Source organism: Myotis nattereri, assembly GCF_964212035.1.
Source record: "Myotis nattereri genome assembly, chromosome: 9".
Taxonomy (NCBI): Eukaryota; Metazoa; Chordata; class Mammalia; order Chiroptera; family Vespertilionidae; genus Myotis; species Myotis nattereri.
The window spans coordinates 41226647-41515004 of record NC_138084.1 but is presented as its reverse complement, the minus strand read 5'-3'; the positions used below and the strand labels follow the sequence as shown (position 1 = coordinate 41515004).

The window sequence follows — 288358 nt, the reverse complement described above, 5'->3', positions numbered from 1 at the left end:
TAGATTACTTTACCCAGCGAAGCTATCATTCAGAATTGAAAGTCAGAGAAAGAGCTTCACAGATAAAGAGCTTCACAGATAAGAAAAAGGTAAAGGAGTTCATCATCACCAAACCAGTATTATATGAAATGCTGAAAGGTATCCTTTCAGAAGAGGAAGAAGAAAAAGGTAAAGATACAAATTATGAACAACAAATACACATCTATCAACAATTAAATCTAAAAATTAAGTGAATAATCTGATGAGCAGAATAAACTGGTGAATATAATAGAATCAGGGGCATAGAAAGGGAGTGCACTGACTATTCTTGGGGGGGGTGAAGGAGTGTGGGGGGTGCAGGAAGAGACTGGACAAAAATCGTGCACCTATGGATGAGAACAGTGTGTGGCAGGAGTAGGGGTGGGAACCGCGTGGAGGGGAGCTATGGGGGGAAAAAATAGGAACAACTGTAATAATCTGAACAATAAAGATGAAAAAAAAATACATAATGAAAACAAAAAAGAAAAAGAAAGAAAGAACTTCACATGTGCACTAGCTCAGACTACAAACTCCACCATTAAGAGCAGCACCGACGCTACCCACTTTTCCTGGGGCTGCTCTGGAATGCTAGTCTGCCTCCTGGGAAACCTCTCAGTCCTGGGAAATCTTGGAAAAGTGGCACTGGAGCAGCACACGTCTCAGTGAGGACCAGGGAAAGCAACTGGATAAACTGCAGAAGAAAAAAATAGTAGGTTCAGGCAGTAACTCGGTTCTCCTGGCTCCAGGGGATGGTAATTTCCATTAAACTAAGTGGTGACATCATAGAAATCTGAGAATGATGAGGAGAGCCCAGCTGGAGAGAACCGAGCTTCAAGCAGGGAAATGGAGACATCTTCAAGACCAGGATGTGATTTTCTTAGGTGGGAGGTCATCCTGACAGGTGGGAGGGAGCAGAGGCCACTGTTACATATTCCTCTACTCGGGCCTGGATATATTTCTAGGCTTAAATCTGAAGTATGGACTAGAACTCACCTGAGGAGTGTCTCATGGATCTTCTTAGGGAAGAAGAGCAGCTGGATCTCAGGTACCTTGGAGGAAGCACAGAGAAAAATATTAACCTGAATACTTCTTCCAAATTAGAACAAGGGAAATGTTTTTATTGCATGAAAATGTGAATTTCTTTGTCCTCTTACTGCAGTAATTTCAACTGTATACTCTGTGACATCTTTTTTTAAATTTTAATACAAGTGACCTGTGCACGAAATTCGAGCACATTAAAAGGGAATTAATTACAGGAAATATTTTAATATTACTATTTGCCCTTTCTATATAAAAGAAGCATCAGAGTTGAAAGAAAAGTAGTAAAATGTATATGAAAATCTTCCTCTTGTCAGTATGGGGTGTGCCGTGGGACTCAGAGTCAAATCCCAGTCCACCCGCTCACTCCTTGAAATTGCAGAAGAACTAGATCAGCCGGCCCCACCCTGTCCAGCCTTGCCAGGAGGGGTGTGCAGCCTCAGATCTCCCAGTGCATGCCAGGTGGGGGTGGAGCCTTAGGTCCCCAGGCCTGGGCCAGGGGTGTGCCTTGTGGTCCCCACTCAAGCTCCGCTGGGTAGGGGGGCTTGGACTGAGGTTCCCTGGCATGGTGCCAGGGCTGGGGGGAGTGGCCCGAGGTCTCCCATCAAGCTCTGCCAGGTGGGGGTGCAGCCTGAGGTTCCCTGGCCCAATGCCAGGGTGGAGGGGAGCTCCTTGAGGTCCGCTGTCAAGCCCCGCCAGGTGGGAGACATGGCCTGAGATCCCCCTTCAAGTCCCGACCAGAGGGGGATGCAGCCTCAGGTCCCTGCTGGTTAAGTCTCATTACGGGAACTTGGCCTCCGCTTGGGTGCAGACATTTTGTTACAGAAACCCCTGCCTCTATTGTGGGCACCACAATATTTCTGATGTTCATTTTGCATATTCCCTCTTCATTAAATAAGATATTTGTATTGATTACAGATAGGAAAGGAGAGGGAGGGAGAGATAGAAATATCAATGATGAGAGAGAATCATTGATCAGTTGCCTTTTGCACGCCCCACACTGGGGATTGAGCCCGCAACTCAGGCATGTGCCCTGACTGAGAATCAAACTGTGACCTCCTGGTTCACAGATCGATGCTCAACTACTGAGCAACGCTGGCTGGGCTGCACAACTGATTAGCCTCACAACTGTTGCTTTCAACTTAGGGGCTGGGAATCATGCCCTGAACATGAACGGCTGAGGAACTGACAAACACCTCAAGTGGAAATTGCACATTGAATCTTGGGCTCATTTCTCTAAGGTTCCCGCTTCCATTTCAAATCTCAGACTCCATGGCTGTGGGGACCAAAACAGGATTACAAGACTCGGACTGACCTGTTGGCAAAGCCACAAACAAGTCCCAGCTTAGAGGGCACAGTCCTCTTAGCATAATTAGGCTTGACCTTATAGGGCTCCCTAGATCTTACCTGGGAAGCTAATGGGCTGAGGGTAGTGCAACAAGAACAAAAACAAGTGAAACCCACCAGAACAGTGTAAACAAGTGAAACTCACAAGAACAGTGTGACTTTGGTAACCACTACCTTGTTTACCTCTGACTATAAAATAAAGGCTCAGTTTGCCTCAGGATCTTTCCCTGTGGCCTCAGCCAGGCTCAGGAAGATCCACAGAGACTAAAGAGAGCTAGAGAGTTCTGAACGCTGTCTCTGTGTAAAACATTCTTCACTGACTCGGTCCACACCTTTGGGAACCGCTGGACCCCCGGGGCTGGACCCCGGCACATGGCATTTCTGAACTCCTACTTCCTGCTTCCCAGCCAACTGAAATGCCACAAGCCCTGGCCACCTCTTTCAGCTTGGTCTCTGATCCTTGCTCTATGAACTAGTAAATGTTCTGGGGGGAAAGCACAGGTAAATGTGGGGCTTGCCTAGGTGCTCCCACATTCTCTCCAGCAATTTCCTTCAGGTTCTGCCTGACTTGATTTTTCTCTAATACCTTCCGGTGCTTTAAGTACTCTATTCAGCTTTTCTATGATATAAGCTACACTGTCACCCTCAGATGTGGAGGTTGGATGCACTTTATGCTCATCCACAGATGTCCTAAAGCTCAAGGGACTGACTGGTTAGGTTTCATTCACTCCAGATTTCTGACTGTTTTCTTACCCCTTCCTTACATGCTGGGGAGCACAGAGACTTGGTTGGAAAGTTTGTAAGGAGGACATTCTGATAAAAGGGAAGTGTGTGGGAGGCCGCCTGCCCTGTTTACCAGAATGCGGACTTAGGGGAGACTGAGCGGAGTGTCGAAGGCGGTGCCCCTAATTATTCCCTGATCTTTGCAAACAAGTTTGCAAACAAGTAAACCCTGGGTGTTTACTGGAATCCTTATGCTTAATCCCTGGGTTCCCTTGCCTAGAGGACAGTGTAAACGTATGTGTCCCCCCAAGGATGCAACTGATCTAACATATAAAAGCCAAGAGTTTGTTTTGGTTTAATCACTTAACCTTTTGAAATTCCAAGGGACTCATTCATTATTTTGGAAGCAGGTGAGGGGAGGACACTAAGCATACCTCTCCTCTATCACCGGTGTTTCCACGGCCACATCTAAAGCTTTCCGGGCTTCAGTGTAAGGGGGACACGAAGTACCCACACACCGCTCTCCGCCAAATCCAGTGCCCTCATTTGGTTCTTCATGTTCCGCTGAAGGGGCAGAACGGAACTTGAAAGAACTGAGCAGAAATACACCCTCCTCCCTCTTCAAGGACGAAACAGAGACATGCTCTTCTCCCTCTCCTCTATCTTGTCTTGCAAGGCTGGGCCCTCAGCCAGCCCAAGCCGCCTGCCCCCCCCCCCCCCCAGAGTGACCACAAGAATGCTGGTATCGTCCTAACTCTCCCAACCACCCACCTGAGTGGACCAATGAAGCTCCAGAAATGTAGCTAAGGTCCTAATAAGGCTATAGTGGAGGACGGCTCCAACCTTCAGAATGTTATGGTCACTTCCTGACCCTTATGCTGTAAAACCCTGACCAATCTCTGTAACTCACGCCACCCCTAAAGCCCACCCCAAATAGCTAGCCCTATATAACCTTTGTTCTCCTGGGACACGCTCTCTCGCCTCACCTCTGCGCCGGATAGAGGCTGGGAGCCAATTCTAGAATTGATCAATAAAGACTCGTTGCTTTTGCATCGGAGGAGGCTCCCTGGTGGTGGATTATTGGGGACCCCGAACTCTGGGCATAACACCGCAAGGCATCGCAGTGGCATTTAACCAGGGGGCACTCCGCTCGGGCGGAGACTTGCTTCCCTTGGTCTTCAGAACACTGATTCTCCGGCCCTGCCCTTCCCTCTCTCCTCCTCTTCCTCCGCGGCCCTCCCTCGTTGCCCAGTGCCCTCTGGGAGCTGCCTCCCCCGCCCGCCAGGCTCACCTGCCACACTTCCACTTCGCGTTTCCCTTTGTGACCCGCAAGGAAAGGCCGCCGGCGCTCCTCGGGCTCCCTCCGGCCCGGCTCCGGGGACGGGTCTAGCCCTGAACTTCTGAGGGCCCCGGGGCCGCCTCGCAGACGGTGAACAGCGCACGGGTGCGCCCAGCGCGCACCAACCCCACCAGCCCGGCGCGCGCCCCCATCACCGGAAGCTCCGTCCTGGAGACCCGCCCTCGTGGGCGGGGCTACCTCCTCCCGCCGCGGTACCGGCAAAGCCCGACCCCGCGGTGCGGGCTGCTCTAGGCGCTCGGCGGGACCCTGGGGCTGTGGGGACCGGAAGGGAAGCCCCAGGTCCTCGGAGGCGGTGCTACCCCGTCCTGCCTGGTCAGAGTCCGAGCTGGAGCCCTGGTCTGTGCAGTGAGTGCTGGTGGTCTGGGGTGTTGTTAGAAATGCTCCGAAAAGGCGCCACGGGAACTTGAGAATCGCTCGGTAGGCCAATGTGCTTCTCCGAAAGCTGCAAGGCCAACAGGAAAATGTTCGGGCGGACCACACCGAAGGGGAAGCCCGTCCTCCACGTCGCTGACTCATGGCTCACCCCCAATCCACCTCTGATTGGCTTAAGGGCCTGGCTTCCCAATCTGGCGCGAATGGCCATTCCAGGTCCAATGGAGTACCCGCAAATGGGGCTTAACTTAGTACAAGGACGTGGAACAATAGTAACAAAGTTGATCTAAGGCTTTATAAGGAGGAAGTGAAGTTAGTAATGTTAACATAAAAAAACCATTGGGAGAATTTTTGTGAGTTTGAGCAAACTGTCCACATATGCTGGGAAGCAGAACCTCAACAAATTGAGATAATGCTCTGGAGAATGGAGGGGTTACATATTTATTTATACATTTGCAATCAAAGGAGGGACGTAGGTGGGTTACATGAAATTCATTAGTGATAGATTAAGGAGGAGGGATAAAGCAAAGCAGGGGAAACCCCTGGGATTGGATAAAACTTAAAATGATGGACACATACTTAGGTGGGTGCAGTATCAATTAACATGATAATGAAGGAATTTGTAGTATCTGTCCTTGCGCTCAGCACATTTGGTTGTGCCCCAGAGGCTCCAGAAAAAGGGAAGTTACAAGTTACCCAGACATTTCAAGGGCATGTTATCATAGATGCAAAAAGACACATAGGCTCAGATAAGATAAAGGTTGACCTTGTCAGTGAAGACGTAACTGCCCACCATAACTGGCCTAGGACGTAACTGCCCACCATAACTGCTTTCAAAGTTTAATTACATTCCATCCAATGTGGTTACTTTAGGTCTCTGAGTTTGCAAGACTGCCATGCAGGCCTCCCTGAGCTTGTCAGGTCACCTTGTGGCCCCTTTCGCCCACAGTCTGCTGCCCAGGCCATGTTAACCAGGCTCTGTGACAACTCTGAGCTTGGCTCTGCTCCTTCAGTGGGTCTGCCTGGCCTCGGGCTGAGGAGGGCTTTGCAGTGTGGGAGTTCTTCACTGAAGGAGGCGAGGGGGTGCCCTTGTGCTGCCCTGGGCCTCCACACAATGGCGACTTGTGGACTCTGGGAGGCTTATTTCTGGGAGGTGGCCTGCCTTCCTCCCATCACCCCTGCTCCTACTCAGGGCCTGGAAGAATTTTTCCTGGGCACACTGACGTTCTTCTCTATCTATGAGAGGGTAACAGCGTCCTATGGTCGCAGTGATGGCGAACCTTTTGAGCTGTGCGTGTCAGCATTTTGAAAAACCCTAACTTAACTCTGGTGCCGTGTCACATAATAGAAATTTTTTTGATATCTGCAACCATAGTAAAACAAAGATTTATATTTTTGATATTTATTTTAGATATTTAAATGCCATTTAACAAAGAGAAATCAACCAAAAAAATGAGTTCCCGTGTCAGACAGTAGGTTCGCCATCACTGATCTACGCTTAGCTCCCAAGAGGCCAAGCAGTGTGGCTCAGCAGGCGCTGGTGTCCAGGTTGGGAGGACGATGCCCACGTCCAGAGGACCCCTAGGAGGGTGATGGCAGCAGTGCGGTGGGTGACAGCTCAGGGAGGAAGATGGATTGTCAGGTGCAGTTCTTTGCCTGAAGACACTTCCTTTCCATGCAGGTGGTGCTCTTCTTGGGCAGAATCCAGCCCTTGCCCCACAGAGAGGTCGCCTGAGGACCCACCTTTCTGACCGCTGGTGCTTCTCTCTTCCTGGGGAGGAAGCCTGAGTCTGCTTTTGCGTGGCCGGTTCCTGTCAGAGTTGTCCTCACTTTGTAGCTGCTGCAGTCCCACAGCCACTGGTTGTCCCTCAGCACCAGCTCTTCCTGGAGCGCGAGTGCGTGTGTGTGTATGTGTAGCTTTGCGGTAGGCCTGCACCCCATGGCTGTCGGATCCATGAGGTAGTTGGGTTCACTCTGGTCTTGCCAGTGTTTCTGTTTGTATGGAAAGCCAGAAACCTTCTAGGAGAGGTGAGATCTTTAAGTTGGAGTTGTTGGGCAGGTCATTGAGGTGACAGGGAGGTGTGGGACCTGCATTGGGGCATGGGGACACCATGCTGTGGCCTGGCACCATGGAGTCTTGGCTGCTCTGGATCTAAGGCCTCACTAGGAAGGTGAGAGGCAACCCTTGTGGAGCAGGTGATTTCTCTGCTGCCAAATATGTGTCCTATTGTAGCTGGAAAGAGGGGTGTAATTAAAACTCTGCCTTCCCAGGACCTGTGCATGGCCTTTACCATATGCTTTAAATATATATATACACATGTACGTATGTGCCGGGAACCAATTCCAGCATGTCATAATTACAAGAGTTTTATCAAAAGGTTGATGAAACTTGTGGGCTCAACAAGGGCTGAGTCACATATATAATCACATATGTTGGAATGGCTAATAGGCACTTCCCCCAAACCTGAATAGGATTATTGTTTACTGCCAGACAACTCAGGACATCTTAATCTATGTGTTATTGCCTCCTGTTGGCCAAACACCTGAAGAGCAGTAGGCTGTTCCCCAATCTGACAATGCTTCTTAAAGCCTACCTTTTGAAGTGTGCCGGGAGCCGGTCCATCCTTGCTGTTTCAAAGGACCTGGCATATATGGAATACTGTTCTTAAAATGTTTGCTCACCTTCTTGGCACTATGTGTTTTAACCACGGTCTCCTCTCTGAGAAAGGTTGTTTCCTCAGGTAGGGATTTTCCCCTGAAGTTAGGGAGGGAATAAAACCCCTCAATTAAGTGCCAGGCGGGTAATTAATCACTTTAACTATGAACAATCATGCTTAAGCTACATAATCTTTACTCCCTGGAATGGAGATAAGAAACGCCCTAACCTTTGTAATGGAGATTGATAGGATTGAATCAACTGGTATAAATACAGATGTAAGAACACAGAACTTAGAACTCAGAACGAAGAAGACAGAACTAAGAAGACAGAACCTAGGCACAGAACCTACACAGAACGTTCTCTAGAGACAGAAGAACTTCGCTGGAGAGAACATGGCAAAAGATCCTGGACAGAAACTGGCCTCAGAACCTAGAGTCAGAACCTAGCGAGAGAACATGGACACAGAACCTGGCTGGAGATCCTAACCAGAACTTCGCTGGAGATCCAAAGCAGAACCTCTCTAGAGATTCTGACCAGAACTTGGCTAGAGATCCTGGCTAGGCTGCTGATCAACTGAACGCTGCCTCCTTGTCATTCCTTCTTCGCCGACTCCGTCCACACCTTTGGGGACCCCTGGACCTGCTGGGGTCGGACCCCGGCAGAAGTGTATGTCTCCACCTTGCCTTAGGACAATTTGTGTTAATAAAAAGCACGGGGCCCTGAGACAAGAAGCAAGAAGAACTAAGAACGTGGAGTCTTTAGGTCCTTTAGCTGAAGCTCCTCTGACCCCCAATGCCTTTCAAAATTATCTTTCGTCTTTGGACTTCTACTTAATCTATGCACAGCCTTTCTCCAGATCGCTGAACCCTTTGTAATGCTGGGACAAGAACCCTGGCATGTATGTATACAGTATGTATATATGCAGTGTATAATACATATGAGTGTATATTTAAATATATTTACACCTTTATATTATGTACATACATGTGTATATATTTACATACACACACAACCCTATGTATCTAGCATAAATATGTACACACAAACATAATCACACACATCTATCATCTTCGTATTCCTTTTCCTATGTATCTCTTCTTAGTATAAAAATATTCAAGCCTGTAAAGAATTTTTGTGAGTTTATTTGAGACAAACTATTCGCAATTGCCAGGAAGCAGTATCTCAATGGATTGGGATAGTGCTCTAGAGGATGGCAGGATACTTAGTTGGTGTAGGATAGTTAACAGTCAACAATTAACGTGAAAAATATAACAATGAAGGAATCTGTGTATCTGTCCAGGGACTCAGGCACATTAGGTTTTGCCCAAGGGGTTTGGAAAAGGGGAAGTTACAAGTTACCCAGACATTTCAAGGATTTGTTATTATAGATGCAAAAAGACAGATAGGCTCAGTTATGGTTGACCTTGTCAGTGAAGATACCAGCCTAGGACGTAACTGCCCACCATAACTGCTTTTAGTTAAAGTTGAATTTCAGACCATCCTTTGTGGTTACTTTAGGTCTCTGAGTTTGCAAGACCGCCATGCAGGCCTCCCCTGAGCTTGGGGCCCCTTTCGTCCACACTATCTATCCACCTTGAAAAACTAAGAGGTCATATGATACATCCAGGTCCAATCAAACACCTAAGGTTCATTTCAACCTCTTCCCTTTCTTCCTTTTCCTTAAAAAAATAAAATGAATTTTTTTTCATTGATTTTGGAGCGGGAGAGGAGAGATAGAAACATCAATGATGAGAGAGACTCATTGATTGGCACCACCTGCATGCCCCCCACCTTGGGATGGATGCCCGCAACCTGGGCATGTGCCCTTGACCAGAATCAAAGCCAGGACCCTTCAGTCTGCAGGTCCACGCCCTCCCTTTCCATATGTAATTTCTTTCTCCAAAACTGAAAAACCAGCCTTCAAATATCTACAGTATATTTACTTAATCCTAGAATACATGGAATATACTTGCATAATTACTAAGTCTGCTGTGGAAAACAAATCTACTACATAAAGTTCAATATTTGTTAGAACCTGAGAGTATGGAGGCAAAATACTGGTTCAAAACGTACTCCCGTTTTCACTGTGTGTAACAATCATTTCAGGTGCATTTCCCCCCAATTGTTTTCTATGTTAGAGTTTTCCCCTTTTATTCTTGATTTTTAAAAATATATTTTACTGATTTTTTTACAGAGAGGAAGAGAGTGGGATAGAGAGTTAGAAACATCGATGAGAGAGAAACGTTGATCTGCTGCCTCCTGCACACTCCCCACTGGGGATGTGCCCACAACCAAGGTACATGCCATTGACGGGAATTGAACCTGAGACCCTTGAGTCCGCAGGCCGACGCTCTATCCACTGAGCCAAACCGGTCAGGGCTATTCTTGATTTTATTCATTAAAAAGTATGTGAGCCGAAGCCGGTTTGGCTCAGTGGATAGAGCGTCGGCCTGCGGACTGAGGGGTACCAGGTTCGATTCCAGTCAAGGGCATGTACCTGGGTTGTGGGCACATCCCCGGTGGGAGATGTGTAGGAGGCAGCTGATCGATGTTTCTCTCTCATCGATGTTTCTAACTCTCTGTCTCTCTCCCTACCTCTCTGTAGAAAATCAATAAAATATATTTTAAAAAAATAAAAAATAAAAAAAAATTAAAAGTATGTGAAATGTTAAGGTGGTTCTAGAAGTGAGAACTGCACAAACCCCAAAATTCTACCAAGTCTCACTGTTGCCATCTTTTCTACCCTGTTTCCACCATCTAATTATTTTCATCCCATTTCCACCCACTCCCTGGATGTAACCAATCCCATTGGTTTCTAGGTTATCTTTCCCAACTTTCTTTTTGCATAATCGTACAGATAGATGATTATATATATATATGTATATATATATATTTTTTTTTCTTTTCTTATTTCTCCTTTCTTTCGCAAAGGGTGACATACTTTCTCAGATTTTGCTTTTTCACTTAACAATATATTTTGGAAGCCATTCCATATCAGTTTATAGATATTATTCTCCTTTTTATAACTGTATAGTACTCCCTTGGATGGATCTACTGTTGTTCAGTCAGCCATTCTCCCATGTCAATTATTTAGGTTGTTTCTAGGGTTTTGCAAGTACATTGCTAACATGAATTACTTTGGACATGCATGTTCTTGTACAACTGGCGATGTTTGACCAGGTTAAACTGGGAAAAGCATGTGTCATTCTGTTAGATGTTGCCTGCTTTCCCACAATTGGCATACTAATTTGCATTCCGACCAGCGATATCCAAGAGTCCCTATTTCCCCCCAGGCTTGCCAACAGAATGTGTTGGTGTACTTTTTAATTTTTGCTAATCTGATAGGTGAGAAATATCTCAGTGTTATTTTAATGTGCATTGTTCTCATTAAACGGTTGTATAATTTTTCATATGCTTAGGGAACATTTTTAAAAATATATATATTTTGCCAGAACCGGTTTGGCTCAAGGGATAGAGCGTCGGCCTGCGGACTCAAGGGTCACAGGTTCGATTCCGGTCAAGGGCATGTATCTTGGTTGCGGGCACATCCCCAGTGGGGGGTGTACAGGAGGCAGCTGATCAATGTTTCTCTCTCATTGATGTTTCTGGCTCTCTATCCCTCTCCCTTCCTGTGAAAAATCAATAAAATATATTTAAAAAAATATATATTTTATTGATTCTTTTACAGAGAGGAAGGGAGAGAGAGATAGTTAGAAACATCGATGAGAGAGAAACATCGTTCAGCTGCCTCCTGCACATTCCATGCCCTTCACCAGAATTGAACCTGGGACCCTTGAGTCTGCAGGCTGACGCTCTATCCACTGAACCAAACCGGTTAGGGCTAAGGAACATTTTTTATTCTTTTTTTTTGTGTGTGAAGCATCTGTTCATGTCTTTGACTTATGCATCACGTTTCTGCAACTTTCCCCCTTCAATTTTAAAATGTCCTTGTATGTTAGAGATGCTATACATTCATGTATATTACATGTTATTGTTTCTCTCAGCTTGTCATTTATTTTACATTTTTCTTGTTTTCTTACAATAAAATAATTTTATTTTCATATAAAGAAATTTATTACTCTTTTATTGCTCCTGGATGAATTTGCTTTTCATTAAACCCAGGAATGTTCAATTATAATAAACTCTTTTTGCTATAAATAAAATATTTGAGCTTAAAATAATGTGAATTACAATAACCCACTTTCCATTTTCAAATACTTTTTCACTTAAAAAAAATGTTCTGGAAAAAAGAAATCATGTAACCAATAAAAAAAAAAACATGTACCTAAGGGCACAGGCTCCAAATGGCTCAGCAGGGCACTGGTCAGAGGCCCATAACCCTTAGCAGCAGTAACAAGGCATGTCCGCTGCTCAAGAAGTATGGCAGCAGCAGCAGCAAAGCTGGAGGAAGCTTCGATGGACATAGTTCTCATGTCTCCACTTCCCTTCCCTGTGCTGTACAGACTTTTATAGACAGAACATCCTCATTTTCCCCTGCTCCCTAATCAAATTTGGTTTCAAGTCACCTGTGATACACTGTTGCCTTCCCCTCACACATCAGTATGAAAAGCATTTATTCCATAAATTGCATTGCTGCAATACTCTAAGCCTGGCCATCCTCCTTCCTTCACCTACTGACGGAGAACCCCATGGTTGCTTTACCTGTTATAAAACTATTCATGCTCCTAGTGGATCTTTTAGATACCCCTTTGGATATCCTTTGTTTGTTTGTGGATGGTTCATGCTTGAAGAGATAAAGTAAAAAGTGCCAAGCAGGTTATGCTATCACAGACTTGAATACACCTTTAAGCTTCCCACAGAAATTCGGTTTGAATTGTGTGGGTCCCCTCATACGTGGATTTTTTTCAGTAAGTACACAGTCAATTCTATACCCCATGTTTTAAAATCATGGATTCAACTGAGGAGCAAAAACAGTGTTTTCTCTCTGTGGTTGGGGATCTGCAGATGTGGAGGGCTGACTGTAGGCACTGTTCTATGTCATCCTATATAATAAAACCCCAATATACAAATTGATCGAACAGCGGAACTAGCGGTCAGTATGATGTGCACTGAAAACAGGGGACAGATGCTTAACACAGGAGCTGCCCCTGGTGGTCAGTGCACTCCCACAGGGGGAGCGCCGCTCAGCCAGAAGCTGGACTCACGGTTGGCAAGCGCAGCGACGGTGGTTTGAGCCTCTGTTGCCTCTGCTGAAGGTGGGAAGTAAGGAGCAAGGGGTCCCAAACTACGAGGGCCTCAGACTATGAGAACCCTGGACTATGAGAGGGATGTCCAATGGGTGGAGCGGGCCTAAGCCGGCAGCTGGACATCCCATAGCAGTGATTCTCAACTTTCCTAATGTTGTGACCCTTTAATACAGTTCCTCATGTTGTGGTGACTCCCAACCATAAAATTATTTTTGTTGCTACTTCATAGCTGTAATTTTACTACTGTTGTGAATCATAATGTAAACCTGATATGCAGGAGGTATTTTCATTGTTCGTGACCCACAGGTTGAGAACCGCTGCAAGGGGTCCCGGACTGAGAGAGGGCACAGGCCATGCTGAGGACAACCGCCTCTAGCCCCCAGTGCACGAATAACATGCACATCCATGGATTGAACATCCATGGATTTTGGTATCCACTGGGTGGTCCTGGAACCAATCCCCCGTGGACACCAGGGTATGATTGTAGTTAAGCTTTTGGGGAGTCAACACTTACACTCAAATTTTCCACTATGCTAAAATGGGGGGTTGGTGCCCTAACCCATTTGTTGCTCAAGGTTCAACTGTGTTGCTAATGCAAGCAAGCAGTCCATTACATGGATGTACCCAAACTAATTTATCCACTTTTGAAAATATTTTTGTATTGATGTGCTCTTCCCCATTTTTTTTGTATTCTGAACAATGATATAATCATTATCTTTTAATGTACGTTTTACAGTTTGGTTATTTCTTGAGAATAGCTGGATTTGGATTGATGGGTAAAAGGCAAACATGTGTGTTTCATTTAAAAAATTAAAAAGCTGAACTGTCACCAGTGAGGTTCTTATTAGTTTATGATCCCAAGAATAACCCATGTGTCACCTGGCTCACACCCAGGCCCACACTGGAAATTAGCATGCCTTTCCAACTTTGCTGGATCAGGAGGTGGACCAAGTGAAAATGGTGTCACATTTCTGGCTTACTAGAAATTCTGGGGTTACTGGTAAAGGTGAACTTTCCTTTTGTATGTCCAGCTGGACTCGTGCTGCTGTTTTCTGGAGAGATGGTCTCTGTGCTGCAGGGGGGCCTGTCTGTGAAAAGATGGGGCCTTACCATTGCCATCCTCTTTTACTGCCCCATACCTCTCACAGAGGCCCCAGGACAGGGAGAGGGAGGGCTCTCATGCTTATGCCATGTGGGGACAGTGCAATGAAAGATAGCCACAGAAGAAAAGAAGAACTTGCTCTCATCATACACAGTGAAGAATGGGAAGTCGTTCTAGAGGCAGAAAACTGGTAACTACAAGAGGAAGCTTAGAAGGTCTCCTATGAGAAATGGACAAGGACACAATTCACAAAGCATAGAGACAGAGGGACAGGTACAGAGACACAGGCAGAGCAGGACGTGGCTGACAACGAGGCAGCAGAACTGAGGAAGAGGCTTTAACCCAGAAGCTCCCAGGAGCAGCACAGTCCGTGGTTGTGTCACTATTAGCCCTGTGATTTGGGACAGTTTAGCTCACTCTGCTAAGCCTTAGTGTCCTGTTCTATAAAATGGGCTAACAAAACTAGTACATCATGGCAATGTTGCGGGAACTGAGAACTGTGTAAGCCACTGTCTTACTATATTTAAAGTCTCAACAAACTTTACTTCTCAGAAACTCTATCTCATGGTGAAAGGAGCTCCTATTCTCTGAAAGGTCATCTAGTTAATGCAAATTTCAACTGAGGGCTCTTGTCACATTGCAGTGCTTCATTTGCAGCGGTTCTCAACCTTGGGTCGCGACCCCTTTGGGGGTCGAACAACCCTTTCTCAGAACACATATATAATTACATAATGCTTTTGTGATTAACCCCTATGCTTTAATTATGTTCAATTTGTAACAATGAATTTGGGGGTCACCACAACATGAGGAACAGTATTAAAGGGTCACAGCATTAGGAAAGCTGAGAACCACTGCTCTGAACTGACTGTGAAGATCAGTCCCAAGCTGGTTCATTTCCCTTCCCCTCAGTGCCTCATCTCGATAACCTCTGCAGCCGACTGTGATGTCCCCAGGAATGACCTATTCCAAGTAGTCCTGTTGCCCCACGTATATACTGACAGCTCCTCTCTGACAAATGGGCCAATAATACACAGTTGGGAAAGGATACTTTCTCTTCAATGAACAGTGCTGGGAAAACTAGATACTCACATGCAAAGAATGAAATAAGACCCTTATCTTAAGTCAATTGTTTAATTTATTTTTTCCAATATGAAAAACACTTATCCTACAAAGCAAAAAAGACACAAAATGAGTGAGATTCTAACCTGCATTTTTGTTTCACTGTCCCTTTGTTAAAGAAACTTGCCAAAATTCATAGATGTGGCAGAACATATGCTCAGACATTTAACCAAAAATCGAGATAGCAAATGCACATCTGAAAAAAGGCTCACCATAAAGCCTTAGAAAAAATGCAACCAAAAAACAGTGATATAGCATTACAAAGTTACAAAAAAGTTTAAATAAAGGACTGAGCAAATCTTTTCTAGTTGTGGAGGAATTAAATCTGTCATATACTGCTGGAAGAATGCAAAAACGTGCAATTGACTTAAATCACAACTTCCTAATTTCTTTAAACATTCGCCTCTCCTCTGACTTGGAAATCATATTATAGGTTAATAATAAAGAGAAATGAAACCTATCTCCATTTTAAGAATTATGCACAATCCCTATTAGGCCAGTGATTCTGTAGTAATTATGCTTTGCCCTAAATCCTACTATCCTACACCCAAGTGACCATCACCCATGGAATTAAAGACATTAAGATACATGGCCCTTTGCAAGATCTCACTCAGTGACATACAGGTACTAGTGGTGAAAGAAGACAACTAAGATAATAGGTAATCTCATTAAAAAATTCAAGGAGGGAGAAGGGGAAAAACATGTTTTGAGGCTATAACATGATTTCTCTTAAAGAAAATAGTTTAGTGGATGAATTGAAGGAAGAGATTTTTTTTTTTTGAGAGCCAAAATAGATTTGAGAAATATCTCCAAAAAGCAGTAAAACTATAAAGATAAATCAAGAATAACAGAGCCCTAGCCAGTTTGACTCAGTGGGTAGAGCATTGCCTCACATACTGAAAGTTCCTGGGTTCAATTCCAGGCAAGGGCATGAACCTTGGTTTGCAGGTTTGATCCCCAGCCCTGGTCAGGGTGTGTGCTGGATGTAACTAACTGATGTGTCTCTTTCACATTGATGTTTCTCTCTCTCGGTCTCTCCCCCTCCCTTCCACTCTCTCTAAAAATAAATAGAAAAATGTCCTCGGGTGAGGATTAACAACAAAAACCAAAAAGAAAGAAAAAAAAGAATAACAAGGTGTAAATTACTAGAATTCTAGAAGAAATAAAAGACATTAATGGACGAGAGACAATAATTAAACAAATAGACTATGTCTTGAGCTATAATGAAAGGCTCACTGTGTTTCAGGCTGGACCATGCTTCCTCAACAGGGGTGATAATATCTCCAAGGAGGCAAAAATGGTTCTTGAGGGGGAGGTAGCAAAAAATGTTACTCTTTTCATGTATAAAGCACAGACACAATATATAAACAGAAATGCAGGTTACCTGTGCTATTAAAATTTCATAGTGGGCAATTAAGGAAAAATGTCATAAAGTTTGCATAAGTGGGTGATAATGAATAAAAGATTGAGAAACACTGATGAGAAAAAAGAAACACCAAGGTATATGCTGGTAACATTTTTGAACTCTGAGGAGAAAACGAAAAATCTTACAACATTCAGCTAAAAAGAACATGTTGTGTACAAAAGAGGAATCATGCTGGAGTTAGATTTTTTTTTTTTTTAATCAGTAATGCTGGAACTGAGACAGTGGAATGGCAATTAAGAACTACACCTAGCCCATACTTAGCCAAGATGTGGCTCAACTGTCAGGGTGAAAGATACACAGCAATTGGGAAAGTTCCCCACTGAGAAAAATACTTGAGAGAAGACTTTGAAGATTATCTCTCTGTGAACTAGAACAAAAATTTGGGGGGAATGTAAAGAAAGAAAACACTGTGGCTTGGACTAAATCTACACTAATAAAAGGGAAACATACAAATTGACTGTCCCTTTGCTACGCCCACCAGCCAATCACGGTGAGTATGCAAATTAAACCAACAAAGATGGCGGCAGCCATGGAGCTGGAGGCTTGGGTTGCCCCTGGCAATGGAGGAAGCCAAGCTTCCCACCCGCCCTGACCTCCACTCAAGGGTGGCTGGGGGCCTGGGTCTCCGAGGGGCATTGCCAGCCTGAAAACAGCCCTCAGCCCCTCACCCAGGCTGGCCAGACACTCCAATGGGACCCCTCATTCCTGAAGGGGCTCTGGCCAGCCTGAAAACGACTCTCAGTCCCTTACCCAGGCTGGCCACACCCCCATGGAGTAAGAATCCCTGCTGGGGGGCCTGGCCAGCCTGCAAACAGCCATCATCCCCTCACCCAGACTAGCCAGGCACCCCAGTGGGAACCCCACCCTGAAGGGGGTGTGGCCAGCTTGAAAACAGCCCTCAGCCCCTCACCCAGGCTGGCCAGGCACCCCAGCAGGGACCCCCACCCTGAAGAGGGTATGGCCAGCTTGAAAACAGCTCTCAGCCTCTCACCCAGGCTGGCCATGCCCCCCCCACCCCCCAATGGGGACCCTCACCCCATGGGGGTGTGGCCAACCTGCAAACCACCACAGGCCCCTTGCCCAGGCCACCCCATGCCCCAAGGGAACCCACACCCTGATCTGGGACACCCTTCAGGGCAAACCAGCCGGCCGCAACCCGTGCTCCAGGCCTATCCTATCTAATAAAAGAGAAACATGGTAATTAGCGTATGACCGCTACCCTTCCCATTGGCTAATCAGGGAGATATGCAAATTAACTGCCAGCCAAGATGGCGGCCGGCAGCCAGGCAGCTGACGCGAACAGGGAGGCTTGCTTGCTTTAGTGACGGAGGAAGCCAAGCTTCCTCACCTGCCTTGCTGGCCTCTCAGCTGCACTCTAAGCAACATTGTAACACATATAGAAGCTAAACAAAACCCCGGGCTTCAGCCAGCAGGACCGCAACATTGTTTCAAATAGAGAAGGGTAAATAAAGGCCAGAAATCTGCTTTCAGCAGCAGAGGTCTCATAGCTGGAGCCGAGCCTCAGAGCTAAAGCTGGCCCAGAATAAAAAAAAAAAGGAAAAAAGGACAGGTTGGGAGCTTCAGTCACCCACCAGCCTGAAAATGGCCCTCAGCCCCTCACCCAGGCTGGCCAGCCACCCAAGCGGGACCCCCACTCTGAAGGGTGTGTGACCAGCTGCAAACAGCCATCATCCCCTCACCCAGGCTGTCCAGGCACCCAAGCGGGAACCCCACCCTAAAGGGGGTGTGACCAGATGAAAACAGCCATCATCTCCTCACCCAGGCTGGCCAGGACCCCAAGCGGGACACCCACCCTGATCCAGGACACCCGTCAGGGCAAACCAGCCGGCCCCCACCCTTGCACCAGGCTTCTATCCTATATAGTAAAAGGGTAATATGCCTCCCAGCACCAGGATCAGCAGAGCCGAGAGGCCTCCTGGCACCGGGATCAGCATGACAGGGGGCCGCGCCCAAATCCCCCCCACCCCCGATCGCCCTGTGGCTCTGTGTGAGACAGGGGGCAGGGCCACAACCTCCCTATCCACCCTGCTCTGTTCCTGACACGGGGGAGCTCCCCAACCCCCTGATCGCCCTGCGGCTCTGTGTGTGACAGGGGGCGGTGCCCCAACTCCCCTATCAGACCTGCTCTGTGAGTGACAGGGGGGAGCTCCTCAACCCCCTGATGGGCCCTGCTCTGTGCATGACAGGGGGAAGCTCCTCAACCCACTGATCGGCCCTGCTCTGTGTGTGACAGGGTACGAAGTCCCAACCCCTTTGATGGGCCCTGCTCTGTGCGTGATAGGGGGCAGCGCCCCAACCCCCTGATTGGCCCTGCTCTGTGCGTGACAGGGGGTGGCGTCGCAACCTCCCTATCGACCCTACCTTGAGTGTGACAGGGGGCGGTGCCCCAACCCCCCAATCGGACCTACCCTGAGCGTGACTAGGGGTGGCATCGCAACCTCCCAATCTGCCCTTCTCTGTGCATGACAGGGGGTGGCGCCCCAACTCCCCAATCGGCCCTGCTGTGAGCCAGACCAGGGGCTGCACCTAGAGATTGGGCCTGCCCTCTGCCACCCGGGAGCAGGCCTAAGCCAGCAGGTTGTTATCTCCCGAGGGGTCCCAGACTGCAAGAGGGCACAGGCCGGGCTGAGGGACCTCCTCTCCACCCCAAGTGCACAAATTTTTGTGCACCGGGCCTCTAGTATATTAATAAAAGGGTAATATGCTAATTAGACTGGGAGACCTTCCAGGAGACCTTCCAGACATTCTTCTGGACAAAGCCATGGTGGCGGGGCCGAGGTACAGGTGGTTAGAGGTCAAGAGGAGAGGGCAGTTTTGGGTGACCAGGCCAGGATGGGATGGCAGTTGTGGGTGATCAGGCTGGTGGAGGGGCCGTTGTGGATGATCAGGCCGGTGGGGGGGGGGCAGTTGGGGGTGAGCAGACCAGCGGGGGTCCAGTTGGGGGCAAGCAGGCCATCAGTGGGGGTCAGTTGGGGGTGATCAGTGCTGGGGTCCAACCCCAGCAGGTCCAGGGGTTCCCAAAGGCGTAGACGGAGTCGGCGAAGAAGGAAGGAAGGACACGGAGACAGTGTTCAGTTGATCAGCAGCCTAGCCAGGATCTCCAGCCAGGATCTCCAGCCAAGTTCTGGTCTGGATCTCCAGAGAGGTTCTGCTTAGGATCTCCAGCCAGGTTCTGTGTCCATGTTCTCTTGCTAGGTTCTCCTGCCAGGTACCAGGTTCTCCAGGTTCCCTAGCCAGGTTCGATCACCAGATTCTGTAGCCATGTTCCCTCGCTAGGTTTTCCAGCCAGGTTCTGTCCGGGTTCTCCAGCCAGGTTCAGTCACCAGGTTCTAGTCAGGTTCTCTTGCCAATTTCTGTAGTCAGGTTCAGTCCAGGATCTTTAGCTATGTTCTCTCGCTAGGTTCTGTCTCTAGGTTCTGAGGCCAGTTTCTGTCCAGGATCTTTTGCCATGTTCTCTCCAGCGAAGTTCTTCTGTCTCTAGAGAACGTTCTGTGTAGGTTCTGTGCCTAGGTTCTGTCTCTCTTTCTGTCTCCTTCTGTTCTGACTTGTTACAGCTGTATTTATACCAGTTGATTCAATCCTATCAATCTCTATTCCAAAGGTTAGGGCGTTTCTTATCTCCATTCCAGGGAGTAAAGATTATGTAGCTTAAGCATGATTGTTCGTAGTTAAAATGATTAATTACCCGCCTGGCACTTAGTTAAGAGGTTTTATTCCCTCCCTAACTTCAGGGGAAAATCCCTACCTGGGGATTCAACCTTTCTCGGAGAGGTGACCTTGGTTAAAACACAGTGCCAAGAGGGTGAGCAAACATATTAAGAACAGTATGCCATATGTGCCAGGTCCCTAGAAACAGCAAGGATGGATCGGCTCCCGGCAGATCAGGACTGTAGGGGGCAGTTTGGAGTGAGCTGGCCAGCAGGGGGGGGGGCAGTTGGGGGCAAGCATTCCAGTGGGGAGGGAAGGTAGGGGCAAGCAGGCCAGCTGGGGGGGGGCAGTTGGGGGCAAGCACACTGGCACGGGGGCAGTTGGGGGTAATCAGGCTGGTGGGGGGCATTTGGGGGTGAGCAGGCCGGCAGTGGGGGGCAGTTGGGGGTGAGCAGGCCAGCAGACAGAGTGGTTAGGGGAAATCTGGCAGGCAGGCAGGTGAGCGGTTAGGACATCCCTCTTGCAGTCCTGGATTGCGAGAGGGATATCTGACTGCCGGTTTAGGCTCAATCCCTGTAAACCAGCAGTAGGACATCCTTCCAGGGATCGCAGATTGGAGAGGGTACAGGCTGGGCTGAGGGACACCCCCTATCCCCCTCCCCCGTGCACGAATTTCATGCATTGGGCCACTAGTCTATATATATAAAAGGCTAAGTGTCTCTCTGACCATCCAACTGGTAGCTATGATGCATACTGACTACCAGGGGGCAGATGCTTAATGCAGAAGCTGCCATGACGTGCACTGGTCAGCACCATGGATCTGGCGCCAACAAACCAACACTCGGCTTCCCCCAAGTGGGACACAGGCCCCACCACCACCCCAGAGTGACACCCCACCAAATTGCAGGCAATGCTGCTGAGACCCCATGGAGCAAAATGCGGCCCACAGCCCAGCCCAATCTGGAAATGGTCGCTGTGGGTGCCGGGTAATGATGTCACATAGCAACACCCAGCTTCCTTTCCCTAGCGACTAGCGGCCTTGGAGTTTCTTCAACTCAGGAATATGACTTGCTTTAGAGTCAGGTGCAGACATTTTACAGTTTAATCAAATGTCTGTGAAGTGTTCCCATGTGCTTCATCTCATTTGATCCTCACAGAAGTCCTGGAGTAGGTAGATTGTAGACTTGGTAGAATCCTATTTTCTTTTCATTAACCAGGGGAAAAGAGATTTAGAAAGTTTAGAAATTTGACCTGGCTGAAAAGAAGTAAGAAATGGTGGAACTTGAAAATGACTTCTGGTTTTCTCACTGCACAGAATATAGTCAAACACTGCTGCAGTTAAATATTTCACCCTTTGTTCTCCCTGTGTGATCTACAATAATAATCTGCTTCGTGTTGATATTTACTACTATGTTGCTGACAGTTACCTGAAAGAGAAGTTGGGGTGCTTCACTGGGCTGGAAAAAGTTTAGCTAAATCAGAAAGCAGGTCTAATTAAGCAAGTTTATCTATAGATATAAAGCTCTCACTGGTGCCAATTGCACATGTGGGTTTCGATCTGTCATTGTCAATCATGAATTTGGTTGACATCTCTTTTTTTTTTTTTGGTTGACACTTCTATTGTAGAGAAAGGGCAAATAGCGATATTAAAATATTTCTTCTAATTAATTTCCCTTCAATGTGCACGAATCTGTGTACCAGGCCTCTAGTATTCAGATAATTTATTACAAAGTGTAATGGAAAAAGGTGGGACCAGGCAAATGAAATAGAAATGTGGCTGAGGTAATCAAGACTCACATGTCTTCTACTAATTGTTAAGTTTGTACAATTCTATACCCTTAGACATCAGAGTTGAACATTATTAATGACTCTGGAATTTGAAACTGTGAGTTTTTATGTAATTCTTTTCATGAAGATTAAACCTTTAGAAACCATGAGTCCCTATTAATTGTAAGCACTTATATTCCCATTGTAATAAAATAGATCTGTAGCAAGGCTAGCTTAGGTGGTAGATGATTTTTGTATAGGATCCTCTGGAGAGAAGCAAGAGAGAAATGGACAGGAAGAGGTAAAGGCATTGGGAAATGGTGTTAGCAAACATGTCCATTAGGGACAATGATGAGGCTGGTGGAGACAGCTCTGTCCCTGGATCCCTGGTGTAAGTGCTTCCCTCAAGGGCTTTTATGACAGAGGATAAACAACCCAACTCCTGGAATGCAACAAGCTGAATTTCATCTCCAGTTTAATGTCTGTTCCTGAAACTTAATCTAAGACTGGTGAGTGAATTAGACATCTGTGATTGGGGTGCTTCTATGATTAAGGTAAGGGCTGGGCTGATATTATGTCACAGATAGGCCAGAGATAGAGGACTCTGAAAGACTATTGATATATGTGGGTGCTGAATAGAAAAGACCAGACACACAAATCTGGTTGGTTACAGGGGAAGTGAAGGTTGAGGTGTGGGAAAGGAGTTTCCTGATGTTATTGAAAGTATGTAAGTAAAGTGATACCATCTAAAAAACAACAACAACAACAACAAAAACAGGTGCCTGAATAAATTGACTGGGTCTGAAAATAACCCACAGAAGACTGAAGACATATTTTAGAAAATATGAGAAGTGCCTTGATGATGACTGAGATCTATGCCAGGCTTCCCAAAGCAGGGTGTGGGAAGGGCTTTGAGGAGGCAGCCAGACCGTCTTGGGCAGATGTGAGAAGAACGTATGGAGGAGGAGTCATTTGAGAAGGGATTTCTAGGATAAACGTGTTTGAGCAAAACCTTTCCAACAGGAGGTCAAACAGGCAGTTCTGTAACCTCTTAGTTCTCTGGCTTTGGTCATGGGCTGAAATTAATAAAAATTATGTGCTACAACCTTTCTTTAATAACTTGGCACCATCAGCGTCTATAATCTTTCCTCATCTGAAGCTCTAGTCTTTGTTGAATTGTGTGTTCCCTGGTCTCTTTCTCTCACAGAGCAACCATACTCTCTACAGAGATAGTTCCCTTCTCCAGGCTGTGACTGGGCTGTCTTGACCAGTAACTTTAATGGCAGAGCAATGTCTCTCATCGCTTATAGGATGGCAATAGGAGCTGCTTTTCCTCTCCAGAAAGAAGAAAACAGAGGCATCAAAAGGGGGGACCTGGTGTGGAAGAAATAATCATAATGTGCATAAGATATAACAGCTACTGCAATAGATATTTAGAGATAACTCTTCATCAGAGGGAATTAACATTGGTCTCCAGTTCTCCAAAACCACCTGTTTACAAATTTGTTTCACCCTCAAACTGTAAGCCTCTAGGATCCTGGATGTTTTTCATTTTTTTTGATAGTCCCTGTTTGTAATATGGTACTTGAAAAATGGTAACACTTAAAATACACTTGCTAAATGAGTTAATGAGTGAAAGTACACTTTCAAACATGTGATATAATTTCTACTTCAGAAAAGTCTTTCAAATATCATGGTGTTGCTTGCCTAGCAATAATGCCTTTCTTTTTCCCCATTTCAGTTATTTCTAAACTTAGTTCCGTAAGGTGTGAGCACAAGGAGTGCTTCAGTTGAGGCACATATTCCCTGTGAATGTTGCCTCTTATATATCTTTTAATTGTCTTCTTAAATGAGTGAGAAAATTGTATGTGATAATTTGAGAAATTATTATTATCATTTTTTGGTTAATCCTCACCTGAGTATATTTTTCCATTGATTTTTAGGGAGAGTGGAAGAGAGAGAGAAAGACAGAGGGAAACATCGATGTGAGAGAAACACATTGATTCGTTGCCTCCTGCATGAGCCCTGACTAGAGCCTGGGCTGGGGCGGAGCCTGCAACCAAGGTATGTGCCCTTGACCAGAACCGAACCCTGGACCCTTTGGTCCGTAGGCCGACACTCTATCCACTGAGCCAAATTGGCTAGGGCAATTTCAGAAATTTAAAGTCTTATTTCTATCAGTTATTGGTTTGTGATATTTGGAAAATGATACACATTCATTGAGTCCCGCTTCTCTTAGGTGTGAAATGGGGTTAATATCCAATCCTGAAATTGGATATTCAACATCAAAATTCAGAAATACACTAAGTGCCACATTGCAAAGTGCTTACCATAGTCTCTGGCATAAGGCATATACATAATAAATGTTAGATTAATTCTTCCGTGACTGAATTATGATCTGGTCCATTCTATTCCTGGAACACTACTGGCATTTTAGAATCCTATATTTTTGGTCAATTACTGTTTTCATGAGTCCCTACCAGTAATTTTTCCAAGGAAGAATAATTGTTCTAAACTTTTGACTTCAAGACATCTGATAATGCTCCCTGTGCAAAGGATGAAGTCTTACTGTGAAGTTGTGATTAAGGCCCTTCACAATGAGGAAAAATCTGCCTGTGCGAATCCTCCCTGCCCTGCCGGCACTTCCTATGCCTCAGCTACCTGGGCTAAAAATGTTTCAAGCATGCAAACATTTTCTCATGGTGATTCCCTATTTTCATTCTTCACCTTACATTCACTGCTTAATCTGAGTTCAAGAATCATCTTGTTACTGCCTTCCCAGACACACACAATGGTTTCTTCTCTGCATTGATAACCACCTGTTTTGTAGGAAAGAACATACAATGATATTTTTACTTTAATTGCTTAGAAACATGCGTATCTTTTAATGAGAATGTCACTCATTGAGGGCAGAGCACATATCTTTTTCACCAATGCTTGTGTCTTATTATTTGTATGTTTAAAGAAGATGGAAGTGAGGAATATGTCGAAATTTCATGGTGTCTTCACAAAGAATATTCCAGGAAAATCTGCATTTTCCTCTGTCTCGGTGAATAAGAAGTGATGTCTCTGGTTGTCTTCCCAGGTGTGACTACCTCAAGCCACACTAGTATTAGCCACACAGTCTTCCGCTTGCTGGGCATCCCTGGCCTTGAGAACCAGCACATGTGGATTTCCATCCCCTTCTTCATATCCTATGTCATGGCCCTGCTTGGGAACAGTCTGCTCATCTTCATTATCCTCACCAAGCCCAGCCTCCATGAACCCATGTACCTCTTCCTCAGCATGCTGGCCATAACAGATGTTGTCCTCTCCACGTGCACAGTACCTCAGGCCTTGGCCATCTTCTGGTTCCATGCTGGGGAGATCTCCCTGGATCGCTGCATTGCTCAGGTATTCTTTCTCACTTCCACTTTCATGTCTGAGTCAGGGATCCTGCTGGTGATGACATTTGACCGCTACATTGCCATATGCTACCCGCTGAGATACACAGCTATTCTTACATATGCTCTGATTGGGAAAATTGGTCTATCTTTCTGAGAAGTTTTGGTACCGTATTTCCCATAATATTTCTTCTGAAAAGACTGACTTTTTGCAAAAGTAACATTCTTCCACACACTGTTTGTGAGCACATTGGGTTGGCCAAATTTTCCTGTGATGACATACGAGTAAACATCTGGTATGGACTTTTTCTTCTTATATCAACAATTGCTTTAGATGTTTTTCTAATCATTGTTTCATATATGCGTATTCTCCATGCTGTCTTTCGCATCCCTTCCCGAGATGCTCGCCACAAAGCGCTCAGCACCTGTGGCTCCCACGTCTGTGTCATTATCCTCTTTTAGGGGCCTGGGATCTTCTCGGTTCTCACTCAGCGCTTTGGGCGCCACGTGTCACCCCATATCCACATCCTGCTGGCCAATGTCTGCATTCTGGCTCCTCCTATGCTGAATCCCATCATTTATGGAATTAAGACCAAACAGATCCGGGACCAGGTGACTCATATCTTATATTCAAAACAGATATGACTTTGGGAATGGAAACCAGACTAGTTTTCTCAACATTTCTAGTCATACATTGAGGTAAGATTTAGAAGCTTCTAGTAGGTTGGGGACAGCTGAGACTACATATCTATGTAATCTATAGACTACCTCACTGAGTATATGTTTCTGGAGCAGATCCACAGGGGAGCTTGGGACATGCTTTTCAAAGTCTCTGATCAATACTAAGAGATCAATTTTTTTGTGGCTCAGTAAGCTTTCTCACTCATAGTCTGATAAGCAAACCACTCCTAGTCTGTAGCCCTAGATAGGTATTTGGAAAGAGATGAATTGTTGTAAATTACTGGACTACTCTTTATTGGTTTGTTTTATGCCTTGCTGTGGTGAAATAGTTCCCATTTGTCTTATCTACATTGGGTTGTTGCTCTAAATATTATTACCTTTGCCATCTCTATCATAAAGTTTTATTCTTTACAGGATCACCTCCATCTGTATACATTCCATTATTTGTCCTGAAATTTAAAGAAAGGAAGAGAGGGAAGCAGGCACAAACCTCTGGCACCCCCATTCTCCTATAGCCTTTCCTTTGTTTTTCCGTTTCTTCTTCCTTTTTTCCTTCTTCCTCTTCCTCTTCATCCTTTCCTCCTCTACCTCCTACTCCATCACATCTTCCTCTTTCTAGTCTTCTTCTTCTTTCTCACTCTCCATCACAGTAAAAGACTTTGAAAGAGTTGTCTACACATTCAGGAATCAATATCTTTCTCTATTTTTCCTCCTCTCACACCAGTCAGACAGTTTTCCTATGCCATGGCACGGCCTGTCGCAGTAACCTCCACATTACTGAATCCAATGGTCAATACTCAGTCTACATCGTTCATGACATATCAGCACCGTCTGACACAGTGAAACATTCTCTCATTCTAGAAACTCCTCATTCATTCCATCTTAGTGTATTAGACATAAAATGTGTACAAAATCCCAGTTTTCATCACAGAGATATTCCCAGCTAATATAATTTTATAGAAGGTCACAATATATTTTCTACTATGTATGTGTGTGCAGGTAAACAAAAACTTTTAGTGCGCCAATATTCCACCTACTCTTCTTAAATGCGCCTTTCTCAATTAGCAAAGTAACGTGGACATAATCCCATGCCAAAACTATATATCTCTGTAGGCATTTTTATCACCTCTCTATTTTACTTGTATAAGAATATGCTACATATCAATTATCCAAGTATACCCTTTTTTTAAAATCCAAGTATACTCTTAAAATGCATTTATCCTGTGTCATTGTAATTATTTATTCACTGTTCATTTCTCAATTGAGAACAAGCTTGGCATTCTATATTTTTCTTCTCTAGTGTCTATTATGTCATCTGAAAGGGTAGGCACTAAATCAAGATGTTTAAAATACATTTTTTTTGTAAACTGTAAAACTATGAAATTTTCACTTGAAATAAATTGGAGATAATAAAATGCATAAAGAAGTCACATTTATTACTTCTGTTAGTGTGATTTATCTTTTGTTTAAAAATTTTTTTACATGTCTGAAATTTTTACGTATTTTTTCACATAGATTACATTCATAATCTATGCAAAATCTATTTGTATTTTTAAAATATCAAACTATTTTTTCACATAGATTTATATATTTAGCATAAGTATTTATTATATTTTTAATGCATTTTTAGCTGGCTATAAAATATACTTATTTATGGATGAATTTGCATGTAATTTACCTAAACCATTTCATCATTATTATTATTATTATTTTTTTTGTGTGATTTGAACACTATTAATTATTATTATTTTTATTTTTTAATATATATTTATTATTGATTTTAGAGAGGAAGGGAGAGAGATGGAAACATCAATGAGAATCATTGATTGGCTGCCTCCTACACACCCCCTACTAGGGGGATCAAACCCAGGCAATGTGCCCTTGGTTGGAATGGAACCTGGGTCCCTTTAGGCCACAGGCTGACACTCTATTCGCTAAGCCAAACTGGCTAGGGCCATTTCATTATTATTAACATGCAGTATATTTCACATTTTTCATTTGTTTAAGAACATAATGTTTATTAAAACATTTTCTCATTTTGCCTGTCCATGAATTTTAGTTATACACAAGTCCTTAAATAGTATGTTGACAAACTTATTTTTCTTTGTTTCCTTTGTGTTCCTCAGAAGTGTTTCAAAATCCAACAAGAATTATTTTATTGTAAAATTTTGCTTCTACTTAATTGAGCACCTGAATAATTACAGGCCATATTTCAAAAATATTTGTTGTTTGTTTCAGCAGAAATACAAAATAAAGAAGCATTTTAGCCGAAACCGGTTTGGCTCAGTGGATAGAGCGTCGGCTTGCGGACTGAAAGGTCCCAGGTACGATTCCGGTCAAGGGCATGTACCTGGGTTGTGGGCATATCCCCAGTAGGAGATGTGCAGGAAGCAGCTGATCGATGTTTCTCTCTCATCGATGTTTCTGGCTCTCTATCTCTCTCCCTTCCTCTCTGTAAAAAATCAATAAAATATATATATATATATATATATATATATATATATTTTTTAAAATATATTTTATTGATTTTTTACAGAGAGGAAGGGAGAGAGATAGAGAGTTAGAAACATCGATGAGAGAGAAACATTGATCAGCTGCCTCCTGCACACCCCCCACTGGGGATGTGCCCGCAACCCAGGTACATGCCCTTGACCGGAATCGAACCGGGGACCCTTCAGTCCGCAGGCCGATGCTCTATCCACTGAGCCAAACCGGTTTCGGCAATTAAATATATTTAAAAAAAAAAAGAAAAAAGAAAAAAAAGAAGCATTTTAATGACCACTAGTCATGCCCATTAATAAAATATTTTGTAATCACGAAATGTCTGTCATTTAAGCTTATTTCCACATAACTGTGAGTGTATTTTAAGCTTTACTTTTTCCCCCCCTCTTAATGTTATATAACAAGTATTTTCCTTTAGCATCAAGAACATTATGCAAATAACTCTGTATGCTGACAGCTGGGTACTGGAAATATCAGGGGGAAGACTTTATAAAATATATCCTTGTCTAACCACTTTTCTGTACACCTGAAACTTACACAAAATTTTATTAAATGGGAAGTGTAATTAAAAAAAATAAAAAGGAACATTATGTAAATAGGTCTAATAAGTGTATAATATACTATTATATAGTCTACTATTATTTAGTAAACTAGTGGACTCTTATTTAATACTAGAGGCCCGGTGCAGAAAAATTTGTGCATTCGGGGGGGGGGGGGTGTCCCTCAGCCCAGCCTGTGCCCTCTCATAGTCTGGGACCCCTTGGGGGATGACTACCTGCTGGTTTAGGCCCACTCCCTGGGGAATTGGGCCTAAGCTGGCAGTCAGACATCCCTCTGGCAGCCTGGGAGCTCTCAGGGGATGTCCACTTGCCAGTGGGGAGGAGGCCTAAGCTGCAGTTGGACATCCTTAGCGCTGCTGAGGAGGCGGGAGAGGCTCCTACCATCACTGCTCTACTGGCAGCTGTCAGCCTGGCTTGTGGCTGAGCAGAGCTCCCCATGTGGGAGCGCACTGACCACCAGGGGGCAGCTCCTGCATTGAGCTTCTGCCCCCTGGCAGTCAGTGTGTGTCATAGTGACCAGTCATTCCTAGTCGTTCTGCTGTTAGGGTCAGTTTGCATATTACCCTTTTATTATATAGGTTAGAGGCCTGGTGCACGGGTGGGGGCCAACTGGTTTGTCCTGCAGGGTGTCCCGGATCAGGGTGGGGGTCCTGCTGGGGTGCCTGGCCAGCCTGGGTGAGGGGCTAATGGCTGTTCGCAGGCTGGTCACACCCCCTTCAGGGTAGGGGTCCCCACTGGGGTGCCTGGCTAGCCTGGGTGAGGGGCTGATAGCTGTTTGAAGGATGGTCAAGCCCCCCTCCCCCCAGTGGGGACCCTCACCCAATGGAGGTTTGGCCAACCTGAGTGAGGGGCTCATGGCTGTTTTTAGGCTGGTCACACCCCATTTAGGGTGGAGGGTCCCCACTGGGGTGCCTGGCCAGTTAGGGTGAGGGGATGAGGGCCATTTTCAGGCTGGCCAAGCCCCCCGGCGACTGAAGCTCCCAGCCTCTCCTTTTTTAAATTTTTTTATTCTGGGATTTATTTACCTTCTATAATTGAAACTTTGTTGCCTTCAGTGGAGCTCAGAGCCGGCTCCTGCTCACTCTCAGCTCTATGGCCACGGCCGGCTGAAAGCAGGTATTTGGGGTTTATTTATCTTCTATAATTGAAACTTTGTTGCCTTCAGTGGAGCTCAGAGCTGGCCGGAAGCTTGGCTTCCTCCATCACTGGAGCAACCAAGCTTCCTGCTTGCTTCAGCTCCATGGCTGCTGGCTGCCATCCTGGTTGGGTTAATTTGCATATAGTCACTCTGATTGGCTGGTGGGCGTGGCTTAAGGCATAGCGAAGGTATGGTCAATTTGCATGTTTGTATTTTATTAGATTAGATTTACATCTAAATAATTGACAGTGTAAAAATTGTATGAACATAATCAATAATACCATTTGCTATATTTTGTGTTCTTGTGGTTTATTATAGGGAAGATTCTTGAAAACTTTTACTGCATCTATGTGATTGGTCCATGTCAGGTTGAATGTGTTTTTTATGTGCAAAAATTTTTCAAATGTACCTCTCAGGATAATTTGTGTTTTCCAAAAATTGACTGGAATCTAATAATGTAATATTACATATAGAAAGCCTTAAACACTCCACCAGAAAAGTATTAGAACTAATCAACAAATTCAGTAAAATTACAGGATAGAAAATTAATATACAAAAATCTGTTGTTTTATAAACTAATAACAATATATCAGAAAGAGAAATTAAGAAAACAATCTCATTTACAACTGCATCAAGAAGAATAAAATATGTAGCAATACATTTAACCAAGCAGGTAAAAGACCCGTACCCTGAACTATAAGACATTGGTAAAAGAAATTGAAGAAGATATAAATAAATAAAAAACTATAATGCACTCATGGATTGAAAAAATTAATATTGTTAAAATGTTTATGCTACCCAAAGGGATCTACAGATTCAATGCAATTCCTATAAAATTCCAATGGCTTTTTTCATAGAAATAGAAAAACAATCCTCAAATGAGTATGAAATCACAAAAGCCAAAGCAATCTTGAGAAAAAAGAACTGGGAGGCGTCGGGCTCCTTGCTTTCAAACTATACTACAAAGCTCTAGTGATCAAAAAGTATTTTCCTGACATAAAAACAGAAACATAGATCAATGAAAAGTTCATTCAGGTCAAAGCCAAAGGAGCCAATAATATAAAATGGAGAAAGGACAGTTTGTTCAATAAGTGGTTTTGGGAAAACCACAGTCACGCAAATGGATCAAACTGTACCACCATACACAAATATTGACTAAAAGTGGATTAAAGAATTGGACATAAGACTTGATACCATAACATTTCTAGAAGAAAACTTATGCAGTAAGATTCTTGACATAGGTCTTGGCAATAAATTTTGAATCTGACTCCAAAAGCAAAGGTAAGAAAAGCAAAAAATAAACAACTAGAACTACACCAAACTAAAAAGCTTCTGCACAGGAAAGGAAACCATAAAAAAGAAAAGAGAAGGTAACCTACTGAGTGAGAGAAAATATTTGCAAATCAGGTGTCTGATAAGGGGTTCATGTTTAAAAAAATATAAAGAACTCATACAATGCAAGAGTAAGACACTCCTTCCTCCGCTGCAAACAATTCCATTAAAAAATAGGCAGAGGATCTGAATAGACATTTTCCCAAAGAAGATATGCATATAGCCAATAGGTACATGAAAAAGTGCTCAACATCATTAATCATCAGGGAAATGCAAATGGAAACCACAATATGACATCACCTCACTTCTGTTAGAATGGCTATTATCAAAAGCCAAGAAATAACAAGTATTGAAAAGGATGTGGAGAAAAGTGAATCTTTGTGCACTGTTGATGGGAATGTTAGTGAGGACAGCCTCTATGGAAAATGGTTTGAAGGTTCCTCAAAAAATTAAAAATAGAGCTACAGTATGATTCTGTAATTCCACTTCTGGGTATATATGTGAAGAAAACAAAAACAATAATTCAAATAGATATCTGCATCTAAATAATCTGCAGCATAATTTACAATAGGAAACCTATGGAAATAACCTACATGTCCATCAATGAATAAATGGATAAAGAAAATATGATATATGTATATATATGAAATAAATAATGTATATATGAATTAAACCTTGTGACATGAATGGACTTTGAGGGCATTATGCTAAGTGAAATAAATCAGAGAAAAACAAATACCTTATGATCTCACTTATATGTGGAATCTAAAATCTGCTCTCTGCCGCCCCCCACCCCCCAGCCCCATAAAAACGAGCTCATAGGTAAAGAGAACTGATTAGAGGTTGCCACAGGTGGCGGGGGGTGGGGGGTGGGTGAGAGGAGTGGGTGAAATGGGTGAAGAGTATCAAAAGGTACAAACTTCTAGTTATAAAATAAATGTCATGTGATATAATTATACCATGGTTAATAATACTGCATTACATATTTGAAAGTTGCTAAGAGGGTAGATCTTAAAACTTCATTACAAGAAATAAACTTTTTATATCTATGAATAATGTCAAAAGCTTGCTAGACTTACTGTGGTTATCATTTAAAAATGTATAAATATGGAACCAGTATGTTGTGCATCTGAAACTAATATAATGAAAAGATATTTTGAAAATTACAATTTACACCTGGCTGGTGTCACTCAGTGGTTGAGTATTGACCTATGAACCAAGAGGTCACAGTTCGATTTCTGGTCAGGGCACATACCCTGGTTGCAGGTTTGATCACCAGTGTGGGTGTGCAGGAGGCAATCAATCAGTGATTCTCTCTCATCATCGATGTTTCTATCTCTCTCTCCCTCTCCTTCCCTCTCTTAAAGCAATAAAAATATATTAAAAAAACAAAAGCCACAATTTACTTCTATATTCTCCTCCCCAAATCTCTTAACTTCAGTATAATAATGGACACTAGACAAATATCAATTGAGGGACATCTTATACTGATTAAAACTGTAAGATCCTCAAAAACAAGGAAAATCTGAGGAATGGTTATAGCCAAGCATCCCAAAGAGAGTGACTACTAAATATAATGTGGTATCTTGAAGGGATCCTGGAATAGCAAGTGGACATCAGGTAAAATTTCAGGAAGTCTGGATGATAGTTAATATAATGTATTAGTACTAGTTTATTAATTGTAGCAAGTGTATTATACTAAGGTGACATGTTAACTGCGTTGGTGGTAGCTGTGTACTATGCATTTTTTCTTTAAAGCTGTTCTAAAAAGTAAATTTATAAACAATTTTATTTTATTTTATTTATTTATTTTTAAAATATATTTTATTGGTTTTTTACAGAGAGGAAGGGAGAAGGATAGAGAGTCAGAAACATCGATGAGAGAGAAACATCGGTCAGCTGCCTCCTGCACACCTCCCACTGGGTATGTGCCCGCAACCCAGGTACATGCCCTTGACCAGTATCGAATCCGGGACCCTTGAGTCCGCAGGCTGACGCTCTATTCACTGAGCCAAACCGGTTAGGGCATAAAAACAATTTTATATTGATTTTCAATTTATATGTTTGATTCATGATGAGATCAATAATCCTCATAAAATTCACAATAGAACCACTATAGGTCCAGCTATTCCCAATTCTGGGTATATATCCAAAGAACTATAGTCAGGCTAAGAGATATTTGCCCTTCAATAAATTTTGTAGGAAATTGAATAATACAACTCAATTCTTATTAATGCTTCTTTTTTCTTTTAAATATATTTTATTGATTTCTCACAGAGAGGAAAGGAGAGGGTTAGAGAGTTAGAAACATCAATCAGCTGCCTCCTGCACACTCCCCACTGGGTATGTGCAACCAAGGTACATGCCCTTGACCAGAATCGAACCTGGGACCCTTGAGTCCACAGGCCGATGCTCTATCCACTGAGCCAAACCAGTTAGGGCAATGCTTCTTTTTCAATTGAAATACTCTGATGGGGCAGTTTGTTCTAATACTATGTTATAAAGCAGTGATTTTCAACTTTTTCATCTCATGGCACACATAAAGTAATTACTAAAATTCTGCAGCACACCAAAAATATATATATTTTGCTGATCTGACAAAAAATAGGTATCATTTTGATGTACTTGCACCGGACAGCTATTGTGTTGGCTGTTGTCATTTCTTAATTTGACAGTCTAAGGGAAAAGAGGTCAGTGCCCTGGACTAAATAGTCAGGTATTGCCTGTTTTAAAATTCTGTTAATATAGTTCAATAATCCCCTCTGCTGACACATTCGCAGTGCCCCCAATTTGAAGCAAATCAACAGTAACAATTGTCAAATCCATGGAATAAGAAGTTGAAATTCATAGTTACCATAATGTGAACTAGTGTGAGGAGACAAATCTCAAAAATTGGGATTTAAGAATTTTCTAATAAGAGTCTACTGGTCACATGAAAGTTATGGCTGTTAATTTAAACTTATTGAAACTGAGAAGAGAGAGGTGTATTTAACTTTACAAGAAAGTGCAATGCATTTTTGAGCATTTATTGGTCATTTTGGAATAATAAATTGATCTTAGAATTTCTAGGAAATATAAAATTTAGCAAATATCACCTATTTGACTATAAAGTATTATACAAAGCGGAATTGTATCTTGAGACGGTCACAATAGCTTCTCACAAGTCTGATTACTTCTGAATTCTGTACATGCTGCTGTCTTAATAGATACTCATTTGGACTCCTTAAACATTGAGTGTGAGATGCACAAATGTGCTAATTCTATCCACAAAGACATGCATGAATAACAAAGTGCATTAATTTTATAGAATTATTTAACTAATAAAAGTAAGATTTTTAGGAGAGCATGAAGACTGGCTGATAAAAATTTTTCTGTATGTATTTATATTAAGAAATACCCCTTTTTTCATAAAGGTGGGATTACTTTGTTTTTCCTGTCTTTATTATCTGATTTTTAAACAATAAGGTACAAGATTACCTTTATAATCAGAATATAAAGTTATTTCCAAGTTGAAAAAAATTTCACACCATACATTCAGGATAAGTAAAATCTAGATTAAATACTTACAAAAGAATATAAAGAAAACAGAATTTTTTTCCCAGCCACCATAAATGTAGACTTTTGGTGGCCAAGTACTAAACAGAATGATACACTAGGCAGGCAAATGAAATGAAAATATGTCACAAATGTCAAGAGTGATTTCTTCTATATATTGTGCACAAATATTTATGTACCCTTAGGAAATAATTAAAACTCCTTATTGCCCTGGATGGTGTTGCTCAGTGGTTTGAGCGTCGGCCTGTGCACGGAAGTGTTGCAGGTTCAATTCACAGTCAAGTGCACATACCTGGGTTATGGTTTTGCTTTCTGCCCACTGGTGGGATGCGTGAGGGTGGCAGCCAGTAGATGTGTCTCTCTCACATCCATTTTTTTCTCTCCCTCTCTCCCTTTCACTCTCTCTGAAAGCAATAGAAAAAAATATCCTCAGGTGAAGATTAACAAAAATCACACCAAAAACAAAAACAAAAAACACCCTCATTATTTATGAATACGAATCTTATGACCACTCCAGGGATGAATATAACTGCAACATCATCCCCTCCATGAAAAATTGAAAATTATTTTTACTTATTTCTTGCATGGATTAATATTAGAGATTGGAAATAACTTTAATATTGATTTAGGTATTAAAACAGGCTTGCAGAAAAGCTGGTTTAGATGGGAGGGATTTTCTTACAGTAAAAAACATCATAAATGTGAACACTTGGTGTGGGATGGATTTCAGACATGTGAGGAGGAGAAGGAGATAAAATAGGAGAAGCTCTAGGGAGGGGGGAAATAGAGCTGAGAATAAGGCCATTTGGGAAGAGGATGAGGCTGTTGGAGACAGCTATGCCCCTGGGGTCCTGATGTAAGTGCTTCCTTCAAGGGCTCTCATGAAAGAGAATAAATAGCTCAACTGCCTGGTCCCCAACAAACTGAATTTCATCTCCAATCTCACGTCTGTTCCTGAAGACTCAGTAAAAGCTGGTGAGTGAAATAGACATCTATGGGTGGAGTGGTTTCAGGATCAGGGTAAGGAGGGAGCTGGCCAAGCCATACAGGTCAGAGGGAGGTTATTGATATATATGGATGCAGAAATATAAAGATGAGTGGCATCTTTCTGGTTGGTTACAGCATAAGTGGAGGGTAAGATGTGGGAAGGGAGGTTGAGAGTACTAGTATATGGGTAGCTGAGGTTAATGAAGTTTGGCAAATAAAGAGAAGTAGTCCTATATAATGAAAGGCTAATATGCAAATTGTCCCCTTGGGCAGGAGTTTGACTGGGCGGGAGTTCAACCTGACTGTGCAGCTTCCAACTGGCCAGATCAGAGCCCCGATCAGCCTCCCTGACCTCCCACAGCCCCTCTCCTCGCCAGCCAGGCCGAGAGACCCCACCTGTACACGAATTTGTGCACCAGGACTCTAGTCCAATATATGACAAGTGTCCTAATAATGAGATGACATGAGAAAACAGAAAAGATATTGACTTAGACTGAAGACCCCTCTTGGCAAATATGAGAAGAGCCCTGAGAATGACAAGGATCTGTGCTAGCCTTCCCAAAGCAGGACTTGGGGAGTGAACCAGGACATCTTGGGCTGTTGTGAAAGGGGAATAGGGGGAAGAGCATTGAGTGGAGCACGTAGATAAACATGTGTCAGACCAAAGTCACTCTACCTTGGACAGGAGACCAATCAAACAGGCATATCTTCAACCTTTGAGCTCCCTGGTTTCTCTCTCTGGCTCCAATGAACACAATTTCCTCTCCTGCTCCCTTTCCTCAAACACATGGCCATTACCAGCTTCTATAATCTTTCCTCCTTTCCAGCTCTGCATTTGTTGCTTTGTGTCTTCTGTGGCCTTTTCTTTCTTGCCATTTCCCCCCTTTACATTCCCAATCAGGTCTGTGTGGACACACACCAGCTCTCACATCCCTCTGGTACCATCCCACTTTTTTTTTCATGCAGGAAGTCAGCTGCCTTCACTGGAGAGAACTTTAAAAAAAATGTTATCTTTATTGTTGAAAGTATTACAGATGTCCCCCCTTTTTTCCCCATTGACTCCCTCCACCCCACACCCATCCCTTCCAGGCCTTCATCACATTATTGTCTGTGTTCATGGGCTATGTACATATGCATATAAATTCCCCAGTTAATCTCTCCCAACCCTCCTACCCCCTCTGAGATTTATCAGTCTGTTCCATGCTTCTATGTTTCTGGATCTATTTTGCTCATCAGTTTATTTTGTTCATTAGATCCCACATATGAATGAGATCATGTGATACTTATTTTTCTCTGACTGGCTTATTTTGCTTAGCATAATACTCTTCAGGTCCTTCCATGCTGACTCAAAGGGTAAGAGATCCTTCTGTTTTATATATTCCAGGGTATAAATGTACCAAAGCTTTTTTATCCACTCCTCTACTGATGGCACTTGGGCTGTTTCCAGATCTTAGCTATTGTAAATTGCGCTGTTATGAACATAGGGGTGCATATGGTGCATATATTCTTTCTGATTGGTGTTTCAGGTTTCTTAGGATATATTCCTTGAAGTGGGATCACTGGATCAAGTGGCAGTTCCATTTTTAATTTTTTGAGTAAACTCCATACTGTTTTCCATAGTGGCTGCACTAGTCTGCATTCCCACCAGCAATGTACAAGGGTTTCCTTTCCTCACCAGCACTTGTCGTTTGTTGATTTGTTGATGATAGCCATTCTGATATGGAGAGAACTTTTTCATAAAGCAGCCATATGCTCTACAGGACACAGTACCGTAACTAGGTCAGATGATTGGGCCCTTTTGTAGGTGACTCTGATAACAGACCATGTTCCTCCAGCACTTGGAGGATGGTAATTGGTAATTTTCCCCAGAAAGGAAAATTATGGGCATCATGTGGGTAACTGGAGTGGAAGAAATAATGTTATTGAGCATGAGCTATAACTTAGCTATGGAGCTAGATATTTTAAAATACTTTTTTATTAGGGGGAATTAACATATGTCTTCAGCTCTTCAACCTATGTGTTTATGCCAAACCTAAGTCCATAGGACTTGGTCAAATTCCACCCCCCCCCCCCATCTCCAGTTTGTAATATGGTACCTGAAAAACAGTTACTGCTTCCTAAATGACAGAGTTAACGAATGAATGAATGAATGCACACTAAGAACTAAATGATAGAATTTCCACCCGAAGAAAAAGCTTTAAAATATCATGCACAACGCCTCCTAGCAACAATGCCTTCCTTTAAAATTTTAGTCATTTGTAAACTTAGTTCCTTAAGGTGTGAGCATGAGCAGTGCCTCACCTCAGGCACACAGGCCCTATTAATGCTACCTCTTAAAGTTCCCTTGATTCTCTTCACAAGCAAGCAGATTGTATATGGTGAAGTCAGAGGGATTTCAAATCTCATTTCCGTCAATTATACCAAATTTGTCTGAACAAACATCTACCCTGCTTTTTTCAGTATTCCCTATGCACAGCCACCCAGAGCTGAACACTGTTTCACGAAGATGCTATACTTGGTTTTGAATACCCACGTTTTCTTTTGTTGTTTCTCTTTATTTTCTTTCTTTTCTGTATGATAAAGTACCCACCACAAAGCTAAGTTCAAGTTCTTCACGTTCAAGGAACACTTGTTACAGCCTTTCCAGATACATAGAATAATTCCCTTTTGTCTTTTCATAATCCTCTGTTGGTAGGAGAAATACATACAATAAAATGTTTTATTTGATTAGCTGGGAATATGTATACCTTTTAATCAGACTGTCACTCATTAATGCAGAGGCTATAATCTATTATCTTATATGTTTCTTTTTATTTGCATGTTCAAAGAAGAAGGAATATGTCAAAAGGTCTTGTGCCTTCAGAAAGAATATTACAAGGAATACTGTGTTTTCCTGTGTCTGTGAATAAGAAGTGATGTCTGTGGTGGTCTCCCCACATGTGACTATCTTAAACCACACTAGTGTTAGCCACATTGTGTTCCACTTGCTGGGCATCCCTGGCCTTGAGGACCAGCACATGTGGATTTCCATCCCCTTCTTCATTTCCTTTGTCATTGCCCTGCTTGGGAATAGCCTGCTCATCATTGTTATCTTCACAAAGAGCAGCCTCCATGAACCCATGTACCTCTTCCTCTGCATGCTGGCCGGAGCAGACATTGTCCTCTCCACGTGCACAGTACCTCAGGCTTTGGCCATCTTCTGGTTCCATGCTGGGGAGATCTCCCTGGATCGCTGCATCGCTCAATTCTTCATCATCCACTGCACTTTCATCTCTGAGTCAGGGATCCTGCTGGTGATGGCATTTGATCGTTACATTGCCATATGCTACCCACTGAGATACACAGCTATTCTTACGTATACACTGATTGGGAAAATTGGTGTTACCATCTTTTTGAGAAGTTATTGTACAATTTTCCCCATAATATTTCTTTTGAAAAGGTTGACTTTCTGCCAAAATAATATTATTCCGCATACCTTTTGTGAACACATCGGCTTAGCCAAATATGCTTGTAATGACATTCGAGTGAACATCTGGTATGGACTTTTTGTAATAATAACGACAGTGGTTTCAGATGCCCTGTTAATTTTTGTTTCCTATGTGTTGATTCTCCATGCTGTCTTCCACATGTCTTCCCAAGATGCTCGTCAGAAAGCTCTCAACACATGTGGTTCCCATGTCTGCATCATCATCCTCTTTTATGGGCCTGCCATCTTCACTACTCTTACTCAGCGGTTTGGACGCCACATTCCTCCTCATATCCACATTTTGCTTGCTAATGTCTGCATTCTGGTTCCACCTATGCTGAATCCCATCATATATGGGATCAAGACCAAGCAAATCCGAAAGCAGGCTGTTCACATGTTTTTTCCCAAAGCAGGAATAACTTTGGAAAAGGACCAGAGTTTTCAGCATCTATAGCTACTCATGGTGTGATCTATGGAAGTGGTGGATGGAAATATTGGTGGTAAACTGGAAATACTAGGAAACACTAGGAAATAGCTCGAAGATGGTGTTTTTTGTTTTGTTTTGTTTTTTTATAACTTTTTTTAAAAAACATATTTTATTGATTTTTTGCAGAGAGGAAGGGAGAGAGATAGAGAGTTAGAAACATTGATGAGAGAGAAACATCAATCAGCTGCCTCTTGCACATCTCCTACTGGGGATTGTGCCTGCAACCCAGGTACATGCCCTTGACCGGAATCGAACCTGGGACCTTTCAGTCCGCAGGCCGACGCTCTATCTACTGAGCCAAACCGGTTTCGGCAACTTTTTTAATTGATTTTTTACAGAGAGGAAGGGAGAGAGATAGAGAGTTAGAAACATCAATGGGAGAGAAACATCGATCACCTGCCTCTTGCACACCTCCTACTGGGGACGTGCCCACAACCAAGGTACATGCCCCCAGCTGGAATTGAATCTGGGACCCTTCAGTCTGCAGGCTGATGCTCTATCCACTGAGCCAAACCGGTTAGGGCAAAGAAGATTGTGTTTTTGAAGCAAATTCACCAAATATATTATAGGATATTAATATTCAACTGCCAATGAGGAGGCGGGGAGGGCATGGTTTGCTTTCTACAAGTTTCCTAATCCTCTTAGTTGCTTTTTCTTACTAATTTAAAAATAACCAACCTTATTTTAAGGACAAAGCACTTAAAATTCTTTTTTAAAAAAATCCTCACTCAAGGATATTTCCTATCGATTTTTAGAAAGAGTGGAAGGGAGGGAAGAAGGGGGAAGAAGAGGAAGAGAGAGAGAAAGTGAGAGAGAGAGAGAAAGGGGGAGAAAAAGGGAGAGAGGTGAGTGAAGTAGCATGAGAGAATTTGTGGTAATAGAACACTTCTCTAAATTGAATGCAGTGGTACTTACATAAATCTACACATATGATAATATTGCATAGAACTACACACACACAATAAATACATTTAAAATTGTTGATATTTAAATAAGATATGTGGATTTTACCAGTGTCACTTGGTTTAGATATTGTACTCTAGTTATATAAGATATTACTATTGGGGAAAATTGAGTGAATGGTACAAGGGATTACCCTTTACAGTGTTGGTTTTTTTTTTTTTTTTGTGTGTGTGTGTGTGTGTGTTTACAACCACCTGTGAATCTATAACTATTTCAAACTATTTTACAAAGCTACAGTAATCAGATAATATGGTACTGGCATAAAAACAGTGACATAGATCAATGGAACAGAACACACAGAAAGAAGTAAACTCTCACACATATGGTGAACTAATATTTGACAAGGGAACCAAGGATAATTATTGGGGAAAGGATGGTCTTTTAAATAAATGTTCATAAAACTGGATAATCACAGAAGAATGTAAATGGACCCCTAAGTTACACCACTCAAAACAAAATGAACTGAAAATGAATTAAAAACCTAAACATCAGACCTGAAAGCATAAAACTCCTAAAAGAAAATGGAAGAAAAAAACTTCTTGACATTGGGTCTGCCAATGATATTTTGGATATGACATCAAAAGCACAGCAAACAAAAGCAAAATCAATAAGGGGGAACTATGTTAAACTAAAGGGCTTTGCATTGGAAAAGAAACGATCAACGTAATAAATAAGAAACCTATGGAATTAGAGAAAATATTTGCAAACATATACCTGATAAGGGGTTAATATGCAAAATATATAAGGAACTCATACAATTCAAGAGCAAAACACCCACACAACCTAATTAAAATGGTCTGAAGATCTGGAGAAACAGTTTTCAATTTTAAAAAATGTTTTTATTGATTTGAGAGAGAGAGAGGAAGGGAAAGGGAGAGAAGCATTGATTGACTGGCTGCCACCCCCCCCCTCCCCCCGCCCCGCTCCGATTCCAGCTCTGACCAGGAATCAAACTGGTGACCTGTAGCTGCATGAGATGATGTTGAGCCATGCTGGCCAGGGCTAGACAGTTTTTTTTAAAAGAAGACATATAATGCCCTTGCTGATTTTGCTCAGTGGATAGAGCGTCGGCCTGTGGACTGAAGGGTCCCAGATTTGATTCTGGTCAAGGGCATGTGCCCTGACCAGGAATTGAACCATGACCTCCTGGTTCATAGGTCGATGCTCAACCACTGAGCCCTCTGCCTGGACTATTATTGATATTTTTAATCTTTTTCCTCCTCCTCCTCCTCCTCCACCTCCTCCTTCTTCTCCTCCTCCTCTTTACCCTCCTCCTTCTTCTGGAAGACTCTTTAAGTTTAACATTTCTTCTAATACTGGTTTGGTGGTAATAACCTCCTTTAGCTTTTTTGTCTGGGAAGCTCTTTATCTATCCTTCTATTTTAAATGATAGCTTTGTTAGGTAGAGTAATCTTGGTTGTAGGTCTTTGCTTTTCATCACTTTGAATCTTTTGTGCCAGTCCCTCTGGCCTGCAAAGTTTCTGTTGAGAAATCAGCTGAGAGTTTTATGGAAGCTCTCTTATAGGTAACTAACTGCTTTTCTCTTGCTGCTTTTAAGATTCTCTGTTTGTCTTTGACCTTTGGCATTTTAATTATGGTGTGTCTTGGTGTGAGCCTCTATAAATTCTTGTTTGGGACTGCACTTACTGGACTTGTACATCTTTTCATAATTATTTTTTCAAATGTTTTAAATCCCTTGCTCTATCTGTTCTCATTCTAGTACCCTTATGATACAAATGTTGGCACACTTGAAGTTGTCCCAGAGGCTCTTTAAACTATTCTAATTTTTAAAAACTTTTTTATTTTTGATGTCTTTATTTTTTTTCCCCTGCTTCCTTAACCTCTGCTTCATTTACTCTATTGTTGATTTCCTGTAAGGTATTCTTAATTTTAGTTAATGTAGTCTTCATTTCTGACTTGTTCTTTTTGATATTTTGTATTTTCATTTTTATGTTTCCCTATCTCTTTGTTGAAATTCTCCCTAAGTTCATCTACTCTTCCCTTAAGTTTATTGAGCATCTTTATAACCATTTTTAGAACTCTGCATATGTTAGATTGCTTGTCTCTGTTTTGTTTAGTTGTTTTTTTCTAGAGATTTTTTTCTGCTCAAACTGTATACCTTTTATTTTATTTAGTTCTTTTAAAAAATAGTTTATGTCTCCATTCACCTACTGAAGGACACTAATCACGTCCAAGTTTTGACAATTATAAATGAAGCTGTAATAAATTTTGTGTGCCGGTGTTTGAGTAAATATACATTTTCAATTTACATAAGCTAATATGATTTCTGCATTGCATGGTAAGAGTAAAATTAGTTTTTAAAATCAATAAAACAGAACACAGAGTTTGGAAACAAACCCACACACGTGGCAAGTTTATTTAACAAAGATACAAAAGCAACAATAGAGAAAGGATATCCTTTTCAGCAAATAGTGCTTGAACATTTAGACATCCATCTGCAAAATAATGACCTTCAATTCATGCTTCAAACTCCCTGCAAATATCAACTCAAAATGAATCATTGAACTAGATAAAGACCTGAAACTATAAAACTTCTAAAAGAAGTCAGAACACTTTTGTCACCTAGAATTATACACATGAATCTGGGAACATCAAAACATCCTATATAATAAAAGCCTAATATGCTAAGTGTTCGGTCGTCTAGTCGTCTGTTCAACCAATCAAAGCGTAATATGCTAATGATATGTTAAGGCCGCTCAATCGCTTGCTATGATGTGCACTGACCATTAGGGGGCAAACAGTCGACTGGTTGACCAGTCGCTATGACATGCACTGACCACCAGGGAGCAGACACTCCAACCGGTAAGTTAGCTTGCTGCTGGAGTCTGGCTGATGGGGACTGAGCCAGATGGGCTAGACATGCCCTAGAGCCCCCCCATAGTCCCTCCCTGGCTGGCCAACCTCCTGTATCCCTCCCTGGCCTCAATCATGTACCAGTGGGGTCCCTCGGCCTGGTCTATGCCCACTTGCAATCCAGGACCTCTCGGATGTCGGAGAGCTGGTTTCAGCCCAATCCCATTCAATGCAGGACCTGCCCCCTGGTGGTCAGTGTACTCCCACAGGGGGAGCACCACTCAGCCAGAAGCCTGGCTCAGGGCTGGCAAGCCTCTCCTGCCTCTGCGGCAGTCCTAAGGATGTCCGACTGACGGACATCCCCTGAGGGCTCCCAGACTGCGAGAGGGCGCAGGCCAGACTGAGGGAAGCCCCACTCCCTGAGTGCATGAATTTTGTGCACCAGGCCTCTAGTGATGTATAAAATAAAATATCATCAAAATTAATAATTTATCCTGCTTGAAAGACACTATTAAGGAAGTGGAAAGAGTCATAGAATGAGAGATATTATGTTCAAATCATAGATCACACAGAGGGCTTGTATCCAGAGTAAAGAACTCATAAAACTTAATAATTAGAGAAGAAACTTCAATAAAAATGGTTGAAATATTTGTACATAAAGAAAATGTACATATAGCAAATAAGTACTTGAAAACATGCTTAACACCACTAATTATAATGAAAATGTAAATTAAACTGCAATGATGAAGCTTTAACAAGCTATTAGAATACTTACATTAAAAAAAGATAGTGTCAGGTTCTGATGAGGATGTGGAATAATGGCAGCTCATACATTGCTGGTGGAAATTCACAATAGTACAGGCACTTTGGAAAAGTTGGGCAATTTTTTAGTAAGTTAAACATATGCCTATGATGTACACCTGAAACTAATACAAAAGGATATTGAATGCCAACTGTAATTGAAAAAAATTAAAAAAATTTTAAGTAATCTTAGCTGGCTTTAAAAAATATATTTTCTTATTGATTTCAGAGAGGAAGGGAGAGAGAGAGATAGAGAGAGAAAGAGACAGACATCAATGATGAGAATCATTGATCAGCTGCCTCCTTCACGCACCCTACTGGAGATTGAGCCTACAACCCGGACATGTGTCCTGATCGGGAATCAAACCGTGATCTCCTGATTCATGGGTTGGTGCTCAACCACTGAGCCATGTCAGCTGGGCTTAGCTGGCTTTTTAAATGTAGCAATTGATAAGTTGATCCAGCATTTATATGAGTATACTAAAGCCCTGTTTTTGCTATAAACATTTTAAAAATAAAAAATAAATTTGGAGGACACTGCCCTGCCCCCATAACCAAATATGCTTATCCTATGACCTGGCAATCTTATTAGTCTTAGATTTTTAGCCACATGAAGTATAAATTTAATTTTCACTTCCAATAAAATATATGAATTTTTTAAATTTAAATTCTTTATTGTTTAAAGTATTACATAAGTCTCCTTTTTCCCCCATTGACCTCTCCCCAATTACTCTCACCCCCCCCCGAACATGCCCTCACCCCGCTAGTGTCTGTGTCCATTGGTTATGCTCATCTGCATGCATAAAAGTCCTTTGGTTGATCTCTTTACCCGCCCCCCCAACCCCCTTCCCTCTGAGGTTGGACAGTCTGTTCAATGCTTCTATGTCTCTGTTGTTCATCAGTTTATGTTGTTCATTATATACCACAAATGAGTGAGATCATGTGATATTTATCTTTCTTCGACTGGCTTATTTCCCTTAGCATAATGCTCTCTAGGTCCATCCATGCTATGGCGAATGTTAAGAGTTTCTTTTTTTTTTTTATAGCAGTGTAGAATTCCATTGTGTAATGTACCACTGTTTTTTAATCCACTCATCTGCTGACGGGCACTTAGGTTGTTTCCAAATCTTAGCTATGGTGAATTGTGCTGCTATGAACATAGGGGTGCATAAATCCTTTCTGATTGGTATTTCTGATTTCTTGGGATATATTCCTAAAACTGGAATTACTGGGTCAAATGCGAGTTCCATTTTAAAAAAATATATTTTATTGATTTTTTACAGAGAGGAAGGGAGAGGGATAGAGAGTTAGAAGCATCAATGAGAGAGAAACATCTATCAGCTGCCTCCTGCACACCCCCTACTGGGGATGTGCCTGCGACCAAGGTACATGCCCTTGACCGGAATTGCACCTGGGACCTTTCAGTCTGCAGGCAAATGCTCTATCCACTGAGCCAAACCAGTCAGGGTGGGAGTTCCATTTTTAGTGTCTTTTGGAAGCTCCATCCTCTTTTCCACAGTGGCTGTACCAATCTGCATTCCCACCAGCAGTGCAAGAGGCTTCCTTTTTCTCTGCATCCTCACCGGAGAATATCTAACTTGTCGTTTGTTGATTTGTTGATGAAAGCCATTCTGACCACTGTGAGATAGTACCTCATTATCATTTCGATTTGCATCTTTCGGATGGTTAGTGACTTTGAGCATGTTTTCATATGTCTCTTGGCTTTCTGAATGTCTTCTTTTGAAAGGTGTATTTTAGGTCCTTTGCCTATTTTTTGATTGGATTGTTTATCTTCCTTGTGTTAAGTTGTATGAGTTCTCTGTAACTTTTGGAGATTAGACCCTTATTGGAAATAACATTGAAAACTATGTTCTCCCATGCAGTGGGCTTTCTTGTTGTTTTGTTGATGGTTTCTTTTGCTGTGTAGAGCTTTTTATTTTGATGTAGTCCTATTTTTTTAATCTTCTCCTTAGTTTCCATTGTCCTAGGAGCTGTATTGTAAAGATATTGCTACGACGTGTGTTTGATATTTTCTGCCTTTGGATTCTTCTAAGATTTTTATGGTTTCCAAGTCTTATGTTTAAGTCCTTTATCCATTTTGAGTTTATTTTTGTGTATGGTGTAAGTTGGTGTTCTAGTTTCATTTTTTTATTGCATGTTATCTGTCCAATTTTCCCAACACCATTTATTGAAGAGACTGTCTTGACGCCATTGTATACACTTGCCTCCTTTGTAAATATTAATTGGGTATAATGACTTGGGTTGATTTCTGGGTTCTCTGTTCTGTTCCATTGGTCTCTATGTCTGTTCTTGTGCCAGCAACAGGCAGTTTTGAGAACAGAGGCTTTGTAATGTAGCTTGATATCTTGTATTGTGATCCTTCCAACTTTGTTCTTCTTTCTCAGGATTGGTGCTGCTATTTGGGGTCTTTTTTTATTCCATATGAATTTTTTTTTGGAGAGTTTGTTCTAGGTCTGTGAAATATGGCATTAGTATTTTAATGGGGATTGTATTGAATCTATAGATTGCTTTGGGTAGTATGGACATTTTAGCAAGTTTGATTCTACCAATCCATGAACAGGGTATATTCTTCCATTAGTTCATGTCTACTTCTATCTCTTTCTTCAATGTCTTGTAGTTTTCCGAATACAGGTCTTTTACCTCCCAAATATATGAAATTATGATAGCTTTATTTTTGGTTACAAAAACCTGAAAAATCCCAAATGTCCTTCAAATGGAAAATGGGTGAAATGCTATGGTTCATCCATCCATTGGAATACTGCTGGCTATGGAAAGGAATGAGCTACTAACACAAGTACGCCATGAATAAAATTTAAATGCATTATGCTAAGTGAAACAACCTAGACCAAAAGGCAACATAAAGTATGACTCCATTTGTAAGACATTTTAGAAAAGGCAAAAGTGTAAGCACAGAAAACAGAAAAAAGGCTACCAGGGCTGGTGGGAGTTGATTAAAAAGGTACACATGGATGTTTTTTGGGCGGGTGATGGAACACTTCTATATTTTGTTGTGGTAATTGTATGTTTATTGAAACTCACAGACACATGAACTAAAAATAATTAATTTCATTGTATTAAGTTGTATGTTTAAGACATAAAAAATGTAATGATGAAAAATGGTACCTTAACTTTGCATATTGCTATTAGATTCAATTCAATTTTTTGGAAAACACATATTTCCTAGAATTTCTAAAAGGTGCATTAAAAAACTTTTTGCACACAAAAAAACACATATTCAGCCTGGGTAGGAACAGTCACTCCTACATACATGCAGTGAAAAATTTCAGCATCTCTCCTATAGTACACTAGAGGAAATATAGCAACTGTGTCTTAATGCTCATGTTCATAAGAAGTTTATTTATACTATCAATTACTTGGATATAAATATTCAATAATAATGCACTTATTCAACTTAATATTTATGTAATGTTCTGGATGCCAATGAAAATACTTGTTATACAACATTACATTAAAAAGGTGGATATAAAATAGTTTCCCAATCCTATCTAATAAAAGAGAAACGTGGTATTAGCGTAAGACCGCTACCCTTACCATTGGCTAATCAGGGCAATATGCAAGATGGCGGCCAGCAGTCAGGCAGCTTAAAGCGAACATGAGCCTTGCTTGCTTCAGTGATGGAGGACTCCAACGTTCCCCGCCTGCCGCTGCAGGCCTCTGAGCTGCAACTCTAAGCAACTATGTTACAAACATAGAAGCTAAACAAAACCCCAGAAACCCACTTTAGCCGCTGGGCTTCAGCCTGCAGGATCGCAACATTGTTTCAAATATAGAAGGTAAACAAAGGCCAGAAACCTGCTTTCACGAGCGGAGGCCTAAGACCTGGGCCAAGCCTCTGAGCTAAAGCTGGCCCAGAATAAAAAAAAAAAGAAAAAAAGGAGCGGTTGGGAGCTTCAGTCATCCGCCAGCCTGAAAACAGCCCCCAGCCCCTCATCCAGACTGGCCAGGCACCCCAGTGGGGACCCCCACCCTGAAGAGTGTGTGACAGCTGCAAACGGCCATCATCCCCTCACCCAGGCTAGCCAGCCACCCCCGTGGGGACCCCCACCCTGATCCAGGACACACATCAGGGCAAACCAGCCGGCCCCCACCTGTGCATCAGGCCTCTATCCTATATAGTAAAAGGGAAATATGCCTCCCGGCACCGGGATCAGCGTGACAGGGGGCAAAGCCCAAACCCTCTGATGGCCCTGCGGCTCTGTGTGTGACAGGGGGCGGGGCCACAACATCCCAATAGGCCGTGCTCTGTTCCTGACAGGGGAAGGCGCCCCAACCCCCTGATCAGCCCTGCTCTGTGCCTGATAGGGGGGAGCTCCCCAAACCCCTGATTGCCCTGCGGCTCTGTGTGTGACAGGCTACGTTGCCCCAACCCCCTGATCGGCCCTGCTCTGTGTGTGACAGGGTCCAGCGCCCCAACACCCTGATAGGCCCTGCTCTGTGTGTGACAGGGTGTGGCGCCCCCACCCCCCCACCCCAAAGGGACCTGTTCTGTGTGTGACGGTGTAGAGGCATAACCTCTCCAACGGGCCTGCCCTGGGTGTGACCGGGAACGGCGCCCCAAGCCCCTGATCTGCCCTTCTTTGTGTGTGACAGAAGGCGGTGCCCCAACTCCCCTATTGGCCCTACTCTGTGAGTGACAGGGGGGAGCTCCCCAACCCCCTGATGGGCCCTGCTCTGTGCGTGACAGGGGGGAGCTCCCCAACCCCCTGATCGACCCTGCTCTGTGCGTGATAGGGTATGGAGCCCCAACCCCCCTGATGGGACCTGCTCTGTGAGTGACAGGGGGGAGCTCCCAACCCCTTGATTGGCCCTGCTCTGTGCATAACAGGAGGTGGTGCCGCAACCTGCCCATCGACCCTGCCTTGAGTGTGACAGGGGGAGGTGCGCCAACCCCCCAATCGGCCCTACCCTGAGCGTGACAGAGGGTGGCATCGCAATCTCCAAATCCTCCCTGCTCTGTGCATGACAGGGACGGCGCCCCAACTCCCCAATCAGCCCTGCTCTGAGCCCGACCAGGGGCTGCACCTAGGGATTGGGCCTGCCCACTGCCACCTGGGAGCAGGCCTAAGCCAGCAGGTCGTTATGTTCCGAGGGGTCCCAGGCTGCGACAGGGCACAGGCCGGGTTGAGGGACCCCCCCTTCCCCCCGAGTGCACAAATTTTTGTGCACCAGGCCTCTAGTTTATAATAAGTGAAAATTTGCTTAAATGACAAAACATTTTAGAATTATGAACTATTTAGTTAAATGGGTAAGATTAGTGGTAATTACAATGCCTCTTTGTTATTTTGTCTTTTTATAGCAATAGATAGTTTTGAACTTATTCAAATGATAAATTAAATACAATCAAAAATTTAAAATAATATAATTCATGCTTGATTTTGAAGCACTTGTGAAGAAAACAAAGGAAACAAAAAAGATTAATAATTTGATTACATAATTTTAAGGACTCATATATAACTAAGATTAATAAACAGGAAAAATGAGGAAATGTTTTAATGAATGTTGTGCTGTAACCATTATTGCTGTATCCATTTTGAAAATTAAAAATACATGTGGAGGACACTGCCCCATTCCCATAACCAAATATGCTTATCCTATGACCTTGCAATCTTAGTCTTAGATTTGTAGCCACATGAGGTGTAAATATGGTAAACAGGCAAAATGAGGAAATGTTTTAATAAACACTATGTTCTTGAACAACTGAAAAAGTTGAAAAAGAGTGCATGTTAATAATAATGAAATGGCTAGGTAAATTATGGGTCTTCTATAAACTTGTATATTTTATTGCCAGTTAAATTATGTTTTAAAAAAGGTTTTGGGTTTGATTCTCAGCCAGGGCAGATACTTAGGTTGCCAGTTCAATCCCCCTGGTCATGGCGAATACGGGAGGCAACTGATCCATGTTTCTTTCTCATATGGGTGTTTCTCTTTCTAGCTTCCTCTCTCTAAAATGCAACAAACATATCCTCAGGTGAGGCTAGAAAACTTATGTTAAAATATTTATATTATAAATCTATGGAAAAAAGTAGTTTCATGTATGTAAAAATATATAGAATTCACATAGAATATGTATGGAAGCTATGTGAAAAATAGTTTCAGATATGTAAAAATGTAATTACAAAACAAAGGAAAAAGGCAAGTCACACTCACAGAAGTAATAAATGTTACTTATTTATAAGTTTCATTTTCTCTAATTATTTTAAAGTGATAATTTCATAGTTTTCTAGTTTTAGTGAAGTATATTTTAAGCATGTTGATTTGGTGCCTAGTTTTTCAGCAACATAATAGACACTAGGGAAGTAACATACATACAATGCTGAGCCTACTTTCAACTGGGTAATGAACTAAAATAATCACATTTACATGTGAAGAAGGCTTTTTAAAAATGATTTTATTTATTTTTAGTTTAACATTTTCTCCATCACTGTTTACTCCCTATATGACCTCTTTGACCTCCACCAAGCCCCCTCCACCTCCGCAATCACCACACTGTTATGATGTACATCAGTTCTCTCTTTTTTTCTTTGTTGCTTAATCATATTATTTGGAAAGTAAGACATGAGTAATCTGTCCCCCTTCCCTAACTGCCCTACACCCAGAGCCGTCTGCTTCCTTTCTTTCTTTTTACTTCTATTTTGCTTGGTAGTTAAAACAAAAATAAAAATAAAACTACCTAATGATCTAGTGATTCCTCTTCTGGAAATTTATCTGAAGAAAAATGAAACACTAATGTGAAAGAATATATGTCCCCCTATGTCCATTACAGTGTTTTTTTACAATAGCCAAGATGTGGAAGCAACCCGCGTCCATCCGTAGATGAGCAGATAAAAGAGCCATGGTACATTTACATAATGGAATACTACTCTGCTGTAAAAAGGAAAACAATCCCCTTTTGTCATAGCATGGATGGTCCTGGAGAACATTATGCTAAGTGAAATAAGCCAGTCAAAGAAAGAGAAATGTTTTTTAAAAGAGTATGCCTATCTAAATTATAAATGGCATACCCTTGCATGGATTCAGTGGAGGGGCTTATTCTAGAAGAGTATGTGAACTATAGTTCAATTGAAACAATTTACTTACTTACACACACTTTACAGAAAATAAACAGTAACCTGTCATAAAGTATTAGCAATAAATATGTTGACTTAAAAAATGGAGATTTTACACCATTTTTTTGTAATACACTCTCTAAGCTGAAAGGAGTGGTGAATTTCTAGAATGAGAGACTGTTTCCCTGTGTCAGATGGTGCTGAAGTGTCACGTATGATGTAGACAGTCTTAACCATTGGATTCAGCATTGTGGAGGATACTGTGACATGCAGTGTCACGGCATAGGAAAACTGTCTGACTGGGGTGAGAGGAAGAAAAATAGAGAAGGACATTGAGTCGTGAATGTATAGACAACTCTTTCAAGGTCTTTGACTGTGATGGAGAGAGAGAAAGAAGGAGAAGTAGAATAGGAAGAGGAAGGAGAGGAAGAGAGGGAGGAGGAAAATAAAGATAAGAGGGAGGCAGGGGAAAGGGGGAGGAGGAGGGCAGAGAACAAACTACAGGGGAATGTGGGTGGCAGAGGTTTTTGCCTGCTTCCCTCACTTCTCTCCCAATCTCTTTACCACATCATGTCTGAATCAAACCAGGAAAGAATAGTCTCGCTATTACCCATAATGTCACTCTTTTCAAAGACCTCTGTAGAGTATAGACTAGAAATGAATTAAAAAGGTAACTGGTGTATTTCTCAGACTCTGAGTAAGAAAACTCACCGAGGCACAAAGAAATTCATCTCTCTTATTTATCAAAGACTTTAAAGAGCAACTGTTCTCCACCTACTAGGGCTTCTAAAGCTCACCTCATGTACAGCTAAAAATGCTGAGGAAACAGTAGCTTGTTTCCTTTTCCCAAAGTCATATTGTTTTGGAAAGCAAGACATAAGTAATTTGGTCTCTGATCTGTTTGGTCTTGATCCCATAAATGATGGGATTTAGCATAGGAGGTATCAGAATGCAGACATTGGCAAGGAGTACATTAATGTGGGGTGAAATGAGGTGTCCAAAGCGGTGAGTGAGTGCTGAGAAGATCCCAGGACCATAAAAAAGGATAATGACACACACATGGGAACCACAAGTGTTGAGAGCTTTGTGGCGAGCCTGTTGGGAAGGGATGCGGAAGACAGCACAGAGAATAAGCATATATGAAACACAAATTAGTATAACATCTAAAATCACTGTTGACATGAGGACGAAAATTCCATACCAAATATTTATGCGTATGTCATCACAGGCATACTTGGCCAACCCCATGTGCTCACAACCAGTGTGTTGAAGAATGTTAGTTCTGCAAAAAGTCAATCTTTTCAGAAGAAATATCATGGGGAATACTGTACAGTAACTTCTCAGAAAGATAGTTAGACCAATTTTCCCAATCAGCACATGTGTAAGAATGGTGGTGTATCTCAGTGGGTAGCATATGGCAATGTAGCGGTCTAATGCCATCACCAGCAGGATCCCTGACTCAGAGATGAAAGTTGAGTGGATGAAGAAGAGTTGAGCGATGCAGCGATCCAGGGAGATCTCCTGAGCATGGAACCAGAATATGGCCAAGGCCTGAGGTACTGTGCACGTGGAGAGGACAATGTCTGCTCCGGCCAGCATGCAGAGGAAGAGGTACATGGGTTCATGGAGGCTGCTCTTTGTGAGGATAAGGAAGATGAGCAAGCTGTTCCCCAGCAAGGCGATGACATAGGAAACGAAGAAGGGGATGGAAATCCACACGTGCTGGTCCTCAAGGCCAGGGATGCCCAGCAAGTAGAAGACTGTGTAGCTCACATCAGTGTGGTTTAAGGTAGTCATACCTGGAGTATATGACTTGGGACCTCACTTTCTGTTTGTAGAGAAATCAACATTTCAGATTGTACTCAAACTTTATAGCACTTACCTGATTCTTTTCCATATTTAGGTCCAAGAACAACTAGGATAACAAAATGAATAGGGTGTTGTCGTTTCCCCCCCCAGTGAGGTAACAATCTTAGAGAGGAATAGATGTTTATATAGCCTACAAAACAATATGCTAAGTGAAAATGTTAGTGGTAAAAAGATACTATTATAGGAACCAAACAGAATGGCTAATTCAATCTACTTGGGTATAGGTTGCCAGATTGAGAATGGAATGAAGTCATTTGGCATTTTAAAGATAGACTTTTGTTATATAAATATTTAATGCATTTAAAACAGTGTGTAATCCCGTGTGGTTGTTTCATTGCATCTATAACACAATGGTGAAAAGATCCAAATAAAAGTATATTGTCTGGCCGAAACCGGTTTGGCTCAGTGGATAGAGCGTCGGCCTGCGGACTGAGAGGTCCCGGGTTCGATTCCGGTCAAGGGCATGTACCTGGGTTGCGGGCACATCCCCAATAGGAGATGTGCAGGAGGCAGCTGATCGATGTATCTCTCTCATCGATGTTTCTAACTCTCTATCTCTCTCCCTTCCTCTCTGTGAAAAATCAATAAAATATATTAAAAAAAAAAAAAAAAGTATATTGTCTGATTACAAATTAACGGGCTTGGATGCTTTCCTAGGAGGAGATATTCAATCACCTTGTGCTTTAAATTGGAGAGCATTAGATATTACTCTGCAGACTTAATGTCAGACAAAGGTCTTAATATTCTCAAATATTTACTCTACGTCCCATTGTCCTTTAGTTTATTCTTCATTTTACCCCTATAGGGTTGCTCAACATTATTATATAACTTGCTCACCTGCTTCAAATGTAGTCTTCATAGCCTAAGATGTAGTGAATGTGGATTGTCAGGCATCGGGAGCAGAGATTTTTATGTGTTTGCCTGAAGACTCCAGGGGAGGCCAGTACCTCAGGGAACTCAGATTTGCTTTTAACAACAACCCCTCCATTGCATACACATGGGTCAAGTCATTATGGCTCTTTATGTCTGCTAATACCAGCCCTCCAGTACAACTCCACCCTGGATTGGGCGTGCACATATGTTATTTCCAGGGAATAACATGTTAGGGTCATTACATCAAATATTTCCATGTATGTTTTAATGAGAATTAGAAAATATTATTCCCATTTATATCAGCATAAATAAATTGACTGTGAAACAGATTATTTTATCTATCTATCTATCTATCTATCATCATTTAGCATTTATCTGTCTATTTATTGTAATTTTTTTTATGTTTAAACAGGTCGACATTTATTTTTCTCTGAGCCAAGAATCCCAGGAGAGGAAGCCCAGAGTTGATGTAGCAGCTCTGCTGTGACAAGTACTCAGAAAGATAAATTGCTTTAGCTGTTTATTCCATTACTAGAGGCCCAGTGCACTAATTTGTGCTCTGGGTGGGGGTGGGGGGTGTCCCTTTGGGTGGCCTGAAGGGATCGGGCTGAAACCTGCTGTCCAACGCCACTTGCAGCTCCTATCTGTCGCTCCCGCTAATGCCAGCCCCACTGTGCCTGCTGTGCCCATTTAATCGGATTTGGAGAGGCTTGTGCTGCTGCAGCAGCACTTGCTAGCTATGAGCCCTGCATCTGGGGCCTCCCTAAGGGGAGTGTCCTGCAGGATTGGGCTGAAATCGGCTCTCCGACATCCCTTGAGGGGTCTCGGATTTTAAGAAGGCACAGTACAGGCTGAGGGGCCCCACCAGTGCACAATTGAGCCGGGGTAGGGCCGTGGGAGGGCTCCAGGGCATGTCTGGCCCATGTTGCTCAGTCCTGATCAGCTGGACCCCAGGAGCAAGCTAATCTACCAGGGGGAGCATCTGCTCCCTGGTGGTCAGAGCACATCTTAGTGACTGGTTGACCAGTTCACTTTCTGCCCCCTGGTGGTCAGTGCATGTCATAGCGAGCAGCTGAGCAGCCTTAGAATATCAGTAGCATATTATGCTTTAATTGGTTGTTCAGTTGTTCTGCGGTTCGGTCTATTTGCATATTACCCTTTTATTATATAGGACCAGAGCAGTGATGGCGAACCTTTTGAGCTCGGCGTGTCAGCATTTTGAAAAACCCTAACTTAACTCTGGTGCCATGTCACATATAAAAATTTTTTGATATTTGCAACCAGAATAAAACAAAGATTTATATGTTTGATATTTATTTTATATATTTAAATGCTATTTAACAAAAAAAATCAACCAAAAAATGAGTTCGGGCGTCACCTCTGACACACGTGTCATAGGTTCGCCATCACTGGACTAGAGGCTCGGTGCACAAAAATTCATGCACTGGGGGCTTCCCTCAGCCCAGCCTGCCTCTTCTCACAGTCCATGAGCCCTCAGGGGATGGGAGTGCTGGGAGTGGGCCTAAGCTGCAGTCTGACCTCCCTCTGCGGGAGGCGACCAGGCAGGTCAGGGGAAGGCGCTGCCCCCATTACCCCACTGCTGCTGCCACTGACAGCTGCCGCGGCTGCCAGAGCCTCGGCCCTCGAAGCAGCAGCTGCTGTGGCTTTGTCTGGAAGGATGTCGGGAAGGCGTCTCGTCTAATTAGCATATTACCCTTTTATTAATATAGATACCTGTTATGGCCTTACTCTTGTTATCAAAGTTAGAAACATGTAGATTATTTTAAAAACACTTATTTCTGCAAGGTTTTCATTGTGATTTTGATAAATTTAAAGTGAAATGAGTACCTTATATTTCATATTATTTAATAATAAATTTTAATATTTTTTCTTTTAGAAATATAGGTTTACTTCTTAAAAATAACTTCACATATCACTTTGTAGCATTAATCTGCACAAGGAATTTATGGTAACATGTTTACTGTAATATGTTGTCCCTGTTTTGAACTATTCAGAACATTAAAGCTATATAGCTATAACAGAGACCATTATGCATCAACTTATTTATTTTTAAAAAATTTTATCTCACCCTGGGTGGTGTAGCCAGTTCTTTGAAGTGATGTCCCATGCACCAAAAGATGACAGGTTCAATTCCCGGTCAGATTACATACCCAAGATGTGGGGTTGATCCCCATTTGGGGCGCCTGCAGGAGGCACCGGATTGATGTTTCTCTCTCACATTGATGTTTTCTCTCCCTCCCTTTCTCTCTCTAAAAACAATCAATAAAATTTAAAAACTTTTAATGTAAAAATATGGCATTTCTTTAAAATCATATATATATATATATATATATATATATATATATATATATTTTATTTTTTTGATTCCATATATTAGTGAAATCATATGGCATTTGCGTTTTTTTGTCTGACTTATTTCACTTAGCACAATACCCTTCAGGTCCATTTATGTTGCAGCAAATGGAAAGATTTTATTCCTTTTATGGCTGAGTCATATTCCATTGTATATATGCACCAATTCTTCTTTAGCCATTCATCTGTTGATGGACATGTAGGTTGCTTCCATATCTTGGCTATTGTAAATGACAATGGAATGAATACATGAATGTATATTTCTTTTCTTTTTATAAAATATATTTTTATTGATTTCAGAGAGGAAGGGAGAGGGAGAGAGAGATAGAAACATCAATGATGAGAGAGAATCATTGATTGGCTGCCTCCTGCACACCTTCTACTGGGGGACAAGCCCGCAACCTGAGCATGTGTCCTTGACTGGAATTGAACCGGGACCCTCCAGTCTGCAGGCTGACCCTCTATCCACTGAGCCAAACCAGGTAGGGTGATATATGTCTTTTCAATGTATGTCTTGGATTTCTTTGGAAAAATAACCTGAAGTGGAATTGGTGGGTTCTTCTTTATCTCTTTTCTATAGCCGTTGTTTTAAAGCATATTTTGTGTGGTATAAGTATTGCTATCCCAGCTCTTTGTGTTTGTTTGTCTTTCTTCATTTTCGTGAAATATCTTTTCCTATCTCTTTACTTTCAATCTGTGTTTCTTTTGACCTGAAGTGAATGTTTTTTCTTTTTTTTCTTTTAAAAAAGTATGGAACGTTTCACGAATTTGCGTGTCATCCTTGCGCAGGGGCCATGCTATCTTCTCTGCATCGTTCCAATTTTAGTATATGTGCTGCCCAAGCTAGCACGTGAATCCTTTTTACAGAATATTTTAAGTGTCTTGTTTTGTTAGCTTCCATATGTCTTTTTAAAAAAATTTTATCTTTATTGTTCAGGTTATTACAGTTGTTCCTTTTTTCCCACCCATAGCCCCCCTCCAACTGGTTCCCACCCCACCCTCTGCCCTTACCCACCTCCCCCATGTCCTCATCCTTAGGTGCATGATTTTTGTCTCTTCCCGCACCCCCTACACCCCTTTTCCCCCAAGAATTGTCAGTGCACTCCCTTTCTATGTCAATGATTCTATTATATTATCCAGTTTATTCTGTTCATCAGATTATTTATTCACTTGATTTTTAGATTCACTTGTTGATAGATGTGTATTTGTTGTTCATAATTTGTATCTTTACCTTTTTCTTCTTCTTCCTCTTCTTAAAGGATACCTTTCAGCATTTCATATAATACTGGTTTGGTGGTGATGAACTCCTTTAGCTTTTCCTTATCTGTGAAGCTCTTTATCTGACTTTCAATTCTGAATGATAGCTTTGCTGGATAAAGTAATCTTGGTTGTAGGTTGTTGCTATTCATCACTTTGAATATTTTTTGCCACTCCCTTCTGGCCTGCAAAGTTTCTGTTGAGAAATCAGCTGACATTCGTATGGGTACTCCCTTGTAGGTAACTGACTGTCTTTCTCTTGTTGCTTTTAAGATTCTTTGTCTTTTGCTCTTGGCATTTTAATTATGATGTGTCTTGGTGTGGCCCTCTTTGGATTCCTTTTGTTTGGGGTTCTCTGCGCTTCCTGGACTTGTAAGTCTATTTCTTTGACCAGGTAGGGGAAGTTTTCTGTCATTATTTCTTCAAATAGGTTTTCAATATCTTGCTCTCTCTCTTCTTCTGGCACGTCCTATAATTCGGATGTTGGTACGCTTGAAGCTGTCCCAGAGGCTCCTTACACTATCTTTGTATTTTTGGATTCTTTTTTCATTTTGCTTTTCCGGTTGTGTGTTTTTTGCTTTGTCGTATTTCAAATCTTTGACTTGATTCTTGGGATCCTCTAGTCTGCTGTTTGAACTCTGCATAATATCCTTTATTTCAGTCAGTGTATGCTTAATTTCTAGTTTGTCCTTTTCCATAACCTCGAGGGTCTCACTAGATTTCTTGAGGGTCTCACTAAATTTATTGGAGGTTTCTAGAAAATTATTGAAAAACCTTATAACCATGGTTTTGAACTCTATATCCAGTAGTTTGCTTTCCTCCATTTCTGTCATTTGTGACCTGTTTCTTTGTCTCTGCATTTTTTATGCTTCCCTGTGCTGATAGAGTGGCTTTGTGTGCTAGGTGTCCTATAGGGCCCAGTGGCTCAGCTTCCCCAATTACCCGAGGTGGAAACTCTTGGTGCACCCCTTTGTGGGCATCGTGCACAGTCTTTTTGTAGTTAAGCCTTGATTGTTGCAGGTATCACTGGGAGGAATTGACCTCCAGGCCAATTGGCTGTGAGAATCAGCTGTGTCTACAGTGGGAGAACTTCTGTGCTGGAAACACCCTTCTGGGACAAGACTTGCTTCAGTGGGGCTTTGGTGCTCACTGAGTCTGCCCCCTTAGTGTGTCCCTTATGGATCTGAGGAGTTGTAATCTGGTTGGTCCCACTCTGACCACTGGGTACACTGGCTCTTGGATCTCTAAGGAGGTGTTAATTTAGCCTCTTCCTGAGGCTCCCCAGCATAAGTCCAGCTGTGAAGCAATGCAAGCTGCTGTGGGGCCTTGGGCCTTTGGAAGTTCTGGATTTCTCTCTCCATATGTCTTTTGATTTGAGCACTTAATCCATTTGCATTTAGAGTAATTGTTGATAGATAGATATACTTATAGCCTTTTCATTATTCATGTAAGAGAGACACGTCAGTTGGTTGCCTCCTGCACATGCCCCTACGTAGGCCAGGATTTGAGTCTGCAACCAAGGTAGGAGCCCTTGACCAGAATAGAATCAAACAGGCTTGGGCTTCCTTCTCAAATTTTAAGTGTTACACATGGGTGTGGGACCAGCCCATTCTGCAGCCTTTGCTTCTTCTTCCAGTCTCGATGTGGCTGCTTCTTGATATCCTTAGTTATAGGACTTCTGTTCAGCTAGATTTCAGGTGGTTGTTCTACAAAGTAGTTGTAATTGTGATGTGGTTGTGGGAGGTGGCAAGTACTGTATGCACCTACACCACTATCTTGACCAGAAACTACCTAATTTTATATAATTTGTACAGATATTCCACCCTCAAGGAAGTGGAGCATAATTCCCCACCTCTTAACTGTGGCATACCCATTATGATTTTTTTTCCTAAAGAGTGTATTCAGGAAAGAGAGAAAAAAGAGTAACTTATAGTGTAGAAGCCTGAAGGACACTCAGCCATGTGAATATAGTCAACATCAACAGTGATAAACCGAGAGGAAACCAAGATGGCGGCATAGGTTAACGCCGGAGATTGCTGCCTCGAACAACCACCTCAAAAAACAACTAAAAGACGGAACGGACATCATCCAGAACCACAGGAAGGCTGGCTGAGTGGAAATTCTACAACTAGGAGGAAAGAGAATATCCTACCCAGATTCAGAGGAGGCACAGTGCTGAAGTGAAATACTAAGGTGTGGAGTGCGTGCGGAGTGGGATGGCGGCGGAGGGCGCGGTTGTTGTTTTCAATCGGGAGGGAGTTTCAGACTCTGAGCTCCAGATCCGGGCAAGTCTCTAGGGACCCAGACTCAAACGGGAGAAGCGGGACTGTCTGGCTTTGGTCGGAACTTGAAGGCAGCTTTCTCTCTGAGGTTTGCAGCGGTTGCTGGGACTCTGTGAGGCAGAGCCCCTAGGGACTGAACTGAGAGCAGCCATAACTGCTCCGGCCCGCCCTGTAGATCCCCTGGGGACCCGCCCCACCCAAGCCCTGCACAGAGCCATTTGCTGGAAGGCCTCAGGCAAACGCTAGATTAGCACCGCCCTAGAGATCCATAGCCAGTTAGCCTGGAGGTCAAATCACCCCCACTATTGCTGACAACAATCAAGGCTTAACTACAACAAGACTGCGCACAAAGACCACTAGAGGGTGCACCAAGAAAGCATAAAAAATGCGGAGACAAAGAAACAGGACAAAACTGTCAATGGAGGATACTGAGTTCAGAACCACACTTTTAAGGTCTCTTAAGAACTGTCTAGAAGCCGCCGATAAATGTAGTGAGATCCTCAAGAAATCTAATGAGACCCTCGATGTTATGATAAAGAACCAACTAGAAATTAAGCATACACTGACTGAAATAACGAATACTATACAGACTCCCAACAGCAGACTAGAGGAGCGCAAGAATCAAGGCAAAGATTTGAAATGCGAAGAAGCAAAAAACACCCAACCAGAAAAGCAAAATGAAAAAAGAATCCGAAAATACGAAGATAGTGTAAGGAGCCTCTGGGACAGCTTCAAGCGTACCAACATCAGAATTATAGGGGGCCAGAAGATGAGAGAGAGCAAGATATTGAAAACCTATTTGAAGAAATAATGACAGAAAACTTCCCCTACCTGGTCAAAGAAATAGACTTACAGGCCCAGGAAGCGCAGAGAACCCCAAACAAAAGGAATACAAAGAGGACCACACCAAGACACATCATCATTAAAATGCCAAGAGCAAAAGACAAAGAGAGAATCTTAAAAGCAGCAAGAGAAAGAAACTCAGTTACCTACAAGGGAATACCAATATGACTCTCAGCTGATTTCTCCACAGAAACTTTGCAGGCCAGAAGGGAGTGGCAAGAAATATTCAAAGTGATGAATACCAAGAACCTACAACCAAGATTACTTTATCCAGCAAAGCTATCATTCAGAATTGAAGGTCAGATAAAGAGCTTCACAGATAAGGAAAAGCTAAAGGAGTTCATCACCATCAAACCAGTATTATATGAAATGCTGAAAGGTATTCTTTAAGAAGAGGAAGAAGAAGAAAAAGGTAAAGATGCAAATTATGAACAACAAACATGCATCTGTCAACAAGTGAATCTAAGAATCAAGTGAATAAATAATCTGGTGATCATAATAGAATCAGGGACATAGAAAGGGAATGGACTGACTGTTCTTGGGGGGGGGAAAGGGGTGTGGGAGATGCGGGAAGAGACTGGACAAAAATCGTGCACCTATGGATGAGGACAGTGGGTGGGGAGTGAGGGCGGAGGTGGGGCAGGAACTGGGAGGAGGGGAGTTATGGGGGGAAAAAAGAGGAACAAATGTAATAATCTGAACAATAACGATTTAATTAAAAAAACAAAACACAGTGATAAACCATGTTTGGGTTCAACATGGCAATTTTCCTCTTTAATCCTCCTCCCCAAATCATATAACCTCAGTATTGTTATGAAAAGAGCACCAGGTAAATCCCCAAAGACTGTTTGTCTGGGAAACTGTCAAAGCCAGGAGCAGCCTAAAGAGCAATGACTGCTATTCAGTATAATCCTGAATCTGATCCTGGAAGAGAAAAAGGACAGTGGGTAAAAATTATGAAGTCTAAATACAGTATGGATGTTAGTTAATAGCAATCCATCAGTATTAGTTAATTTTAACATGTGTATCATACTAATGTAACATGTTAGTGTGACACTTGTGTACTATGTAATTTTTCTTTAAGTATGAAACTGTTTAAAAGTAAAATTATAAAATATAATTTGTATATTGATTTTCAGGTTATAAGTATTGATTAAGACTGGAATTAATATTTATTAATTTCCCTTAAAAAGAAATCAGAGATATTTCCCATAGCAATGCTAACATTGAATTTCTTGAAAACAATACGTGTGCACTTGTTATGTATGGATGGACCCTGGAGGACTGGGTGGTGTAGGGGTGTCATTGCAGAACCATAACGACTTGACGCATGTGTATTAAGTCTGAGATCCCTTGTGCATTAGCTTACTCTGTGGACTTTAGGCAAAGGCATAAAATCTCTGCTTTCTGATGCCCATCTCTTAGAGTCCTCCTGTGACGCATCCCATCCTAGCCCACGAGGACTGCACATCAATCAGGTGAGTGACTATTTTATTGCTGTGAAATAAACTTAAAAAAATACACTGTCATTGATTTCAGAGATGAAAGGAGAGGGAGAGAAAGATAGAAACATCAATGATGAGAGAGAATTATTGATCTGCTGCCTCTTGCATGTCCCCTACTGGAATGGAGCCTGCAACCTGGGCATGTGTCCTGACAGGGAATCGAACTGTGACTCCAATTGTGAGCTCCTGGTTCATAGTCAACACTCAACCACTGAGCCACCACAGCCAGGCTGAAATAACATTTTAGGAGGGAGACTAGGTGTTATGAGGCATAAAGTAGATGGTTGAATATATTAGGACCTTCGTCTTGAGTTAATTGGGTAGAATGAGAATAATGACTGCAGTAGTGTTTGTAAGAGTCAATTGTATATATTTCTTGCTAAATCTACATATCGGGGCATCATGTAGGTAGTTTGAAACTGAGTAGCACAGACGGATTTTTTAAAATATATTTTATTGATTTTTTACAGAGAGGAAGGGAGAGGGATAGAGAGTTAGAAACATCGATGAGAGAGAAACATTGATTAGGTGCCTCCTGTACATGCCCCACTGGGTATGTGCCCGCAACCAAGTACATGCCCTTGACCAGAATCGAACCACCTTCTCCTGGCTTGGGTACTGGATGCACAGTACTTTACATCCTTACCAAAATTTTACAATCCCCCACCTTTTTTGAGACAATACCAAGGAAGCAAATATCAAAAGCTGGTGAAATTTCAATCATAACTATAAAAACTTTGTGGTATTTTTCCTGCTCTTCATTCTGTGGTAAAGGGGGTCACATAGAGCTACCTGCTGAGGGACATCCTTCCCTAGGTCAGGAGGGCATCTCAATTTCATTAGTTTAGAAAGGTCTCTTTTACTTGACCTATTTCTAAGATGAGAAAGTGTGCCTAGTAAATGTAGAAAAGCTTCAGATTCCAGCTCTGTTCTTTGAGTTGTGACAATATTCTTGAGCCTGAAATTCCTATTTTGAAAAGTGGATGATGATAATCCCTATTGACAGTATTGGCAGAAGAAATGAATGGTGTGTCACAAGTAACATGTTCCTCTCAGTCCCTAAAATTGAGATGTTACTTTAAAAAGGATACTTTCCTGATCTTACTTCAATGTGTCAGTAATTCATCAATACATCAATTTCTCTTAACCAAGCAAACTTCATTATTTTAGTCTTTGCTCTCCTTTTCCATCCTTTCTATCTATCCGGTAGCTGCCAGATAAATATATCCAAAATGGTTTCCAATTTCCAAAACTATCTATGGCTGACCATTTTTCCTAACATGACATCTATACTCTAATTTATATTAGGAGCCAATCTATCTTTGTTGTGATCTTTTTTTACCCCAATTACTTCAAATTTTCACTATCACAACCTCTCAGAGCTGAAAGCTGCTTTGAATATTTTGCATGTCAAACTTTTCTTGTTAGACTCCCAAACAACTTCACTCCATTCATTATTTGGTACTTCCTCAACCTGATGATATCATACTTTATTTTCAAGGTAAAGTTCAAATATGAAGTAATTTTTAAGACTACTAGATATATGAACAATAAGTAATACTGTGTTTCAATATTAAATACTAGAGGTACGAGCCCTAGGCCTGGCCGGCAGTCAAGGCTAATCAGGGCCTGCCGGCTGCCGGCTGGAGCCTTCCTTGGTTTCACGCCACCAGTGCACGTCATAGAGAGCAATGGAACTCCTGAGGGGACACAGCATATTTGCCTTTTATATATATAGACTTTATATAATATGTTGACTAAATCATTAGTTATATAAATGTCTATCTTATTTAGGAGCTTAAGACCTCATTCAGAAAAGAAGCCATATTTTATTCACTTTTTAAAAAAATATTTTTTTATTGATTTCAGCAAGGAAGGGAAAGGGAGAGAGATAAAAACATCAATGATGAGAGAGAATCATCGATCTGCTGCCTCCTGCATGCACCCTATTGGGGATCGAGCCCACAACCCCATCATGTGCCCTTGACCAGAATCAAACCTGGGACCCTTCAGTCCACAGGCTGATGCTCTAACCACTGAACCAAACCGTCTAGGGCTATTCACCTTTAATATCGCAGTCCATGGCACTCTCAGAATGGAATAGTATTAAGTAGATGTGAACAGTCCGGTTTTGGTAAGAAAATCTTTAGTATAATCTTATTTTTCTTTGCTGCCCGTGAATAGGAAGTGAGGTGCCACATCATCTGATTCAGATATGACTACCTCAAATTACACTGGTGTTAGCCACACAGTCTTCCACTTGCTGGGCATCCCTGGCTTAGAGAACAAGCACATGTGGATTTCCATCCCCTTCTTCATTTCCTATGTCAGCGCCTTGCTTGGGAACAGCCTGCTTATATTCATTATTCTCACCAAGCCCAGTCTCTATGAACCCATGTACCTCTTCCTCTGCATGCTGGCCGGAGCAGACATTGTCCTCTCCACGTGCACAGTACCTCAGGCCTTGGCCATCTTCTGGTTCCATGCTGGGGAGATCTCCCTGGATTGTTGCATCGCTCAACTATTCTTCACCCATTCCACCTTCGTCTCTGAGTCAGGGATCCTGCTGGTGATGGCATTTGACCGCTACATTGCCATTTGCTACCCACTGAGATACACCACCATTCTTACACAAGCACTGATTGGGAAAATTGGTGTGGCAATCTTTCTGAGAAGTTATGGTATAATGTCCCCCATAATATTTCTTCTGAAAAGACTGACCTTCTGCAAAAGTGACATCCTCCCAAACACTGCTTGTAAGCACATTGTTTTGGCCCATGTTTCCTGTGATGACATACGAGTAAATATTTGGTATGGCTTTTTTGTCTTAATGTCAACAGTGATCTTAGATGTTGTGCTAATTTTTGTCTCATATGTGTTGATTCTTCGAGCTGTCTTCCACATCCCATCCCGAGATGCTCGACACAAAGCTCTCAATACTTGTGGCTCCCACATCTGTGTCATCATCCTCTTCTATGGGCCTGGGATCTTCACAACCCTTATTCAGAGGTTTGGACGCCACATCTCACCCCATATCCATGTCTTGGTGGCTGATATCTGCATTCTGGCTCCTCCTATGCTGAATCCCATCATTTATGGCATTAAGACCAAGCAAATTAGGGATCAGGTGGTCCACCTGTTGTTTACAAAGCAGAAATAACTTTCCCTGTTGGAAGTTGATTCTTTTGTGCAGCTATGGTATCCATGCATGATGTGATCTTTAGCACCAGTATATCTCGGCAGGTGAGATAGTACTTGCCAAATGAATCCAGAAGTTGGTGTTGCTAGTGCAATTGTATCAGTGAGGTTTTGATGCAGTTTTCTCCCAAAGCCTCTAATGTGTCATTAAGTATCTGTCTTGGGAGCCTCAATTAGCTTTTTCACACATAGAATTAAGAACTAGATCAGGCCACTTCTCTAAGTCTTATTTACCTCTGTAACTGTGGACTAAGGAATTCAATGAGTTAAATCTTTAACAGTGATTTTTCCTAAAAATTGCTGAACTATTCTTTTCAAGGTGTTCTGTGCTTTGAATTAGCTTGTCTCTCATCAAGCTTAGGACATTTTTCCATCCATTTTTTTTTCCTCTGTCCTTGTTATTTATTTATTTTTTTAAAATATATTTTATTGATTTTTTACAGAGAGGAAGGGAGAGAGATAGAGAGTTAGAAACATCGATAAGCTGCCTCCTGCACATCCCCCACTGGGGATGTGCCCGCAACCCAGGCACATGCCCCTGACCGGAATCGAACCTGGGACCCTTCAGTCCACAGGCCGACGCTCTATCCACTGAGCCAAACCGGTTTTGGCTGTCCTTGTTATTTTTAACATATTTTTTCTTTATTGGAATCATTCTCATCTTTTTGTTGTTGTTAATCCTCACCCAAGGATTTCCATTGATTTTTAGAAAGAGTGGAAAGGAGGGATAGAGGGAGTGGGAAAGAGAGAGAGAGAGAGAGAATCAGATTGGGGGCGGGGGCGGGGGAGAAACAGTGATGTGAGAGAGACACATTGATCTGTTGCCTCCCACACTGGCCCTGAGTAGGGTGCAGAATCTAACCTGCAACCCAGGTACTTGCCCTTGATGGGGAATTGAATCCATGACCCCACAGTGCGCAGGCTGACACTCTAATCACTGAGCAACACCTGCCAGGGCCATTCCCATCTTTTCATATCACTTTTTCCTTCAATGTAAAAATATACCAAAACAAAAATAAATTTGAATTGCCCCCCCCCCCCCAATCTACATTCACTTACATCTACTACTTCATTTCTCTTCTCCAGCATAGAGGAAAGTACCTAGTGTCCACTGGCAGTCTCAAATCCCCTAATTTTTTTCTTGACCCCACTCCATTTTCTCATTCGCTTATACCAGCTCATTTAAACTGCACTTGTTAAAATCATAATGATCTCCACATTTTGAAAATCAATAATCAAAATGTGTCCTCATCTTAGTCCATATTCCTTAGTCCACAGTGCTAGCAGAATTTCTATGTTGCAATCTGAATTTCTATGTTTCCATCTTCCTTGGGGACCTCAGTCTTTGCTTTCAAGGTTTCCAACTGATTGGATGAAGCGTACTCACATTATGGAGGGTTATCTATTTCACTTAAAGTCTAATGATTTAAATATTATTTATATTTAAAAATATTTTCACAGCAACATGTAGACTGGTGCTTGACCAAAGAAGTGGGCACCATATTTTAGTCAAATGGACACATAAAATTAACCATTATACAATATCCCAGTATAGTTCAACAAATTTCCAGAGAAGGCCATTTTCTAGTTTATCGCATTCTAACCTCTAGTCTAGATGTAGACAGGTAAATGGATCTTATTCTGAATTCAATGGATGAGAATGCTGAGATCCCAAAGCACAGATATCTAATGACCAATGACCATCCTATTTAATATCAGAATCCCTGTGACATCTCACAACTGATAATGTAGGCCCTTTGCATTCGTTACTTTTCTCTATAATACATGCTGCTGCTGGTGGTGGTTGTCATAGCAAACCATCACATAGAGTTGACTATATGCCAGCTTTGCTTTTATTTTGTTTATTTTCGCATTCTTTTAAGTAAGTAAAAATTTGAGGAGGAAAATACTTTTGTGTGATATTTACACTACTGTATCTGTAGCATCTAATAACAGTTCTTAGCACATTTCAGGACCTCATTAAATATTTGTTGAATGAATAAATAATAAGAGGTTGAATGGGAGGGTGGATCAATAAATTATATGATAGTAGTTGGTGGAAACTCTTGAGAAGCTGGGTATCCTGATGCCTAGTGATTTCGATGTAGTCAAATCACTGGTCTTTCCCTTGGATTATTCTTCTATTTTTCCCTCAGTTTTTCTCATTTTAAGATGCATCCATTACTTACTATTTATTAAAATTTCATTTGTTCTAGAGCTTAAATTTTATATTTAACATTTCAATAGTATCTGTTTGTTTAAAAACACATAATAAAGAAACATAATAATCACAATGATCTCATCCATGACACATAATCATGAATATTTAGAAAATATTTTGTTCTTTAAGCATATTTTCACACATTGATATATGATATAATGATTTTTATGAATTCCATTTTTATTTAGGGTCAAATGAAAAGAATTTTCTCTGGCATACAAAGAAATATTTCATAGGTATTTTTGCCGCTATATCCCTTCGTGCAAGGGAAACAAAGGAAAAACTAAAGAAATGGCATTATATCAAACTAAAAAGCTTTTGAACAACAAAAGAAAACATCAACAAAATGAAAAGGCAACCCACTGAATGGGAGAACATATTTGCCAATGATACATCTGATAAAGGATTAATTTCCAAAATATATTTAAAAAAAACTGTACAACTCAACACAAAGAAAACAAACAACCCAATTAAGAAATGGGCAATGGATCTGAATAGACACTTGTCCAATGAAGACATACAGATGGTCAATAGATATATGAAAAGATGCTTAATGCCACTAATCATCAGAAAGATGCAAATTAAAACCACAATGAGATATCACCTGATGCTTGTCAGAATGGCTATCATCAATAAATCAACAAACAACAGTGCTGGTGAGGATGTGGAGAAAAGGGAACCCACGTGTACTGTTGGTGGGAATGCAGATTGATGAAGCCACTGTGAAGAACAGTATGAAGTTTCCTCAAAAAATTAAAAATGAGCCCTAGCTGGTTTGGCTCGGTGGATAGAGTGTCGGCCTGCGGACTGAAGCATCCTGGGTTCGATTCTGGTCAAGGGCACATGCCCGGGTTGCAGGCTCGACCTCCAGGGGGAGTTGTGCAGAAGGCGGCCGATCAATGATTCTTTCTCATCATTGATATTTCTTTCTTCCCCTTCTCCCTTCCTCTCTGAAATCAATAAAAGTATATTTTAAAAAATTAAAAATAAAACTGCCTTTTGACCCAGAGATCCTACTTCTGGGAATTTATCTGAAGAAATGTGAAATACTTCAAAACAATATATACAACTCTATGTTCATTGCAGTGTTATTTACAATAGCCAAGATCTGGAAACAGCTCAAGTGCCCCTCAGTAGATGAGTGCATAAAAAAGCTGTGGTACATTTACACAATGGAATACTCCTCTGTAAAAAGAAAAAGGGAAATTTTACATTTTGTGACAGCATGGATGAACTTGGAGAGTATTATGCTGAGTGAAATAAGTCAGGCAGAGAAGGACAAATACCATATGATCTCACTTACATGTGAAATCTAGCAAACAAAATAAACTGACTAAAATAAAACAGAGGCATGGATACATAGAACAGATTGGCAGCTGTCAGAGGGGAGGAGGTTTGGGGGGCTGGGTAAAAGAAGGTGCAGGGATTAAGCAAAAAAATAAATAAAAACAATATATACAATACATAGATACAGACAAAAATGTGGTGATAGCCAGAAGGAAAGAGGGGTGGGGTAGGTGGAGGTAGGCAAAAGGGGGATAAGAGGAGAGGGGAGGAAACTTTGCTTTGGGCAATGGGTTCAGAACGTACTGTGTAGAGGATGTTTTGTTGAGTTATACACTTGAAACCTGTATTTTTGTGAACCAATTGCATTTCAAAAATTCAACAAAAATATGTCACATATATTAAGCTTAACTTCATAATGCAATGATATATATATATATACATACATACATATGTATATATATAAAAATCTGTGTTTTATTTACCCAACTAAATATTATAAGCTCATTGAGTTTAAAAATATTGTATACATGTTTATGTTTGTGTTTTATTTATTTTAAAAATATTTTATTAACAGACAGCTGTTAGTCTTTTCTATGTATCTATGCCCTCTGGTGAAAAAAAGATAATCAGAGGCATGGATACATGGACGAGACTGACAGAGGTCAGAGGGGAGGGGGATACGAGAGGACTGGATGAAAGAAGGTAAAGAGATTAGCCAAAGAACACATATGCATAGCCCATGGACATAGACAACAGTGTGATGATGGCCAGAGGGAGGGGAAGCGGAGGCTGGGTAGAGTGGGTGAAGGAGGGGGAGGAAAGGGGGACATCTGTAATAGTGTCAACAATAAATTAAAAACAAAAAACAAAGAAACAAACAAAAAATAATAGGAAGATGGTGCCTGAGGGTGATATGGGATACTGATTCAGGACTGTGACTGAGGTAGTTGGCCCTCCATTTCTCCCTTTGGGGTCATGCCACCAGATCTCTATGACTACCAGATGCCCTGGGCCACCTTCCCTCTCTGTGAGCTCTTGGTGAGTTCCTGAGAGCAAGCTCCTGTGCAGTGACCGTTAGGACAGCATCTGGTATTCTGGCAGACTCTCTCCTCTTCCTGTTGCGTTCCTACCAGTTTTCACTGCCTGATGCTATGCAGACTCCTCTTCCTAGCCCTGGTGCTCTGGGTTGGGGGTCCTGGCATGGGGTTGAGTCCCTATGCTCCTCAGGCAGTACTTTTATAGCCAAGATATCCCTCTGGCTCCTCAGTCACCACACATGGATTCGGGGGCCAGCCCTCTTCACATCACTGCCCTTCTTACCAGTCTCTGTGTAGTTTCTTTAATAAATCCTTGGATGTAATGGTCCTGTTCAGCTGTCCTTCAGTCATTCATTTAGGTTCATTGCTCTATAATTTTGCTATAAATCTGGTTTGGCACCTGGATGTGGTGAGGGTAGCTTTCACCTATTCTGTAGCCATCTTGAAATCTCCACAATGATATATTTTAATGTGAACAATATATTTCAATCTATTTCAAATTATGAATGTCTTTTTAAAAATATATATATTTTATTGATTTTTTACAGAGAGGAAGGGAGAGGGATAGAGAGTTAGAAACATCGATGAGAGAGAAACATCGATCAGCTGCCTCCTGCACACCCCCTACTCGGGATGTGCTCGCAACCAAGGTACATGCTCTTGACCGGAATCGAACCTGGGACCCTTCAGTCCGCAGGCCGATGCTCTATCCACTGAGCCAAACCGGTTAGGGCATGAATGTCTTTTGAAATAGTCCATCAGTGGATTCTTTCAAATGGTTCCCAATGTTAATAAAATTGTCATAAACACAATAATTCATGAGTCTTTGATTGTGGTCTATTATATTTATTTATGTTTTATATAGGAGAGATTACTGAAATTAAAAAATTATATTTAACTTGTTCTTGATCAGGTTTAATATGTACAAAGTGTTAACAAAATACACATTATACATACTAGGATTGTTTAGATTTTTAAATAAAAAAATCACTTGACCGGGAAAAAGATATGACCTTATAATCAATTATCAAAAGTTAAAACAGAAACAAGAAGACAAATAAATAACCCAACTGTTGGAAATATCAGTCAAGATTTATAGAATTTTGTTAAAAAATAAATAAAATATAGTTAAGATACTTGAATGTTTAGCGAGATAATAGGAATTAGGATCTTGAAAGTATTCAAATGTTATTATACATCTAAAAACATTATTACCTAAAAAGATGTACTTACTGGATGGGTTTAAACAATGGATTTTTTTTAAAAAAGAAGACAGGATTAGGAACTGGGAGATAGATTAATACAAATGACAGAAACTGAAATGAAAGGAAGAAAAAGAGAATCGCAAAAAATGAGCATAAGACAAATGATAGACACAGTCAAAATATATACACGGAGTAGCCAGATTATTATGACCACCTGACGTTTGTAGGCAAATTAGCTATAATTTCGAGCTGAAGTTGCTAGAGGGCCAGACCATTATAAATGTCTGAATAGCACAACATACCCAAGTATCGTTGCTGATCAAGTTCATCCTATCATGGTGAAGGCATATCCCAATGGAGATGGCTTCTTCCAACAAGACAATGCCATGGTGCTCATATTGTGCAGGAGTGGTTTCAAGAACATGAGGAAGACTTCACCTTGCGTAGGTGGCCCCCACAATCACCAGATCTCAATCCAATTGAGCATTTGTGGGACGAAGTTAAAAGAGCCATCAGGCAGCTGGTTCGACAACCATCAAACCTCACAGAACTGGACAGTGCTATTTATCAAAATGAAATAAGTCAGAGTGGATATATGGAACAGATTGGCAGCTGTCAGAGGGGAGGACACCATAATCCCTTATGGTGTCAGATTCCTCGCATCACCTTTCAACATCTCGTGGAGTCAATGCCACGAAGAATTGCCACAGTACTGAAGGCAAAAGGTGGCCCAACGAAGTACTAATGGGGTGGTCATAATAATCTGGCTAGTCATAATAATCTGGCCACTCAGTATATAAGAATAATTGTAGTTCCAACCAGAGAGAAGCTGGGAAAAAATATTCAAGAAAATAATAACAGAAACCATCCAAAATGAATGAAAGGTATAAATTCACAAATTCACGAAGGTCAGAAAAACTCCAAGAAGATATATGCAAACTATCCACAGATGGATATATTATTAATGTTCTTAAAAAAAAAGACAAAAAAAAGCCAGCTATAAAAGGTACATTACATTCATAGGAGCAAGAGTAAAACTTTCAAGTCAGTTCTTAATACAAAAGATAGAAATAAAAAGTACTTGACGAACAATTTTGAAGTTCTAGGAACCCCTGCCAAATTAAAATTCTATACCCATGAAATTATCCCTTTCAAAATTAAGACTAACAAAATAAAAATGTGTCCACACAATCAAAACCTGAGATAATTAATCTCTTGTATTCCTATACTAAAGGAAATATTGATCAATGGTGTTTGAAAATACTTTTTTTAAAAAAAATAAAAAAACCTTTAACTTATTTTTCTTTATGCTCACTGTATAAGTATTAGAAAATTCAGACTAAAATTATTATAAAAATCACCTATACCTTATAACCCAAGTATAGTCACTCATTCATACAATTTTAGCATAGATTGGTGTGTGATGTTTAGATTAACATATTATTTTAAAATTCCATCATATTTAACTGATTGATCTGGGACATACTTGTCTCACAAATATAATGTGAATATATTTCCATCAGCAAACATATAAACCCATATTATTACCTCTTACTACTCTTTTATATTGTAAATTATAGATGTGCCATGGTTGATTTAATCTAGTACGCACTTTTGTTAACCTAGATAACATTTGTTACATAGTAGTGTATTTTCTGTTTAATACTTGATTAGTATACTTTTTTTATGTGTACTTTATTTGGTCTCATGTTGAATATTTTCTTCTAAATAATTAACAACATAAATAAAAATTTTACAAACATAAGCATTAATGAACTGCTTTGTATTTTAAAAGAGAGAAGAAAAATATATTTACATGAATACTCATTTATGCTAAAAGTATAATGGTAAATTGAATATATATGACATATGTAATATATACATTTCATAATAATCTGTCTAAAAGAAAAAAATATGAGGATCTGATATAGGGATGAATGGCTGGGAAAATGTCCTAATGAGAGGAATAAAACAAGTGCTGACATTCAAAGCATAGAATACCCCAGTATAGTTTAACAATTTTCCAGGGAAGGCCAGTCTCCACTTCATTGTATTCTAACCTCTCGTCTAGGAGTAGAGAGGTGAACTGATCTGAATTCTATGAGAACGCTAAGTAAGACCCCAAAGAAACTGATATCTAATGACCTATTCAAGGCTTTGCAAGAAACATCCACCAACATATCACTCATACAATTGCTCTAAGACAACTTGACACAGAGACGTTTGACTAGTATCTCTACTGGACCTCTCCATATCCTGATAAATAATGTCACCTCAAGCCTGGTGGGAATTACTGAGAAAAGGACGAGGTTAGTTTCTATTATTAAAGTCATTTCTGCTTTGGAAGCAACAAACCACCAGGTCCCGAATCTGCTTGGTCTTAATGCCATAAATGATGGGATTTAACATAGGTGGGATGAGAGTATAGACATTGGCCAGCAGAACGTGAACGTGGAGTGCAATGTGGCGCCCAAAGCGCTGCGTGAGAACCGAGAAGATCCCAGGCCCATAGAAGAGGATGATGACACAGACGTGGGAGCCACACGTGTTGAGAGCTTTGTGTCGAGCATCTCGCGATGGGATGTGGAAGACAGCACGGAGAATAAGCATATATGAAACAAAAATTAGCACAACATCTAAGACTAAGGTTGACATTAGGACAAAAAAACCATACCAGATGTTTACTCGTATGTCATTACAGGAAATTTTGGCCAAGACAATGTGCTTACAAGTGGTGTTTGGGATGGTGTTGCTTTTGCAGAAAGTCAGTCTTTTTAGAAGAAATATAACAGGGAAAACTGTACCATAACTTCTCAGAAAGATTGTCGCACCGATTTTTCCAATCAGCGCATGTGTAAGGATAGCTGTGTATCTCAGCGGGTAGCATATGGCAATGTAGCGGTCAAATGCCATCACCAGCAGGATCCCTGACTCAGACATGAAAGTGGAAGTGAGGAAGAATACCTGAGCGATGCAGCGATTCAGGGAGATCTCCTCAGCATGGAACCAGAAGATGGCCAAGGCCTGAGGGACTGTGCACATGGAGAGAACAACATCTGCTCCGGCCAGCATGCAGAGGAAGAGGTACATGGGTTCATGGAGACTGCGTTTTGTGAGGATAATGAAGATGAGCAGACTGTTCCCAAGGAGGGCGATGAGGTAGGAAATGAAGAAGGGGATGGAAATCCACATGTGCTGGTCCTCAAGGCCAGGGATGCCCAGCAAGCGGAAGACTGTGTGGCTAACACCAGTGTGGTTTAAGGCAGTCATGCTCGTGGAAATCTTTTAAGACCTTGTCACCTATTTACAGAGACAGAGGAAAATTCGATTATCTGTATATTTTTCTGTTTTCTGTACTTACAATCCTGTCTTTGCCAAAATGTCTTACAAATGGAGTCATGCTGTATGTATCCTTTGCAGTCTGGGTTGCTTCACTTAGCCTAATGCATTTGAGATTTTTCTATGTTATATTTGTATTAGTAGTTCATTCCTTTTCATTGCTGGCAGTATTCCATTATATGTACCAGATTAAGTCATCCATTTTCTAGTTGCACTACATACATTTGGACTGCTTTCAGGTTCTGATGATTACAAATAAAGATGTTAAAGTTCATATATTTGATATGAAGAGAAAACTAAATTACACTTCATTTGGCTAAAAATCTAAGTCTAGCCCTGGTCTGTGTTTCTCATTGGTTAGAGTGTAGGCACACAGACGGAAGGGTCTCAGGTTTGATTCCCAACCAAGGTCAGGTACCTGGGGTTATAGGTTCAATCCCTATCCTGGTCTGGGCATGTGTGGGAGGCAAGCAATCAATTTCTATCTCATGTCAATGTTTATCTCTCTCTCTCCTTCTCCCTTCCTTCCACTTTCTCTGAAATCAATGGAAAAATATCCTTGGGTGAGTATTTAAAACAATTCTGTCTAAGATCACCAGGTCATAGAGTAAGCATATGTTTAACTTTATTTAAAAATTGCCCAATTTCTTCAAAGTGCCAATTTTGTGAATTTCCAACAGCAATGTATGAGCTGCCATTACTTCACATCCTCATCAGGACCTGGTACTTTATTTTTTATTTTTATTTTTTTTTCTGGGTTCTGTGTGGGTTCTGTGTCTAGGTTCTGTGTCTAGGTTCTGTCCCTAGGTTCTGTCAAGGACCTGGTACTTTAAAAAAACACCCACACATATATTTTATTTTATTGATTTCAGAGAGGAAGGGAGAGGGGGAGAGAGATATGAAAACATCAATGAAGAGGAGGAATCACTGATAGGTTGCCTCTGGCATGCCCCCCACTGAGGATCGAGCCTGCAACCCGGGCCTGTGCCTCTGACCAGAATCAAACTCGGGACCTTCAGTCAGCAGGCTGATGTTCTGTCCATTGAGCCAAACTGGCTAAGTCCTGGTACTACCTTTTTAAAAAGCTAAGCATTCTAATAGGCTGTTAAAGATACATCATTGTGGTTTATTCTACATTTCCATACTTTAAATACATATGCAAATACAAAATCCTGATCGGTAGTATTTGCCAATTTCTGCATTGTACATTCTCCTACCATGGTCTTGTTCCAGCTGCCCACATGATGTCAGTGAATGTGGAGTCTGCAAGCAATGGGCACAAATGAGTAAGTACAAGTGGCTCTAGCACACAGCTGATTTTGTCTCTTCCATCCTATTTATTTCTAGTTCATGGTCCTAATATTTTCCACCACCTACCGTATGTCCTGTAGCATCGAGTGTGGAGAGGGCATTCTTGCTTGAAATTTCATCCCACAGGAAAAAAAAATATCACTCACCTGCTTTAAATGAAGTTCTCATGGGCTAGATGAAGTGAGTCACAAGAGGTCTCCGAGTGACTGGCGCCAAGGAACTGAGATTTTATGTATTTGCCTGAGAGCCTCAGGGGCAGCTCTTATTCCAGGGAGTCCAGATTTAGAGCTGTCCTTTCAACAACATCTCCTTTCTCCCATACATGGGATCAAGTCATTATGGCTCTTCAAGTCTGACTATCCCACTGTTTACTCTGCATATGCCTTTGTTATTTGTGCTCATGTACTTATTTCTAATAAATTGGTAGCATTATCACAATTTATTCCTGTTTCTATTTTAATGGCAATTAGTAAATATTAATCCTGTTTTCAGTCAGCACAATTATGAAAATCAACATAATTAAAAAACACTTAGCAAAAGTGTTCCTTGGTAACGTAGAGAAATGAATTAAATTTATACCACATTTGTTAAGTCAATACAACTTTGAGGTTTGTAATAATAATGTTTTAAGTATTTATATGAAAATACTTGAATATCTTTTGCAAAGGGTACTTGTACTACTTAATGTGAATCAAGGTCAACTATGACGGCCTCTCTGTATCCTCTTTTCCTTTGGCTACCAAATGATCTACATTTAATTTTCAGTTATCTTATTCAGCTCTGCTTCTGGTAAATGTATCTCCACCTTTTCGTATCTTTTTATTTTTATTTAATTAAGCCAAGTAACTGTACATATAAATATTTGTATATGCCTAAGAAATATATTTTTATCTGTGCATTATATTTAGTGTATGGGACAATGCTCCAACCAACCGAGCCACGAGGCCAGGGCTAAACCCCTGTGTGCACTGTATTTAAACCATAGCATTCTAGTCAAAATGATATAAGAAGGTGATCCAGAATTCTACTTCCACTTAATTTATAGAGAAGCTCAATAAAAAATTTTCACTTATATTAATTTTAAGAAAATTAAAATGTACCAGAATGTTGGAAGAATATTACAATGAAAACCCATTTAGCCTCCATCTGCAGTTACCCATTATTATACTTTTGCCACATTTTCTTTTTGCTTTCTCTCTTTCATATCCTTGGTATGTATATATACATATGTTTACATTTTTCTTTCTTCCTTTTATATATAGAGAGAAAGGAAGAGAGAGAAATTTTGATTTATTATTCCACTTATTTATGCATTCATTGGTTGATTCTTATACATGCTCTGTCCGAGTTTCAAACCCACAATCTTGGCATATTGCAAGTACAGTAACCAAGTGAGCTATCTGGCCAAGGCTTTACACTTTTCTCTTGGTAAACCATTTGAAATAATTTGCAGATATCATGACCTTTCACTTTAAATATTCAGCATGTATTTATTAAGAACAAAACCTCTTCTATGACCATAGTCCAGTACACAATTCAGGATATTTAACATTGATACAATGTCATTATCTAATATTCAGTCCATATTCATAATTACTATGTTAGCTAGGATTCAATCATTTATAGCAATACTTTTTTTTCAATCCTTAAATACAATGGCATTTATTGGTTGTCTATCTTTTGCCATGTATCTTTATTCTCCTTTTCTTTTCCTTCTTTCCAACTTTTTTGATATATAATTGACATATAACGTTGTGTAATTTAAAAAAATCTTTATTGTTGAAAGTATTACATAGGTCCTCCTCCCCACCCCCACCATTGACCTCTTCCAGCCCGCTCCTGTCAACATTGTGTAATTTTAAGGTACATTTACGTACTGCAAAATGATGAACACCACAGCTTTAGCTAACACCTCCATCCTGTCACATAATTACCATTTTTAAGTGATCTACTCTTTTAACAACATCCAAATATATAATACAGTAGTATTAGCTATAATCACTATGCTGTACATTAGTTCTCCAGAACTTGTTAATCTCATAACTGGAAATTTGTACCCTTTTACCAGTATCTCCTCATTTCCTCCAGCCCTTAGCCCCAGGATACCACCATGTTAATCTGTTTCTCTGAGTTTGGCTATTTTATTTTCTACATAAATTGATACCATAGAGTTTTTATCTTTTCCTATTTGACTTATTTCTCTTAGCATAATGCCCCCTTGGTTTCATCCATATTATTACAAACAGCAGGATCTTCTTCATTATCATAACTGAATTGTCTATCTATCTATCTATCTATCTATCTATCTATCTATCTATCTATCTACCTACCTACCTACCTATCTGTCTATCTATATATACCTGTTCCCATATCTTCTTTATCCATTCATAGGTTGATGGACAATTAGGCTATTTCCATATATTGTAACCGTAAATAATGCTGCAGCATTATGGGAATACAAATATCTTTACAAGTTTCTGATTTTAATTTCTTTGGATGTACACTCAGAAATGGGATTGCTGAATCATATGGTAGTTTTATTTTTAATGTTTTGAAGAACGTCCACACTGTTTTCCATAGTGATTGTGCCATTTAGCATTCCACCAATAGTGCGCAAGGATTCCCTTTTTCCACTTGTTCTCATGGCTGCTGGTGGGGCTCCGCCAGAGCCTAGGCTAGTGTCTTCCATCTGTGAAGCTGCTTAACAAACCTAATCATTATGGGAATGTAACATTAACTACAATGATGTACCTTTGACAACCTATTAGAATGCTTAAATTGAAAAAAAGATAGTACCAGGTTCTGATGAGGATGTGGAGTAATGGCAGCTCACACATTGCTGGTGGAAATTCACAAAAGTATTGGCACTTTGGAGAAATTGGGTAATTTTTAGCTAAAGTTAAATATGAGCTTAGATTAAGATCTGGCAATCTTAGACTGAGATTTTTTCTTTTAAGTCCTCACCCAGCGATATTTTTCACCCATTGATTTTAGAGAAAGTGGAAGGAAGGGAGAGGTAGAGAGAGAAACATAGATGTAAGAAAGACACACATTGATTGGTTGCCTCCCACACCTGCCCCAACCAGGGCAGGGTTCAAATCTGCAACCCAGGTACCTGCCCTTGACCGGGAATCAAACTCGAGAACCTCTCTCTGTGTGCCCACACTCTAACCAATGAGAAACACAGAGTTAGATTTTTAGCCAATTACTTGGGTGTAAATATTCAACAACAATGCACTAGTTTACTAAAATAGAGTGTACTACATAATAGTATGTTATACATGTATTCCTCTTAATTTTTGTGTAATGTTCTTAATGCCAAAGGAAAATACTTGTTATATAGCATTACATAAAAAAGTAAGGCATAGCCAAAACCGGTTTGGCTCAGTGGATAGAGCGTCGGCCTGCGGACTGAGGGGTCCTGGGTTCGATTCCGGTCAGGGGCGTGTGCCTGGGTTGCGGGTACATCCCCAGTAGGAGATGTGCAGGAGGCGGCTGATCGATGTTTCTCTCTCATCGATGTTTCTAACTCTCTATCTCTCTCCCTTCCTCTCTGTAAAAAATCAATAAAATATATTTAAAAAAAAAAGTAAGGCATAAAGTAATATTTAAAAATCTGCTTAAATGACAAAACATTTTGTAATTATGACCTATTTAACTTAAAAGGTATAATTAGTGGTTAGTTAAAATGCCTCTTTGTTATTTCTTATTTTTATATCAACAGACATTTTTAAATTATTCAATTGCTAAATTAAATATAAATATTTTAAAATAATGTAATTCATGTTTGATTTTGAAGCACTTGTGAAGAACACAAAGGAAACAAAAACGTTCATGATTTGACTATATAATATTTAAGGACTCCTGTATAACTAAGATTAATAAACAGGCAAAATAAGAAATGTTTTAGTAAGCATTATGTTCTTGAACAATGGAAAGTTTTGAAATAGACTGCATGTTAATAATAATGAAATGGCTAGGTAAATTATAGTTCTTCCATAAACTTGTATATTTTACAGCCAATTCATTTATATTAAAAAGTACGTTAAAATACTTATAAGGGTATGTGAAAATGTAGTTTTATATCTGTAAAACTGTAAATAGATTTTACATAGAATATGTATGTAATCTACGTGAAAAATAGTATCAGATATGTAAAAATTTAATTAAAAACAAAAAAGGTACATCACATGAAGAGAAGTAATAAATGTAACTTCTCTATGTATTTTATTATCTTCAATTTATTTAAAGTGACAAATTCATAGTTTTACAGATTACAAAGAAATGTATTTTAAACATCTTACCTTAGTGTCTACTCTTTCAGATGACATAATGGACAGTAGGGGAGCAATGTATACAGAATGCTGAGCCTGCTCTCAACTGGAAAATGAACAATTATAATTTATTATCACAAATAAATAATTACAATTTATACAGAAAAAAATGCTTTTAATTTTTTTAAATTTTGCTTTATTGCTTAAAGTATTACAAAGAGTGAAAAAAATGCTTTTTTTAAAGAATATGCTTGTCTAAATTATATATGGCACATAGTTGCATGATTGCAGTGGAGAGATAATAAAAATGCCTGTAGAGGTATACAGTTTTAGCATGAGATTGTATATGCATTAATTTGCTAAGTGATAAAGGTGCATTTGAGAAGAGTAGGTGGAATGTAATTCAATTTAAAATTTTTACTTACCTGCATACACATACACAGTAGAAAATAAATAGCAATCTGTTGTAAAATGTTAGCAGTAAATACCTCGAATTTGAAAAAAAACAGGTTTTTGTACATATTTTATTTCTGATATACTGTCTAAGGTGAGATGAGTGAGGAGTTTCTCGAATGAGAGAATGTTTCACTGTGTCAGATGGTGCTGATATGTAGACTGAGTACTGACCATTGGATTCGACAATGTGGAGGCTACTGTGACAGGCCGTGCCATGGCATAGGGAAACTGACTAGGATGAGATTAAGAAAAACAGAGAAAACTATTGACTCTTGAATGTAGAGCCAACTCATTCAAAGTCTTTTACTGTGATGGGGAGAGAGAAAGAAGATCAGGAAGAGGAAGAGTAGAAGAAGGGGAAGGAGCAAGAGGGGCGGGGAAGAGGATGAGGGCAGCAGAAAAGCTGTAGGGGAACAGGATGCCAGATGTTTTTGCCTGATCTCTCCCTCCTTCCTCTCTCCTAACCTCATCAGTGCATCAAGACATGAAACAAACCAGAAAAGAATAATCTAACATTACCCATAATTTATCTCTTTTCAAATACCTCTCTAGAGTTATAGACTACGAATGAATTAAAAAGGTGAATTGGTTTATTTTTTAGACTCTGATAAAGCTCACCAAGGCACAAAGAAATTGATTTATTATTATTATTATTATTATTATTGTTATTATTATTATTTTAATCCTCACTTGAGGATATGTTTATTGATTTTAGAGTATGAGAGAGAGACAGAGACAGAGAGAGAGGAAGAGAGAGGAGAGAGGAAACATTGATATGAGAAAGAAACATCAATTTGTTTGCCTCCCTGACCCTGATCAGGGATTGAACCACCACCTAGGCATGTGCCTCCACCAGGAATTCGACCTCCAACCTTTTAGTGTATGGGATGACACTCCAACCAACCAAGTCACCCAGGCCAAGACCAATATATTATTATTTATCAGAGATGTGAAAATGTATGTCCCCAAGCTCACCTGTGGACTTACTTCAGAAACTTAAACTCAGTGAGACATTTATCTAGTCTCAACTGTTCCTCAACCTAGTAGGGGTTCTAAAGTTCACCTCATGTATGACTGTTGGGAAAATAGTAGCTTGGTTCCCATTCCCAAAATCATATTTCTTTTGGGAAGAAGACAAGAGTCATCTGGTCCCTGATTTGTTTGGTCTTGATTCCATAAATGATGGGATTCAGCATAGGAGGTATCAGAATGCAGACATTGGCCAGCAGTACATGGATATGGGGTGAAATGTGCCGTCCAAACCGATAAGTGAGGGCTGAGAAGATCCCAGGACCATAAAAGAGGATAATGACACAGACATGGGAACCACATGTGTTGAGAGCTTTATGACGAGCATCTTGGGAAGGAATGAGAAAGACAGCATGGAGAATAAACATATATGAAACACAAATTAGTATAACATCTAAAACCACTGTTGACATTAGGACAAAAAGTCCATACCAGATATTTATTCGTATGTCATCACAGGAAAATTTGGCCAACCCAATGTGCTCACAAGCAGTGTGTGGAAGAATGTTACTTTTGCAAAAAGTCAGCCTTTTCAGAAGAAATATTATGGGGAACATTGTACAGTAACTTCTCAGAAAGACAGTTAGACCAATTCTCCCAATCAATGTATGTGTAAGAATGGTGGTGTATCTCAGTGGGTAGCATATGGCAATGTGGCGGTCAAACGCCATCGCCAGCAAGATCCCTGACTCAAAGACAAAGGTGGAATCGATGAAGAATATCTGAGCAATGCAGCGATCCAGGGAGATCTCCTGAGAATGGAACCAGAAGATGGCCAAGGCCTGAGGCACTGTACATGTGGAGAGAACAATGTCTGCTCCGGCCAGCATGCAGAGGAAGAGGTACATGGGTTCATGAAGACTACGCTTGGTGAGGATAATGAAGATGAGCAAGCTGTTCCCAAGCAAGGCGATGGCATAGGAAATGAAGAAGGGGATGGAAATCCACATGTGCTTGTTCTCAATGCCAGGGATGCCCAGCAAGTGGAAGACTGTGTGGCTAACACCAGTGTGGTTTAATGTAGTCATACCTGGGGCATATGACCTGGGACTTCACCTTCTATTTACAGACAGAGTCAACATTTCCAATTGTATTCAAATCTTATGACACCTGATTCTTTTCCGTAAGCAGTGTGCCAGGAAAACTAGGATGAAAAAAGAAATAGGATATTGTCTGTTTTTTTTATAGTGAAGTAACAATTTTACAGAAAAGATAGATATTTATTTAGCCAATAAAATAATATGCTAGGTGAACATGTTAGTTATAATAAAAGCTACTATGGGAACCCAATTGATTGGGTAATTCAGTCTATTTAGCTGTAGGATGTCAAGTGAATTAAGTGGAGAATAAAATGAAGTCATCTTGGAGTTTAAGGATTGACTATTGTCATATAAATATTTAATGCATTTAAAACATATCACAATCCTGTGTGATTGATTGCATCTACTATGCAATGGTAAAAAGATAAAAACAAAAGTATATTGTCTGGTTACAAGTTAAGGAGCTTGGATGCTATCCTAGAAGGAGATAGTCAACCACCTTCAGCTTTAAATTGTACTGGAGAGCACTAGCTATTACTCTGCTTACTTAACATCAGACAAGGTCTTAATATTCTCAAATGTTTACCTTAGGCCCCATAGCCCTTTAATATAAATAGGATACTCTCATTTTTACTTCCTAGAAGATTGCCCCACATCAGTACATACCTTATTCACCTGCTTCAAATGTAGTCTTTATATCCTAGAGCATGATGAATCAAGCAGGTCTCAGGTTTGGGCATCACGAAGCAGAGATTTTTATGTATTTGCCTGAAGACTCCAGGGAAAGCCAGTTCCTCAGGGAACTCAGATTTACTTCAACAACAACCCTTCTTTCTCATACACATGGGTCAAGTTATTATGGCTCTTTACATCTGCCAACCCCACCCATTCTGTACAACTCTATCCTTGGATTGGGTGTGCACATATATTATTTCCAATAAATAAAGTATTAGGATCATTACACCAAATATTTCTGTTTTCATGAGAAATAGTAAATATTAATCCTACTTATATCAGCACAAATAAATTGACTATAAAATATGGACATTATTTAAAAAACACTGGTTCCTGCAAGGTTTTCATTGTGGTTTTGATAAATTCAAAATGAAATTTTTTGTACCTGAACATATGCACACACTAAGAAGAAGGAGCCCCCCGGTTTGGCTCAGTAGTTAGAGTGTTGGGGTCACAGGTTTGATTCTGGTCAAGGACTTGCACCTTGCCTACAGGCTTGGTCCCAGGCCATGGTCAGGGCATGTGAGGGAGGCAACCCATTGATATGTCTCTCTCACATGGATGTTTTTCTCTCTTTGTTTCTCCCCCTTCCTTCCTCTCTCTCTCTTTCTCAAAAAATTTTTTTTTCAATGAAAAAAAATATCTTTGGGTGAGGATTAATAATAATAAAAAAAAAGCCAACAGAGAGGGAGAATCCTCTTGAGATGCATATCACATTCTGATAGTCAAAATGGAAACCGTAGTGCTTGTTATTCGTAGCTCTTACCAACCTGTTTGTAACAACTTGAGACTAAGATCTATGGCATCTTAGTCTGGAACAACTCTCAGACAGATGAACTAATTCTACTTCTCCCCAAGTTTAGTTTCTTTAAAAAATTAAAAGATTTTAATTACAGTTGACTTACAATATTATTTTAATTTCAAGTGTACAATATAGTGATTAGACATTTATATAACGAGTGGAGTGATCACCCAGATAAGTCCAGCTCCCATCTGTGAGAATAAACAAGTCATCTTTTCTGTCAAAGAACAGTTTGGACAGCCGCCATTTTGGACTGCGTGACTTGGCAGCTGCTATGTTGGCCACATGGCTTGCATCTCCCCTGGGGGCCGTTGTCTTGAAACAGCAAAGGCCAACCTCTCCCTTTGCATTAGCCAATTGTGAAAGACTGTGTGCCTGAGCTCCAATCAGGAGCAAGGGACAGGTCACGTGTGTCAGGGGTTATAAATCCTGAGCAGACCACCTGCTCGGGGTGTGCATGTTTCCAGACCATGTGTGCGCACGCTTCTACATAAGAAGTAAAGATGTTTGCCTTGCTGCCTGGCTCCCGAGTATGTTTTGTGTTCTACCAGGACCCCTGACTTGGGGGGCTTGCCTTATTTCTAACACATCTGACTCCACACGATTATTACGATATTATTGCCTATATTTGAAAACTGCTTTGGAAAACTGCTATTTGAAACTGCTGTTTGAACTACTCTGTTATTCTTAGTCTCTTATTCTGTAGGTCAACTCTGCTAGTTTTAGATGTAAAATAACTTTGTTTTTTGCTTGAATAGAAAACATAAACTTAATTGTCTGAACTTGCAAGCTAGCCATCTAACTGATATGCTGATATTGATGCCAGGTGCCTGTATAGATATGATCCTCAAGGTTATAGGTGTTTGTATAGATATGATATGTACTCAAGGTTACACGCTGTCTACAAAAATAACTTACACAAAGAACTAGGAAGACATATAAAGGAAATACTCCCTCCTGTGTTTGTTCAGAATTTGAGAGGTAATCTGCTCTGAACCTGAACACAATAAAGATGGCTCCTAATTAATTGGCTAATTAAGGTGTCTTGTCCAGCTCACTGATTTGCGATACAACATATTCTCTAGGCTGTACTTTACATCCCTGTGACTATTTTTATAACTGGCAATTAGCACTTCTTAATCCCTTTACCTCTTTCACCTTTCCTCCCAACCTCCTCCTGTCTGGCAACCCTGGTTATTCTTTGTATCTATGAGTCTGTTTCTGTTTTGTTCATTTATTTTGATTTTTTTACATTCCAACTTTAGTTTAAGGTGGTAAGAGAGATACCCAGAGCAAGGAAGAAATGTTACTGAAATCACATGGCAAATGAATAGACTGGTAAGGCATTCCATATCCTTCTTCCGGCTTATCAATCAAGGCACTGGTTGATTTTGCCAACTTATATTGATTTAGCTCCAGTAATGATGTCATCTTGCCTGAGAATTCTGTTCTTTTTATCCTTTCTATTCAGTGATAAGATAGATAGAAACTTTTTTTTTCTTTTTTGTCAATAAACTCTATTCAAGGTCACCAACATTTTTTAGAGTATCTGAATTTTTTATGAAATTTAGCAGATGTTCTAAGGGCACATCTGCGAATTCTATTTTAGATAAGGAACCAGACTTTCTGGAAGGATAATGGCTCTCTCATAGCCTATTATGCTCAGGTAGAGCTTCATTCCCACCTTAAAAGTTTAAACTCAAAAAAGTGTTGGCTGTCACTAGGTGGTGCTGTCACCTTAGTCCTGGCCTTCATACCAATCAGGGTTCCACCGGAGAAGCAGAACTAGTAAGTGATAAATATTGAGATTTATTGCAAGGGATTCACTTAGGCAATTATGGGGGGTGGCAAGGAAAGTTCTAAATCTGCAGGGCAGGCCATTAGGAAGGGCAAGGCTGGAACTCTTGGGCATGAGCTTAAGCTGCTCTTCATAGGTGGAATGTCTTCTCCAGGGAAGGCTTGGTTCTGCTGTTGGTGTCTCACCTGATTGAATCAGACCCACTCAGCTCATCTAGGACAATTTCCCTTACTTACAGTCAAATGATTATGGACTTTAATGACATCTACCAAACACCTTCATAGCAACATGTAGATTAGAGTTTGATTGAAAAACAGGGTGCTTAGAACCTGACCAAGTGGACACATCAAAAATCCATCACAACTTTCATTTAGATCAGCAGTTCTTAACCTGTGGGTCACGACCCCTTTGGGGATCGAATGACCCTTCCACAGGGGTCGCCTAAGACCATGGGAAAACATATTGTTTTTGTGATTAATCACTATGCTTTATGTTCAATTTGTAACAATGAAAATACATCCTGCATATCAGATATTTACCTTACGATTCATAACAGTAGCAAAATTTACAGTTATGAAGTAGCAACGAAAATAATTTTATGGTTAGGGGTCACCACAACGTGAGGAACTGTATTAAAGGGTCGCGGCATTAGGAAGGTTGAGAACCACTGATTTAGATTGATGTGCCCTTTAACAAACTCCATTATCAAGATACGGTTGGGAGATAATGGTGATGCAGGCTGGATATTTAACTTGGCAATCTAAGGTGTGCTTAATTCACCTTAAAAAAAATGTGGAGCCACCTATGATCAGATGTGTTTGTGTTGGAAAGTCTGTCTCAAATATGAGAACAAGAGTTGAATGGGATAGAGGCACAATTTATTTGGGAAGCCCTTTTGCAAACTATGTAAAATAAAATAGAGATCTGAGCAAAGGCCTAGAGATGGGGAAAACAAAAAGAGAAGGCAGAACATGTTTTGGTTGATCCAGATGAGTTTGGACCAAATATAAGTAGTTTCTTTTGGAGAGGGAATCATAAGCAATCTAGGGCAGGAATACTGAGGTTGAAGATCACTTGAGATAGATGTTCAGTGACCTCCTTGTCAAACCTGGCTTGCTGGTATCCCGACACCTCTGCAGAGACAAAGGCAGTTCGGAGGTCATTGGGAAATAAGACAGGATGAGTGGCTGAGGAGGGGGAGTCAACAAAGGAAGTGTTAGTGTCCAGAGAGAGCCATCAACAGTCAGTGGCTCCCTATCATGCCATCCTCAGGGGACAGAGGGTCAGAGGGGCTGAGTTTCTTCCACCATCATCAAAACCAGGATTGAAGAAAGGCCGTAGGGGCCCAGTGAAGGCACATTCTGAGAAGGTGTAGATGAGTGAGCCGTGGTCAGTGATGTTGTAGAAGGAGACAGTACGGGCCTCATAGTCCAGGAAGATCCCAATTTGGCATGGAGGCACCGAGAGGTGGAGTGGAGTCTGCGGGCAGGTGCCAGCCTCATATTTTTCTTTCTTCCACAGCCAAATTGTCCAGAAGCCATTCATGGGGCTGAGTATAAAATGCCCCTTCCTCTGCACAGAGTCTCTACAAACACCCAGGTCCCAGGCCTCCTTTCCCGTCACATCTACCTCCCAGTAACGTTTTCCAGAGTCGAAGCACTGGGCACCCAGGACCATAGGATAAGTATCAAATCTCTCTTCTTTTTCAGGCACCTTCTGCTGGGTGTCTCCAAGCCTCACTTGTCTCTTGTCCTCTGAAATGATAAGCCACGGATTGGCTGTGTGTGGATCCAGAGTGATGTGTACTGCAGAGAGAGGACCACAGTTAGGCCGGGAGAGTGTGTGTGGGGAGTAACTAACCCTGTCTCTGTGGTCGGGGGGATGATGGGGTGAGCCTAAACATCACTGTGTGAGGAAATGACGCCCCCCCCCCCCCCCCCAGCCAAGCCAGCTCCAGCCATTGTCCAGACTATTGAGGGAACCACTTTCCCTAGCTCTGTTCCTGCCCCACTTACTTTGACCTGACATCTCTCCCTGACCCTGGACCTAGTCACACTCTTGTCATCCCGCTGCTGTTCATAGGCTGGTCCTGAACTCCTGGAGCTTGCCTCACCTCCACACATCCTCAGCATACTCTTCAGCCCTGGCACAAGACACACAGTCCTCAGGTCTGGGGAGGTGATGTCCAGCTCTCCCAGTTTCCAGGATTCACTCCTGGGGAAAACAGAGTTAGACACCTCATCTTTAACTCCTCCCCCACCCTCCCTGAGCCCCAATGTGATAACCTCTCTTGTAGATGATTGATAACTTAATTAAACACAAATTTATAAACACCTGTTATATTAGAATCCCTGGGGGTGAGAGACAAAAGGAGGCAGGACTCACACCCTATCCAGGCCCCCCCACCACATGGGCCTCTGGAGCATGAGCATAGTGGGTATCTCCTCTCCAAGCCCAAGGTCACCACACAAGCACTTCCGGTTTCATTTTACAGGCAGGGCGCTGATCTACGCGGAATCATTTTCTAAGGAACGTCAAGGAGCCTCACCCATGCCGTGGGTCCTACTCATGGCTCTTTCTGGGAGGTGTGTGGCTAGTTAGTTTTTAAAAGAAGTCCCATCAGCCTGTAGACCCACAACCTCCCAGAATTTCCCTGTTTGTCAGGGCTTCATTTTGTGAAGATGTTACAGTCCAATTACTTTGGACAACTCACCAACTGAGATGCCCAAGAATTAGCCCTGGGAGACCAGAAAATATTTCATGGAGGATTGTATCTCTGAGAATAGGAAGGTGCATGGGGAAGACTTCAGTGCATGTTTCTCTAACTCAATAATCATTAATGCAGGTAAATACACCTCCTGCCACCCCTTCCTCCAACAAAGAAAACCTCTCCTTACCTTTCCAGGACACTTTTCACCTCCTGAGGAAAAAAGAGACAGAGTAAGTTCCAGAATCACTGGTTGAACGACTGAGACGTCAGTCCCGTGGGTGATGCGATGCCACCCTGAGGTCCTTAGGACACTGCTCTGTCCAGTTCCTCTGGGCCATGGCCCAAAAGACGTCTCTGACCAGCTTGGAACAGAGGGATGTGTGGATGCTCGTGGGTAACCAGAAACCCACATATAACCGTATGTAACCTATAGCCAAGAAGACGATCAAACAAGTTAGAAAGACTAGATTCTCGGGGAGAGGAAGTGGGTGGTGAGAGTGGAAAGAAGCAAATAGCCCCACCTGGCAGAGGCCCAGAGACAGTCACAGGGAAAGAATAGCCAAGTCAGGATGCACAGAAACTGCTCTGTCTCATTTGTGGGCTTGAGCTGTTTGGAGAGGAAAGGCTGGTTAAAGCTCTGTCCTGTGCTGTCGTTAATGTTGCTCCCTCACGTATGTGAAATCAAATCACCTGAGAATATTCTGTTGCTGAGGTTGGGAGCCTGTATCTGGTCCTGGCAGGCTCCTCAGTGCTCCAAAAGTGCATTAGGAGGTTGGCAAACAAATCACTGGTGGATATGAGATAATTTTAAATAGCATATACACTGATGACTTAAAAAAACAGTTATGTACTTCTTTTAATCTTAGCTCTTTCTCATACCACTCGGGTGAACTGGGTCAGGTTACTTAGCTTTTGTCTCTCACTAACTCTCTTAACATCTCTGTGCCTTGGTGTTCCCATCTGGAAAATGGAACAATAGAACCACCTCCTCACAACGTCAGGAGGGATTCAATGCCTGGCATGTAATATGTGCTATTTAAGAATACGCAGTTATTCTTATGAAATAGGAAAAGTATCAGCAACCACATCAACATGATTTCTTGCCTATTATTGGTTAGGACAAATTTCCTTTTAAACTAAATTTATTCTGGCAAAAGTGTGAGACAATTTAAAGAAAAATAACATGTTAAGATCACTTAGGTAGTTCATAGAAGTAGCAGAAAGTATAAAGGAGATACAATTATGACTCAAGTTTGGGGAATTCTTGTTTCTTAGTCCATCTCCTTTCCCTTATTTTTCACAAATGGATAAATTAGGTCCAGGAAAGGAAAAAATGACTTAACCTAGAGTGGTACAGAGGACTGGTGACAGGGCTGGGGCTGGGCTACTGTCTCTTAATTTTCAGTTCAATATTTTTAGTTTTTAAGAAAACTTTCCCATGGCCAGATATTCATCAAAAAGCCTTGGTGGATTCTCATTTAATTCTCACAAAAATTCTTTGAGATATGTAATATAATATCCATTTAACATATGAGAAACCTGGTTAAGGACCTTTCTCAAGGTCATGAAACTGGCGCATGTTAGAGCAGGCAGTTATCAGAGACGTTCATTTAAAAAAATTGCTGCATGGATTACTCCCTCCTAAGTCTGTATCTTTCCATGCCTTGAATGCAAACCACTCATGGGTCTGAATTCCAGTTTGTTTTATTAAAAAAAAAAAAATTCCAGGGACCAGGTTTCTGTTTGCTCTGACGATAGCCCCAGGGAGCTCTGGCTTTTGTTCGGTTCCTCCTAGAGAGCAGAGTGGGAGCCTCTCCCGTCTCACCTGCAGCAGCTCCAGCTCCGAGCCCCGGCTTCTCCTCTCCAGCTCGGAGACCAGCTCCTGCAGGGCCTGGCAGCGCTGGGCCAGCTTGGCCTCCGTCTCCCCCAGGATTCTCAGCTGTTCCCTCTCTTCCTTCTCTAGCTTCTGCAGTTGCCTCTGTTTCTCCTCAGCCAGGAAGTTTTTCTGCTGCTCAAACTCTGCGTGGATCCTCAACTTGTGTGTCTCAACCTTCTCCTTTGGTGTCATTGGAAAGAGAGAGGTGGGTTTTTTAAAAATCAAAACCTCCCAAGCTTGGAGAATTGAGGTGTCCATACCCACTTCTACTCCCTGTCGACTTACCACTCTGGCTCTGTCCGGGAAGAAACACACACACACACACACACACACACACACACACACAGCAGTTGCCTTAGAACAGTGATGGCGAACCTATGACACGCGTGTCAGAGGTGACACGAGAACTCATTTTTTTGGTTGATTTTTCTTTGTTAAATGGCATTTAAATATATAAAATAAATATCAAAAATATAAATCTTTGTTTTACTGTGGTTGCAAATATCAAAAAATTTCTATATGTGACACGGCACCAGAGTTAAGTTAGGGTTTTTCAAAATGCTGACATGCCGAGCTCAAAAGGTTCGCCATCACTGCCCTAGAATAACAGCTGCATCAGCCCACGGAATCAGGGACTCTTTTCAACTTCTTTTAAAACCCAACCAGCACTCAAATGTGTCCTTTTATCTTCATATCTCAGTGTTACTGAGGAGTAACACCTGTCCCCACTCAAACCTCACAAAGACGGGTCCACAACACCAATTCTTAAGTCCTGGGGCAAGAAAGTCTTTGTGCTGTACTTCGCTCGCCCTCTTGTATTGGTGACTAGAGCAGTGGTTCTCAACCTTCCTAATGCTGCGACCCTTTAATACAGTTCCTCATGTTGTGGTGACCCCCAATTTCAATGTTACAAATTGAACATAATTAAAGTATAGTGATTAATCACAAAAACAATATGTAATTATATATGTGTTTTCCGATGGTCTTAGGAGACCCCTGTGAAAGGGTCGTTCAACTTCCAAAGGGGTCGTGACCCACAGGTTGAGAACCGCTGGACTAGAGGGTTACCAATGACACAAGATGACCCCTTCTGCCACCACAGCTTGATTCACCCTCCCTACTTCCTAAATCTTTCTCTTTTGGTATCTATTGGCCACGAGTTCCTTCCACTCCACTCCTGACCCGCCTCCATATCACCAGTGCAGAATAAGCTTTAGTTCCTCATTCTACTTTGGACCAGTGATCTGGACACAGTCAGGCAATCACCTGGTCAGACTGGTTTTCCTACCTCAGGCCTTGGTGGTTCCCTCAAGTCTGTTCCTCACAGCCCCTGTCATTTCCTGACAGGCGTACCCGTCTCTCTCCTGGGATAGCTCTGTCCCAGATGCTATGGCATTGGTGTGGTCAACCCCTAAGACTGGGCAGGAACTTTAGGGTATGGCTTTTTCCTCAGCATCTCTTAAGACTCTCAATTTTTGTGTCTTGTTGGGAGCTCTCTTTGAGCTCCATACTGTTTATTTCCCTCTACCAGGGAGCCTAGAGGACTGTTGGTTCTTGAAGAGTGACATACGCTGACCCTATCACTCTTCAGACAGGCAGTGATATGGTTAGGGTTTTCTTGAGGCTAGGCCCCTGGACCCTGTCTAGGCTTTTGATCTAAGATGCCTTTGGGGAATGTGACTCTTGCCTTCCAGGCTGCTCTCTTCGTTACAACATCCATTTCCAACTTCTCAGCCAATTCTTGCTCTTTTCTCAGTTTCTTTAATGCCACCTGGAGCTTCTCCTGCAGAGAAAGATAGCAGGGTAATGTCCAACCAGACCAAGAAGGAGGTGGGGGAAGATCATATGGGTTCTCAGAAAAGCCTGAGGGCAGAAAAGGAGGGAGGACTAGAGTCCTATTGGGATTCAAATTTTTGTGACATTTTTTGGAAAAAGCCTCATGTTTCTTAAGAAAGCGCCACACTGTTCGGGTGGCAGGGGTGGGGGCAGTACTCATTCCTAATTAACCAGGAAACCACAAGGAAACAAGATCTTTGCAGCATTTTCCCATAGCATCTTCCCTGCTCCTGGGAATAAGAAAGTTCTGATGAGCCTTAAATTAGACAAGAAGGTGGGGAACGCTCTCCCTTTCTCCAGTCCCCCACCTCTACAGGGGACTCTCTCCCATCCCATCTCCTTTCTATCTGTTCATGCCTCCGTGCCAAGACCTCACCTGGTACTCCTGGGCAGCCTCCTCAAGCGGGACCACAGGATGGTCACGGTGTTTCCGAGACTGGGAACACACCAGGCAAAGAGCCTTCTCATCTCTCTCACAGAACAGGAGAAGTCTCTCTCCATGCACCCCACATTGCTCCTTCTGTGTGCCCTCCTTGGCATTTTGACTGATTTGCCTTAGGTTGTCCACCATATTGGCTAGCTGGAGATTGGGCCGGAAGTTCTTGAGCAGGAATTGCTTCCTGCACACAGGACAGGTGCCGCCCCCAGCTTTGGCGACCTGAGAGATGCATTCATGGCAGAAGCTGTGGCCACATTCAATGCTCACAGGCTCCACTGTGGGATCCAGGCAGATGGGGCATGTGACCTCCTCCCACATCATTGCCAAGGGCTTTGCTGAGGCCATGGCGGGGATGTTCCTAGTAAGCAGCACGGTGGAGATCTTGAGGCGACCTAGTAGGGGGAGGAGAAAAGTTAGGGAGAAGACCAGAAAGGGTGTGTGAGGAAAACAAAACAACTCAAAGAAAGATATGAGGGAGAGTGAACTGGAGGGGTTAACACAAGACAAGAACATTAACCTGAATAACAAGACCTTTTCCTCCATAGTCTGTCTGATTCAGTCAGACAGAAGGGGGTAACTGAGTCCCCAAAAGAGACAGTGAAAACTGTCTCCCCAACCAGAGATCCAACTCCCAACCTAGGTATGTGCCCTGACCGGAATCGAACCCACAACCTTTGGTGTACGGGAGGACACTCCAACCAACTGAGCTACACTGGGCGGGGCTATTCTTATATATTCTTTTAAGTATATATGTGTATCTGTGTGTGTGTGTGTATACATACACGCATGTGTGATCAGCATACCCTGGGCTCTTCTGTCAGCTACTCTGAACTTGGCAGCTGTCTTCATTTCCTCCCATCCTAACCCTGGCCCTTTCTCTTTCAGAGGGGTACTTTTTTTGAGAGAGAGAGGGAGAAAGAAAGTGCCTCAATGTCCGGGGATCGGTTGCCATCCATAGGCGCCCGTCCGTGGAATCGAACCCACACCTTTTGGGGCACCAATCTTTCAGTGCACGGGACTATGCTCCAACCAGTGAGCCACACGGGCCAGGGCTAGAGGCGGGGATGGGAGTCTCAGGATCGCAGACCTCCCCCACACTGGACTCGTCGGGACCACCCTCCAGCTGGGTTTCCGGCTTCCGTTCTGTTTTTCTCCCCCCCCCCCGCCCCCACCCCCAGCTTTAGCCGGCCCTTGTCCCAGCTCAGGTGCCGGCAGCAGGGCAGCCGGAGCTCCTTCCACGTTACTTGGAAGTCACGTTCACAGCCCAGCCTCCTCCCAGGAAGACCTGCTGCGGAGAGGGGGAGACTGACCCCCAAGGCTCTAGGGTGGGAACTGGAAGAAAGGGGATCTTCAGACCTGGGCAGGGGTACCTAGGGCCAGCCTGTTCACTCACCTTTTCCGGGCACTCAGGGGGCGGCAGCCGGCTTTCTATTCCACTTTCGATTTTCTGTAAGAGGCAAGTCTAAGGGAGGCGGGCCAGGGGAGAGAGTGGGAGGAGCGAGAGGAGAGGAAACGCAAGGGGCGGGCGAGGCGGGAGAAGGGCGAGCGGAGGTGGAGTTGACAGCCGCTGGGCTCGGAAGCTGCGTACAGACGCCTGGGCTGGTGCTGCGGGAGGCTGGGTCAGAGTGAAAGCTCGCTGCCTTTGCTTCCTGCTTTGTGCCCCCTCCCGTGTCCTCACTATCTAATACAGTAAAACATCTATCAGCGTTTCTCAACCTGTGGGTCGCTTAAGACCATCCTGCATATCAGATATTTACATTACGATTCATAACAGTTGCAACATTACAGTTATGAAGTAGCAACGAAAATAATTTTATGGTTGGGTCACAACATGAGGAACTGTATTTAAAGGGCCAGAAGGTTGAGAACCACTAACTAGGTGGAGGGGCCATCAGCCCGCCCCGACGTGCTGTGCCCACGTGCTGTGCCCTCTTAAGGAGGTTTGGTGGGAGAGAAGAGCGCGGGGAGTGCGCCCTCACTTGCCACCATCTGCTTCCTACTTTCAGAAACAATTCCTTTTCCCAGCACTTGTTATTCTTTTAACATCAGGGCATAAGAGATTTATTGTGCAGGACCTCAAGGCATGTATCACACCAGGGCAGTGGTTCTCAACCTTCCTAATGCCATGACACTTTAATACAGATCCTCAGGTTGTGGTGACCCCCAATTTCATTGTCACAAATTGAACATAATTAAAGCATAGTGATTAATCACAAAAACAATATGTAATTATATATGTGTTTTCTTTTTATTTTTTTGGTTTTATTTATTTATTTATTTTTTGGATTTTTTTTTCCTTTATTGATTAAGGTATTACATATGTGTCCTTATCCCCCCATTATTCCCCCCCACTCATGCCCTCACCCCCCTGTGTCTGTGTCCATTGGTTAGGCTTATATGCATGCATACAAGTTCTTTGGTTGATCTCACCCCCTTACCCCCACCCTCCCCTACCTTCCCTCTGAGGTTTGACGGTCTGATTGATGTTTCTCTGTCTCTGGATCTGTTTTTGTTCATCAGTGTATGTTGTTCATTATATTCCACAAATGAGTGAGGTCATGTGATACTTATCTTTCTCTGACTGGCTTATTTTGCTTAGCATAATGCTCTTCAGTTCCATTCATGCTGTTGCAAATGGTAAGAATTTCTTCTTTTTTTTTATTGCTTAAAGTATTACAAAGGGTATTACATATGTGTCCTTCCCCCCCCCCTTGACAGTCCCCTAGCCTCCCCTATCCCCCAGTGTCTTATGTCCATTGGTTATGTTTATATGCATGCATACAAGTCCTTTAGCTGATCTCTTACCCCCTCCCTCCTGCCCCCCCAACCCTCCCCGGCCTTCCCGCTGCAGTTTGACAATCTGTTTGAGGCAGCTCTGTCTTAGGCAACCCCTGTGAAAGGGTCGTTCGACTCCCAAAGGGGTCGCGACCCACAGGTTGAAAATCGCTGCACCAGGGAGCGGTTAGAAGGAAATTGACAGTGATTGAACACCAACTGTGTTCTTGTCACTGAGCTAGGGATTTTCATAGATTATTTCGTTATCATTATTATTTTAAAGATTGTGCTAAATACCCATAACATAAAATTTACCATGTTAACTATTTTTAGGTGTGTAATCCAGTGGCATTAAATACATTCACATTACTGTGCAGCCATCACCACCATCCATCTACAGAACTTTTTTCATCTTGCCAAACCCAAACTCTGTCTCCATTAAACAATGATTGCCCATTGCTCCCTCTCTCCAGCCCCTGCAACCACCATTCTAAGCAGACGTGATGTGGTACCCTGCATTGAGTCCGGATTAGGAAACAGGCACTAATGGAAAAACTGATGAAATACAAAGGAAACCTGGACTGTAGTTACTAGTAATGGGCCATCAGTAATTCCTTAGTTTTGACAGATGTACCATGTTTATATTAACATTAAGGAAGCTGGCTGGAGAATAGACAGAAACTTTTTATGCTATCTTTGAAACTGTTCTGTGAATCTAAATTTATTTCCAAATAAAAAGTTTAGTTAAAAATCCCCAAACTCTGACTATGAGTGGGAAGCATGACATGTGGATGGACAATGTAGAGGAGTTCAGACTACTGAAGCCTGTTCTCAGTCCCTATTTGAAAGGAAAGGGGGTACGTATGGAGAATCTATGATGTTTCAAGTCCTTTTCTGAGTGCTCTCACATTATGTTATAATTCTAACAATGATCCCATGAAATAGCCATTATTCTCAGTTTACAAGTGAAGCATAAAAGGCCCAAGGGGTTAAAGTAATTTGCTTATTATCACAGTTGATAAGTGACAGATCTAGAAATATATCTCAGCTTTTTCATTACATCATGCTTGATGAATGATTTCCAAGGGTTAACACTAGCAGAGAAAGGGAGAGACAGTACTTCATCATCATAGGTTTATTTTACACCACCGTCATCCCCTGGGTGTGGGCATAAGGTTAGAGAACTTGTCTCCTCTCTGACATGCTCCCCATGTTTAAAGCACTCAGGCACACCTCTTTGGCTATGTTGCCTGATTTCTCTTTGGCAGAATTTGGAAAAAGCTTAGGCTTATTCTCTTGAGAAACTGAAATGCCTCACTGTCTCTTGCTCCAGAAGGACTGAGTGTGTCCCAGTCCCTAACCATCCTCTTGGTCTCCACCTGCCTGTTTGTCACCAGGCAACTCACGGGGCTGACCTTTTGGGAAGAGCAGGTGCTCAGGACAGGAAACCTTAGAATTCTTCTGGCGCCCTCTATGAAAAATCATCAGGATGTTACCACCTGATGCTTCCTTCCAAGTCCCAGAGCTGCCTGGCCCAGGACTCAGGGGGTTCAGTAAATTCAACTCTGAAAATCTCTTGGCTTTGCACCGGGATCCCAGCAGACCTGTTATTTCCCTAACTCTGTCAGGAGGATTATAACATTCTGGTCTTTATTGTCACAGCAAGAAATGCATTTCACAAATGGACAGATAGATGAGAGGAGACAGAAGCTCTGCAGCTATGGTGAGTGCTGGGCCTGGAGTATCAAAGCTGGGCTTGCGATGGGGAGAGTGCACACCCGAGGCCTTGCACCACCAACCTACATCAGCATTTCTCCTTCTGGGCAGCACTGAACGCTTCTTCACACGACCCCATTCATCCCTAGAACATAAAAGCTTCCAACAGCTCGAAAGCAGCTGGAGGTGAAATGGATCTGAGTTGTTTCTGGGGAGCTGGAGACCCTCCAGACAGTTTTTGACTGCCCAGATGCAGATGTCTGACCTAGACAGGATTATGCTAAGCTTATTTCTAAGCAGAGCAGTATTAGAGCTAAGTTTTCAACAACCTTCATCCCCTAGGTATAGGCATAAAGTTAGAGAAAGTCTCTCCTTTCTGACATACTCCCCATGTTTAGAGCAATCATGCATTCCTCTTTGGCTATGTTGCCTAATATCTCATTGGCAGAATTTTTTTGTTTTGTTTGTTTTTTGTTTTGTTAATTTTCACCCTAGGATATTTTTTTCCATTGAGTGTTAGGAAGAGTGGAAGAAAGAGAGAAACATATTGATTAATGGCCTTCTGCAGGAGCCCTGACCAGGGCTGGGCCAAGCAGGAGCCTAAAACCAAGGTACATGCCCTTGACCAGTATTGAACCCGGGACCCTTTGGTCCATAGGCTGGCACTCTATCCACTGAGCCAAACTGGCTAGTGCTGGCAGAATTTGGAAAGAGCTGATGTTTAACAACATCACGAGCTTGGGGAAACCTTAGGTCCCCAGCTCTTGACAATCTTTGCTAGGTTAAGGCTACTGCGCCAGCACCTACTTCTCTGTAATTTCTCTTAGCCCCAGGCATGGGGCTTCTTCAGTCTCAAGACTCCGCTGGCAAGTCCAGAGACTTACAGCCTAATAACCTCTTGAGTACCAGAGACTAATGTCTGGTTGCCATGGATATCCTCTTGTGGGAGAAGGGTCTCTAACCTTCTCTAAGCTAGGTATTACTCTTAGATGGCTCTTAGTTTGGCCATGAACCACTTGGGGACAGACTTCCCTGATCAGAGAAAGACACAGTCTTTGCACTATTCATGGTCTTCTGGGACCTGGATGAATAGATGGTAGAGGGGCAGAGAGTGTGGTTTAATTTTCCCCACACCCTTAGAAGGGTCTGCTCTGTATTGATTCTCTGTCTCTTTCTTCCTCCCTCTCTATTTCTTCCTCTTATTGTTTTTCTTTGCAGGTGTAGGTTTATCACATTTCTCCTTTGGTCTCCAGGAGATTTTATTTTTTGTTAGGGGGAAGATTTTCTTAAGCCATGAGTCTGTATTAAACTCATGCACTATGAAACGTAGGGATGGCCAATAAACACATGGATCCTGATAATCTTAGAACTTTTCAATGGGGAAGTTCAAGGATTGATGCATATAAGAGGTGAGGGAGGAGGTAGGGGTGGTCGATGAGAGTGCATAAATCTGTAATTGTATTTCATCTTCTTTGGGGATAAAAATTTTAAGCATGAATGATATTAGTAATCATCACAGCTAGCAGAAAGAAGCAACATGATGCAGTGCTGAAGAATGTGGGCTCTGGAGTTAGACTGCTTAGATTTGAACGCTGGCTCATCTACTTTTTTACTTCACTATCTTAGGCAAGTTATACAACTACTTGGTACTTTAGTTTTTCCATATGCAAAATGGAAATGATAATTATACCCACCTCATAAAGTAGTAAATACTAAAACAACCCATAATAGTTAACATTCATTAATTGCTTATTCTGTGCCAGGCACTATTCTAAGTGCTTTGCATGTATTCTCATTTAATCTTTATAATGATCTCAAGAGACAAGTATTATCATTACAGATTTTAGAGATGAGAGTGCTGAGGAATGGACAGACACATGGGCTTTGGGTCAAATGAACTGCACTTGATGCTGGTCCCTTATGTTTACTCTTAATGTGGCCATTGACAGATTTCCACACCTCTCAGGCTCTATTTCCTCACCTAAAGAAAGGAGATGATGCCACTCACAGACTTGGGAAGGAGGGAGATTTCATGAGATAATGGATGTGAAACCCTAGGGCAGGGGTGGGCAAACTTTTTGACTTGAGGGCCACAATGGGTTCTTAAACTGGACCAGAGGGCCGGAACAAAAGCATGGATGGAGTGTTTGTGTGAGCTAATACATGTTAACACTGCTGCTGGTGAAGGAGCAGAGGGGAGAGCAAGAGAACCCTCCACTCTTTCGGCTCTGTGGGCCGGATAGAACAGCCGAACCGTGGGCCGTAGTTTGCCCACGGCTGCCCTAGGGTATCTCTGCTTATCATCACATTTTCATAAATGCCCACTGTGTGTTAAACAGTTTGTAGTCTTTCCCGTGTTCACACCATTCTGTGAGGTCAGTATTATTGTCCTTTTATTATTAATTTTAAACATGGCAAAAACACAACACTTTGCTGAACTTCTTCTCACCCCTGCAGCATTAGAACAGGGGGAGGAGGATGCCTTTTCCCTTTTATCAGACACTGCAGCATTCTTGGGTCTTGGGTAAAGATGAGTTGTGGAAGGTAACTTGGCCATTGCATCTGGAGGACGAGTTACAACCTGTGTGGAATTTTTGGAAAAACTGGGAGTGATGGAGGTGGAGGCCTGGCTGGAGGATGAAGGGACTGGTTCTGGGAACTACTTCTTTCAGCAGGTGACCTCACTCTGGTCTCAAAACACTGCATCTGCTTTAGAGAGACATGGGGTTGGAGAAAGGGGAGAAAAAAACTGGCCTTCAAATGTTCTTGATGGCAAAGGATCTAATAGCCACGAAGGGCCAGAATCGCCTTTTCTTATACTAGTATGAAGCAATTAAGCCAATAGCGTTTGTTTTTAGGCCAGCTTGGATTTAAATCCTAGCTCTAATCACCTAGCTTCATTACGTTGGGAAAGTTATTTGGCCTCCCTGAGCCTCAATTTTCTCATCAGAAAATGGGAAAATATCCCACAGGGTTAGCAGATTGAGTAAGCAATATGTAGAGAGCATTTATAAAAAACAAATACCTTAATTTCTGGAGAAAATAAACTTAAAACCCCAAAGAAATATCAGAAAGCAAAGGACATGGCAAAATGTTTGTTTGTTTGTTTTTAAGTACAGAAAGTCGGCTTTAACTCCAGCACAGTGACGTAGGGATCTCCAGGAGCCACGGAGACAGGGACTGTCCAAGTTGCCAACTGCTGGAGAAGGCACTTGTTCAGGGGGGATTGTGGCCTGTGGTTGTCATTTCTTTCTGCTGTCATTTCACAGAACTTTGTACAAAACTCTGTGATGCTATGTGGAATGACAATCAGTGCTTTTTTGTGTGGACTAAGTTGTATCCAGAGAAAAAGCCTTTCCATCTGGGCTCTGGCCTGACAGTTTGGGAGAAGTTTCATAAGCTGTCTGCTGGCACATGGCCTTGAGAATCAGTGCTGAACTGAGATCAGGATCATTCACTTACCAGATGTTTGGTTTGTACCAAGTTATTCAACCTGGGACTCAGTTCCTTATTGTGAAGAGAGTAGGTAACATCCCTACGCAGAGGCTACCACAAGGTCAATAAATGATACAAGCTATCCATATCATCAATAATCATTATCAGACACCAATCGGTGAAATTGTACACACTCATAATGGAACAAACAAGCACACGACTTTAGGGTATTCCTGGCTTATGTGAGTTTTCTTTGCTCTCTGTCATTTCCTTGTACTGTGCTTGACACATAACAGAAAGTCAGTTTAGTAAGATAGTGCTGGTAAAAATAATAAAATCATATATTCATTTCTTCAACAAACAGACGTAAATTTGAAGGAAGGCAGGTAGAAAAGAGTATATCCTCCATGATTGAAATAGGCAAAATTAATCTGTGGTATTAGAAGTCCAGATGATGGTTAACCCTGAGAGGAGGGGGTAACTGGAAGGGGTCACAGGAGTTCCCTGAGGCTGACAATAATTTGTTTCTTAATCTGAGTGCTTGTTGCTTTGAGGTAATTCATTCATCAAGCTTTACAGTTATAATATGCAGGCTTTTCTGCATGTATTTTGTATTTCAACAAAAGATATATTTTAAGAATTATCAAATATGGTAAATTTGATGAGTAGAAAAATGTCTTCTGAATAGTGTTTATAATGCTTAGGAGAGAGGTAACTGAGTAGGTTCGCAATGTAGGATGGATAAGGTCCTTCCCCTTATGGACCTGGTTTAATGATCTCCCTTAGACTTGATCCTGCAGCCTCAGGGACCCGTGAGAGTTATTTAACAAAGATATTATAGGAGACATCTTCCTAAAACAAACCTGATCACTGCGTTTCCTCCCTATGCACATGTTCATTTAAATGTCCGCACTTTCCTTTTCTCAAGTAGTCTGATCATGATTCAAATGGAAATTTGGATGATAAATTTAGAACAATAAAGAGTGACAAAAATGACAAAAGTAGGACAGTTTAAGAGGCTGTTATACTATCTAGGGACATGATGGTGACTTTGGCTACATTAGTTAACTGGGATGTGAAAGGAGGGGATATTTCAAATATAGATATGGGGAATATGTTACAGAGTGAAAAGAGATACTATGTGTGTGTGTGTGTGTGTGTGTGTGTGTGTGTGTGTGTGTGTGTGTTTCCCCTGGAAATTTCATGGATAACAGGAAAGAAAACAAAACCTGGGAGGTATTGGAAGGTGAACTTTGGGGAGAAAATAGGGGAATTACAGTTTGTGGTTCTGTAAGACATTTAATTTACAGTGCAAATCAATGTGAAGATACTTAAAAGACAAATGGAGATGCAGTCCTGTCGATGAAGAGAGAACTTGTGGAGACTGCAGCCTAACTCTGCTATGGAAACAGATGCGCTTGCAGTACACATTCTCGGTTCCTTGCTTAACATTAACCCTTGGGGCTCTGGTGCTCATGCTTCTCTGCTCCATTCCTCAGGTGGTGTCCTCGAGACCTGCCAGCCTCACCGTTCTGCCCACACTGAGGAGAACTTCAAAGTATTTGGGAATGTCACAAAGTACTTGGGGCTGTCACAACAGCTTTTATGGTAAAAGGGATGAAAAAGAGATGTGTAAGAGGAAGGTGCCTTCAAATTAAATGTGTCCACAGAACTGTCTCAGAGGCAGAGTCAGCAGAAAATGTGCAAGCTTTAAGCAGCCAATGACGTGGATGTGGGATTGAGGAAGAGAGAGTTTAACAAAAATGAGTGCATTTGAGTTTACCAGACTTAGCTTTGAAGAACTCTTGATTACTTTTCCTAATCCAACCCATCTTCACAGGAGAGAAATGTGTCACCATTGACATTCAAAGAGCCTGTTAAGTGCCCCAAAGCATTTCCAGAAAAGAAATACAGAAAATGTTGGTTGCATAATGGCACCAGAAGAAAAACTAACCAGTCTCCACAAAAGATGGTTTTAAAAATACACCATTTGTTTGAGTATCCTTTCTGAAATATTTGTTAACATGTATATCAAACTGTGGAAAACATGTCTCTAAGAATATTATTCTCCTTTTTTATTTTTAAAAAAATATTTTTTATTGATTTCAGAGGAAGGGAGAGGGAGAGAGAGATAGAAACATCAATGATGAGAGAGAATCATTGATTGGCTGCTTCCTGCATACTCCACACTGGGGACTGAGCCCACAATCTGGGCATGTGCCCTGACTGAGAATTGAACTGTGACCTCCTGGTTCACAGGTTGACACTCAACCACTGAGCCACTAATTATTTCATCTGAGAAGACACTTTGAAGAGATAGGGTTTTGGGTATTGCTTAAGTGAATAAAAGAGGTTGTTTAGGCAAAAGAGAAGATAGGTATTGAGTAGCTGAACTAAGTATAGATCAACTCATAAAATTGATTCAATACTACTTATTCAAAGATAATATTAAAGTAGCCAGGAAATGGAAGGGAATGGAGCTCCTAAGAGGAATGAGGTTTCTTTCATGGACTAAGAAAGGGTTATGGAGCAGCTCTTCTTTTGCAGCCCACACTTAGGGACTTTATAAGTGATGATCAAATGAATGAATGCCTCTTACTTGTAGGGTGCACAATCCCTTCCTGGAAACATGATGTTCTCCTGCAACACCAGCACTTATGGTCATTCAACCTTCCTCCTCACTGGCTTTCCAGGCCTGGAAGCTTCTCATCATTGGGTTTCTATCCCCATCAACCTTATCTGTGTGGTTTCCATCTTGGGCAACAGTATCATCCTCTTCCTGATCCGCACAGACCCAGCCTTACAACAACCCATGTACATCTTTCTGTCCATGTTGGCAGCCTCAGATCTGGGCCTCTGTGCCTCCACCTTCCCAACTATGGTGCGGCTCTTCTGGCTGGGCGCTCGTGAGCTGCCCTTTGATCTCTGTGCTGCACAGATGTTCTTCATCCATGCCTTCACCTATGTGGAATCTGGTGTGCTGCTGGCCATGGCCTTTGATCGTATTGTTGCCATCCGAGATCCTCTGCACTATGCCACAATTCTTACCCACTCAGCCATGGCCAAAGTGGGGGCTGCCATCCTGGTGAGGGCTGTCGTGCTCAACCTCCCAGGACCCATGCTCCTGCGGCATCTGCTCTTTCCCCAGATCAGTGTACTCTCTCACTGCTACTGCCTGCACTGTGATCTTGTAGGACTGGCCTGCTCAGACACCCAGATCAACAGCTTGGTTGGCCTGGTCTCGATACTCCTCTCACTGGGCCTTGACTCCTGCCTCATTGTCCTCTCCTACACCCTGATTCTAAGGACCGTGCTAGGTCTTGCATCACCTGGGGAACGTCTCAAGGCACTCAACACGTGTGTCTCACACCTCTGCATTGTTCTCATCTTTTATTTGCCCAAACTGGGGCTATCTGTGTTGCACCGAGTAGAGAAGCATAGCTACCCTGCTCTGGCAGTGCTCATGGCTAACCTGCACTTCTTGGTCCCACCCTTCATGAACCCCATCGTTTACTGCATCAAGTCTAAGCAGATCCGTCAGGGCCTCCTAAAGCGCTTCCAGGAAAAAAGGGTTGATGTTTCCTAGAACAGCCAAAGGACCCAGGTCAACCCAGGCCTTGGGGTGGAGGAGGGTTGGTTGTGAAGATTTAAATTTTAGGGGTTTTTAATGAATCAGCTCCAACTGTTGAGGCCTTTGTGTGGCACGATCAGTTTCTATAATTATAGTTTTTGGGGACTGAGACCATTGAAAAGTACATCAAAGTACCATCTTGATAATCTTCTCATTGCTCTATCTGATTAGAGCTGAACTATTTCAGACTCATATATACTGTAACTTCTCCTTGCCAGGGGACTTAACCGCACTAACTGTGAGGATCCATGTGCATATCTTTTTGTGCAGGTACCTCTCTCCTTTTCCACCTGGATTACCACCCCCACCTCCCGAATATTTAATTTTTAAGCCTAAGGAAGAACTGTATTCCTATTATGTATAAATAGACTATATTTACTTTAACACTGGCCTTCTTCTTCCAAATTTAATATAAACCATCTCACATATCAAGAAGTAGAAAAGGGGAGTGGGTGGTGGGAAACTCACAGGACAACATGGTAGATGCAGAATTTATCTAGCACTTATTTGCAGTTTAGGGAGTGGTAGTTTTCTCCTGGTTCTCTTCATATGTGCCTCTATTTCTTTTTTTCAATTACCATTTACATTCAATATTATTTTGTATTAGCTTCAGGTGTAAAGGATAGTGGTTAGGCAATCATATACTTTACGAGTATTCCCTTTGATATTTCCAGTACCCACCTGGCACCATATATAGTTATAATATTATTGGCTATAATCCTTATGCTGTACTTTGCATCCCTGATATTTTGTAACTACTAATCTGTACTTATCAGTCCCTTCACTTTTTTCATCCAGTCTTCCAACTTGCCTCCCTGTGTCTCCATTTTGAACTAGAGATAAAATTTGACACTGCCAAGCCTGGGAAAGCTATTCAGTATAACTTCTGGATAGAGCTGGTTTCTCAGGCATCAATGATAAAGGTGGAATAGCCACTCATTTCCAATGCAGGTGATCTGCTAGGATGTAAGCTCCATGAAACCCAGGATTCAGGGACTATTTTGTTCACTGCTGTGTCCCCAGCTTTAAGAACAGCACCTACCATATACTAGGTACTTAACATATATTGTTAAATAAATGAGTAGAGAAGATGAAGGCTGATCCCCAGGGAGGGAGAGGACTGGGAGATCTGAATGCCTGAGCCCTGTGGGGATAACAAGCAGTTGGTAAACTTCAATGGAATGAGGTGAGGTTGGATGCCAGAGACGTTGGGGACAAGGTAAGATTTATATGGTCAAGAAGTCTGTTTCTTAGGGTGCAGCTCAGCAAGGAGCTAATTTTTTGTGTGAAGCTTTGTCCAAAGCTGCTTCCAGACTTTGAGGGGGATTTTTACTCAGAAATTGAAGGATGTCTCACTTCATCACTAGCATTGCCCTTGGCCTGCTCAGTCCTAAAGAACATATAACATTTCTTGAAGAATTGAAATAGGAACATTCCTGGTAAAAACAACTACTCAAGTTTAGTTGGAAAGGTTGTTTCCCCTATTAGATGTATTTACATTAGCAAGCAAAGCATGCATTTCAAGGAACTCAGAACCCTGTATCTATAGTGACTAGAAAGAGGCCATTGCCAACCCTCTGTATCTGAAGGTCTCAGGATCCTACCCCTAGAGCCCAAGAAGCAAGGGCAACGGATAGTGAGTTCAGAGTTACCTCTTTAGAATATTATGTCTAATATTAGCCAACCAAGTTTTCAGTAAATCTAATCTAACCAGCTGCCGGGGTTCATGTCCCAGCATCAAGAAGGGTTCAGGAATCTGGAGAAGGGGCTATACGTAGATGGCATAGAAATTCAGAGACTAATAAAGAGTCCGGAGACGAGATATAATTTTGAAAGGCATTGGGAGTCAGAGTACCTTCAGCTAAAGGAACTGAAGAGCCCCTCCTTGTCTAGGACCCTTGCTTTTATTAACACAATTTGTCCTAAGGCAAGGTGGAGATAATACACTTCAAAGGGTAAAGTTTCAAAGGGTACAGAAGCATTGTCAGTTTGGGGGAATTAGCCTACGGCTGTTCAGGTGTTTGGCCAGTAGGAGGCAATAACATGTAGATTAAGATGCCCTTTAACTGTCCGGCAGCCACAATCAGTTTCCTATTCAGGTTTGGGGAAATGCCTTTAGCCATTCCCAATAGGTGACTACATGTGTGACTCAACCCTGTTGAGTCCCCAAGTCTCATCAACCTTTTGATGAAACTCTTGAAATTATGACATGCTGAAATTGGTTCCCGGCAACCAGCCACTTTGAAGATGAGATCTAATTAGAAAAGACAGCTCCTCAGGGCCATAAATCTTGGACTGAACAAGCAACTGTCTTATCCAGGTCCCTCTGTCAACTTCACATACCACCCAGGGAACCAGCTTGTCCATTTCACCGAGGGTCCTCCAATCTCTATCAGAAACCCTTGGCTGACATGATGGCATTTGGGGCCACAAGAAAACTTGGGAAGTTAAAACAAAACAAAAAACATTGAATACAGGCCCGGAGGCTGGAAAATTCCTCTTAGAGCAGCGGTTCTCAACCTGTGGGTCGCGACCCCTTTGGTGGTCAAACTACCCTTTCACAGGGGTCGCCTAAGACCATCCTGCATATCAGATATTTACATTACGATTCATAACAGTAGCAACATCACAGTTATGAAGTAGCAACGAAAATAATTTTATGGTTGGGTTACAACATGAGGAACTGTATTTAAAGGGCCAGAAGGTTGAGAACCACTGAGCTAGAGCATAACTGCTAACTTTTAAAGGATATACTTCCAAGCTTTTTTCATATATAACTGTACCAGAAACTATATTGTGTTTGGGTGCTACATAAAAATTGTTCTCTCTTCATGTAGGTATTCCTGTGTGTGTATACTGTCACTCCATTTATTCCTCTTTTCCTCTAGTAGGAAGGATTAGTTAGTTAGAATGTCTTTGTCCACCCTTAATCCCTGTCACTTTACTGTTAGTTATTCCACAGCTGCACTGATGTCAAGGGGAAGGGACCTGGGGTCCTTGTGCTCACAACTTTATCTTCAGGATACAGATGCATCAGTATGTCCCAAAATGCCTTCCTCTGCTCACAGACCCAAATAACTAGTATCTGAGCCTTACACAAGGGGGAGTTCTGAGATGGTCTCTAAAAAGTTTTACTACCAGTTCAGCTAGTTAAAAGATTGTCAGGACATGATATACAGTGGCTTTTAGGTTTTGGCATTAGTTTTAAAAAGAGTCTACGTACATGAATCTAAGGCTCCTGCTCTTAATCTTTAAGTTAATCAGACTCTTTCACTCATCCATGCAGAAAACCTGTGTTAAGCAAAATTTTACCTTTGGCCTAAATAAGCTGTGTGACTTTTAGTTTATTTCATCTTCTCTGAACCTCCATCTCCTTATCTTTATTTTTATTAAAAAAATATAATTTTATTGATTTCAGAGAGGAAGGAAGTGGGAGAGAGAGAGATAGAAACAACAATGATTAGAGAGAATCATTGATTGGCTGCCTCCTGCCAGTGGAACCCACAACCTGGGCATATGCCCTTGACCAAAATTGAGCCCAGGACCCTTCAGTCCACAGGCCAACGCTCTATCCAGTGAGCCAAACCAGCTAGGGCCATTTCCTCATCTTCATAAAGTGAATACCTACCTCACAGAGATGTTGTAAAGATTCAACCACATAATGTACATAGAGCACCAAATCCAGCAGCAGAGAGCCAATTTTAGGTAAAACCACTTGTGTAGTTATTAGATCAATGCCTGTCTTCCTTATTCATTGCAAGCACCAGGAAGGCATTGTTTCTCCTGACTTGTCTAACCCATGCAAATGGGCTGAAATACTGTAAGCCGTTTATGTATAAAATAAATGAGTGAGTAAAGGAAAGACTGAATTCCTGGCAATTGGTAAATGCAAATAATTGTATAATTTTTATTGAGCTCAATTGATGGGAACATTTATTATTATTATTATCTTTATGTATTAGATAGCTATGTATCAGGTATGATTTTAAGGGTGGCAGAAATATGAAGAACACTGAATATTTAGTATCTACAGGTCATCTATGTCAAAGTAAATTCCCTGACAGAAAAAGTGTGGGTCCTTAAGAGCAAGAAATGAGAAATTTTGGTGGATGAGCCCAAACGACTGAATCTTAAATGTTTTTCTGAACTCTTCAGGCTGGCAGAAGCACCTTCCTTACCTTGCCAGAGAGCACAGTTCCTCTTTGCCTCACCCCAAGCTAGTGCTTTGCAAGAACATTCATGTTTTCTTCAAGATCCACGTATCATTGATCATTGCTTCCAAACCAGGTTATATCTTAGAATAGTGTAAGTGGAGAAGTACAATACCCGGCTCTAGAGAAAATAACTCACATGCAAAGAAAATTCCAGACTTTGTTTGTATGGTGTGCTTCTTAGTTTTCCTGTACAGAGAAAACCAGAGATCCGTGAACCTCAGTTGAGAAACATTGTATCAACATAATAAAATTTCTACACAGATTTTTAGTTAATAAGTTTTTCCCTTTTGTTGTCTTTTCCTCTTCTGACCTTGTATTCTAGGGTGGGTCAGAACTCTGTATACCACTCTTATGACTTTCGCAACTGTCTCCATTTCTTGGCAAAACTGAATGTAGGTTGTCCTAGCCTAGTGCACAAGGACATTCTTCTGATTCTTGTCACCAGGACCTTTAGTATCTGCTTTATGATTTTGAGATGGCCTAGGTAAGTCATCTTACTCATTGCTACCCATTGCTTCAAAGAATTTATTAGTAGCAATAACTTGTTTAAGCCTATCTAATCACTTTTCTCAATAGGATATAATGTTGGTCCTAGGACAACTGTAGTTACAAAATAGAGAAAAGTGATGTCCTGAGAAAAACTTAGACCCCTAATCCTGCTGGAAGAATGCTTAAAGAGCAGGTGTCAGAAAGGACCAAAAAACCCAGAAGATCCTGAAATTGACCCTCAGATGAGGAGAACAGGTGGGCTTGAAGAGATGAGAACAGAACAGAACATGTTATAATGGATCAGCTGGACCAAAATGAAAGGAGGAGAGAGTGCAATGATCCTGGCCACAAGGTGTAATTCTTCTTGTATTAAAAGGCCATGAAGACTGCAACTAAAAAAAGTCACTGAACAATAGCTTTATTTAGAGTAACATCCTTGATATCAACAATTTCTTGTGCTAGGAAGACAGAGTTTGACATTTAAGTTTCACTGGTCTCTTAAACATTTTTCCCAAGGATTAAGGGAAGAGGCTAGGGTTCCAGGGTGGGGTTGAAGACTTTATGACTGTGCAGTGCCCCACTTCAGCAGTCGGAGAGTCCCATCCCGGATCTGTTTGGTCTTCATGCCATAGATGATGGGGTTGAGCATGGGTGGCACAACAAGGTAGAGGTCAGCCAGGAGGATGTGGACGTGCTGGGGCACATGCTGGCCAAAGCGCTGTGTGTAGAATGAGAAGAGCCCCGGTGTATAGAAGAGAAGAATGACACCAAGGTGGGAGCCACAGGTGCCAAAGGTCTTAGCTCTTGCCTCCTTAGAGGAGAGGCCTAGCACAGCCCGGAGGATGAGTGCATAGGAGACAGCAATGCAGATGGAGTCAGTGCCCACCACCAGAGTGGCAGCAGTGATGCCATAGATGTTGTTTGGCTTTGTGCCCCCACAAGCCAGCTTCACCACAGCCATGTGTTCACAGTAGGAGTGGGCCACCACTCGGCTACAGTAGCTCAGCCTTGCCAGCAAGCAGGTGAGTGGAGTCATGAGCCCCAAGCCACGAAACACAGCAGCAGCCCCCAGCTTGCCCACAGCCTCTGGTGGCAGTAATGACCCATAGTGCAGTGGTCGGCAGATGGCCAAGTAACGGTCAAAGGCCATTGCTAGCAGGATACCAGATTCTACAGCTGAGAAGCCATGGATAAAGAACATCTGAGCAGCACAGGCTTCAAAGGCAATCTCAGCAGCATTTGCCCAAAAAAGTGCAAGGAGCTTGGGCACAGTGGAAGTGCAGAGCACCAGATCAATGATGGACAGCATGCATAGGAACAGGTACATGGGCTGGTGCAGTGCAGGCTCTGAGCGTACCACCAGCAGCAACATCATGTTGCCGAGCACTGCCAGGGTATACATGGAGCAGAAGGGAAATGCAATCCAAAAGTGGGATGCCTCCAGGCCAGGAATTCCCACGAGCAGGAAGGAGTTTGGGTTCTGATGGCTGTGGTTTGTGAATTGCATGGCCAGGTTAAGGTTGGGTAGTGTAGAAGACCCTACTGTCTTACTCTTAGCCATAGGAAGTCTTGACAGATGAAGGTATTGGGATTTATTTTTATGCTGTGGCTGAAACGGAAATAGTAGCAGGAAATATTTGAATTATACCGCATGAAAAACATCCAGGATGAGAAGATTGTAGAGCAGTGGGAAATGATGCAAGGCAGGAAGGGAAGTTATCTTTACTAGGGCTCTAGGGAGTCCTTTACATTTGTGTCTAATTCAGTGATGTCATGGTTGTAGAATCCTCTCCGTGGTAAAGATGAGGGCTAGGAACTCTTAGAGCTTTCTTCTTTCTCCTGTGAATCCTCTTCTGCCTTTATTTTCTTCTGAATCATCTGGCAATGTAAGGGTACTGTAATTATCAAACTTCAGGAAGATTGGATGAAAGACTAAAATGTGGCTACTTTTCAAGATGGAAAGATCAGAACTGAAGAGAAGAGAAAGGAAAACAGGGAGATTTTGGATGGGTTTTTCAAGTCACTGAGCCCATGGTTACTCATAGATGAGGCTCAGAACCTGGATTCTGACCAGGAACAGCAAAGCACATGTTGAGGAGTTGAGTCTCTTGTAGCCTGCTACAGCCATAAGATTCCTAGGCTCATGTTAGTACTAGGATTCCATTCTTGCCTTAGGTGTCCAGTATGGATGCTGGTAGAACCAGGTGAGGTCATGCAGAATTGGCCTATGTTAGGTGTCAGGCTGATTTGGCCATAATATGTAATTTGATAAAGTTATTAAGAGATGATTGCATATGAAGTATCCTTTCTTATAGAAATCAAAGGTACATGAAAAAAAGAGGAGATAAGCGAATTTTAATAATTGGGAGCAGAACCACTCACTGTAAGCAAATATGGAGACTAACTTTGGTCAAATGATAGTACTGAGTTTCTACACATCCCCACCTCTTCTATTTGTCCATTATCTATATTCTCTATATCCCCTGATCTTCCTTCACCTACATGTACTTTCTCGTTTTTCTCTTATCCACTAGACAGCCAGTGATTGGGAATTTGAAAAAGAGGGGAGATTAGTAAGAAAATTTAAGAAGGGGACATTAGAGGGGAGAGGAGATGAGGATGAAGAGGAAAGAAAAAATAAGAAATAGACATAAGAGAGAGAAGAGAAGAGAAGAGAAGAGAGAGAGAGAGAGAGAGAGAGAGAGAGAGAGAGAGAGAGAAATGGACCTTTCTTACACTGGTTTCTAATAGAATGAAATGTGACTGTGTTCTAGTTGCTAGTTGGGACACAGATAGCTGACTAATTGGTCCCTCTGGAGACGGCCCATTTGTATCCTTTACCTTAAGCTGCAATACTCCTTGCAAACCCTTGCATCACATATTCATACCCAGAGAGATAGAGGCAGGAAGAAAGGAAGGAGCTCGGACCAGGATGCCTGCTTTTCCATCTCAGTGCCAACTATGGCTTGTAATATTGAACAAGTCACCTGTCCCTTTTTGTCTCATCATTCTGTCTTCCATGTGTTTCCTATTTTCTCTTCTGTGCTATTTCCCTTCCTGAGTTTCCATCATTCAGCCTGGGCCCAAACATATCCTGAGGGGATTTTAGCTTTGGTGGTGGCCAAAGGGTCAAGAAAAGAAAAACTGAGTAGGATGTGGGGATCTTGAGAAATAATATATGTAAAAACGGTCCATTCTATGAATGAGCACACTATGTGTTCGATTAAGCATGTGATTGTCTACATACATTTCTGTGCAAAATGCATGAACAAAGCTGTACTCAGAAGGCAGATACACTTAGGTAATAAATAGTTTTAGGAGTGTCCATGCTTTAGTGCTCTTTCTTTGGTGTGGAGAAAATGGAGAGCTGAATAATCCAGCCATAAATGAGACAGCTTTGCTTTCTTCTTTCTCTTTTCTTCTCCCATTTAGCCTTTAAATAATTGAATCAAGTTTCCTCAGTCCCTGAGCTGCCACTCAAAAAACTTTTATTCTATCTCTGTAGTTACCCAACAAAATGACCTTAAAGTTCATCTTGCCTCAGTCCCATTTGCACAAATGGAGAAAATGAAGTTGGAAAAGCATATGTTGAGCATAGTGTTCTAATATTCCAGGAAAGAGATCAAGGCCAAGGTGAAGGCCTTGAGGATCTCACTTCCTGGCCCTCTCACTTATATTTGAGTTAGAGCTCATGAAAAAATGTCTGGGAGAAGAATATTGTAGGGCACTGGGAAATGATGCAAGGTAGGAGATGGGCTATCATCACAAGTGTTCAAAGGAACCCTTGCCACTTCTGTTTAATTCAATGATCTCTGAGCTGTGGGCTGGAAGGTGACTGACATGGCTACAGAAACCTCTCCATAGTAAAGGTGAATCACTAGAGACTCTTCCAGCTTCCTGTGAACCCTCTTCTGCCTGTGAACCCTCTTCTGCTACACCCCACTGCTGTTTTCTTCTGATTCACCCCCTCTGGAGATCAGGCAAGGAGAGACTCCAGCCTCTTCCAGACGACTTGTCCAGAATAACTACTTTTATACCCTTCACCTCTCTTTGTTCTGAATTAACTTAGCATTTGGTGTAATAAAAGCCTTACTTAAAATACAAGGCAAAAGTAGGTTAATAATATTAATAAATAATAATACAAGAATAAACTCTGTGTTTTGTGTACTTACAACTGTAAACCTACATTTGCCACCACTGTATATAAGAATAGGAGCTCAAGTACCTGGAAAGGAGCATGTTCTTCATCAATGGAGCTGCTCCTGAGCATCTGGAAGCTACCTACCAAGAGCTCAACACTCATTTATGGAAGATGAAGGGCAGCCTGATTCAAATCCCAGCTTTACTAACTCACCAGCTATATGATCTCAGTCAAGTCACCTAACCTCTCTCAACCTGCTTCCTCATCTGTGACCTGGAGAGATTAATTCCTACTGTAGGGGCTACCATGAGGAATTATTCTAGGAGATAGGTATCTGAAGAGCAATGGCACCACATAGCACATAACAGTGATCAAAAAGTATGATTCACTTGTAAGTCCCTTTTATCTGAAGTGGAGACCACCTCTGTGAGAAGGTTATCTTAGTGGCATCAGGTCTTTGGTCTGATCATAGTGCGCCTATGATAGGGTTGAAGAGACAGACAGACTTACCAGGTCTGGGGCTGGGAGTGGTAGTGGAGTCTTAGGTACTGCAGGGTTTAGAGTGTGGGGACCAAGAGAGCTGGAGTACTTATCCTGTGATTAGAGCCCTAGCTGAGAGTAAACATTCCCTGGGGATAAAATCAATAAAAGGACCTCTGGGATGGTGGAAAGAGGTAGAAAATTGAAACTAGGAAATTTGGGCCATGATAGGATAGGCAGGAAAGATAGGATAGCAGAGAAGATTTACCCTAAAAGTTCAATGTGGCTAAGAAGGAGGAAGGTGGAGAGCACAAATAATTCTAAAGGCTTTTTGGCATAGAAACACCGTTTAGAATATTTTGCTTTTTTCCCCCTATCCCCTCCCCTCTGTCAAAAATATTTGCTTTTCTGTTTCTTTTGGGCAAGCTACTTCTCTGAATGTTAGTTCTTCATCTATAAAAGGAGAGGCAATGAATATTAAATGAGATGATATATGCAAGGCATTTACCATGTTGCCTGGTCTATGCTAACCTCTCAATAAAAAGCAGAATTTTTATTTTATCTAATTCAATGATCACTGATTGAACATCTGTTATATGCAAGGAATATGCTAGATGTTAGGGCATAGAGTTGAAGGGTGATGCCACTGTTCTTAAGGAGGTCACAGCCTGGTTTGGAGGACAGGCAGACAGATGCAAATTAATTACAATTCAATGATACTGTGAAGGAAAACCCCTATTCTGTAAAACTACTGTTTGGAATCCTCTGCTATTCTTTGGATGGCCTCTTATTCTGAAAAAGTAACTTTGCTTTCTAGCCTGCTTGAATAATGGAGGAGATAAACTTAGCTATCTGACCTTGTAGGCCAGAGACTAGATACACCCAATGCCATGCCAGGTGCATTTTTTAATTGGATAGAACTGTATAGTTTTCAAGGCCGCCGCCAGCAAGCACACAAAGGGCTGGCTCTTTTATAAAAAGGGAAGTTCTGCTTGTAACTTTGCTTAGATTTGGATTCATTTCCCTGAGCCCGCCGCGGTGAATAAAAGTGTAACTCCAAACTCTCAGAGCATTGTTTGGTTCTGGTCCGTTTTTTTCTGTAACAATACAAAAAAGACACAAAGGTGCGTTAAGAAGGGAAGTGGTTAGCTCTATAAAAGTCTGTTGAGAATTTAGGGTTTAGAAGTTTAAGGTGAGCTTGGAGGAAGGGGCACACAAGGGACAGAAGACAACATGTGTAAAACATGGTAGGAAAGAGATTATGGGCATGTTCTTGGAACCATTAAAGCCCAGTTCAAAGTTAGCACTTTCATGAGTCTTCTCTGATACTCTGAGTCACCATCACATGTTCTCTCTCTTCTCTTGTCCACACAGCATCTTATCAGATACTGTTTTTGTGATACTGCCCACTTTAAATCTTATTGGTATGACCTTAGGTGGGTTAAGTAACAGCTCTTAGCCTCTTGTTTCCTACCTACAAAATGGGGAGGGTTGTCATGAGATATGACATATAAGATCTTTAATACAGTGCCTGGAACATAGCAAGTCTTCAATAGATTTTTGTTGTTACTCTCAGTATGTTATCTTTCAGTTAGCTTTCTACACAAGGGGCTTTGTAAAGGCAGACACCAGGTGAATTCATCTCTCTGATAATGCTTCAAAGGTCATGATGATGTTAGGTTTTGGGAGAAAGCTGTTGAATAAGCAGATGGGATTTTGATCAAATGTAGGCCAGGCAGACAAGCTTGATTTCAGATAACCAGTAAGTCAACAAACATATATTGGTGACTTAATATGTATCTGGCCCTGTCTTGGAGATACAAATAATAGAGAAGTTTCTTGTATTCGAGAGCTTTCAGTGCATGCAGGTGATGGCGGGAAGAACTCGTGGAGGATGGCATGGCTTGGATGATAGAGAGGAAGGTGGAAGCTTTGTTTTTTAAGCACATAGATTCCCTGGAGAGCATGGAGGAATGGTACTATAATAATTAAATTTTAGGAGTGCTGAGTTTTGGCCATCCCCCATTTAGACCTTCCAGAGATACAACAGATTCGAATAGAGGGAATAAGTGACAATAGCAAATAAATGAGATGACTCTTAAAATTTTCTTCCATTACCACAGTGCTTAGAGCCAAACCTAGGATCTCTGTTATCTTGATGGGGCTCGGGGCTATGCATGGCTACTCATTGTTAACTTGTGATACCATTGGGCAGATTTTTGCTCAACCAACAATATTTACTCAACAGAATATTACTGATGTGCCAACATTTCTCTAAGTACTAGGAATGTAGTAGTGAAGAAAGAAGATTAAGTCCTTGTTCTCATGGAATTTCTAGTGCTCATTTAAAAATAATATATAAAAAATAGGTATTGAAAAGTTCTATAAAAAAGGGTAAGAAGAAATAATATTGTAATGACTTGGGTGACAGGTGGTTACTAGACTTATTGTGGTGTTCACAGCATAAGGTATATAAATGTCAACTCACTGTGCTGTATACTGGAATTAATATAATATTGTATATCAGCTATACTTTAATAAATCATAAATTAAAAACAAACAAAAAAACCCCCAAACACACACAGCAGGCATTTGTTTGCATATTCTAAGGAGACTCCATTTCTCAGTAGGTTTTACAGGGGAGGAAGACAAGGGTGGTGAGAGGCAAAGTAATTACTGAAACCAGACTACACTCTGCCTCAAGGGACACATGATTGAATGCCACATAATGGCGAGGGAGTAGGGTCTTTAGAAATCCAGGGGCCAGAACCCCAAAAGACTGGAGACTGGCATGGAGAAGTTCCCTAGAGTCATCCCCAGAGAAGAAACCAGGCCCATCATGGGGCCTTTTAAGGATATTCTTCATGGAGAGAACCTGCTGTTGTTTTTTTTCCTTTGGGGAGAAGACTAGCTGATTGTGAGGATATAGCCAGATCTTTCCTTTTCACCTCCGTCTTTCCTGCCCTCCTCTCGCTGAGGGGGAAACTGTACCAGCATTCTCTGAAGCCTACAGAAAATGAACTGAGCATCACACTGAGAGGTGAGAGCACACTGGGCCAGTGGTAGTAGGGGTAGACCAGGAGTACACAGGGAGCAGTAAGGGAGTTGGCACAAATGGGATGAAGGGTGAGTAGACCAGGGAGGGCTACTTTTGCTGAGATCAACCAGCTACCAAGGGCCTAGAACAAGGGCACAGTCAAGGAAAGAGGCCATGTGAGCTGAGGTTGGCAGAGAAAACTGGAATAACCAGGATAATGATAGAAATAGGACTAAAAATAGTAATCACTAAGGGAAGTCCCCAAAGGCTGAAGGGGATGAGTCCAGAGTACACAAGGCAGAGTCCATCTCTCATGTACCTCTCATGTCCAAACAATTTACCCTGGTCTCAGTCATTACCTCACCTCCTGATTCTCTTGTTTTCTATCATTCACATTCTTGTCTGTCTGAATCTAACAGAAGAACTTCTTTCTGTCCTCCTCAAGTACTTTATCTTCTACAAGTTTCAGACCCCACCATTATTACAAGAAATTCGTTTCTGCCTCCCAGACCTGTGCTCCTGTGTTGTGTATGAGGGGCCACCTTAGGAGAGCCTTAGCTAAACTACCCAGACCGGGTTAGTCACATTCCTCCTGTAAGTGCTGCTTGCTTCATTCCTACTTCACATTCTGACTCCACCTCAGACATAGCTGCTGTGATAGTCCAGGGGGAAAAAGATGGAAACCTGAAAGAGGGAGATGGAAGGGACAGATCAGGTTTCAGCAACAACCAGCTTTATTTTTACAGTATGGTTCTATAGACAGAATCCTGGCATAGGAGTTAGGAGATGGAAAATTTGTTCTAGATCTGCTACTAACGTCCCCCATGACCATTTGAGGGCTCAGTTTCTCAAATACACCATTCTAAGGTCTTTTCAGGATGAAAGTGTGGTCTACTGAATAGTTTACAGTACTGATTAAATACTCACTAGGTATGGAGTCATATGTACTTTTTGGGGAGACCAAGAAATAAGTAACCGGTTTTGCTCAGTGGATAGAGCGTTGGCCTGCAGACAGAATGGTCTCGGGTTTGGTTCCAGTCAAGGGCACATGCCCAGATTTCAGGCCCGATCCCCAATAGGAGACATGCAGGAGGCAGCCGATCAATGATTCTCTCTCATCACTGATGTTTCTATTTCTCTCTCCCGCTCCCTTCCTATCTGAAAAAAAAAATGACTCAAGCTTCCTTTTGTCATTTTCTGATATCTTGACTGTGAAGGCAGGAAACAAAAACAGGACAATGACATGTAAGGACTGGACAAACACTCATGCAGGCAGGGTGAAGGGAATTGGGGCAGGAGACCAGATAAGCAGAGTTGAGTTGTAAATGGAACTAGAGATATATTTTAGTTGAACCTGGAAAGAAAGGAGGTTGGAATTTTAAACAGAATAGGCCAGCTGTGAGATTGAGGTGTGGGGGTCAATAAACTGAGGGCCAGGGATGTTCAGCAGGGGCACACAGGAAGTAAGAGAGTTGTACAGGGACATTCAGGAAGAGGAGACACCTGTTTGGAATTGGAGAAGCACATTGACTTAGGATAAAGTGACAGCATATATAAGAGGACCTTCATTCATTTATTCAAGAAATAGTTAACAAGTTTCTACATGGTTGCTATGGATATTAGTGGCAGTAAATAGAAAACCACAGCCCTGTTGTTGTGGGACTTGCATGTCCATCCCAATGCTCAGTCCTAGAGAAAACTGACCGATACACATTAGACTTGGAGATGACGTTTCTACAATGAAGAGGGCCTTTATTCTGATCTAAGTAAATAAAATTGATGGAAGAATTTTATACACTTTCTATTTGTTCAGGTGTCTAAAATTGGGAGATACCCATAAGTCTCTGTTTGAATCTGACGGTGGTGTATTATGCAACAGTAGGAGAGAAGAAAGTTTCTGCAGGAATGGAGTCATTTACGCATTCGCTTAAAAAGCACTTTTGAACACCAACCATGTTCAGCCGAGTCTATGAATTTAGAAATGAGTAACTCATAGTCCTATAAATGAACAGACACATGCATTGGCAACACAGATCATACTCTCCTTACTTAATTTAGTATATTAACAAGTCCTCATTGAAACACTGAGAAAATCCTCCTGGAGGGGTCTGAGAAGGTTTCATGAAGACAGGGCACAAGCTTGGCAAGGTAAGGAAGGGGACAGAGGAAAGCATTCCAGATAAATTGTATGAGCTACAAGCATGGCTGCATTAGGAAGTGGCAGTGAATCTAATGTGGCTGAACATAGGATAGATATTTAGAGAGATGGTACGAGGTGAGGTAAATAATTTAGGCAGGAACAAGTTTGTAAGCATGTTGAGTAGTCGTCTATTTTTCTTGTAGCAACGAGATCTCGTAAGTGGTTTTCAGTAGGGAAATAACGTATGTTGTCTGTCACATTGCAGTGGATGGATTGAGAGTGTGTGCGTGGAAACTAAAGAGGAGGCGTTTATAGTGATAAAGGTAAGAGATGATGTGAATTTGCGAAGACACAAAGGGCACAGAGAGGAGAAGAACAGTGTGGAAAACTCAGGGGCACGATCAGGGGCATCATCATTGACTGAGACAGAGCTCCAGGACGTCTAGCATCTGGCAGAAGGCTGTGTGACTGGAGTATAATGAAGAAGAGAGGTGAGAAGGGATGAGGGTGAAAAGTGAGTAGGGACCATGAAGACACTTGTAAATCAAGGTGGATTCCATCCTCAAGTACAATGGTAATTCCATGAAGGTCTTGGGTAAGATCTGGCATAATATAATTTGCCTTTACATATAAATGGTCTCTTTGGTTATAGTATAGAGAATAGATTATAGAGGGGCCAAGATTCAGACCACAAAGATCAGTCAGGAGACTTTTGTAGACTGGAAGAAAGATGATGGTGATTTAAAAAGAATGTTGGGAGGGGAAAGGAAATGAATAAGGAATGACACTTTTTTTTTTCCAGATTGATAAGATTTGCTAATAAACTGGAAACGAAGGAAGAGGGAGGGATTAAATGAAGGAGTATCCCTGCATTTCTGACCTCAGTTGCTGCAGGATGGGTGGCAGTAATATGTACTGAGATAGATAAGGCATAGGAGGAAATAGTATGTGGGGAGGTAAGATTTTTGTATGGGCTGTAATTTGTTTGAGAAGACCACAGAACATCTAACAGGAAATGTGTAATAGCAGCAGGATAAACTAGTCTGGAACTCAGAGAAGAAGCTATACATTTGGGAATTCTTTGAACAGACATGGTAAAAAAGCCAACAAGAATAGGAGAGAACACCCAGAGCAGTATGAGAATAAAAGAGAATAAAAAAGAAAAGGAGAGAATGAGGGAAAAGAGAAGTGATGACAAGATCAGTCTAAGGAGCGTAGTGGAAATGGAAGCTAGATGGGGAAGGACTGGAAATTAAATGAGAAATGAAGAAGTTGAATACTGTCAAACTTTTTAACAAGTTGTGCTGTGATCGGGAATAGAATTAAGGGGTATTAGATGGAGGAAGATATAAAAAGCCAAGGATTACAGGATCATGTTAATGTTAATCAAAACAAAATTTTAGAAAAGGGGACAGGTTTGTGCAAGGGGAGGAAGATAGTAATAAAAATAGTTTTGGTACAATGCTTTACAGTTTTCAAGTTCTATTTTTATATGTGATTTCATCTTTCTTCACAATAAAACTCAGTAAGATGATCAGGGGAAGTATAATTATTTCCTTTACTTATAGGTGAGGAACTAAAACATTAAAAATACCAGTGAATAATGTCAGTTTCTGCTGGTAGACTGATGGCATAATCATCACTTGGGCCCAACATTCTAAAGCTTTCCCCTCTATAGCATGGTAATGAGTTAGAGTTTTATTTAACTTGAACATTCTGGATTTGAACTGATCGTGGAACATATGTGACACTGCCATTTACATTCAGGACATCATCAGTAAGTAACCTAACCTTTAGTTTTCTTAATTGAAAAGAGTAATCACATTTACTAAGCACTTTTTAATGCTCTAGATTTGTGTTAATCAATTTTTTAATTTAAATATTAAGAAAAATGTTCAGTTTCATTGAGATATAATTGACAATAACATTGTATTAGTTTAAGGGATACAACATCATGATTTGATATAGGTATCTATTACCAAATGATCACTACAAGTTTAGTTAACATCCCTCACCTTATATAGTCACAATTTTTTTCTGGTGATGAAAACTTTAAGATCTACTTTTTTAAAAAAGCAACTTTCTAATATACAATACAATATTGTTAACTATAGTCAACATACCATATATTACCATTCCACAAACTTAATTTATCTTGTAAATGGAAATTTGTACCCTTTGACCATCTTCACTCATTTTCCCTAACTCCTGGCAATCTCCAATCTGTTTTCTGTTCCAATGAGTTAGTTTTTTGTAGATTTCACATATAAGTGACATCATACATATTTGTCTTTCTTTGTCTAAATTATTTCACTTAGCACAATGCCTTAAAAGTCCATTCATGTTGTTTCAAATGGCAGGATTTCCTTCTTTTTATGACTGAATAATATTCACTGTGTATAGATACAACATTTATTTATTTATTCATTCATTCATTGTGCTAAGTGTTTTAAAAGATTATCTAAATTAATCCTCAGAAGAAATTTTTTTAGATAGGAACTGAAAAAATAGAGAAGGGAGCATAGGTCTAAATTTTGGGAAACAAATTTATTAAGCATATTCAAAGGAAATAATGATCAAAGGGAAAAAAAGAGAAGATAAAGGATAGCAGGAGGAAAAAGAATGGTATGAAGTTCAGAGGTCAGCCTTGCAATCAGGTGGGAGTGGACTATTGCTTTTTCTGAATGTCATGAATGCTGGAGAGGAAAGTAGGTGAAGGTAGAAGCATCTAGATATGGAAGCTAAACTAAAGCTAGGTGAGGGAGAAGAACAATGGACCTTCTCATGTTCTCAAGTTAGCTGGAGGTAGGGCTTCATGGTGAGATTTCTGAATGTTAAATAAGGAACAATGGAACTCCTGCTATAGAACTTGGAGGGAAGTGAATTATTAAAAGATGCCATCCTTAATTATTGTTTATACAGCCAAACTTGACATTTCAGGCTAGAGACTCTCCTTTCATAATTAAGAGTGCAGCTTGAGTTGGGAGGAAATAGGAAGAGAGTGAATGTTTTTGGTTAAGATTTGAATTAGGCAAGGATCTCCACCTTCTATAAAGCTGTTCTTGACCATACAAAGACCATAAGAAGCTCTTTGTCCATGCAATTATTTAATGAAATCTGCCTTGTGATACTAGCTCTATTGCTATTTAATGCCCTGATCACCCAATGATTTTCTGAGCACCCCGAGGGCAGAGATCATTTATAATGTTTCACAATGCATACTAGGCCAATTTTCTAATTTCTTTTAAATTCTGGAAATGGGATCAAGGGTTAATCCTCTCAAGTGAATGATTAGGGATTGAATTTGAATACTATAATTCATCTCACATTAGATATTTTCTGGGAGGGCCCTGTGGAAGTAGAAAACAGGAAGAAAAATTCCAGTGGCCATGTTACTCTCCAACGTCACCTCAACTCATCCAGCAATCTTCTTGTTGATGGGGATCCCAGGCCTGGAGCATCTACATATCTGGATCTCCATTCCCTTCTGCTCGGCCTATACTCTGGCGGTGCTTGGCAACTGCACTCTCCTCTTCATCATCCAGGCTGATGCAGCCCTCCATGAGCCCATGTATCTCTTTCTGGCCATGTTGGCAACCATTGATCTGGTCCTTGCTTCTTCAACATTGCCTAAAATGCTGGCTATTTTTTGGTTTAAAGATCGAGAGATCAACTTCTATGCCTGCCTGGTCCAGATGTTCTTTCTCCACTCCTTTTCCATCATGGAGTCAGCAGTGCTGCTGGCCATGGCCTTTGACCGCTATGTGGCCATCTGCAAGCCACTGCACTACACCACAGTGCTGACCAGGACCCTTATCACCAAGATTGGTATAGCTGCTGTGACTCGGGCTGTGACACTAATGACTCCACTCCCCTTTCTGCTCAGACGCTTCCACTACTGCCGAGGACCCATGATCGCCCACTGCTACTGTGAGCACATGGCTGTGGTAAGGCTGGCCTGCGGGGACACTCGCTTCAACAATATCTATGGCATTGCAGTGGCCATGTTTATAGTGGTGTTGGATCTGCTCTTTGTTATTTTGTCTTATATCTTCATCCTTCAGGCAGTTCTACAGCTTGCCTCTCAGGAAGCCCGTTACAAGGCCTTTGGGACATGTGTGTCTCATATAGGTGCTATCTTAGCCTTCTATACACCTGTTGTCATCTCCTCAGTCATGCACCGTGTGGCTCGCCGAACTGCCCCACATGTGCACATTCTCTTTGCCAATTTCTATCTGCTCTTCCCACCTATGATTAATCCCATTATCTATGGGGTCAAGACCAAGCAGATTCGTGAGAGAGTCTTAAGACTATTCCTGAGAAAGGATGTGCAAATGGAGAGTGAGGCATAGGTGAAGAAAAAGTGGTGCAAGTTGAATGCAGGAGTGGGGGTATGGATATGATAGAAAGTGGAGGCTATCAGAGTCTCTATGGTTAGTTCTTTCTTGGTATAGCTAAAAAATGAAATATCCTGAAACTTATAGAGTCACCAGTCTGACCAGGATTCATGGATCTGTGTCCTTTCGTAGCCTCTGGATTCAAACTGATGACTTTTCTGTTTCTTCAAAGAGCCCACTGTTCTATCCTGGGCTTGACAAAGGCTTAACCAACTCTGCTCTTGGAAACATCACCTAAAGACACAATGATGCTTTCAGCTTCATTTATTAAGAGAAGACTGTGAGAATTTGAGTTTCAATTTTAAGTCATTGGGATTTGGTGGACTATCCACTCTGGATTCATATAAGGACCAACAATTTATCTGAGGCAGGAATGCCTATATAGTCTTATAGTTGGTGTTCAATATCTTCCTGATTACTACTAGTTTGGGGGAGCTCATAACCTCCCAGGGCTACAGGTTCCAAGTAAGACAGATTTGCTTGTTAAAATTTATTTCTTCAATTGAGTCAGCCTATGTATTCTGTGACTTCTTTTGACATCTATATCTTCATGCTCAATACCTCTCATTAAAGACTTTGAATAAGATGTCTTCTGACATTTCCTTATAGCATGCAATCTTGTCTTTACACACAGATCAATCTTATGTTTTCACCCAAGATATGACTTCTTCATTTATTTACTAATCTACTCACAAAATATTATTGAGTTCCAAATCTGTGCCAAATCTTTGCTCGGGGTTCAGAATACATAGATTTCTAAGGGAGGGATGCTACACATCTATGTCCTGAAATAAAGCAGGAAATTCTAAGTATAAAGTTGTGCTCTCTAAACTTTTCATCTCAAGGTTCAGAATTGTGAAAAAAAAAAAAAAAAAGTAGGCAAGCAGATGGGAGATAGGGATATTAGCCTCTGTCTCTTTCTCCCTATCCCCATGTAAATGTACACAATAGATAATTCCCTTACTATTAATCTTGACAATTGGATTTGTGAGGCCACACAAACCTTCATACACCATCTTCCACAAATGCATCCATGTATTTTTATCTTGTGACTTCCTTATTTCCTCAGAGACTACTGTGTAGTAATTACATATTTCTATTTCTATCTGTCTCTATCTCTATATATCTGCTTATACATATTTAGCTTTGAAAGATGATTTAAATGCCCATATCAGATGGGGTATGGAAGGTTGGAAGCTGTCAAAGAGGGGAATATATTGCAAGAACCATGTATTATTTCCTATCTCTGCTCTCATAATTGCCTCTGGAAAAATAAAAGTTGTTTTACCACTAGTTTTTCGTTGGTTAAAAACTTCATGCTTGAACACAATCTTATTTCCAAAACCAGATAAAGATACTACAATAAAATAAGATTATAGACCAATATCCTTGACAAACAAATGCAAACATCCTCAACAAAATATTAGCAAACCAGATCCAGCAATACATTAAAAAGATCATACACCATAATCAAGTGGGATTTATTTCTGGAATGCAAGGTTGATACAATATCTGCAAATCAATTAATGTAATACAATACAAAAACAAAATGCAGGATTAAAAACCACATGGTCATACCAATAGATGGAGTCAAAGCATTTGACAAAATACAGCACCCATTTATGTTAAAAACTCTCAGCAAGGTGGAAATAGAGGCATCATACCTCAACATTATAAAGGCGATATATTACAAACCCAAAGTTAAATTATACTCAATGGAGAGAATCTAAAAGCATTTCCTTTAAGATCAGGAATAAAATAGAGATGTCCACTTTCACCACTCTTAATCAACACAGCACTGAAAGTCCTAGCCACAGCAATAAGACAAGAAGAAAAAAATAAAAGGCATCCAAATTGGAAATGAAGAAGTAAAACTGTCATTATTTGCAGATGACATAATACTGTATATAGAAAACCCTACCGAAACCAGTTTGGCTCAGTGGATAGAGCGTCGGCTTGCGGCTTTCCTTGGATAAGGGAAACAAAAAACAAACAAAGGGTCCCAGGTTCGATTTTAGTCAAGGGCATGTACCTGGGCGGCTGATCGATGTTTCTCTATCATGGATGTTTCTAACTATCTCTCTCCCTTCCTCTCTGTAAAAAATCAATAAAATATATATTTTTAAAAAAGAAAACCCTAAAGACTCCACCAAAAAACCTGTTAGAACTGATAACTGAATTCAGTAAAGTAGAAGGATACAAAATTAATATTCAGAAATAGGTTGCATTTTTATACACCGATAATGAATATCAGAAAGGGAAACTAAGAAAACAATTCCATTTTCAACTGTACCAAAACATAATACCTATGAATAAATTTATCCAAAGAGGTAAAAGGTCTGTACTCAGAAAATTATAAGGCACTGAAGAAAGAAATAAAAATAGATATACATAAAGAAAGCATATATTGTGTTTGTGGGTAGGAAGAATTAACATCATGAAAATGTAGTACCCTAAGCAATTTATAGATTTAATCCAATCCCTGTAAAATATTAGTGGTGTTATTTTGCAGAACTAGAGCAAATAATCCAAAAATTTATATGGAACTGCAAAAAAATCCTGAATAGCCTCAGCAATATTGAGAAAAAGAACAAAGTTTGAGATATCATGCTGCCTGATATCAAACTATACTACAAGCCCATAGTAATCAAAACAGCATGGTGGTGGCGTAAAAACAGATATAGATCAATGAAACAGAATAAAGAGCTCAGAAATAAACTCATGTCTATATGGTCAATTAATATTTGACAAAGGAGGCAAAAACATATGATGATATAAAAACACCTAATCAAGAAATGATGTTGGGAAAATTGGACAGATACATGAAAAAAAAAGAAAAGAAAAGAAACTAAACCACCTTCTTACACCATACATAAGAATAAACACAAAATGGATTAAAGACTTAAATGAAAGAATCAAAGCCATAACAATCCTAGAAGAAAACATGAGCAGTAAAATCTTGAACATTTCTCTTAGCAATATTTTTTTCTGATATATTTCCTTGGATAAGGGAAACAAAAAACAAAGAAAACAACAACAACCAAAAAACAAATGAGATTACATCAAACTAAAAAATGTTTGCACAGCAAAGGAAACCATCAAAAAAACTAAGAGACAATCTATCAAATGGGATAACATATTCGCCAATGAGACATTTGATAAGGGGTTAATATCCAAAATTTATAAAGAACTCATACTACTCAATCCCACAAAAACCTAAGTAAAAAATGGGCAAAGATCCTGAATAGAGACTTCTCCAAAGAGGCCATACAGGTGGCCAATAGACATATGAAAAGATACTCAATGCCATTAATCATCAGAGAAATGCAAATTACAGCCATAATGAGATATCACCTCACACCTGTCAGAATGGCTAACATCACTAAATCAACAAACAAGTATTGGCAAGGATGTGGAGGAAAGGGAACCCTTATGCACTGTTGGTGAAAATGCAGATTGGCCCAACCACTTTGGAAAACAAAAAATTAAAAATGGAACTGCCTTATGACCCAGTGATTCCACTTTTGGGGATTTATCTGAAGAAACTCAAAACAAGAAAGTGAAAGAATATATGCACTCCTATGTTAATTGCAGCATTATTGACAGTAGCTAAGCTATGGAAGCAACTTAAGTGCCCAGCAGTACATGAGTGGATAAAAAAGCAGTAAAAATAAAAAATATATATCTATATATCTGTATATATCTATCTATATCTATCTATATCTATATATCTATATCTATATCTATATATCTATATCTATATCTATATCTATATATCTATACCATAGGATGAAATCTTACCATTTGAGACAGCATGGATATACCTAGTGGGTATTAACCTAAGTGAAATATCATCCATCAGAGAGAGACAATTACCATATAATTTCACCTATATGTGGAATCTAAAGAACAAAACAAACAAACAAAATTGAAACAGACTCATTGACACAGAGAACAAACTGGTGGTTGCCAGAGCAGAGGGGCATTAGGACTTGGTGAAAGAGGTGGAGGGATTAAGAACCACAAATTGATAGTTACAAAGTAGTCATGGGGACGTAAGTAAAGCATAGGGATTAGAACATACTAGAGGCCCAGTGAGTGAAATTGTGCGAGACCCAGACCTGCCGCGCACCACGGAACCCATCAATGCACCTCCTGGTGACAGGTCGTTTGGTCGTTATGGCATTACAGTCACTGGCTTTTTATAATATAGATAGTTACCAAAACATTATCAATAATATTTTGGTAACTACATATGGTGCCAGTTGGGATACTGGAAATATCAAAGGGAACACTACGTGAATTCTATGATTGTCTAACCACTAAATTGTACACTTGAAACCAATCTATATATGTAAAAGCCTAAGTGACCGAAAGACTGAATAACCGTGTGACTGGTCACTATTACGCACACTGACTACCAGGAGGCAGACGCTCAATGCAGGAGCTGCCCCCTGGTGGTCAGTGTGTTCCCACAGCAGGAGTGCTGCTCAGCTGACCGACCTGTCCCAGCAGATCACCAACCTGGTGGCAGCTACTCACTCCCTCAGCAAGTCTAATATCTGGAGAACGCACCGACAGACTGGCATGCCACTGGCACAATCCCAACAGCGCACTGGCCTCCTGGAAGTTGGCCTCGGATACCATGGCTGCTCCCCCTCCCTAGGTGCTCCTCAAGGAAGAAACGATATAGAAGCAGCTGCCAGGTGACTCCCTACAACCGGCGCAAACATCAGTGGGATGGATCGGGATCCTGGGCCAGTACAAGTGTCCCACCGCTTGCCTGGAGGGCTGATCCCGTCGAGATCTCCCCTCCCCCCACCAGGATGGGCACCAGACACAGGCCTCTTTCTATCAGGACTGACTTGGGCGTAAGCCCACCGCAGGTGCAGTGGGGCCGGGATGAGCAGGAGCGGCAGGTAGAAGCGACAGGCAGCATTGGACTGCTGGTTTTGGCCCAATTCCTGCAGGCCACACTGAGAGACACCACCCATGCATGAATTTGTGCACTGAGCATCTAGTACAAAATAAAATTGAAAGAAAAGAATACTCAGAAATAAAAACAAACTTCTAGCTTGTTTCTTTTGAGCATGGTTGGGACAGGTAGAGTGCTTTAAAATAGCAGTAAATATTAACAACATACAAACACACACAGAGAGTAGCTGGAATTGCGGCCCTCTGGGTCCTTGTCAGACAGGAGTTGGTTGCAGTTTTTGTCTTAATGAGGTTCTCTTTCTTAGGAGACACTGCAAGGAAGGGGTAGAGGAAAGTAGACACATATCAAAGACAAAGGCCCACGCAGTCTCTATCTGAAGTGCTCAAAGTCTCTGGAGTGTTAAGCACAGCTGGTTCCTGGGAGGCCTGACTTAGCACCACAGAGGAGGTGGGGATGTAATCTGCAGGACCCCCAGAGGTGGGAACTCTGCGTCAGAGTGGTCCCCTAGAAAATAGGCCAGAGTCTTCCATGAGTCTCTGAGGACCCTTCTCACATGCAGCAGTATTTATGTCCACATCCTTTTGGGAGAAGAGCAGAGGTTTGTGAGGAGAAAGCCAGGTTCTCCTCCCAACTCTGTCCTTCCCAAATGTCTTTCACTGGAAGATGAAGGCTACATTGGACTATGGACAGACCTGGACTAGCAGAAACAGGAAAGAGGTGACAGGTGTGGTGAGTGGGAGAGGATGGGGGCACCTCAATTACCTCTAACACTCAGTTCTAGTCTTAGGCATCAGCTTCCTGCCTGCTCCCTATTTCTTTATTGCCTCTACTTTGGCTCTTCAATTGAAGAAGCATAAGTCTTGACAGTCCAACCCAAATGCTATGTCTACATTCTCCAGACACTCCCTCCACTACAGAGGATTTTTGCCTCCTTTCTGTGCCAAACACTGTGGTTCAACTCCAAGCAGTTTTAGCTGATTATACCAGCTTGGATCCTGTCACTTCCTACCTATCATTTCTCCTCTCACCCCACCAGTATCCCTGTTCCAATCGGGAAGCTACTGCATTAGTCAGGAGAGAGAAAATGAGGCCTGAACTAGGAAGATGCAGGGAGAGGTAGAAATACATTTCCTGTTGGCTCTTCCACAAGCCACATCCTTGAAGGACCTTAGGTGAGTGACTATTTTCCCATCTCTGGATCATACTCATTCAGATTATCTTTCTGATACCCTCTTATGATAGAAGTGTAGGCTACAAAGTAGATGCTAGTGTTGAGTACTCTCTGTCCATGGAGACCCATTTAAGCACTTTGGGGAAAAACAAAGAAATAGACAAGTCCTCTGATCTTGTATGGACATTTTGACTTCAGAAACATAGTACAGGCAGGATAAAGCATTCACTGCAAAGCAGGTTCCTATGTTCTGGATGGTTGGTAAGAAAGACTGGCTCCATATACTTCCCTCTTCTGAGATCCTTATTCTAGGAGGGGTATTTTTTATTTTATTTTATTTTATTTTATTTATTTATTTTTGGTTAATCCTCACCCGAGAATATTTTTCCATTGAATTTTAGAGAGAGAGTGGAAGGGAGGGAGAGAGACACAGAGAGAGAAGCATCGATATGAGACACATTGATTGGTTGCCTCTCACACACACCCGGGCCAGGGCCAAGGATCGAGTCTGCAACTGAGGCACATGCCCTTGACCAGAATTGAACCCAGGACCCTTCAGTCCATGGGCCAATGCTCTATCCACTGAGCCAAACCAGTTAGGACTGGTAGGGGTATATTTTTGATGAGCTTCAACAGAAGTAAGGGTCATGTTCTATTGGATAACCTGTGTTTGGGGGAAGAAATTGATAGAATAGATAACTTTTTGTTTGTGTGAAGAAAGATGGATCAGTCACAGGGTGGTTACTTACGTTTAGTATGTAGAGAGAACAAGTCAGGGAGATGTAAAGACTCAGAGGTAAAATAAAATATGTTCAATTTTGTTGAAAAAAATGCATATTTCTTGAGGGTGAAGGTGCAACAGTCATTTATAGACTCTCTGCTATGTACCTGGCACTGAAGATATAACAGCGGGAAAAAAAAAGTTCTTGCTGTGTTTCCTACAAAGCCAAAGTGCTTTTTTTTTCTGGAAAAGATGTGCAAGACAGGGAAAAATACTTTCCATTGAGAAGATTTTAATCTGATGTGTCACCAAGGTTGGTTGGGTTTCTTAGAACGTATCTCCTAATTGAATGTTAAATGGGAAGATAGCTTATTATTGGATCAGCTAGGGATATCTGAACACAGTGAGAGGACATTTTCAACTTTGGTAGTTCATTCTTCATTTGGTGAAATATTCAACACAATGTGTGTGCTAGAAGCTGCAGTTACAGAAGTGAATAAGGCAGTCCCTTTATTTTACAATAGGCCGGTGTTTGTGGAAGGATAGAAATTGGAGCCCAAAGACAGAGCACACATTTTAAAAGTCTTGTTCCTGTAGCAAATGGGACATGATGGTGTCTTGAATAAGTGTTGTGGTGATTGAAATGGAGTAGGCAATTTTGAGAGTTTCTGTGGAGGCTGATCCAATTGGACCTGCTGGTGGATTGAATATGGTGCAGGAAGTAAGGGTAGATAATAATTCTGGGTTGAACAACTAGTTGGAGAGAATATTATGTACTGACGTATGGAATGCGCATAGAGGGATGAAGTTAAGATTCCTGCCTCAAGCACGATAGGCTGAGATAGCTGTGAGACTGTTACATGGGGATAGTAAATTGAGAGTTGGATATACTAGTCTGTGGCTAAGAGGGAAGATATGATATGGAAACATATTGTCATACTGTTGGGAGCTGATAACAAAATTCATGGTAAACAAGTAGAACACTAGAGAGGATGATTTAAGAACATTTCTGAAGCAATATTCTCCTTTCTCTTGTAAATTTTGTTTTCCTTTGTTACTGGATAAATTCTCTTCAGTTTGATAACATGCCTTTTTCTTTTCCTTCTTAAAAACAATTGAACACACACACACACACACACACACACACACACACACACTTCCCTCTGCAGCTGCCAGGGCCTCTTTACTGTATGCCTTTGCAGAAACCTGAGCCAAGTTAACAGATTTCAATTTCTCATTTTTATCATCGAACTCCATCAAATCTGGCTTTGCCTTCATCTACTCTATCAAAAATTTTTCTTATCAAGGTCTCCAACACACTGCACTTCTATATACAAGCCCAATTCTTTGTTTTGGAATTATTTGACTTATTGGTAGCATCTGGTTTAGTCATTTTTTCCTCCTCCTTAGTCCACTACCTTCAATAACCTATTTGGACAGCACGTCATCTTGGAAACTTTTCTGATAGGTTGCCCACTCTGTCTCTTTTGCTGACTCTTCCTCCATTCAGTCCCACTCCATCTCCACTCTCATTTTAAAAAAATTATTTTTTTTATACTTTCATTAATTTCAGAGAGGAAGGGAGAGGGAGAGTTAGAAACATCAATGATGAGAGAGAATTATTGATTAGCTGCCTCCTTCATGCCCCACACTGGGAACCGGGCCCGAAACCGGGCATGTACCCTGATTGGGAATCAAACCATGACCTCCTGGTTCATAGGCTGATGCTCAACCACTGAGCCATGCCAGTTGAGCCATTTTTAATTTTTTGATATAACTTCATACTGCTTTCCACAGTGGCTATCCCAATCTGCATTAAATACATAATCTTATGTAATGCTCATGAAAACCACATTAACTGGATTCTATAAGAGAAAAGTGGCTGTGTAAAAACTGGGCAACTCCAGAGTTTAAAGATTTGACAGAGGAGAAAAATCAATAAGAGAGGAGGGAAAGATGAAAGATTAACAAAGGGCATTTGTTACGGAAGTCAGATATTAGCTTTGCTAAACATGAGAGTTCTGCGATGAAAATAAGGGAGCTAGAAGATGATTGGACGAAGAGCCACATGAATAGGGAGCTTAACATGAATTTAGATGGAAGAGAACCAGAAGAAGAGGATCCTTATTTTCTTAGGAAGTTTAAGGTAGGGCTGTATTTACAGAAATTTGTGGATGGGGAATGTACCTGGAAGATATATCTGAGAGTAGCTCTCTCTAGTAGAACTTTCTGCAATGATGGAAATGTTTTGTATCTGAATAATCCAATATGGTAGCACTAGTCACATGTGACTTTCGGCACTGATACAGTGCTAGGAATAACTGAGGTATTGAATTTCCATTTTATTTTAATACATATAAATTGCTACATGTGGCTAGTGGCAGTACTATCTAATAGTGTAGTGCTAGAGAAAATATACAAATTGTGCAATTAATAGAAATTGCAGGCTTTATTCAACTTATACAAGCACTCAAACCTGAGATTTTAGGACAGGAAATTGGCTTTTGTGGTTGTGAGCTTAGCTTGATTATCATGTAGTTTGGTGCCAATGTATGTTCTAAAGAAATGCATTTGTTTAAACATATTTCTACTTCTTTTAACAGGGTATTCCTGAAAACACCCCAAACACAGAAAACACTACCTTCTCTTCATTCCTTTATGAAAGCTGTCTTGTGATATCAGTTCTAATCATCTTTAATATTCTGTCTACTCAATGAAATTTAAAGTTCCTTGAGGTAATAAAATATGGATTATGCTTTTCCATTTTTATGAGGCCTAATAACTGATTATATTTAAGGTCTGGCAATGGGAACAAGAGCTAATCCTCCCAAGAAGGTATATATAGAAGGTGAAGGGGCCCACAAAAACTGACAAGGGAAATTTCCAGAAGTCATGTCAGCCTCCAATATTACCTCAACTCATCCAGCTGTCTTCTTGTTGGTAGGAATTCCAGGTTTGGAGCACCTGCATGTCTGGATCTCCATTCCTTTCTGCTTTGCCTATACTCTGGCCCTGCTAGGCAACGGCACCCTCCTCTTCATTATCCGGGCTGATGCAGCCCTTCATGAGCCCATGTACCTCTTTCTGGCCATGTTGGCAACCATTGATCTGGTCCTTTCTTCTACAACATTGCCTAAAATGCTGGCTATTTTTTGGTTTAAAGATCGAGAGATCAACTTCTATGCCTGCCTGGTCCAGATGTTCTTTCTCCACTCCTTTTCCATCATGGAGTCAGCAGTGCTGCTGGCCATGGCCTTTGACCGCTATGTGGCCATCTGCAAGCCACTGCACTACACCACAGTGCTGACCAGGACCCTTATCACCAAGATTGGTATAGCTGCTATGACTCGGGCTGTGACACTAATGACTCCACTCCCCTTTCTGCTCAGACGCTTCCACTACTGCCGAGGACCCATGATCGCCCACTGCTACTGTGAGCACATGGCTGTGATAAGGCTGGCCTGCGGGGACACTCGCTTCAACAATATCTATGGCATTGCAGTGGCCATGTTTATAGTGGTGTTGGATCTGCTCTTTGTTATTTTGTCTTATATCTTCATCCTTCAGGCAGTTCTACAGCTTGCCTCTCAGGAAGCCCGTTACAAGGCCTTTGGGACATGTGTGTCTCATATAGGTGCTATCTTGTCCACCTACTCACCTGTTGTCATCTCCTCAGTCATGCATCGTGTGGCTCGCCGAGCTGCCCCTCATGTACACATACTCCTTGCTATCTTCTATCTTCTTTTTCCACCCATGATCAACCCCATCATCTATGGGGTCAAGACCAAGCAGATTCGTGATCATGTGCTCAGTCTATTCCGGAAAAAGGCTATGTAGATGCATACTTTTTTCTGTACTCACCAATCCAATACTGAGTGGGTGCTGGACTGAAGCATAGATGAAAGATTTCAAGTAGGAAAGTTGCAGTCTCTATGTTTGTTAATTCTCAATAATGACAAGAAAAATGAAGTGCCAATCTCACAGATTCACCAGTAAGATCCAAACAGGTGTGTCCCACAGTCTGTCTGTTAGCAGAGGTTTGACTTTCCTATTTTCATAGACTCATCACATGGTTAAAAAAACAAGAAGCCTTCCAAAGTGCTATTGTCATATCAGTGAAAGATAGTAGGAATATTGGCTGAGACTGGGTGAACTCTTCATCCAGACTATGAGTGAGGAACTGAACCCAAATTTTGTTATCCAAAGGCTAAAACCACATATAGTACTGAAAATAATTCCTTATCTCTTTTGATAAGTGGTTTTCAGCCTCTGACACTCTTTGGCCTACTACTGTTGTAGTGGCTTTACAGTTGGACAGCTCCTTTTCTAAGGAGACTTACTCCTTCTACTAAGTCAGTTCCTTTCTGACCCATAGTAATGGGCAATTCCTTATCACACAACTAACAAAGGAGTCTTGGGATATCACTCTATAAAAATTTATATTATGGTAACTTACTTTTCACATGCATATGCCTTTTGTCTCCAAAATCCTTACTAATATTTATTATATGAATGCATAGGAGAGCTGAATAGATTGTGGAAATATATTCCCCTCTTAAAGATGAGACTACTGAAGCTCAAGAAGAAAATAATTACAATATGTAGTTGTGATAGATTATTACTGTTCACAGATATTTACTATCCTGTTCCTTTCTCCCTGAAGGGGAATTTCCTTACTCTAGGAATGTTAATTCTTCCTATGGCTTTCTTTGGCCAATAAACTTTGAGTGGCCTTGAGATGTGTCATAATAATCAGAAGCTTTAAAATATGTTTGTGCAGCTTGGCTCAGTGCTTTTCACCTCGCTACAAAAATGAGTATGTTCCCGAACAGAGTTTTTCCTTCAACCTAGACCCACGATTGAGAAGATACACGGAGCACTTATGAGTCTAACTCACTGCCTGGAACACAGCCAGAGCTGGCCCACAGTGTTCATATAACACGAGCAAAGAAGGTTTTGTTACTTTTTATGTAAACTACTGAGATTTTGGAGCTGTTTTCTGGAATGGTGAGTTCTTTCTTGCACTCCAACGTCAGCTCTTGCATGACAGTTCAAGACTCCAAGTACTTAAATAAAAAAAAAAAAAGAAAATCCACTATTTCTTCTTCTAGCATATCCTAAAAAAGAATTTCACGTATCTGTCTGCTTTTGTCTCCTTACACAAACTCTCACAACTGAACATTACAGAGTAAGAGTGATCATTCTGGTCAGTTAGCACAGGGTCCTATAACTGGGGTGAAGGTATGAGCATTAGAAAGATTCAGAGTGGGCACAGCCACGGACTTGTGGGGATGTGACAGCAATCTGTTCAATTAACAGTACCTGAGAATCTAGTAGGAGGAGGTTATTTCCAACAGGTAACAATGTGAAGAAGCACCAAATTACAGCGCAAGATGTGTCTGGGGTCAGAGGCCAGATAAGATACAAGGAAGCAGGAGACAGTGCCTGCCATGATGGCAATCTTATAAAAACCCATTCATCCCCTACTGCAGTTTTAAACCTAACATAAGGAAGGGGGTGATAAGAAAACTCCCGGGGGAGATTTTGAACCTGTATCAGACTAAATTATATATTGAAATGGACTAAGAAATAATTAAAGTGGACTGGATTTGGTCAGAAGTGCTATCTTCTATAACACATTGATTTTATTTTTACTCTAAATCCTATTGTGCAAACAAAAACATAACCCTGAATCAATGACATATTTTCACAACTAAATCTGTACTATAATTTTTCTATTTGCTATACAAGGAACTGTTTAGAGGTATTTAGCCTTTTACTGTCACAAGACTAGTTATGTGAGTGCGTATCACTAATTGGATACATGAGGTGTACATGAGTGGGTGCTGGGCAGCCAAGGAGAACAGAAGAAAGCTGGCTCTGTTGCTATGGCTTTCTACAGAGAAGCCAAGAACAGAGTTTTCAAGAGTGGAGGCTGGTACATTCCTGACTGAGGCACAATTGCAAACATTATCTGCTTTTTCCAGGAACTAGTTCCAGCTACTCTTCGGCCTTATCATTCTCTCCTGGGACTTTTACTGCACAATAAAATGCTGTTATTTTTAAGAGGCAAGTTGTTTTTTCTTTATGCCAGGCACTGGCATTTTAGATTCATTATCTTAATACATCACTAGAGGTCCAAGGCAGGAATTCGTGCATGGGTGGGGTACAGCAGGCCTCTGACCCCAGACACATCGGGGGCGGATTGGGGCTGGACCTGTTGGGAGGAGGAAATGGTTGGAGGTTGGCTGGCTGGCCCGCCCTAATCGGCGCTCGATCAGGGCTGGGCTGGCTGGGGGGAGGGGCCATGGGCGATTGGTCAGCAGGCCCCACCCCTGATTGGGGTTGGGAGGCGTGGCCAGCCATGGGGAGGTGCTGTGGACAGTGGGCCAGCCGGCTCTGCCCCCGAATGGGGTGGGTGTTGCTGATTTGGGCCAGTGGCCTTGGGGAGAGGCCATGGGTGGTTGGCCACTGGTCCTGCCCCTGATCGGGGTGGTGGTGGTCGATCTGGGGTGGGGTTGGGTGGGGCTGAAGGAGGTTGGTCAGCCAGTCCCACCCCCTATTGGGGTTGGGGGTATGACCAGGGGTGGGGCTGGCCAGGGGGAGGGGCTGCTGGAGGTTGGCCACTGGCTCCACCCCTGATCAAGCTGGTTTGCTGGCCACAGTGGGCGTCATAGTGACAGGTCACTGGCTTTTTATATATATAGACTAGAGGCCTGATGCATGAAGATTCGTGCAAGAATAGGCCTTCTTTCTCCTGGCTGCTGGCACTGCCTTCGCTCAGGCCTGGAGCTGCCTTTCCACCTTCCCACGCTGCCCAGTGGCCGGCAGCGGTTGGGGAGGTATGGAACACCTGCGGTCCTGCCCCACCCCAGCAGCTCAGCGCCTGCATATGTAAATTAACCAGCCATCTTGTTGGGTTAATTTGCATACCCACCCCAATTGGCTGGTGGGAGTTGCAAAGGTACTGTCAATTTGCATCTTTCTTTTTTTATTAGTGTAGATTATAACAAACCCATAAGGAGTTAGTATCATTTTCAAGGAGAGGAAACTGAGGCTTAGATTGTGCAACACATCCAAAGTCTGACAGTTATTGGTTCAGATCCATCCCTGCCATTTATAGTAATTGCAGAGCCCAAGTCCTTAACCACCTGTGCCATATGACCATAAAAATGCCTTTACCAATAACCATAAAAATGCCTCCTCCTTCAACTGTTCCCCAATTTCACTTTTCCATGAAGTCTTGCAGACTCAAAAGGGACTGATGAGAGTGTCCTTTACTCCCACCCTAGGGCGGGTGATAAAAAGGGAACAGAGATATTTGTGTGAAGGAGAAGTAAGATGTTGGCTTTGAATAAGAGAGAGATTCAATTATTGGACTTCTGTCAGGTCCCTATACTGCATTCACCACTATATATTCCCTCCCATCTTGTGCTGAGATAACCCCTTCACCGTGAAAGAGCCCAGCAATGGGTATAGTTGACAATGGAATTAAATGCTCTACTGTAACCAAGTACACACCCTGAGTCTGATAGGCATGGATGTTGTCAGGGGGGTTATCCCTGTATCTAGGACCATACAGACAGATGGTATTTTCTCTTTACCCCCAATCATTCAATGCCATCCATATAAAGAAACTAGAGATGGTTGGTATTTGGTCTTGATCTATGGTAGACCCAGCAGATTTCTAAAGAGAAACACTTTACTGTGAGGTTTCTGAGAGGATTTGGCCAGAAAGTTAATTACATTTAGAAGGATTAATACTAAGTCCAGATTAAAAGCCCTGGATCTCCAAATATATTTTCTGCTTACACAGTAAAAAGTGGACTTTAGGCATTATGCCGAAGAGCCATTCCATGACAAAATTTTCTTGTCATTTCCCTCCGCATCAGTGCCAGTGATACATTTTTTTCCCTTCAAAGCCTAGGATTATGGTCAGGAGATATTCTGTAAAATAAGCTTCTACCTCTGAGGTTTTTATAGTATCTCTTTATCAATTCCTACTAAAAACATTTGGCACTAAAATTATGTTCATAGAACACAACCTTTTCCCAGTAAGTGGACTTGGTTTTGGCACTGGATTCCAGGGACCTTAATAAGGAGATGGGGGAAGGAGAAACAATGGAGAAAAATATATATGAGCCAACCAACCTTAGGTTTAGGAATAAGATTATAAGGAAATAGAAATTTGAAATTAGCAAAACTTTAGAAAAGAGTTTGTGATATCCTAAGTTCCTAATTTTTCCTTTTTTTTTGTAATGGTATGCAAAACAAGGAGGTGAGTTGCGCATTTTAAAGTCTAAAACATTTTAGAACTAAAATAGACATATAATTCTGAATAACTACAATTAATAGTGATTGCTTCATTTCATTTTTCATGCATTACCATCATTTCTGTAGGTTTCTAGCCTGGAATAGTAATTTTATTATGAAAAATCTATAATCAAGAAAAAGAAAAGGGTTAAAATCATATAAAAATAAAAAAGTATGAAGCAAAAATTCACCAAAGATCTGAAGTTATTTCAAGGTTTGTATCTACCACTGTCTCTATTTATTCTCATCACCTTTACTCCATTCTCTACTTAACCCCTTTTTCAAGTCAATCCCACTGTGACCTTCTCATTATGTCCTTTTAATATTTCAGTATAGCTGCTGTCCTTCATGTATGCTGTTTCAGGGACTCCAAAACAAAATTGTCCTTCTGTCTCCTTCTACCTGCTTCCAGTTAACTCTATTATTAGGAGAAGATGTGGGATATTACATTTCCATCTATCTATTAAATGGGGAAATGATCTGGCGTGAGGACTTTAACTCCTATGGGCAGTAAGGTCCTATTAGGTTAAGATTTGTAATATTCATATTGCCTCCATTCTCAACAAAAGGTCTTTTCTGGGGCAAGCCAAAAGGATTGGAAGAGCTTGCCAACACAGTTGGAATTTTTCCAGGCTTTTGCTGACAGAATTTGTAAATGGTCTTCAAGAAGGTATTAGGGAAGCCTGGCCAGTGTTGCCCAGTAGTTGTGTGTCAATTGACTCTTGAACCAAGAGGTCACTGGTTTGATGCCCAGTCAGGGCACATGCCCAGGTTGCAGGCTAGATCCCCAGCAGGGGGTGTGCAGGAGGCAGTCATTCAATGATGTTTCTCTCTCATCAATGTTTCTATCTCTCTAGCCCTCTCCCTTCCTCTTTCTCTAAAAATCAATAAAAACATATTTAAAAAGGTGTTAGAATATAATTTTACCTTCTAGGAATTGTTCAAAAACACTGTCCAAAGAGAAACCAGAAATCCTTTACCAAAAAGCGTCAAAAATAAAAATATTCCCAGTTCTGTGGTTGTGCATAATTTGATGAAGTCAAATAGGAAAAGGGATATTGTAGTATAAAAACTTATTTCTTGATTTCTCTCCACTGTCATATATTTCAGATATTACCCTCTCCATTTTCAGAAAATTCATTCATCATAGACCCTTATTTCCACAACTGCAGTAAGACCCAGTTGCATGGGTCTTATTGCATTGGCTGCCTCAGTTAGAGCCTTTTCCTTCCATCACCAAATATCTACATGCCTTATAGGTGCAGAATAGTCACTTGGGATGAGCCCCTGCTTTGAGAATGTAGAGAAGTCTCTCTCGAATCTGTCTGGTACGGACAGCATAGACAACTGGATTGAGGATGGGTGGGATTAGGAGGTAAAAGTTGGCCAAAAGGATATGGATATGGGGAGGCACATGATGTCCGAAGCGGTGAGTGAGAGAGGAAATAGCAATGGGGATGTAGAAGACAAGGATGGCACAAATGTGAGAACTGCATGTCCCTAGGGTTTTAAGCTTAGCCTCAGGGGTGGCCAGTCCCATTACAGCTCTGAAAATCATCACATAGGAGGCAGTGATGGCTAATGAATCCAGGATCAATACTAGGAACCCGATTCCCATTCCATAAAAGTCGTTGACCGTTGTGTCACCACATGCAACAGTGACCACGGCCATGTGCTCACAGTAGGAGTGGGCAATGATTTGGGTCCGGTAAAGGGACAGCCTCAGGCGAATCATCAGGGGTAGGGGTCCAATGTAGAGTACTCCACGGAGGAGGGCAGCCAGACCCAAACGACTCACCACTGTGTGGGTGAGCACCGAAGTATGGTGTAGTGGGTCACAGATGGCCACATAGCAATCAAAAGCCATGGCAAGGAAGATGCCTGACTCAACTGTGGCAAAGCAGTGGATAAAGAACATTTGGGCCAAGCAGGCATCTAAGTCAATGTGGTGGGCACCAAACCAGAAGATGGCCAGCAGTTTGGGCATGGTAGAAGTAGACAGGACCAAATCAATGACAGCCAACATGCACAGGAAGAAGTACATGGGTTGATGCAGGCTGCGCTCCATCTTTACCACAGCCAGGATGATGACATTCCCCACCACAGCCACCAAGTACATGGAGCTGAAGGGAATGGAGAGCCAGATGTGCAGAGACTCCAGCCCTGGGATGCCAGTGAGCCAGAAAGAAGTAGGCGCCAAGCAGGAATTGTTAGACACAAACATATTTGAGGGTGTGAAGTACCCAGAGGACAGGAGCTCTTATTTTTAGATTTTTACTTCTCTGAGAAATATTGCCTCTGGAAACTGTAGACTACTAGTTCTTTTTTTTTTTCCATCCTGGGAAACTGATGGAGCCTATAATAAAGCAGAATTGGAAGTGTGGTTTTGAAAATTGGCATATTACATATTTATAAAAGAGACTATGCATAAAATCACCCACTGGTAAATGTAGAAACAGGCATGCTCATGATTTCTACTGCTAACTTACCCTACTCCACTGTAGAAGTTCCCAAAATGTTCATCCCCTTCGATGAATTTTGCTTTTGGAAACATTTTTTAAAGGAAATGGAAAATACAGAAAAGTTCTATGAGCCATGATTAAATGTAAGTCTATGTAATGTATTTAGCCCAGTGCCTGCATATACTTCTCTTATCACTGTATATATAGTAACATTGTAACATCAATAACAATGATTAGCTATTTGTAATTACTGATTTTATAATAAAAAGTTGGAAGAAATATATGTTTCAAAAATAAAGCACTGTTTAAATTCTAGTACATGCATTCAATGAACTAGAATTATGTTTATAACCTTTTTAGATCTATATATTTACATTGTAAGATGTTTACATATTTCAGGAAGAGAGGTCATGTTCAGTAAGGGAACAGGAGGCATATTCTGATACAATTATTTAAAAATATATGTGTGCATTTAGAAACATGCCTTAATGTATAAACACACCCTTCTTTGACTTTTCCTTTTGTATGTATATTGTTTTTTAAAAATGGTCAAGAGCTTTAAAAATAATCTTCAAAATTTCAATAAAAAACATTTTCCTTGGTAAATTGTGCCCTTATATTAGTCAAGTGCAACTCCCTTTTCTCTAAAGGTTCAACATTGAATTGGACATATTATCAAATCGAATTGACTTCTTCAAAGATATTTGATATGAAACCTAATATCTCAAAGAAAAAGCTCTCTCATTTAAGGTTGCCCGGATTTCATGGTTAAAAAGATGATGAACAGATAAAGTTCCTTAAGAAAGGTTTAGTGTAAGGACAGACCCTATTAAACTTTCCGAGAATCTGGGCATTGTATATAATTTGAGGTAGATAAAAGAAGAGGTGTATCTTTTTATGAGCAAATCTCACTGGACATTTTTGTCCCATTATCTGATGATAGTGATAAAAAAAAAAGAATAGACTGACAGAGACCAAGAAGTGTGTGATCAGTGAAAAGGGTCCTGTTGACTGTTTTCTACTCTTTGAAGAGACAAAGAGGTCAGCATGAAAGCACTGGCCACCACCTGCCCAACTCCTTGCTCTTCTGCCCTTCAGGTACCTCTTGCTAAGGATCTAATGATGGCTCCTGTTGCTTCACAGCATTGGGGTGCAGAATCCGAGGGTCTAATTTGCATCCTCCTCTGCCTTGGGCTTGACATCCTCATGCTTTCCACCAGATACTCAGCAGAGTCAAGTCTCAGACTCCCCATGATCACACTCACCATCGTGCCTTCAAATAGCCATATTTTTGCTGACAGGTTTCACGACCTTCTGGACCCTTATCCAGGCAAATTTCCTCCATTCTTCAAGGACCGTCCCAGATCACCTCTCCTCTACAGAGCCTTCTTTTTTTTTTTTTTTATCTCTAGCCTATACAAGAGTAAGTGGCCAATAGGCAATGCATTCTCCCCAATTGTCTCAAATAAGCCATGCACATTTCAAGTATTCTTGTCTAAAACATAAATAGCAATTATATTTTCATAGCAAATAAGCATAAGAAATGCCCCCATGCAACCTCATGAATTCTTAATTCATGCACCAACACAATTTTAAGGGTTTTTTTTTTTTTATATGTTTTCTTACTTCTGGTTCAGGCTTTGGGTATTAGAAAAAAATGAAAGTTTTATAAATTTAAAAATGGTTCATAAGTGTTCTCTTATATTAACTCCTACTTTACAATTCTGTGAAATTGGGAACTTAATATGCCAATGAGGAAATACATGTATGAAGTCATTTCCTCGGGATCAAATAGAAGTTTCTGTGAATCCACAGGGTAAGATAGGAAAGGGAAAGAGGTCTTGGGAGGCAGCACCAGCTCAGGGCACCAGCTTTACCGTCTTCTAAACAAGTGTTCCCTCTCCAGAGCTTCATCTTACTCGGTGTTTGGGAACTGTCTAGCCTCTTAAGTCCAAGTCATTTTATTATGAAAAATGGGGAGAATACCAACTGTAAAGAATAAGTATAAAGAAAAAACAACGTAGACGTGAGACTCTTGGCACATAGCAACAGCTTCCTTTCCCTGGATTCTACTGTTCACTAAGGGGAGTAGACCAGAAATTTACATTCTACAAGTTGGAATAGTTTCCTGTGTTTCTCTGTTTCATGGAACAGGTTTAAGGATGCCTTAGAAGTCCAGGAATTGTATTGATGGAACAGAGATTTAAGGGGAACAGTAGTTAATAGACAATTTTATCTCCTAACAGGGAGAATATTTGAAGTGGTCTCTGAAAATATTGTGATGAACCACCATCCTAAAGCAGAAAGGGGCCTAGTTACTCAATGTTAAGGTAGGTCTATGGCTACTCATTACAAAAGAATCAATGTTCGTAGGATTGAGTTAAACCCAGATGTATAACTTAGATTTGTGCCAGACCCAGTTTAATCAGTGAAACTGTCTTAGGCTGGGAAAATGAGAATGTGAACATACGTATAAAAATAAAATCCACCAAATTTATAACTGGCATCTTGAATGGTGGTTTGATCTAGATTGTGGCACCTAAGTTGTGTTACTTCACCTAGAATATTTCAGAGAAATGTTTTCTGTGTCAGCCTACATAAGGGCACTAATAATGTTCCTGGACACTAGTAACGTTCCTTCAAGTCCTGGAAGAAGCATTCTGATGGTGGGTCTGAGGTTCCTGAGAGATGTTTTGTTCTGATGAAATAAACATGGATTAGAAGTGATACCCACTTAGGTTCACATACTAACTCCACTATTTCTGGCTGCATGACTTAGGGAATGTAATCTCTCTGCCTCGGTTTTCTATTCTATTTCCCTGTCTGAAATGAAGGGAGGGGTAGCTACATTAAAGATGCTTCATGTATTAAGTGAAGTGTGTGTGTGTGTGTGCGCACACACACAGAAGGTCAGATGTTAAGTGCATTCCCTTCCTAACTGATCCCTCCCCTCGGTTCTTTGCCCTCTTCCGCAGAAAACAGACACAGTGCTATCCTTCTTTCCCAGCTCTATGAATAGGCCTTTAGACACGGATATAATTAATGAAGAGACCTGTTTATCGTGTAAGGATCAGCTCAGCAGATTTTGCCTGACTGGAGCAGAATGCGAGAGGTCACATCGGGCTGGAATAGTCCAGTCTTTTCTCTTGTGTTATGGAGAGCACTAGGCAACAAAGCATTGAGAAAACCTTGGGGTTTTTCCTCTTCCTTGATTCATAATCCAGGCCAAATTTTGACCAACTTATTTCCTCAGCTTTTGAACAGAACTGTGAAGAAGTTAAGCCCTGGATAGACCAAAAGACAAATGTAGTTTCTGAAAATTGGAGTGTTTCCAATGACTTTGGTTCCATCTCTGGGATATACTTACCCATTAGGTGCTGTCCACAGAGCTGTAGGCTTTGTTTCTTACAGTGGTCACCTTGTCAGAATGTTTGAATGCATTTAGTTCACAAGCCAGGGGGAGGCCATGGCTCCGATCTCTTCACTCTTTTCTCTGGTGTCCCTCCCTCTTTATCCAGATGCTGAAAATAGACAGTTATTTCCCAAGGGGTGCATAGAGAAACCTGTGCCCTTCCCTCTGGATCTTCAGTTACTCTCCTTGGGAGCAATTTTCACTCCTTATCCCATTCCACCTCCCAGGACTAGATTATAAACTTACGTTTCTATTCTCCTGATGGAGTTCTTGGCTGGCCCCAGGTCACTCTTCTCTCCCTAAGCCTGAGGTTTTTAAAGATTTCACGAGGGAAGTCTTGAAGTTGGAAAAGTTCATAAGAGAAGGGGGGGTGGGGTTGGGGAGGGGCATCAGATACTAGTATAACCAATATGAAAACTTAAATTTTGTTGTCATTGTTTTTACCATTTAAAAACTGTTAATATCAACTCTAGGCTACACAAATAAAGAAGAGATTAAATACAAACTTCATCAACACTGTATTTTTTCATTCTGCTTCTAGTTTTTTTTTAAATTCGTGTTTACTTAAAAATATTTATAATCACAAGTTATAATGGTTTGTGTGTCCATATCTGTGGTTACTTTAACTTATACTTCCCAGAATAGTGCGAGTATAGTTTCAGTTGTCCCACTATAGCAAGTGGCACAGACGTATTGGTCAATAGCCTTTTTCTGCTCAACTTTAGGCTAGAATCCCAGGGAAAATTATCGACCATTGTGCAGGTCTCATGAATTCTACTGTCAAGTTGCTTTTCAAAAGTATTTGCCCAGCTGTGTTTAACCCAGCATTCAGTGAGTTCATTTGCTAAATTGCCCTGTAGTAATTTTAAAATATCCACTATATAGATGAGCAGAACAGAAAATTGTTTTCATTTCTACAGAGCGTGAACAGGTCAACATTTGAACAATTTTTATCTAATGTATTTATTTTGAACAGTTTCTCTTCTCAATTTTTTTTCTGAAAACATGGGAAAGATTTAATGTTTTCTATAGAAAAGTTCTGACATACATTCAAGGAGGTCCTTTTATAATCACTGTTAGCAATTTGTAAGACTCCATCTTGATTTATGAGAACCCTCAAGCAGATTTTCTAATTATTCATACAGAGCTTTCTTTCTTCTGTACCCTTGTTGCCAGGCCTTGACATCTTATTTCAGCTCCTCACCAGCCTTATAATGGCCCTTGTCCATCTTTCCTATCATTCTCATCTCTGCTCCTCAGGTGCCATGTTTAGAGAGCAAAATGGATTGTTCTTTAACTGTTAACAAAATGCTTTTTGTGGTTGCTCTTTCCATTAAGCTCCAGATTCTATTTTCTGACCATTTCTGGGAAATACGTTTCAACACACCTTAAAATTCTAGGAGATTATTGCTCTTTCCCTGGTGCAGACCCAAGTTAAAGGGATAAAGTCTTAGGCAGAATTGGAAGGACATAGAGATTTCGATGTAGGCTAGAGGAGGTAAGTCTGATTTAAAGCCACCCTCCACTCCAGGTTTGTTGAGATACAATTGGCATATAACATTATGTAAGTTTAAGGTATACAATGTGATGATTTGATACACATACTAGTATGCATTGTCTAATAATGACCACAGTAAGGCCCTGGAATCATTATGCTGGCCTGAGCAGCAAGTTGTTTTCACCTCGATTGACCTACGTGGGATGCCAAGCTGTAAGACAGGGTTGATTGAAGGAAGACATAAAGCTGAGTTGCAGGGGCTGGGGGGTGGGTGGGAAGAAATCAACCAATGAACTTGCATACATATATGCATAACCCACGGACACAGACAATAGGGTGATGAAGGCCTGGGGTGGGGAAAAAGAGGTACATATGTAATACTTTCAACAATAAAAATTAAGAAAAATAAGCTGACTCGGCACATTCAAATGAAGGATTAAGATATTTTAATAACACGAAGTTTGAGGTTTTCCATTGGTGTCTCAACTTTGGACTAGGACACCCACTCCTGGACAGTGTTAGAATGAACATGGCCCATGTTTCTGGTTCATCTCTTTCAAGGCTGAATATGCACTTGATTTGTTTACTATAGATTTAAGATATTATTCTATGGGGAACATTAATTTAATGTTCTTTTTTTATTGCTTAAAGTATTACAAAGGGTATTACATATGTGTCCATTTTATCCCCCCACCCTAGACAGTCCCCTAGCCTCCCCTACCCCCCAATGTCTTATGTCCACTGGTTATGCTTATATGCATGCATACAAGTCCTTTAGTTGATCTCTTACCCCCCTACCTCCTGCCCCCCAACCCTCCCCGGCCTTCCCGCTGCAGTTTGACAATCTGTTTGAGGCAGCTCTGCCTCTGTATCTATTATTGTTCAAAAGTTTATAATGGTCTCTATTATCCATGAATGAGTGAGATCATGTGGTATGTTTCCTTCATTGACTGGCTTATTTCACTTAGCATAATGCTCTCCAGTTCCATCCATGACGTTGCAAATGGTAAGAGTTCCTTCCTTTTTAGAGCAGCATAGTATTCCATCGTGTAGATGTACCACAGTTTTCTAATCCATTCATCTACTGATGGGCACTTAGGCTGTTTCCAGATCTTAGCTATGGTGAATTGTGCTGCTATGAACATAGGGGTTAATTTAATGTTCTTATGCATATTTAATATGCATAGCTCTCTATCAGTTTTAAAGGGTTGTCCTTTTTTCCCCCTGGGGTGTTGATTTGTTTGTTTGTTTATTTTTTTTAATTTTTTGACCACAATTTACATTCAATACCATTCCACACAAATTGCAGATGTACAATAAAGGGGTTGGAAAACCATGCAGTCTAAAGCATGGCCCCCTGCTGACCCAAGCACCCACCGGGCCAGACACAATTATCTTTTCTTTTCAGCTTCTCTCCTTCTCATTTCCCTCTCCCTCTCCCTCTCCCTCTCCCTCTCCCTCTCCTCCTTCTTCTCCTCTTCTTCCTCCTCCTCCTCCTCCTCCTCCTCCTCCTCCTCCTCCTTCTTTTCCTCCTCCTCTCCCCCTTCTCCTTCTCCTTCTTCAAAATAATTCTTTATTGTTGAAAGTATTACATTTGTCTCCTCCCCCCCCCCTCAATGACCCCCTCCAGCCTGCCTCCACCCCCCACCCCAGGCCTTCAGCACCCTATTGTCTGTACCCATGGGTTATGCATATATGCATACAAGGTCTTTTGTTGATTACCTTCCACCCACCCACCCACCCACCCACTCTGCCCCGCCTTCTCTCTGAGATTTCACACACTGTTCCATGCTTCCATGTCTCTGGATTCACTCTGTTCATCAGTTTATTTTGTTACTTAGATTCCACATATAAGTGAGATCATGGGATATTTGTCTTTCTCTGACTGACTTATTTCACTTAGCATCTCAAAGGGTAAGAGATTCTTCTTTTTTACTGCTGCATAGTATCCCATGGAATAAATGTACCAGAGCTTTTTATATCCATGCATCTACTGAAGGACACTTGGGCTGTTTTCAGATCTTAGCTATTGTAAATTGCACTGCTAAGAACATAGGAGTGCATATATTCTTTCTGATTGGTGTTTTGGGTTTCTTAATATATATTCCTAGAAGTGGATCACTCAGACCCAGTTATCTTGACATTATTGACTATATTCCCTATGCTGCAGACCACATCTCTGTGGCTCTTCTGCAACTACCAAATTGTATTGCTTAATCCCTTCACCTTTTTTCACCCAGTGCCCCAAGCCCCATACCCTCTGGGAACCATCAATTTTTTTCTTTGTATCTATGAGTCCATTTCTATATTGTTTATTCTGTTCATTAGTTTTCACATATAAGTGAAATCATATGGTAGTTGTCTTTCTCTGACTGGTTAATTTCATGGTTGTCTTGAGAGTTGGCCCATAAAGTCAAATTATTAAAGGAAGAAACCTTACTACATAAACCTTTAACAAAATAATTCAAGTCTAATTGACTTGACTTTTGAATACTTATCATTTTTAATATTACACAAGACATCCAGGTACTAAAAATCCTAGCTTACCTATTACACTTTCAATTTAAAGGCAGAGTTCAGTTGGTGGAGGTGATTACTGAACCATGTTTCAAAAGCTAGATATGAATCTGTATGGAATGGCATTCCTATGTTACTTGACTGAGGGTATAACATGTACACAGGCATTAAAAGAAGAAATAACCATGTATATTGCAGCAACTGTAAGCAGATTTACATAGAATGTAAAATTTAAGGTTGGGGAGCAGGTAGAAAGCTTCTAGAAATTTCTATCTTTTCCTGAGGTGCTAGAGAAGTAAGATCCTCTGAAAGGGGTGTTGGAGGTGAAAATGAGATCCTTTCGGTACTGATTCTAATGCATTAGCTCCTTCTCAGATATGGGCTCCTTATCTGAAAAAGACCATTAGGATGTCTCTTCTAGGCTTGTGAGAGCTAATCTCTCTCAAAGACACAAAAACAACAGCAGTCATGTTGGCAACAAGGATGCTGTTTATTAAGCATCTAATACATTTGTCTTCTTTCTAGCCCCTTTCCATACAGTATGGACTGGGTCAATGAATAAAAACTCAATTATAAGAGCTACCCAGAGACAGGCATTATTCCCACTTTATTCTCAAAGTTACATAGTGGGTATGCATGTAGCCATGTTGGCTTGCAAACTTAAACCTTTGGTGCTTCAAAGGCCATGTCTTAACATGCGTCCTAAAGCGTGATGCCCCAACAACCCATGAGCATCCTATTAGGAAACAACAAAAGAAACTGCTCTCTCAGTTTGGCTTCTCTTCTTTCTGCAGAATGGAATGTTAGGTTGGGAAGGTTAGGTTAAGATGTAAGGGAGATGCACTGCTCAACCCACAAGACCACCAGGTCCTTTCCTCACAATGTAAACCAAACTAGGGAAAAAGTCTGCCCTATCTAGTTTTTAGGGAATAGCCATTGATTTGTCTTAACATTAGTTCAAGACTCTACCATCAACTTCAAGTGCTGTAAGGATATCAAATTTCATTAGAGACTTACTGCGAGGCTGAGATCTAGTCTCGGGGATATTCTGCATCCCTCCTCTAGAAAGGCCTTTCTGATTTCTATTTGGTGTCCTTAGAATAGCTTCAGACCCCAGGGAGGCCAGCAACAAGGGAGAGCAGGAGTTGGACCCAAGGGATTAGACTCAATTAGGTCTGTCTCCTTAGACCTCTCAGGACCAACCCTGATGTGGTAGGGATAGCTGTGCCTAAATTTAGGTTTTGTGTCCATCCTTCTGGGACAAAGCCTGCTATTTCCTTCTCCACTGAGGGAAGTGAGAAGGTTATGAGTCCAGGTGGAATTCTCTCAAGCCCTGAATAGAATGCTTATAAGTGCCAGGCCTCAGAGGTATTTGCAGAACCCCAGGCTCTTGTTCTCTGACACTACCTAGCCCAGGTAAGAGCATCTTATAAAGGGGAATTGAGGAAAGAAACAGGGGTCATCAGGAAGAGTTCACAGGCTGTAAGGATGAACAGATTGGGACACTTAGGTTGTGCTCCTGTATAAGTCTCCAAAATAAGATTGAGAAGGAAGAAATTCTCTCAGAGTGGGACTGAAAAGGGGTGGAGTCCACAGAGCCAAACACAAGGAGGCTGAAAAGGCCTCTAATCTACTAACAGCAGTTCAAGTCCCTCTGAAAACATCTCCGGGTGCTTTAAGTAGGCACAATATTTTCTTCTCATTCAACATAGGTAGGCACTGTGTTAGCACAGGGATTACACTAAAGAAAAAGATAAGGCATGCTTTCTGTTCTTATGGAACATATTCTGTTTGGGGAAACATGCATATCATCAGGCAATTCAGAACATTACATGTGCAGTACAAAGACAGGTACCAAGCAGAGAGTAAGTGTTGGAGCAGGCTATTTAAAGGTGACATCTAAGTGGTGGCAAGGTGCATACGTAAGGATTAGCCAGGTGAAGAAGATGAGAATATTTCAACATCAGGAAAGGACATAGGTAATTCTCAGAGGCAGAAGACCATGATGCCGATAGGAAATGGACAAAATTCAGCCTTGTTGGAAGGTAGTAGGCAGGATGAGGAATGGTAAACGCCATGGTTGAGGTTGGCAAATGTATCTGGGTAGAACTCAGGTGGGAGGTTGTCCTTCCGTGATTCCTTACACCTTCACAGTAACCTTGAAAAGGAGGTACAGTAGCCTCCTTCTGTTGTGTTTAAGGTGTGAGGGCTGCTCTGACTAGGAAGACATAAGTTAAGGAGTGTTGGGATCATAGGGAAGAATGGTGGTCACCAATGCTCAGCCTACCCCCATCTAGCAGCTGACGGACATCTCTCTGGTTGTGAGTGCCTTTTCAGCTTCATGATGTGTTCTAGGAGATGGACAGGCAGAGGAAGAGATTAAAGGAGATGACATAACCATCCAGGAAGACAGCCCTGTATACTAGTATTTTCAAATATGGGGAAGGAAAGTGAGAGATAAGGGGTAAAAATAAAATCCACCTCCTTGAGGCCAGTTCAGAGGATTGAGGATATTTGACTTGAATCTAATAATGTCTGTGATGTAGTAGAGGTCTGAGGCCTGATTGCTTTCAAGAGAACTCATACGCCCATAATTCATTATGCATACATTTAGCCTCATATTTAATTTGGGGTGTGAGATCCTTCTACAACATGACTTTTAGGTCCAAATCTAGAAAGGAGCAACTGCCCCTGGTTGTGACTCAGTAGTGATGGGACACAAATGGCATCAGAAGGGAAGAAAAACTCTTCACACAGTTTCCTCACTAACAGGAGAGTAATTTCTACAAGGATGGGAACAGAAGGCATAGTCACTTGGCAAGTCCTGCCTATTTTTCCACTTCAGGGACTCTTGTTTTCCTGGAGTAAAACAACATTCTCCACATGATTACGCCTTTGCTAAGTATAACATCAAGTTATAAAAGCCAGTTCATAACTGGTAAGGGTAAAATAGACAAGTCCCCTTTTATTGTTCTTAACTTTTTCTGTCCGAGTTATTTTGCTTAGCATGATATTCACAAATGGCAGTATTTCATCTTTTCTTATGCCTGAGTAAGTATTCCACTTTACGGCTACTGCCAACACTGTCTCTATTTCTATTTGTAGTGATCTATGAGAACCTTGAGATGGGCAAAACACAGCTTATGGAGAGGAATTTTGTGGGATAAAGTCAAAACAACAGACTTACATAGGTTGCCATCCTCCCAGCATTATGGCTCCCTTCAGAGATAGACATTCCAGAGTTCTTTGAAGTTGATTGGATATATTTTGTGTTTTACACATTATTCTAAAAAGATATAATGCTTGGTGTTATTGTGTCAGATTAAATGAGAATGCATTTAATGACTTCTCTAGGTCACAGTGGTTTAAGTCTGTTGTGGAATAAAGTCAGTTGTATTTATCTAATGAGATAAAGTAACTTGTCTAAACTCCTATTACCAAGATCTGATGACACCGTATCTGGAAAATTCTAAAGCCCAGACTACTGACTACTCTGCTCTGTTCAACCCAACTCGGTTCAAAATGTGGAAGACAAAGCTTCTTCCCTTACTTGACATTCCTGCAATATACATAGGAACACAGCTTGGTATCGCTTAGACCCTGAAAAAAATATACACTGTAAAAATGACATGACATAATAAGTGCTGAATAAAATTAACTGCTATTTGTATTTCTCAGCATTAATGTGTCTCTTCTTTCAAGGAGTCCTCACTTTGAAACCAAATATGATCCTGAGAGATACTACACAGTCCTGAAGAGTTAAATGACTGAATAGGTACCTGTCTGCCTTAGGTCATTTCATTCATTGATGCAAGAACATTACTCCTTGAGAATATATTACAAGAAGATGCTCAGCTGTTTCATCAAATATGTATTTTGGCCTGTGCTTGGTAAAATTGTGAGTACTATAATAACAATAATATGACGCCTACACTGTGACATTTTGTAATTTCCTCTGAGAAAGACGTTTATAGAATCTTATCAATGATCCTATTCTTTATTATAGGACTTAAGAATAAAATCCTCTTGTCTTTTATTTCTAGAAAAAAAAGTTCTACTACATTTTGGGGCCCAAGTGAGAAGGTTCATTTATGAATAGCTATGCTCAATTTTCATAATGTCTGCTCGGTACCCAGATCCTTCCAGCTCACTGGCATCCCAGGGCTGGAGTCTCTGCACATCTGGCTCTCCATCCCCTTCAGCTCCATGTACCTGGTGGCTGTGGTGGGGAATATCACCATTCTGGCTGTGGTAAGAGTAGAGCGCAGCCTGCACCAGCCCATGTACTTCTTCCTGTGCATGCTGGCTGTCATTGACCTGGTTCTCTCCACTTCCACCATGCCCAAACTGCTGGGAATCTTCTGGTTTGGTGCTGGTGACATTGGCCTGGATGCCTGCTTGACCCAAATGTTTCTCATTCACTGCTTTGCCACAGTTGAGTCAGGCATTTTTCTTGCTATGGCTTTTGACCGCTATGTAGCCATCTGTGACCCACTGCGTCATACCACAGTGCTCACTCATACTATGGTGGGACGTTTGGGACTGGCTGCCCTCCTCCGGGGTATACTCTACATTGGACCTCTGCCTATGATGATCCGCTTGCAGCTGCCTCTTTACAAAGCCCGAGTCATCATGCACTCCTACTGTGAGCACATGGCTGTGGTCACCTTGGCATGCGGTGACAGCAGGATCAATAATGTCTATGGGCTGAGCATTGGCTTTCTGGTGCTGATCCTGGACTCAATGGCCATTACTGCCTCCTATGTGATGATTTTCAGAGCTGTGATGGGGCTGGCCACCCCTGAGGCCAGGCTTAAAACCCTGGGGACATGTGGTTCTCACATCTGTGCAATTCTGATCTTTTATGTTCCCATTGCCGTCTCCTCCCTCATTCATCGATTTGGTCACCAGGTGCCTCCTCCAATCCACACTCTGTTGGCCAACTTCTACCTCCTCATTCCTCCAATCCTCAATCCCATTGTCTATGCTGTCCGCACTAAGCAGATCCGAGAGCGGCTCCTTCAAATCCTGAAGATACAAACTAAGATCAGATGACTACTCCTTCTCCCTCTCTCAAATAAGTGCATGTGTTTAAATATGGGCAGCTTTCCAAATGGGAACTTCAAGAAGTCTGAGATGCTAGGCCCAGTGGTCTCCAGCTTTAATAATTCTAAAGGAATGCTAAGAATGTACAGCTCTGAATTCTAAGAGTAAAAGATATTTGTTTAATAACTATAGGATATTTGAGCCATGGAAGGTAAAACAAGGACAGTATCAGTAACAGAAATAGCAATTAATGTTTATTCAACAATTACATTTCATGTAATTCTTACAGACGTCCTGACATCTTATGAGGTAGATAGTATTCACATTTGACACATGAGGAAATAGGACAGGATACTCTTGCTTTATACTGCACACAAAGTTTAAGCTGCCTAGATCAAATGGTTTGATTGGAGTTATAATGTGGTGTTATATAATACTCTCTACTCTGTTTTCTGTGCATGCTTTAATATAAGTCCTAAAAATCTGAGGTCAGCCTAGCCAGCGTGGCTCAGTGATTGAACACTGACCTATCACCCAGGAGGTCACGGTTAGATTCCCAGTCAGGGCATGTGCCTGGGTTGCGGGCTTGATCCCAGTAAGGAGCGAGCAGGAGGCAGCTGATCAATGATTCTCTCTCATCATTGATGTTTCTTTCTTCCTCTCCCTCTTTCTTCTTCTGAAATCAATAAAAAATATATTTTAAAGTAAATAAATAAATATCTGAAGTCATTTCTTTAAAATGGTCTGAGCTTCAAGAAAAGCATTTTTTGATATAAGCTTTTAATAATCAAGATGCTACTAAAGCTGCATGTACTAATAAAGCATGAAATATTCTAGAAAAAAACCCTGAACTATATGCCTGACTGGTATGGGGAATTCCACTTATGAAAGAACGTGGCCTGGAAAAATATCAGCTCAGTGAAGGAAATGAGACAAAATGACCACATCTCAACATTGTTCTCGCATTTTCTCTGCAGGCCTGATCCCATCGAGTGGCCTGAAACTTGTGAGGGCTCCATGGAAAGAAACACCTTCTCTTTCTCACAGAAACACTCCTTACCCCCTGGGTCCACCTGGAGGATCCCTGATCATAATGTGCTTTTGTGAATGGGTCACACAGCAAGATAAAGTTATGAGTTCTAGCATTTATAGGAACATTGGCTTTACCTTCCAGGTAGAAAACAGATAATATATATAAAGCACTGAGCTACTTAACTTCTATGAATTGAAAATTACTAACGTGATTCTATAACTACACTGAAAGGGCAGGAATTACTCTCCCTAAATTTCAGATGAAATTGACATTCCCAGAAGTGGTAAAACAATTAATTGCCCAAGGTAACTCAGTTTATAAGAGGTAAAAATTAAAAATTAAGCCTTTAAAAAAAAACCTCTAGATACTCTTTCTCTGATCCTCATTTCCCTTAACTATGAAAGAGCTGAAAGGCCTTTTCCTCAAGGTCTGAATGGTTGTGCATTTAATATTTCCAACACAGCGGACATTAGCTGTCCCCCTATTCCCGGAACTGGGAGCGCACAGATCAACAAAGCAGTCTCCTCTCAGTGTTCCCTTCCCAGAGGGATGACAAAGGGCAGAGCTGGATTCATTCCAAGTCTGATTACAAACTCCATAACACATTAAACAAAGCAGGCAAGAAGACGTTGAGATTATTGGGCTTTGGGTATGCAAAGCACTATCATTGGGCATGATACAAAAGGCAGTAGTCAAGTGCAGAGGAAAGACCACTACGTAACAACCACAAAAGTGACTTCTGGTTTTGCTTTGGGTATTCCAATTACTTGCCCCATGACTGGGGTATCTAAAATGTATGATCACTTAGGGTTCCAATTATAGTCACATTTCTTCTAATTCCTCTAATTTCCATTTCATCATTCCATCATGGTGTTTAGCTTTCCTGATTCTTATGTCTGAAATCAATTAAAACAAACAAAAAACAAAAAACAAAAACAAAAAAACAAACCCATGAAAAAAAGAAACCATGAAACAGATGTAATAGAAGTCATAATTTTAAAATATAATCAATATTAAGACTAAAACATAAGTAAAATGTAATGAGATGCAATGTGAACAGATATAACAAAAATATATTCACTTTCTCATTTTTAGTGCTGCTTTTCATTGAAATATAAAATAAATATATGAGAAACATAAATTTGGAAAGTCAAATTAAATGCTCACTTAAATGTTGTTTGCATTTATTGGTTAGCTGTCTAGCAATGGACACCTTAAGGAAGGATGCATGTAGGGAGTTGGAAGTAAAGAGTCTCATGACAGAAGGCCAAAGATCGTAAGAAATTGATGTGTCTCTATCTAAATCCTGACCTCAAGAGACTTGTTACACTGACCCAACTCTAAGGAGAATTATTCTGCTGAATGGAAAATTTGGCCATCTTTTATAATAAAGAGACACTTTTTGTGAAGAAGTAACTGAAATCTTGCAGACTGTTTTCATTGGGTGGTATTGTGGCTGGGTCCTCGTGCCACAAAGTGAAATTCTTCCCTGGAGTCCTAATGAAAAGCAGCTCGAGCAAAAAGGGCTGTGTGATTGAAAGTGGATGTGTGTCAACACTTACTTGCATGTACGCTTATGTACAAATGCAAACACACCTACATACAAGCCTGACACTGGCCCTTACGCCTAGGTGGCGTGTTCGAATAAAGCTTTGGCCTAGTGAGTTGTAGATTTAGTCTTTCTTATTATATTCCAAAGGGTGGGAAATCAAAGATGTTGAAAGCTCTTGCTTCTGTAGAGAATACCTTTTCTCTGTATCATTATTCTGTTATCTTGAGTGGCCACCCTTTTGGGAATGCTTCTTCTTCCTCTTGAAACCCTTCTGCCATGGTACTGGGTGTGGTGAGTTTAAGGCCACACCCTGTTCATGAGGATCCACTCGTGCCATTAATGCCTTAGCAGGAGGCAGGTTGAATCCCAGGGGGAAGTGGTCCATCTGTCCCACTGGCACTGTCACAGCTTAGCCTCACATCATGCTGGGGCTATTTAGGTGGCACCTCCTTTGCCTTCATCTGATTGCCCACTTTTCCTATCAATATTCCACATTGTTGTTTATTTATGCTTACGCTCTGGCCTGTTCTCTGAATTATCCTAAAGAGTTAGAACATTTAAGTACAGCAGTTTTGGGGACTAGTTCTCTCACAGGTTTGAAGACTGGACCTTCTAATAGATGATAAGCCTAGTAAATTGGACTTTAATCACCCACCTCCCCCGCCCCCCAAAGGAAAGAAAGGCCTCTCACCAATCACCATCACTAGTAACTATGTCTCCCCCGAGGTCCTGGGGCACTGGGAGCAGGTAGCATCAACTCCTGATTTTTCATATTTCCATATGTCTCTACATCCTTTGCCATTAAAAAATTAATTTTAAATCTTGTGCTTGTTGGCTTCTTTCTCTTCACTTTATTTCTGCACCACAATGATGCCCAGGCAGAAGTCATGACTTTTAAAATATGAACCATGCACCTCATTTATTTCCTGACCTCATTTATTTTCATACTTTTTAAAGTACTTACCCTACACTCTACCTTCTCTGGTTTATTCTCTGGAGAATATTTTGTCTTTTCATATCTTTGCCCTTCCCTTAGTTTGAAAAGCTTATCTTCCCTGACTCCCTTACACTCTATTTTCCTTATTTATTCAAATAGGACTTTATAATAGAGAGTCATGAGAAATATTGAAACAGTGAAGCCCATCTCAAGCTCCCAGGCAGAACTGAGGAACTGAACTGAACAACAGAGTGGACTTTGAGAGATTAAGTATGCTATCAGTGTGAAGAGTTCTACAACAACGAAATGAATTATGATAGCTAGAATTCAAATCCTGACTCTGGCTTACTAGCTTTGTGACCTTCTCTGTCCCTCAATTTCATCTATAAAATGAAGATGTAATAATGGCAGCTACTCTAGGGGGTTATGACAATTGAATGAGATCATCTTTGGGAAAGCCTTCAGCAAGGTGCTTGGCACATATCAGGCTTTCACAAATCTAACTAATCTAGGTGTTTTCTTTTCTTTTCAGGATGCACTCTACATTCTTCTCACTCTTAGGTACCCTCTGAGGACTTGAAGAAACAAAGATTCTTTATCCAGTAAGCATTTGCCTCCTCCTGCAATCTGGAAAACCTCAGGGGCCAGAGCACAGAGAAAAGCCCGTCTCTGGAGGAGTTATAGTGTTTGGCTTTTGGGCAAAGGCCAAGAGGAGCTGGGGTGTCCAGGGAAAAAGCAGGATGATAGAAAACCTAAAGAGGAAAGAAGGCTCCCAGTGGGACATCTTTGAAAGTGGCAATACTTTTCACCATGACTCTCTGTTGTTCATGTTTGATCTTAAGCTGCTATTTCAGCTCCCCCTGAAGGATCCTGTATAAATCTCCATTCTTTTGAGTAAAAGACATGTGGACACATCAGAGGACGTTGAATAGAGAAAACTCCAGGGATGTGGGTAATTGACCTGGGACTGGGTGTTGGGCTGATGAGTCTGAAAGCCAGGGTCACCCTAGAAAGAAGAGATAAGCTTTCCACTCCATTTAAAGGTCTGGGCAAGTCGGGTGGGTACTTGTGATGTCAAGATCACCTTCTGGAAATGTTGAGAGGATGGGAGAGAGGGAGAGAGCAGGGGACACATGACTGCTTTGGTTCAAAGCTGAGAGAGAAAGGGGTAAGTTCCACCCTGGTATAATGGAGAGACAGTTTTCAGAGACCACAGGAATTATAAGAAACAGAGCAGTAGGCCTGATTGGGAGCATCTTTATTTGGTTGTAGAGGGGAGGCATAAACACAAAGGCTCTGTAATATGCATTACTGCCTTTACTTTTAAACAATTTTACTTTAGATTGTGTATTTCCCATCCTTTGATGAAAAATCCTCACATCTCCTACGATTCATTTCTTGGAGTTCAGTGACTTATCTAAGCTTTTCTTCAGTGATTGGCCCTCCAGGTTTTTATGTGAATGTCACGGCAGGGCTGAAGGCAGAGGCTGGTTCTGGGGTAGAAGTGTCTTAAGAGAGCTCTTGATCAGAGCTTTCTGAAGACCATCTTAACAACCAGGAAGCAACTGTGTCTGTATCTTGCTCTGGGTAGTGGTTATGTGTGTTCCCTTTATAAAACATTATAAAGCTGCATACCTGAGATTTGTGCATTTTACAGCATGTAAAATAAAAAAAATTGAAGGAGTAGACAGTAATGGGAAATGTTTTGGATAGATCAGGTAAAATTTAAAAAATGAAATCATTAGATTGGCAACTGGGCATGGATGGAGATCATTGTTGCTCTTAGAAGAAACTTCTCAGTAACAATAGATTGAAGAGTGAAATAAAAAAAAATATGATCAACAAACCAAATGTCCTATCATTTAAAAAGACTAATAAAATATATGAACCTCTTAGCAGAATTAATTCAGAAGAAAAATGAGGAAAATAAAAGCCTCAAAGGAATGAAAAATATGACCAGCTAGAATTTGCCAGAGTGCAGAGAGGAGGGACGAGCAGTGCACAGAAGAAGAAAGGTAGATTTATACAAGGCAGCCATCCAGGAGAGGAAGATCCTGGAGATCCTGGCTCAGAGGCAGGTGTGGGGGGTCAGGGGTGGGTAGAAGGTTCCTCAGGCTCTTTTCCAGCCCATCTAAGCAGTGATGCTCAATTCTGAGTGTGTGGCATCCAGAAAACACACAGCAGTCTTAAGGATAACCTGAATAATTTCTGATAACCTGATAGTTCTTCACTTCCATTCTATATCAAAAAGCTTTCCTTTGTCTTCTCATGATCTATCACTGAAGACGTCTATTTCAGTGACTATACACATCAAGGTTTTTTGTTTTTGTTTTGTTTACTTAAATATATGTTTATTAACTTCAGAAAAGAAGGGAGGAGAGAGAGATAGAAACATCAATGATGAGAGAGAATCATTGACTGGCTGCCTCCTACACTGGGGATTGAGCCCACAACCCGAGCATGTGCGCCTGATCGAAATCAAACCTGGAACACCTCAGTCTGCAGGCCAACACTCGATCTACCAAGTCAAATCAGCCAGGGCACCTCAAGGTTCTTTTAATCTGACCATGAAGCAGAGCTTATTACTTTATTCAGTCTGTTCCATTATAAGGCATCTCCTACGTTTAGGCTTTGTTGTTGTTAGTGGTGGTTTGTCCGGTTCAATAAACACCATGGTTTGCAATCATATCCCCAAAATTCTAAATAATAAAGCTTTATTGTAATTTGGAATGTCTTTGTAGCTTATAAATCACGAAGTTATTTATATTGAAGAATCATAAAAACCTATTGGGGGGTCATCTATAAAGGAGCCCTAAAGTTTTATTTGTAGTTATTTAATCTATTAAATGAACCTAGCTCAACGAGGAAATCCAGGCTGAAGTAAAGAAAAGGTAAGGATTATAAATATTTCCAGACAGTTTATTATCTCCTATGAAAAATTATGTTGTTTTCTAATGATCTTGATGATTTTCATGAATTCACCAATTCATTTTTTTAACCAGAAGGATGTTTCATTCATCTTTTATATAGCACTATACTGGGGATACAAAATATGACATGTTCAATATCAGGAAGTTCATTGTTTCATTCAAAAATATTAAATATTAGGAACTGAACACACAAAGATAAAAAACTCTTCTGATTTCTCATTCATTCATGTTTGCTATAACGAGTACACATGTCTTCTTTTAATGGACTTGCACACCACAGCCATGTATCACAAACTTGGTATAAGTCCATGACCAAGGCACATATGATTGAATACAATAAAGTCAAGAGTAGAGCATTGGAATTGTTAATTTAGGTCCCTCAGAGGTCCCTGTGAGATTCCATGAAAGCTCAGAAGGTACATAATTTAGCTTTGACATGGAGGAAGCAGAGCTGAAGAGACTTCCAAAGGAGGCAACCCATCAGTCAATCTTTGAATGATAAATAATGAGGCAAAGAATAATGAGGTGGATGGGAGGTGGGGCAAGATAACTTTGTCAGATGTAAGTTTTCTAGTTCTGAGCTGACAATACCACCAGGCTTTCTTAACACCACAGCTGGGAGTAAATCTCAGAGTACTGCATCCTTTTCTTATATCATTTTATGCATTAACAGGAAAACAGTCTCATCTGTGATGCTGGGGACAACCTACAACCACACAACGGAAACCCCTGCCACCTTCTTCCTCGTGGGTATCCCAGGCTTGCAATCTTCACATCTTTGGCTGGCTATCTCGATGAGTGCCATGTATTTCATAGCCCTGTTAGGAAACACCCTCATCTTGACCATAATCTGGATGGATTCCACTCTACAAGAGCCCATGTTCTGCTTCCTCTGTGTTCTGGCTGCTGTGGACATTGTTATGGCATCCTCTGTGGTGCCCAAGATGGTGAGCATCTTCTCCTCAGGAGGCAGCTCCATCAGCTTCAATGCTTGTTTCACTCAGATGTATTTTATCCATGTAACCACAGCTATAGAGACAGGGCTGCTGCTGGTCATGGCTTTTGACCGCTATGTAGCCATCTGTAAGCCTCTACACTACAAGAGTATTCTCACGCCTCAAGTGATGCTGGGAATGAGTATGACCATCACCATCAGAGCTGTCATATTCATGACTCCATTAAGTTATATGGTGAGTCATCTACCTTTCTGTGGCTCCAACATGGTTCTCCATTCCTACTGTGAGCACATGGCTGTGGCCAAGTTAGCATGCACAGACACCACGTCCAGTAGCCTTTATAGTCTAATTGGTTCTTCCATTATCGTGGGCTCCGATGTGGCCTTCATTGCTGCTTCTTATACCCTGATTCTCCAGGCAGTCTTCAATCTCTCCTCAAAGAATGCTCAGGTGAAAGCATTAAGCACGTGTGGCTCCCACGCGGTGGTTATGGCTCTGTACTACCTACCTGGGATGGCATCCATCTATGTGGCCTGGCTAGGGCAGGACATAGTGCCTTTGCACACCCAAGTGCTGCTAGCTGACTTATATGTGGTCATCCCACCTGCTTTAAACCCCATTATCTATGGTCTGAGGACCAAACAAATACGGGAGCAAATATGGCGTTTGCTGATGCATTGTCTCTTCAACCACTGCAATCTGAGTTCATGAACACAGTCTATTCAGGTCTTGAGCATTCTAGCCTACTTCAAATATGTCTTAGAGATCTGAGGAGATGGTTTGGCTCATCTGGTGCCATAGGAGTTTTAAGATGAAACTGTAAAGAATATCCTAGTGTAACTTTTCAATTTCTAGCAAGGATGTGAATAAAATGGTTAATTTTTTGACAACATGTTTAATGGTTTCAATCAACTGGTATCTGAATTAGAGACAAATTTGGGCAGAAAAATAGATTTGGGGTTTTTCTTTCCTTAGCTTCTGACCCATATTTCCAACTTAATATCCTACCAGTACCTCTGCAAGAGAAGCCGTTTGTTCTCCCCACACCTGGCTAATTTGACCGGAATTGTTCATTTCCTCATGTGATTATATGGAAGCAGCTATTAATATATGACTCTGTCTTCTGGCCCATTGATAAATCCATTCAACTTGGGCCATGTGCTCACCCCTGGTCTAGAGTCCTTCTCCAATAAAAATGGATTCCAGTTTATCTCAGATGTAAATTTGGGATCACTGATGGTGGCCATTTTTCTAACACATGAACTTGGAAAGAGAAATCTGTTCCATAGCAGAAGCAGCAGATCTATAAGATGGGATGAAGAAACTAAGTCTCTGGTTCTCTGGTTTCAATTTATTTTGGATACTTGAATATACCTTTATAATTAAGTTCTGTAAGATCCTGCTATATCATTTTACTATATCCTCATTGTTAAGCTAGTTGGAGCCAACTTAACATAATCATAAGCTTTTTATTTTTAAGCAACAGAGGCCAAGGCAATCTGAGTTATGTTTTGGACATTTTTCACTTTCTTCCTAGTCCTGCTTGTATAACTTAACTGTAGACACAAAGGAGAGGAATCAAATATAAAATTTCTTCTTTTGAACACCTCTCAGGAGGTGTGCTCTGGGATGAAAAGGTTAATAGAAAACAATAGCAATATTAATAATGAAGCTGAAATGTCACTACTCTTCTCCAGCTCACCAGGTAGTTGTTTTTATATTTTACCTTTTCAGGAAGTCTTAAAGTGAATAATCAGTATAAACTAAAAAAAAAAGTTTCATATGTAGGAGTACATATATTTAACTCTGATACATTTGAAAATCTTAATAAAAGATAATTTCCTAATAGTGTTGATAACAATTGTATCTGAATATTATATCTCCTTTCTACTGATGGAAGAACCAATGATAATTTATAGAGGGTATTAAAATAAAGGATAGCACATAAGATTACCATGTTGTACATATTTAAAATATATACCCAATAGATCTCTTTTAAAAAAATTATTTGAATTTAGAGACAGAGGGAGGGAGAGAGAAACATTGTTTTGTTGTTCTACTTATCTATGCATTCATGATTTTTTTTCTTGTATCTTATATGTATCCTAACTGGGGATGGAACCTACAATCTTGGTGTATTGGATGATGCTCTAACCAACTGAACCAGCTGGCTACGACTACACAATAGATTTCTAACTCAATAATTTTAGGTACTATTAGAACTGCAGTCTTATAATTATCATTCATGTGATAATTCTTCCAAACAGACATGCTATATACACACCTTTTGCTAACATCGGACTTGTCTGTCTACTAGGATATATTCTGTTTCTGAATACCAGTGGAGCAGAAATCAGCCTCTAAAAATCTGATAATGGCCCTAACCGGTTTGGCTCAGTGGATAGAGCGTCGACCTGCAGACTGAAAGTTTCCAGGTTCGATTCCAGTCAAGGGCATGTACCTCGGTTGTGGGCACATCCCCAGTAGGGGGTGTGCAGGAGGCAGCTGATCGATGTTTCTCTCTCATCAATGTTTCTAACTCTCTATCCCTCTCCCTTCCTCTCTGTTAAAAAAAAATCAATAAAATATATTTTAAAAATCTGATAAGGCTTGAGCTCCCAGAGTAGTAAAAAGAAATTCTCCTCCTCTTGCAACCCCGTAATATAAAAACAAATCAAGATGAGGTGGTTAAGCATATTTGATAAGATTTCTATTTTGAAAAGTCACGCTATTTCTTCATAAGCAAACCAAAGAATTGACTGTATTTGATAGAAAGCAACAAAGGCACAGTCTAGCTCGCACCCAAACCAGAAATGTCTTCACAGCATTTCCTTTAGAAGCCTACCCAGCAGCTTTGTTTCATTCACGTTAGTATTCCCTGAAACTGGGATCCACTGTTGGCACTCAACTCTTTATTGAACTATATCCTTTCCAAAGTGGACTGGTTCCCTTCAATGGCTATTCCCCCAACAGAAAATCCTGTGCTTTCCCCAATACATTCAGTTACAACTCCTACCCTATCACATGAAGCAGTGTGTGCTCATTTAACTGGTACCTGTGATTCACAGCAGACTCTCAATGTTTGCTTTTAAGACAGTACAACCAATCCTGCTTGAAAAAAGGTAGACTAAATTTCCTGTGAGCTGTAAACCCGATTTGCCCTCTGTCTCTTCCTTTTGCAGAACTCAAGCACTTCACCCTTTTAGTAGCCTTTCCCTTCAAAGCTCAGGCACTGCACCCCTTGGTTTCTGTCAGTAAAACAAAAATAGGCAAATCTCATGCCTGAACCCTGCCTTGTGGAGAATTATCACATCAAATTGGAGGTGCCAGGGTAGACATTTTCAGGGGATATGCAGGCACTCTACCCTCCACATGGCTATCTGCCTCTTCCCCTTCCAGAACACTTTTATAATTATTCATCAAATTAGTTTTTGAATAAGATTAGAACTAAATATCATCTAGTCTTTCATGCCCCTTTGAGGCAAGGGGAGCTTATTTTTGCTTTGATTCTAGGAATAAGGTTGAAAGTTCCCTCACTTGTTTATCAACACACACACACACACACACACACACACACACACACACACACACTGCTAGATGGAGGGTACAATGGTGAATCAGACAAATAAGGTCTTGTCTTCATGGGGTTCTTGGAAGATAAGTGCACATAAATATCCTAAAGAAAAGGATTTTCATATGCTTAAAAACTCCAATCTTCTTGCCTGGTCTTAACAATCAGAAAATATGAAATAAACGGTGTGACATCATTTAACCTGTAATTCTTCTAACAAGCAATCATAGCTCCAAAATCAGCTTATAAATGAAAAACAAAAAAACAAAAACCCAAAGCCCCCAAATAGTACATTAACAAATTAAGCCATCCAACTCCTTAGTTCATTCTAGGTTTGAATGAATTGATCAACTTTTCTCTGACCCTTCCAAGGAATGTCCCAATAAAACAGTAAAAGGACAATACTGACTTTTCCCTAGCCTCTTTTGCTAAGTGTCTATGGACATCTAAGGGGAAGCACTTCCTACAGATCTATTTCTCAAGTCTATAAACAATTCCCCAGGCACACTACCCTCCACATGGCTACTTGTCTACCTGCCGCTTCCCCTTCTGGACCACTTTGAGTCTCCCCCACAAAAAGACACAGAGCCCCTCAACTTTAGGTCAGCTCAGCACTTTGCCAAGACCAGGTCGGTGGCTTACTAGTCCATTCCCCTTCTGCTAATGCTTAAGAAGTGACTTGGAAGTGTGGTGGGCAGAATGAGTTTATTTCTCCATTTTGGACTTTTTTACCTCTTTCATTTATTAACAATTAAAGTAGAAAGACAGTTTTTGCTATTATTTATTACAGGAGTAACTTTGCCTCTGTCCATACACCATCTAGTATCTTCTTTGCTGCTCATTCCTACTCCAACATCACTACCTTCACGTCTCAAGTACATCAGAAGTTGTGTCTTAAGTCATGGTGACGATATGTGATGTATATGTTGTAGCCCCTCGCAATAGGCAAAGCCATGAACTCTTCATGCTAGTCTTGCAGTTCATTTCTAGACACAACCTTCCCACATCACACTCTTAAGGCCTGCAGTGAGTTACTTTTGCCACACACAGCAATCACTCATGTGTCATTGGCAGATACACAGTCTTAAGTTCCCCTTCACTATATATACTGCTCCCAAACTGGCTTTCTGTGCCTAGTCCTACGCTTTCCCTCACACTGCCTCCCATTTCTCCTTCTGCCACAGATTTAGAGAAGACAAAGGCAGGGAGAATGTTATGTAGTTACCGGAACGATTCAGACTCCCTTTGTGACACAAAAAGATCTAAACTTTAGCTCAACTAGCTTGTGGGCAAGTGAGTCTTTTTCCTGGGCATTTTGTTTTTCATTTTAAATTATCTCGTCTCTATCCTGCGGTCACAGTCCCAATTCTAATCCAAACAAGACAAACGTACAACAGATACACAGTATATTACAGTAGCCCAGAGTTTGCCCTGGTAGGGCCACGTTCTGTCTAAAGGGCTCTGGACTGTGAGAGGCCCTGAGACAGAGGCCCTGCTGTCAGATGCTGGCCGAGAATATGATAGGAAGGTAACATGGGCAATATTCTCAACTTGCCTTCTTCTGTCCCTGAGAAAGGAACACAAGTATGGGATGGATCTGAGATCCTCACAACAACCCTGTGAGGTAGGAAAGTATACAGCCACTCCACCCATTTTTCCAGAGGCTGAAAAATCTTTCAATCGGGTGGGAAGTTTCAGACCCAAATGTAATGAATGACATGCAGACACGTGACCTGAGAAGCGAGTCTTGCCGATCTTGTTTCATTCGAATGTGAGAAATACGTTATAATCTCTACAATCTTCTTTCAACAGCTCTGAGAGAAATAACTTGCTCTATTAAGGCCATCTCAGTTTTCTCATCCATAAAGTGAAAATAAAAACAGGGCTCACAAGTTTTCTGATCCTGCCACTCAAAGAAGGGCAGGGCCAGGACACAGGTCTCCCTGTGTCTGAGACAGTGGTGTGCCCAGCTCGTGCTGCGGGATGGCCACGGGAGTGGTCTGGATAATCTGCAATGAATGCCTCTAGTTTGCAGGTCAGAGAGCAGGGCTCAAACATTTGCTCAACGGCAGCAAACCTAGGTGAGGCCTCCCCCGCCTGGCCTCAGCAGAACAGCCAACTCTGGATGTGAGCAGGATTCTTTGCCAACAGGTTTCCAGAAGGGTGGATCTACTTCGTAACTTAGTTATGGCACCAACAGGGACTGAAAAAGAGGGGCCTGAGCTACAGAAAGGACAAGTCCTCCTTGTGAGGGTCACCGTCAGCCCTGTCACGCTTCCCTCACAGGGACAAGGCTCATGTGACGCAGCCTAAGCCTCACCTCCTTCACGTGAGTGGTTTAGAGAGAGATGCGGGCTGAGGAGCAGCAGACCACGGGGCCAGGCAGAGGAATCCCAAATACTAGGCTCAACTCAGTTTCAGGGAACCCTTGTCAGGGGCGGGGCCCTGTAAGACCCCTGGGGCCCAGGTGAAATTCCGAGGCCTCTGGCTGGACGGTGGGTCTCAGTCCTCTCCGTCCAGGGAGCAGATGGCCAGAGGGGCGGTGTTGTTGGCACCAATACTGTAGCAAGGACTAAAGTAGGGCAGGAGGCGCCCAGAAAAGGGGTGGTGGGGGAAAGTGAAAATGTGGGAGCCATTGTTGGTCACGTTGTAGAAGGAGATGTCCTGGGCCTCATAATCCAGGAAGACACCCACCCGCCGGGGAGGGACTGGCAAGGGCAGGAGGGGGTATTCATCCGTGCCTGCCCGGTACTCATTGCCCTTCCTCAGCCTTATCACCCAGAAGCCATAGTTGGGGGATAAATAGACCACCTCCTTCCGGTCGACATCTTCCTTACACACTCCCAGACCCCATTCAGACCTGTCTCCCACCTCCACCTCCCAGTAGTGCCGGCCTGAGGAGATGCACTGGCTGCCCAGGACGATGTTATAGCGGTAGAATCTCTCAGGATTGTCGGGCAGTTTCTGGTTGGTGTCTCCATAGCGCACGCACTTTCTGTCTTCAGACACGATGAGGCGGGAATAAGCAGTGTCTGGATCAAGGCGCACATCAGCTAGGGAAAAAGATCCTGGTTGGCAATGCTGGAACAGAGCGAGGGGCCACGGGCGAGGTCTCTCTGATAAAAACAGCCCCGGGTTTCTCAGTGATGGGTGGGAGTGGGGCTAGTTGAGGCATCCAGAGGACACTGAATGGTTTTATTTTTCTGGGCGGGCCCCTCCCACTGCCCATCACAACCTCTGCCAGCACTCATTACCTGCATACGTCTTCAGGATCTCTCTCAGGCCCGGCACCCGACAATCTGTCTTCAGTTCCAGGGAGACTGGTTCTGGCCGCTGGAAGCTCCAAGACTTGCTCCTAATAAAGGAGGGGTAAGCCTTGGGTCAAGGAGCCATAGCTCGGCCACATGGACCTTCCTGTAGTACAGGGAAGAGGGGTTGGCAGGGAGGTGCCATTCCCCAGCATCAACAAGCAAAGCTGTGATGCTTATTCGACTGAGAGGAAGGTTTGTGGCACAGACAGAACATTCACCTGATACGGGAAGAGGAACAGGTGTGCCACACTCAGAGCTTAGAGACTAATGGACACGTCTGTAGTGTTTTTCCCTCCTTGAGAGATCTATCTGACACCACATATTTTATAACTTTTCTGAGATTCTTATTGGTAACACTTGAAATGAATCTGATTAAATACAAAGAAGAAAAAAGAAAGGTGAATAAAGCTTCTTTGGCCAATGCAAGGAAAGAGGGAGAGGATTATGGAACAGCCCCTGGTTCTCTACCGCATGGGTCCCTGTTCCTTCCCCACTTCTGGCCAGGCCCCCCTCGCCCCCCTGGGTCTGCCGGGGGCTCCAAGGATGGGAACGTACCTGTTTAAGACCTCCCGAATGCCCTAGAAGGAGAAAAAAGTGCAGCGCATGAGTATCTGCTGTTCCTTGGAGGGACCAGACAGACACTGAGCGCTGGGAGGGGGTTTCTCTAAGGGCAAGGGAGGCGCAGAGCAAGGCTGGAGAGAAGGTGTACAGAGGTGAAAGGCAGAAGCCTATGGGAGGGGAGGATAGGCTAAACTGGACTGGCTGACTCTCAGCTCTCTGGCCAGAGGAGGAGGACTGGTATGATGCCAGAGCTGCCTGAACACCGCCCCACCTACCTGCCTATAATGGGTCAGGCCATCCAACCAGCCAGGGGCAGGAGAAGTGCGGGGCTGGGGGTGGGGGATGGCTATGGACGCACTCACCTGCAGCATCCAGCGGACAGGCCTCTGAGATCGCTCTTCCAGCTCTGCGATCAGCCGGCACAGGACCCGGCTCTGCTGGATGAGCGCATCGTGATTCAGCTCCAGTTTCTGTCTCGTCTCCCGCTCCTCCCGCTCCAGGCTGGCGAGAGCTGAGGCTGCCTCTACCTCCAGCTGCTGACCCGGTGGCTCGTGCTTTAGTAATTGCCGATACTTCTCAAACTCCCACACGATACTCTGCTTTCGGGTTTCCACCTGTATCTGCACAGCCAGGATCGGAAAAAAGCAGATATTGTTCATGCAAGGGTCACCAGGGACTGTGCGCGCACACACACACTCTGGAATGTTTTGGTACCAACTGTATGCCTGGCATTGTAGAGGCCAAGATGAAGGCTACTATTTTTCTTATCTTCTGTTCTCAAATGCTTCTGGGGCCCTATTACCTATCCTTATCAACTCCAGTAGGGCCCAGGATATTATCTTGGTACTATGTGCTCTAGACGATTTCCTATTTTCAGAACAGTATATGCTATTTTCAAAATAATGACCAGAGCATTACACTTGAGCCTCTAAGGCAGTGTAACAACTACACTGGTAGATGCTTTTGCTTCTTACTGGTATTATCTCAGTTCAATATGTTGTTTTTGACCGGTTCAGTGTTACCTTCTGTTGATCTAACGTTCTGATAGTTGGGTAGTTACGGCCTCAAGTTTATTTCAGAGGTGATTTTCCAGTGTATGTGAGGTGTGTACGAGGACAGATGAGGGCACTAGGCCAGAGGTTATGCCTACATCACAATCAAGAAACTGGAATGAGAAGTACATGGCCTGCCTAGGGCTGCACAACCTGTGGAGGAAGCTGGTATGAGGATCCCTGGCTCTGACTTCAATCCCCACATTCTGCTTCAGAGAGATGAGGAAGTCACCATGGGCCAGTTCCAGGACAACACCAGAACCACCCAAACTCCTTCCCCAGGCGGCAACCTGCCTTCCAGGTGGCAGTTCGTTTCCTCTCCCCAACTTCCAGCTTCCAGGCCTCTTCTTGCTCTTTCCTCAGGTGTTCCAGAGCCTCGTGGAGTTTCCACTGAAAGAGATAAAAACCTCAGCCGGTTGATAACGAGGCTTGCTAGGTAATGGGGAACCAAGTGTCCCTCAGGTGATGAGCCAGAAGGAATGCTGGGAGCAAAGGGACGGCAAAGAGGGAATGGAATCCTGCCCGCATGACATCCAAGGAAGCTCTCGTTCTGAGAATAATTTCAACTCCTACAGTCTCTAAGTTTCTGCGGAGTGACTGAAAACGGCTGTTTCCAAGCTTGCCAGAAGACCTCCTTGGACTCCCTATCCATGCCTCTTTGTACTTATCTTCCACATTACCCTCTGGTCTCCTAAAACCTTCCTATTCAAAGTGTGGTCCAAGTGGGCCGACAGCATCAGCCCCACCTGGAAGCCTGTTAGAAATGCAGAGTCTCGAGCCCCACCCCAGACCTCCTGGGTTAGAATCTGAATTTTGGCAAGAATTTGGGGTGGTTCAAATGCTCATTAAAGGTAAGAAGCACTGTCCTAGAACACTCATGCAAGAGACTGCTACTGAAAAGCATCAAGTATTCTGAGGATGATATTAACCATTTTGTTAAAAAGCTACCAAGTGCCACACATACGCTTAGTACTAAATACACATTCAGTACTCAACCCCTCGAGACTGTATTATCCCCGCTGTACGGAGAAGAAAACTGCGGCTGAGAGAGAGAGACACACACTCAGAGCTATTCAGCCCGTAACTGGTTGGGCTGGGACTCACACTGCTGTGTAACTCCACGCCTATGGGATACTGTCTCTCTATTCTGATACTCTCAAAACAAAATGAGCAAGTAAGTACTTTTAATTTTGTAGAAATTCTTCTCACATAGAAAAACAGCTAATTCTGGGGATTTGTCTTATACTCTTACCTTCTAATCTCAACTTCCAGAAAGGAAATCAAGACCAGTATTGCATCAGTCATTGGCATAATGATTCTGTAAAGATATGTCAACATGGACAACTGAAGAAAGTATAAGAAGCTAGAAGCCGATGAGGGTAGATTAAAAAAAAGGAAAAGCAGGTGTGTCAGAGATGACTCCTCCTGCAGTCCCCCCACACGCCCTCCCCCCAAAAAAAGGCTTGAAAGAAGAGAAAGAATACTGGTCCAAGAGCAAGACCTGAGTTGTATCCTTTGACCTTCCTTTAACTAACTTTTAACTAACTTAACGTCAAGTCAAACCTAAATGACTCAGCCATAGTCCCTTCCAGCTCCAAAACCAATGATCATGATCTCAAATTTCTAAGCCTCAGTTTTGTCTATAAGACGAGGGGGTTAAAGTGACCCACACAATGTCAAATGACTATTTGCAGCATTGCTAGGAGTTTGCAGGTTCTGATAGCTGTAGCCTTGACTACCCCATACCAGATTCATTCTCAAGGCACCGAGAGCTCCAGCTAAACCAGACTGCGTCTCCTTCAAATTCTCAGTAAGGAAGCATCTTTGGGTTAGGCATTAAGCCATTTTGGGGTTGGGGATGGGGCATGGAAGTGGGAGGGAAGGAAGTCAAAGGAGGTCATTGATGCAAGGAGCTGTGGCTCACTATCAGGTCCCAAGGCTCTGTAGGCATGAGGACCAAAGGAATCAGTTCTCATTTTATCTCAGGGGCCGCTGGTCAAGTTCCTAATTTAAACAGAGGGGCAGGGAAGAGACTGAAGAAGTGAGCCTCAGCCTCCCACCTTGTACTCCCAGGCGACATCCTCCATGGGCACGACGCTGTGGGCCTCATGCTCAGAGGACCGGCTGCAGGTCTCACACGTGATCAGACCATCCTCTTTGCAGAACATCTTTAGCTGTTCTCCATGGAGCTCACACACATCACCCTTCAGCCGCATTCCTGGGTGCAGGCCTAGCAGACAGACTTTTTCTACCACGTTAGCCAGCTGCCAATTAGGCCTCAGGTTCCCTGGTTGGACAGGAGTCCGGCAGAGGGGACATGTGTAACCCCAGTTCTGGGACTCCCCTGGGACCTCCCAGAGTCCAGCGAGACAGCTGTGGCAGAAGCTGTGGCCACAGTCAATGCTCACGGGCTCCCTCAGGTAGGCCATGCAGATGGGACAGGCCAGTTCTTCCACGACGGCTTCCACCAGCGCTGCCGGATCCATGGCTCCTTTCCACACCCTCCTGGGAACATGAACAAAACCAGGCGGAGGTACTGAAGGCTGAGAAGAAGGAAAGAAAAACAGGTAAGAGGCAAATGTAACAGAGGAGCAAAGGGATCCATAAATGGGAAAATTAATGTGTGGAAGAAAAACAAGTTCCTCCTTTCCATCCTTCCTTGGTCCTTTATTGACCCTGCTTATTAAGCACTGGCCTTCCCAACTGAAGTTCTGACCGGGCCACATTACTCACACCACAGAGGGCCATCCGGGGATGCTGGAGCAAGCGAATGAGGGGAATTCTCACTTTTCATTCATTCAGTCATCTCTGACCCTCCTCTGGGGTCATGAGACCCACCTCAATCATGCTCTCCAAATCAGCATTATTCCTCTTGAACTTGGATAAGGTCACAAAAATGGGATGTTTCAGTACCTAAAATAAGGCCAGAAATATCTCTAGTCTCACTCTGGGGTATGTTTATATGTATACTTATATACTTTAAGGGGCAAAAAGAGGCTATGCCAGAAACCCATTGCCTACATGCTCAACTGGTTTCTTGTGTTGCACACTAAAGTGTAAAGTACAAGAGAACTAGCAATCCTTGCCCCACACCCTGTAAACCCCTGCTCCCTTCTCCACACCATTCATGGAGATGCTAACACTTTCCTCAGCCTTCAGTGATGTTAGAAGGAGAAATACAACAACACCTCTTGGCAGATAAAAACAAAGGTCATCTAATGTTAATCAAACCCATATGATGAAGTCACTACCCCAGCAAGAAACCTGAGATTTTTGCCAGGGCCACATATGGGTAAGTAACCTACACAGCCAATGGCGTGCTCCTGGCACGGTTGGCAATATCTACTCGTTCACTTTGCAAGTCTGTGGTAGTAGCTAGAGTCTGTACATGGAAGACCCATGTTGATCTTAGTCACTGCTGTATCCTCAGCACCTAAACAGCACCTGAAATGCAGTTATGACTGAATAAACTTTTCTCCAATCAATAAACCAGCTAGACATAGGAAATAGTTCCTGAACCCAAAATGCTTTTATAATTTGTTAGAAAATCGAGAGCATATATTAATCATAATAGCAAGCACTCCTTGAGCACTTACACTATCCTGAGCATTTTAGGGGGGCTAGCTTAGTTTATTTCACAACCTTAAGGAGAAACCGTTATTCTACTGGTCTCATTTTGGTCTTGGGCCCCACCATTCTATCTTGGGCAAATTACTAACCTCTACAGCTTGAAGGTATGATAAAAATTCAAGAGAGAGAGAGAGACATCACTGTGGTTTCGAGTAGTGCAGTAAGTCTTCCTGGAGGTAATGAAGCAGTAAGTAGATTTTGCAGGACTCTCCGTTAAAGGCGAGCAGGTGGTCCAGCCTTCTCAATGGCCTCCTTGTCTCCAGCTCCCCCCCCCCCACTAACACTACCAAACTGTGGGATCTAGTACCCTGAAACCTGTTTTATGAAATCACTGGCCCACTGAAGAGCCTATCCTGGCTCCCCAGCACCCAGGCCAGTAGGAAGCTCTTGTTCTTCATCCTTGAAACAGCACCTGTGTCCAGTCAAGCAGAGAGAAAAACTTCCCCACTTTCCTACAGACAGACCCCTGCAGACTTTCCTGGTCATTCCACCCCACTTGGGTTCCTGCTGTTCTCCCAGCATGAAATGACTTCTCCATGATCCTGTTCTTCACATCACTGGACATGTATGTGGTTATTGTCTTACTTGCCCACTAGAAGTTTCAAGAGGATAGTGACATCATCAATTTTGTTCACGCCTACATCCCCAAGGCTAAGAACAATGCCTCCAACATTTTTTTAATACGTTAAGAATTAAATGCAACTGTTGAGGTCCAGCTGATCCTAGGCTGGAAGTGGGAAAAGTGTCAATATCCTCATCTAAGACAAGAGGGGCACCCAGAGCTCCCACAACACAGGTTGAGATCTATGATTGAAAGCTACCAAGATCAACAGAAGAATAAAAAAAAATAGAATGGAAAACTGGTGGGAGTAGGGAAGTGAGGGAAAGAAAGAGCAAAATGATAAATCAAGAAATGCGGGGTAAGTATATTACTTAAGATTTAAGCATGAAAAAGTTAAAAGCGGTGGCCTCTGTAAAAAGGATTTAGAGGTATTGCTCTTAGGATGTAAAGCCTGCTTCACTGTTTTCTTTGTTATACATAAATTACTTCGACAGAACTTTATTAAACACTTAATTGCTTCGAAATTGCCTTTGGCAGGGCGGGGAGTCAGTCTGGGGAAGACCTTGGAAGGGAGGGGGCGGAGCTTGGAAAGGCTTTGCAAGGAGGGACCTGAGTGGGGTGAGGGGTGCGTGGAGGCGGTGGTCTTCCGGGTTCGAGCAGAGGGGCGGGGGTGGGAAACCCCAGGCCCAGGGCGCGGGGCGGGGCCCCAGGGCAGCGGCAGAGTGAGGAGACCTGGCAGGACCCCTGGCTTCAGAAGAGGCACGGCTGTCTCCCCACCTTCCCCCTTAGACCGGACTAGCGCCCCGCGGCGACCGCCGGAAGTGGAGCTGCCCACGGCCGCGTGTCCGCAAGGTCAGAAGCGGCTGGACCGCAGCACTTACCGCCCGCGGGCAGACGGTCCCCGCAGCCGCCGGCTCCTCGGCCTCTCGCCGGCTCTTCGGCCTGTCGCCCGCCCTCAGGCCCCGCCCACAGGGCCGAAGCCAATGAGCGGCGGGCAAGGGCCCGGCGCCGGAATTCGTCCAGCCGCATCTTTGTGGAAGCAGCCAATCACAGTCAGGGACAGGACAACCCTCGCCAATCGGAGGAGGGGACGGGCCTCGGCACGCCTCTGGGCATGCCTGTTTTTTCTCTGCTGTCTCGGTTTTTGGGTCCCTTTCCCAGCTCAGAGCCCTTAGAGCTGGGAAAGGGCCGGGGAGGCTGTCGCCGGACGCATCGAAGTGGGTGCTTTCGGAGGCGGGCGCCCAGGCTCGGTGTTAGCGGAGGCCCGGTGTTAGCGGAGGCCCGGTTGGTTCCCGGTCCCAGGAACCACTGACGGGCCACGCTTCAGTCCTAGCTGACCAGCGGCTCCCCAGTTCCTTCCGGGTGCCGAGGCCTAATGCTGTTCATGTGCCAGTTTCCTGTGTCAAACTCCCCAACATGTGAGGTCAGCCATGCTTGGCTCAATGACGCAATCTAGCGCAGGGCTGGGCACATGGCGGGGCTCTGCCGTTTGCAGCAAGACGAGCGACCTCTGCTGGCTCCAGGCGGCGGATCCTGGGTTCATAGTACCCCCTCTCCCCCTCCTGTTTTAGCAGGCACTTTTTCATCGCGATTGCTGCCACACACCTAAAGTTAGAAGCAGATACTGGGAGCTGGTGGAGTGAAGTGAAATGGATCCCTGGGCACAAACTGTCATTAAAAAAAATTTAAAATAAAGTTTTATTAAACAACTGATACCCCTCCCTCACCCAAACAGACACAGACTTATATACAGACATAACAGCTTCTAAAGGGAGTGCATTGGATTTTTCTTTGGACTTCCTGCACCTCGTCCTTTTCCTGATATTTAGGTGTTTACTGAATAAGCAAATAAAGGCACATCCAATCTACATGGATTGGATTTCCAATAACAAGGAAATCCTCCAAGTGAAGCTCATTTCCATCGTTTGGATTTAAACTCTTTGGGTCCTCAGGCCAATGTCAGGGCCCAGGACATGGTTGAAATTCTGAAGGGTGAGGCCCAGAAAATTCCTGAAATAAATGGGGGAGCAAAAAAAAAAAAAAAAAAAAAAAAAAAAAGAAAAAAAAGAAAGAAAGAAAAAAAAGAAGAAAAGAGGTAACTGAGTTTTGAGCTGGATCTTCCGTTTCACCTGAATCTGGAGAAATGGCTGCCATGACAGAATAGGGAGTGGATTCATTGAAACAAGCCACTTTAAACATTTATTGAACACCAACTTTTTGCAACACTTTGTGCTGGATGCTGGGATTACAACTGAGGCACACAATCTCTGCTCCTAAAGAGCTCAGGATCAAATTGGTTGTGTTACAGGGCAGTAAGGAGCTCAGAAAATTCCAGGGCAAGTGGAATAGGGAAACCGAGACAGGAAAGTTAAAACAAGACCGAACAATATGGGCAATTTGTAGCCAGTTTATAAATAAGCCATTATTTTCCCCAGACAAGGACACTTGAGAGCAAATGGTTAAAAATCTCCCTAAGGAGAGCATGCAGAAAAGGAAGGGGAAAGGGAAAAAGGGCCAATTTTACCCCCTAAGCAGAAAATCCAGCCGTTTCAAGGCTTGACAAGATAAAATGGCCAGGTGCTTCTCATGAAATCTGGGAAGGCTACAATATAGTAAAAAGGGACCTTGATAATTAATCTGTGTCAAAATATTCAGCAGAGGAATTCTGAAACCTATAGATAGAAGGATTTTGATGATTTCAGGTATTACATTTAATTATTTAATCCATTTTGAGGTTATTTTTATATATGACATAAGAAAGTGGTTCAAGTTCATTTTTTTCTATGTATTTTCTAGTAATCATTTACTGAAGAGACTGTCTACTTCATTGTATAGTCTTGCCTCCTTTTTCATAGATTAATGGACCATATAAGTGAGGATTTTTTTTGGGCTCTCTATTTTGTGCCATTGACCTATATACATTGTATTTGTTTTTATGCCAATACCATACTGTTTTTTTAATTGAATTTATTGGGGTGACATTGGTTAATAAGATGACATAGTTTTCAGATACACAATTCTATGATATGTCATCTGTATATTGATTGTATTGTGTGTTCACCATCCCAAGTCAAGTCTCCTTCTAGTACCACATGTTTTGATTATTGTAGTTTTGAAGTATAATTTGACATCAGGGAGTGTGATACCTTCCACTTTGTTCTTTCTCCAGATTTCTTTGTGCTATTCGGGGTCTTTTGTGGTTCCATATAAATTGTAGTATTAGATGTTTTAATACTGAGAGCACCATTGGTATTTTAATAGGGGTTGCATTGAATCTATGTATTGTTTTAGGTAGTAAGGACATTTTAATAATATTAATCCTCCTAACCCATGAGCAAGGTATATTCTTCCATTTATTTGTATCTTCTTTAATTTATTTCTTCAATATCTTACAGTTTTCAGAGAACAGTTTTTTCACTTTCTTGGTTAAATTTATTCCTAAGTATTTATGTTTCTGATGCAATTGTATGCTGGGGTCCAACCCCAGCAGGTCCAGGGGTCCCCAAAAGTGTGGACGGAGTCGGCAAAGAAGGAATGACACGGAGACAGTGTTCAGTTGATCAGCAGCCTAGCCAGGATTTCTAGCCAGGATCTGGTCAGGATCTCCAGCGAAGTTCTGGTCTGGATCTCCAGAGAGGTTCTGCCCTGGATCTCCAGCGAAGTTCTGTTTAGGATCTCCAGCCAGGTTCTGTGTCCATGGTCTCTTGCTAGGTTCTCCAGCCAGGTTCTCCAGCCAGGTTCTGTAGCCATGTTCCCTCGCTAGGTTCTCCAGCCAGGTTCTCCAGGTTCTCCAGCCAGGTTCTGTAGCCAAGTTCCCTCGCTAGGTTCTCCAGCCAGGTTCTGTCCATGTTCTCCAGCCAGGTTCAGTCACCAGGTTCTAGTCAGGTTCTCTTGCCAATTTCTGTAGTCAGGTTCAGTCCAGGATCTTTTGCCATGTTCTCTCGCTAGGTTCTGTCTCTAGGTTCTGAGGCCAGTTTCTGTCCAGGATCTTTTGCCATGTTCTCTCCAGCGAAGTTCTTCTGTCTCTAGAGAACGAACGTTCTGTGTAGGTTCTGTGCCAATTTCTGTCTCTCTCTCTGTCTTCTAAGTTCTGAGTCTTGCTGTCTTGTTACATCTGTATTTATACCAGTTGATGATTCAATCCTATCAATCTCTATTACAAAGGGTAGGGCGTTTCTTATCTCCATTCCAGGGAGTAAAGATTATGTAGCTTAAGCATGATTGTTCGTAGTTAAAGTGATTAATTACCCGCCTGGCACTTAGTTGAGGGGTTTTATTCCCTCCCTAACTTCAGGGGAAAATCCCTACCTGGGGAAACAACCTTTCTCAGAGACCTTGGTTAAAACACATAGTGCCAAGAAGGTGAGCAAACATATTAAGAACAGTATGCCATATATGCCAGGTCCTTTGAAACAGCAAGGATGGACCGGCTCCCGGCAATTGTAAGTGGAATTGTTTTATTAATATCTCCTAATTATTCATTATTTATGTATAGAACACAACAGATTTCATATATTAATTCTGTATCCTGCTGAATTCATTTATTAGTTCTAATAGTTTCTTGGTGGACTCTTTAGGGTTTTCTATACTAGAGTATTATGTCATCTGCAAATAAAGTTTTACTTCTTTCTTTCTAATATGAATGCCTTTTATTTCTTTTTCTTGTCTGATAGCTGTGGCTAGAATATTCAATACCATGTTGAATAGAAGTGATAGTGATAGTGGGCATTCTTGCCTTGTGAAAATATTGAAACAAAATAGAGGGACAGAGTATTATTTTAAAAGCTATACCTAGGTCTACCTTACTCAGTATTCTTATTACTGTAACAGGTGAGACACTGTTTGAAAAGTTCCTTTGAAAAATAGCCATTTAAAAATGGAACCAGCATGGTGCTTGATGTTGCTACCAAAAATGTAAGGGGACCTTCCCATTAAACATGTCTCAATTGAAGTAATAGAAATGTGAGTTATGAGTGAACATTAACAAGAAGACCAATAATTTCTGCATTAAGAGTGAATTGAAAAGGAATCTATAAACCTCCTCCTTTAAATATGCACATCAGTGTCCATCCCGCCCCCCACCAAAAAGAAGGATAAGATTGCTCAGAGGTATGAAAAAAGTTAATTTCATAATGTTAAATGCTTTCAGTTAAACAAAAGGAAAAGAATAAAGTGGTTCCATCAAGATTAGGAGTCAGGAAAGATCTCCTTAAGCAAGGAAGTTTAAACAGACACCTGAAGGCTAAGTATTAGAACAGGGAGTAAAATTAATGTCCTTCCGATGGGTAAAAATATGTGAAAGCTGAAAGGTGAGAGAAGGCTTGGCACATTGTAGCCATAGGATAATTTTGGTACATCTGGGACTCCGTATGCAAAAGGGAGGTAGACTTGCTGGTGATGGGATATAGACGTACACAGAGGTGATTCATGGAGGCTTTATGAACTGGGGTAAGAAGTATGATGCCTAATGTTGTTACCAAAACTTTTCATTCTATGTTGCCGGGGTCCTGCCCCAGCAGGTCCAGGGGTCCCCAAAGGTGTGGACGGAGTCGGCGAAGTAGGAATGACACGGAGGCAACGTTCAGTTGATCATCAGCCTAGCCAGGATCTCCAGATTCTCCAGCCAGGTTCTGTAGCCATGTTCCCTCGCTAGGTTCTCCAGCCAGGTTCTGTCCAGGTTCTCCAGCCAAGTTCAGTCACCAGGTTCTAGTCAGGTTCTCTTGCCAATTTCTGTAGTCAGGTTCAGTCCAGGATCTTTTGCCATGTTCTCTCCAGTGAAGTTCTTCTGTCTGTAGGTTCTGTGTAGGTGCTGTCTTCTTTCTGTCTCCTAAGTTCTGTGTCTTGCTGTCTTGTTACAACTGTATTTATACCAGTTGATTCAATCCTATCAATCTCTATTACAAAGGTTAGGGCGTTTCTTATCTCCATTCCAGGGAGTAAAGATTATGTAGCTTAAGCATGATTGTTTGTAGTGATTAACTACCCGCCTGGCACTTAGTTAAGGAGTTTCATCCCCTCCCTTACTTCAGGGAAAAATTCCTACCTGGGGAAACAACCTTTCTAGGAGAGGCATCCCCTCCCTGACTTCAGGGAAAAATTCCTACCTGGGGAAACAACCTTTCTCGGAGAGGTGACCTTGGTTAAAACACACAGCGCTAAGGGGAGCAAACATATTAAGAACAGTATGCTATATATGCCAGGTCCCTTGAAACAGCAAGGATGGACCGGCTCCCGGCAAATTCCCCCTTTTTTATTTTTTAAAAGCAGGCATTAAAAAGAAAAACCCCAAATGCTCTCTTGTATCCATTTTAAGAGTAGGATTGACGCTTTCCGCTATTACCTGAGTCATGATCTATCACCCCAGGGAGAGCTTGCCAATCCTGCACTTTCCCAGGGTGGAAAGGCTGCAGTGGGGTTAAGGATAAGGCTCCTTGGGCCTACCTTCTCCCATGCCATTACATTTACCTTTCCTTCCTCAGAAAAGCATGGACATATTTCTTGTATAAAACGTTCTGTCTGACTGGGAGTAACCTTAATTCCTCTGCTAGCAAGCATATGTGTTAAAAGATCAATACAGAGTCTTCTTTCTTTGGACTCAGTATGGCACATCTTCTCAATCTGAGTTCTGTACTATCCACCTTCTTACCCTACTTATCCTCTGTAGGGGGGTCTGCAGTACCCTGGTGGAGTCCTATCCGTCCCGAGTGTGGGGTTTTCAATGGGGGTGGAGGGCTTACCTAGGGGAATCCTGTTCCAGGAGTTCCCAAAGGTGTGGACGGAGTCGGCAAAGACTATCCACCCTCTTCCTACGGTGGAGTCCTATCCGTCCCGAGTGTGGGGTGCTTACCTAGGGGTCCCTGTTCGGGCGCCAGATGCCGGGGTCCTGCCCCAGCAGGTCCAGGGGTCCCCAAAGGTGTGGACGGAGTCGGCGAAGTAGGAATGACACGGAGGCAACGTTCAGTTGATCATCAGCCTAGCCAGGATCTCCAGATTCTCCAGCCAGGTTCTGTAGCCATGTTCCCTCGCTAGGTTCTCCAGCCAGGTTCTGTCCAGGTTCTCCAGCCAAGTTCAGTCACCAGGTTCTAGTCAGGTTCTCTTGCCAATTTCTGTAGTCAGGTTCAGTCCAGGATCTTTTGCCATGTTCTCTCCAGTGAAGTTCTTCTGTCTGTAGGTTCTGTGTAGGTGCTGTCTTCTTTCTGTCTCCTAAGTTCTGTGTCTTGCTGTCTTGTTACAACTGTATTTATACCAGTTGATTCAATCCTATCAATCTCTATTACAAAGGTTAGGGCGTTTCTTATCTCCATTCCAGGGAGTAAAGATTATGTAGCTTAAGCATGATTGTTTGTAGTGATTAACTACCCGCCTGGCACTTAGTTAAGGAGTTTCATCCCCTCCCTTACTTCAGGGAAAAATTCCTACCTGGGGAAACAACCTTTCTAGGAGAGGCATCCCCTCCCTGACTTCAGGGAAAAATTCCTACCTGGGGAAACAACCTTTCTCGGAGAGGTGACCTTGGTTAAAACACACAGCGCTAAGGGGAGCAAACATATTAAGAACAGTATGCTATATATGCCAGGTCCCTTGAAACAGCAAGGATGGACCGGCTCGCGGCACTATGTCACTGGGAAGATACTACAGACTGATTTGTGCTTTGAAGGTCGCACGGGCCACATAGGAAAAATATTCAAGGAGGCTGGCCAGTGAACGAGTTATTCTGATGATCTAGGCAAGAGCTTATTTTGGCTTGAACTGGAGTAAAGGCAAAGGAGATGGAGAAAAATAATCGAATTCATGAGCTATCCAGGAGGAAAACAAAGACAACTTGATGATTTTTTAAAATTATTTTTCAGTTGCAGTATAATTTCAATATCATTTTGTATTGGTTTCAAGTGTGGTTAGACAATTATAGACTTTACAAAGTGTCCCCTTGGATTATTCCAGCACCCACTTGACACCATACATATTTACTAAAATATTATTGACTCTTTTCCCTATGTTGTACTTTACATCCTGTGACTATTTTATAATTACCAATTTGTACTTCTTAATCCCTTCACCTCTTTCACCCAGTCCCTCAATGGCTCCTCCTCTCTGGTAGGGGGAGTTCACTGTTGGGGGACTGGGCTTACTCTCTGTGTCTTCAATTTTGTTTGCTCATTTATTTTATTCTTAAGATTACACACATAAGTGAAATCATATGGTATTTGTTTTTCTCTAATTGACTTATTCCACTGGGTATAATACCTTTTCGGGCCATTCATGCTATTGCAAATGGTAAGATTTCATTTTTTTTATGTCTGAGTAATATTCCATTATATATGTACCACAGCTTTTTTATCCACTCATCTGTTGATGGGCACTTGGATTGCTTCCACATGTTGGCTATTGTAAATAACACTGCGATAAATATAGGGGTGCATATAGTCTTTCAAATTAGTGTTTCTTTGGATAAATCCCTACAGTGGAATTGTTGGGTCATAAAGCAACCCATTTTTAACTTTTTGAGGAACCTCCATACTGTTTTCCATGGTGGCAGCATCAATCTGCATTTCCACCAATAGTGCACAAGAGTTCCCTTTTTTCTGCATCCTCACCAATACTTGTTGTTTGTTGATTTACTAAAGATAGCCATTTTGACAGGTGTGAGGTGATGTCTCATTGTGGTTTTAATTTGCATTTTTCTAACAATTAGCCATGTTGAGAATCTTTTCATATGTCTATTGGCCATCTGTATGAAAAGGACTTGGTGCTTGACTGGATGTGTTTGGAGGGGGAGGTGAGAGAGAGAGAGACAAGGAGAAGGAGGAAAAGATGGCTTCTAGATTTCTGGCTTGGGCAACAGAATCATTTCTGTGACAAGGAACAAAAAACCCACACTGGGGGCACAGACTGGGACCAGAGTTTAGTTGGAGGGGCTGAGTTTGAGGTCCCTTAGGGACACCTAAATGGTGATGTCCTATAGACATTGCCATGCCTTGAGCTCAGGATGTTGGTCTGGATTGTTTGGGAGATAAAAACTATGGGAGCAGGTGATATTGCTCCCACTCCACTCATGGTTACCATGTAGAGAGGGAAAGACAGAGGATCAACCACGGTCATAGCCTTGAAGAACTCCAAGTGACACAGGTGTACTTTCTAGTGATGTGAGAAGTAAAGGACAGAGAGCCTCTCAATTAACTCCATCTTGTTGACATTTGTGTTCAATCTCTTCTAGCTCCAAAATACACATTTTAAAACTCTCCTTTGATCTATCAATTCTTCACATATTGCCTATTTCACTGCTTCTCTTCATGTACAAAATTATTTAAAAAGTTATCTACATCCATGTTCTCCATTTCTTCCCAACATACTCCTCACTCTACTTCATTTAAGATTCTATTCCTACCAGCTTACCTCAACACTTATCCCAAGGTAACCAGTACCTTCTCTATTTTCAGTCTATAAACTGCCTGATCTCCCAGCAGCCTCTGCACTGCTGCCCTCTCTTCCTTCCAATGTATCTTCTTCCTCTGGCTGTTGTAGCACTATCTCAACTGGATTTTCTCTTATGCCAGTGGCTCTTCCAGTTGCTTTGAATAATAATAATGAGCACAAACATCCACGGAGAGTTGCTAGTATTTTATTTTTCTCTTCAAACTGAGGCTAGGAGTAGTCATGCCATTAGTAAGTGGTTGATGCCATTAGTAAGTGGTTGGGCTTGGATTTGGACACAAGTCTGAGTCCTACATACATTACCGTGTGTGTGTGTGTGTGTGTGTGTGTGTGTGTGTGTGTGTGTGTAGCGCTGGAGAACAGAAGCCGGCGATTAGTGGTTCAAGGAAGAAAGAGTTGTCTTGAGAGGAAGGGAGAGCTAAGGGGCAGCATAGTACTGTGGAATGAGTTGCTTCCTTAGGACCTTAAGGGGCTGCAACTCCCCAAGACTACCACTAGAGGGCAGTATCAATAAGCGAGAAGCTGCCTGAGCACAGCTCTGGATACCCCTGGACAGTACATTCTAAGCGTGAGTAAGAATATCCTTGTCTGTGTGTTTTCTAGTGTGTGCCCACACTGCCATTCCAGTAGCTCCGGGTCATTCCTCTTCTTCTGTCCAACCTACGGCACTTGCCTTCCCTCTAGTCTCCTGAGCTGGCCTTAGAATAGTAACACAGCGCAGCCCCTTTGGGTAGAACTCAGGGCTCAGCTTTCCGGGGGCACCTGAGCAGAGCGTGGCTCCAGGGAGCCTGGAGTAATTCACTCTTCATTATCTCTCACACTCCCTAGGGCTCCAGAAAAGCTATATATGGGCGGTGGCTTTGGACAGAGATACTGTAGGTGAGTGCGTTAGGCTCAGCTCAGGTAGGGTAGGTGAGGCTTGCCACAGAGACTGTAGGATAGGAGGCATTTCTGAGGAAGCCTGGCCTTTGCTGAGACAGCCCGGTTGCTTGGAGAGTCTGCCTGCTCCTACTCCTCCCAGACCACAGAGGCCTGAATTTCAGACCTTGTTCAGGGACCTACCCAAAGAGGAATTTCTTCAAGCCATTCTGAGACCTCTTCCTAACTTCAAACTCCCCAGTTCCTGCCTCCCACCCTTCACTGAAGAAACAAGGCAAGCGAAATTAATTTACCCAGGAAAAATATGTGTGGTGGTGGTGGTGGTGGTGATTGGTAATGAAGAAGGAAACTGATGGCTGGAAGGTTAAGCTGGAGCCACACTGCGAATGGCCTTTAATGCAGACCAGGTGATTTCAACTCTATCTTGAAGGCTTTGGGAGTCACCTGTAACTTGCTGACTAGAAGCCTGACATGGCAAGTTTGCTGTGTAGGTGGTAGTGATGTGAAAGGTGGATTGACACAGACTGGGTTTAAAGCCAGGAAGGTGAGATAGGAAGCACTTTTCATAATCAGAGCAGAGTGGATGATGTAATGAGGTTGGGAGAGAGAGAGGGTGTGTTAAATAAGGGAAAAGGCTGTAATAGATTAATTGGTAAAAAAAAAATCACACCTAGAGGTGAAAGAGCAGAGAAATCAAGCTGGGACTAGATGACTTGGGTCACAGAGTGTTACCATTCAGAAAAAGTCCTCTTTGGGGCAAGATGGGTATGAGGATAGTATATCAAGTAGAAGTATGAAGAGGAAGCAGGTTATATGGGTCTGGATCTCAGGACAGAGGCTTAGAGTAGAGTGGTCTGTGTAGAGAAAAGAAATTGAGCCTGGGATGTTGTGGGTTCACGAGGGAGAGTAGTGGAGGGAGAAAGGTGTGCCTGTGGACACCAGATTGCACCACCAGCCACATGGACTGATGTTATTTCCATGTCTCAGATGCACCTGGTTTACATGTTACACCCCAGACAAGCAGAATCTGGGTCTGACGGTTATGTGGGCCTTGAGAAATCCTGATGAAACAGTCTGTTCTTTTTTTTGAGTCTGTTCTTTCTTGGGACTAGAAAGAACAGTTTTTCTTCACCCTCATCTCCCCGAGAACTCCAGATTAGCTTTTCCCAAACTTCTTAGATTAAAAACAAACCAGTTTGGGAGAAGGGTATGATGTTTTTTGTTGTTGTTGTTTTTTAAAAAATATATTTTATTGATTTTTTACAGAGAGGAAGGGAGAGGGATAGAGAGTTAGAAACATTGATGAGAGAGAAACATCGATCAGCTGCCTCCTGCACACCCCCTACTGGGGATGTGCCTGCAACCAAGGTACATGCCCTTGACTGGCATCGAACCTGGGACCCTTTAGTCTGCAGGCCGACACTCTATCCACTGAGCCAAACCAGTCAGGGCTGTTTTGTTTTTTAACTGGATTTCTGGACCCCCTCCCCTGGAAATTCTGGAGTAGGACCTGGGGGTAAGTTCTCAGTAACTGCTTCAGATGAATCTATCAGGGAAGTCTGAGAAATGCTGCTCAGGCCTAAATAAAAATTTGTTTCTTGAAATCTAGTCCCAGACTCAATCCCTGATTCCTGCCCTAAATCAGATCAGAGTAGTCTTAAAGGTAACTACAGCCTGAAGCTCAAACTCTAAATTCAAACCAACTCTAACCTCACATGTGCTAGAAGAGCTGGGGTTAGTGTACATGGGAGTTCTATGCAAGCCAGTCTACTCTGTTGGGGAAGTGGCCAAGAGCAGTGCCCCTGGTCAGCTCTGGAAATGAAGAGCTGTTGAATATGCTTTCCGAGTGCGTCATCACACACTGGATTAATGGGACCTCCAGGGAGGGATGCACAAGGAGGATTAGAGTAGAGGGAAGATGGAGTTCAGAATTAGTGTACTAGAAATACTCAGTCTTTCTCTTTGTTACTTCAGTACTTCAGTGCCCTGCCCTTATGTTCCTTCTCTCTGCTGAGCCACTAACTGAAAATGTTTCTTTTTCACTTTCATAGTTGTTAGACTTGGATGCAAAAGCTTCAGCTCTTAGGTCCTGTCATGGCTACTCCAAATGGAACTGTGGTCCACCCAGCATACTTCCTGCTGGTGGGCATTCCTGGCCTGGGACCTAACACGCACTTTTGGCTGGCTTTCCCACTGTGCTTTATGTATGCTTTGGCCACCCTGGGCAACCTGGCCATTGTCTTCATCATCCGCATAGAAAGGCGCCTGCATGAGCCCATGTACCTCTTCCTGGCCATGCTTTCTACCATTGACCTAGTCCTCTCCTCTGTCACCATGCCCAAGATGGCCAGCCTCTTCCTGACAGGTATCCAGGAGATTGAATTCAATGTTTGTCTGGCCCAGATGTTCCTTATTCATGCTCTGTCAGCCATGGAGTCAGCTGTTCTGCTGGCTATGGCTTTTGATCGCTTTGTAGCCATCTGCCACCCACTGCGCCATGCTTCTGTGCTCACAGGGCCTACTGTCGCCAAGATTGGACTAGCTGCCCTGACCAGGGGATTTGCATTCTTCTTCCCACTGCCCTTCATCCTGAAGCGGTTGTCATACTGCCGAGCACATACTGTCACACACTCCTTCTGTTTGCACCAAGATATTATGAAGCTGTCCTGTACTGACACCACGGTCAATGTAGTGTATGGACTCTTCATCATCCTCTCAGTCATGGGTGTGGATTCCCTCCTCATTGGCTTCTCCTACATCCTCATCCTGAGGGCTGTGTTGGAGCTGTCTTCTCAGGGGGCTGCACTCAAGGCTTTCAACACCTGCATCTCCCATCTCTGTGCTGTGTTGGTCTTCTACGTACCCCTAATTGGGCTCTCAGTGGTGCATAGGCTGGGTGGCCCTACCTCCCTGCTCCATGTGATGATGGCTAATATTTATCTTCTACTACCACCTGTGGTCAACCCCATTGTCTATGGAGCCAAGACCAAGGAGATCCGTTCACGGGTCCTCCACATGTTCTCACAGGGTGGCAGGTGAGCAGGTTAACCTTCCCAGTGTCCTATATTCCTACCAAATATGGGAGGACAAGGATCCTGTTCACGGTCTTGGTGTTTGGATCATCCATTCCACTGGGCTGTCATTTAGTTATCTAAATGGATCTTGAATTCTGTTTCTAGGAATGTGTCAATATATGAGAACTTATGACTCAGTCTGAACTAGCCATCCTGGAGAATGGTTACCCTAGTGGCTCTGCTCTGGTGGCCTTGCCTTATATCCCTCCTCCAACTAGAAAACATACAGTTTTTACACACTAAGGCTATAAATGCCACAGTTCAGGATAATTCCAGTTTTGATATATGATTTTAATTATTATTACTCCCATGAACTCATGTCATTAAAGCTGTGTTGGTCATAAAGCTTCTTTTTTGAACCCAAAGTGGGATGGGGGAAGGTGATAGTAATTGAAGAGAGGGGAGGGAGATGGTAACAGGAGATGAGACAGCTCACATGAAGTGTTTACATTTCTATATGCATGTGGATGTATTTATGTGGAGACTGCCAATGCTCATCTATATGGTCCTACTGGAGATTGCTTTTCCATAAGAGTACTGTGTATTCTGAGTGTGGTAATGAGTGTGTAGGTATATTTATGTGGGTGTATGTGATTTTTAGTGTGTGTGCGTGTGTGTGGTATGCGTGAATGTGTGTGTATACATAAGAAAGGGGCCAATTGTGCAGTTGGTGAGTGTGATAGCTGTGATTTGGGATATATATTTCAGGAATAACAGATCTGATTGCACCTTTATTGTGTTTTTGTGGTCTCTGTTATTTGGTATGTGATATGTACCTATTTGAGAATGTTGAACAATATCTTTATGAATACCTGATGAAAATGTTGCCTCTATCTTTTCTTCATATTTGTAACATAGAAAATGTAAAGTATAATATGTATAATGTAAAATATTATATATTTGTAACAATGTGGAATATGTAATATGCAGGAGTGTATGGAATGTATGGTTTAGGATGGCTATGTGATGTTTATCTTTGGGCCTATGCCTGTTGTGCATAGTACTAGTATTTGTGATATGAAATCATTTTGTGTGAAACATGTGTCTTTAGTCGCATGTAGGTGGAATGTAATATCTGAAGGATATGTGTGTACACGTGTGTGTTTGTGTGTGTGTGTGTATGCAGTGTTTGTGAATAATGTATTTTAAGGCATACGTCTGGTGCATATACTTTAGGATACATTTCTTTTTTGTTGTTGTTAATCTTTTGAACTCTTATTATGCTTTCTAAGAAAAACGAATCTGTTATTCCTGAAATGCTTGTATCTTCCTCTCCCTTTGTTCATATCCTCTTCTTCTACACTGAGATCCAAAAGGAAATTGAAAAATTCTAATCATGCTTTTGATGCAGGTGATACTTAGAGGTCATGGGTCTCGCCATTTTTCTCTTGGTGAATAAGTACCTCTTTACTGATTCCCACCTTGTGTTCTCACTAATCTCATTTTCTCTCTTCCTATCCCTCATCAAACCCTTTCTCAGAGCTTCTCTTGATGCCACTTGAAATGAAACCTGATAAAACTATAAACGTTGGACTGCTCAAAGATATATGCATTTCTTAAAAAAAAATCTTTATTGTTGAAAGTATTGCTAGTATACATGTCCCCTTCCCCCGGCCCACCAACCCCCTCCAGCCCACTTCTGCCCCCTGCCCCAGGCCCTCACCACCCACTGTCTGCAGGACACACTTCCTTTGTGTGGTAGGTATGGATTATATGGCACAAGAATGAGTACACTAACTGGGTTTCTGGGCAGTGATTATCGAATGATGTCTCTATGTATTAGGAGTGGCAATAGGAAGTTAAGGTCCTGATTATGGAAGTAATTTCCAAATCTGAGAGCAATCTCAAAGGCCCAGTTTCATGGTCTGGGCTCAGCATGGGTATGGCTCAGCCTCTGGAAGTGATAGGAAAGGAGACTGCTTCCTCTTTACATCTTTTCATAGGCCAGACCACACCTTCTTTTTCCTGATCGCAGGATTTTAGGTGCTTCTGTTACCACTTCCCATCTTTCCTCCCACACTTCCTGCTCTTCCTGAGGTATTGATCTCTCTAAATCCCTGGCCTCCTGCCTCAATATCAGGTCCCAGTATCGTCTCCTCTCCCTTCCCTTCCTTGCTGGTTTATCAAACATGTTTAAATGTCATTGGTTCTAGGGAGGCTCTCTCAATCCCTTTGGGGCAGGGGTTGGGGGGCACCGATATGAGACATTGTAAAGACTCTGGCATCTCCTAGAAATAAAAAATGTTTACATTGATGAAAAAATAAAAAATAAACAAAATTTAAAAAATGTTGACAGTGAAGAAAACAATGTAGGTTCATTTGAAGCAGAGGAAAGAATACTAAAGTAGTACTTATGAGGTTAAAATCCTGAAAATATCATGAAGTGGTATACTATATAACCATCCTGGATCTCATTTCCTCTTCTGTGTAATGAGAAACTATAATAGCAACTATAATAGATGTTGTAAAGCTCAAATACTATGAACATCCTTTATAAATTGCCAAGTATTGTAAATGTGCAATAAACTATTATATTCATGTTTGTTTTATTGCTTTAGGAAATATCCACCTTGTGGCTTTGTGAATGGTGCCTCAAAATTGTGCATCACCAGTTTGGTCTGACTTATTGTCATTAATTAAAACAACTTTTTATTTATTTATTAATAAATTGTTTTCATAGAAGTTGAAATTCATTTCCCTGTGAAATTCAAATTTACCAGTGCAATTCAATGAAAGCATAACCTTGCCAAGAAATTCCTTTAAATGTGGTTGATATATATATCAAGAAAAGAGATATTGTGGGGTTAAAATGAGATGCCATCTAGGTTAGGATCACTAGCTTTAATATTTAGGCATGTTACTTAGCTTACTGAACCTCAGTAATTTTGGAAACTATAAGCACTGTAAAACAGAAACATACTGCAGCTCCTGTGGGTGGTTGTGGGATTAAGTAGAATAATAGATGTGAAAACACATGGAAAATAGAAAGTGATCAATAAATGTTGGTGCCAATACAGTCATTCCTCACTTTAAGTCATTGGTAGATTTTGTGACTTTAAGTGAAACGCTTGTAATGAAATGGATTTGACCACAGGCTAATTGATATAAGCAAGACTTAAGTTCCTGCAGCATCTCATCAACATTATAACATTATTATAACATCAATGATGTTCAATAAAATGACATTATTTGAGGACCTGCTGTAGTTTTAAATAATAAAGTGAATAAAATAAGATATGCTTACTTTATTATGGGGGAAAACATTTAAAAGTATAGTCATCTTCACTCTTTATAACCACATTCTGTGCAAAGGCCAGAGCTCGTCCCTGATCTATATTGCAATGTCCCTGGTTTTAGACGGACTCATGGCCTTCTTTCTCAGGAGATCTGCGGGCATCTCTGAGTCCCCTAGACTCTCTATATTTAAATAACTGGTGGTAACTGCAGTAACTGTTGCCTGTTGGAAAACCTGGCTAATTGCTCACCAGATTAAAGGCTTCCTCAGGCTCCCACAGTCTCTGGGCTTCCCTCTATCATAAAATTAACGCTCTATATTCCAACTGGATGTTTACCGCTCTGTCACAGAGCTTAAATAGTTATGTAACCATTTGCTCATCCTCTGTTATAGAACTTAAATATCCATATGATAGTTGTATGTCTCCCTTGAGGACAAGGACTAGGTTTTTGTGTCTACAGCACCAGGCATATAAGGTGCTCAATGGCTGTGGGGCTGGGGCCTTTCGGAGAGAGGGAAAGGCTGAACGCTTTCTTCACTTTACATAAACAAATTCTCTCTTATTCCCCCATCCACTCTCATCTCTTCTTCTTTTCTCAATAAATTATAGTCCTTAGTTTGACTCGTGCTATTTTATAAAGTCCACAAAGTACTTTCTGCAGCTATTAATGATCAATTATGATCCAAACATAACATTATATTGTAGACAGAGTTTGGTTCAATATTCTCACTTCTGAGGCAAGATCATTTTGTATTCTCCACTCATTATGTCATGAATCATAGAGTTTTCTTGTCTGGCTGAAGTCACTATGGTGGACCCTAAGTGAGCACTGGATATGCGACATCTAAGCTTTTCTGGTGGAACTTTCCCCAACTTGCTCCCATGCATGTGCTGATCAGTATTCAGCTGAATTTTTGAGGAGAACCCTCTACATATCTCTGGAGTTCTCTCTCTGTGTAGATCTCTCATCTCTAATCCTCTGCATTCAAATTCTAGCTAGCTTGGTCTTCCTGAACTCTCAGCTCCATAGCCTCAAGTTCAGGTGTCCTCTGTCTGGGGTCTCCGCTGCTGTGCCACAGCATGAAAACTCTCTCAAGGCTGTGAACTGAGGAACCACAGGTTCACCTCACGTGTTTCCCATGTTTCAGGGCTCACTGTCCTTCGTTGCCTGATATCCAGTATCTCGTAAACCATTGTTTTATATATATTGTCCACTTCAGGTCTCTTTGGGTGAATGTTACTTTCTGTTACTCCACTTTGGCCAGCAATGGAAGTTCCTGGGGTATTTTCAAAGTCTTCACATAGTGTAAGTCTAAATGGGAGGTGGTTCAAGGGTGATGACAACAAGTGTCCGGCTGCAGGTGTGAAGGTACTCGGAGCTCTTGTATTCCTGAGTTTTGATGTGGTCTGAGTTGAAATGACATTATCTGTTTGTGCACAGCTTAAAGTAAGCACACCCTGTGTTGTGAATTTAAAACTTACAGTTGTAAAATTAGTCAAGAAAAAGTAAGAAGAAATCAACTAGAATTCACTTTGCTTTATTTATAGACATGTTTTTTTTTAACTTATTTAAATATGTAAGGTATTTACTTTCACATTCAAATTGTTCTCCAACTCCCTAAAATGTTCTCTCGCTATTTTTGTCCTTAAGAGAGAAAGCAGATGTCCTTGGTCTTATATGGCTGGTGTTGGGGTTAGGGGAGAATTAAAGAAATCACAGCCTTCTTCCTCAGCCAGTCATTCAGAAACCCAAGACTAAAGAAGAAGGCAGAGGCATGGTCCCTGGCGACCACTAGTATGAGTTAGCTAGACACAGGACCCAAAGGCTGGAGACAAAGAAAATGAGCTTTGGGGGAAGGCAGATGGGTCCATTAGGCTTAGTAAGGACCCAAGTAGGTGCCACCAATGGAAAGAAGGTGGAGGACAGAGAAAGCTTCAGGAAGGTGATGAGCTGGCACTTAATCATGGGGTCTCTCTTAAAGCGTATATAGCCTTTCCTCTGGCTGAGTTTGATGAACCTTGGAAGAAATGTGGAGAAAAGCCCCTCACAAAGACCATGGACACACAAATGAGTTTTTTTGTAGCCTTCCCTTGCTCATTTCCCCTGTCTAACTTCACATTTGGAACTGGCGCAGGGCCCATCTCTAGGGATCTCAGCTCTTTCTGTCCCTCCTTCCCCATCCCCCAGGCATACCTTCCCCGGACACAGAAGCCAAGAAGGACACAGGACCCACGGTTGTTTAATGAAGGATACCTGCTGATAGACCCTCTGGGCAGTACTCCTCCCCGCAGCAGGGAGAAGCAGAAGGAGGAGGAGATAAGACAGGGAACAAATAAATAACCCTGATTAGAGAGGTCCAAAGGAGGGGGCAGAGACAGAGAGGCTGCACTGCAGTGTAGCTGCCAGACCTCTGCTGGAAAAGTACTGGAGAAAAGGGCACAGGTTCCTGCAGTGCAGCTGAGGTGAGTGCAGGGAAGCAGGGGTACATCCGGGCATGAGGGCTGCTTGTAGCTAGGGGTCTCCCATCAGACCTGCTGAGTGAATGAGAAATCAGACTGAAGAACCAGTTTAGGGGTGGGGCTGGGGATATGAAGGTGGCCCCTGACTCACATGACAGACAGCCTCAGCAATTTCTATGTTTGTGTGGTAAAGGGAAGCACAGATGGTAGTTTTCAAGCAATTTTCCAGTGATCCGTTTACGGGGTGCCCAGCTAGAGCCTGGCAGGAGATGGCCTAAATGAAGATGAAGAGGGACAGAGAACAGATGGGGTTGGAACTGGGCTAGAAATAGATTGGGGTTTGGTGTGTGAACAGGGCCAGTTCCGGGTTGGTAGTGTGGTCCAAGCTCAGCTTGTGATTAGGGGGTCACGCTGTAGCTCTGTTTGGGGTGTGAGCTCTGAATGGGATCCAGGCTAATTGGATGCTCTGCGTCAGGAGTCAGCGGCTCAGATTGAGATTTAGCAATCTTCCTGGGGCTCTGTGCCTAGAATCAGGGTTTAGTCTTCAGCCCATGTAGAAAATGAATTCGTGTCTACACTGCAATGTCCCCTGGCTTGTACTCAGTCACTTCCAGCTTCCCAAACAGGTATGTTCTCTTAGTCTCTGGGTCTTTGCATTTGTGAGAGGGCACTTGTGAAAACAAATTGGATCAGGTCTGTTGCTTAATTTCCTCCAAGTCACTCAGAATGAAAAAAAAACTCCTTGCCTGCAAGCCACTACATGATCTGGTCCCTTTCTTCACTCTGCCCTCATCTAAAATTCTCCTGTGATCTTGATGCTCCAGCCACAATGATCTTCTTTCTGTTTTGTGAAACCTCAAAGTCATTCTTGACTCAAGACCTTTTCCTCTTGTTGTCTCCTCTGTCTGTAACAATCTGTCCCTAGATCTTCAAATGGCTGGCATATTTCATCACACAGCTCTCAGTTTATGTGCCACCTCCTCAGAGAGCCTTTCAGTGACTTCCATCTCAAAAAGGGGCACCTAGTCCCTACCCTTTGCCTCTTATTGCTCTGTCTTGTCTTCAGTGTTCTTATCTTTGTCTGAAGTTTTCTCGCTTATTCATTTGTTAATTTTTTGTTATCACTCTCTTAGTGCAAGAGCTCCCTGAGAACAGTGATCTTTCCAGTTTGGGGCAAATGGTAGGCACTCTACATGTTTTTGTTGTCTAACTGAATGTTGCCATCTCCATGTCCCCGAGCCTGCCCAGTTAACTGCTACTAGCCCCCCAAGTCTTGGCTCAGATGTCACCTCCTTAAGGAAGCCCCCTGAGCATGACAGCCTGGTGAGCTATTGTCTCTTTGCTCCTGAGGCCCTTGTAGTTACCCTGGACCTGGCATTTACCATGACGTGCTGTGGTGGCCACTTCATTGTCTAAGTTTCTTCGCACTGTTGGAGGGATGAACTATGACTTATTTACTCTGTATCTTAATGTCACCAGTCTGGTCCACAGTAGACAGCCAATCAATAATTGTTGAAGAAATCAGTGTTTCAATCAAAGTCTCAGATCTGGCTTTCCACTGCACCATACTTCCCTGTGTGGAGGCAGCAGCCAGAGTAGCTGTGATAGGCACTGACAACTAGGTCAAGCTTTCCAGCTCTTTGGGACTCTGATTGGCTCTGGCCCTCCTTGGGAAGTAGAGTGGCAGGAACCAGAACCCTGGGGCTCTGCATAGGAGTGATTTTGGAGGGCCAGGCTGACTTGTGTGAGTAGATTGGGGCTGGGAGTCTCACTTTCTATTGAGTTAGAAATTGCACTCTCCTATCTTTCTATTCTTATCTTGGCCATTCTAAAAAGAATGGACAAGACCCTGCAAGGGTTCATCTGCTTTATCAAATACAGAGAATATGATAATTTGGAGTGGATGTGATTCTGGGGCTACCACCCTGATGGAGTACTAGGAAAAGCGCTTTTCCACAAATTGGGTGAAGAACTCCAACCTCCTTGCTGGTCACAGCATTGCCTCTGAGGCTGGACTTCCCTCTCTGGGCTTGGGAGCAGAAGCTAGAGTTTCCCAGGTATTTCTGGACTTCTCTCTAAACACATTCTCTGACAGATGTTCCTACAGAGGCTGGCAGCGGTACCTGAGACCTCCACCCATTGTTCCAGGCTTTCCAACAGGCTAGGCTACTTACTACACTGGTGCACAAAATTAAAAGCAGCTAAAATCAGGGAAAATGTATAGGCCTTGGAGTTAGACAATCTAGGTTAAATTTCTGCTTTACCAGTCAACCGTTAAACGCTGGCAACATTATTTTTCTCCTTGGGACATCAGTTTTCTCACATATAACATAGGGAAGATTCATAGACTTGCCATCATGCAACATTGTTCTTGGGTTAGGGATACATGATGCAGTGCCTGGAATTTTGTAGGTGCTCAATGATTTCTGCTATCATAAAAACAATAAAATCAGTGTTGGGAGTGACCTCGTTGTTCTGTTAGGTCAGAAGAGATGGAGCTGAGAGCCCCGGCCTCTCTCCCTGACTGCTTTTCTGTGGGTCTCTGAGAAGGCAGGAGCTGAGAGAGTTCTGGGGAAGAGTGTGAGGAGGGGCTGGTCATGGGGGCTGAGCTGGCACTGGGGGAAAGAGTCTTGGAGGCCAAGGGGAAGGAATGAAGAGGACTGAAGGCCTCAAAGTGGATGGCCACTCTTTGTAGCTGGGGGTTCCTGCTCCCTCACCCTCAAAAAAAGGCCAAGATGTCCTTCACAGTTCTCCAAGAAACATTCCTGGGACTTGCTAAGATAGTGCGACTTTTTCAGAGAACTATCTCAAGCACAGGATTATCCCTTAGAAGTGAGAGCAGTGTGTGTGGGCTTTCTAAAAGAAAAGAAAAGAAACAAGAGAAAAGAAAAGAGTTCCTTTGTTTATTTTTCCTTGATTATACCTTATTTTCAGACTAGAGTGATTTAGGTCCAATTTCCTCCAGCTCTCCAAAGTTCTTTCTCTGAGAATGTGCCAATGGCTCTAATTACCAACAGTTGCTCAGACTGGAAGTCACTGGATCCTTCTGCCTGCCTCCTGGTGGGACTGTGGGAGGTGGGGATGCTTCAGGGAGGGGCAGTGTGAAGGGTGACACTTGGTCCCTCTGGCTGGCTCCCTTGCCCATTCCTTTATTTCTCTCCTGCTGCAGTCTTCTGAGGTGTAGCCCGATATTTTACCTCCAGCAACAGCTGCCTGTGTCCTGCTGCCAAGGCACCTCCCTTCCAGTCCAGCTGAATCTTCCCCTCTGATTTCTCCTATCAGTGCCTAGGCTTTGCCATTGTGAGGGACTGATTGCTAGTCAGCACGTGTGTGTATATGTTGTATGAGTGTGTGTTTGAGGTGGAGTGTCAATGAGGGTGACAAATAGGAAGGAAATAAAACGTTTTTAGAAACTTCATACCTCTTTAGAGATCTTTCCCATTTTTATGGAAATATTCAAAGACAGTGCTTTCCACACTGTGACGCAGTTTTTGCAATGCCTTTTGACATGCCTTATCTCATGATTTTGCAGCAGCACTATGATTTCTTATTATTGCCCTCTGCATTTATTTATTGCAGAGACTTGCATTCCTAGCCCCAGGACTCTGCTCATTACATCATTTTACCCTTAGAAGATGGCAATCCATGGCAATCCATGATACTTCCCCAACACATCTCCTAAGGCAGCACATTTTAATCCTGGTCATTCATTGCACTGCACTACCATGTCTGTTCATGTGAAATTTCTGGATGATATGGATATCTGGCTCCCTGGAGAGCCACAGCCTTCTTGCTAATGTCTCCAGGTGAGGCATCTAGGTCCCCTCCTCTCTTGGGCACAAACTGTGTGTATGTCCACTTTACATGTATTTAGAGCCAAGACTTTGCACCTGCTCTGTTCTCTATGCAGCTTCTCATGCTCTGTGGCTCCCTGGGTAAGAAAGACCTTTTCTGTTTGACCTAAAAGTTCTTGTTCTGAAGTTAAGACCACCCCACTTGAACCTTCCAAACATTCTTTTATTCTTCTCAAAAGTCTCTAAAGTTCATACAACTAGAAATCCTTCCTACACTCTTGACCTTGTTGTCCTCATTAGATGCCTATTGAGGGATTCTTCTTTTGAAAAAACTCATTTTACTTTTTAAACAAACATTAACTAAACACTTAATAAATATGGTAGGGTTCCTGCCATTAAAAATTCATAATTCATGGGAAAACGATAAATATGCAATAATTATAGTTCAGGAGGATAAGTTCATAAAATGCGACCTAAACAAAGACCTTTGGGAGCACATAGCAGGAAATATTTAATTATACCCAAGGGAAAGAGAGTTAGGAAAGTAGCATAGGAGAGGCAGTTAACCAGGACATGAACGGTGAGTAAGATTTTGCTCTGTTGGAAAGTCAAGGAGGGAGGTCTGAAAGGACCTTGACAAAGGAATAAGAAGTAAAAAAGACAAAAAGACACAGGGGCATGAGAATCAATGCTTCTTTATGAAACACTATGTACTTTAACATGGCTGAATCCTAGGGGCCATGGTGAGAAGTGGGAAGAGAGAAACCTAGGGCCAGATGCTGAAAGACAGATCTTTACCACAAGTTAGTCTTTATTTAGATTGAATTTGGAGCTTTCAAAGGAGTTTTTTGTTTTGTTAATCCTTACTGAAGGATACTTTTCCTTTGGTTTTTAGAGAGAGTGGAAGGGAGGGGGAGAGACACAGATAAATACCGATGTGAGAGAGATATATCAATTGGTTGCCTCCCACAAGCACCCTGATTGAGGTATGTGCCCTTGATCGGAATTGAACCTGAAACCCTTCAGTCTGAGGGCTGACTCTATCCACTGAGCCAAACTGGCTAGGGCTCAAATGAATTTTTTTTTTTAAACCATAGCTAGTGACCTGATTTCTTTTGGTTAGAAGACTATTGGGATTGTGCCAGTGAAAAAGATTACATGAGAGTCATGGCAGTCAGAATTGGAATATCTAGCTTGTGTGACTGTTTCGGCCACCCTGACAGAAAAGAGGAAAAACAGTTAATAACAACAGACAAGATTTTTTGCACATTAACTATGTGCCTGGCATTGTGTTAAATGTTTCATCATCCCATTTGATCCTCACATTGATATTTACTAGGCAATGACTGTTATCCTCATTTTAAAGAGGCTTAGAAAGGTTAATTTAAATGGAGGCTTAGAGAGGTTAGTTGGTTTGCCCCAGATTGCACACTTAAGGAGGTCTTTGACTGGGATTTGAATTCAGGATTAATTTCATACCTCATATTCTTAAAAGCTATACAACTCTGTGTCTGTAAGAGTTTGTTTTTGGACAGGGAGAGTTTGATGTGTTTGAGTGACAGACAGGTAGATCCTTTAGTAAGACTTTAGAATTATGAATCTGGATCATAAAAGATAATTCAGGGCTGGCTAAATAGATTTGGGGAACAATAGTTTATACATAACAAATGGAAAGGAATGAGATGGCTCCAGAAGGGGGGATATAGAACAAGAACATTGAGGATAAAATTCTCAGAACATTATCATTTAAGAGTATACTTAATGATCAAGCAGAGGAGACTGGAGATCCAGAAAGGAGACCAAGAACTAGTGATCAGAGAGAGATGAGGAGCAGAGGGAGGAGGGAGAAGTTCTAAGACGGAGGGATTTGCTCCCAGTGTCATGCTACAGAGAGGTCAGGACAGAAGACTTCAATGACTTTGCCTCTTTGCCTAAAAATCTAGGTTAAATATGGCTCCTTATACCTTCTCCCTCCAGCAGTTTGAATTAAGCTCTGTTACTCTCTGTTCTAAAACTTGTGCTCCTAGTGTTCCCCTGGGTGATAACTTAATGGTAGAACAAAGATTATTGACACATCCTGAGTGCAGTGTTAGATGCAAGTCCCTCCTGATGCTCGCCATGAGCTCTTCTTCACACTCAACTCTTCTCTGGTTACCCATGCAGAGAGGCCCTACCCTTGTTGTCAAGAGCCAGATCTTGTAAATCTCCCCTTGCTATTTTCTTCCCAAGATAAAACTATCTGAAATATACCCTAACAATAAATGGCACTACTTTCATAGCTAGCTCCCAAATTATAGCTGAATGTGTGTGTGTGTGTGTGTGTGTGTGTGTGTGTGTGTGTGTGTGTGTGTGGTGTAAATTTATACAATTTACATAATCTCATAAAAAGTAGGAGCATGTAAATATTTATGGATGGTAGAAAGGAAAGGAGGAAGTTAGTTAACTCTACTTGTTTTAACTGAGAGAGATGATCTGAGCAAACTCACTTCTGACATTTTTCACCTCAGCACTCTCTACTTAGATCCCTCACTTTTGTAGCCAAGGGTGGGGTTGGTAATCATGGCTGGGTGAATTATCTGAACCTTGAAGGATGGTTAGGTTGAGTTTAGAATAGGCTCAGAGGGTGGATAGACAATGACGTTAGAGTTTGGGTCAGAGAACAGGGCATCAGCATGGAAGGGAGAGGTGTGGTGTTGTGATTCAGGAGGATGTGACAATTGTTTATCTTTGCATTCTAGCCTCCTCAGGTCTGGCATTGACTTCAACTCAGCTTCTTCACTATGGTGGGCCCTAATGGCAATGAATCCAGTGCGACATATTTCGTTCTAATAGGCCTCCCTGGCTTGGAAGAAGCTCAGTTTTGGTTGGCTTTCCCTTTATGCTCCCTTTACCTTATTGCTGTGCTAGGTAACTTGACAATCATCTACATTGTGTGGACTGAGCACAGCTTACATGAACCCATGTATATTTTTCTTTGCATGCTTTCTGGCCTTGACATCCTGATCTCTACTTCATCCATGCCCAAAATGATGGCCATCTTCTGGTTCAATTCTACTACCATCCAGTTTGATGCTTGTCTGCTACAGATGTTTGCCATCCATTCCTTATCTGGCATGGAGTCCACGGTATTGCTGGCAATGGCCTTTGACCGCTATGTGGCAATCTGCCACCCACTACGCCATGCCACTGTGTTAACATTGCCTCGTGTTACCAAGATTGGAATGGCTGCTGTAGTACGAGGTGCTGCACTTATGGCACCTCTGCCTGTCTTCATCAAACAGCTACCTTTCTGCCGCTCCAATATCCTTTCCCACTCCTACTGCCTACATCAAGATGTCATGAAGCTGGCCTGTGCTGACATCCATGTCAATGTCATCTATGGCCTCATTGTTATCATCTCTGCCATTGGCCTGGACTCAGTTCTCATCTCCTTATCGTATCTGCTTATCCTCAAGACTGTGTTGGGCTTGACCCGTGAAGCCCAGACGAAGGCATTTGGCACTTGTGTCTCTCATGTGTGTGCTGTTTTCATATTCTATGTACCGTTCATTGGATTATCTATGGTGCACCGCTTTGGCAAGCGGCAGGACTCCCTCCTGCCCGTCATCATGGCCAACACCTACCTCCTTGTCCCTCCTGTGCTCAACCCTATTGTCTATGGAGTGAAGACAAAGGAGATCCGGCAGCGCATCCTTCGTCTTTTCCATGTGACAACCCTGACTTCAGATCCCTAGGTGTCAGTGATAAAACTTATTTTTCACTCAAAGTTCTTTAATGCAGATTTTAATATCAATATTTTGGGAGACAGTATTAGGAACAAAACATTTTCCTTAATAATAACACAACTGATCCTTCAAAGATGAAACTGGTGGGAACATCTCCTGTGCATAAGGGCAGCATAACAGTATACTCCCAACCCCCATTTTTGAATATTATTTTTTCCTCTAGTTATTTTATATATATAATTATTAAAATCCTGAGGTGGTTGTAGTTGTAGGATTATTATTTCCCATTTAACCATCCAGTCCAATTCTCTAAACTGCTTGTACTAGCCCACAGCATTCTAAGATAAGGGTGCCACATCGAAGGCATTTTTACCAAAGGCTTAAGCATGGCAAAGTGAAATAAACTCAAGAATACAATACAATCAGATACTTTGGCTTAAAACTATGATTTTTTTCTCCCCAGAAACCATATTGGATCTCAGAAAAGAAGATATACCTGGGTTTTCTTCTTCAAAATGATCTCCACAAAGAATATATAATTTATTTTCTTTTGGGCATCAGCCCTTATGAGGGAGATTGGAAGTAAAACCATGCAAAAATGACTGTTACCTGCATTCATGAAAGATGACACACTGTTCTGAGAGTTTTCACAGCCCATGGACACTTCCTTTCAATTTGAATAGGAATATAATTAGTACCCCCATTGTACTAATGGGGAAGTTGATGTTCAATGGGGACTAATAAATTACATGAGGTCACACAAAAAAGTTGTCTTTTGATGCCTAATCCTATATTGTGAGGAGGAATTGTTAGACCAACGGGATAGTGAATTAAACATTTCCATAGTCTTGCATTTTTGAGGGGAGGTAATTAATTTCCTTTCTTACTCATTCAGTATTGTATTTAGAAATTTCCCATCAATATTGTTGGTGGCTTTAATCTCAATAGTTTCTGGTCCATTTACAACTGAACTTGTGAAGTAGCAGCAGGAGTGTGTTTGGGTAATTTCTAATCAGTGGCTAATTTGGGAAATAGTATGATTAGCAGTGGAAGCATTCACTGGGTATCTGGAGAGGCACTTCATAAAGAGATGCAGCAGAAAACACCTTGAAGCTCATGGGAGAAACGGCAGGTCTATCACAGACCAGGGAATCAAGAGCATGACACATCATGAAACGGAGGAAGCCCATGGGGCTAGCCATGAAGCAAGGCTCCCCATAAGGCAAGCATGGGTCCACAGAAACAGAGTAGAGCATATAGGTGGACAACTACATCCCCAGGGCTCTGAGCTGCCTTACAGGGGAAGCACATAACATCAATGCTTGGAGAACAAATCTACAGGAGAGACCAATAAAGCCTGCATTCCTGCCAGCTGTACTTAGCATAAATGTGGTCCCAGTGATCCCAGGACTCCCACAAGCTAGGTAGCATAGCACTTCCAGAAGGAAGCTGAATGGGAAAGAGGGGTATGGGCTCCACAGGAGTGCAATAAGCATAAACAGGGCAGAAAGGAGACCACTACCCATAGGGGGAGTGCTCAAAGAGAAGTAACTAAATGTGAGAAGCAGGTAGTAAAGCGGAGAACATGGCACAGGGCGAGCCAGACTTTTCACAGCACAAGATTACTTAGTAGAGAGGATATGGAGCGAGCATATCTGATTTCTTGGACTGGAATCCAGAAGATGAGAGTTGTGAATAGTATGGAATATGATATACCCAGGTGAGTGGTGGCCAGCAGAACTAGGAGCATAAACTTGAGTCATTGCAGGCTTCATTTGGAGGGAATGAAGGATTAACCCATTGCCCGGTAGAGTCCAGACAACTGGGACTGAGAGAAAGAGACAGAATGAAAGACAGAGAACGACATATCATGTTTTCTTATTAGGAAATCAACACATGATTACTATAAATATAAATCTTAGACATTGTGAAAATATTAAAAAAGTAACAATATAATTGTAATTATAATAAAAACTCCAATAAACTTGTCACCTTAAAAGAAAATAATTATTAGCATTTTGGTGTTTATTTTTTCAGATTTTTATTGTGTTGCATGCATGCTTCTGTAGGGGCATATGCTAAATGTGTGTGTCTGTTTTATACTTGAAATGCTATTGGAGACATAGATAGATGAATAATAAGCAGATAAATATAGAGATGTCAAATTCATTATTTCAGATTTTAGTAGGGATTTCATGTCTATGTTACTTAATATGCTCTGAATAACATTTCACAGATTTTATCCTAAACCACTTAAACATTTTGTGAGTGTAAATACACACACACACACACACACACACACACACACACACACATTGGGTTACCTGGAAGGGCCTGGAGTTAAGAACTAGAATGAGAGGAAGAGGCTGCTTCTTTTTAGGAAATTTGGCTGGAAGTTAGGGTAGGTTCTGCACAAAGACCTTCATCGTATACCTTTTACACAAGCATCCTTTTACCTTCCCCATTTCTTTTGTTTGTATATTCCTGCCTCCAGCCCTACCATCTCAGCCACTTGGACCTTTTTGAATCCTGAAGAAGTCTGAATTGCTAAATCTGTCTATAAGTCACTTGTTCATTTTTTGTAGGTTTTATCTGTTTATAAAGCAGTTTATGAACTGTTTTATAAACATGTCTTGTGTTCTCCATTCACCAAACCTATTTCCTCCCCGTTGTGGACACAAAGCTAAGCATTTCTCAGCCTCTTTTGAGATGGGTATGATTAAATGCTAGCCATTACTTTCAATGTGAGTGGAAGTGACATGTGCCACTTCTCTGCCAGGCTCAAAAGTCTTCCCATGTTCAATCTTCCACATTGACATCAAATGTGACTTGGGAAGCCATGAGTTGCACATGGTAAACCACAAGCAGCCTGGGTTCTTAAAAATTATGTAGAAACAGATCCTTCATACCTGCCACCCTCCATCAACCCATATTTATATGAGGCAGTTGAATAAATAAAAAATAAAGTACTAATGTGTCAAGACTTTGTACATGCTTTTGTTGTCCTTAAGTAGCCTAGCCTTATAACAACACGAAATAAATAGTTATTGAATAAACAGATTAAAAACTAAAGGAAATAAAACCTGGAAAGTAAGGAGCTGAGGTAAGATTGCTTTTTATCTTTTTAGAGAAAATACTGGATCTATAAATTTATCAAAGAAGCTGATATTTATTTACATTAATACAATTATCAAAGGTCTTAATCAAGCTGGGCTATATATATATATATATATATATATATATATATATATATATAAATTTACTCTGGGTCAATACCTTCTCACCTTCTCAGGAAACTTACATTATTGTTCCTTTTCCCTATTTGATATTCAACCTCACTATCTCAGTCATTCTTAGCATTTATTATGTTCCAGTCTCTTCCATATTAAAAATGACAATGACAAGTATAATCCTGCCAAAATACTATACTCCTCTTTTATCTCTTTCCTTTCATAAAATTTCTTAGAGAAGTTAACTGTAACTTATCTCCACTTATGCCTCTCTTATCTAGCTCTCCCAATGCTCCTATATAACCACAGCCTTGGTGGAACTGCCAAAAGAACTTTTACTATCATCATCAAGGTTTTTTGAAAAAAAATACTTTATTGATTTTTTACAGAGAGGAAGGGAGAGGGATAGAGAGTTAGAAACATCGATGAGAGAGAAACATCACTCAGCTGCCTCCTGCACACTCTGTACTGGGGATCTGCCCACAACCAAGGTACATGCCCTTGACTGGAATCAAACCTGGGACCCTTCAGTCCACAGGCCAATGCTCAATCCACTGAGCCAAAATAGTTAGGGCTCATCATCAAGGTTTTTAGTCCTTATCTCCTCTGACGTCTCAACAACATTCAACACAGTTGACCACTTCCTCTTTCTTGATATGGGTATGATTTCCCTTTGGCTTCCATGGCATCACACTCTTCGTTTTCCTCTTATCTCTCTTGATACTTCTCCATTTCCTTTGCACATATAGTGTTCTCTGCCTGATGAAACAACATGTTATAAGAGAGCCTACAATCAGACTTTTAATTGTTATGCAATCACATTTGGGTTGATGGCATCTAGGGTAGGTGCTTGTGGCAGACACTGACTACTTTCTATGACTTAAATTTTATCTCTAGACTAGACCATTCAGCTAGTCTAGTGCCCCTTTCCCTATTCAAATTTATTTCTACATTCAAAAGAATTATTGAGTTGCTATTATTTCATGAACACCTCTAGACACTGAGTATATGTTGGCACCCTTGGAGTTATGGAATAGTTGAGTGGCAGAATATTTCACATGTGCAGGAGACAAATAAGTTCCAGTGGGTAATATGAAAAAGAGAATTAATTAGACAAGATTTTCTGAGAAATTAGGCTGATACTTGACAAATGAAGAAGGTAGCTAGAAATGTGATGTAGAGTGGGGTGATGAGAATGTTGTAGGCAGAGTAAATGGTGTCTGGTGAGATGCTGAGACCAGATAAAACTGATTATGTTTTAAGTTGCAATCTGCAATTCATATTTCTAAGTTATTTTATAGTAAAAAAAATTTAATAAATAATTTGTATGTATTGGATACAAACCAAATTACTTAGTATAGTATGTGCAGTCTTTTAAATCTACCTTTCTGACTTTATCCCCTACCACTCCCTCTTTAAACCTTATGCCGCAGTCATAATGGTTTAGCTATTAGAGATGTGGTAGAGATGTAAAAAAGTGCAGAAATGCTCATCTTTCCACAAACACATGTACTTTTTCAAAATATTGAGACTTTTTTTACATTTCTCATCCCCCCCCTATCCTGCCCCCCCCCCCCCCGTAGGTTTTTCTCTTTTTCACTCAATGCCTATGTTGCCTAGGGAAAAAACACACCATCCTAGATTTTTTTCCAAGATGAAATGAAAAGCATCCTCGTCCTTGTAGAGGTTTGTCCAATCTTTCTAGGCAAGATCTGGCAACTACTAATTCGCAGTCTTTAGTAATTTCCTGCAAAGAACTTTATTATGATACTTATAAATCTGTATTCTAGTTGTGTATATACATGTCTTTATCCTGGCACAAAATTGTGAGTTTCTGGAGAAGACCACATTTTATATATTTCTCAGTTTTTAATCTTAGCACTGCTTCCAGTACAAAACAAATGGTGAACATAAAATTGTAATAGGAAGAAGCCTGATTGTCTTCCCACTGTATTAGCATAAACTAGGAACTTTCAGTGCTCGCCAAGGGTAGCAGGTTGCTGTGAGGCTATAGCAAGTGTCTTTTATGGTACCCAACCCTGTTGTATTTTATAGTTTCATCAGCCTTGGCCCTTCACCTCAGCACTCTGAGCATGGCCTCCCTGATGGGCTTGGATTTCACACTGTAGATGATGGGGTTGAGCACAGGGGGCACTACCAGGTACACATAGGCAACCAGGGCATGTACAATTTGAGGCAGGTGCCTTCCAAAACGATGGATCATGGACATGGTGATGCCTGGGATGAAGAAGACAAAGACAGCAAGGATGTGTGAGACACAGGTGTTGAGGGCCCGAATGCGCTCCCGGGGAGAGGCCAGCCCAAGGACTGTGCGCAAGATGAGAGAGTAGGACAGGATGATGAGCAGGGAGTCTATGCCCCCAGTGGACACAACCACATAAAGTCCATAGCAGATGTTGATGGTGATATCAGCACAGGCTCTTCTCATTACATCAGGATGAAAACAGAATGAGTGGGATAAGAGGATCTTGTTAGGGCAGAAGTTCAAACGTTTAAGCAGGAATGGCACTGGGAAGAGAGATAGCATAGCACGGGCCACAATGGCCAGTCCAATTCTGATGATGACATTGTTTGTGAGGACAGCTGCATAGCGCAGGGGGTTGGAGATGGCCACAAAGCGGTCAAATGACATGGCCAGGAGCACCGAGGACTCCACCACAGAGAAGGAGTGGAGGAAGAACATCTGCACCAGGCAGGCATTGAAGGCGATGAGACGATGGTCAAACCAGAGCACAGCCAGGGTGGTGGGCATTGTGGACAAGGTGAGACCCACATCAGTGAGGGCCAGCATGGACAGGAAGTAGTACATGGGCTGGTGCAGGCGGGGAGTCCTCCTCACAGCCAGGAGGATGAGGCAGTTTCCAGTGAGGGCCACAGTGTACATGCAGGAGAAGGGAATGGAGATCCAGCCATGAGCGGCCTCCAGCCCTGGGATGCCAACCATCAGGAAGGAAGCTGGCTGGAAGAAGGAGATGTTGACATAGGATTGGGAAGAGAGCATCGTTGGAAGGCAGAAGAGGTCTCCAGAAAGATGTGACCTCTTCAATCTGGGCAGAGAAAAGACATCGACAGGGCACCTGTCAGGAAAACATTTGTTTATGCTGTATAGGTTTTCAAATGAATTATTTCCCATTTCTCAGTTCTTATTTTGTGTTATGAGTAGTTCTAAGAATATTCATACTTAGCTAGTATGTCCTCAAAACAAATACAGAATGTAGGGGATCGTTTAACTTCTTCATGATTACCAGAAAATAAGTGACTGAAATGGATTTAGAATTTAGTTGTTTCTAAATGTAAGTTCTATGCTATTTTCACCTTACCCTGCAGAGTCTTCAATAAATAAAGTGATGTTTATTAATATACTTTAATATATATAGTACTCTCTAAATCATTGGTTCTCAACCTTCCTAATACAGTTCTTCATGTTGTGGTGACCCCCAACCATGAAATTATTTTCGTTGCTATTTCATAACTGTGATTTTGCTACTGTTATGAATCGTAATGTAAATGTCTGATATGCAGGATGTATTTTCATTGTTACAAATTAAACATAAAGCATAGTGATTAATCACAAAACAATATATAATTATATATGTGTTTTCTGATGGTCTTAGGCGACCCCTGTGAAAGGGTCGTTCAAACCCCAAAGGGGTAGCGACTCACAGGTTGAGAACCGCTGCTCTAAATGATCATCAATATCATCATCATCATCATCATCATCGTCATCATCATCGTCGTCATAGTCTTTGTCTTGGTCGTTCCTGTTGTTTTATTAATGCTGCATTTTGCAATGTTCCTAAGTGCTTTCACATAGTTTTCTCATTGTTGTCTTACAATTGCCTTGCTGATAGGGAAGGGAAATATTTTAGCTAATGTGAAAGGAGAGAAATTATGTAGCCCACCATAGGGTGAGAGCTTTCCCTTGGACCAGTTTATTAGAATTTCAGATCTTTTTGTGTTTGAGGGGATGAGTACAAATCCTAGGATATTCTCTTTTAGTCAAGTCCCAGTAATGATAAAGTCCCAGGATGAAAATGAGAATAAGTACTAGGTAAGTTTTGGTAAATGAAGAGACAGTTGATTTTCACCAGGTCACTGAGGACACTTAAATATATGGGTTCAGTCTAGTTGGGTAGCTCAGTTGGTGAGAGCATCATCCCAATATGCCAAGGCTTGGTCACCTGTCAGGGCACATAGCAGAAACAATCAATGAGTGCATAAAAAAGTGAAACAACAAATCAGTGTTTCCCTCTCTCACTTTCTCTCCCTCTCTCAAGTCAATAATAAAAATTTTAAAATATGGATTCTAAACATGCCTTGCCCAGAGAATATCAGCCAGGGTCACTGGATGCCAGGGTAACCCAGGCTACACAGTGCTTTTTGAGGAATCAACCCCTCATTCCATTTATGTAGCATTCCCCACAACCTTTGCAATAGCAGCGAAATGCTTTGTTCAGCCCCTTCCCACACCCATCTTGAGGCCTTGACTTGCCCTTGAATGTGCATCCCTGTAAATACTCAGCACTGACATCTGCTCTAGCTGGAGGGCCACAGCTGCAGGGCCAAGGACCAAACGTTAGCATTTCTATAGATACCAACTGAAAACACGAATCAAAGACATAAATGTAGGCACCTATAGTGTTCAGTGGGGTCTGTTCTAATTTTAGTGTTTGTTGCTGAGCAAACAGTAAACATTTATGGAGTTATAAGTCATTACATATCTCTTATGTTCCAGATATTAGATTTCTTATTTTTTTTTGTTTGAAAATTCAATATTTAAATTCAGGTCTATTTGGCTTAAACACTGTGAAGTCTTATACTGCTTGTATTGGCCATGGACGGTACTAGATGCTGGATATTTGTAAAGTGTGGAGCTGGTTGGACCAGATGATCTGAATGAGCTTGTTCTCTTCTCATGTTCCATGGTGACATGATTTGGGGCCCTCCAAATAAAACCCCTTCCTATTTTTTGAAAAATCTTTGGTTTGCCCCTCTGCCATAGTGAGCTTTTGAGTTCTTCCTGCAGAGCCAAGCATTGTGATAATTATCTCCTAATTTTTACTATTTATTTTACTAATTCAAATCACATTTCTTCAGAAACCTCATTCAATCTCATTTTTTTTTCATTTTGATGATTTCAAAATTTCTGTTCTCTTTTTTTTCAGTTACTATGAATGAGTGAACAAGGAAACAAAGAACTGAATGAAAACTAGTTACTCTTTAATCTAGTTCCCTTTCATCCCAACCCTTAATACAGCATCTCTTAGATGTATATGTTTATTCACAATTAGTTTGTATATATAGTTTGTATATAATAAAGACCAGTGGCTCCTTCAGATTAATACAATTTATATTTATTTTTTTTAAAAATATATGTTATTGATTTTTTACAGAGAGGAAGGGAGAGAGTTAAAACATCAATGAAAGAGAAACATCGACCAGCTGCCTCCTACACACCCCCTACTGGGGATGTGCCTGCAACCAAGGTACATGCCCTTGACCTGAATCGAACCTGGGACCTTGCAGTCCCCAGGCCGACGCTCTATCCACTGAGCGAAACCGGTTAGGGCTATTTTTATCCAATTTTACTAGGGTTTCCATAGGACCAATCCAGGAAATACTCCCTGTTATTGGCAGTTTAAATCAGAATAGCAGGTGAATTCTGCCCTCTCTACATAACTTGCAGAAATATGAGGATTAATTTTTACCTGGGATGAGTATCACAATTCTTTTTCTTTTATTCTGTATTGATTTATCTATTATTGAGTAATTCACAAATCCTCAATCCCTTAGGTTAGAACTTGTCTAGTTGGTCTCTAGGTCCAATGAACTGTTGGATATTTGTGTGATCTATTGCTCTTGGCTGTGTTGGAAGGATCCAAATGCTAAATTAAGCTGAATATTAAAAGAACCTTAGAGCTCACAAGAGTAAAATTATAAATTACAATTGAAGACAAGTTGCCCCCAATGAGGGACAACCCTTATACAATCAAGCTAATTTTTCCCTGGTATCCAGATGATGGCTCTTTCCTTTTTATGTTTTGTGACTATTACAGTGTTGAGGGGTGACATTGGGAAGGGATTATGTATGGTGAAAGGACAGGGTTTTTTTTGTTGTTGTTTTGGTGTCTGTTTGTACTAAAATGCCCATTTTGGTAGCACAGTTGGATTGCCATGTTTTCTGATTCCTGTGAAATAACAAAGCACTCACTTAAACCTGGAAATCAGATTAAGTTTGGCCTTATATTATTATCTCCAGGACAATAAAAGGTCAAAGCTATTTAAAAATTATAGCTTTCCCTCTAGGATAAAATCATTTCTGTTCTACCACTCTAAGATTCTGTTACCTTGTGACTGGGTGTCTGGGAAAGTCAAGTTGCCTATAAACAAAAGGTTGAATCCACCATGCTCTCTTTACCACAAACCAAATACTTTTCTTTCTTTTTCCACACAAAAAGGAAATGGTAAATATGTGATATGACAGAGGTGTAATCTGTTGCTACAGTGGTAATTGTTTTTAATATACATATAAGCCAAATGCTTTTCTAAAAGGCTCTTCTTAATTGGAAGAATTAAAGGACAATCTCAAAGTGAGAGTTGAGACACCAAGCATTCAGGCCACCGGCAAGATGTTATGTTGGATGGGATCTTAAAATACCCTCATACTGTGGCCCCAATTAGAGAAACAAAGGGGTAGTAATTTGCTTGGACACAGAGTCTGGGTTTCTGATAATTATCTGACTGGAGCAATCTCTGTGCTTCAGGAAAGTAGCCTTCTTCACTTCCTATTCCCTTTTCTGGGGCCATAGACCTGACATCCATGGCTTTAAGTAGACTTCCTTATTTTTCTTCCAGCTTCTTCCATCTGCTCATCCCCCATCCCATCCTGCACCTGGCAGCAGCTGACAGAGAGGGGATGTTAGACTCACTAACCTGGACCCCACTCTTCTAAATAATATAGATGAGATTGTGCCTGGGCCTCAAGTTACTCACCCTGCTCGTTGTCACAGCCCTCTCTGCCTGTCCACATTCTGAAGGAGCCCAAGAAAACTCTGCAACTAAGATGTTACCTTTATAGCACTGGCTGGATGCCTTAGTGAGCTGCTGCTCCCCAGGGATGTCTGAGCTACAGGTCACAAAGGAGGCTCTGTGCTTATATTTTTCTGAGCAATGGGAATGTGTGGGCTACGTGTGTTGCCAAGGAGAGTTATAAGGAAATCAGAAATATAATTTAAAAAATCTACATTTTTTTAATTACTTGTGACAATGATAATTTTAGCTTCCATTCTCTTCTTTTTAGACTCTTACAAGAACTTCCAAAACATTTTCTTTGCACTCTTTTTCTCCTCCACGTTCACCTTTTCAAAATAATAAACGAAGTTAAGGTGGTGCAACATTTTACAATTTGATAGCCTTTCCATGGCTGACTTTTATTATTATTATTTATATATATTTTTGTTGATTTAAGAGCAGGAGAGAGAGAGAGAGAGGGAGAGAGAAATCAATGATGAGTGAGGATCATTGATTGGCTGCCTCCTGCACAACCCCAACTGGGGCTTCAACCATGACTTTCTGGTTCATAGGTTGCCATGCAACCACTGAGCCATACCGTGCAGACCACGGCTGACTTTTAAACAAAGAACAAAGGACAAATATTTCAATGAGTTCTGAAAGATTCAAGAAATCTCACCCCTCCCATCTTCCTTAGCTCATTTCCTGTTCTTCCTCCAAGACTAACACAAATTCTGAGTCACATAAGCCTACTCACCTTTATGTAAGCAAACCAAATAATAGCATACTTCTTCTTGGTGTTTTTCTTTTAAATTGTTTCCCTTTATTAGGTATGCCTTCCCCTTGCCCACCTTTTCTGCCTGACTTACTCCTCCTTACCTTTCACCTCCTTCTTACCTGATTCCTTTCTGTTTTCCTCTAAGCAAAGCAGTAAACTCTCTTTGAGGTTCCTCCAGCACTTAGTGTATACCTATCGAGCCCTATTACATGTGGTTTTAGTTGTGTATTTACAAACCTCTATCCTCAAAAGAAGAAGAGAGATCATGCACATTTCATTTTAATATATCTAATAATGAGCATAGATTCTTACACAAGTAAACACTGAATAAAATAGCTGAAATTAATGAGTGAAGAAAAGAATCAAGACTGTTCTTCAGATGGAGAAACTAAGATGGCGGCATAGATAAACACCGGGAAATAGTCGCCTCCCACAGCAATTGAAAATTATCCCAAAGGACGGAGCAAACATCGTCCAGAAAAACAGGAAGGCTGGCTGAGTGTAATTTCTACAACTAGAAGACAAGAAAAGCACGCTGAGAGCCAGAGGAGCTGCGGAGGCTGAGTGCAGAGGTACGGCGGCGGCTCGCGCGCGCGCAGAAAGGGGGTGGCACCTGAGGACGCGGCTGTCTTTTTGAATCACAAGCTCCCGACTGCTCTGATCTCCGGTTCTGGGAAGTCTCTGGGGACCCAGGACACATACGGGGAGAGGCTGCTCTGTCAGGCGGCAGCGGGCGAACTTGAGGGCAGATTTCCCTCAGAGGTGCTTGCAGCCATTACCGGGACACTGAGACGCGCGACTCCGGGCGCGGAGAATCAGCCATTGCTTCTTTCTCCGTCCTTTTGACTCCCTGAGACCCCGCCCCACCCAGGCTGTGGCAGAGGCTTTTGCATGTGAATGCCCCGGCCCTTTGCAACCTGATAATTACCTAACTGCAGCCGGGCCAGCCAGACCCGGAACTTCCAAGAGAAGGCCCAAGGCCCCGCAGCGGCTTGCATTGCTTCACAGCTGAGCCTCTTCGTGGCCCGGCTGTGAGGCCTCAGGCAGGGGCTGAATTAGCACCTCCTTAGATCCAGGAGCCACTGTACCCAGTGGTCAGAGGGGGACCATTCTCCCACTTCAGACACAGCTGCTTCCCACAGCCAATTGGCCTGGAGGTCAATTCCTCCCAGTGATCCTACATCAACCAAGGCACCAAGAGTACACCAAGAGTGTCAACCCCAGGTAACTGGGGAGGATGAGCTACTGGGCCCTACAGGACACCTGGCGCGCAGGGCCACTCTATCAACACAGGGAAGCAGCCAAAATGCGGAGACAGAGAAACAGGTCACAATTGTCAGAAACGGAGGAGGACAGACGACTGGATATAGAGTTCAAGGCCACGTTTATAAGGTTTGTCAAGAATTTTATGGAAACCGCCGATAAATTTAATGAATCCCTCAAGGAGTATAGTGAGACCATTGAGGACATGAAAAAGGACCAACTGGAAATTAAGCATACACTGACTGAAATAAAGAATATTTTACAGAGATCCAACAGCAGACAAGAGGATCCCAAGAATCAAGTCAAAGATTTGAAATACAAAGAAACAAAAAATACCCAACCGAAAAAGAAAAAAGAAAAGAGATTCAAAAAGTATGAAGATAGTGTAAGGAACCTCTGGGACAACTTCAAGCGTACCAACATCAGAATTATAGGGGTACCAGAAGGAGAGAGAGGGCAAGATATTGAAAACCTTTTTGAAGAAATAATGACAGAAAACTTCCCCCACCTGGTGAAAGAAATGGACCTACAAGTCCAAGAAGCGCAGAGAACCCCAAACAAAAGGAATCCAAAGAGGACCACACCAAGACACATCATAATTAAAATGCCAAGAGCAAAAGATAAGGAGAGAATCTTAAAAGCAGCAAGAGAAAGACAGTCAGTTACCTACAAGGGAGTACCCATCCGACTGTCAGCTGATTTCTCAACAGAAACCATGCAGGCCAGAAGAGAGTGGCAAGAAATATTCAAAGTGATGAATAGCAAGAACCTACAACCAAGATTACTTTATCCAGCAAAGCTATCATTCAGAATTGAAGGTCAGATAAAGAGCTTCACAGATAAGGAAAAGCTAAAGGAGTTCATCACCACCAAACCAGCATTATATGAAATGCTGAAAGGTATTCTTTAAGAAGAGGAAAAAGAAAAAGGAACTCTTACCATTTGCCACAGCATCGATGGAACTGGAGAGCGGATAAATACCACAAGATCTCACTTATTTGTGGAATATAATGAACAACATAAACTGATGAACAAGGACTGATCCAGAGACGGAGAGGCATTGATTGGACTGTCTGGCCTTGGAGGGAAGGTAGGGGAGGGTGGGGGCAAGGGGGAAGGATCAACCAAAGGACTTATATGCAAGCATATAGGACTAACCAATGGACACGGACAACGGGGGGGTGAGGGGATGAGCGGGGGGGGGGGGGGTAGAGGGTACACATATGTAATATCTTAATAAATTAAAAAAAAAAAAAAAGACTGTTCTTCACCCGTCAGTCTAAAGGTTTCCATTTGCCTGCCATACTCCTGATTATGTATCTGGGTCAAGGCTCAAAACAAGGACTTTCTGGACGTAAGATATGACTGATTGGCCATGTTTTCCTCAGGCTCCGAGGCTGATTCCTGGTTTCATCAGCCTTGCCCTTTCTCCCTCAGCACTCTGAGCATGGCCTCCCTGATGGGCTTGGATTTCACACTGTAGATGATGGGGTTAAGTACAGGGGGCACTACCAGGTACACATAGGCAATAAGAGCATGCACAATTTGAGGCAGGTGCCTTCCAAAACGATGGATCATGGACATGGTGATGACTGGGATGAAGAAGACAAAGACAGCAAGGATGTGTGAGACACAGGTGTTGAGGGCCCGAATGCGCTCCCGGGGAGAGGCCAGCCCAAGGACTGTGCGCAAGATGAGAGAGTAGGACAGGATGATGAGCAGGGAGTCTATGCCCCCAGTGGACACAACCACATAAAGTCCATAGCAGATGTTGATGGTGATATCAGCACAGGCTCTTCTCATTACATCAGGATGAAAACAGAATGAGTGGGATAAGAGGATCTTGTTAGGGCAGAAGTTCAAACGTTTAAGCAGGAATGGCACTGGGAAGAGAGATAGCGTAGCACGGGCCACAATGGCCAGTCCAATTCTGATGATGACGTTGTTTGTGAGGACAGCTGCATAGCGCAGGGGGTTGGAGATGGCCACAAAGCGGTCAAATGACATGGCCAGGAGCACCGAGGACTCCACCACAGAGAAGGAGTGGAGGAAGAACATCTGCACCAGGCAGGCATTGAAGGCGATGAGACGATGTTCAAACCAGAGCACAGCCAGGGTGGTGGGCATTGTGGACAAGGTGAGACCCACATCAGTGAGGGCCAGCATGGACAGGAAGTAGTACATGGGCTGGTGCAGGCTGGGAGTCCTCCTCACAGCCAGGAGGATGAGGCAGTTTCCAGTGAGGGCCACAGTGTACATGCAGGAGAAGGGAATGGAGATCCAGCCATGAGCGGCCTCCAGCCCTGGGATGCCAACCATCAGGAAGGAAGCTGGCTGGAAGAAGGAGATGTTGACATAGGATTGGGAAGAGAGCATCCTTGGAAGGCAGAAGAGTTCTCCAGAAAGATGTGACCTCCTCAATCTGGGCAGAGAAAAGACACTGACAGGGCACTTGTCAGGAAAACATTTATTTATACTGTATAGGCTTTTAAATTAATTATTTACTATTTCTCAGTTCTTACTTTGCATTATGAGTAGTTCTAAGAACATTGATACATTAGCGCATATGTCTTCAAAACAAATACAGAATGTAGGGTATAGTTTAACTTCTTCATGATTACCAGAAAATGAATGACTGAAATGGATTTAGATTTTAGTTGTTTCTAAGTGTAAGGTTTACACCTTACCATGCAGAGTCTTCAATAAATAAAGTGATGTTTATTAATATACTTTAATATACATAGTACTTTCTAAATGATCATCAACACCATCATCATCATCATCATCATCATCATCATCATCATCATGGTCATAGTCTTTGTCTTGGTCGTTCCTGTTGTTTTATTAATGCTGCATTTTGCAGTGTTCCTAAGTGCTTTCACATAGCTTCTCATTGTTGTCTTACAATTGCCTTGCTGACAGAGAAGGGAAATATTTTAGCTAATGTGAAAGGAGAGAAATTATGTAGCCCACCATAGGGTGAGAGCTTTCCCTTGGACCAGTTTATTAGAACTTCAGATCTTTTTGTGTTTGAGGGGATGAGTACAAACCCTGGACATTCTCTTTTAGTCAAGTCCCAGTAATGATAAAGTCCCAGGATGAAAATGAGAATAAGTACTAGGTAAGTTTTGGTAAATGAAGAGACAGTTGATTTTCACCAGGTCACTGAAGACACTTAAATATATGGGTTCAGCCCTAGCTGGGTAGCTCAGTTGGTTAGAGCATCATTCGGATACACCATGGTTTGATTCCCTGTAAGGACTCATAGAAATAGCAACCAATTAGTGCATAAATACGTGAAACAACAGATCACTGTCCCCCGCCACGCCCCTCGTAGTGGCTCTCTCTTTCTCAAATAAATAAATACAAATTTAAAAAATATGCTGTCTAAATATGCCTTGCCCAGAGAATATCAGCCAGGGTCACTGGATGCCAGTGTAACCCAGGCTACACATTACTTTTTTAGGAATCACCCCTCACTCCATTTATGTAGCATTCCCCACAACCTTTACAATACCTGCAAACGCTTTGTTCAGCCCCTTCCCACACTCAATTGAGGCCTTAATTTGCCCTTGAATGTGCATCCCTGTAAATCCCTCAGCATTGACATCGGCTCTAGCTGGAGGGCCACAGCTGCAGGGCCAAGGACCCAAAGTTAGAATTTCTACAGACACCAACTGAAAACATGAATCAAAGACATAAATGCAGGCACCTATAGTGATCAATGGGGTCTGTTCTAATTTTAGTGTTTGATGCTGGGCAAATACATTTGTTAATTTATCAGTCATTGAATATCTCTTATGTTCCAGATATTAGACTTCTCATTTTTGGTTGTTTGTTTGAAAATTCAAAATCAGAATTAAGTCCTATTTGGCTTAATCACTTTGAAGTCTTCTACTGCCTGTATTGGCCATGGACAGTACTAGATGCTGGAGATTTGTAAAGTGTGGAGCTGGTTGGACCAGATGATCTGAATGAGCTTGTTCTCTTCTCATGTTCCATGGTGACATGACTTGAGGCCCTCCAAATAAAACCCCTTCCTTTTTATCTAAAAATCTCCTGTATACCCATCCGTCATAGTGAGCTTTTGAGTTCTTCCTACAGAGCCAGTCATCGTGCTATTCATCTTCTCATTTTTACCATTTATTTGTACTAATCCAAATCACATTTCTTCAGAAACCTCATTAAATCTCATTTTTTTCATTTTGATGATTTCATAATTTCTGTCCTCTTTTTTTTTCAGTTACTATCAATGAATGAACAAGGAAATGAAGAGCTGAATAAAAACTCCCTACTCTTTAATCTAGTTCCCTTCCATCCCTACCCATAGTACAGAATCTCTTAGATGCATATGTGTGTTCATAATTTATACTATGTTGTTTGTATATAATAAAGATCACTGGCTCCTTCAGATTAATACAAGTGATATTTACTTTTATCCAATCTTATTTGGGTTTTCATAGGACCAATCAGGAAATACTCCCTGTTATTGGTAGTTTAAATCAGAATAGCAGGTGAATTCTGCCCCCTCTATATAACTTGCAGAAATATGAGGATTGATTTTTACCTGGGTTGAATATCACAATTCTTTTTCTTTTATTCTGTATTGATTTATCTATTATTGAGTAATTCACAAATCCTCAATCCCTTAGGTTAGAACTTGTCTAGTTGGTCTCTAGGTCCAATGAACTGTTGGATATTTGTGTGATCTATTGCTCTTGGCTGTGTTGGAAGGATCCAAATGCTAAATTAAGCTGAATATTAAAAGAACCTTAGAGCTCACAAGAGTAAAATTATAAACTACAATTTAAGACAAGTTGCCCCAAATGAGGGACAACCCTTATACAATCAAGCTAATTTTTCCCTGGTATCCAGATGATGGCTCTTTCCTTTTTATGTTTTGTGACTATTACAGTGTTATGAGGGGCCTGGCATTGGGAAGGGATTCTTTGTGATAAAAAGACAGGTTTTTTTTTGGTGTGTGTTTTTACTAAAATGCCCATTTTGGTAGCATAAATGGATTGCCATGTTTTCTGATTCCTGTGAAGTCCCAAAGCACTCACTTAAACCTGGAAATCAGATTAAGTTTGGCCTTATATTATTATCTCCAGGACAATAAAAGGTCAAAGATATTTAAAAATTGTAGGTTTCCCCCAGGAATGAAATCATTTCTATTTTCCTACTCTATGATTCTGTTACCTTGTGAGTGGGTGTGTCTGGGAAAGTTAAGATACCTAGAAACAGTCATGCTCTCTTTACCCCAAGCCAATTACTTTTCTTTTTTCACAAATCAGAAATAGTAAATATGTAATATGATGGAGGTACTATCTAATGCTATATGGTGGTAGTTATTTTTTAAATACATATAAGCCAAATGCTTTTCTAAAAGGCTCTTCTTAATTGGAAGAATTAAAGGACAATCTCATAGTGAGAGTTGAGACACCAAGCATTCAGGCCACCGGCAAGATGTTATGTTGGATGGGATCTTAAAATACCCTCATACTGTGGCCCCAATTAGAGAAACAAAGGGGTAGTAATTTGCTTGGACACAGAGTCTGGGTTTCTGATAATTATCTGACTTGAGAAATCTCTGTGCTTCAGGAAAGTAGCCTTCTTCACTTCCTATTCCTTTTCCTGGGACCACAGTCCTGACATCCATGGAAGTCTACAGCCCTAAATAGACCTCCTTACCTCTCTTCCAGCTTCTGCCACCTGCTCATCCCCCATCCCATCCTGCACCTGGCAGCAGCTGACAGAGAGGGGATGTCAGACTCACTAACCTGGACCCCATTCTTCTAAATATTATAAATGTGACTGTGCCTGAGCCTCAAGTTACTCACCTTGCTTGTTGTCATAGGCCTCTCTGCCTGTCCACATTCTGAAGGAGCCCAAGATAACCCTGCAACTAAGATGCTACCTTTATACCACTGGCTGGATGCCTTACTGAGTTGCTGCTCCCCAGGGATGTCTGAGCTACAGGTCACAAAGGAGGCTCTGTGTTTATGTTTTTCTGAGCAATGGGAATGTGTGGGCTATGTGTGTTGCCAAGGAGAGTTATAAGGAAATACAGAGATACAATTAAAAAAAAATCTACATTTTTTCCATTACAGGTGACACTCATAATTTTAGCTTCCATTGTCTTCTTTTTCTAGACTCTTACAAAACAATTCCCAAAATGTTTTACTTGCATTCTTTTTCTCTTCCACTTTTACCTTTTCAATCCAATATACCCAGTTAAACTGGTGCAACATTTTGCAATGTGATAGCATTTCCATGCCTGGCTTCTATATATATTTTAAATCCTTACAGAAGAATATTTTTCTATTGATTTTTAGAGAGTGTGGATGAGAGAGGGAAAGATAGAGAGCACATTGATTTGTTGCCTCTTGAATGTGCCCTGGACAGGGCTGGGGCAGGGGAAGAGCCTGCAACTGAGGTAGGTGCCCTTGATAGGAATTGAACCTGCATGCCTTAGATTTATAGGCTGATCGTCTACCCATTGAGTCAAACCGGCTAGGCCTGGCTTATAAACAGAGAACAAAGGACAAATGTTTCAATCAGGTCTGAAAGACCCAAGAAGTCTCACCACTGCCCATCATACTTAGCTCATCTCCTGTTCTTCCTCCAAGACTCACACAAATTCTGAGCCACATATGCCTACTCACCTTTAAGCAAGCAAACCAAATAATTCCACACCTCAGTATCTCCCCCTTTACTAGGTGTGCCTTCCCCTTGCCCACCTTTTCTGCGTGACTAACTGCTTCTCACCTTTCAGCCTCCTTCTTACCTGTTTCCTTTTTGTTTCCTCTCAACAAAGCAGTAAATGCTCTTTGAGGTTCCTCCAGCACTTAGGGTGTACCTATTGCAGCGACATTCCACTTGGTTTTAGTTGTGTATTTACAACCCTCTGTCCTCCAAAGAAGGGGAGAGATCGTGCACAGTTCATTTTAATATATCTAGTAATGAGCACAGATTCGTACACAAGTAAACACTGAATAAAATAGCGGAAATTAATGCGTGAAGGAAAGAATCAAGACTGTTCTTCACCCGTCAGTCTAAGGGTTTCCATTTGCCTGCCATACTCCTGATTATGCATCTAGGTCAAGGCTCTAAACAAGGGTTTTCTGGACATAAGATATGACTGTTTGGCCATGTTTTCCTCAGGCTCCGTGGCTGATTCTTGGTCTCATCAGCCTTGTCCCTTCTCCCTCAGCACTCTGAGCATGGCCTCCCTGATGGGCTTGGATTTCACACTGTAGATGATGGGGTTAAGCACAGGGGGCACTACCAGGTACACATAGGCAATAAGAGCATGCACAATTTGAGGCAGGTGCCTTCCAAAGCGGTGGATCATGGATACACCTATGACTGGGATGTAGAAAACCAGAACAGCTAAGATATGAGAAACACAAGTGTTGAGGGCCCGAATGCGTTCTTTGGGAGAAGCCAAACCAATCACTGTATGAAGAATCAGGGTATAAGATAGCACAATAAGCAGGGAGTCTACACCCACCGTGGATAGAACTACATACAGCCCATAAAGGATGTTCACAGTAATGTCAGCACAGGCCTTTTTCATGACATCTGCATGGAAACAGAATGAATGGGACAGGAGCATCTTGCCAGGGCAAAAGTTCAGTCGCTTCAGTAAGAAGGGTACTGGGAATAGGGACACAGTGGCTCTAGCCACAATGGCCAGTCCAATTCTGATGATGACATTGTTTGTGAGGACAGCTGCATAGCGCAGGGGGTTGGAGATGGCCACAAAGCGGTCAAATGACATGGCCAGGAGCACCGAGGACTCCACCACAGAGAAGGAGTGGAGGAAGAACATCTGCACCAGGCAGGCATTGAAGGCGATGAGACGATGGTCAAACCAGAGCACAGCCAGGGTGGTGGGCATTGTGGACAAGGTGAGACCCACATCAGTGAGGGCCAGCATGGACAGGAAGTAGTACATGGGCTGGTGCAGGCGGGGAGTCCTCCTCACAGCCAGGAGGATGAGGCAGTTTCCAGTGAGGGCCGCAGTGTACATGCAGGAGAAGGGAATGGAGATCCAGCCATGAGCGGCCTCCAGCCCTGGGATGCCAATCATCAGGAAGGAAGCTGGCTGGAAGAAGGAGATGTTGACATAAGACTTGGAATGAAGCATCTTTGGAGGACAGATTAACTCTAGAAAGATGTGACCTGAAACTGGGCAGAAAAATAAGGAGATATGACAAAATTAATGGAAACACCCCAATTCTAATATTAGGTGACTGGGTTCAGAGACAATACCAAATATAAAATGTATAGATTTAAAAATATACTGCAATCTTATGATTCTTGTCTCCCCCACTCCCCCCATCCCCAATTTGGGATATAAATCATAATGCAACAAATGGACAAATAACAAACAAACAAATTCATAGGTTCTGACAATAGAATGATGGTTACCAGAGGGGAAGAGGGGTGTGGGCAGGATGAAGAAGGTAAAATGGGTCAAATATAGGATGATGGAAGGACTTGAGATGGTTAGCTCATAATGGAATATACTGACACTGTATTATAAAGTTTTACATCTGGAATTTATCTGATGTTATTAACCAGTGTTACCCAATGTATTTAATATAACAGAATACTGCATCTAAAAGCAAGCTAGTTAATAACTACATTTTAACTTATTGACTATAAAAGTATCATTTCATAGTGTGAAACACTGATTTCTTCACACATAAATTAATAAAAGAACATAGGAGAAACCGCCACCAAATACCTTTTAGCAGAGATTTCTTTAGCAACCACCAAAAATAGGTCTGTGAGCAAAAAGAGTTTAAGTCTGAACACTGGGGTGTACAGTTATGCCATATTTAGCCAATGTCATGGGCTTGCTCTGAAGGTAGGAATGACTTTTTTTTTTCTTTTCTTTTAATTTAGGTATGTGTGGGTTGCTTCTAGAGCAGAGGATTATGCATATTCTGGTTGAAGACTTTAAAAGGAAATAAATTTGCCCGTAGTATCAATTCTGCATCCTCCATTCCTTCTCTCTCAGATACTATTTTGAGCAAATATGAAGCTCTGGTGGAACTCACCCCATTCAAAGATGAGCAGCAAGCAGAGAAGGCCAACAGAATTTGAGCAGATGTATTTTGTAAAAACTCAAAGGGATAAAAGAAGTTACAGATATGTGAAAATACTTTTGGAAATAAAGAATTATTCAGGAAAGAGCCTGTCCAAAACTTTCCTAAATAAGGAAATGATTAACCAAATTAAATTTTTTTGATATTAAAGTATAAAAATAATCTGGAATCTAATGAACAAAATAAAATGATGAACAAAATAGAAACAGATGCCTGGATACAAGGAACAGACTGATAGCTGTCCGACGGGAAGGGGAAGGTGAAGGGATTAGCCAAAGAACATATATGCATAACGCAGACACAGACAATAGTGAGGTGGTGGCCAGAGGGAAGGGGGATGTGAGGGATGTGTGGAGGTGGGAAAGGGGGTGGAAATAGGGACATCTGTAATAGTGTCAACAAAAATAAATAAAATAAAAAAAAACCTGATGATAATGCCAGATGGGAAGAGGACTTGACACATTGTCTCATCCACTCCTTCTCTTCTCTCCCCAGAAATGTGGTCTGGGATTCCAGTTCATCTCTGACCTGTAACTCTCTGAACTGCAGCTAGGCAGCCTCCTCAGGCCCTTTTTTTTCAAGCAAGGGATGAGACCACTGTCTCTTTTATTGTCCAAGACTGATTTTTCTTCTTCTCTGCATTATTTCCAGACCTGCCCACTGATATCTCCATCTGTGGCTAAGGTGCCAGCAGTCACCCATCTAAGAAGTGAAGAGGCAGGTGTGTTGGGGCCCCAGTTACTCACCCTGGCTGTTTCCCGGGCTGCTCTGCCACTCCACATGCTGCAGAAGTCCAGGATGTCTTTGTGGCGGAGGACTGTTTTATCTCAGAGCACAGAGACGCCTTAGCAGCAGTGCCCAATCTTCAGGGAAGGCGAGGTTTGGGCCACAGAGGAAACACTCCACTCAGGTTCCTGGGGAATAAAAAAGTTGGGGAGTCTTTGGAATCAGGGGAATTGTGTAGAGGAAGTAAACACTAAGTGCAAAAGAGAGACAGAATCATAGACTCTGTAATACCCCATGAGGTTTAAATGATGATATTCAGAGATTATCAGCTTCAAAGGCCCATCTGCATTTAAAATCTTTCCACGACAACATTCCTGGTGAGGCTTCAGGACGAGTCCTACAGGAGTTCCCAGTCTTTGCAGTGGGTAGGGATATAGAGTGATGTGTTGGGAGCCTAGAAGTGTTGGCCTAACCCAGGCTGAGGGAGTCAGGGAAGGCTTCCTAGAGGACGTAGAGAGGGAGCAGACTTCTGAAAGGCCCACAGACACTGTTCTAAAAACTCAGCTCTCATTCTGGTACAGACACCAGGATTCTGGTACAGACACCAGGACCCTGGGCTTATAGCTCCAGACTTGGCTGACAAAGATTGTGCCCACACTTCTAGCCTAGGACTGACCTAATGAATCAGGCAGGTGGGGGGGTGGGGGTGGGGCGGGGGGCGGGGCATGGACAGTGAAAAGAACATGAACTGTTACAGAATTTACCAGGCAACCAAAAAATACTCAGGAGTACTCCAAGATTCAGGATAAACCCATTTATTTCCAGATGCACTAGTACCATGACTCAGGGGAGCCTGTTTTCAAATCCTGAGCAAGACAATATGGAGAAAACTTTCTCTTTATACCCTTTGGTTTCTTTGTCTCCCAAATATGCATAAGACTTCCAGACCTTTTGAGGGCTTTGCAAAAAGCCCTGTGATGGGAGCCGTGAGACCACACCTAAAGGCCTGGCCTGGCACCAGCGCTGATAACCCCCTCTGGGGGTTGTGTATGGTTCATGGTTTATGGCCTCTGTAAAATGTGAGTATTTAGGTAAACAGTTCTTGCAAGACCAGATAATTAAGGAAGGGGCAGTGACTTGATTATAGGCTAACAAGATAGTGCATTAGGGATACTCATTAACTAGGTACAGAGTCAGGCTGCTAGGCCACCACCAAAAAAAAAAAAAAAAAAAAAAAAGAAAGTCTTATTTTCCTCATCAGAACTACAGAGCCAGTCAGACATGGGTTCTAATTCTTGTTCTATTTCTCACCACATACAAGGCCTGTCTCTGTTCTTTCTTCACCCCAAAAATAGCTGTGGCCTCAGATGTTTCATAAATCAATTTGGACTAAGGTCATTGACCTGGAGCTGTTTTCTATGGACCCATTTGACTTCCCTTCGACTTTGATTGCACTTTCCCAGCTGAACGGGGTCCAGCCTGTCTACTTTTTCCCTCTTAAGGGAAATTTTGTATATATATATATTCTCCCACTCTGTAGGTTGTCTGTTCATCCTCTTAATTGAATCTCGATATAGCAACAGGTTTTAATCGTAATGAAGCTCAATTTATGAAAATTTTCTTAAATAAATTATGCTTTTGGTGTCAATACTAAGAAAGCTTTGCCTTGGATCCTGAAGATTTTCTCCCATGTTTTTCTAAAAGTTTTAAATTTATACTCACATTAAACATTTTTTTTACATTTAGGTCAGTGATCAATTTTGAGTTAATTTATGCATGTATTGAGGTATAAGTAAGAAATAAAGTTGTAATATACTTAAAGTATAAGTAAGAAGTAAAGTTGTAATATACTTAAAGTGTACAATATGATGATTTCATATACATATACACTGTGAAAAGATTCCCACGACTGAGTCAATTACATATTCATCACTTCACATATTTATCTTTATTTTCTGAGACTATTTAAGTTCTATTCTCAGCAAATTTCAATTATACAATATTGATTTATTAACTCTCATAATCACATTAAACATTAGATCCTTAGAATTTTTTTTTATCTTATAACTAATTGTTTTGTTCTGATGAAAGAAAGCTCATTCCAACCTGGCTGGGACCTGGAAGCTCACCTGGAAATTCAGCCCCTCCTCCACATCCAGGGACTGCCTGTTATGATGGAAAGATTAACAACCTTGTTGCAGAAACCAGAGTCATCAGCCCTTTGAATCCCCCAGCCCTTTGCATACCTGTAGGTCTTTGCAAACTCCCAGCCCACATTGCCTGTAAACTGCCCATTTTGCATACCCATTCTTATCCCTTTTACGTCCTTCCCCATGTAATCTTCCTCCTTCTAACCAATATAAGCAGCTGATTTATGGTGGAGGGAGGGGGGAAGAGCAGATTTTGTGGATGAACAGCTGCTTACCCATGCTGCTGGCATTATTGGAATAAGCGCTCATATACGGTTCAACCCTGTCTCTGCTCAATTGGCTCAAGTAGTGACAGGCAGCCCTGACCCATTGATTGTCCAGTTACACTTAGACCATGTGCGAAGGAGATCCCGCTCCTGCAGGAGGAGTGGAAGACTGCTGGACTCATCTGAGGCAGAGACGTATTCCACATGGAAGTGATACCATGCAGTATTTGTCTTTTTCTGTTTGGTTCATTTTACTTAACACAATGTCTTTCAGATTCATTTATCTGGTCGTAAATGGCAGGATTTCCTTTTTTGTTTTTAAGGCTGACTACTGTATAACACATATATCACATTTGCTTTATCCATTTGTTTATCGACAGACACTTAGGTGGTTTCCAATATCTGGGCTGTTGTGAATAATGCTGCACTTAATATGGGAGTATAGATATCTCTTTGAGATAATGATTTCAGTTCCTTTGGATATATACCCAGACAAAGCTGGGATTGCTGGATCATACGGTTTTTTTTTGTTTTTTGAGGACCTTCCATATTTTCTACAGTGGTTTCTCCAGTGACATTCTCACCAACAGTACACAGGGTTTCCTTTTCTCCATACCCTTGCTAACACTTATTATCTCATCTTTTGGATTCTATTTGACACTGTTAACGCAAAAAAACTATTGAAACCTGTAAAGATTTTTTGTGAGTTTATTTGAGCCAAACTGTTGACATATGCTGGGAAGCAGAACCTCAAGGAATTGAAGTAATGCTCTGGAGAATGGCGGGTTACATTTGTATTTATACATTGCAATCAAAGGAAAGGGATGTGGGTGAATTACATGAAATCCATTGGTGATAGACTAGAGAGGCGGGAGAAAGCAAAGTGGGGAAACCCCTGGGATTGGATAAAAAGTAAAATGATGGACACATACTTAGGTGGGTGCAGGAACAATTAACATGATAATGAAGGAATTTGTGGTATCTGTCCTGGAGCCCAACACATTTGGGGGCCAGAAGTTACAAGTTACCCAGACATTTCAAGGGTGTGTTATCATAGATGCAAAAAGACAGATAGGCTCAGTTAATGTAAAGGTTGACCTTGTCAGTGAAGATACTGGCCTAGGACATAACTGCCCACCATAACTGCTTTTATTTAAAGTTTAATTTCAGACCATCCTTTATGGTTACTGAAAGATCAGACAGAGGCCGAAAACCAGAACTACAGGCTTTATTAGAGGAGAAGGACCTGCCGGGCTGTCTCCCAAGGGGAGAACAGCAGCACGTGCAGAGGTAGGCACGCCTTTTGAGAGGCAGAATGGGAAGGAACGGGGGCTTATTGTACTCGGTGCACGCTGATTGGTGGCTTAATTTATGGTCCATATAGGAACAAGGGTTTAGGGTATTTGGCAGGTGTGGATTGGTGGTCCAATGTATAGTCCATATAAGGTCCATGGTTAGTCGCTCAGGTATTTCCGGGCTGCAGGTTACATCATACTCCGCCCACCAGTTGGGGGAAGGGAGGACCTATCAGTTACTTTATTTAGGTCTCTGAGTTTGCAAGACTGCCATGCAGGCCTTCCCTGAGCTTGTCAGGTTAGCATGTGGTCCCTTTCGTCCACAACACTCACTACAATACCGTCTATTCTTTATTTTTGGATTCTCTTCGCCTTTTACAGGGCCTGGGACACTGAAATGATTTTTGAATATTTAACATTGAATGACATCAAAGAAATGACTACTAGGCATGACTTTTGGCACCAGCTAAAGAATTGGTGGTGATCATTGTGGGAAAGAAACTCAAAAATGTGATGCTGGTAATCTCTGGTCATAAACATATACTGAGAGTAAATCTTGCCTTCAATTATAAAAAAGGCTGGGGAGAGCTCTCTTACTAGAAACAACAACAAAAAATATGTTCTGGCCTTATTTTTTGTTAATCCAGTTTGGGATAAATGATATACTACTGAGATGGAAGCCTCAATGAAATTACTGGGGGATGTACTGTTCTACTTATGGGGCAATCTCACTCAGACTCTGACTCTCAAGGGGACTTGGCTACCTAAACTAGTGCCCTTCACTGACCAGGCCAACATAAACATGGCTGGGAACGGGACAGTGTTTTTTTGGTCTTCAGTCCCTGGAGACACTTTTTCACTGGGAAAGATATACTCACTCTGATGAGCAATTGCCTGAGTCCCAGAGTTCTCTCACAGCAGCACAGCGGCTGCCTGCCTGGGACCACCTCTATTAGTTAACTCAGCTCTCAAGCACCCAGAGGGTATCCTCCTGGAAGCTCTTCCTGACCAATGGGAACCAGAAGGCAAACACTCTCTCAGAACCCTAGTTCCTGTGAACAAGGAATAAACAATGGCCATATCCCACTTTAGTTTGTCATCTTCTAGAAATACAGTGACGTTTTTCTGGAACAGCTTTAAAAACTATGACCTTTCTGTTGGTCTTCATCCTCTAGTGCATAAGATCAGTCATTTCAATCCTATTTAAATCCCACCTCTTTCATCCACCATACTACTCCCTTCCTTTTCCCCATCCCCCAACCTCAGACCTGGTATTGGTGTGTGTAAGACCCGGGGTGGGGGGTGGGGGGGTGGGGGGGGGTGGAAGAGAGGAAAGGCCAGTTTTTAAGTTCCACACTCCCAGGTTAATGTGACTCAATGAGTGATTTAAAAACAAACTGTGTGGCTTGCTTGTTATATCAGAACACACATTTCTATTCTTCCAATATCCTGTCAGGCAGGGATTATTACTTGCCTCCTCCATGGAAGTAATAATAATGAATACTTATTGACTACATACTTTGTACTAAATACTATCCCAAGTATTTTACATGGATGATTGTACACAATTCTCATAAAACACTGATGGGTAAGTACCGTTATCATCCCTAATAAACAGATGAGGATAACAAGCCTCACAGAAGGTGAATTGACTTCAAAGTCACAGAACTGTCTGCTCTTTCTGTTGGACTGGGCTTCCTTTTAGAGAGCCTGTGACTACTCCTGGGGTGCGCAATCCCCAATCTTTGAGAGCAGGATTGGTTTTTGGAAAGAGCCTTAAGTGGTAGATTCAGGGAGTAGGAGATTGAGTTGGTACCATGTTTGGGAAAACAGCAGGTGTGGCCTCAGGGAAGGGGTCCCTGAAGGGTTTCAGCCTTATAGGCACTTAGGAACTCTTCATGGCTTCTTAATGCTCAGAGATTACATCCATCAGATAAGGTCACTCACCTAGTGGCAGGAAAGAAATAATAGCTCAGAGCTCCCAAATCCCATCCCAGGGCTATGTCTCCCAGTAATGCAAGGGATTAAATATCATCCCTTCTAGGCTACTATACTACCTGCGGTAAAAAAGAAGGAATCCTTACCATTTGCAACAGCATGGATGGAACCTGAGAGCATTATGCTAAGTGAAATAAGCCAGTCAGAGAAAGATAAAGATCACATGATCTCACTCATTTGTGGAATATAATGAACAACATAAACTGATGAACAAAAACAGATCCAGTGACAGAAAAGCATGAAACAGACTGTCAAACCTCAGAGGGAAGGTGGGGGAGGGTGGGGGTAAGGGGGAGAGATCAACCAAAGGACTTATATACAAGCATATAGGCCTAACCAATGGACACAGACAATAGAGGGGTGAGGGCATGAGTGGGGGGTTGGGGGGGACCAATGGGGCGATAAGGACCATATGTAATACCTTAATCAATAAAGAAAAAAACTTTAAATAATATATTTTCTTTAGTCTAATATATCCAAAATACTAGTACAACCATTTCAACATGTTCTTGACATAACATTGATAAGGAAATAGTTTATTATTTCTTTGGTAAGTATTGTAGTAAAACATATAACATAAAATTTATCATTTAACATTTTAATTTATTTCAATTTTTTTAAAGTATACAACCCAGTGGGGTTAAGTATATTCACATTTTTGTACAACCATCACCACTATTCATTTCTACAACTTTTCATCACCCAAACTGAAATTCTGTACCCATTAAATAGTAACTCTTCATCCTCCCCTCCCTTTAGCCCCTGGTAACCTCTATTCAGCTTTCTGTCTCTATGAATTTGCTGATTTTTATACCTTACATAAATGGAGTCATACAATATTTGTCCTTTTGTGTTTTGCTTATTTCACTTGACATAATGTTCTCAGAGTTCATCCATCTTGTAGCATGTATCAGAATTTTGTTCCTTTTTTATGGTTGAGCAATATTCCATTATACGTGTATACCACATTATGCTTATCTGTTCAGCTGTTGATGAACACTTGGGTTATTTCCACCTTTTGACTATTGTAAATAGTGCTGCTATGAATATTGGCATACAAGTCTTTAGACGACTTTTTAAAAATAAAAATCATAGGGCAGTGGGAAGGGTAGAAAAGACAGAAATAGAATATGAATATGTTGGACTTTGGTGGGACACAGTGAGGAATTTGGGAGCAAGAGATACACATTTTATTAAATTGTCTGTTTGACCATGCTCTTAGGCATATGGAAGTAGGCAGGAGGGTTTAATGGAGATATAGTAATGAATAGGAAGTCAGAAGCAGCTGGAGGTTGTGGGGACCTCATTATTTGGAGTGAGGCCAAATACCGGAATCTCTACTTTCACAGAGCATGGACATCTCTTTGTTTCTTTAGGGAAGTTACCTCTTTCTTCCATTCTCTCTCTTTCCTCAGTCCTGTTCTGGCTGCATTGATTGGCTGCATGACTTGACTGCTCTGAGCAGGGAATCACAGTTGAATGATCCGAGGATCCCTCCTCTTAAGCAAGAGCCCACAGGTTGAAATCTATTCCAAGGTTTGTTCAGTGAAGCTACTGAGGGAAAATGTAGGCCCAAGGATTACAGTAAGATTTCAGCTTTTCATCAGATCCTGAGAGAAGATTCATTAGAATCTTTACAGTTATACAAATGGTACCTATCAGGATTCCTCCACTGGTGGGAAAGAAGACTAGAAAACCTCTTGTATCTTCAAATCGGATTTTTTAGGATATAAATATAAAGTCAATAGCCAGGACACAAAACTTAGACACTTGAACTGTTTGACGGATACAAAATACATTAAAAAAAAAGGGAGATACGATTGAGAAGGTGCAAGAGGTAAATAGACAAAAATATTATTCTCCCTTAATCTGGAAAGAAGCAGGATGTAGAATATGAAGAGTAATCTAGATTTGTTGCCCACAACAAGGGCAGGGTTAACTCTCAAAACACATAGTCATTCATCTCATTAAGCACACAGCAGAGAGAAAACAGAGAATTTGCACAGGCTGAGGAAATAAATGGCAGATGTTAAACAGGAAGCAATATAACATGGAAATTAAGTAACTATATTTGATCATCAAATGTAATTTCAAATCTTGGTGTAGCACACACAAACTGTATGAGTTATCTTGTTAATGTAAGCCTAATTTCTCTCACTTATAATAGGGGACAAAAATATACTTACCTCATAAAGTTGTTGTGAAGATCAGATAAAACCCATAAAACACTCATTACAGTGCCGGGAACATTGTAAGCACTCAAAATATTTTCATTGACATTATTATTTAGGGCTTAGATAAAATTCTCAGGTAATGTATAGTAAGCAAACTGTGAGGTCTGTGATAAGCCCTGGTTTATATAAGTTACCTGTTTTATTTTCCCATTTAAAAAGTTATACATACCAGCTAAATTTAGAAAATAGAAAGAAAAATAAGTCACTAATAATTTGAGCATATTTCCTTCAAGGACTAGTTTATTTTTCAAGTTAGTTTCAAGCATGTGTCTATTGTTTTTCTTAAAATTATAGCATGTTTTGTTTTATAGCAGAGTCTTTAAAGGCCATATAATATTTCTTTAATATGGATTATTCCACATAATATTCCATTAGGTAAATGGGCCATACTTGAGTTTACTCTTCCTTACTTTTACATATTATGGTAGGAGATTTCTAGTATATATTTACTGTAAATAGTGGTGTAATTAATATCTGTTTTGAAAAACCCGTTTTCTGCCTCTTACAGATATTTTGTTAGGATGTATTTTCAAAAGTGCAATTTCAGCATTAAAGCATACAACTTTTAAAAAGTTCTTGTTTCATACTGCCAATTATGTCATCAACTGTGATGTTTAAGACTCTACAGGGTGTCCCAAAAATGTATACACACTTTGAATGATTATAAAGTCAGTGTTTATTAACATACAGCTCATTTTCAAAATTTAAAAGAATCTGCAGAAATGAATAATTTATTTTTGTCAATGCCTGTTTTCAGACTGATGATCATTCTGGTACTGCTAATAACACGAAGCAATGGAATCACAAACATCAAGAATCATTTCGTTCGGTATTCGTGTGCCCTCAATTCATTGACTGTTGCTGGTTTCATACCATAAACTTTATATTTTGTCTAGTGATACTTTAGGATAAAGTTTTTTTGTTCAAAGCCTAGTCTGGCTTCACCCATTATTTCAAATCAGTTAAGCCTGAAAAGGAGTGAAAATTAAGTGAGTTATCAGCTGTTAAAGTGTGTATACATTTTTTGGGACACTTTATATGTTTTAACATAATCTCCTTTTTATTGTAAATTCTCATTAATAAAAATTGCTAAGTTGATAGACAAAAATGCTACCTTGGATTACTAGTCAGATAGAGTAATTTGTCTCTTGTTTCAAAGCCAACTGTATTTTTGGCACTCTTCTTTATTTTTTTTAAAAATACTTATTGGAGCATTGGTGGATTTTCTACTTAAATTTTTTATATAGTAAAGATATAAATAACATTTTGACCTATGGAAGGGAATTACGATACCTCCCCAAATTTCACTCTGAGCTGAGACAGAATTTGGAGATCAAACCGGAGAAAAGCATTGATATGCTTATCGGCTAGCATTAGTAAGTCATTATCAAGCCATTAAGGATAAGGGAAAGTGGAGTGGGAAGGGTCACCTGCTTCACACAATCTGAGGGTCCTTGTCACAGCTGAGCTTGAACATAGCTAGGACTCGAGTTCTGATCTGTTTGGTTTTGGCAGCATAGATAATGGGATTGAGCACAGGAGGCAGGAGTAGGTAGATATCACCCATGAGAACATGCACAATGGGATGAAGGCTGTTTCCAAAGCGATGTACCACTGAGAGGCCAATGAGAGGCACATAGAAGGCCAATACCACACTGATGTGTGACACACAGTTTCCAAAGGCCTTGGCCCGCTCTGACTTGGAAGGCAGTCGTAGAACTGTTCGTATAATCAGAAAATAGGACAAGGAGATGAACATGACGTCCACGCCCATAATCAGGAGGATGGCAGTAAGACCATAGACCATATTGGGCAATGTGTCTGTTTGTGCCAACTTCATCACATCCTGGTGTACACAATAGGAGTGCGAGAGCACATTGGACTGGCAGAAGGCCAGCCGTTTGATGAGCAGAGGCAGTGGGATAAAGAAGAGGGATCCACGGACCACGGCCACCACACAAATTTGGGCTGTTACTGTGTTGTTGAGCACTGCAGCATGGCGCAATGGGTGGCAGATGGCTATATAACGGTCAAAGGCCATGGCCAGCAGGATGGTGGACTCAATGGCCGAGAGAGCATGAATAAAGAACATCTGGGCAATGCAGGCATCAAAGGCAATCTCCCTGGAATCAAACCAGAAGAGGGCGAGGATCTTGGGCATGGTGGATGTGGACAAGGCCAGGTCAATGGCTGCCAGCATGCAGAGAAAGAGGTACATGGGAGCATGTAGGCTGCGCTCCGTCTTTACGATAAAGACCACGATGCAGTTTCCAAACACGGCCACAGCATACATTGAAAGCAGAGGGAAGCCAATCCAGAAATGGACTTCTTCTAGTCCGGGGAAACCAATAAGCACGAAGGTGGCATGTGTGAAGTTGCAGGAACTCATAGCTGGCACGGAGAAGGGCACTGGAGAGGGTCAGGTCACACTGGCAGCCTGGTAGGAGATGGAGCACAATCAGAGAAGCCAGCCCTGGAAACCTGGGGACTGATGCACCTCAGTTCTCCTTCCTTTATTCTTTCCTCCCTCTTCCAAGCCTTTTCGGCTTTTTCATAAGCGATGAAGCCCCCTCCAAAGAGAAAAGTGACAGCTCAAATTCATGTACTGTCACTATTCTCAAGGTCCATTTATATTTTTAAAAGGGAACCTGGAAAGAACATGCTTATCCCCAAATGTATCCTTCTCAAGTTCCCTTAGACTCCTTCTCCCAGCCCATACCTTCATTGTCTGGACACTGGGTGGTCCTTTTCTCAGATAGGTGTTAAGAGATACCCTTTTGGGAACCCCTTCCAGATATGGCTGTGTCCTCCTCCCCTCCCCTCCCCTCCCCTCCCCTCCCCTCCCAGTCCCTCCTCTCCCCTTCCCTCCCCTTCCTTCACCTCCTGTCCTCTTTCCTTCCCCTCCTGTCCCCTTCCCTTCCCTTCCCTTCCCTTCCCTTCCCTTCCCTTCCCTTCCCTTCCCTTCCCTTCCCTTCCCTTCTCCATTCTCCCTTCCATTCCCCTCCTCTCCCTTCTCCTCTCCTGTCTCCCTTCTTTCCTTCAATTTTCCATTCATTCCATAAACATTGACTTACATGACATACTATGTACAAGGTTATTTGTTAGATGCTGTTGATACAGAGGTGAAAGACACCTTTTGCCTTTCAGATGCCCTACTTAGAGTGAAAAAGGGACAAGTAACCAAATTATTAGGGTTTGGGAATGTGCTAGCATAAGGTGTGCATTTAATGCATGGGAAGAGGAGAAGCATGATTATATTCCTGAAAAAGATGATCCTTCTGTTCAGTTTTGAAACATCAGTAGAAATCAAACAGAGAAGGGAATAAAGGGTATATTGAGGATAGGGAGGGTTTTGTTTTATTTTATTTTGCTTTGCAATTTTTCAGGATTCCAAGTACCCAGGTTTAAGGTCAGTGTGGGGAGAAAGAAACACAATAGTATTTTTTAAAAAATTAAAAAGAAAAAGAATATGAAGCAAAAGGCCAAAAGTCAATCTATTAAGAAAAAAAAAAGGGAAATCATCTGGGGGTCATTGAATAAAAAGCAGTAGCTCCCTCCAATGACTTCTCTGGAGATAAAAGTGCTGGCAGGGTGTGGGGCCTCCAGCAGATCTTAGCTGTTTGGCATGTTCCCTGCGAAGGCTCTTCTCTCTCTCTCCTTGCTGATGGGATCCTACACATGTGAAAGCTGCCTACAAGGCCACTCTTATTGTCCCAAGAACTTGTTCCGAGTCCAGATATTCCTAGAGCTTTGTCTTACCTGGAACATTGGCCAACATGGCATTCATATTAGGGCAGACATTTCCTTTTTAGAAACCCAGTGCTGTTCTGCCGCAACCTCCTCAACCTTAAACACATGTACTCTGACTTCATTAAATGTTTCCCTGCTAGCTCCCTAGTGTCCTGGCTTTTAGAGATAATTGTATCTCAAGAGCCAAAGAAATGGCTTCAATAAGAACCTCTGAGTCTTTGGAATAAATTCTGCAGGAGTCTTCATCCATTGTGTTCAGGTTAACTGTTCATCTCGCCAAGATTCTTCTTCGCTCCTAACCTCAGTCCTTAACTGCAACTGGGAGATGCTCTTCTATTTGGCCTTAGTGGAGAGAGTTTGGAAACAAGCAGTCTTACATAAATATAATAAGATGAGAACTAAAAGATTTGACTTATCCCCATTGGAGACAAACTAGTAGTAACAAATCCAGGGACTAAAGATTATAAAATCCACACCTCTGACTGCTATTTGCTTTTCTCCATCCTCAGAACATGTACAAAGGCATAACAGCTACCCTCCTTGACCAGCACAGATCCCAACTTTGGACCCTAGCTGCTGTCAGAGAATAAAAAGTCCTTCCAGAGGCAGATAATTGCATCCCTCAGTGAGATCAAAGGAAGCTTATATCTTGCATCCACCCAATCATCTATGTATCTGACATAGGTAACCCGGGGAAAGGAGATTCAGAAATCCAAACAAATCAGGCTGGTAAGTATGTGGTAATGCTAAGGTAACTTCCTTGGAGGGAGGCCATATCACTGGACCTCTGTGTGCAAGAGAAATGGGGCCCAGCTGAAAAAAAGGGTAGAATGGAAGTAGCAAGAGGAGCATAGTAACATATTTCTTCCTTTTCAAGGCCTCCTACCCATCCCACTGCATGTAGCACTTTAGATCAGTGGTTCTCAACCATCTGGCCCTTTAAATACAGTTCCTCATGTTGTGACCCAACCATAAAATTATTTTCGTTGCTACTTCATAACTGTAATGTTGCTACTGCTTTGAATCGTAATGTAAATATCGGATATGCAGGATGGTCTTAGGCGACCCCTGTGAAAGGGTCATTTGACCGCCAAAGGGGTCGCGACCCACAGGTTGAGAACCGCTGCTTTAGATCGATATAAGGGTCTCTGTTGGCCGCAGAGTCAGCTACTGTCCTGACCCATCACTCCACAGGACATCGTTTCTGCTTTCCTGGTAGCAGTCTAAGACTTTGGGCCGTCATCTTGTTTCCCTAGTTACCTATCCCGGAAGACCTTACGTCTCCCTCCCAGGTTGCCTTGCCTTTTGCCTAAGGTGACCCCTGGCTAGACCCAATTTCTGATTATCTTTGGGTCCAAATGTGGCTGTTGCATTTATACTCACTTGCTAATGCTCTGAGACATTCCTTCTTGGCCCATGGAGGTGTAGGTGGCATGCAAGGGCTTTCCCTGCCCTGCTGTGAGGCAGTGTGTGGGGTCTTCAAGGTCCCTTAGGACGCAGGATTTGGGCTGCCTAACCCCAGATGAGGTTGCACTCACTTGAAACCGGTGCAGAGAAAACAGCTGGAGCTGGCTTGCCCTTTTAGGCACAGGCCTATTTATAATGCTGCCCAGGAGGCCCATGGGAACAGGCTGTGGGAGCATGGACTGGGGCTCCAGGGGCTTGGCAGACGGGGAAAATATCTCCATGTCCTTTTGTGTGCCACTCCCACAGGTTTCCCGCTGTTTCTCTCTGGGGGGAGGGGAAATCATAAGGGCCCCTGCCTCTGGCATCACTCCCACCCTTACAGACACAGGGCTCTCGCCAATCTGTCTCCACTCTTCCAGGTAACTCAGACTCCCTCAGTCACTGCTCTTCCTCAGTAGCCACTTTCCCAAACACAGCAGCCAATGTGCATTTACTAGTGACGTCCTTGGGCTCTAGAAGTTCATATTCTCTTTAAAAACCAAGGTAGGCCCCCAAATGTGCAGTCCCATCATTCAAAATAAGGGCATTCACTTCTTCAGCTTTTCTTTTCCCATCTTTTCTTTCCGTTGATGAAACAGACCTTGATGTATGGAAATCACTCTTTATTGCACCTGTGTTACAGATAAAGATTAGGTGAGATAAAAGCTAGTTAATTAGTGATAATATCAGTTGGATAACCAGTTTTTCTGAATCTTTATTCATTCATATTCAACAGATATTTATCAAGGGCTTACAGTGTAAAAAGAAAAATAGACAGCCCCTCCAGAAACTCCCATCCTCATGGAGCGGTATAGACAATACATGGAGCTACTGTGAAAAACCAAAAAGCATGTTCAATAGTTTAAGGAGGAAAATAAAGGGAATGTGGGAACAGATAAATATCAGGGGGCAGTTGACATTTTTTAATAATATATTTTATTGATTTTTTACAGAGAGGAAGGGAGAGGGATAGAGAGTTAGAAACATTGATGAGAAAGAAACATCGGTCAGCTGCCTCCTGCACATCTCCCACTGGGGATGTGCCCGAAACCCAGGTACATGCCCTTGACCGGAATTGAACCTGGGACCTTTCAGTCCACAGGCTGACGCTCTATCCACTGAGCCAAACCGGTTAGGGAAGGCAGTTGACATTTTAAGTGAAGCTGCCAGGGAAGGGCTCACATAATGGAAACATTTGAGGAGAAGCCTGAAGGGAGTGAGGAATGTGTCTATGGAGATATTTGAGAAAGGCCATTTCAGGAAGAAGACAGAGAAACTACAAATAAAGTTCCTGAGAAGGGGGTGTATTTGATAGTTTAGAACAACAAGGAAGTCAGTGTGCCTGTGTAGACAGACAAGAGGCAGAATAGTAGGGAGATGAAATCACAGAGGTGAAGGGGAGTTGAGTCACATAGGCCCTTATAGGACATTTAAGGGTTTTCACTTGGGCTCTGAGTTTGGTGGCTACAACAGTGGTCTTGTGTCTTCATTTATTTTTCTCCTTAAACTACTGGCTTTTGGGAAAGTCTCCAATTCATTGTGAGCTTGTCCACCTTAGTCAGAACACAACATTTGCTCTGCAAACCACCCATTCCTGATGTGTCCATATTACCCACACCCTAGGGATGAAAGCTTATAAGTTTTCAAAATTATTAGGCAGTGGGGCTGTTCACACATTAGTGTGTGTGGGTGAGGGTGGGGAGACATCTGTAGAAGTAGTGTGAACATCTTGGCCGTCTGGATCTTGAGACTGAAGTTACTTCTTCTCTTTCCTATTTGTAAGACTCTGAGTACCCCCAACCTTCTTCTCTAGTCTACGTCACTCTTTTTCTTTCTCCTCTTCCTCTCTTCAGACCCTATCTTATGTGGTGTGTTCAAACAAACAAAGAAACAAACAAACACCCAGTATGTAATTCCACATCTTCTGAACTTTTCCTCCAATTTCCAACAGTGAATAAAATATTGTCCCTGGTCTTGAGAAGTGGGCACGGAAGTGGGCTGGCTGCAGTAGATTCTGAAGAGGGAAGTTGTGCACGAGAAAGAAGCACAGGTACTGTAGGAGCACCTGGAAAGGACACCAGCCAGACTTGAGCAGTCAAGAAAAAGTCTCTGAAGGAAAGTCACTTTTAAGTCAGGAGAACGGAGAGAGTGAAGGTGACACAGGTGGAAGTAAGAGCTTGTTGAAGGAATGAAGTGAGATAGAGCAACCAGGGTTAAGGAAATGCAAGTTGCTTGTTGTGCCTGGAGTACCACATACCGGGGAAGTAATAAGGCTTGAGAGGAAAATAGAGCTAGGTCATCGGAGATTTTATTATTTTTACTATGTGGTAGGCCCTGTTTCAGGGTTTGGAAGACACCATAAATGAAGCAAAGGCCTTATACTCAGTGATCTTACCTTGTAATGGGGAACAAGAAAAGAAATAACCAGATATGTAGTGTGTTGAGGAATGAAAATCTAGAAACTAAAAACAAGATATGTAGAGAAGAGAGTGAATACAGACAGGAATTGAGGGAGAGGTTGTTGTTATTTTTATGTCAAGAGCCCTGTAATAAGATGACACTTCAGCAGAAACCTGCATGAAGTGAGGCAGTAAATCATGTGGGTACCTGGGGGAAGAATATTTCAGGTAGAGAGAACAGCAAGTGTGAAGTCTGATGTTAAAGCATGTTTGGTGAGTTTAAGAAAATATTGGAGGCTAGTGTGGATGTAGGAGAGTGTATAAAGGGGGGAGTCGTTGGAACAGTTGAGATGATGGAAAAGAGTCAGATATAACATATAATGACTGTGAATATTCCCTGGGTAAGAGAGGAGACCACTGGAACATGTTGAACAGAGGAAGTGACATGATTTGTCTTGTGTATTTGTCTTGTCTAGATTGTAAAGCAGAAGTGGATGAAGAAAGATCCATCAGGAGGCTATTATATTTCAGGTCCAAGATGACGATGGATTGGATCATGGTAGTAGTAGTAGTAAAGGTGGTGGAAAGTAGTTGGATTCCAGATAGTAATACTTGAAATATCTGGAAGAAAGAGTCATCAGCATTTTTTGATAAACTGGACGTGGAATGGAAGAGAAAGAAGTGCCATGACTCCAAGAGTTCTATCTCAGTAAATAGGCAGTTGGATATGCATCTGGAGTGTACATATTAACTTGGGATTTGTCAGGATATAGTTGGTATTTAAAACCATAAAGCCAAATAAGATGACCAAAATTCAAATACAGCAAAGAAAAAACACACAGGTCTGAAAATAAAAACCTGGGGTATTCCAGCATGCAATTATCAGGGAGATAAAGATTACAATAATTGAGACTAAATTACTATTGATGAACATGCTGAGAATTTTGACACCATTCTTATTATTAAATAGTAATATAATCACTTAGTGAGTCCTCTGTAGATATGAAAGACTACTGCTACTTCCTTGTTGGATTAGATGCCAGCTATAGGGCCCACCTTTACGGAATGATTCTAGTGTGACATTGAAATATGTGCTTTAAAATTTGAGAATTAATGGATATACCCAAGTTGAAAAACTTGGTGGATTAAGCTCTTACATAAAATATATGCCACAAATTAAAACATCTATATATATAAAAAGCCAGCGACTGCAACTCTGTAACGACCATAAAAACTGGTCACTATGACGCCCACTACTGCCAGCAAATTGGCCCGAACAGGGGATGGGGCTGGCTGGCCAACCTCCTGTGGCCCCTCCCTCTGGCCGTCCTGCCCCTGATCGGCTCTCCCATTCTGATCAAGGGGGGAGGGAGGGTGGGTGGCTGACCAACCCTCCTGCAGCCCTTCCTCCCAGCTGCCCCACCCCTGATCGCCACCACCCTACCCCAAAAGGGAGTGGGGTCAGCCGGCCCCCCTCCTGCAGCCCCTCCCCCTGGCAAGCCCACCTCCTGAAGCCCCTCCCCCCAGCCAGTTCTGCCCCTGATCGCCCTCCTTACCCCAATAGGGGGCAGGGCCAGCCAGCCAACCTCCTGCATCCCCTCCCCTTGGCCAGCCCCGCCCCAGATGGGTCCCCACCACCCCAATCAGGGGCAGGGCCAGCTGCCTGCAGCCCCTCCCCCTGGCTGGCCCCACCCCCAATATCCCCCACCATCCCAATAGGCCCATGGCCTCTCCCCTCAGCCAGCTCCACCCCCAATCAGCCCCCCACTCTGATCAGGAGCAGGGTCAGCTGGCCAATAACCCATGGCCTCTCCCTCAGGCTGCTGGCTTCCAATCAGCTCCCCCACACCAATTCGGGGTGGGGCTGGCTGGCCAACCTCCCATGGCCCCTTCCTTGGCCCCATTCAGGGGCGGGGATGGCCAGACCCCACCCACACTGCTGATTGGGGCCAGGCCAGCCGAACCCCACCTGTGCATGAATTCATGCACTGGGCCTCTAGTTTCTAAACAAATAACACAAATTATAATTCATTTGCAGTCTATAGTCACTTTTTAGTTTCTGGTAGGGCAGAAAGTTGATGGAGGTTTGGGACATATTCTAGAATATATTTAGTTGGGAAAGAACATCAGAAATACATTTATAAGATTTAAAAATTTTGTTTTGGGCTTTTCCTCCATAATTTGGTTGAAAATTTCTAGAGGACAGAGTTGCATAATTATATACATATATAACTATATATATATCTATGTAAGCAGATATACATATATGTAAATAGATATACATATATACACCAATTATATATATATATATATATATATATATATATATATATATTCCTATCTAATAATAGACAAACATGGTAATTGACCATACCTTCGCTACACCTCCCATCGGCTAATCAGCACCATATGCAAATTAACTGCCAACAAATATGGTGGCTAATTTGCATACTGCAGGCAGGGCGGGTCAGTGCCACCCCGCCTGCCCCAATGCCATCTGGGCCTGCTATTTGCCATCCCGCCTGCCCTGCCGCCATCCAGGCCTGCTATCTGTGACCTGGGACGGTGGGTGTCCCGTGTGCGACCCAACCTGGGTCAGCCGGGCGGGGCAGCAGCGATCGGCCGGCCCGCCCGGGTGTCCTGTGTGTGACCCGACCCGGGGCGGTGGGGCGGGACAGCGTGGCTCCTCTGTCACCCCAGCTTCCTATCACAGCTCCCTTGGGGGCCTAAGCCTTTAGTCGGACATCCCCTGAGGGCTCCCTGGCTGCCAGAAGGATGTCTGACTGCAAGCTTAGGCCTGATCCCCCAGGGAGTGGGCCTAAGTCGACAGATGGACATCTCTCAAGGGGAAAAGCCTAAGCCAGCAGTTCTCCACCTGTGGGTTGCGACTTCTGAAAATACATCCTGCATATCAGATATTTACATTATGATTCATAACAGTAGCAAAATTACAGTTATGAAGTAGCAATGAAAATAATTTTATGGTTGGGGGTCACCACAACATGAGGAACTGTATGAAAGGGTTGCAGCATTAGGAAGGTTGAGAACCACTGGAAGCGACTGTTACAACCAGATGACTGGAATGACCAGTTGACCAGCTGCTCTGATGCACACTGACCACCAGGGGGCAGATGCTCAATGCAGGAGCTGTCCCCTGGTAGTCAGTGCACTCCCATAGCAGAAGAGCTGCTCAGCCAGAAGCCAGGCTCTTGGCTGGTGAGCTCAGTGGCAGCGGTGGTGGCAGGTGCAGGAGGGCCGGGGTGAGTGGGAGCAGTGCTGTGCCTGGCCCTGGCTTGGGATCCTCCTCAGCCACCTGCTTCTTATCCTTTGTACCCCATAAGCCTGCAGTTACAATCTCCAAAGAACAGTTGAAGCACAAACACTCGGAATAACCAGGACGAGCCTGATATCGCCACTGGGCTCCTGGAGCTCTGCCTTGGGCATCAAGATCAAATCTCATCCCTTACTGATTGCCCTGAAGCTACAGAAGAAGGCAGCAATATAACAGTGGCCACAAGATGGTGACTAACAATCAGGGTAAAAGTCAAAGAGAGATGGATCTGAAGGGTGGGGGTGTGGGCAACAGAACACCCCCACTGACTAAGATCCTCAACTTTGTATTGTTCACCTCGGAGTGTCTCTTATCCTGCTCGAGCTGTGGAAAGCATCCAGCATGGCCCAAGGTGTCCACGGGGGACCTCCCAGCCGGCAAGATGTAACCCTGGCCACAGAAGGGACATTTGGAAATATTTTTTCAGAAAGCTGCGAGGAGGAGGATAGACTCCCCACTCGACTTCCCGGTGACTCAAGGGGACGTGGAAACTCCCCAGGCATAGAGGCATGGTCTCCCGATTTCCTTTCAATGTGCATGAATCTGTGCACCCGGCCACTAGTCTATATAATAAAAACCTAAGCAACTGTTATGGAATGACCAGAACAATTGATTGCTATGATGCGCACTGACCACCAGGGGGCAGCTACTCAATGCAGGATCTGCCTCTTGGTGGTCAGTGCGCTCCCACAGGGAGATAGAGATAGAAACATCAATGATGAGAGAGAATCATTGATTGGCTGCCTCCTGCATGCCCCATACTGGGGATCAAGCCCATAACCCAGGCATGTGCCCTGACAGAGAATCAAACTGTGACCTCCTAGTTCATAAGTCGATGATCAACCACTGAGCTACGCCAGGCAGGCATCCCTCACATTCTTATGTCTCTGTATCCACATTTGTAAAATAAAGGAGTCAAGCTAGCTGATATTCTACATATAACCCAATCTGTAATTTTTTGCTCAGTTTTACTGAGCGCTAGTTCTGTTTTTTTTAATAACATGACTCGATGTAGAGTGGCTAGAATTCTATGCATCTATATGTCTTTAGAATGGAGAATTTTTATCACAGCTCTACGTATCTGTTTGGTCTTCACACTGTAAATGATGGGGTTCATCACAGGTGGGATCAGCAGGTAGGTGTTAGCAATCATAGTATGTACATATGGTGGGGCCTGTTTTCCAAATCTGTGAACAAAGGATAGACTGATCAATGGAATATAGAAAATACCAACAGCCCCAATATGGGAGATGCATGTGCTGAAAGCTTTCTTTCTCTCTTCTGGGGATGCAATGCTGAGGACAGTCTTAATGATCAAAACATAAGAAAGGAGGATGAGGATTGAGTCCACCCCAACAGTAGAGATCATGGCTGTCAACCCCACCGCATTGTTGATCTTGGTGTCTGTGCAGGAGAGCTTCATCACATCGGGGTGGAAGCAGTAGGAGTGGTGTAGCACGAGGCTGCGGCAGTACGACAGTCTTTTCAGAAGGGCTACCATTGGTGTCAGCATAAGTGTCCCCCTGATGACAATTGCTACTCCAATTTGAGCTATTCTGGAGTCAGTTAAAATGGTTGCATACTTGAGAGGATGAGAGATGGCTACAAAACGATCAAAGGCCATGGCCAGCAGCACTGAGGATTCCATGACAGTGAAGAGTTTAATAAAGAACATCTGTGACAAGCAGGCATTAAAGCTGATCTTCCGGGCATTGAACCAGAATATACCCAACATGGTGACTAGGGTGGATATGGACAGGCCGAGGTCAGTGGTGGACAGCATGGAGAGGAAATAATACATGGGTTCGTGGAGGCTGGGCTGAGTGACAATGGCAAAGAGAATCAGGCTGTTTCCTGAGAGGGCAGTTATATAGAGAAGGCAGAAGGGAATGGAGATCCAGATGTGGAAGGCTTCCAGCCCAGGAACACCAGTTAGCAGGAAAATGATGGAAGAGGATGTGGTATTCTGGAAGTTGGACATGCTGAATTATAAGTACAGAATTCCAAGGTGAAATTCTGGAACAATGAAAAAACTAAATTTAAAAAATTAATCTAAACTACAATTAATTAATTTAAACTACAATTTAAAAATAAAACCTATAATTTTATTGAACCCCAAATAAACCCAAGATGAATATCTCTATATTACATAAATATAAATAGCTCATTTAAATTGACAAAAGAATTGTAAGTTTTCAGCTGCTGTAGTAGATTTAACATTTCTGTATTTTTTATTTTTTGTATTTATCTTAGCCCACAATTTTTCTTCCCTGGGGCCCTTTACTTGTAGCTTGTTTATACTATGTGACCTTTCCTTTCATTCCTCTAGTCAGAGATGTCTGGACTAAATAAAGACATTTTACCCAAGACTGGCAGATCATATTTCATTCTTTTTGGAATGTTTAAATTGTGATAAAGAGGTAGCAGGTTGGTTTTCCTGTATAGTTGACATAAGAGAAAAATAGATTGGGGCTTTAGAGCAGTAGTATTACATCAGCCATAAGTATAGAAAACAGAGAATCTTAGGACGATGTGGGAAGCCAGAAAATAGGAGAGATATTTATAATATACGGAACACATATTAAATGATAATAAATGGCTTAGGCACCAGTGCAGTGTGTCTACAGTATCTAACCTTTGCAGTGACCCTTAGAATGCAGCACCTGGCAACACATTTGTGAGGGATGGAGAGTTAGAGCACAGACCTACCGCCATAGGGACAGAGGCCTTTGCCCTCACTTGACATCTGTGCTGCCATGTTCAGACATATTTGGTTCTTCAATCTTCCTGAAGACTAGTTGTTCTCCAGAACAGATTTTCTCCATTTTGCTAAGACATACTTTTTCAAGAGATACCTAGTACAATGTTACTGTTTTGCTTTGGAGGAAAAGATAAAACTGTATGGAAAACATCTTGTTTCTTTTTTCATTGAGTAAAAAATTCAAATTAGGCATGTGGGTTTGAATGAGTTGGAAGAGGAGGTCTGGGGAGAGCAGAGTTTAGGGTTGTGGCTGGAGAGGGCTTGATCAGTGAGAAGTAGCCAATATTATGGTAACTGTTTCTTAAGGGAACCTAAGAGTTTCCAAGACACACAAGTTTACCCAAATAAAGTGCCACCTCAAGGATTCCCTAAAGAAATATTAGATTGAAAATTGGGAAATTTTGGCCCTGGTTGGTGTGATTATGATAATATGCAATGACTGAGTTGTAATTTTGCTCACTGAGTTCTAGGAAATTTTATGAGATCAGTTGTTTAAAAAAATATTTTTATTGATTTTTTTTACAGAGAGGAAGGGAGAAGGATAGAGAGTTAGACACATCAATGAGAGAGAAACATCGATCAGCTGTTTCCTGCATACCCCCCACCGTGGATGTGCCTGCAACCAAGGTACATGCCCTTGACGGGAATCAAACCTGGGACCCCCCCAGTCCGCAGGCTGATGCTCCATCCACTAAGCCAAACCGGTCAAGGTTCAGTTTTTTTTAAAATTATTAATTGCCATCTGAAATTTCTCATTCATCCTAACTTCTTCATGGCTCCCCTTACATTATTTCATTAATTCAAACAATTTCTTCCTTGCTCATCTGCATTCTTCTTATCAGTTTCTTCCCTTCCTTTTCTGGCTTGGATATCAGAAGAAAAACATAGAGTTTAGGTTGAAATGATCTGTGCTGAGTCTGGCAGAAGAGAGCTCATCCAAATCCTTTTTCCCACCCTTCTACATCTTCCTACACCTGCTCCTCATTCATGCTGGGCTCCAACACAGGGGATTTCTTATTCTGTTTCATAGCCAGTAACTCCACTCAAGCTCTTGATCATCCATAAACTCTAGTTCATTTCAACATCAAACTGAGAGCACACACTGTATTGTGTCAGCATTAAGAATATGAAGCAAGTAAAATAACAGGTTTGGTGTCTGAGAAAACCAGAGAGTTTGCCAGGACCTCATCTTTTGGTTCATGAGTTGATGCTCAACCACTGAGCACATATGCTGAGCAGAACCTCTTCTTTTTAAAGCTGAAAACCTTATCCTAATATATAAAAACCCTGGGTCCGTCACATCCACAATGACCAGAGGCTCGACGTAATGCCCAGGCTGCACGCACAGCAGGCTCTTGTGGGTGGGAACTTGTGGCAGCAGAGACAGGGTAGGAGGAGGCAGGGCCGGCACTCACACTCACTCACAACCGCACACATGCACAGACACACACAGCGCCCACCAGCTCACAGTCTTTTCTCCCTTTCTTTTCCTCCCAACCACCTTGCTCTCAGAGCCTCTCTCAGAATGAGGAAAGAAACCAGACTGGGCCTGAAGAGGCCTGGATGGAAGGGAGGGTGGGCAGAGGGTGGAGTGGCCCCCTACTGGCCCCTCCCCCTCACAGCCAGGAAAGAGGAAGCGGGAGACAGGGAGTCAGGGAGGCCTGGAGGACTGCTGAGAAAAACAAAGGGAGACAGAGACTGGGCGAGATCAGGCCAGCAGGGGAGGGCAGTTAGGGGTGATCAGGCAGGCAGGCAGAGACAGTTAGGGGTGATCAGGCAGGCAGGCAGAGATGTTAGGGGCTATCAGGCAGGCAGGCAGAGGGGTTAGGGGCAATCAGGCAGGCAGGCAGGTGAACGGTTAGGAGCCAGCAGTCCCAGATTGCAGTCCCACATGGATCGGGCCTAAACCGGCAGTCGGACATCCCCCAAGGGGTCCCGATTGGAGAGGGTGCAGGCTTGGCAGAGGGAACCCCACCTCCATGCATGAATTTCATGCACTGGGCCACTAGTTTTTAATAAGAGCCCAGTAATTCTTAAGAAAATAAGAAATAAAAAAGTGCCAATTTTGAATACCTACTACATCAGAGGATATGTAACTCTACTGCTACCTGTAGAGTACACAAGGATAAGATGCTTCTAAGCAATAAGACCAAAATAGTGTGGGGTGACAGGTAGTGTGTGTATGTAAGCATATGTCTGTGTGTGTTCAACAATGATCACTTCCAAGAAATCTTAACAGAGTAGATAAAATATAACTGTGTAAAGTTCTGATGAGCAGAAGTGAGTTCACAAGGATGAAAAACAGGAGAGAGTGTTTTTGACATAAAGACATGAGCAGGGGCTGAGTGAAATAACAAAATACAAGAGAATTACTATGCTGGAACCTCACATGCAAAGCTAAAGGAATCGGTGGGGGCAAGGACATGAAACTCTTGCATTCCAAGGGAAGAATAAGGAACTTAGATTTTAGTTGCAGAGCATCAAGAGCCAGGCATTTCTAAATATTTTATGAATAAGTAAACAAATCATTCTCATCTCTTCTGATTTAACTCCAACAAAATTCCTTTCTGCTTTAGTAACTTATTTTGCAACATTGGCTCTCATTTGGCATTCTACAATACTCAAGTTTTATTCCCCCCACACACTTCTCTATAGATATTTTCAACACACACCCAATTCACCCAAGATATATTGACCATATCTCATCATTGGCCATTGTGCTTAGCTAGTGAGGGCAGTAAGACAAACTTTGTTTTGTTTTGTTTTTTTTTTTAATTTTTTATTGATTTTTTACAGAGAGGATGGGAGAGGGATAGAGAGTTAGAAACATCGATGAGAGGGAAACATTGATCAGCCACCTCCTGCACACCCCCAACTGGGGATGTGCCCTCAACCAAGGTACATGCCCTTGACCGGAATCGAACCCGGGACCTTCCAGTCCGCAGGCCGACGCTCTATCCACTGACCCAAACCGGTCAGGGCCAAACCCTGTTTCTTTCCCCATTCCCTGCCATATATTTTATGACAAAAAATGTTCTTTGGACAATCTGCTTCACCTTCAGTAACAATCTGAAAATATTCTGCAATGACTCACAGAAAGTTCTCCAACTGATGCCATCAATGACTTTCTAAAAAGCAAATACAAAAATTTATTTTCAGATTTGTTTCCCTGTCCCTCTTCTCAAATTTCTTCCATGTTGCTCACCTCCTCTTTGAAACTCTGCTTCATTACCTTCAAGATAGTTATTCTGTGGGCTACCCCGCTACTCCCATTTACCAAACAACATTGTTGAACTCTATCTTTTAATTGTGGTATTCCTTAGAAATCTGTTTTTTTCTTTTTAATGTTTTTATTGATTTCAGAGAGAGAGGAAGGGAAAAGGAGAGAGAGATAGAAACATCAATGAAGAGAGAGAATCATTCATTGGCTACTTCTTGCAGGCTCTCTACTGGGGACTGAGCCTGTAACCCAGGCATGTGCTCTGACTGGGAATCAAACCTCAACCTCCTGGTTCATGGGTTGATGCTCACATGACCTACTGAACCACACTATCTGGGATTTTTTGTGTTTGTTTCTTTTTTAGAAGTCTCTCTTTTTTTCCTGCTGTCCCAGATATTATACTCTCTTTGGAATATCTTAGTTATTCCCATGGTATTAAATAGTATTTATATCCAGATGACTTGCAAATCTGAAGTCTAATTGTGGTCTTTCCTGAGTTCTATATTTCAAAAGTTAATAGAATTTTTAAAGCTGTGGCAAGGTTTCAAACTTGAAGGCAGTAACAAATTTTGGAACTAGAGTGAGGAGATCACATCAACAATTTAGGAAAATGACTGGAATCAATTTGGAGAACAAATCAAAGCTCTCTGCTTAGTGCCAGTGAGTAAAACTTTATCTCGCCTTGAGGGACATCTTTAACCATATTCCCTCAGATAACTCAACCTCAATATGAGCCAAACCCAGGGTATTCCTTCCCCCATTCCAATTTCACTCTCGCTTCTATGCTTTATTTTTTACAAAATGACATCAAATTCTAGCAAATCATCTAATTAGCATTACCTCCCTCCCACACACAAACATATACACACATTCTTTTCCCCCCTCTCATCCCCTACATGCAAATATTAATTAAATTATTATTGATTCTACTTTTGAAATGTCAAAGATGAGGGCATCCGGTGGTCTACATATGAAGACTAAGGGATAGCAATGTGGTGGGTAGTGGGTACTTAAAGCTGTATTTCATTGCATTTTCTCACATTGAAAGATTGTAACTGTTCATATCTATACTAATAAAAGGGTAATATGCTAATTAGACCAGATGTCTTCTGGACAACCTTCCAGACGTCCTTCCTGACAAAGCTGGCTTGGGTCCCAGGTGCCTGCAGCCAGCCAGAGGGAGGGAAGCCTGGGTCCTGGGTGCCTGCAGCTGTGGCTAGCCCAGGCGAAGCTGCCCCTGGTCCCAGGTGTCTGTGGCCGGCCTGGGTGAAGCTGGCCCAGGTCCCAGGTGTCTGTGGCCGGCCAGAGGGAGGGAAGCCCAGGTCCTGGGTTCAGGGGCTGAGGCAGAGGTGGTTAGGGGCAATCAGGCAGGCTGAGGTGGTTAGGGGCAATCAGGCAGGCGAGTGGTTAGGAGCCAGTGGTCCTGGATTGCAGGAGGGTGCAGGCCGGGCTGAGGGACTCCTGCAGGCACGAATTTCATGCACCGGGCCTCTAGTCAAAGAATAAAGGAGGACTAATGGATACTATTAGGAAGAGGTGCTAAAGTTACCCCAAGCTACTCTTTAAAAAAAAATTCTTTTATTGATTTCAGAGAGGAAGGAAGAAGGATAGACAGATAGAAACATCAATGATGAGAGAGAGTCATTGATTGGTTGCCTCCTGCACACCCTCTACTGGGGATTGAGCCAGCAACCCAGACATGTGCACTTGGCTGGAATCGAACCTCGGACCCTTCAGTCCTCAGGCCAATGCTCTAGCCACTGAGCAAAACCAGCTAGGGCTCCCAGGCTACTCTGTTGCACTGCAATCACCCTCAGATCTGTTCAATCCATCCTCTTCAATCCATGCACAACCTTCATTTTCTTTGTAAGAAATGACCTATCGTCTCTCAACTAATTTTTCTGTCCACTTAGATCACAATGATTCTCTCTTTTTTTGTTGTTGCACTGTTGTGACCTGCAACTCATGTTTATGTCTTTAACTGTTAAATTAGACCATATGGCAATTATCACTGTTATCCAAGCCATTGTCAATGTGTGTGACTGACATGGGTTCAGATCCTTCTCAAACACTAACTAGTTTTGAGACCTTGTACAGCAATACTAATTGAATACATTAATCTTAACAATAATTACCGGTGATTGGAGCTTGTTACTTGAATGTTATGTTGCTGTGCTGAGCACTTTATCACTTTATAATCTTACTTTTTAATTCCTATAAGGCAAGTATTATTAAATTCACTTTAAATTATCTTTTCTGATAAAGAATCTGAGCATCAGAGAGGTTATGAAACATATTCAGGGTCCCACACAACTAGTGAATGCCAGAGCTGGGATTCTAAAACCAGTTCTTCCGAATTCCAAGGCTCATGCTCTTAAGAAGTATTGTCACCTGCAATTAATATAAACATTTTTTGATCCAGTTTCCTCATCTATAAGATAGAATATACCTAATGCAGTGCCTGGCATAAAGTAGGTGTTCAAATTGGCATTTTTTTTCATTTTTATTAAGAAATATTGAGCTTAGAAATAACTTTTTTTAAATCCCCACCTGAGGATATTTTCCACTGATTTTTTGAAAGAATGGAAGGGAGAAAGGAGGGAGGGAGGGAGAGAGAGAGGAGAGAGAGAGAGAGAGAGAGAGAGAGAGAGAGAGAGAGAGAGAGAAAGAGCGAGAGAGATATCAATGTGAGAGAGATACATCAACTGGTTTCTTCCCACACACACCCTGACTGGGGTCAGGGATTGAGCCCACAACAGAGGTATGTGCCCTTGACCAGGAATTGAATTTATGGCACTCTAACCACTGAGCAACCGGCCAGGGCTGGAAATAAGGTTTTAAGCCCCTGACAACCTTTTTGGTTTCTCAAGCACCAAACCAGTAACCACCATAAATATATTAGCACAATGATTAGATCATATAACTAACAAACAACCAGCTAATCAAACTACACCAGGCAGAAAAAAATAAAGATTTCCTAATAATACATAATTCTATAATTCTACCATCCACCTCAGTACAGCACCTCACTGTCTAATCTAACTTTAAACAATGTGAGGAAATTCTCCCCTGTGGATAAGACATCTCAGCTAATCCAGAATTAAGCTTTGTTATTGAATAAAAAATTTTTACTTACAGAGCCAGTTCTCTCAGGCTGACTTAGAAGGCTGAGGAGGCTTTAGATTCCAAGGGAGATCCGAGCTTATGAAAAGACTCGTTCCAGCTTGGCTGCAGACAGTCACAGAGCTGAGAGACCAATTCCTGGTGGTGGTGTAACTCACTGAGTCTCCAGTGTCTGGAGGATCCCAGAAGACTTTTTTTTCCCCTCATATAGCCTTTTGATATCTGTCCCATTATGCAATTACTATTGTGGCTATGTGCTTCATAGGCTGATATAATTTTTTCTGTCCTTGTGCACTTTTATGGACGGGCTTAAAAACAGTTTTCGATATAATTCATATACCACCAAATTCACCCCTTTGTAAGTACAATTCAATAGGTCTGCAAATTTACAGACTTGTGCAATAACCATTATCACAGTCTAATTTTAAAAGTTTCATCACTCCAACAAGAAACCCCATACCCATTAACAGCCACTCTGAGGAGGCTTTTTAAAAATGAAATTTTATTCCAGATTGTGAAAAGGCATCACCCTTTGTAAATGTAAATCAGACTTTACTCCATAGCATCAAATGCTATTCACAGCAGTTATGTTTCATTAACCTACCTGTGCTTCTTAGCATCAGTTCTTTCTTTTTTTTCATTATAAATAACATATAATACATATGTTATATTTATTCAAAGATATAATTATAAGGACATTAATTGTTTTACAAAAACAGGATCACATTATGCTTAGTTATGTGTTATTTTACTATATAAAAAGATACTTTTAGCAATTTGTCTCAAATCCTTTGTCTGCATATTGCAGGTACTTATTCTTTTTTAAAATTTTGTTTTATTGCTTAAGTATTACAAAGAATATTACATATGTCTTCTTTTTTTCCCCCCTTGACCTTCCCCTGGCCTCCCCTACTCCGCAGTGTCTTGTGTCCATTGGTTATGCTTATGTGCATGCATACAAGTCCTTCGGTTGATCTCTTACCCCCACCCCTCAATTAGCATCATTTCTTTACACTATTTATTGCCTTGTAAGACTCTCAGCCCTGAATTCTGCTTTTCTGTTTCCTGCTTCAGCATGACCATCCATATCAGCTGCTACATGCATGAATTGTAAAGGTTGTATACCATCTTACAACTGAATATAAATCCTTTATTTCTGTGTCACTGAGAATTTTTGTTACCTGTAGTTTTGACCACTGCTGTGAATAATGCTGCAATCAATGTTCCTCTCTGTAAAACATGGCTTCAGTCTCTGATATTTTGCTTTAGATGAATTGCTAGAAATAGAATATTATGGGCCTGTTGAGGCAATAATATATTGGAAAATCCACTTCCAGAAAGTTCATACAAATATCATAAAACAGTGCTTAGTTCACCATAACACAGTAACACTGTACATTGTAAGGACAGAAAAAAAGGCCTCTTTTTTTCTTTGCTGTGGCCTTCCACAAATTATGAATAATAACTATTATTGGTAGTTAGATGCGAAGACTGCTGGCTCCCCTGATTCAAGCTGCCCCTCTATTCAAACGGGGGAGGAGATAAGACTATACTCTCAAGGTTGCATTCTTGCACCCCCCTCCTCCCTGCTGTTTTAACAACTCAGGGATAATTCACAACAAGGAGCCTCTAGTTAGTAGACTGTTCCCTCCCCCCTCCCTTTCACACAAGCCTCTTTTGAGCTTCATAACTTTTGTTCTAAGCTTGTCTTACAGGCTTGAGAAAAATACTGATAAGACGCCTCCTTAGCACATCTGCTGGACTGCCTCTTCGAATGCAAACAAACTGTAACTTTTTAAGACAACCCTACCTTCCTCCCCATTAGCTTAACTTTAACACAGTCCCCCTTCCTTCCTTGTCTCCAGCAGCAGTGACCACCGGTTCGTTAAAATGTGCAAGCTCTTCTTTTTCCTCTGCCCTGTATTGATTAGCAATACACAGGCCCTTTCTTCCCCTTCGAAAGTAAAGTAAATTTCTTCTCTGCATCTCTTCTCTTAGATATCAAGTCTTTCAAGCCCATGTCACTTGCCAAAACTTCCCATGTATTATGTTTTAAAAAACATTTTCTGATTTGATAGAATTAATTTATCCACATAAGTGTTTAGTAAATATTTCCACAGGGTGTCCTTTATTCCAAACATCATGCTAATACTAAGTAATAGGAATTTTTTAAAAAAGAATACAACATAGTTTTTACTGTCCAGGGTCTCCCAGTTGAGTGTAGAAAACAGACAAGTTAACCAATGATTTTCAGTGTTGATAACCAATCATAAAGTGATCTGGAGGCATGAACCAAGTGCTTGAGGAATATAGTAGGTAAAAATCTCAGTCCACAAATTAGGTGTACAGAAGTAAAGTTTTTTGTAATTCAAGCTATTTTCCATTTTAAAATCCCAGCCCACTAGTTAGAAGAAAACTGATCATAATAATTTGAGATATTTCCCATCTGTTCAAATGTTGAGCATCTTATATCAGAGCATTTGGGTAGATGGATCTGGCCAGCAATGCCATCTGATGTGAGGTGACTGCTTCCCTCTTGAGTCTTTAGTAAATAGTCCCTGTAGACTGATGTAGACTTATGGCCCCTTTAGAACCTCAGATATTCCCACCATTTTTGGACCACTCTTGAGCATATAAGTATTGGAGTCATCCTTGATTTCTGCCTCCTGCACTCTGTATAAAAACCTGAAAATCCTTCCAATATCTTTGAAAACTAACCAGAATTTAATCACGCTTCATCACCTGCAAAAATGATTTTCCTATCCAAATCACAAGTATCTCCCACTTGGATAATTTTAGCAGTTTCTTACCCATTCTCTCGGTTTCCATTCTTATCTCTCCCCACCACCCAATCTGTTTCACCATGGAAAATGTCTTGGCCTGAAATTTTATTCTTTATAATGCAACAAAAACAGTAACAACAAAACAATATCTTATTATGCATTCTATGTCCAATCTATTATGTCAGATGTTTATGGTAGGTAAAATAATGACTCATGAAGGTGTCCACATCCTAATGCCTGGAACCTGTGAATATGCTACCTTTACATGCAGAAGGAACTTTGCAGATATGATTCAAACTGAAGATCTTGAGATGGGGATATCATCCTGGATTATCTGGGTGGGTCTTATCTAAGCAAATGAATCCTTAAAAGTAGAGAACTAGGAAGATGACAGCATGAGAAGAACTTGATTCACTGTTGTTGGCTTTGAAGACGACAGAAGGAGACCATGAGCCAAGCAATGTGGGAAGCCTGTAAAAGGAGAAAACATGGTTTTTGTTCTCTCCCAGACCCTTTGGAAAGGAATGTAGTCCTGCTGATGCCTTAATTTTAGCTCAGTAAGACTCATTTCAGACTTTTGACCTACGCAACTGGAAGATAATAAGTTTGGGAGAAGAGTCCATTATTACTTTGACTTATGCTGTTCCAAGGATTTAAGGGTTAAGTAATTATTTAAGTCTCTCAGTTAATAAGCGGCATAACGAGTATTCAAATCTTGGGCTACTTGGAGACTTTTTCAGTTTTTAAAACTCATTCCTTAGAGAATCTTCACATCCTCCTTCTAACACTAATTCCTGTTCAAGTCATTCTAAACCCTACAGCACACATGCTTGCTAACACATTGTCACTTGTGTAAGCTCATATTTGACATATGAAGTTTTGTTCTCTTGTGTCTCCTTACAATGAACTCCTTGAGACCTTTGAAAACATTTTCTCTACCAGGCTGGGCAAATTCTAAGGCAGTGACTGATTTCCCATTAGTTTCAGAAATGACTTGGGAATGATTACATTTATTTTTACTTAGGCTGAAAGAATGTGACTTTTTTTCTCAGAGCAATAGTTATTACAGGATTATCACGTACATTCCGTGCCAGAGCTTGGTGCAAGCTCTTGGAACTGGTGTGCATACTGGCACACTACTTTCAAAATATGGCTCTTCTCACTGCCCTCCTCTCCCCCAGCCTAGCAGAAGAGTCACTGGTAATTCGATTCGATCTCCTAAAAGTCTGAGATAAGTCCCTCAATGAAATCTCATAGCAACAAGAATATGCAGCTGTCAATATCAATACCATCCACCCCAGGAGACATACCACAGTCTGTGATGTCATTCACCTTCATATTAATGTTTTCTAAACTTGTTAATCCAAACACGAAGAGCAGAAATAGAAACAAGAAAACTGTGCCATAGGTACTTGCAATAAATATTATCTATTGAGTGCCAACATCTTACTACAGTCAATAGTGAAATATTCTTGCTTATAAAATCAGCAAATGTTTTTTTAAAACATAATACATATTAGAGTTTGGCCAATGATGTGGGCTTGAAAGAATTCACAACTAAAAGGAGAGATGCAGAGAGGAAATTTATTTTACTTTTTAAGGAAAAAAGGGCCTGTGTTTTGTTAGTCAATACAGGGCAGGGAAGAAAGAGTAGCTTGCACTGTTCAAAGAGCCAGTGGTTGCTGTTGCTAGGAGACAAGGAAGGAAGGAGGATTGGGTTGAAGTTGAGCTAATGGTGAGGGAGTGTTGTCTTAAAAAGTTACAGTTTGTTTGCATTCGAAGAGGCAGTCCAGCAGATGTGCTAAGGAGGCGTCTTATCAGTATTTTTCTCAAGCCTGTAAGACAAGCTTAGAACAAAAGTTATGAAGAGCTCAAAAGAGGCTTGTGTGAAAGGGAGGAGGGAGGGAACATTCTACTAACTAGAGGCTCCTTGTTGTGAATTATCCCTGAGTTGTTAAAACAGCAGGGAGGAGGGGGGTGCAAGAATGCAACCTTGAGAGTATAGTCTTATCTCCTCCCCCTGTTTGAATAGATAGGCAGCTTGAAACAGGGAAGCTAGCAATCTTGCCATCTAACTACCAAGTGCTTCTCATAATTTGTGGAAGGCCACAGCAAAGAAAAAAAGAGGCCTTTTTTCCTGTCCTTACAATGTACAGTGTTTCTGTGTTATGGTGGACTAAGCACTGTTTTATGATATTTGTATGAACTTTCTGGAAGTGGATTTTCCAATATATTATTGCCTCAACAGGCCCATAATATTCTATTTCTAGCAATTCATCCAAAGCAAAATATCAGAGACTGAAGCCATGTTTTACAGAGAGGAACATTGATTGCAGCATTATTCACAGCAGTGGTCAAAACTACAGGTAACAAAAATTCTCAGTGACACAGAAATAAAGGACTTACATTCAATTATAAGATGTTATACAACCTTTACAATTCATGCATGTAGCAGCTGATATGGACGCTCATGCTGAAGCAGAAACAGAAAAGCAGAATTCAGGGCTGGGAGTCTTATAAGGCAATAAATAGCGTAAGTTCTGAAAGAAACAGAGAGGATGAGATAGGAGTAAGTGGCTTGAGGCTTATGTATTCAATTTGTAGAAACAAACCTAAAGCAAGCAAGCAAACAATAATAACAACAAATGGTTGCTACAACAATGGTTATTCTGTTTATGCCACTATTTACAAAATATGCCTGGGTTCTATAACATTTAGTGACCCTCCATGGTCTGGTAAAAGTCTCATTTTCATCTTTTCCTGGCTCTAGTAATGCCAAATTATTAGCAGTTCTTCTACCCAGTTGATTTAGCCAACACCAACCATTCAATTTTAGTGGATAAGGAAAAGAAGCTCATTCTTACCTCTCATTCAACTTCTGGCTATTCCAATTATTCCTATTTATCCCTTTCCTCTCTGCTTCTAACATGTCTTGTATATGCTTCCACCAACATTCTCCATTCATTATTATAAGAATATTGTATAAAATCTGTATATCTGTTTTTAAACAAGATCTGAGAGTGCAACAGTGAACACAAATGACGTTGCCCCAGATATTACAAAGTCTAGTGGAGGACATAGGTAAGTACATGAGAAATTACAATACAGTGTTTTAGTTACTCTAACTATAGAGATCTTTGCTACTGAAAGAACAATAGTGTTGATATCACCTGACAGCTTGTTAGAAATGCAAAATATTAGATGTACTATATCATACTTTGCACTTTTGCAAGATAGCTAAGGGACTCATGTGACAATCATTTTTGAGAATGTGTGTAGATCACACAAGTGTTGGGACAACCTAGCCTCATGTGTTCAAGGGAGGTCAATCAAATATTTATGCTAAAAGGAGATCTGAGGAAATAAGAATAATAACTCATTAAATGTACTTCTTGGCATAAAAAGCTGTGACAAGAATTACATTGCCTTGCAAAGATCTACAATATAGAAAAGGGTGTGAAGTAACTATTTCCAGGGGAGCTAGGATGGAAGGCAGGAGAGTAGAGGGCAGTGCGAAAAGACGATAAAAGGTTAAGAAAATGTTTTAAGCGCAGTGAGCAGTTGTGGTATTTCATCCCATAGGCAGACTGAGCATTATATTCAGAAACCACATAGCAAGGCAACTGAAAACAAACACAAAAACAAAACACAACTTAGTGAAATTAAAACACACACACACACAATATCCAGCTTAATTAATGTATCTTCAATTTTGAAATAAAAAAACTTAGGAAAAAAACAATTTTTAAAAAAAATATTTTTATTGATTTCAGAGAGGATGGGAGAGGGAGAGAGAGATAGATACATCAGTGATGAGAGAGAATCATGAATTGGCTGCATCCTGCACTCCCCTTACTGGGGATTGAGCCCGCAACCTGGGCATGTGTCCTTGACCGCAATCAAACCCAGGACCCTTCAACCCACTGGCCAACGCTCTATCCAGAGTCAAATCAGGTAGGGCTGGAAAAAGCTATTTTAATTGTAATATAAATGTAAATTTTATAACAATAAAATATCTTTTGGGTTACATTTGAGGCAGAATTTGAGGAATCAATAAAAACCTAAGTAGTGCCATGGAGAACAGGATGAGACAAGGCTCAGAGGTGAGCCAAGCGTGCCATGTTCAGATGTCCCCCATTTAGTGCTGTCAGTGTTCTGGATTTTGGCCACTTGTGTAGTGGTATCTCATTGTTTTTTTTAATTTGCATCTCCCTAATGACATATAATGTGGAGCATGTTTTTATATGCTTGCCATTTCTTATGCCTGTGCAGAAGTTAGTAACAACCCCCAAGATATTCATAATGCACAGAAAAGGTCTTGGACTCTGAAACACATAGTATTGCACTAGTGTCAGTGAATATGAGTTACTCAGCAACTCCTTGCTACACGGGTTGTCTTATGATTGCTGTGCCCTGGCAAATGAATGGGGAGTGAACTCATGGGAGATTCAGTAACAACATTTATCTCTTACTTTTGCACTATGCAAAGCTTTGATTTATAGGTGTTCATATTGCACTATGCAAAGCTTTGATTTATAGATGCTCTTGAATGAGAACTGAAATCATAGTGCATCTCCAGGAGTCTCCTTTGGGGAAATACGAGTGAAGCTAGACTGAAAAGAAGTTGCCCTTTAGAGTCTGTTGTTCCGGGCACAAAGAATTATCAGGGCACAGCGGTATAGAGAACTCTCCTAGGAATTTGTGTTTCTGCAGGGTAAAGGCCTCTCACCAGACAGCTCTGGGCTCTTTATAAAGGCTCTCTTTCTCAAATCTGATCGCTCTCCATTCCTGAGAAGTCCCTGGGTTCTTCTGCAGAAGAGATATATTTGGAGATGGGGCAGGACTGATGAGAGACTGTTTCCCAGCCTTAGCACCTTTCTATCTGGCTTTAAAAAGATTCTCTGTTACTGTCTGAGATGACTCTTCAAAGAGCAGGGGGTAGGACCAAGTGAACTCCCTTTCCAGACCCAAGAATTCTTCTTAGCATGAGGTCAGTATTTTAGTTTATCCGAGTCTTTTCTGAATACATCAGGGACTGTATAATTTTTGGGTAGTTTATAAAACCAACAGTTTAGAGGAAATTGGTAACCTCAGTAGAATATATTCAACACATTTACATATTATATGTATTCATGTATTATAGCATTTAAAAAACAATTTCTATATTGTTCAAAATAGTCATTAAAATATAGACTGCAGTCTTGAAGTTGTGAACATATGTTCATTCCGCATTTTTTTTTTAAAGTTGAAGTTCTTTTAAAATAAAGAGTGGCAAACATGTGGTTTGAAGTCAGAGAGAAGAAAGTAACGTGAGTCTTTGGAGCCTCAGTTTTGTCATGTGTAAAAAGCAGCCAACAATACCCAGTGCATGTTGCTGTGACAGTGATTGATATGAAGCTTTGTAGTTGGGGCAATCTGTTTATACATTCTTGCTGATCTGGCTGTAAGGATGTTTAAGTCACAGCCCTGGAAGAATTCTCCTCAGGAGAGAACAAAGCATTAAAATATATCTTTCCAAGAAGAGTTATTTAATATTTGCTCATTAGTTTTAATGAAAAAACATACTCAAGGGTGGTTTCAAAATCATAGAATTAAAAACAAACAAATAAAAAACAAACAAACAAAAAACAGAAGTTTTTCCTGCCCTGAAGCTTAGCTAATAGAGTTTCCTGCATTGGAATAGTCCTACTATGTTGCTTTGATTATATAAGTGGAACTGAAAAGAGATTCCAGGAGGATCATGCAGAGTTGTGGAAAGGATTCTGAGAAAGAGATATAATAAAGAAAATTGTTGTGTACTTAGGGAGTATTTAATGCATTATTAGGTTTTTTTTTCCCAAAAGAAGGCTAGATATGCCCTAGCTTTTTTCGCTCAATGGATAGAGCCTTGGCCTGTGGACTACAAGGTCCTGGGTTGGATTCCAGTGAAGGACACATGGGTTGCGGGCCAGCAGGGGTGTGCAGGAGGAAGGTGATCAATGATTCTCTCTCATCATTGATGTTTCTATCTCTCTCTCCCTTCCTCTCGGAAAAAAATAAAATAAAATGAAGGCTAACTTGGACACTTAGCTAATCCACTGGGGTCTATAAGTGCATAAAAAGAGCCTTAACTTGAAAACATGCTTCCTCATCTTTAAAATAAAGAAGATAGGTTTTAAAGGTCCTTAATACTTTATCTAGAAAAAAACTGTTTTTATCACCATGTCTAAGCAAAGTCCTAGCATCAAGGATAAATACCAGATTAATAAGAATACTGTTAGTTTGTCATCTCCTCTTTTAATATATGGCAATTTGTTTACATGACTTTTACACCTAATTTGAGAAAGCCATATATCAGGAATCACAATATGTGCATGATAGATAGTAAGTGTCTGGGGTCTATAACTATGATTAGATGCAATTCCTTTATTTATTCAGCCCATACTCTTAGATGCTATTGTGCTAGGTGTTTTTTTCTGGCTCTGAGGTCACAGGTCTGGGAGAAACTAATGAAGTCCTTGTGTGTTGCTGGGGGTCATTTTCACCTTAGAGGCTATGCCTCTGCAATCTTTTTTAAAGTTATTATTTTGATTTTTATTAATTTCATAGAGGACGGGAGAGGGAGAGAGAGATAGAAACATCAGTGATGAGAGAGAATCATAGATGGGCTGCTTCCTGCATGCCCCTTACTGGGGTTCAAGTCTGAAACCTGGGCATATGCCCTTGAGTGGAATCGAACCCTGGACCCATCAGTCCGCAGACTGATGCTCTATCCACTGAGCCAAACAGGCTCGGGCATATGCCTCTGCAGCCTTAACAGTAGATACTTCTTTTGTCTTTTCCTTAAATACTGCTATTTCCCAGGGCTGTTCTCCTCAGACTGCCTTTCCCTTAGATTTTATTACTCCCAGGTATTTTTGCCACTCCTGTGACTTCAATCCAGACACCACTTTGACAACTCTCAAGACGTTATCAGGAGGCCATCACTGAGGTTCTTGCATGTATGTCGCAGGTGAAAAAGGGAGGCTTGTCTTACAACTGATGTCCAAGTGCTCGCCCCAAACCTGTGAATTATATATATTTTTTGCATTGTCTCAAGCCAAGCTTTCCAGCCATTAAATTTTTAGTGAGTTCTCAAGAGGCTTTCTATATTGAACATTTCTTCAGATACCCAGAGAAATACCTTCTTGGTCACATCTCCTGTAACCAGTTATTTTCACTCAAGTTGAAGCCACTGCCTGCTCATTGAGGGGGTAGGCGGGACGGGGTGGGGTGGGGGGTGTTTAAATGAGACTCTCCAAGTTAACTTACACTCAGATATTTTCTTTTCTGAATCTTGTATGCACCTTCTCGGAGTATCATGTCAAATTCTAGTTCTGTCCATTGTACACACTGCCACTTGGTAGATATATACATATTTGTTGAGAGAAAGCATGCATCAGTGATTGAAAGAGGAACACAGGCTTTAAAACCTAAGCATTCTTTCTGTAGATAAAAATAGGGTGGCTGAAAAGCGAGTGCTAGTACAAGAATCAATATAAGGAACTTCTTTCATCCTATCAATTTCTTGATATGGCTGAATAGTTGCTCATAAACTCAAGCAGTGATGGCTTCTTAGGGAACTCCCTGCCTCAATATATTTCCAATGCCCTTTGGCAAAAATGGAACAAAAAGAAACCTTTGAGATATCTTCTCCAATTGATATTTGAGAGCTTCCAATGAGTTTCATTGTTCTTGTTGAGCTTACCTTTAGGACATCTGTCTTCAGTGAGAATTTTCCTTAAATAATACCAGGTTCACAGCTTAAACATTAAACACTTTAATATCATATCTATCACTCATTGTGGTCTATTTGAATAATTTTTTTTAAAAAAATATATTTTATTGATTTTTTACAGAGAGGAAGGGAGAGGGATAGAGAGTTAGAAACATCGATGAGAGAGAAACATCGATTCAGCTGCCTCCTGCACACTCCCTACTGGGGATGTGCCCACAACCAAGGTACATGCCCTTGACTGGAATCAAACCTGGGACCCTTGAGTCTGCAGGCCGATGCTCTATCCACTGAGCCAAACCGGTTAGGGCTATTTGAATGATTTTTTAAAAAATGTATCTTTATTGATTTCAGAGAGGAAGGGAGAGGGAAAGAAAGATAACAATATCAATGATGAGAGAGAATCTTTGATTGGCTGCCTCCCGCACATCCCCATGTTCCCTTGGCTGGAATCGAACCTGGGACCCTTCAGTTGGCAGGCTGACACTCTATCCATTGAGCCAAACCAGATAGGGCTATTTGGATAATTTTAGTTGGTTCTTTCCCAGTATTTACCAGTGTTTTTTTTTTTTAAACCAATAGTTGTTTTGTATTTGTTCAATCAGAAGTATTTTTCTGATGAATTTTCTGATGAATATTGAATATTAGCTTTATTATCTTATTTTCATTGGGTTACCAAGGACTTATACATCTTAATATCTTCTTAAGAGTTTTTGTCTTGGAAACTGATAAGTAAACAAAAGCAGGATGAATTGCCTTTTGTGTTGTTGTATGATTGCCCAGAACTAGCCTATTTGCCCATGAACATAGATGGTAAAACTAGAAAATGTTACCATCATCTATGTAGCCCCCTGTTTCATACATAGATGGAAATATGCTGAAGCCTAGATATGACATGTGGGATTCTTGCGAAAGCCCAGGTGTCTTCATATAGTTTAGTGGTCTGTCTCTTTCCCTAGATTAACTAAATCTAAGAAAAAAATAACTGGGTATGCACTTCACTTCTGCTGAAGAACAGGACAAGGTTCATAGTGAACGTACTTTATGCAATATATAGAAGAGAATGAAAATTATTTTCTTCCCTATTTTTACAGGATATGCGTTTCTTTCCCCAGGGAAAGCTACTTCCTTCACTCATCATGCCATCCTTCAATGAGAGCATCTCCCACCCTGCAGTTTTCCTCCTTACGGGCATCCCTGGTTTTGAAACTTACCATGCCTGGATCTCTATCCCATTCTGTTGTCTCTATGCCGTTGCCATCTCTGGGAATGGAATGATCTTGTTTGTCATCATCACTGAGTCCAGTCTTCATGAACCCATGTACTATTTCCTCTCTATGCTATCCTGCACGGACCTAGGACTGTGCCTTTCCACACTGGTCACCATACTGGGTATTTTCTGGTTTAATGCTCGAGAAATCAGCTTTGATGCCTGCGTTGGCCAAATGTTCTTTATCCACGGTTTCACGTTCATGGAGTCCTCAGTACTCCTGGCGATGGCCTTTGACCGCTTCATTGCCATCTGTAACCCACTGAGATATGCCACAATCTTAACCAATTCACGGATCATCAAAGTGGGCTTTGCAGTAGTTATTAGGGGAACAACAGCTCTAGTGCCTTTACTTCTGCTCCTGAAGCGTCTGTCCTTCTGCCGTAGTCATGTTCTGCACCATTCTTATTGTTTCTACCCAGATGTGATGAAGCTTTCGTGCACAGAAACCAAGATCAACAGTGCATTTGGCCTGTCCATTGTTATCGCTAATGCTGGCGTAGACTCTGTCTTGATCCTCCTCTCATATGTTCTGATCATCCACTCTGTGCTCAGCATTGCCTCCCCAGAGGAAAGGAAAAAGGCCTTTGGAACCTGCGTCTCACACATAAGTGCTGTTGCCATTTTCTACATCCCCATGATCAGCTTGTCACTGGTGCATAGATTTGGGCAGCACACCCCTCCCCTTGTGCATACTCTCATTGCCAATGTTTATCTACTTATCCCTCCTGTAATGAATCCCATAATCTACAGTGTAAAGACCAAGCAAATTCGTAAGGCTGTGCTCAAAATATTTCTTTCTAAGCTAATTTAGGAAATTTTTAGATTACCATATCTTTACAAAGTCCTCTCTAACTCATATTTTATCATCTACCAATATGAGTTACAACCGTACCTTGAAAAAGCATGTTTCTATATGCTTCCAGTCTATTGTGACGAACTGGTAATTTACTAATGCCTTTACCTTTCATCCAGCCACTCAACCCACCTCTGACAGCTCTCAGTCTATTCCATGTATACATGCCTCTGTTTCTACTTTGTTCATAAGTTTATTTTGTTCATTAAATTAGATTCCTCATATATTGTTCATTGTATTCCACATATTTTTAAATGGAGTTCTATTTAAACACTTGGAATATTCCTTTTAATAGCTTCCACTTTCCCTTCAGTATTCTCCTGTATAAAATTTCGGCTGTAGTTTCATCCATCAATGTTATTTCATCATTTGTTCTATTTTTCATGAATTTTCCAAAATTTATAGATCACTAATTATGCTGTTATCCAGTGATACTACTAATTTAATCTTTATTTCAACTCAAAATCTCCCCATTCTAGGGTGAGAGTAGTTTGGGCATGTGTGCTCTCTCCACTTGCCTTATAATCTTGAATTCATCTTTGTTTTTGTTGTAACAGTATTGTTATTGTGATAGAATTCACACACAACACAATTCATCAATTAAATGTGCAAAATTGAATGGTTTTTTTATTATATTCACAGAGTTGTGCAACTGTCACCACAAAACGTTTTAGAACATGTTCATAATCATAAAAGAAAACTGAACAAATCCGTTCCTACCTGGTTCTATGTCTTATGATTGCTGTGATACTGGCAAACCACTGGTGAGCAAACACATGGGAAATTCATTAACACCATTTGTCCCTTACTTTTGCCCTATTAAATCTTTTACTTGGAGCTGTTCAGGGTTGAATTGCTATTGAATAAGAAGTGGAATTGAAATTAATTTCTAGGACTATCCTTTGGGGAAGTAGACTTAGTTAGACTGAAAAAAAATTGCCCTTCATACTCTGTCTTTTGGGGCACAAAGGTTAGCAGGACACAGCTATTTAGTTCTTTCCTAGGAATTTGTGTTCCTGCTGGGTAAATGTCTCTCACCGGGCAGCTTCTGGATTCTCCATAAAGGTTTTCTTTCTTAAATCTGGTTGCTCTCTCTTCATGAGAACTCCTCATGAATTCTCCTGCAAAAGAGAACATCTTTGGAGATGGTTTAAGAGGACAAGATTGGGCAGGGACTGTTTCCCTGACCTTAGAACAGAAAGACTTTTTATTTTTATTTTTATTATTTAAGGTGGTGAGATTGAGATAATCTTTCTCTCTTCTATCTCAATTTAAAAGACTATATGCTCAAGACTATCTGCTCAAGTATCTTCTGGCAAGGATGTGGTGAGAAGGAAACCCTTATATATTGATGGTGGGAGTATAAATTGGTCCAACTACTATAGAAAACAATGAGTTTCTTCAAAAATTTAAAAATAAACCTACTATATAATCCAGCAATTCCACTTATACTATATAATCCAGCCTTTCCACCCAAAGGAAATGAAAACAGGATCTGAAAGAGATATATACACTCTCATGTTTATTGCAGTATTATTCATAATAACCAAGATATGAAGATGACCCAAATATTCATCAGTGGTTGAATGGATAAAAAAATGTGGTACATATACACAATAGAATATTGTTCACACATGAAAAAGGGATATTTTCTCTCATTTGTGACCACATGAGTGGATCTTAACCCTATGCTAAGTCAGGTAAATGAGAGAAAGACAAGACTGTATGATTTCACTTATATGTAGAATCTAAAAAAGCTAAACGTTTAAAAAACAGCGTCGAATGGTGTTTCTGGGGAGTAGGGGGTGGAAAAGAGTGATGGTGTTTAAGGGAACAAACTTATAATGAGTAGTAAAAAAGTAATAGAGATCTACTACCCAGTATAATGGATATAGACAATAATATTATGCTTTAATTATTAATGTAATAAATATTGGTACATTAGAAATCATATTATAATATATAAGAGTAGCAAAGCAGCACACACTACATTTTAAATATACAGAGTGTTATACATCAAATTTATTTAAAAAAATGAGTAAGTAAGTAAGTAAATAAATAAAGACTGCTGCTTCCTGGGATGACTTTTCAAAAAGCACAGGATAGGGTTGAATAACTTCCCCTTCCACACCGAATAATTTTTCTTTGCACGATGTCAGTGTTTAGTGCATTGAAATATTTTCTGAATGCATCAGGGACTGTATGATATTCAGATAGTTTATAAAACCAACAGCTCAGAAATTGGTTAACTCAGTAGTAGATATTCAAGAGATTCATTTATTATGTTAACTTAAAAATAATTGCTGCAATGTTTAAAAGTTTTTACAAATATAGAATACAGTCATGAGCTCGTATTCATTCATTCCACAGTTTTTAAAACATTGAGTTCTTTTAAAGGAAGGACTGGCAGAAACATGGCATTCGGAGTCAGAAAGGGGAAAATTCAGTCCTAAATCTGCTATTGACTCGGGTGAACGTGAGAGCATGATTCCTCTGAGCCTGTTTTCTAATCTTAGCCCTAGTTCTTCCACCTTAAAAAGAACCGCGATCCAGTGCATGCTGTGACAGCCATGGCTATGAGACTTCCTACTGGGAGCTGTCAATTCATATGTTCCTGGTGGTCTGGTTACAGAAAAGAATTCCCAGAGGGAGGAAAGAGGCATTTAAATAAATATATCTTTCCAAAACTAGTTGTTTACATTGGCTCAGGAGTTTCAGTGCAAGAAGCTCCGGGGTGGTTTAAGAGTCAGAATTTAAGAAAAGGGAGCTCTCAGGTGACCTGTGGACTTTGAATGATAATGATGTGTCCAAATGGGTTAATCAGTTATAACAAATGTACCATCTGGTGGGCGGGATGGTGCTAATGGGGAAAGCTACATATGTGTGGGGCAAGGTGTATTTGGGCATTCCTTGTATTTTCTTTTTAATTTTGCTGTGAACTTAAAACTGCTCTAAAAAATAGTCTTAAACAACAATAAAAATTAAGTAGGGGGATATTTACACATTTTCATTATGATTATTTCTATATCTAAACTTGAAACTGCCTATTAATTTTAATGTACTTTTAAAGTTTTTCAATTTTTTTAAAATAATCCTCTACATGAAGATTTTTTAAAAAAAATATATTTTATTGATTTTTTTTTTTTTTTTTTACAGAGAGGAAGGGAGAGGGGTAGGGAGTTAGAAACATCCATGAGAGAGCAACATCGATCAGCTGCCTCCTGCACACCCCCTATTGGGGATGTGCCCGCAACAAAGGTACATGCCCTTGACTGGAATCGAACCTGGGACCTTTCAGTCTGCAGGCTGACACTCTATCCACTGAGCCAAACCGGTCAGGGCTACATGAAGATTTTTGCCAATCAAAAAAGAAAATCTTAAGCAGCATTCTCAGGCAATATGTGAAGATGTACATAAACACATACAAACACACACACACACACACACACACACACACACGGCAAAAGAAAGAGAATGGGATACTGTGAACAGGAAAAGAAAAACATAAAAGGAAAGCTACCCTTGCTCCCAAGTTTGCTAATAGAGATCCCTGCATTAGAATAGTTCTACTATTTCCCAGGGGTTTTCTGGTTAAGAGATTTCAGGCAGCCTGGGTTAAGGTGCTTATATATACCACCCATCCCTGAACAAAACACTTCCCCAGCTCCTGAGGCCCTTTCTGGAAAACAGGGCAGGAAAGATCACATCTTCATACTTTGTAAGTAAAACTACTGCATTCAGGGAAAACATCAGACTTTACACATACTGGTTTCCTTTAAGAATGGGAAAGATGCATTAACTGCGATGAGCTCTCATGAGTGCCTAGAGAAAACTGTAGGAAGCTTTTCCCTGAAATCTGTATTTGGTGACACTATAGTCTAACTGATTGGGTTTCTTTGATCTGTGTGCCATATGTTTTGATGTTTAGAAAGTCCTCCACCTGCCCTTGCATTTGTGAGTTTTCTGGTTGGTTGTGCCACATTTCAAAATCATCACCTAAGAGCAGCTGGCTTTACTGCCCCCGTCTACCACCCACATCATTCTCATCCACACTTACAACTATTAAATGCCTCCCATGTACTAGTTAGCAGGTTAAATGCTTTATAATTGCTATCTCATTTAATCTTTAAACATTAATGCTTTTGGTAAGCTTCCAGTTTCACAGAACTAGATTCTAATGTGCTTATTTGGAAAACCACAGCTAATTGGTGGCAGAGCCACCATTTAAACCTAGGTTAGCCGACCCTATAAGCATATTAATGGTTTTCTAGTTCAGGGGAGAGAGACAACTCAAAGTATTCCTGCACAGAACCTGCAGCATGCTCCTAGAGTGGGACTGAAATATTATCTTCATAGAAGGAGAGAATAATGATAAAAAAGGAGGCACATCAAAATTTACCTTAAAATAGTAAGGCATATTTGGCCGTCAAAAAAATCAACACAGCCAGGCTGTTGAGGCTTGGTGGTTGAATGTTGACCTATGAACCAGGAGGTCATAGTTTGATACTTGGTCAGGGTACATGCCCAGGTTGCCAGCTTAATCTCCAGTAGGGGGTGTGCAGATGGCAGCCGATTGGTGATGATTCTCTCATTGATGTTTCTTTTTTTTTATTTATTTTTATTTTTTAATTAAATCTTTATTGTTCAGATTATTACATTTGTTCCTCTTTTTTCCCCAAAAAACTCCCCTCCTCCCAGTTCCCCCCCCCCACCCTCCGCCCTCACTCCCAACCCACTGTCCTCATCCATAGGTGCACGATTTTTGTCCAGTCTCTTCCCGCATCTCCCACACCCCTTTCCCCCCCAAGAATAGTCAGTCCATTCCCTTTCTATGTCCCTGATTCTATTATAATCAACAGTTCATTCTGTTCATCGGATTATTTATTCACTTGATTCTTAGATTCACTTGTTGATAGATGCATATTTGTTGTTCATAATTTGTATCTTTACCTTTTTCTTCCTCTTCCTCTTCTTAAAGGATACCTTTCAGCATTTCATATAATCCTGGTTTGGTGGTGATGAACTCCTTTAGCTTTTCCTTATCTGTGAAGCTCTTTATCTGACCTTCAATTCTGAATGATAGCTTTGCTGGATAAAGTAATCTTGGTTGTAGGTTCTTGGTATTCATCACTTTGAATATTTCTTGCCACTCCCTTCTGGCCTGCAAAGTTTCTGTTGAGAAATCAGCTGACAGTCGTATGGGTATTCCCTTGTAGGTAACTGAGTTTCTTTCTCTTGCTGTTTTTAAGATTCTCTCTTTATCTTTTGCTCTTGGCATTTTAATTATGATGTGTCTTGGTGTGGTCCTCTTTGGATTCCTTTTGTTTGGGGTTCTCCGCGCTTCTTGGACCTGTAAGTCCATTTCTTTCACCAGGTGAGGGAAGTTTTCTGTCATTATTTCTTCAAATAGGTTTTCAATATCTTGCTCTCTCTCATCTTCTGGCACCCCTATAATTCTGATCTTGGTACGCCTGAAGCTGTCCCAGAGGCTCCTTACACTATCCTCGCATTTTTGGATTCTTTTTTCATTTTGCTTTTCCGGTTGGGTGTTTTTTGCTTCCTCGCATTTCAAATCATTGACTTGATTCTTGCGCTCCTCTGTTCTGCTGTCGGGAGTCTGTATAATATTCTTTATTTCAGTCAGTGTATGCTTAATTTCTAGTTGGTTCCCCAATATAACATCGAGGGTCTCATTAGTTTTCTTGTAGATCTCATTAAGTTTATCGGCGGCTTCTAAACAGTTCTTGAGAGACCTTAAAAGTGTGGTTCTGAACTCTATATCTTCCATTGACAATTTTGTCCTGTTTCTTTGTCTCCGCATTTTGTTATGCTTCCTTGGTGCACCCCCTAGTGGTCTTTGTTCGTGGTCTTATAGTTAAATCTTGATTGTTGTAGCTAATTCCAGGGAGGGTTTGACCTCCAGGCCAAGTGGCTATGAGAATCAGCTGTGTCAGCAGTGAGAGAACTTCTGTCCTCTAGAGAGGTGCTAATCTGGCGTTTGCCTGAGGCTATCCGGCAAATGCCTGTGTGCAGGGCTTGGGCGGGGCGGGTCACACAGGATCAACAGGGTGGGCCAGAGAGAGCAGTTATGGCGGCTCTCAGTCCTGTCCCCAGGGACTCTGCCTCTCTGAGTCCCAGCACCCGCTGCAAAGCTCGGAGAGAAAGCTGCACTCGCTCTGACCGAAGCCAGGCAGTCCCGCTTCTCCCGTTTGCGTCTGGGTCCCTAAAGACTCGCCTGTATCTGGAGCTCAGAGTCTGCGACTCCCTCCCGATTGAAAACGCCAACCGTGCCCTCCGCCGCCAGCCCGCTCCGCGCACTCCGCACCTCAGAATTTGACTTCAGCGCTGCGCCTCCTCTGAGTGTCCGTATGCGTTTCTCTTTCCTCCTAGTTGTAGGACTTCCACTCAGCCAGCGTTCCAGTGGTTCTGGGTGATGTCCCTTCCGTCTTTTAGTTTCACTTTTGAAGTAGTTGTTCAAAGCAGCAAACTCCAGCGTTAACCTATGCCGCCATCTTGGTTCTCCCCCCTCTGAGGTTTGATGGTCTGATCAATGTTTCTCTTCATTGATGTTTCTATCTCTCTCTCCTTCCTTCTTCTTTGAAATAAACTAAAAAATATATTTAAAAAAAACAAAGAAAAACCAAACCAACACACACAGTATTCATTCTGTGAGAATGAGAGTTCAGTGAGATTCTTCCAATAGTCACATGTGTAACTTTAGGCTTCATGACATAAATTAGATGATCAAATCAGAAAAGTGTTGAGATCCTGATATATTTCTAGAGTTTTTGGTCAATTCAAATTAATGTTGACTTGATAAATGAACCAATGGAGCAAATAACAAGTCTTGGATTTAAATTGTATCAAAAAGTATCTATTATCTTCTCACACTGCACAATACACTGCAAAGGTACTGGGAATAAATCATAAATAAGCAATTATCTACCTGCTAGTACCTTATGTTAGTGGAAGAGGCATATTTTCAAAAAACTATGTTCATACAATGGAACAGCTTCTATTCCAGATGAATAAATAAAAAAGAATGTGACTCCAGTGGAAGGAGATTTCCTTCTGACTTGACATAGAGAAGATGATGCCACGAATGCTTCCAGATGTAAACAAATTAATGTTGAATCGATAAAAGGACCAAAGGAGAAAATAATGAGTCTTTAGAATTTAGAACTTAGGCTCATTCAAAGAAGAGTGGGAAATACGTGAATAAAGTGAAGGACAGCATTGTGAAAGAACTTGCTACATTTGGTAGTTTGATGAAGTAGGAAAATCCCATGTTGACTATATTTATTTGGGAAGAGGTTAGGTAGCAGTAATAGTAGGTTTTGGTGAGATTGGGAAGATCCTTGGCTGCTGTTGTAAAGCGATAAAGAATTTTAATTTTTTGCTGAAGGCAGTGAAGAGCTATGTATAAGGAGGGATGTGAAGATGTGCTTTTGAGATACCCATGTCAATATGGAAAATTTGGAAACACTTGCAACTCAGACAGGGATATTACTTAAGAGAATATTGCTGTAGTTCCTGCAAAAACTAATGAGAGTTTTATATAAAATGGAGGTGATGGAATTGGACGATAGGGATGGTCAATCAAAGTCTAGGTAAGATCTGAATCTATAGAGGGACATAGACAGTTGTGTAGGCACAATTCTAAAAGGGCCCTCAAGGTTCTGCCCCCTAAGTCCTTGTCCAGTATAAAATCCACAACTTGAGTGTGAGTGAACCTATGAATGTGATGGGGTATCACGTCTGTGATTATGTTATATTGTATAGCAAAGGGAGTTTACAGATGTAAATAAGGTACCTAATTATTTGACTCTGATTTAATCAAAAGGAAATTATGCTGGATTAGACTGACCTAATCATTTGAGCCTTTAAAAGAGACAAGAAACAGCAGAAAGATTCCTCTACTGGAGTAGAAGATGCAAATATCATGTTGTGACAGATCTACATGGCTGGGAGCTAAGAACTACCCTCAGCCCACAGCAGCAAGAAAACGGAGACCTCAGTCCTACACCACAAGGAGCTCAATGTGAGATCCTGAGCAGAGATCCTATTCATGTTGTGTCAGATGTCTGACTTACTGAAATGTGAGATAAGGGAGGTGTCTTATTTTAAGTCATGCATTTGTGCTAGTTTTCATGCAGCAACAGAGAACTAATGCTACAGAGTATGTTTCAGTCTAAAAAGAAGCCAGATTTCAACTATAGGTGTGAACCATCAGGGAAATGAGGATAAACAAATGTTCAATAAACTGTTGGTTAAACAAAGGATATCAGTCCATGCTACAGGGAAGCAGGGTTAATAAGAGGATTGCTGGTTTTTTTATTGTGTGTTTGTGTTTGTTTTTTGTTTTACATTGTGTTTAGCTTGAAAACGAAGTTGACATATTTACAAACTATGCTAATGTTACAAATGAAAAGGAATATAAATCTAATAAAAAATAAAAAATGTTGGAGTTACTTCCTGGAGCAGAAAGAGACCTTATATTGATTCTTTTTCCAGTGTTTAAATAATTTCCACATTCCTTACTATCTTAAAGATAATTCCATATTGGATCCCTGTTACATTCAAACACGACCTTTTAACACGCTGTATCTCACGCTATAGTGGCATTGTAGAATACAGAAATCCACTTACCGTGGACATGCTTACAATTTCTTCATGGAGATTTTTACCTATCATCTCCTGCACAAGTTGTCTTCATGTCCTTAAGAAAGCCTTCTTGATCTTCCCCACACAACTTTTTCATATATACAACCTCTGTATTTTAAACACAGACCCTTTAGTGTGTATATCATACTGCATTTTACTTGTCTGTTTAGCTATTCATTTTCTTCACTATCTACTAATATCCTTGAGGGCAGGTGCCATGTCTAATTTGCTTCTGTATCCCTATTGTATGGATTATAACATGTACCCAATAATTTAATGTTAAACTAAAATTCCAAAAGTGTTTGAGAAGCTGGGTGGTAGCATTGTCTTTGAAAAGGAGCATAGAATTACTCTCATTAAGGAAGGAATTAAGAAAGGTTGAGAAAGTCATAGATGTGGAGGAAGGAGGGACCACATAAAGAAAATATTAATCAGGGGACACTGTCTAAGTCAGACGGATAATATATCTATATTTTCTCTCTGCTATCAGATCATAAGGCATGTGGATAAGTATAAGGGACATGCAAATAAAAGTGGAAAATGAAGTGAAAGAAATTATGGTATAATGTTAGCTTTAATTTTTAAAAGTGACAATACCTAATATTTGGTGATTTTTTACATTACAGTGAGATAGCAAAGTTTTTCACACACATTAAGTAATTTAATCCTCACAATAATTCCATCAGTATATATATTATCATTACTTAGAAATAGAGAATTCCAGACACACACTGTTTAGTAACACATCCTGTAGGTTGTTCAGTTGATATGTATATCAGTCCATGCTTGAATCCATCAGTTTAGAATATGCAATCCTAAAAAATTAATTTGGGATGCCAATTAAAAGTTCATAGCATCAAAATATTTATTATACTGACCTTGGAGACTCTCTATACTCAAATAGTTCTGATTGTCATTGTCTTGATTTGTTTATACTTGTTATGTGGTATGAAAATTAATTAGGTACAGTTCAAGTTATGAGATTGCAAATAGGGTGTATGTTCACACAGGATATTATCACAACATTTAACAGATAGTAGGGGCTCAACAAATGTTAGCTCTTCATTATGATTAGATATAATCAACCTGATTGACAGAAAGTACTCAGGTGATAAAGAGAAGATTTCTCTTTGGGTCACTGGAAGTTAACTTACTTTATTGACTAAATTGAATCACTGCATATATTGTTTGCTGTTCATCTAAAATTTTGTACAGCTCTATAGACATATTTCAACAAATACTTATTGACTGCTGACCAAGTGAAATCAGGAAGTGAATGGGTATAAACCTCCCTGAACACACATGTGAATTCAAATAAAGTAGGCCTCTATTAGATTTGTTTGTGTACAAGGTCTGTATCCTCACATAATTGTTTGTTTCCTATTTTATGCTCCTTGATTAGATGTGATCTTAGTTTTCTTTTTTAAAACCAATCTTTTGAGCTTTTTATATAATATAGAGATTATCTTTTATAAATGTTTATGTGGTGAAGTAATTAATTTCAAGTTGACCGCATTTTAGAGAAATATGATTTATCATTGCAGGATATTCAGATTAAGATTCTGCAGTTTGAGTTCAACATGTCAATGTTCCAGAATGCCACATCCTCTTCCATCATTTTCCTGCTAACTGGTGTTCCTGGGCTGGAAGCCTTCCACATCTGGATCTCCATTCCCTTCTGCCTTCTCTATATAACTGCCCTCTCAGGAAACAGCCTGATTCTCTTTGCCGTTGTCACTCAGCCCAGCCTCCACGAACCCATGTATTATTTCCTCTCCATGCTGTCCACCACTGACCTCGGCCTGTCCATATCCACCCTAGTCACCATGTTGGGTATATTCTGGTTCAATGCCCGGAAGATCAGCTTTAATGCCTGCTTGTCACAGATGTTTTTCATTCAACTTTTCACTGTCATGGAATCTTCAGTGTTGTTGGCCATGGCCTTTGATCGTTTTGTGGCCATTTCTAATCCTCTTAGATATGCCTCTATCTTAACTGATCTTAAAATAGCACAGATGGGAGTAGCAATCATTATCAGAGGGACACTAATACAGACTCCTTTGGTGTTGCTTCTGAAAAGACTATCCTACTGTCGCAACCATGTGCTCCACCACTCCTCTTGTTTCCACCCCGATGTGATGAAGCTCTCATGCACAGACACTAGGATTAATAGTGCAGTTGGATTGACTGCCCTGATCACTACTGCTGGAGTAGACTCGGTCTTTATCATCCTTTCTTATGCTTTGATCATTAAAACTGTCCTCAGCATTGCATCCTCAGAAGAAAGGAAGAAAGCCTTCAACACATGCATCTCCCATATTGGGGCTGTTGCTGTATTCTATATTCCATTGATCAGTTTGTTCTTTGTTCACAGATTTGGGAAATAAACCCCACCATATGTACATACTATGATCGCCAATGCCTATCTGCTGATCCCCCCTGTGATGAACCCCATTATCTACAGTGTGAAGACCAAACAGATACTCAGGGCTGTGCTGAAAGTTCTCCATCCCAGTGCAGCAAAGAACTAGATGGGTTTTTAAATTTCCTATTTCTGGTCATTAAATAGATGAGTAAAATGCCACTTACAGGAGTTAAAATGTTGAGTCTTATGCTTGGATTAAAGCATCCCTAAAGATCTCTTTTACTTTAAGTAAGAAAGCTGGGGGCTACAGAAATAAATTTAAGGTCAAAATTCTCTATCACTATTTTTTTTTTCCAGATAGGCATGTTTCTCTGTGACCTAAAATATGGCACAAATGGAGCTAAGTTAGGTTTGAGGAAGAGAAGTAAAATGCCTCGAGATTTCACTAGAATTCTCTAATCCAACACTCAGAATTTAAAGCATGTCTTCAAGTAGCCTCCTCTTCCCCTTCAATATTCTCCTGTACTTATTTTGGGCTACAGTTTCATCTATCAATGTTATTTTATCTTTGTTCTACATTTCACAGATTCCCCAAATTTATAGATTGCTGATTATATTTTTATTTATATTCTTGTGTTACTACTAATTTATCTTTTTCCCATACATATTTTCTTTTTAAAAAAATATATTTTATTGATTTTTTACAGAGAGGAAGGGACAGGGATAGAGAGTTAGAAACATCGATGAGAGAGAAACATCGATCAGCTGCCTCCTGCACACTCCCCACTGTGGATGTGCCCGCAACCAAGGTATATGCCCTTGACCGGAATCGAACCTGGGATCCTTGAGACCACAGGCCGACGCTCTATCCACTGAGCCAAACTGGTTAGGGCTCTCAAACATATTTTCTTCTTTTTTTAAAGGTATGAGTAATTTGGTCATATGTGCTTTCCCCACCTTCCTTATGTAATGTCCAGTCCTTTTTTTTAATGTGACAGTTTTTTTATAATTTAATTCACAGATAGTATAATTTATCCATTTAATATGTAAAAGTTTAATGTTTTTACTATTTACAGAGTTGTGCAACTACTGCTACAGTAAATTTTAGATTATTTAAAAAATATTTTTATTGATTTCAGAGGGAAGGGAGAGGGAGAGAGATAGAAACATCAATGATAAGAGAGATGATTGATAGACTGCCTCCTGCACGGCCCCTACTGAGGATTGAGCCTGCAACCATGGCATGTGTCCTGACTGGGAATCAAACAGATTCATGGTTCCTCTCTGAAATAAATAAAAATTTTTTTTAAAAAAACTCAACAAGACATGCGAAAGTTTATTTTTGTATTCTCAATTCTATTCCATTGGTCTCTATATCTATCCTATGCAGAACCACACTGTCTGGATGACTGTAGCTTTGTAGTAAAATTTGAAATTGTTAAATGTGAATCCTCCAATTTTGCACTCTCCCCGCCCTCCCCCCAAGATGATTTTGGCTATTCTGGGTTGCGGGGAAGCATGGGAGTTGGTTGGAAAGTCTGCATGAAGGATTCTTCGAAAGGTTGAGGGCCTTGACTTTTTCAAAGAAGTCTGAACCCCCGGGTGTTTATTTCTATGTTTAGTCTTTAGACATGCCGTTGTTTGAAGAACACTACAGAAGCATATGTTTTTCTCAAGGATACTTTACCCTGCTGATAGTATCTAGAGGTTAATTTTAGTTCCAACTGTTGCTACAATAAAAGCCTAAGGAGGCAGGCAAATAGGGCTGTCTGGTTTCTTTAGCCAGGCAGTCCTTTAGCCCTCTCTTTCACAGAAACATGTGTCAGAGTAATTATTCCCCCGTTGCTCAGGGTCTGCTGGTCAGTCCCAGCACTCGGTGTCTTCAAATTCAATATGTATTTTGGAACCAGCTGTCAATTTATCCAAAGAAACAAACTTTTGGTTTTGTTGATCATATTTATTGTTTTTTTAATTCTCTATTTCATTAATTTCCACCAATACAATCATTATTATTTTTTTCTTTTTCTTGATTTTAGTTTTTCCCCTCCCTTCATATATTAAAGTGGAGGTTTAGGTAATTAATTTTAGATATTTATTTATTCAATATAGGCATTTACGTCTATAAATTTTCCTATAAGCACTCTTTCATTTCACTTCACACTTTCATTCATCTATTTCAAAAATTTTTCTTATTTCCTTTGTGATTCCTTTTTTGGACTATTGATTTTGAGTGTATTGTTTAATTTTCAAATTTCCAATTTTATGTTATTAATTCATAATTTAATTTCACCTTGGCTTACTTCTCTTGGAGCTAAACCCCTGCTTTATATGCATGGCACTAGAGCCAGGGGTGGGCAAACTTTTTGACTCGAGGGCCACAATGGGTTCTTAAACTGGACCCGAGGGCCAGAACAAAAGCATGGATGGAATGTTTGTGTGAACTAATATAAATTCAAAGTAAACATCATTACATAAAAGGGTACAGTCTTTTTTTTTTTTTTTTTTTTTTTTTTTAGTTTTATTCATTTCAAACAGGCCGGATCCGGCCCGCGGGCCGTAGTTTGCCCACGGCTGCACTAGACAAGAGAGCATACAGTCTTTTCAACTTTTCAGCTTGCAGCTCTGCTTTATGATAGAAGCTGGGAGGATGGTGATTGGGATCCCCAGTATTCTCTGACTGTCATGCCTGGAATTGAGTCTCTGCCATATTATTAGGGCTGGATGGATGAAGCCACTGACTTCTTGACTGCGCTCACCTGAATTTAACTTCCACAATTAGAGCTGGGGTATGGTGAATGAGAAATACTATAGTCTGACCTTCCTGGGAGATACTATAGCCTAACACTGAGGAGCTGGTGGGAATGGAGGTGGGGTAAGAAAGTGGGGAAGGAAGCCCTGTGTCCTTGACTACACCTACTAGGAGTGGAGCTATCAATGTGCTGAGCTGGGGCCGGGGTGGGGGGTGGGGGGGGGGGTGGGGAGGGTGGGGGGTTGGGGGGGCGGGCAGGGAGGGAATGAGGATGAAAGCTGGCTGCAATTCAAGTGAACAATGACTGTTCTTACAGTGATTTAACAGATTTTCTTAAATAAATGGTTTTTCATTTGCTATATAACTTTAGGGCAATTTCCAGAGGATGTAAATGTATATACCTGTATCTATATATGATTTTTGCTATTATAGTACTTTCCCTGGAGAGCATGTACACAGATCTCCTCTTGCTGCCATTTTGAAATTGATCTCTTCACTTCTTTATTTTGTACTTCAAACAACACATTGCAATTGTTTCCTGATCATTCCAGGTTGGATTATACATTCTTCTTATATATTCTTATTACTCCTTCTGCTTATATTGTATACTAGGGACCAAGTGCATGAAATTCGTGCATGCGGTTGGGTCCCTCAGGCCTACCTGCACCCTCTCCAATCTGGGAGCACCGCTTCAATCTGGGAGTTTCTGTCTGTCTTTGTAATCATATGATTTGCAAGCGAATTGTCTGAGACCCCAACCCAGTTTGGTTTGGTGCTCACAGAATAATAGATGTCTTTTTTGTCTTTGCTCTATTGGTGGAGATTCCTAGAAGTTGCTGGATATCTTCCTTTTAATTTTTCTTCGAGACTCTGACTTTACTTATGTCTCTAACATTTGCTTTCCCTCCATCCCCCACCCGCAACAGTAATTTGCTCCAGGCTCACTTTGCTCTAGTGTCCAGGACAGTGGTTCTCAACCTTCCTAATGCTGCGACCCTTTAATACAGTTCCTCATGTTGTGGAAACCCACAATTTCATTATTACAAATTGAACAAAATTAAAGCATAGTGATTAATCACAAAAACAATATGTGATTATATATGTGTTTTCTGATGGTTTTAGGAGACCTCTGTGAAAAAGTCATTCAACCCCGAAAGGGGTCACGACCCACAGGTTGAGAACCTCTGGTCTAGGATATCCCGCAATGTGTCTGCCACCAGAACTATGATTCCCATTATTCCTGGTGCTTCCCGCACTCTTGGTTTCCGCTTCCAGTCCAGAGGCTGCAGAAACCAAAAGGACCAGGAACTTCAGCTGCCCCCAGGCTGGGCTGACAGGATCGGACACTCTGGTGGTGTCTTGGGACCCCAGACACTCTGCCAAGCCCCCCCAAGCCGCCCACTCTCCGCTCGCTCTCCTGCTCTGCTCTCTGTCCAGCCCTGCACCTCCCCCAGTCACTTAGCATCTGTGGGCGTGTGTGCTGCCCACCCGCCTGCCATCTTTGTTGGGTTAATTTGCATACTCACTCCTGATGGGCTGTGGGAGTATCAGAAGGATGGTCAATTTACATATTTGTCTATTATTAGTATAGATATTGTAATACATCACACAAATACTTCAGATTTTGATTGCTTACTCTCTTACCTACATATTTTATTTCACTAATCATTAAAATATCTTATTTGTCTCTGCCACACTACCATATTGTGCAATGTGCGTCAAAAGTAGACACTCAATAAATGAGAGAATGAATCAGTGGCAATTAAATTATCCTATATAATAAGAGTGTAGTATGCAACTTGTCCCCTCTACCGGGAATCGCCCAGGAGTTTAACCAGGGGCAGGGCCAGCCGGGGTAAGGGAGGGAGGCCCTGGCTGGTGGTGGTGGCTGGTGACTGGGAGAAGGGCGGGAGTACCCAGCTGGCAGCCGGGAGCTGCTAGGGACCCTACCCGTGCACAGATTTCATGTATTGGGCCTTTAGTATGTAAGAATCCTAGATCACAACATCTAATTTATTCTAAGACTAAACAAAACTTAATTCTCTATTATGTATACCTTAAGAAAACAAATCAGGACAGAGAGATACCAGTTCTTGGAAGTATATATTTGGAAGCTTGGTCTAATGGGCAAAGTGTTCATTTTAGCTATTGTCATTCATGCTTTCAAAATGTTACTAACATTTCCATAATATTAGGATATCTCATTGGGCATTCCTAAAGAGTAGATTAGTAGATTAGTAAGTATTTATAATTAAAAATTTTCAATGTATGTGTCATTTATTGAGTTTTCTTGAAGGAGGGCATATCTATAATAAAAATTTTAATGACATTATGTTTTTTCAAGTTATATTCCTCATTAAGCTAATTTAAAGCAAGAAGCTAATCTAGTTCATTCTTATGGTCTTAATATCTGTCCTAATAATACCTGACTTATTGTTGATGCTCAATATGTGTTGTGTTGGAAGATGAATAAGAATATAATTTGGAAGTATGCTTGGTTTTATTAATTCCACTTTAATGGTACAAAACTCTGAGCTGGTGAAGCCTCATGTGGTAAAGTGTTACACAGTCTTATCATTTCTTGTAAAGAAGTGAGTGAGATATGTAGGAATTTTGAGTACTGAGCAAGTTTTTCTTGTTGGTTTTAATGCAGCTTTTGAAATAATAGGCAAAGTATCCCTAAGGAATTTTGTTACTGTCTGAAATACAATTGATAAATTTTGCTTTAAATTTTATATTTTCCATACCTATGGATATAAATGCATAAAAAAGGTGAGATAACTGTCAAACTTATGTAGTGATTTGCTATGGAGAAATTATAAAGATTGGACTTGAGGGGATATATCAAGGAGAACTTTGGTCTTTTCTATAAAATCTCTTATTAATGAAAATATATTTATTATTTCTCATATAACTAAAATTTAATTTGAAAGCCTTTTTTTCCCCCTGATTGTTTTATGAAAAAATAGGAGGAAAAAGGACAAGATTGGAGACCAAGAAACCTATAAGAAAACTGATTTAGTTGAAATATTTTAGTGTCCTAGACTAGGTCTAAGATTGGATAAGAAGAGATATTTTGTTGTTATAATAGAAAGAAAATACAGATTTATAGGATGCAGGAGCAAAGGGTGAGTAAGCATTAGTTTTTATCTTTGGCACCTGAAAAAAATTTTAAAATTACATAATAGTTCTGAAAAACATTTATTCATGAAAAAAATGAGTTGAATTATTCTTAGTCAAATTGGTCGTTATACACACAGGGGTAAGTTCCTGAGATTGAGATCTCAGGCCCCAAAATTGGACTTCGCCTATATGGTTTGGAAAGTCAGAGCTATGATCAATTGCTAGATAATATAGACAGAAAAGCTGAAATCAGTTATAAGAAAAATTTCTTAAGTTACACATGCCAAACATTGAATTGAATGACTTATCACGGAAATTATTCAGATGGCTGACTATTTGATAGTCTCTTATGTTCCGTTCAATTTAACAGCTATCATTGACTATCTGCTGTGTGGAAGATATACTTTAGGTGTTGTAGTAGCATCAGAGGAAACACAGACATTTTTTTAATTTAGGGCATTTACTGCTTTATGGAAGTAATACCAGAACTACTACTAGTATGTATATATAACTTATGGTCAAAAACACATAAAGGAAAAAGAAATAGATACAGAGAAATCACCAGAGCAGGCAAATTAGGAGAAGGAAAGATCAGATATAATTGAAGCAGTCATGAAAATTTAATGAGAAGATATTTAAAGATGAGCCTTGGCATGTGTAGTATTTCAAGGTGAAGGAGTGGGTGTCAAGGTTGAGGTCAAGAGTAAAGCCCACTATTAGGAAAGCTGCATGATGGAGCAGTTAGCAGACTAGTTTTCATAGGCTGCAGAGTAGGTGAAAAAAGAAAGAGGTAGATCAAACTTTAAAGGAAAGTTGAACTTAAATTGTGGAGGACTTTATCACAAACCAGAGTTAATACTTTATTTAGTTGTAGGATGAGAAATAAACCTGGAAGAGATGCTTATTGGCTTGTTTTTAAATTTTATTTGAGCTGGATATTTGGAAAGTTAATTCAAAATGAATGACAGGCAGTTTTTTGCAGAAACAGCAGAGATGGGAGGTCAGTTAGTCATTTATGGGAATAGGGTAACTGAGAGGCAGTGAGAATCTAAATTAGTATTTTGGTCTAGACAATGATTACTTTAACTAGGATTAGCTACATTGTAGATATGTTTAATTTGGATAATTTCTAGTTCCATACAACTCTAAAATTGCACAGGTTTATAACTCTGATTTGTGATAAATTTTCATTGACTTTGAGATGGGATTTTAAGGGAGCAATGACTGTTAAATATGAGTTCTCTTGGAACAGAGAAGTTTGAGCATAACTTTTTGAATCTGCTTTGTTTTCACACTATAGATGATGGGATTCATCACCGGGGGAATAAGCAAGTATAAATTAGCAATGAGTGTGGGCACAAAGGGTGGAGCATGTTTTCCAAATCTGTGAACAAAAGATAGGCTGATCAAAGGGATGTAGAATATGGCCACAGCAGTGATATGAGAAATGCAGGTGCTGAAGGCCTTTTTCCTCTCCTCTGGGGATGCAATGTTGAGAACTGAGTGAATAATCAAGACATAGGAAAGCAGAATAAAGATAGAGTCAACTCCAGCAGTAGAGATAATTGCAAATAGTCCAAATGCACTATTGATCTTTGTATCTGAACACGAGAGCTTCATCACATCAGGGTGGAAGCAGTAGGAGTGATGGAGCACGTGGCTGTGGCAGAATGATAGACGCTTAAGAAGTAAGACTAGTGGTGTCAGAATGACAGTCCCCCTGGTAATGACTGCCATGCCAATTTGTGCAATCCTTGCATGAGTTAGAATGGTAGCATATCTCAAGGGGTTAGAAATGGCCACAAAACGATCAAAGGCCATAGCCAGGAGCACTGAGGATTCCATGAAAGTGAAGAGGTGAATGAAGAACATCTGTGATAAGCAAGCATTCAAGCTGATTTCCCGTGCATTGACCCAGAATATTCCCAGTACTGTTACCAGTGTAGAGATGCATAAGCCAATGTCAGTGGTGGACAACATGGAGAGGAAATAGTACATAGGCTCATGGAGGCTTGGCTCAGTGAGGACTACAAATAGGATCAAGGTATTCCCAGAGAGGGCAGTTAAATAGAGGCAGCAGAAGGGGATGGAGATCCAGGCATGGGCCCATTCAAATCCAGGGATTCCAGTCAAGAGGAAGGTAGGGAGAGTAGAGTTATGGTAGAATGACATTACAGTCTGAAGAGGCAGAATTCTCTTGTAAGATCTTGACTTTCTAAATTTAGAATTTCAAAATTATTTTTAGATGATATACATTTAGTTCACAGAACTTTAGAGTACAGCTCAATGAAATTTGACATCTATATACACTCCTGTAACACCTTCCAAGATCAACTGATAAAATATTACCACCAACCCAGGAGACTTCATAACACTTTATCCTCATCAATGTCCTCTTCTATAGTAACCGTTCTCATGACTTCTATTAGCATAAATACTTTTCTCTGTTCTTCATCTTGATATCTATCTATCTATCTATCTATCTATCTATCTATCTATCTATCATCTAATTTGTATCTGCTTCTTTCACTCAATATTATATCTGTGAGATTCATCACTGAAATAAGACATTTAATTAAGTTCAAATTACTTATCTACATTTATTTGGTGCTTGCCACTTAATATCTTGTACTCATCAATAATTTGTTATATTTTTATACTTCAACTAGATTATAAGTTTGTACTTATTAATATGGTCTCATGAGAAGAAGGGGTTATTTTTAGCTAATTGCTTAGTAGATTTTTTTGCTTTTCATAGATATTGAATATGTTCTTGCTAATTGACTTACATTTTATTTGCTTTTCCTGAAATATTCTATTTAACCAGAATATTTCATGACTTGGTCTAAACAAATAATTCACTAATTTTGCCTTGGAATTTTAGAACAATTAAGCTCAGATTTGAAGTGAAAATTCATTTTAACTTAGCAGGGAACCATCTCTTCTCAGAGACTACATACATAAGAATTCACTCCCAACAGAATTACAATAATTTAGTACCTTTTTGGAAACAAATACAACCCTGGGACAGAATTAAAAATACAGGGAGAGGCCTACATAAACATTTAGTGAAATATAAAGGAAGCTTCATAAACCAGTAGTAATAGAATAAGGTATTGAATAAATGGAGTTGGGTAAATTCCATTTGAAAAAATATAATAAAGCATACACCACAATATATATTTAAATTATTTCCTGATGGTTAAATATTTACTCATGTATAAACCACACGTAATTTAAATTAAAATCAGGTAAATTGTGGCTGGGTAGCTCACTTCCTTGCAGCATTGTCCCTACACCAAAAGGTTTGATTCCAGTCAAGGCACATACCTAGGTTGTTGATTTGATTCCCTGTTGTGCGCATATGGGAGGCAAGCAATAGGTTTCTCTCTCACATCGATGTTTGTTTTTCTCTCTCCCTTCCTTCCTCTCTAAAATCAGTGAAGACATATCCTTCAGGTGAGAAGTTTTTAAAAATCAGGAAAATATTTATATAATCCTTGAGTGAGAAATAATTTTCTAATGATAACATGAAAGATATAAACCATAGAGGCACAGATATATATATATATATATATATATATATATATATATATATATATTTGATTTGATAAAATACAAAGAATTATTTTATTATTTAAAATAACCCTTTAGTTCCACAGAATAAAAAGGATAATCATGAACTGGGAGACACAATTAAAGCACATACAACACTCAGTTGAATAAAGTGCTTAATGTAAAACAGAAAAAAAAAGATAATAAAAAATGAGTAAAATACATTAAAATGGAATTTCCCAAAGAAGAACTCCTAGTAATACAGGAAGAATATTTGATTTTACCATCAGCAAAGGAATATTAATTAAAACAATTGTTTTTAATCAATTAAATAACAAAGATTAGTAAGGATTGTTGAACTAAAAGAAAACTGCACTCTTACATGGTGGAGAGTGATTAGGTAAAAGGTTCATTTGCCATTATTTATTCAAACACAAAAGACTTCCTTTCTTTTAAATTAACAATTTAACTTCTCAGAAATTACTAATAGTGATAACAGCCACTGCTGCTAGTGTGGATATGATATATATATCAATAATTCCTTCAATAATTTCTTATTTCAATAATTAGGTAATAAGTGTTAATTTTATGTACTTAACCCTCAAAATAACATTTTATTTTCAAGGTAATAGATATTTATAAACATATTAATATAGTACATATGAGATATTGTGCTCAATTACTTAAATTTGAAATTGACCTTATTTCTTATTATACTAAAAAAACCTAGAGCATATTGCTATATCCTATGGTTATTAGAGACAAATAACTTATTAGTTCCTTTGACAAGAAGCACAGTTTTTGCTATGATTAACTAAATAGATGAAAACAAAACATTTATATGGGATTTGGAATTTCTTTTCTTTAATTTTATTTTTAATTACAGTTTACATTCAATATTTTTGTATTAGTTTCAGTTGTACAACATAGTGGTTAGATCATCAGATACTTTACAAAGTGTCCTCCCAATATTTCCAGTACCCACCTGATACCATACATAGTTATTATAATATTATTGACTATATTCCCTATGCTGTACTTTACATTTCCAGGACTATTTTGTGACTGACAAATTGTAGTATTTTTGTGATTTGGAATTTCTTAATAGGTATCAGGCTCATGGAAGTGAACAAAACAGTGGAGAGTAAGTATAATCAGAAACATGGAGGGTTTAGAGATCAGAGACCAGTGATAAGAGGGAAGGGTCTTACCTTTCAAGATGTAGATAATTAGAAGGGATAAAAATATAGATGTTGAAAGAACAATGCCAGACAACAAGGTGAATTATTGTCATTAACTTCACTTCCAAAAATTTTTTTCTCTTGTTTACCTAAGCTAAATTACCCATGGTGCAGCTTCAAGTCACCAGACACATCTTATTCTAGACACAAACAAGTACCATTTCTTATCTGAGAGCAGCTACTTGCCTTGGCCTTTAGACTTCTCTTACCCTTATTAGAGTGAGTTAAGGGAAGGTCACCAATTTACCACTATGAATGGAAAATTTTTATAAGGGACCATGATGATGTTGCTGTTTACATAATTGAAATAAAAATACCCTTGGGGGATTTATGCACCATTTTGTTGTGCTTCACCTGTTTGCCCCCCTGGGTGAGTTAGTTGGCACCAGGAAATGTGGATGCTCAGAGAAGTGGGGGGGGGGGGGGCAAGCAAAGAAAAAACCATAATGACACTCTGACTCTGTGTTTACATGTTTTAATTAAAAATAAAACTGAACCATTATTTTAAACATTGGATACACAACATTTAAAAGAAGTCCCAGAATCCAGTTCTGAATTTTATTCTACTATGTGTTTCTTATAAATAATCTATTAAATAGTGTGTGTGTGTGTGTGTGTGTGTGTGTGTGTGTGTGTGTGTAACTATGTGGAATGGCAGATGCTTTGAAAATATCTCCAGTTAGTAGCATAATTTCAGGTATACAGTACATATATATTAAATGTTTGTTAACATGAGCAAATGGATTTAACAATCAGGAACAAGCAGTAAAATAGAAATGAAAAATCAGGGGGCTGCATGGGGGTTTCCTTTTTAATAAAAGAAGGAAAATCAGACAGGATGGGGGGTTAAGTGGAAGCAACTTCCAGGTTGGTTCTCAAGGAGTACATTAATTAACATCTGTATAGTGATTAATGTTTACCAAGTAATTTCATGTACATTATCTTATTTTGTCTTGGCTGTTCAGGCGAAAGCAAACCTGTTTTATTTACCTGCCATTTATTCATGAACACAGTGCTTAACACATAGTCAGGGGTTGAGTTAATTTATTCCTTACTCTTGAAGATCTATTTCATGCTTTAGAAAAGAGAATCATATAAACAAGCAAAACGGAAGTCATTTTATTCAACTCTATTTAGTTGATGGTTAGGTTAACTAGTTAATAAAGTTGGTTTCATATACAAGTCATAAAAATAATTTTAACCTACACCAAACATTTTCTTTCAACCTAAAACTTATATATGTGATTTATTTATAATCATTTGATGTAGACTTAGGGCCTTTTAATGTAGTTCTGCAAATTGAAATTCCATATTATCCTTCTTTCATAAACCATATTTTGATATTCTGTATAAATTTCCATTACAATCATTATGATGATTGAAAAAATAAAACAAGTAGCCTACAGTTCACTTACTGGGGGCACTGAGGACACAGAGAATGAGCTATGAGTATTAAACTAGCTACTAAAACATCAGTCAGTATCTTTTACAGGAGGAATAAATATTGCTGGTGAGTTTGGAAAACTTATTTTGTAGAACTTGCATAGAAATCTTATCTTAACTATTTTATTGCAGTATGATTGACCTCTCGCAATCTGGGACCCCTCGGGACATGTCAGAGAGCCAGTTTCAACCCAATCCTGCAGGCCATGCCTAGGGACCCCCCCCTGGTGCACGAATTCATGCACTGGGCCTCTAGTATTATTATGTTGTGGTAAGAACACAATATAATACCTACTTTCTTATCAAATTTAAGTATATACTATAGTATTGTTAACTATAGGCCAACAGATACATGTAAAGGTGCTCACGATCAGAGAAATGGAGATCAAAATCACAATATCACCTCATGCTTGTTAAACTGCCTATTATCAAAAAGAAAGGGTAACAAATGTTGCTGAGCATGTGGAGATTGGGGAATTCTGGTATACTGTTGGTGAGAATTTAAATTGGTACAGCCATTACAATAAACAGTATGAAGGTTTCTTGAAAATTAAAAATAGAATTACCATACCATGTGATCCAGTATTTCACCTCTGGGTATTTATCCAAAGAAATTGAAATCAGGATCTCTAAGAGATAACTGCATCCCCAGGTGTACTGCAAAGAAATCTTTATACTTATAATTTTGGTATACATTTTACATAAGTGGAACAAGAGAGGGGAGAAGAGACTCAACAAAGATGGCAGCATGTAGTTTAAGCATTTCCATTGTTGAGAGGTGCCTAGTAGAGTTCTAAGAATCCTCCATTATACACCCAGAAAACCAGAAAACTGCTCTGCCAACTGTGTGGCTCAAAGAAAAGACACTACAGCTAAGGGCATAAATTTCTTTATCTGAAAAACAGAATGATGAACCAGATAATTTCTTAAAATGTTAAGGAAAATGCTGGGTTGGCGTAGCTCAGAGGTTGAGCATTGACCTATGAACCAGGAGGTCACGGTTTGATTACCGGTTGGTCAGGGCATATGCCTGGGTTTCCAGCTGGCTCAGTCCTCAGTGTGGGGTGTGCAGGAGGCAGGTGATCAAGGATTCTCTTTCATTGATTTCTCTCTCTCTCTCTCTCTCTCTCTCTCTCTCTCTCTCTTTCTCTCTCTTTCTCTCTCTCTCCTTTCTCTTCTTCTTTGAAATCAATAAAAAATATTTTAAAATGTTAAGGAAAATACACAAGATTAGGATTTAGTGTTTTCTTGGCTGATGGAATTTGTTTATAATTTGGACAGCATGAGAAGCTATTAAAGGTTATTTTAAGCAATGTTGTGATTCCATTATAAGATTAACCTGACAATTGCATAGAAGATAAATTGCAAGGAGGAGAGCCTGGAGTAAGGCCCCTGGTAGGATGTACCCATAGCAAAGAGAGATTCTAAAGGCACAGAATTGTGGAGTTGGAAATGAGAAAGTTTAGTAAGTGCAGCATCAAAGAAGTAATACTTAGTTTATATGGTAATAGTTCTGATGTTAAAGATAGAAAGGCCAAAGGTGACATCAATAAATTAGGCTTGGTTGACTGAAAAGAAGGTGGCATCACAAAGGGAGATAAAAATTTTTTAATTTTGATCACCGTCCTAGACATTTAAGCAGAAAGACATGTTGCTGGGGGTCAGAGGAGCACTTGGTTGTTGTTTCAGATAGTATATCTTTTAATCACCTACATCTTTCATTGTCAGAAATAATTTCACTCATCAACAGATGGATTCGATTGTTTATAAATGAAACAAAATAAATTTGGTTTTGGACTTGCTGACTTTGAGGTACTGATGGGGCATGTGGGTTATTTTGATAGGAAGACACAGTTAGAAATGCTTCGTGAGAGTACATGTCCTTTGAGAGCATGTTTTATTTATTTTTACACAGAGTAGGTGTTGGCAAATATTCACTGAATGAATAAATAATGAAAAATAAATGCATAATTTTGTAAAATTAGTTTTCAACAATGGATTTCTTTTCTGACTAACACAAAATAGGGCAATGAGCATAGAAACATAGATT

The 288358-nt window shown here is 41.4% G+C and overlaps 21 protein-coding genes and 2 pseudogenes across 24 annotated transcripts; 10 read left to right on the top strand and 13 right to left on the bottom strand.

Moving 5' to 3' along the window:
- Positions 1–22155: 22155 nt before the first annotated feature.
- On the top strand, positions 22156–39865 carry LOC308525485 (olfactory receptor 52B4-like; the record flags this gene model as incomplete). The annotated part of the gene is made up of 3 exons (XM_081100301.1): positions 22156–22198; positions 24893–25076; positions 39052–39865. The coding sequence occupies 3 exons, from the start codon at positions 22156–22158 to the stop codon at positions 39863–39865; spliced, it is 1041 nt and encodes a 346-aa protein (XP_080956427.1).
- Positions 39866–52416: 12551 nt separating this feature from the next.
- Positions 52417–53361, bottom strand: LOC308524103 (olfactory receptor 52B4-like; the record flags this gene model as incomplete). Its single annotated transcript, XM_081098254.1, has 1 exon — positions 52417–53361. The coding sequence occupies one exon, from the start codon at positions 53359–53361 to the stop codon at positions 52417–52419; it is 945 nt and encodes a 314-aa protein (XP_080954380.1).
- Positions 53362–64781: 11420 nt separating this feature from the next.
- Positions 64782–65726, top strand: LOC308524101 (olfactory receptor 52B4-like; the record flags this gene model as incomplete). Its single annotated transcript, XM_081098252.1, has 1 exon — positions 64782–65726. The coding sequence occupies one exon, from the start codon at positions 64782–64784 to the stop codon at positions 65724–65726; it is 945 nt and encodes a 314-aa protein (XP_080954378.1).
- Positions 65727–73824: 8098 nt separating this feature from the next.
- Positions 73825–74784, bottom strand: LOC308525483 (olfactory receptor 52B4-like; the record flags this gene model as incomplete). Its single annotated transcript, XM_081100297.1, has 1 exon — positions 73825–74784. The coding sequence occupies one exon, from the start codon at positions 74782–74784 to the stop codon at positions 73825–73827; it is 960 nt and encodes a 319-aa protein (XP_080956423.1).
- Positions 74785–82006: 7222 nt separating this feature from the next.
- LOC308524102 (olfactory receptor 52B4-like) lies at positions 82007–82951 on the bottom strand (the record flags this gene model as incomplete). The annotated part of the gene is made up of 1 exon (XM_081098253.1): positions 82007–82951. One exon carries the CDS (start codon positions 82949–82951, stop codon positions 82007–82009), a length of 945 nt encoding a protein of 314 aa, XP_080954379.1.
- A 4205-nt stretch (positions 82952–87156) lies between these two features.
- On the bottom strand, positions 87157–93547 carry TRIM21 (tripartite motif containing 21). Its single transcript, XM_081098202.1, has 6 exons — positions 93097–93547; positions 92572–92667; positions 90834–91064; positions 89196–89218; positions 88412–88512; positions 87157–88103 (listed from the first exon to the last, which is right to left on the bottom strand). Exons 1-6 carry the CDS (start codon positions 93502–93504, stop codon positions 87556–87558), a joined length of 1407 nt encoding a protein of 468 aa, XP_080954328.1. The 5' UTR covers positions 93505–93547; the 3' UTR covers positions 87157–87555.
- Positions 93548–103717: 10170 nt separating this feature from the next.
- On the top strand, positions 103718–104671 carry LOC308524076 (olfactory receptor 51G2-like; the record flags this gene model as incomplete). The annotated part of the gene is made up of 1 exon (XM_081098229.1): positions 103718–104671. One exon carries the CDS (start codon positions 103718–103720, stop codon positions 104669–104671), a length of 954 nt encoding a protein of 317 aa, XP_080954355.1.
- Positions 104672–109978: 5307 nt separating this feature from the next.
- Positions 109979–110980, bottom strand: LOC308524051 (olfactory receptor 52P1-like; the record flags this gene model as incomplete). The annotated part of the gene is made up of 1 exon (XM_081098205.1): positions 109979–110980. One exon carries the CDS (start codon positions 110978–110980, stop codon positions 109979–109981), a length of 1002 nt encoding a protein of 333 aa, XP_080954331.1.
- An 11626-nt stretch (positions 110981–122606) lies between these two features.
- Positions 122607–123569, top strand: LOC308525482 (olfactory receptor 52K1-like; the record flags this gene model as incomplete). Its single annotated transcript, XM_081100296.1, has 1 exon — positions 122607–123569. One exon carries the CDS (start codon positions 122607–122609, stop codon positions 123567–123569), a length of 963 nt encoding a protein of 320 aa, XP_080956422.1.
- A 9765-nt stretch (positions 123570–133334) lies between these two features.
- On the top strand, positions 133335–134279 carry LOC308524099 (olfactory receptor 52K1; the record flags this gene model as incomplete). The annotated part of the gene is made up of 1 exon (XM_081098250.1): positions 133335–134279. The coding sequence occupies one exon, from the start codon at positions 133335–133337 to the stop codon at positions 134277–134279; it is 945 nt and encodes a 314-aa protein (XP_080954376.1).
- Positions 134280–140025: 5746 nt separating this feature from the next.
- LOC308524078 (olfactory receptor 52M1-like) lies at positions 140026–140979 on the bottom strand (the record flags this gene model as incomplete). Its single annotated transcript, XM_081098231.1, has 1 exon — positions 140026–140979. One exon carries the CDS (start codon positions 140977–140979, stop codon positions 140026–140028), a length of 954 nt encoding a protein of 317 aa, XP_080954357.1.
- Positions 140980–152745: 11766 nt separating this feature from the next.
- LOC308525481 (olfactory receptor 51D1-like) lies at positions 152746–187135 on the top strand (the record flags this gene model as incomplete). The annotated part of the gene is made up of 2 exons (XM_081100295.1): positions 152746–153696; positions 186155–187135. The coding sequence occupies 2 exons, from the start codon at positions 152746–152748 to the stop codon at positions 187133–187135; spliced, it is 1932 nt and encodes a 643-aa protein (XP_080956421.1).
- LOC308524054 (olfactory receptor 52I2-like) lies at positions 159556–161809 on the top strand (the record flags this gene model as incomplete). Its single annotated transcript, XM_081098207.1, has 1 exon — positions 159556–161809. Exon 1 carries the CDS (start codon positions 160835–160837, stop codon positions 161807–161809), a length of 975 nt encoding a protein of 324 aa, XP_080954333.1. The 5' UTR covers positions 159556–160834.
- TRIM68 (tripartite motif containing 68) lies at positions 161990–174733 on the bottom strand. 2 transcript variants are annotated; one of them, XM_081098200.1, is made up of 7 exons: positions 174667–174733; positions 171654–172098; positions 169888–169983; positions 168904–169161; positions 168536–168558; positions 167924–168024; positions 161990–167722 (listed from the first exon to the last, which is right to left on the bottom strand). In XM_081098200.1, exons 2-7 carry the CDS (start codon positions 172077–172079, stop codon positions 167172–167174), a joined length of 1455 nt encoding a protein of 484 aa, XP_080954326.1. In that variant the 5' UTR covers positions 172080–172098; positions 174667–174733; the 3' UTR covers positions 161990–167171. The 2 variants fall into 2 exon arrangements, with proteins under 2 accessions (XP_080954326.1, XP_080954325.1); XM_081098199.1 differs by having other exon boundaries at positions 171654–172136; positions 174667–174730.
- Positions 187136–199440: 12305 nt separating the features above from the next.
- Positions 199441–200394, top strand: LOC308524073 (olfactory receptor 51E1; the record flags this gene model as incomplete). Its single annotated transcript, XM_081098225.1, has 1 exon — positions 199441–200394. One exon carries the CDS (start codon positions 199441–199443, stop codon positions 200392–200394), a length of 954 nt encoding a protein of 317 aa, XP_080954351.1.
- Positions 200395–205689: 5295 nt separating this feature from the next.
- LOC308524147 (olfactory receptor 51I2-like) lies at positions 205690–206685 on the bottom strand (the record flags this gene model as incomplete). Its single annotated transcript, XM_081098296.1, has 1 exon — positions 205690–206685. Exon 1 carries the CDS (start codon positions 206635–206637, stop codon positions 205690–205692), a length of 948 nt encoding a protein of 315 aa, XP_080954422.1. The 5' UTR covers positions 206638–206685.
- A 7416-nt stretch (positions 206686–214101) lies between these two features.
- LOC308524149 (olfactory receptor 51I2-like) lies at positions 214102–215089 on the bottom strand (the record flags this gene model as incomplete). Its single annotated transcript, XM_081098298.1, has 1 exon — positions 214102–215089. The coding sequence occupies exon 1, from the start codon at positions 215062–215064 to the stop codon at positions 214102–214104; it is 963 nt and encodes a 320-aa protein (XP_080954424.1). The 5' UTR covers positions 215065–215089.
- A 4788-nt stretch (positions 215090–219877) lies between these two features.
- On the bottom strand, positions 219878–220840 carry LOC308524065 (olfactory receptor 51I2-like; the record flags this gene model as incomplete). Its single annotated transcript, XM_081098218.1, has 1 exon — positions 219878–220840. One exon carries the CDS (start codon positions 220838–220840, stop codon positions 219878–219880), a length of 963 nt encoding a protein of 320 aa, XP_080954344.1.
- Positions 220841–231911: 11071 nt separating this feature from the next.
- On the bottom strand, positions 231912–232902 carry LOC308524148 (olfactory receptor 51E2; the record flags this gene model as incomplete). The annotated part of the gene is made up of 1 exon (XM_081098297.1): positions 231912–232902. Exon 1 carries the CDS (start codon positions 232863–232865, stop codon positions 231912–231914), a length of 954 nt encoding a protein of 317 aa, XP_080954423.1. The 5' UTR covers positions 232866–232902.
- Positions 232903–242438: 9536 nt separating this feature from the next.
- LOC308524100 (olfactory receptor OR51C1) lies at positions 242439–243383 on the bottom strand (the record flags this gene model as incomplete). The annotated part of the gene is made up of 1 exon (XM_081098251.1): positions 242439–243383. One exon carries the CDS (start codon positions 243381–243383, stop codon positions 242439–242441), a length of 945 nt encoding a protein of 314 aa, XP_080954377.1.
- Positions 243384–262181: 18798 nt separating this feature from the next.
- On the top strand, positions 262182–263121 carry LOC308524125 (olfactory receptor OR51C1-like; annotated as a pseudogene). The gene has a single exon. The product of its transcript is annotated as an olfactory receptor OR51C1-like (transcript).
- Positions 263122–273412: 10291 nt separating this feature from the next.
- LOC308524080 (olfactory receptor OR51C1-like) lies at positions 273413–274363 on the top strand (annotated as a pseudogene). Its single transcript has one exon. The product of its transcript is annotated as an olfactory receptor OR51C1-like (transcript).
- Positions 274364–281296: 6933 nt separating this feature from the next.
- LOC308524098 (olfactory receptor OR51C1-like) lies at positions 281297–282241 on the bottom strand (the record flags this gene model as incomplete). Its single annotated transcript, XM_081098249.1, has 1 exon — positions 281297–282241. One exon carries the CDS (start codon positions 282239–282241, stop codon positions 281297–281299), a length of 945 nt encoding a protein of 314 aa, XP_080954375.1.
- Between the last annotated feature and the right edge of the window lie 6117 nt (positions 282242–288358).

Bases quoted from the DNA above. Each gene is read 5' to 3' on its own strand.
- TRIM21 (XM_081098202.1), bottom strand. From the start codon at position 93,504: ATGGCCTCAGCAAAGCCCTTGGCAATGATGTGGGAGGAGGTCACATGC. The intron at 88,513-89,195 runs GTAAGGAGAGGT...TGTTTTCCCCAG, and splicing joins GTGAAAAGTGTCCTGGAAAG to GAGTGAATCCTGGAAACTGG. The intron at 88,104-88,411 runs GTGAGGCAAGCT...CTCTCTCTGCAG, and splicing joins TATGCTGAGGATGTGTGGAG to TACACATCACTCTGGATCCA.
- TRIM68 (XM_081098200.1), bottom strand. From the start codon at position 172,079: ATGGATCCGGCAGCGCTGGTGGAAGCCGTCGTGGAAGAACTGGCCTGT. The intron at 168,559-168,903 runs GTGAGTGCGTCC...TTCTCCTTCTAG, and splicing joins CTGTCCGCTGGATGCTGCAG to GGCATTCGGGAGGTCTTAAA. The intron at 168,025-168,535 runs GTACGTTCCCAT...CTCCTTTATTAG, and splicing joins ATTCGGGAGGTCTTAAACAG to GAGCAAGTCTTGGAGCTTCC.